The following is a 243,793-nucleotide window of genomic DNA, read 5'->3' as shown; positions in this document are numbered from 1 at the left end:
GAATGTGCAAACTCCACACAGACAGTGACCCGAGCAGGGAATCGAACCCAGGACCCTGGAGCTGTGAAGCAGCAGTGCTAACCACTGTGCTACCGTGCCGCCGTTCTTATAATGGTTTCCATGATTAATGTTAATCCGATGGGGCTGCCCTTGGTTGAATTTGTCCATTCTTGAGCCCTGCGTACCAGTTCTGCAGAAGCTAATCGGTACTCAGATTATTTTATGACCATAGCCATTGGCCTTCAGTAGGACGAGCGTCATTCGGCCCAGAGACCCTTTCATTGGTTAAGTATATTCTCTACATTCAAATGAAAATCCATGCAATACTGAAGTTAAAGTTATTTATTAGTCACAAGTAAGGCTCACATTAACACTGCAATGAAGTTACTGTGAAATTTCCCTAGTCACCACAGTCCGGCGCCTGTTCGGGTCAATGCACCTGACCAGCATGTCTTTCAGACTGTGGGAGGAAACCGGAGCACCCGGAGGAAACCCACGCAGACACGGGGGAGAATGTGCAAACTCCACACAGACAGTGACCCAAGCCGGGAATCGAACGCGGGTCCCTGGCACTAGTTGGAGCTACTGTGCTGTCCCTACAAATATCTTTCCTGCGAGTGGCCTGTGTTGTATCAAAGGACTGGGTTAAATCGCAAAACTAGCTGATCCTATTCACTAGGGGCTACGCTGTCGGGAACGTTTTCTTGACAGGTCTGAGGTTTTCCTTGTATAATCATTGTCTTCAGGTCACATTAAAATAATGATAAACACCAGCGATTTTAATTTAACTTTATTTTTCTCCTGTGGTTTATTGGTCAATATGAACATAAAAGTTTTACCAACACAGCGTGGCTTAGGAATGAGAAAATCAACAGAAGATGAACCTTAATAAAAACATAATGCAAACACACAAAACAGTGAGAACCTGTGTCTGAGGTCCAAGATTCTCAGGTTTTATTGCTACTAATGTAAACATACCAAAAGCATCTGTACCAATGCACCTTTCAGACAAAAGTATCACTGGACACAAACAAGGCTTTGGGGGTTCTCACAGACTTCCGTTTCATTATTTGCCACATGACAGTCAGTCAGTTATTTTCTTTTAAGCTAAAAACTGCACCACAGCCACTTCCATTTTGGAATAGAATTTCAGAAATACTTTGAAACAGAATAGGATCAGATCACAGCAAAACTGGAGCGGATTTACAAAGTTTTTCAAGCTTCTTAAATGTTATATTTCAATAAACCCCATTTTTTCCCCCTTCTCATTAAACCACATTTGCAAGGCACATTTCGTTCAGAGTCAATCAGAATTAAAATCTCAAAACACATGAAAAAGTATTTTGTAAACATCTCAAAAAATTTTGCACGACAGTCATTAAATTCAGTATTTAACTTTAATAGATATCCATGCAAAGCCAGCAACTGTTACAAATCTAACACTTTTAAAGTGGAATCTGCAACTTTCCCTTTTCCTGCATTGGGTCTGTGTCCATGATTTTGAACTGAATATATGAATGAACAAATTAATTTACTGTATTATCAAAGATGTTTTCTGTCCAATGATAGAACTTTGCTCTTCCTAATTAGCTAGTTGGAGTAAAATTACCACCACCAAATGGTTAATTTTTAAATCTCCTAATGTTATCTTAAATAGGAGCGTGGCTAAGAGTGACATTTCAATAGCTTATTCACAAACACGATTGCCGTGCTGTGTATTTAGTTGTGTGCCCTCGCACACTGAATAATCGTTCACCAACAGGTAATGTGACTTTCATTTCTCCTTAACACTTGCCTGCCATATTCACAGACAAATCTTCCCACTGAAAATCGTACCAAACAGGATGCAATATACAAAGTACTTGACCACCTACATCTTGCACCTTTTCTGCTCCGGGTAATGTATCCCACCTCGAACCATTTTGTTGGGAAAACCTGTAACTATGGAAGTCGAGAGAAAGAAAATAGTTTGTGCGGTCAACCTCTACAGCACAGTTTGGTCAGTTCATAAACAAATAAAATGATTGTTCTGTGAGCAATCAAAACTGTATTTTTAATACTGCACCGACAATGGGGTAGATAACAGTGCCTATTTCAGGAGAATATATTAAAATCTACAAATGTTTGATTACACTTTTACTAAGCCAATTTCAATAAAACTGGCACTTGCTAGAAATACATCAAAGGGAAATTCAGGAATTAAAGGTTTCTGCCACTGGAATAAACTTTGAACTTCTGCTGACAAATACTTTCAATTTGACAAAACGAAACTAAAATCGACAAGTAATCTCATTTTGACAATATTCATTAATCGCCTTCTTTGAAAAAGCATTTTGCTGCTCTCCGATTATTAGTTAACTCTGTGTTAATCAGTCAGGGTCGGGAACCGTTTATGCAATACAGCTCAGTAATACTGAACAATATTCTCCAAAGATGTGCATGTAGGTTGCAAACATAAATTACCGTTTGCAGTTTTTGACATGCAGTTGCACTTGTTAAATTCTAATTTACCAGCATTAATATGCTGTCAATACAGGCAGTGTTATTTTTTTGCCTGGAAAACACAAACCAATGTGGCGCAGCAGTAGAACCAATTATTGTAGATGGCAGAAGTAGGAGTTATAGATGACGACATTTTTCTAGGTGCAAGTACAGGTACTGAGGAGTCTCAAAGAAATATTCCAGTATTATTTCCAGCACTGGTCTTAACTTGCAAGATATATCACTTCCCCCACTAACAGTTTCAAGCGCTTTTTAAAAAAATAGATCTGAATCTAATTTTGGGGTCCCAATAAGCACCTCAGTCTTTTGGCATTTCTAAGTCTGCTACAGTACGGAGCTGGCAGATGCTGGAAGCTAAGGCAAAGTACAGAAGTATCAGACAGGGCTTTGCCACTTCCCGATTCACCACCCGGCAATTTTCCGTCCATTCACTTCAATTGCCAGAAAATTACAGGGTGAATGAACTCAAGTTGAAAGGCCCTGCCCACTGCTTTTAGTGACTGGTTTTGGAAACAGCACAAAGCAAAGTTTCCGATCAAAACAGACACTCTGCACTAAATTGAAGAAGTTGATAAAAAATATTTTGGGAAAAGATCATAACTTGGCATATTCCTTGACTTCATTTGTTCTGCTCATTCATAATGCAGCTCCAGTATTAATGGCAGACTGCTTCAACCCAATCAGTTCACTGTATTAGTCATCCAGCTAAATCCAGGCATTGAAGCAGTTAGAATGGTTCTGATGCCACCAGCCTTTTAAAGTTTACAAGAATGAGCCATATGCCAGAAATCCCACTTCCATAAAGTCACTTTTAACTGAACAATTACTTAAAATGTCAAAAATAAACTGGACTCAGCAATCATGCAGATCTAGCCCTAAAAAGGGGGATGTACCAAAGGGAAGTTTCCACTATCCCACTCCCTTTCCTCTCCCATCCAAAACACAAAATAGAAAAATATAGCTCCAGAAATACGACATCTTGTAAAAAGAGGAAGATGTGGTAAGTTACAACTATTTACAAATAAATTACAATCTTAACTGTCATTTCCCGCCGGTTTTTTCAACAATGGATTAACATCTTTGAGCTGTGATTGGATATACATGCAAAAATAAGACAGATAGCCAAGGACAGACCTTTATAAATATACCTCCATGACTCCGAATTAAATAGTGAATTGAACAAAAATAACAGCAGAAAATAAAGACACAGTATCCACTGTGTCTTCACTCAACTGTTAAACCCCTGAAGCATTTGAGGAACCATCCATTGATGAGAGAGTTAAGATGCTTCTGTCATTTGTGTAGTAGGGATCCAGGTCACTCCAAAATCTAAAGAAAAAGAAAATATATTTGACAACCTGATATGTAGAGTGCGTTACCATGTGCAAACTATGCTGATTTAAACTTGGTCTAAGAGCACAGTTGGTCAATGCTTAAAAAAACCTTTATTCTAATTTCTATGTCAAAGTCCCTAATAAACTAATATTTAAATTAGCTAAAATACATACAAATTCATTAACATTAGCATTAACTTTCTTTGTTAAAGATAGATTGTGCTGTTGTGTTAAAATTTGTAAGAGATTCCTATTAACTATTCAAATTTTAATGCAACAATGATTAATCAGATATGGCGCTGTTCAAAGTTATGAACCTTTTACTGGGAGACCTATTTGTTTTAAAGTTTTTGAAAATAAAAATATTTTATTTCACGAATTTTCCAAACCAGCACTCATCTAAACTGCAGCAGACATTTGCCTTGAGTGAGGTTGAAACTGCCTCAAAAGCCTTTCAATTCCTGAACGAACACTTTCAAACTTTAAAACATTAAGTGATATTCAAGAGCTTAAATTCAACCGCGCAACTCAATTTGCCATTTAGGTTTTCAATAGATAACTGTATTCATCACATAGGCTAACCTTATTTATAATGGAGAAACCTCGACGAAGGCCCATAGGTCAGGACACCATCAAGATTGAAAAAGAGGAAAGAAGATGAGATTAATCAAGTTAGGAGGTGCTAAAGTTAGGAGTTAAAACCTTGCAAGGTACAAGGGAAAGCCAAAAGAGGCAAGGCCTTCCAAAGTTTTGAGGTGCAGAGAAAGAATGAATTACATGACAGGACCTCTTGATTTTAATACAGAAAGGAAGTTTAGAATGCTTGGAAAGAACAAGAAGTGCAGAGAAAACATACTTACTGAAGAAATATTAATATAAAGCATGACTGAGAAAAGATCATTTGAGTCAAGAAACCCACATATTCCTGGCTGCATCAATCTGCAGATATGACGTTCTGCATAAAAGTTTCAATCCTCAAATAATGAAACAAAACTCCGGAATGTTCTGCTCTATTAAGCCTGAAGCATCCTGCTGCCCCTCCTATAACTCAGGGCTTAAACATTTTATGGAGTCTTGGCTCAGCAGTAGCACTCTTAAATGGCCGGAATCCATAATCTAGACTGACATGTCATTGAAGTATCGAGGGAGTGCTGCATTGCACTGCCCAAAATGCCTTCTTTTGGATAGGTGTAAAACTGGAGCACCTTGCCTGCCAGGGGGCAAAAATCCCATGACACTTTTGAAGAGGGGCAGGGGAATTTGCCCCTTAAACACCTCACTGCTATCTGTGCAACTTTGCTGAACGCAAACTGGCTTCCACATTTCCTGAAGTGCTTCACTGGTTTGAAGTGCTTCTGATGTGGAGATGCCGGCGTTGGACTGGGGTAAACACAGTAAGAAGTTTAACAACACCAGGTTAAAGTCCAGCAGGTTCATTTGGTAGCAAAAGTGGCTTTTGCTACCAAATAAACCTGTTGGACTTTAACCTGGTGTTGTTAAACTTCTTACTGAAGTGCTTCGGCATAACTCGAGAATGTAAAAAAGCTTGTATAAGGACGCTAGCCCTTTGCTTCTTCATTTAATCAATTCCATCTGCATCGATCCCAAAACCTCCAATCCCAAACAGACTACAAAGGTTAATTTAGACTGACAAAAATTAAAAATGATTTGTATTGTCAAAATAATGCGGAATGTTCTGTGGTCCCTGCATTTGAGAATGTAACCAAAGTACTGCCATAAAAAAAAACATTTTCCTTTAGCTGTGTATTTTCAGTCTCCAAACATTCTAAATGGGACAAACCACAGCTAATTTACAAAATAGAAAATTGATACCAGAAAAAAGTTAAAAATCATTTTTGATTACTTGACTGCTTTAAAAAGTAATTCCCGTCAAGAATCTGATGTTTTTTACATTTGTAAATTTGCTTAAAGGACAAAGTCTGCTTCTTTTGAAAATCCATGTGCGTATGATAGAATTTGCATTTAAGCATTAGAATAGCTTAAAGAAAATTGCTATAGGTTACATATTAATGAGGATGAGATCTTGGATGGAAATGGCTGAATGTTTCATTAATAATTCATTATGTCACTCACCGAATTGATTCTCAGTCACTGAGATATTGAAAGTGGGAATATACAATTAAAGTACCAGCAAATACTTCCATAACCTAAACTATTTCTTTAGTCCAAAGTTAACGAGTAGGAATATCTGACTGCTTTTGAAAAGTTGCTGAAGTATGGTGTGATATTCTTTTTAATATAATGGCAGGGCAAATAAATTTATTCTCATGTAGATTTAGTTCAGTACCTTGTTGTCCTGAATTCCCCCCCCACAAAGGGTCATTCAGCGCTGTTTGTTATAGAGAAGGAAAACATGGTACTTAGATTGCAAACTGCCATCTTATCACCTTGTTGGATAACTATATGCATAGTAATTGAGGAGCCTTTCAAAAGTGCTCGGATGATTTGTAACCAGCAACTCAGGAAAAGTGAAAGAGTAAACAAATGTACAGACACCACAGATAAATTCTTTGCAGAAATTTACCACACAGAAATAGAACTCGAGAATGCTTCAGAAATTAGGAGAGATGGTGGGAAAACACCCACAAAGTTATTTGCTGTTAATAACTATTCGCCAGCAGAGGAAAGCAAGCTCAACATAAACCTGAAGGTCCACGACACTGCAAAGAACACAGTTTGAGAAGTTCCCAATTTGACAAAAAAAATACCTCTGGTCACTTGGACAAAGTAAAGAATGACAGGAAATTCACACTTACACCGAACACAAAAAACAGACACTCCAAAGTGCTCTCAAACAAAATTCCCATTTTCTTTACTGTCGGGATCAACCCCCCCCCCCCAAATCCCAATGCAGTCTTTAGTTTAATCAGGGCACACATACAGCTGTTTTACAGATCAACAGCTGCAGGGCCTTCATGCTCGAGTTTGTAAGGGAAATGCTTGCAGCACAGTCTATTTAGAGACATTCCACACCTGTTGACTCGCAAGGGGTTGCACCTTCCCATCATCTGATCTAATATTCTTCTAAAAGGCGAACATACTGTTTCCCCTCTTGGGTAACAGCAAATCGATTCCATACAGGTGATGCCAGGATTGGTCTCCAGGAGCTGCAGGGCAAAAGAAGAAAAACACATTTATTGGCCAGGAACATATAACACAATGACATAGAAGATCCATTATTTACAAGTGTAATGAAACAATTAAGGTATCACTATGTCATTATGCACATTTATTCTGGACTAATTATTGGGATATCTACAAATGATAATTTGAAATTGTAATGTAAAGAAAAAGCTGGGATCTTTTAAGAACTGGACTCTTCAAATCTCAGCTTAACGATCATTCAAACTTTGATGATCATTTAAAGCGAACCTCCTAGTTCTGAACTGAGTTGTGAGATAGAAACACAGTAACTGAAAATAGGAGTAGGCCATTCGGCCCTTCGAGCCTACTCAAGCCTGATCTGATTGTGGCTCATTGTTCAGCTCAGTAATCTGCTCCCACTTTCCCCATATCCTTCGATCCCTTTAGTCCCAAATGTTTTACCTAACTCCTTTTTGAAAAGATACAATGTTTTGGCTTGCTTTCTGTGGTGGAGATGCTTTTTTGGGGAGTCAGTGTGGACTTGATGGGCCGAATGGTGTCCTTCTGCATTACAGGAATTCTAATCCCTCCTCATATGTTAGTCTCAGGAATCAGTTTGGTAAACCTTCTCTGCACTCCCTCCATAGCAAGAACATCCTTCCTCAGATAAGGAGACCAAAACTGCACACAATATTCCCGGTGTGGTCTCACCAAGCCCTTGTATAATTACAGGAAGACATCCTTGCTCCTGTGCTCGAATCCTCTCTCTATGAAGGCCAACATACCATTTGGCTTCTTCAACACCTGCTGCATCTGCACGCTTACCTTCAGCGACTGGTGTACAAGGACACCCAGCTCTCATTGTACATTCCTCCCTCTCAGTCTATAGCCAGACAATAATCTGCCTTCCTATTTTTACCACATTTATCTGCCATGCATTTGCCCACTCACTCAACTTGTCCAAATCACACTGAAGGATCTCCATATCCTCCTCACAGCTCACCCCTCCCACCCAGCTTTGCGTCACCTGTAAATGTGGAGATATTACATTTAGTTCCCTCATCTAAATCATTTATATATATCATGAATAGCTGGGATCCCAGCACTGATCCCTGTGGTACTTCACTAGTCACAGCCTGATAAGACATTGTTTCTTGATGGTTGGGAATGAAAGAGACATAATGGAAAAAGAAAGAGCTGAAGATGAGGAACCATCTACAGGGTGGTACATTTAACTTTGTAAAAGGGTAGCTCATATGAAAACACATTAAAAAGCGTTCTGCCCAGAATGGCTTGTTTTCTGGGTTAAGAGTATAGCAGAGAAAATGAAAACCGATACCATTGGAATAAAAACATTTGGGTGAAACAGGGATCTATAATGAAACTTATGCTCCCTACAATATTTACAAATAGACACCATTCATCCACAATGCATTATACACAAGACAGATATGCAGGGGAAAAAAAACATTATTCATTTGAAATATTAACCAGCATGTGAGTAACTCAATCATATCTTTCCAAATCGGATTTCAGCTTGAAGGATGTATAGTGCTGCTAATAACATTTCATAAACAAATATCCAATAATGAAAACTATTGCATGTTCTTTACCTAGAAGCTACATTCAACCAGTTAATTGGGGAGAAGAGGAAATTAACTGAAAGTCAATGGCTGCTATATACAATGCTGGAAGCGGAGGCATTATTAGTACAAGAGGAACTTAATAGCACATATAACACAAACTTATATTTCTACGGTGCATTGGAGACATCAAAATACAATCGTGAAACCAGCAAGATATGGTCTTCCTCACGCATCACATGCAAATAGGTCATTCTTATCCTTTGCAGAAACCAAGAATATTATGCCATGAAAGAAATTTGAGCCCCATCCCAAGTGATGATCCCCTACACTGGTGTATGCAAGATCTCATCCCTCAACTGTACCCTCAGTTCAAAGATCAGAGAAAGCAGCACTGGGAATCCAAGTAACACAAGAGTACTGAAATCAGTAAGGGTAATGGGGGCAATTTATCTGTCGACAATGAGCTTGTTTCAAAGTGGAAAGAACACTGTCGGTACATAAGTAATCTGATGTACTTTCATTTATTCAATTTCACATAAACACCAAATTAATACAGAAATCACTGTCAGTCTCCGAGGATGGCCTGAAGCTGGGTTGGTCATAAAGTTTAATGCCCTGATCTGTCAAGACATGGACATACATTGAAAGCAGGCGAACTGGTTGCTCAGTTGCATAGTTTGTTTTAAATGGTGAGTGATGAGTCATTGTTGATATTCAGAGGGATCTAGGCATCCTGCTATACAAATCTCAGAATGTTAACATGCAGGTGGAGCAAGCACTCAGGATGACAAATGTTATGTCCCTTTTTTGGAAGTAGTTTGGAGTATAAGGTAAGGGAGCCTTGCTCCAATTATAATTGGGTGTTGAGGAGACCTCAGTTGGATTATTGCGTTGAGTTCTAGCCTCACCCAGGGAAGGATATACAAGCTTTATAAAGTGTGTAAAGTTTCAACACATTTATTCCTGGGATGAATGGAGTAGAATGGGAATGTATTCTCTGGAGTTGAGAAGAATAAGAGATGATCCGAGTGAAAGGTATAACAGGGCTGGACAGGATTGATGCTGAGAAGGTGTTTCCCTGAATAGAAAGTCTCAAACTAGGGATCAGTCAATCATTTATGACTGAGATAAAGAGAATTTTTTTCATTCAAAGACACATGGATCTTTGGAACTCTCTACCAAAAGAACTGCGAGTGCTTGCTGATGAGGATATTCAAGACGAAGGTCAATAGATATTTGGATATTAAGGGAAATCTAGGGATATGGAGTTGGGCATGAATGTGAAGCTGTATAAAACCAGTCATGATATTGAATTTTGGAGCAGGCCCGATAAGCTATAATGACCTACTCCTCCTTCTATGATTTATTGTTCTTATGTTGGGCAACACTTCTGAAATTAGGTCCATGATAAGGTCACTGCTCAGCTACAATAGGCTCCAACTATACTTGGTAACTCCAAACCTGGAAGCAAGGTACAAAGAAATCCACTCCACTATTAACATCTTCCAATCTCCATTTAATAACTATTTCCCCAAGAATCTTCTCCCAAAGAGGAAAAATGCTTACCTATGCTGGTTGCCTATGCATATTTATGAAAATATTTCAACCCATGTACATAAAAACCTAAATTCCTGCTTGCATCAACTAACAAATATTTAATTTCAAAAGAAAAAAATCTAACTGATGAATGCAAATTTCCCGAGACAACTGGAACAATCCTTTGCCCCAAATGAAATGACATTTGATAAACCACCTGATTTGACAGAAGGCAAATAAGGTTATTGAAACAAAACCCTCCCTTCGTTCTGATGCTGAGCACTACTGCCTCACAGTGCCAGGGACCCAGATTCAAATCCGACCTCGGGTCAGTGTGTGTGGAGTTTTCTCCGGGTGCTCCGGTTTCCTCCCACGCTCCAAAAGATGTGCGGGTTAGGTTGACCGGCCATTATAAATTGCCCCTTCGTGTCAGGGGCAAGTTAGATACATGGGGTTATGGGGATAAGGCCTGGGTGGCATTGTCGTGAGTGCAGGCCGAATGGCCTCCTTCTGCACTGTAGGGATTCTATGATTCTGGAAAGCACATGGTGTAGATTTTCCCCATTGGGGCCAATTGCCATTTGGATTCTTACTCAGGTGGCCATTATTTATTTGAGCATCTTGAAGGCGAGAGTTAACAGGTTATTAGATCCTGGGAACATCAGATCAGAGTTCAGTTTTTCCCCACCCATCACCTTCTTCTAGAAGGTGATCACTGGATATTGTATTTTACTGACATTGCCTCACTATGTGCTCCAGGTTAACGATGGAAAAAAATCAGAACACGTTTGGAATTGAAAAATTATGATCACACGCAGAAAAATCAATATTTTAACTTTTACACTTTCCACATAGATCAAACTGAGGAATAAAAGATTTCATTTTCCTGCCAATTTTTGTAAATCCAGATCTATAGGGTAATTTCAATCTACCCCATCACAGGTAGGTACTGGCTCAATATAGCAGCAATCTGGACCCTCAATGAACTCAAATAGATAGAATTTATCAATATGATTTTAGATTGGTATTTTTGAGTGTTTACCATATCTGAAATCCTCCTTTAAACATATTTCTTAACCAGTTGGGCAGCCTCCTAATATTTTCTTCTCTGGCTCTTGCCAATATTTTGTTACATATCATAGAACAGTACAGCACAACAGGCTCTTCGGCCCACGATGTTGTGCTGAGCTTTATCTGAACCCAAGATCAAGCTATCCCACTCCCCATCATCCTGGTGTGCTCCATGTGCCTATCCAATAACCGCTTAAATGTTCCTAAAGTGTCTGACTCCACTATCACTGCAGGCAGTCCATTCCACACCCCAACCACTCTCTGCGTAAAGAACCTACCTCTGATATCCTTCCTGTATCTCCCACCACGAACCCTATAGTTATGCCCCCTTGTAATAGCTCCATCCACCCGAGGAAATAGTCTTTGAACGTTCACTCTATCTATCCCCTTCATCATTTTATAAACCTCTATTAAGTCTCCCCTCAGCCTCCTCCGCTCCAGAGAGAACAGCCCTAGCTCCCTCAACCTTTCCTCATAAGACCTACCCTCCAAACCAGGCAGCATCCTGGTAAATCTCCTCTGCACTCTTTCCAGCGCTTCCACAATCCTTCTTATAGTGAGGTGACCAGAACTGCACACAATATTCCAAAAGTGGTCTCACCAAGGTCCTGTACAGTTGCAGCATAACCCCACGGCTCTTAAACTCCAACCCTGTTAATAAAAGCTAACACACTATAGGCCTTCTTCGCAGCTCTATCCACTTGAGTGGCAATCTTTAGAGATCTGTGGATATGAACCCCAAGATCTCTCTGTTCCTCCAGTCTTCAGAACCCTACCTTTGACCCTGTAATCCACATTTAAATTAGTCCTACCAAAATGAATCACCTCACATTTATCAGGGTTATCAGAAGTGCTTAGAAATTTTTCTCTTGTTTAAAATCACTATAAATATTTAATATCGTCATATGTATTAGTATACAGTGAAAAGTACTGTTTCTTGCGTGCTATACAGAAAGCATCCCATACATAGAGAAGGAAAGGAGAGGGTGCAGAATGTAGTGTTACAGTCATAGCTAGGGTGCAGAGAAAGATCAACCCAATGTGAGGTAGGTCCATTCAAAAGTCTGATGGCAACAGGAAAGAAGCTGTTCTTGAGTCAAAACAAATTTATAATCTGGATATTATTTGGAAAATGTAGATTTATTTAAAAATGTTATAATAAAAACACATCCACGGCTCTTGCTGAAATGTGTTAATCCGTCAATGTCAGGGAAACCATTTGCTTTTCAGGGCTGCTGGTGTATTTTTAAAGCCACGATTGTCAGTGAAAAATCGCAATCTCAGTACAGATCATGAGATCATTGAAGCTGATTCTTTTTACCATGACGAGTCCCACCAGGAATCTCAAACCTAATGATCTGGTCTTGCTAGTCGTGTGTAAAATGGATTTGTGAACAAAAAGTTCAGAGGGTGGTGGGAATCTGGAATGCACTGCCTGGGAAGGTATCGGAGGCTGGAAACATTACAACATTAAAAAAGTATTTGGATGAGCACTTGAAATGTCATATATCGTTGAATGTTATGTTAAGTGTTGGAAAATGGAGTTAGCACGACTTTAGTGGTAGTTGTCGGTGTAGACTCAATGGGCTGAAGAGCCTTTCCTGTGCTGTACAATTCTATGACTCTATGTGGGGATGTTCATGGATGATTGCACAATGTTCATCACTATTCACAACTCCTCAGATACTGAAGCAGCCAATGTCCATATGCAGCAAAACCTGGACAACATTCAGGCTTGGACTGATAAGTAGCAGTAATATTCACACCACACCTGGTTATTGCCAGACAATAACCATCCCTAACAAGATTATCTAACCAACTCCCCTTGACATTCAATGGCATTTGCCACACCTATTCCCATGCCATCAACCTTCTTGGGGAGGGTGGTATAATTGACCAGAAAATTAACTGGACTAGCCATATAAATACTGTGGCCAAAAGAGGTCAGAGGCTGGGAGTTCTGTGCTGCGTAACTCATCTCCTGACTCCCGAAAGCCTGTCCACCATCTCCAAGGTACAAGTCAGGAATCTGATAGAATACTCTCCACCTGCTTGGATAAGTGCAGCTCCAACAACACACAAGAAGCTCAACACCATCCAGGACAAAGCAATCTGTTTGAATGGCACCCCTCCACAAATATTCATTCCCTCCACCACCAATGCACAGTGGCAGCAGTGTGCACCATATACAAGATACAGTGCAGAAACTCATCTAATCCCCTTCAACAGCATCTTTCAAACCTGGCAACCTCACCCATTTGGAAGGACAAGGCAGCAGATACATGGGAAAACCATCAACCCTCCAAGCCACACACCATATTGCCTTTCCTTCGCAGTTGTGAATCCTGGAACCTCCTGGCTCCTGAAATCCTGGGCCTCCTTTCCTTGAGGACTGTGGATGTACCCACACTAAACAGACTGCACCAATTCAAGAAGGTGGCTCACCACCACTGTATTAAGGACAATTAGGGAAGGGCAACAAATGCTGGCCTAGCTAGCGATGCTCACATGAACAAATAGACAAACATGAATTAATTTTGTCCCCAGTTATTGTCTTTAACCCCACATCTGTGAAAGAATAAAAGAAACTCCAACAAGAGGAAGACCAAATGCTGAAAATACTGAGCAACACAGACTCGGCCTCTGTTCAGTATTTGTCACTTTAGTTTCAGATTTAAAGTGTTGGCAGGCAATTTTTGTTATTATATATGACTTCTCTATGACCCACTTATTTGACTAAACTTTTGGTCACCTGGTGGAACACCCCTATATTGTTTGATGTTAAGTTGTGTCTAACAGAATCATCTGACATTTTATGACATTTAAGGTCCCATAGAAGATGCTGCCGTCTCCTTCAATTAGATCATAGTGTAGGAAAAAATTCCAGGCGGGAAACAGAGATCCATCTTGAAGCTGAGAGCCCATTAAAAGATTATGCTAACTCTGCAGCAAATCTCAGGATTCTCTTGCAAGATTATAAGACCTAATGTTGTATAAACCAATCGGTCTGAGTAGTGTCTCGATTTGGCAACATGTTTACTTGGGCTCCTGTCTCTACTCAAAACATCTGACAGTTTCCATCTCTGAAGTGTTGAGTTGAAGAAATTAAAATAATCCAACAGCCATAATAACAAATCTACAATGCAACCCTTTCTCTCTGTAGGTGACATAAAATTTAACCACATCATAATTCTATTCAACCCAATTAAAGGAGTGCAGGCATCTTTTAGTTGCTCTTTTTCAATAGATGTCAAGCTGACTGCAGTGATAGTGTTGACAAAATGGAGGCAACATTGGGCCATTTCCACATGAAAAGATAATGGCCTATGCTACTCACATTTATTAATGTGTAAACTGGTCAACAACTTACAGTATTGTGCAGTTAAATGCAACAAAGAGCAGTGGCAGTAGTGTGTATTATCAAAAATATGCATTGCACCAAGGCTCCTTTATCAGCACCTTCCAAACCAATGATCTCCCAAAATCAGTGACCTCCCAAAATCAGCGACCTCCTCCACGTAGAAGGGCAAGAGCAGTAGATTCATGGGAGCACCGCCACTTGCAAGTTCCCCTTCAAACAACACACCATAAGACGTAGGAGCAGAAGTAGGCCATTTGGCCCATCAAGTCTGCTCCTCCTCTCAATGAGATCATGACTAATGACTGATCTGATGTAATACCATCCTGACTTGGAAATATATCGCCGTTCCTTCACAGTCACTGGGTCAAAATCCTGAAATTCTCTCGCAAACAGCACTTTTGGTATACCTACACCACAGGGACTACAGAGGTTCAAGGTGGCAGTTCACTACCACTTTTGCAAAGGCAATTAGGGACGGGCAATAAATGCTGGTCCAAGCAGTGTTGTCCACGTCCCGGGAAAGAATAGAGAAAGTAAATCAGGAAGTTGTTATCCAAAATGTCCTGCTTTCAGAGGTGTCCATTGAAATACATGGAACATGAAGTTCTTACACTTCCCTGATACCAAGGCACTCAACTTGTCAGAAAAGTATTGGATTTGCTCATTCCAGGTAAATGCCCTGTTAATGGTGTAGCAATTCTTAAATTGAGTCATAGCTTTTACCTGTTGGTGCGTGGTATCAAAACTACTGAATGACTACTCATGTGTTTCAGCCTTCAAAATAACTGTTTACAATTGTCTGTAACTGTGTACAACCTTAAACATGACTGGATAATCTGTTTAGGTCAGTACTTTAATCATTCAGAAAATCAAATGTTTTAGCTTCTGCACGGACACCCAATGTTATTGAATCAATGTTGAGCCGTTTCATGTTGAGGCTTGCAACTGGAATTGATCTGGATCAATAAACAATTCAAAGGTAAGGAACTGCCAAGGTCTGTGCTCACAGAGCATGGAAACAGGTCGATTTCCAGTAAGCAACCAGAAGGCGCTACTCATTCAACAGGAATTGATGATGTTCAATGTAACAGCAAAGTACTGGAAATCTGAACTAAAAACAGAAATGACTGGAAAGCCTCACCAAATCTGACAGCGTCTGTGGAGAGAAACAGAGTTAATGTTTCTGGTCAACAACCCTTCATCAGAACTGGGAAAAGTTACAACTGTAACAAGGTTTAAGCAGGTGAAACAGAGGTCTGTGAAACCGGAAAGGAGAACTGCCAGATATCTTGCTGGGATATAGAATGGGTTAATTGGAGGAACACTTGGTTAAGAATGATCATATCACAAGGTTTAGATGAGCAATGGAGAAGAGTAAGGAACAATCTAAAGTAAAACTTCAGAAATTGAAAGAGGACTAACTGCAATGTGATAAGAAGGGTGGAAATGGAAATGAAGTTTGAGAGGAAACACTGTAATGGAACAATAGGTGATATTCAAGGCAACCAAAGCTAGGGCTCCTTGGATGACAAGGAAGGTAGAGAATAGGATGAAATAAAAATCAGAGGATTTGAAAGTGACAAACGTGATGCAAGGGCTTTCCTGGTAACTTGTCAGTGGTGGAGGGAGTGAATTTTTGTGGAAGGGGTACCAATCAAGTGGGCTGCTTTGTCTTGGATGGTGTTGACTTTAAGTGTTGTTGGAGCTGCACTCATCCAGGAAAGTGGAGAGTATTTCATCACCCTCCTGACTTGTGCCTTGTAGATGGTAGATGGCTTTGGGGAGTCAGAAGGTGAGATACTCGCTGCAGGAGTCCTAGCCTCTGACCTGCTCTTATAGCCTCTGTATTTATATAGCTAGTCCAGTTCAACTTCTGGTCAATGGTAACCTCCCCAGGATGTTGATGGTGGAAGATTCAGCAATGGTTATGCCACTGACTATCAAGGGTTGGTCACTTTAACAGCAGTGGTGGGTAAACCTTTAGAAACAATAATCAGAGCATATTAGCCATCAGGAGAGGTTGGAGAAACTTGGTTTGTTCTCACTGGAGTGACGGAGGTTGAGGGGAGACCTGATAGAAGTCTAAAAGATTGAGAGGCATGGACAAAGTGGATAGTCAGAAGCTTTTCCCCAGGTGGAAGAGTCAATTACTAGGGGGCATAGGTTTAAGGTGTGAGGGGCAAAGTTTAAAGGAGATGTACGAGGCAGATTTTTTACAGAGAGAGTAGTGGGTGCTTGGAACTCATTGCCGGGGGAGGTAGTGGAAATGGAAAAGGTAGTGTCTTTTAAGGGGCGTCTTGACAAGTACATGAATAGGATGGGAATAGAGGGATATGGTCCCTGGAAGGGTAGGGGATTTTAGTTAAGTCATGCAGCATGGTTGGTGCAGGCTTGGAGGGCTGAAGGTCCTGTTTCTGTGCTGTAATTTTCTTTGTTCAAAGAAATTGGGGAAGTTTGAGCTAATTAAAGAAACTAGCACTGATGTGGAAATTGCAGATTATGCTTGACTAATCAAATTTAATTTTTTTTGACAAATAGAGCAAGTTGATGAAGGGAATGCAATGGATGTTGTCAAGTGCTTTCTTAAAATCCATGTGGACGTTTCTCTTATTCATTTTTAAGGGATGTGGGCATTGCTGGCTAGGCCAGATTTATTGCCATCCCTATTTACCCTCGAGAAGGTGGTAGTGAACTGCCTTCTTGAACTACTGCAGTCCCTGAGGTGCAGGTACAGTGCTATTAGGGAGGGAGTCCCAGGATTTTGATCCAGAGACAGTGAGGGAACGGCAATATATTTCCAAGTCAGGATGGTGTGTGGCTTGGAGGGGAACTTCTAGGATATTGTGTTCCCATGTATCTATTGACTGTGTCCTCCTAGATAGTCGCGGTCATGGGTTTGGAACATGCTGCCTAAGGAGCCTCAGTGAGTTCTTGCAGTGCATCTTGTAGATGGTGCACATGGCTGCCATTGTTTGTCAGTGGTGGAGGGAGTGAATTTTTGTGGAAGGGGTACCAATCAAGTGGGCTGCTTTGTCTTGGATGGTGTTGACTTTAAGTGTTGTTGGAGCTGCACTCATCCAGGAAAGTGGAGAGTATTTCATCACCCTCCTGACTTGTGCCTTGTAGATGGTAGATGGCTTTGGGGAGTCAGAAGGTGAGATACTCGCTGCAGGAGTCCTAGCCTCTGACCTGCTCTTATAGCCTCTGTATTTATATAGCTAGTCCAGTTCAACTTCTGGTCAATGGTAACCTCCCCAGGATGTTGATGGTGGAAGATTCAGCAATGGTTATGCCACTGACTATCAAGGGGCAATGGTCAGATTCTCTCTTGTTGGAGATTGTCATTATTTGGCAGTTGTGCAACATGAATGTTACTCGTCTCTGATCAGCTGAAACCTGGCTATTGTCCAGGTCTTGCTGCATTTGCACATGAACTGCTTCAGTATCTGAAGAGTCACGAATAGCATTGGACATTGTGCAGTCATCAGCGAACATTCCCACTTCTGACTATATAATGGAGGGAAGGTCATTGATGAAACAGCTGAAGATGTATGGGCCTAGGACACTCCCCTGAGGAACTCCTGTCATGATGTTCTAGAACCGAAATGATTGACCTTCAACAATCAGAACCATCTTCCCTTGTACCAGGTCTGAATCCAACCAGTGGAGAGTTTTCCGCGATTCCCATGGACTCCAGTTTTGCTAAGGCTCCTTGATGCCACATTCGGACAAATGCTGCCTTGGTGTCAAGGGCAGTCACTCTCATCTCACCTCTAGAATTCAGCTCTTTTGTCCATGTTTGAACCAAGGCTGAAACGTAATGAGGTCAGGAGCTGAGTGATCCTGGTGGATCACAAACTGAGCATCAGCGAATTATTTATTGCTAGGGAAATGCGCTTGATTGCATAGTTGATGGCCCCTTCCATCATTTTACAGAAAATTGAGTGTAGACTGATGGGGCGGTAATCGGCTGGGTTGGATTTGTCTTGTTTGTTTACAGAACATACCTGCGCAATTTTCCACATTGCAGGGCAGACTTGACATGCCCCTACCCAAGCTGTTCCAGTACAGCTACAATACTGGCATCTACCCTGCAATGTGGAAAATTGCCCACAATTGTTTGGCACACAAGTAGTCCAGTGTTGTAGCTTCACCAGATTGACACATTTTTAGGTGTGCCTGGTGTTGCTTCTGGCATGCCCTCATGCACTCTTCATTGAACCACAATGTGTGTCATATAAAAAGTTGGCAAACAGAATCAAGATCCGTGGAATACGAGGGTTGTCAGCTTGGATAGAAAAATGGCTTGGTACAGAAAACAAAGTTGTGGTAAGTGGCTGTTTTTCAGACTGGACGATGCAGAATATAGATAGGTTGGCTGAATGGACAGACATGTGGCAGTTGGAAGTTAATAGAGAGAGGTATGTTGTGATGCATTTCAGCAAAGCATATGGGTTAAAAGCAAAATACTGCAGATGCTGGAATCTGAAATAAAAACAGAAAATGCTGGAAAATCTCAGCAGGTCTGACAGCATCTGTGGGGAGAGAATAGAGCCAACGTTTCGAGTCTAGATGACCCTTCGTCAAAGCTCAAAGCATATGGGTTCTTGGGTATCATAAGTAGAGATATTGAGTATAAAGCAGAAAAGTTATGCTGAACCTGTACAAAGCTCTGGTTAGACCACACTAGAATATTGCATCCAGTTCTGGTCACAACGATTTAGGAAGATTTGAGGGTCCTTAAGAGGGTGAAAGGAGATTTACCAGGATGGTTCCAGGCCTACAAGGTTAGGCTGAAGTAAAGGAGACCAAGAAAAGCTTTGGTAGAGGTGGACAAGATTATAACAGGAATAAGGTAGACAAAGAGAAACTGTTTCCAGTAGCTAATGGTACAGGAACACACCTTTAAGTTACCCAGGAGGATGAGGAAGATTTTTTTGTTTTTACACAACACACAGTAACGACCTGGAATTCGCTACCTATGAGATGAATAAAAATTAATGAAAGGATGAACAATTTGGATGGGCATTTAAATAAACTTACAGGGCTACGGGGATGGAAGGAATGATACGAACTGACTGGATTGCTCTACAGGGAGCTGGCATGGAAGTGATGGGCCAAATGACCTCCTGCACCGTAATGACAGTAAAAAGAACAAAAGGGCAGGTCAGGGAAAAGGTGGAAGACAGGAGAGATTAAATGACAAGAGTTAGTCATGCTGGGCCAAGGGGAGTGGTAACAGGACAAGAAACAAACACAAACAGAAGGTGTGTCAAGAGCAGATGATGAACAGCTGCTGTCTGAAAGCAAAAACAAGAGAAAAACATGGGTAACACTGAAATATGTAAAGAAAAAGAAACAAAATAGGAGCAAGAGATTATAGCCTGAAATTGTTGAACTCAATGTTGAGTCTGGAAGGCTTTTAAGCGCCTAATCCAAATACAAGGTGCTGTTCATTGAGCTTCACTGGAACACTGCAGTAGGCTGACAGGTCAACGCGCGAGGAAGATGGAGGATTATAATGACAGGTATCCAGTAGACTGGGATCATGATTGCGGACTGGATGGAGATGTTCCTCAAAGCAGACACCCAGTCTGCATTTGGAAAGAAACACAAATAAATCACCGTTTCACCTGGGAGTCGCCGTCTTTGGAATCTTGGATGGTGGGGAGAGAGAGAGGTGCATTTCATGTGCTTGGTTGGAAAGGTGTCGTAAGGGGAGAGGAGTTGGGTGATTGAGGCATGGGCCAGGGTAGCATGAAGGGAATGGTCTTTTCAAAATGTTGAAATTTTGATTTGATTTGTCGCATGTATTAGCATATAGTGAAAAGTATTGTTTCTTGTGCACTATGCAGACAAAGCATACCGCACATAGAGGAGGAAAGGAAAGGGTGCAGATTACAGTGTTATAGGGGAGTGGAAGCACTATTTGGTGGCAGCATCATGCTGGAGGTAGAAAGGCACTGGATGCCGATGATGAGGAAATGGTTAGGTCCTGAAAATTGGAAACTGACAGAGGGGATTGGAAGAGTCACTGATGAAGATGGGGAAAGGCTGGACGAGGGGAGAAGTTGGGGCTACCGAAGAGAGAAGTCAAGAGTGTGCATGTTGCAAGTGCAGTGGGCATGTGATCAATCCAATACTGGATTCTATATCCAAACCGGGAGTAGAAAAATGGTCTGGTATCACAAGCTGAATCAAAAAGGAGAATTTGGGTCAAGAGAAATCAAACACTAACATACTTGCAGTTGGAATAATGCATCATATGAAATGTTAGCAATATCTGATTTACATGAAGGTAAAACGCCAAAAGGTATTTAGGGATGCTTTCGGTTTTAAACGAGGTTACCAATTTTCGTGAAACGTTTACCATATAAAGTGGTGTCACTTGTATTTGTTTACACTTTTTAATTAAACCTAAGGAAAATATAGTCCTAATTTTGATGATGAGCTACCCAGGTTTGGTCACTATTTAAGAAAAAAGGCTTGACGAGTACAAGACCATAAGAAATAGGAACAGAAGCAAACCTTCAAGCCTGCTCAGCCAGTTAATAAAATCATGGCTGGTCTAACACTCACTGAAGTCCAGTTTCCTGCCTTCTCTCTGTAACCCTTAATTCCCCACTGATTAAAAACCTATCGATCTCAACCTTGAAATTGTTCAAGGACTCAGTCTCCACTGCCTCCTGGAGTAAAGAATATTCCAGTAATGCCTCCTATGGGGATGAAGGCAGGTTTGAGAAAGAATTGGAAATCTTTCCAGTCTCAATAGCAGAATTATGAAATTGCCGCAGAGTTAGACAAGAAACCTGAACAAATAGGAGTAGCAACTCTGTTCAGTGCTGGGAAAGAGTGTTTAAATAAACTTTTATTGTATTGTATTGTACTGGAGGAAAAGAAATGCCAGTCTTGTGAAATCTGAGGCTTTGAAGTCCCACTTTGAACCCTCTACTGATATTATTTACGAACACTACATGATCAACACCAGAGCACAGGATGATGGGGAGAATATTTATCAGTATGTGACTGCACTGAGACATCCAGCTGAATCTTGTGGATTTGAGCAAATGAAGGCTGATCAATACAGTAATGTTGATCATCATTTATGTGAACAATTTGTATGAAAATAGAGAAATGGTTTGTAAGTTTGCGGATGACACCAAATTTGGTGATGTAGTGGACAGTGAAGAAGGTTATCTAAGACTCTAGATCTTGATCAACTGGACGAGTGGGTTGAGGAATGGCAGATGGAGTTTAATTCAGATCAATGTGAGTTTTGTATTTTGTTAAGACAAACCTGGGCAGGACTTACTCAGTTAATGGTAGGGCCCTGGGGAGCATTGTCGAACAGAGAGACCTAGGGGTGCAGGTATATAGTTCCATGAAAGCCATGGGTAGACAGGGTGGTGAAGGCGGCATTTAGCACACTTCCTTCATCAGTCAGAGCATTGAGTACAGAAGTTGGAATGTTCTTACAACTGTACAAGACATTGGTATGGTCACATTTGGAGTACTGTGTACAATTTTGGCCGCCTTGCTATAGGATGTTAGTAAACTGGCAAGGGTGCAAAAAAGATTTACAAGGATGTTATCAGGACTGGAAAGTTTGAATGATGAGAGGCTGGATCGGCTGGAATCTTTTTCCCTGGAGCGTAGGAGGATGAGGGGTGACCTTTTAGAGGTTTATAAAATCATGAGGGGCATAGATAAGGTGAATAGCAAAGGTCTTTTCCCCAGGGTAGGGGAATCTAGGGGCATAGATTTAAGGTGAGGGGAAAAATTTAAAAGGGACCTGGGGGGAAGGGGCAACTTTTCACACAGACGATGGTGCATACATGGAATGAGCTGCCAGAGGAGGTGGTAGAGGTGGGTACAATTACAACATTTAAAAGACATTTGGACAGGTACATGGACAGAAAAGGGTTAGAGGGATATGGGCCAAACGCAGGCAAATGGGATTAGTTCAGTTTAGGAAACCTGGTCAGCAAGTCAGGCTGAAGTCTGAGGAGTCTAAATGTTTGTGTAAATGTCTTGCCCATGAGTGCTGAACAATAAAGACTAAGAAGGCCCCAAAGGTTTGCACTATAATGTAGGGGCTGTGATTGGTCCATTAACTGAACAATGTCCCAAGACTACAACAGCACAGACCCCTGCTTCTAAAATATTGTTAGCAATTCAAAACTCAGTGCATTTAAAAATGGTCCCTGAGCTCCATTCTAGAGGGTAGCTGGTACCTATGGAGCTGTTAATTAGACAAACATTTGTTACACCTCTGTCTGCAAAAACGTGTGTACATCACACATTCAAAGTTCAATTTGATCCAATGCTTGAAGGGTATGAATGGCAGATGGAGATGGAATTAATTTTATGATGCACAGGGAATGGGTTTGGAATTTCAACACAAAGCCAAAAAGGACTCCAAGGTTGTGAAGAGGCTGGTTCAAGGGGATATGGCATCAATGGTAAGGGAAATATTTCTATTTTAATAGCTCATCCATTACACTACATTTATAAGGTCAGTACTGCTTTACAAAAAAAAAAGACTGCTGTTACAGAACTACCACCTAGGTACATGTGCTATAAAATAAGCAATACAATAAAAGGGTCAGAAGGTGAAAATGCCATTGAAACTGCAATATCCATGTTTTCATTCACTAAAAAAAAACCCAGCTTATCTCCAAAGGCATCACTTAACTGTCCCCCAATTGGACGAAACTCCCTGCGCTATGGATGGTGAGCTGTTCTGCCAGATCGCTATGTACCAATACATAATTTAGGCTTGTATGGCACTAACATTGCCACTCGAAGTATTAATATTTAATGCTATTGTAAAGTACTTCATATAATCAAAATGACCCCTTCACATATTGTATGTGAAAGACCCCAACAATCAATATTACCAAAGCATATAAAATTAACAAATACAGATGGATATTTTTTCAATATATTCTCCTGTTATTCAATTTGCTTAAAACCAGATTATACCTACTCTCTTTCACCTCTTATTTTTCAGTTATTGTTAAGTTGTCTTTTACATTATAGTGCACCACTTTACTACCACCTTGGTTTAAAGAATGAGAAAATAATGTTGCAGCACATTCTTAAAGTTGAATCTCTTTTTTAAACTTGGGCAGGAACACTGCTAATTGTTTTAAATGGAAAACCCGACAAACTGCGTGACAAAAAAAAGCTGTGAAAATTCCATTACCTGCTCTGGGTGGGTGTATGCCCAGCTTAATTCTTTAAAGATCAAACTTCACAAACAAATTAGGCACTGCTGTCATGCCACAGCACAAATCGCTTGGGAGACTGTCCCTTTGTATTCTGAACAGTCTGAAAATTTTAACCCATTCTACCAAAATACTCATCCCTCTGAGGTATTAAGTCAGGACAGTAGTGTTTAGTGGAAACTTTATCGAGCTTCATGCGTCACTCTTTCAAAGGGCCTCAAGAGGATCCTTTGTGCTGTTGTATCCAAAAGTGGCCACTATTCTGGTAAAGCAATTGTAACTTTCCTCCACTTCACTGCACTCTGCTAACAAGTAACACAAGATACATTCTGTATTATCGAATTTGATTAGCGCTGTTTCACAATCAGTTGCACCCAAGGATGGCTACAATGGGCTGGTTCTGATGTCAATGAGAATGTGCACTAGAACTGTGTACTTATTTTATATTTTTGTCATAATTACGACTTGAAAGAACTTATCCTGTTATCCAGAATCCATAGGAGACGATTTATACTCTTGACTAGAAAACAGAACAACATGTTTTGATGAGAAAAAAAGTGAAAAGCCTGTTCCAATAAAAAAAAACTATATTAATGAATGGGTTACAAATTTCTTAGAAGGGCCATTGCCCGGGTGAGATTTCCCTTTGAGTTGGTTGAAATATTTTATTTAAATGAATGGCAAACTAGTGAGCTGTTTTCCAACTGTGGGTACCTTCTTTCCTTAGACAACTAATTACATAGATGTCAAATGCATCAACATACAGCTTTTGGTTTTATTGCATTTCTGAATTTAATAAAAGTACATATATAATTTACAACCTTTTCTTATAAACATCTGAACTTTCCTGTTAGAATAAGATGTATTTGTAATATGTTGATCTGATTAATAGATGAAAAGTATAAAATAGTCATTATGGAAAAAGGTCCCTTTATAGTTTCTAAATAGAAACACTCTACATATGAGCATACAAAATAACAGGCCTTTCTGAGAAAAAAATACATTGCATACTCCCAAAAGACAAATATAAATACAAGGCACTTGCTGACACGAACATATAAATGACATTGATTTCCAAAACAGCCCAAGCAGTTTCATCATCTGCTTTGATACTTTTTTGCAAGCTGTTTAGAAGAGCAGCCACATTCAATTCTGAGCAGAGATTTATTAGGTCCATGCAATGCAAACAAAACTGTGCTGCAGCTAGTATTGGAGACATTTTAAGCACGCACAGAGATTTAGTACAATACATGCCAAGCGGAGGGGCAAATTGCACTTAGGTTTCCAATCATTTTACTCATGTCAGAATGTGAATTGATTTCAAAGAATTTAAAGCACAAAAAATATTAAATCTTTAAAACATTACTTTTTTGATAATAATGCACTTGTGTTATAATTAAAACTTCTGCTTATCCCAAGAAAATGCAAATCTGAATTCACATAAAAATCCTATTTATACCCTATGTAAACTTCATAATTGGAATCAGTTGCCGTAACTGGCTAAATGGATCATGACATTTTGCAAAAACGTGCCTATTTTAAAGTTAGATACTGTTGCTCTACTATAAAGTGCACCAATTGTAAAGAAATTATGTATGAAATTAATCAGAACCTATCACTGGATGCAATCGCAATTACACAATTATTAATTTTCAAGATTCTTCAGTTTCAAGTCATAGAGGAATTACGTAGCAATTTGAATGCCAATTTCATTTTCACCAATGAATTAAATGCATGTGCTATTATAGAGAATTCAGCACTTTACACTTCCATCTTTTGTACCTAAGTGTAGTCTTCTGAGAAGACATTCATAGATTGTTATTGCTCAGAGTATGAAAAAATCCAAAGAAACTGGGATTCATACTCAGGTGCTGAGGGATACAAGGGTGGAAATTTCAGAGGCTCTGGCAACAATCTTCTAAACTTCCTTAACTACAGAGATAATGCCAGAGGGCTGGGGGGAATTAAAATCCTTCTCAAAAAAGAGGGGAGAGTGATCGACCCAGCAACTGCAGGCTGGATAGGTGAGGTAATCTTTAGAGACATGAATCAGGGACAAAATTAAATGTAATTTGGCCAAGTATGAGCAAATAAAAGCAAATGATATTTGGCTAATTTGACAGAGTTCTTTGAAGAAGTAATGAAGAGTGTGGATGAAGGTAGTGAGATTGTTTCATGAGTGACAATCAAAAAGAAAATTTATGGTACAATAGAACTGTTGGCAAATTTGATGTTCGTGGGGATTAAAAGAACAGCATGGATCTGAAATTGGTCCAGGAAAGAAAGCAGAGAATAGGGATGACCATTTGCTTTTGCACCATTGTCTTCTAGGGGTCAGTATTGGATTCACTGCGTTTTTTGACAATTTCAAAGTCTGTAGATGACTCATGAAGGAGGCCTTGGAGTGCAGTGAGTATCCAGGAACTTAGGTTCACATCTGACTCTGGGACTTGATGGGCAAGGGAGTTGCATTCGTAACATGGCTGAACAGGTCGAGAATCAACTTGTACATCCTCCCACATTCACCAATGACAGGCAGTAAGAGAGTGGGCGAAATTCCTGGTCAGCCTTGTGATGGAAAGAAAGTTGGGAGCCTCAACCATCTATAACTCCAGGCTACAACATGCATCTGAAAATGTATGCCACCACAAAACTCTTGACTCCTTGGGTTGGCTCATTTGGTTGGACGGCTGCACAGGGTCTGATCCCTGCTCTGGCTGGCATGAATTTGAGACCTGTGGCGAAGGTCATGAAGGTGGCGTAGATCAGAACTGAAAATGTATTGAAAAATAAGGAGCACGGTAACAAACCTTAGGAGGACATAGACAGGGCAGATGGAAATTAGCAGAGAAGTATAAAGTGATTCATTTTTGTTGGAAGAATAAGGAGGCAATATAAATTAAATGGTGCAATTTAAAAAGGTATGCAGTTACGTATGCATTAAAATCTTTGAAGGTTTGAGTCGAGAAAAAGCATGTGATCCTTGACTTTATAAAGCAAGGAAATTGTGCCAAATGTTTAGAAGACATTGGTGAGGCCTCAACTGAACAATTGTGGCCATTCCTGAGCATCACACTTTGGGATGGAAATCAGGGAGACTTACTAGAGTAAAAGCAAAATACTGCAGATGCTGGAAATCTGAAAGAAAAACAGAAAACGTTGGAAAAACTCAGCAGATCTGGCAACATCTGTGGAGAGTATAACAGAGTTGATGTTTCAAGTCCATATGACTCTTCTACAGATTTACTAGAATGTCAGGCAGCATCTGTGGAGCAAAACAGGCTGAAAGATAATTCTGTTTCTTTCCACATATGCTACCCAAGCTGCTGAGTATTTCCAGCATTTCCTATCTTTATCTCCCATTTCCAAAGTGGAGTATTTTGCCTTGGTTTTTACTAGAATGGCTCGAGACATGACAAACTTCAGTCTTGTGAAAAGACTTTTTGAGAAACTGTTCTCCTTAAGGGTAGAGGTTAAAGGGAGATTTGATAAGAGGAATGGAATAATCAGATTCCTCTTTTAAAGAGCCAGCATAGGTACAATGGGCCAAATGTGATGTAAGATTTTATGATTCTTGCCAAATAAGATGGGTCTGAGTAACAGTATCAATGTTTTAAGAGCATGTGACATTGTACAAAGCTGTTGGAATTTAGAGTGGTAAAAATTGAGAGCAAGCTCGCTTTGAAAATATATTCCTGAACAGTCGAAAAAATGTGGACCACTGCTTATTTAAAACAGTCTCATCCTGTTAATCTTAATCTGTGAAAATATAGATTCTCTCTTTAGAAACTCATGCAAAATCCTTCCGATTAAAATTATGTATTTCAAACTGTATTCAAGTGTCAAACCTCTTCAAATGCCACAGATACCACTGCAGCTACAATAACCTGCCAACTGCAATATACATTATAAAATTTAAATAAGTGCAAAATTTTGGATATTGCTTTAATAAAAATCAAGTTTTCAAATAGATACTAAAAAATGCATGGTGGTAGAAGTGTTTTATTTATACTAAAACTAAGTAGTTTCTCAAACTAGTTATATTATTTGACACGTACTGATTCATGCTGGTTTTCCAACTGGTTTTGCAATTTCTTACTCAGGGGAGCAGGAAGGCCCTAACGCAGGTGCTTGTTAAGCCATTATCCTGCATGCAGGTAGCTAGGCTTGCTTCTCCACCCTACCCCAACATTCATGCCTTTTTGCCCTTGCCTAAACACTGATTATAGTCCAATCATAGTTGCCATGCAAATTCCTTCCACTCTACCTAATCTTGCTCAGTTGAATCCTGGCCCTGAACCCGGCCAGTGGCTGTAGAGCGATGAAGGTATTCTGTAAAGTAACAGGAAAGGAATGGAACACATAATATATAAGTAACAAAACAGAACAATTTTAGTACCTTTTCTAAGATGACCAGAAAAACAAGTCATTTCAGACCTAGGTAATATTCTAATGAAAACTTCTATCTTTGAAGAGAATAATAATTTTTTAAAAACTTTCTATAATTATTAGGGGTAAAAGAAAAAACTGAAGGTGCTCTCCCAATGTTGTCGCAGCTAAATTCACCACGTGACAAGATACGAGGCCCACATAGTCTTGGACAATCCTAGGTTGGATTTCTGAGATTTTCTTATTTTAGCTGGGCAGTACAATAATCTGGATTGGCTTTGGTTTTCTTCTGGGGGTGGGGGTGGATCTCACTGGCTGGATTCCCAAAACAGTTAGCTGCTTGACCAAATTAGCAGAGGGTAGCCACTGCTCTTGTAACTAAACGGAAAATGAATCGCCCTTTCAGGCCGAGGAGAAAGGAAGTTGCAGAATTGTTTTGTTCAGAAAGTTTCACGTTGCTTTACACTACAGATGCAAAATTATTCGAGATATCTGATTTGAAAAGTGCTGACACAAAGATTGTATATTTCTAATTTTCATACTCATTTAATGTTTCAGGAACATCTCCAATTAATTGTGGGATTATACAGCAAACTTTTGGAGATAAGACATCTTTAACTTACCTTCATAACAAAATAGTTGCACGTGTTTATTACAAATGTAAATGTTACTAAATATGCACCTACTTTAATGGATTTGCAGACCTCAAAATGTACAATGTTAGGAAAAATCTTTATCAACTACATAAGTTAACTTTTGATCGATCCAATTCAACCCAGATTGTACAATGACTTTAGCTCCACTTGGTTAACAAACAATAGTGAACTTCTTCATTAATCACAATGTGGAAACCAGATCAAATTACACCTTTTTAATATTTTTTATTAATGTCACAAGCAGACTTGCAAAAAAGTTATTATGAAAATCTCCTAGTCGCCACACTCCAGTGCCTGTCGGGTACACTGAAGGATTTAGCATGGCCAATGCACCTAACCAGCACATCTTTCGGACTGTAGGAGGAAACCGGAGCACCTGGAGGAAACCCATGCAGACACGGGGAGAATGTGCAAAGTCCGCACAGTGACCCAAGCCGGGAATCAAACCTGGGTCCCATTGTGCCACTGTGCTACCCTGGCTTCCTTGACCTGATTAAATTCCCTGCTCCAAAGCTAATAATAGTGCAACTCCATAGTTAAATTTAATGTACAAAGATACTTGGTGAGTGGTGATGTTGTATTAACAATTCTACAAATGAGACTTGACCACACCTTTAACTTGCTGTGAAAGGCTACTCCAAATTAAATTTAACTTAAAGTTTTAAAGTTTATTTATTCGTGTCACAAGTCGGCTTAACACTGCAATGAAGTTAGTGTGAAAATCGCCTAGTCGCCACACACTCCATTGGGTACAGAGGGAGAATTTAGCATGGCCAATGCACCTAACCAGCATGCCTTTTGGACTGTGGGAAGAAACTGGAGCACCCGGAGGAAACCCACGCAGACGCTAACTATTAGCAGGTAAGACCATAAGACATAGGAGCAGAATTAGGCCACTTGCCCACGGAGTCTGCTCCGCCATACAATCATGGCTGAAATTTTTCTCATCGCCATTCTCCTGCCTTTTCCTCATAACCCCTGATCCCCTTATTAATCAGGAACCTATCTATCTCTGTCTTAAAGACTCTCAATGACCTGTCCTCCACAGTCTTTTGCAGCAAAGAGTTCCACAGATTCAGATAGTCTTTAATTCAATTTTCAACTTGCAATTCTGTTACCAAGTGCAGTTGTGAGATATTTACTGAACAGCGCTCCTCTTAAAAAGAGCTCAAATTGAAGTAATTTTCGAAATCATACTGAGTCAACCTAGATGCAATAAATAAGAGTGCATTGGGGAGGTATTGTGAACTAAAACATCACAAGACATTCATTTCTTTTGGAAATCAGACACACTAAGTAATACTTTGAAAATAACATTACAATGAAAATTCAGCTCAAAGGAACTAATTAAACCATCTTTCATTTAAGCAGTCACTACTTTAAGCACCATCACTGACAGGCTTACTCATTCATGAAAATCCAGCAGAACAGTAAGCTAACAAATATATCAGAGTTATTCAAGGCATTTCACATAAGTAAATTCTTCATTTTATAGCAGGATGTGAACAAGTTGCAGAATTTCTGAAAAGTTTCCATTTCATCATACATATCGCAGAACAGAAGGTGGCCATTCAGCCTACAGTGGGGCTTTGGTAGAGCTACTGACCTGGTTAGGAAATTGAATTGGCGTAACATTTGCAATCCTCCAGCTGTCTGGTGCCCATATCTAAAGGAGGATTGGAATACTGCGACCAAAACCTCTGTAATTCCCCCTCTACTTACCTCAATAAACTAAAATGCATCTCACCCTAACTGGATATCATTTTCCTACTTTGAGGACTGTCAACCTTTTACCTACGAGAGTGGTATCCAAATGATTTTGACCTTGCACCTAATTCAGTGTTACCAACATTTTGTGCAACCCCACAGGCAGTCTCTTTTTTTAGAAAAACTACCCCTCTAATGATCACGTGTTTTGTAAATCATAATTACACATTACAGGTAAACATACATTTATAATTTTTTTTAAAACAACATTAATGTGATGGATAAGTTTGTTTGTTGGATAAATAAACAGTCGGAAGTTGAGAGAAACATATCTGTGAACCCTATTCCCTACCCACCTAGCAACCCTTCTTCCCAACCTCCTACCCTCACTCAGTCAGCAACCGTCTTCCCAGCACTCTCCCATCCGGTCCTCTTCCTTAACTCTAATACACATTCTATGAGTGTATGCAACAAAGAAGTTTAATTGTTTGGTGGCCAATGATAACCACTGATCTAGTGCAATTAACACAATGACTTCTGTGTAGCAGAATCATCTGTTCAGATTAAAGTGTTGAATAAAATACACTGATTATATACATTGACTGATATTTTAATACTTTCATTTCTGACCATTATCTAGTTAGAACAACCTTTAGTGTATATAGGGCAAAGTTCATGCATTTTGAATCCCTAACTAGAGCAAACATTTGAATACATGTCCTGTTACCTTAGAAGGATAACAAAAGCTGCAGACCTAAAACAAGGCAGTGAAATGCACAAAAATTGCCAATAACTACCTCCTTCCAGTTATCGAGAATGTGAACTGTCACAGTTGTTTAAAAAAATACTCTATTTTCAGTTGCTTCACATTAGCTGGCTTGAAGCAAACGCATTCAAAAAGAGAACTTGCATTATGAAGCACTCTTCGAATCTTCAAGATGGCTCAAGGGGCAATACAGCTAATTCATTATGTTTGAAATGCAAACAAAAAATGCTAGAAATACTCAAACAGATCTGGTGGTATCTGTGGGGACAAAAACAGAGTTAAGATTTCAAGTGACCCTTTGTTAGAACTTTTGAAGCACGATCAACTCAGGTCACTGATCTTGAACGATGGTGGACGACTAAACTGATTGGAGGAAGCGGCTCCACAAATATCACCATCCTCAATGATGGCAGAGCCTAACGTGTCAATGCAAAACACAAGGCCGAAGCATTTACAACCATCTTCAGCCAGAAATACGGAGTGCATGATTATTTTGGCCCTCTCCCGAGGTCCTCTCCATCCTGCCAGTCTTCAGGCAATTTAATTCACTCCATGTGATATCAAGAAATGGCTGAAGGCACTGAATACTGCAAAGGCTATGGATCCTGACAATATTCCGGCAATGGTAATGAAGACATGCGCTCCAGAACCTGCCATATCCCTAGCCAAGCTGTTCCAGCACAGCTACAATGTGATAGGCTGGGGATTTGAGTTGAGATGGTGAGAGTTGGGGCGGGGTGGGGACTGTGTGGGATGGCGGGGGGGGGGGGGGGGGGGGGGGAGGAGGCTGTTGGCAAGGAGTTTGAAAGACTCTCAACCCTCAGAATAAATTCCTCCTCATCGCAGTCTTCAACTGATGCCTCTTTATTCTGAGATGTGTTACCAAGTTGCGCCCGTTTACGGGCGCGAAAACATGGTAAAGTCGGGCGTGAGGTGAGTAGCGCAATCCACCCCCGTGCTGGTTTCCCTTTTACCAAGGCCCGAAAATGGCTGCGATCAGCACGGCGCCCGATTTGCATGCATTTAAATTGACTTATAGGGCTGCATGTCCAACCTTATCGGCACATCCTCCTTTACCATTGCGCTCGCCCATCCAGAATCGGCATGAAACAGACATGCTCCACAAAAATCCGATTCAGGCGCTCCAATTAATGAGGAGTAAGTGCTGAGCGTCCGACGGCACTCTGGCTTGAGATCGGTGGGGGTGGGGAGAGGTCCGCTGCCACTCTGCCTGTGATCAGTGAGGGGTAAGGTGGGGGGGGGGGGGCTGCGATTGGTGTGGGTGGCGGAGGGGGTGGGGGGGATAAGGGGGTCACTAATGTTGTGGGGGTGGGGCACTGTCTGTGGGGGTCAGGGGGAGGCATTATCCGGCCAGGGAATGATGTGGCAGAGGAGCCACATTCTATCATTTTATTTTCTGCACGTGCACAGTTGGAGTTACAGGATTTTGGGCGCGTTAAGCCCCGCCCACCGGCTTCTGCAGCACGATTCGGAATTGCTGATATTTTTTCAGGCAGAGTGTGTATGGGGGACCTGAGAACGGGTCTAAAAGTCAGATCTGAAACACTCCCAGTTTCAAGTCCACCCAGCACTTAGGGCCCTGTTTTGCCATTTTGATTCTATGTCTTCTGGTCCTACACTCTCCCAAGAGGGGAAACACCCTCTCAACATTTACTCTGTCAGGCCCTTAACAATCCTATATGTTTTAATGAGATCAGCTCTCATTCTTCTAAATTCCAATGAGTAGAGTCCCACCTTGTTTAGCCTTTCCTCGTAAGACAATCCCTCCATACCAGGGATCATCCTAATGAACCTTTTCTGAATTGCCTTCAATTAAATGTCTTTCCATAAATAAGGGGACCAAAATTGTCTGTGTGGAGTTTGCACATTCTCTTCGTGTCTGTGTGGGTTTCCTCCCACAGTCCAAAAATGTGCGGGTTAGGTTGATTGGCCATGCTAAAAATTGCCCCTTCGAGTCCCGAGATGCGCAGGTTAGAGGGATTAGCAGGTAAATATGTAGGGATATGGGGGTAGGGCCTGGGTGGGATTGTGCTCGGTGCAGACTCGATGGGCCGAATGGCCTCTTTCTGCACTGTAGGGTTTCTATGATTTCTATGAAAACTGCTCACAGTACTCCAGATGTGGTCTCACCATTACCTTGTACAGTTGTAGCAGACTTTCTTACTCTTATACTCCAACCCCCTTGAAATAAGGGTCAACATTCCATTAACCTTCCTGAATACCTGCTGCACCTGTGTGTTAGCTTTCTGAGTTTCATGCGCAAGTACTCCCAGGTCCCTATGTATTGCAGCTTTCTGCAGTTTTTACCCATTTAAATAATACTGTTCTTTTATTCTCCCTTCCAAAATGCACAGCTTAACGCTTTCCCACATGTACTCCATTTGCCAATTTTTTGCCCACCTTATTTAACCTATCATTATCTCTTTGTAAACTGTTTGCATCCCTCTTGCAACTTGCCTTTCCACCTATTTTTGTGTCATCTGCAAATCTGGCTACAGTACATTCACTTTCTTCTTCCAAGTCATGAACATATATTGTAAACAATTGCAGTCCCAGGACTGATCCTGTGGAGCCCCACTGGTTACAGGTTGGCAACCTGAAAACAAAATGTACACCCCCACTCGCTGTTTCCTGCCCATTAGCCAATTCTCCATCCAGGCCAACATACTACCTCAAACACCACAGACTCTTACCTTATGACTTAACCTTCTGTGACCTATCTTGTCAAACGCATTCTGGAAGTACAAATACAACACATCTACTGGTTCTTCTCTATCCACTCTGGTTGAGACTTCCTTGAAAAACTTTCACATTAGTCACACACAATTTCTCTTTCATAAAACCATACTGACTCTGCTTGGTTAGATTATGATTTTCCAAATGTGCTGCTATTACTTCCTTAATAATTGATTCCAATCGTTTTTCAATAACAGATGTTAGGCTAATCGGCCTATAGTTACCCGCTTTTTGCCTCCCTTTTTGAATAGGGGTGGCACATTGGCAGTTTTCCAATCCTCCAGTACTTCTCAAGAATCTAAGGATTTTTGGAAAATTATAATCAATGAATCCACGGGGCAGCACGGTGGCACAGTGGTTAGCACTGCTGCCTCACACTGCCAGGGACCCGGGCTCGATTCCCGGCTTTGGTCACTGTCTGTGTGGAGTTTGCATGTTCTCCCCGTGTCTGCGTGGGTTTCCTCCGGGTGCTTCGGTTTCCCCTCAGTCCAAAGATGTGGGGGTTAGGTTGATTGGCCATGCTAAATTGACCGTAGTGTCAGGGGGATTAGAAGGGTAAATATGTGAGGTTACAGGAATAGGGCATGGGTGGGATTGTAGTCGGTGCAGACTTGACGGGCCGAATGGCCTCCTTCTGCACTGTCGGGATTCTGTGATTACTATCTCCCCAGGTTCATTTCCTAAGGGGCCTATGTTCACTTTGACCTCTCTCTTCCTTTTTATATATTTAAAGAAGCTCCTATTGTCAGTTTTTATTTTCCTCGCTAGTTTGCCCTCAGTTTATTTTTCTCTCTCTTTTTAGTCCTCCTTTGCTGGATTCTGAATTTATCCCAGTCTTCGGGGCTTTCATTGACTTTTGTCTTCTTATATGCCTTTTCTTTCAAATTACTAATCTCAACTTCCTTGGTTAGCCTTGGTTGGTTTATCCTTTTTACAATCTTTTCTCCGCACTGGGATATATTTTTGCTGAGAGTCATGAATTACCTCCTTAAATGCTAGTGGCGTTTGCTACCAAATAAACCTGTTGGACTTTAACCTGGTGTTGTTAGACTCCTTACTGTGTTTACCCCAGTCCAACACCGGCATCTCATGAGTCTCATTTGCAGCCACAGAAATGCCCATCTATTCCCCTTACAATTGAATCCTCCTCTCCTGTGCAACAGAGCCACTGTAGTACAATGGATTGGGCTGTTACTGTTTTCCCCTGAGAGGCCATTCCCCCCAACAATATCCCAAGTGGTATATCTGTTCTGCAGGGGAATGGCCACAGTAGATTCCTGCACTGCCTGCTTAGTCCCCTTACTTTGCCTTTTTGTCACCCATTCTTTCTACCTGTGGGGTTTTGGCCTGCGGTGTGACCACCTCTCTGTAGATGCTATCCAGATACTCTCAGCTTTGCCATAAATAGTAGTCTAACGTTTCATTATACCCAAAAGTAAATGCAATTCTGATGACATGCTGTGTTGATATACCAGCAATTCGAGAACCCTGGGATTCATTTATCAAAATAAATGTAAGAAACTAAAAAAAAGAACAAGGGATTGATGCAAAACAAAATGTTGACTCACTATCATCCATTTTATGAAATCCCTATTTGTCATTAGGGCAGGAAGGTTTTACAAATCTCACCACCCTTGGTTCACCCCAGATAGGCTGCAAATTAAATGCACAACACAATTTGTATGACAGCTTCTGGAGAAAGGGGAAATAATCCAGTTCATAAGTTAAGGCCGTGCTAAGTTTTTGTATCATGTCATTCTTCTTTTAAGAAATTCAGATCAACAATTCAATGTACATTTTTCTAGAGTTGCTGGCACATGACAGACACATCCTGGGGACAGTGTAATTAGCTTAAAGGGCAGATGCTATTATGGTATGTTGTACAGTGCATCAAAGAAGCCAGAATGGCAAGATTCTATGAGCTACAGAATTGAATTGTTTTGTAAATGTAGTGATTTTTTTGCAACCACTTTCCAAACATCAGTTGATTGGTCTGTAATTAATTTTCCTTACAAAGTCAGCATTAGGCCTCCAATTTCACCATGCCACTCTGCCTATTGCGTTCAGGTGTAATACAAGAAACACAAAATCTACATGTCCCAAATCACTTTACAACCAATTAAGTCCTTTTGAATTGTAGTAATTACTGATAAAAGTAGGCAATTTTATCAAATGGCAGAGTGGGCTTGAGGGGCCAAATGGCTTATCCCACTCCCAATACAAACATTTATATGTCATTTGGATGGATGAGCTGAGCTGGGCTAGATGGCCTTTATCGTCCATAATTATCTTGCGAAAACGGTGTGAGATCATGTCTGGAGTTCTGTTGTTGTTGCTAATGGAAGTTTACTGAACAGGCTTTGTAGGGTGAAATTGACAGGACAGGAGAAGGTAATGGGCTCAATGAAATAATAAATTGTTTTACACTGCACATGATTCTCAAGACACTTGTTCGTTTACTTTTTGTCCTTTTTCCACTTACCTATTACCCCAGTCTATCTTGATGCTTTTTATGAGTTTTTGAGTATTGAAATATCGAGATCAGGCTGTGATGCATAATAGATATTGAAAATATATAGTATCAAGAGGAAGCAATCTGCAGAGTCTTCAGATTTACTGATCAAGAAAACACAGATACAATTGTGCACTCTTCAGTCTTTTGTGCTCTGGCCTCTTAAAAATTGTGTCACACAAAGACACCCGAGGGCTCCAAAGCTTCTCACTGACAGTGAAGGCCTATGTTGTCCAATCATTCAACTTGATTGCTCAGGAGTCATTTGATCTTTCTACCCTGTGATTACTGATAAAATAGAACCAATTACACTCCTTGTATGAAATAATTACATTGAATAATAGTACGCACCCAGGCAGGACAAAGTATTCTACTTTTATAGAATGGAAACAATCTAGTGCAGTTTATCTAAGCTGCATTTATTAATCTGCTCCCACATGTATGAATTTACTGTCACTATGTCCACATGGTGCAATGCGCAGAACATGTTAAGGAAGGCTGAGGCAGTCACCAAAATCAGTGTTATTGTCTACACAGTGTTATAAATAACCAATGGAATATTTTCCTATCCAATTAATAATATCGCATGATATTGCTAAAATAAAATGTACATTATCTAGTTTGTTTAATGGTTGTGAAGACAAATACATTGTACCTTTGCTGCTGTTACTATTAATGATCCATGCTGCGTGTATATTGGACAATATTTGCAACCAGATGCCAACAATGGGCGCTATAATTTTACTAGGGGCCTTCTGTGATTGTTTGGTGAATTGATTGGTGAATCTGGAAAGGGGAAAAAATATAATGTATGATTGAAGGGGAAGGTTAAAGGGGTGGAATGAGGAGGAGGACGAATAAGATGTTGGGAAACAGAAGAAGCAGTACCAGGGCCCAGGATTTCTACCCTCTGGTCTGGCTGAAACCCAGATATGTCACTGTCTTCAAGGGATGGATAGAGAAGTAACTAATAGATTTATGAATAAATAAAATCTAGGTATACAATTAAGGACTGGATAAAAAGCTCCATGCCATTATCCCGAATTGAAGCTCAGAGATGCATCTTAATTTGCCAAAGCTGTGAATTATTTTGAAGTAATTCACTACTTATTATGTAGAGCATTTTAAAACCAATCCCACTTATAAAATAAATGGGACAAATTTAGCCATGTGTTTCTCATTTAATCGCTCCTACCTTTACAATATATCTATATTATACAGTCAGTGTCGTACAGTGCTGAAAAGGCCCTTCAGCCCATCAAGTCTGCACCGACAATATCATAGAATCATAGAAACCCTACAGTGCAGAAGGAGGCCATTCGGCCCATCGAGTCTGCACCGACCACAATCCCTACCCCCACATATTTATTCGCTAATCCCTCTAACTACGCATCTCAGGGACAATTTTAACCTGGCCAATCAACCTAACCCGCACATCTTTGGACTGTGGGAGGAAACCGGAGCACCCGGAGGAAACCCACGCAGACACGAGGAGAATGTGCAAACTCCACACAGACAGTGACCCGAGCCGGGAATCGAACCCGGGACCCTGGAGCTGTGAAGCAGCAGTGCTAACCACTGTGCTACCGTGCCGCCCTATCACTATCACTAACGTCATGCTAATCCACTTTCCAGCACTTGACCCATATCCTTGAATGTTACCATGTTTCAAGTGCTAAACCAAATACTTTTTAAAAGTTGTAAGGTTTCCGGTCTCAACAACCTTCCCAGGCAGTGCATTCCAGATTCCCACCACCCTCAGGTGAAGGTTTTCTCGAATTCCCTCTGAATATCCTGCCCCTCGCCCTAAAACTACGACCCTCATGATTAACCCCTGAACCAAGGGGAACACCTTGCCCATGCTCCTCAATCTTATAATAACAACTCAATCATGTCCCCCCTCAGCCTTCTCTGCTCTAGAGAAAACAATCCAAGCCTATCCAGCCTCTCCTTATAGCTCAAATGCTCCTGTGATGACTCTCCAGAGGAGAGTGAGGTAACCAGAGAACTGCACACAGTACTCCAGCTGTGGCCTAACCAACGTTCTGTACAGCTCCAACATATCCTGCTTGCTATTATACTCTACGCTATGACTGATAAAAGCAAGTGTCCATATGCCTCTCAACTACTCTATTCACTTGCTCGGCCGCCTTCAGGGATCTGTGAATAAGTACCCCAAGATTCATCTGTTTCTCTGAGCTTCCTAGTGTCCTGACATTAATTAAATACTCCTTTGTCTTGTTACTTCTTCCAAAGTGCATCTTATCAGGATCTGCCATTGCTCTGCCCATCTGACCAACCCATCTATATCTTCGTGTAACCTATGACCTTCTTCTTCACCATTAACAACCCTACTGATCTTGGTGTCATCTGCAAACTTACTTATCATTCCCCCCATATCATCAATGTATATAACAAACAATAAGGGTCCCAGCACTGATCCTTGTGGTATACCACTTGATACCGGCCTTCAGTCACTCAAACAGCCTTCTACACCACCGTTTGTGTCCTATTACTAACTGAGTTTTGGATCCATCTTGCCAAATTTCCCCGAATTCCATGTGCTTCAACCTTCTCAATCAGTCTCCCATGTGGGACCTTGTCAAAGGCTTTGCTAAAATCTATATAAACTACATTCACTGTATTTCCCATATCCATACACTATCACATTTTCAAAAAAAAAATCAGATTTGTTAGGCATGACCTACATCTGACAAAGTCAAGCTGACTATCCCTAATTAACCCACGCCTTTCCAAGTGGATATAAATTTTCTCCAATAGTTTCCCTACCACTGACGTGAGACTCACCAGTCTGTAATTCCCTGGTTCATCTCTACCACCCTTCTTTAAAAGTGGAACCACATTAGCCATCCTCCAGTCCTCTGGCACTTCCCCCTGTTTGTGAGCACATCTCCCACTCCACCGGACGAAGGGGCAGCGCTCCGAAAGCTAGTGGCATTTGCTACCAAATAAACCTGTTGGACTTTAACCTGGTGTTGTTAGACTTCTTACTGTGTTTACCCCAGTCCAACGCCGGCATCTCCACATCATCACTTCCCCCGTGGCCAGAGGGGAATTAAAAATGTACACCAAAGCTCCTGCAACTCCCTGCCTCACTTCCCACATCAGCCTGGGATGATGCAATTCATCTGGGCCTGGGGATTGGTCCATTTTTAAGCCTATCAAAGCTTTCAATACCTTCTCACTTCTTATGTCAAACTGCTCAAGATCCTCAAAGTCCCTTTCCTGAATTCTGTATCTATGTTCTCCTTTTCCTGAGTGAAGACCGATAAGAAGTATTCATTTAACACCCTTCCAATGCCCTGCGACTTCATATACAGATTGCCCCCTTAGTCTCTAATGGGCCTAAATCTTCCCCTGGTAAACCTCTTCCTTTTAATGCATTTTTGGAATGTCTTAGGATTCTTCCTAATCTTGTTCACAAATGCTTTTTCATGCCCCCTTTTTGCTCTTCTAATTGCTTTCTTAAGTTCCCTCTCGCACTTCCTATATTCCTTTAGGGCTGCAGCTGAATTGCTTCCTTTGGACTTGCAAGCCTTTCACTTCTTCCTTATCCAGTCCTGAATTGTCCTAGACGTCCAGAACGCCCTGAACTTATTGCTCCTACATTTCCTCCTATAGGGAACATGTTGGATCTATACTCTCACCATTTCCCCTTCGAATGCCCCCCATATACATTTATATATAATATATAAATTATATCCAGCATTTATTATCTGTGCTGAACTGAGAAACTGGTTTGTGGTTACAACAAAGGACAGGGCTCTTACCATATTAAGGGATCAGATCTCAACATCTAAATATGTATCCAATTAAAAGCTTTCATTAAACAGGGTTACCTTTCTTATTCAAAAGCAAAACGAAACATAAACAACTTATTGCCACCTGTAGTTACATATGATTAAGACAGCGAATGTGGCTAATGATTCTTCTATTTCTAGAGGGCTGTCCGGGAGGTAAGCATCCTCCTTTATAGAGCGGCAGAATCGAGATCTAGTGGAAAAAGTAATGTAAAGCAATAAAGAAGGAAAACACAGTTGTACAGAATAAAGTAAATTCTGCATAAAATTCAATTTTATTTATACATTCCAACCGAACCAGTAACTTTCACATTTCTTTCCATTCTAAAAATAATCTATCAATTTTGGTTCCTCTACACATTGCACCATTCTCCAACAGGAAGGCCAGGCCTCTCCTGACGACACTAAACAGCACATATTGTATGTACATCAGACTGACTTATCTTTCTCCCTGAAAGGATAGTACTTTGCTTCTACTCAGCTGTGTGTCATCTCTGACATTACTGTCATGATCTAGAAATTGGTGCGTTAAGAATTATTTCTAAGAATCCAGGTCCTCACTTGCTATTTTTGGCTTTTATTTTAGAAAGCCTTACTACAAGACTTCCTATACTTGTTCAGATACTGGTTAGAATAATTTTCAAATATGCTAGACATCCCATACAATAGTTAGCTTTAACTCTTTCTTGATACTTTAATAATCAATAGTATTTACTCTTTCTCAGCAATAACCAATTCACTATGCTCGGTTTGGATTTCACCAGGGCCAAAGTAGCTCCTGATCTCAATGCAACCTTAGTCCAAACATGGAGGGGGTGGGGGACTGGGCTGAATTCCGAGGTGAGATGTGAGGATCGCCCCGGCATCAAAGCAGCATTTGACCCGGCTTGGACCACTAGCAAAATTATATTCTATGGGAATTGGGAAAAACCCAAGTCGCACCTTGCACAAAAGAAGATGCTTGTGGTTATTGAAGGCCACTCATGTCAGCCCCAGGACATCACTGCAGGCATTTTGTGTGGTAGCACCTCATGCGAACCACCTTCAGTTGCTTCATCAATGAGATTCCCTCCAGCACAAGTCAGAGGGAGGGATACTCACCAGCGCCTTATCACTCTGCTCTCCTTTAAGACACGCATTAAACCTAACTCGTTAAGAAAGCTTTTGACAACATGTCCTAATATCAACTTATTAAAGTTTATTTATTAGTGTCACAAGAAAGCTTGCATTAACACTGCAATGAAGTTACTGTGAAAATCTCCTAGTCTCCACACTCCGGTGCCTGTTCGGGTACACCGAGGAAGAATTTAATATGGCCGATGCATCTAACCAGCACATCTTTCAGACTGTGGGAGGAAACAGGAGCACCCGGAGGAAATCCATACAGACACAGGGAGAATGTGCAGACTCCGCACAGACAGTGACCCAAACCGGGAATCTAACCTGGTGCTATGAGGCAGCAGTGCTAACCACTTTTGCTTATGTTAAAGGTACCATACAAGCTGTTGCATACTCCACAATCCTCCTTGCCACCCTCTTATACTTCTCCCTTCATAAACTCTAATCTCTTCACAACTTAACCATCTGTATCCTGTCCTGCTATTGGACCCAATTATCCATCTCCTTCTCTTTACGGATCTATATGGTGTTTTTGATGTCAATGTATTCAATTTAAAATCTCATCCTGACCTTAAAACTGTTAGTAATGTCAAGTCCCTAATTTTGAAATTGTCCACACTTAAGTCTCTTTGATGAAATGGGTGGACAGATGGACAGAGACATGGTATATGCAACTTCCAGTGTGAAGTGATACAGCTTTGGGAGAAACATGGAAGGCACTTGAAAAAAAATCATTCATAGGATGTGGGAATTGTTGGCAAGGTTAACATTTATTGGCCATTCTTATTTGCTCTCAAAATAATGATGATAAGCCACTTTCTTGCAGTTTATGTGAAGGAGGTAATCTACACTGTTGTTAGGAACGGAGTTCCAGCTATTGGGCCCAGCAACAGTGAAAATACAGTGATATATTTCTAGGCCAGGATAGTGTGTGAACTTGGGAGAGAATTAAAGATGTTGATGATCCTGTTTGCTGCACTTGTCCTTCTGCATGATAGATGTTGTGGGGTTGCGAGGTGCCTAGATGAGTATAATCTAAATCGTACTATTTTGAGGGGGGGGTTGCAAATGTAGCAAAGCTTTGGGACTCTATATTTATGGTGGCAGGGCAAGTTGGTAAAGGGATTAAGAAAATGTATGGGATACTTGGCTTTGTAAACAGGGACAGTGAATACAAAAACAAAAAAAATGCAGGTTAATGTTTACATATCACTGGTTAGGCCTCAACTGGCGTAGTGTATTTAATTCAGGACACCATACTTTAGGAAGAATATCATGGAGAGGTACACAGAGGTTTTATTGTAATGGTATCAGTGATGAAGAACTTCAGTTATGGGGAGAGACTTGGAAGAAATTAGGTTTGCTTTCTTTAGAGCAGAGAAGGTTAAGGGGACATTTAATAGACATTGAGGGATTTTTGATAGAGCATGTAAGGAGAACATTTCCTCTGGCAAGTGGGTCGATAACCAGGAGGTAATAGATTTAAAATAAAGAACCATAGTAGAAATAAGGTGAAATGTTTCCCTTAGAGTTAAGCAAAAAGCAATTGGGCATGTATTTAATGTGCAGGGTAATGTATATACAGCTGGTGCGTATGGCACTAAATTGAATTGTTACAAGAGTTAGCAGACGTAACAGGCCAAACAGCCTGTGTGTGTGTTGTAAAATTCTTTGATTCTATAATGTTATGTCACTTTTAGTTTGCCTCAGTGTTGAAGTCATGGAAATGGGACTTGAAATCCAATGTATTCATTATACAGAAACAAGGTAAGAACATATAGGAAGGAACATGGGAACAGGAGTTGGCTAAATAGTCTCCTGAGCCTCTTCTGACACTCAATGAGATTGTGGCTGACCTGTGACCTAACTCCATATGTCACTCTTTGCCTCATATCCCTGAACACCTTTGGTTGACAAACATCTATCAATCTCAGATCTAAAAATCAAGATTTTATCCAGCACATGCTGTTCTTGGTAGAAGTTCCAAATTTTTATCACCCTTTACACATGGTAGTATTTTCTAATTTCACTCCAGAGAGACCTTGATCTAACAAATTTGGCCATCTAGATGGATAATTTACTTTTAAGATAATCTGAAAATCAAGTTAAATACACCACGGAAATATTGTTTGCTCCAGATTAAAGGCAAAATTCAAACAATGTTTCCAACTCTCATCTTAGTATGTGGTAGTTAATAATAACAGACTTGAGTGTAGCCAGCACAATTTTGAAGTTTGCAGATGACACAAAACTTAGCAACATAGTTGTTAGGAGAAAGACAGCAAACTTCAGGAGGGATTAGATAGGGTGTTGAAATGGGCAGACACAGACACACAGTGGATGCAATTTAACGCAGATAAATGTGAAGCGATATACTTTGGGAGGAACATGGAGAGACACACTTCGTTATTCACTCACAGGAGGTTGTTATTGTTGACAAGGTTAACATTTATTGCCTATCCCTAATTGGTTACAAGAAAGTGGTGATGAACCACTTTAAACTGTAGGGGTGGAGGCACAGGGAATGTTAAGAAGCGAGGACAATCTTTGAGAAATTTTCTGAAAGTATATTTCTTCAGGGTGAGCTATTTTCAGAACAAAGAATTCATAAAATGTTTCTTTTTAAAACACGACTGCGGGCATAAGTTTTAATTTAAATATAGGGTACCATGCCTTCACTGGATATCAAAGATTTTCCATGGGTGCAACAAGTCCCATTCAGCTGAGTTCTGAACATCTTTCACTTCTAAATGTTGTTTCACAGCAGAAATCTATGTTCTACTTTAACGATTGCCAAGCAGAGATCAGTGCATCAAAAATCAGACTTTGATGTACCAGGAACTTCGGTTCAGCAAATATCATGCATCTATCGAATGTTTCAATCCCTACTTGAGCTGAATCTTACTCCAAGGCAAAGAGCAGACATTTTATTCATATGGGTTCAATATGATCTTGTGTTTTTAATCATTGTTCAATCTAGTCAATGTTGAATAATAATTCTTCGGTGCATATTACAGGCTGATTCCACATTTTGTGCAATCCTTCCGACATGTTTTAATTACTGTGTGGTAAAGGAAAGATTCAGCAACTTTGAAACTTAAGTCTGTGGTTTGAAAATATTTATAACTATTCTATATTAAGAGGTAGGTGTATTAGTAGATCTGCTCTGCTGATTGAAACCAAAAGCTAAAACATTGCTAAAAGCAGCAAACGCTAACCTTTCTTCACAAACAAAAATATGTGAAGAAGCATTCTTTGATTAATGTTGTAGATACCATCTGCCCTACTGTCATGTCAACATGAAATCAAAACAGGCTTTTTTTGGTTTTGCAGCCTCGTGTGTGTATGAAATACTGAAAACAATGCTTTGCTTTCATGTTTACATGATGGGTAGCATGGTGATGACTTAATATGCTGAAAGTAGAACAATCACGCCATCAACCTATTATGGCAAGTTAAGCAAGCTTGCACCTTTAAGATGCTTGTGCTGTACTCCTGACACTTCACACACACACTCTGACAAATCAGTAATATAACATTTATTTTGAAGGTTACGCTGCAACTTTCATGCTATGCCATGTTATTTTTCTCATCCTATGCACAGACTAACAGGATCCAACTTCTGTTACAGACCCATTACAAAATAGCACTGACATGTTGTAATGATTAAGAAAAGAGTTACATATGCCTGTGGTGAAAGAGCAAAATACTGCTCAAAATCAAACCACTTTGACTCCAACTTTTGCCTAACACTTAGTACAAAATTACATGCTGATTAATTATAGTATCAACTTGCTGATGAAGACTTTAAAAATTGCAAACAACTATTGTATCGTACTCAGACTGCAGTTAAGAACATACAGACCATTATCTCTATATGATATCCATCTGATGTGAACTACAAGCTTATGTAATTTTTCATCTATAAAGTTCACACAAAAAGGTAATCAAACCAAAATACCAAATGATATTCAACTGGATTTTCTTTCTGGCAACCAGCATACAAATTTAAACTCTAAAGATAGATTGCAAAGCAACTGAACGTGTTACTGTTGATACAGGGGCAACACTTACCTGTGATCTTTGTAGCATGGTAGGTCGTGTATGTCTCCAGAATACTTTCCTTAGGACATCAGGGAACAAGCAGGCAACTACTATAACAATAATGCCAAGCCAGGCTGAAGCACTGGACAGCAACTGAGCGAAGACAAAGTACATGTCTTGTGCCTGCAAAAATGGCCTGTAAAGAGAAAAAAAATGGAGATTATACATAGGAAGTACATTTTGCAGCTGCAAAACCATAAAAGCTTCTCCTTAATTCCAGACCATATCTTAAAAAAACCTCAATGCGGTAACCCCAAATATCTAAAGTTACATTACCAATATCTTAAATAACTTCAGAATTAAAGACAAACAATTGAATAAGCTTTCACACAATGACATTCCATTGCAACATCCAAAACTGGAATATGTATCCATAAAAACACGTTTTCTATTAACTTGATAATCCAACCCAAGTTCTCCATTTTTAACCAAAATATTCTCAGTATTTTTGCATGATTTACTTTTCTCTAACATATTAAACTAACCTTTATTCTAGCTACTGTGATTCAATTTATAAATTAATCAGTTTTTTCTGCATTGCACTACCAGGTGTGTGGAATTAGATAACAGAATTAATTTCCAAATGAGCATTCATTATAACATAGAACGCCACAGCACAAACAGGCCCTTCGGCCCACAAGTTGCGCCGATCATATCCCTACCTCTAGGCCTATCTATAGCCCTCAATCCCATTAAATCCCATGTACTCATCCAGAAGTCTCTTAAAAGACCCCAACGAGTTTGCCTCCACCACCACCGACGTCAGCCGATTCCACTCACCCACCACCCTCTGAGTGAAAAACTTACCCCTGACATCTCCTCTGTACCTACCCCCCAGCACCTTAAACCTGTGTCCTCTCGTAGCAACCATTTCAGCCCTTGGAAATAGCCTCTGAGAGTCTACCCTATCCAGACCTCTCAACATCTTGTAAACCTCTATCAGGTCACCTCTCATCCTTCGTCTCTCCAGGGAGAAGAGACCAAGCTCCCTCAACCTATCCTCATAAGGCATGCCCCCCAATCCAGGCAACATCCTTGTAAATCTCCTCTGCACCCTTTCAATGGCTTCAACATCTTTCCTGTAATGAGGTGACCAGAACTGCACGCAGTACTCCAAGTGGGGTCTAACCAGGGTCCTATAAAGCTGCAGCATTATCTCCCGACTCCTAAACTCAATCCCTCGATTAATGAAGGCTAGTACGCCGTACGCCTTCTTGACCGCATCCTCCACCTGCGAGGCCGATTTAAGAGTCCTATGGACCCGGACCCCAAGGTCCTTCTGATCCTCTACACTGCTAAGAATGGTACCCTTCATATTATACTGCTGCTTCATCCCATTGGATCTGCCAAAATGGATCACTACACACTTATCCGGGTTGAAGTCCATCTGCCACTTCTCCGCCCAGTCTTGCATTCTATCTATGTCTCGCTGCAACTTCTGACATCCCTCCAAACTATCCACAACACCACCTACCTTGGTGTCGTCAGCAAACTTACCAACCCATCCCTCCACTTCCTCATCCAGGTCATTTATGAAAATGACAAACAGCAAGGGTCCCAGAACAGATCCCTGGGGCACTCCACTGGTCACTGACCTCCATGCAGAGAAAGACCCCTCCACAGCCACTCTCTGCCTTCTGCAGGCAAGCCAGTTCTGGATCCACAAGGCAACAGCCCCTTGGATCCCATGCCCTCTCACTTTCTCAAGAAGTCTTCTTGGGGGACCTTATCGAACGCCTTGCTGAAGTCCATATAGACCACATCCACCGCTCTTCCTTCGTCAATGTGTTTGGTCACATTTTCAAAGAACTCAACCAGGCTCGTAAGGCACGACCTGCCCTTGACAAAGCCATGCTGACTACTTTTGATCATACTAAACTTCTCTAGATGATCATAAATCCTGTCTCTCAGGATCCTCTCCATCAACTTACCAACCACTGAGGTTAGACTCACCGGTCGGTAATTTCCCGGGCTGTCCCTGTTCCCTTTCTTGAATATAGGGACCACATCTGCAATCCTCCAATCCTCCGGAACCTCTCCCGTCTCCATCGACGATGCAAAGATCATCGCCAAAGGCTCCGCAATCTCCTCCCTCGCCTCCCACAGTAACCTGGGGTACATCCCATCCGGTCCCGGCGACTTACCAACCTTGATGCCATTCAATAGTTCCAACACATCCTCTTTCTTTATGTCCACATGCTCGATCCTTTCTGTCCACCGCAAACCAGCAGTACAACCACCCAGATCCCTTTCCACCGTGAATACCGAGGTAAAGTATTCATTAAGCACCTCCGCCATTTCTAACGGTTCCGCACAAACTTTTCCCCCTTCCCCTTTTAAGGGTCCTATGCCTTCACATCTCATCCTTTTACTCTTGACATATTTGTAGAAAGCCTTGGGATTCTCCTTAATCTTACCCGCCAAGGTCTTCTCATGACCCCTTCTCGCTCTCCTAATTTCCTTCTTAAGCTCCTTCCTACATCCCGTATACTCCTCTAAATCCTTAACACCTCCTAGCTCTCTGAACCTTCTGTACGCCTCTCTTTTCTTATTCACCAGGTTCATCACAACCTTCGTGCACCACGGTTCCCGTACCCTACCAACACCCCCCTGTCTCATCGGAACGTTGTCATGTAGAGCTCCAGACAAACATTCCTTGAAAATCCTCCACTTTCCTTCGGTACTTTTCCCCAAGAATGCCTCCTTCCAATTTACCCGTCTAATTTCCTCCCTGATGACACTGTATTTCCCTTTACTCCAGAGAAACACTTTCCTAGCCTGCCTGATCCTACCTCTTTCCAATGTCTAGAATGAGATACTGTAGGCCCATAACAAATTGCTGGAAGAAAATATGACCAATTTCTTTTTTATTTGTTCAGGGGATGTGGGCACCGCTGGTGAGGCCAACATTTATTGTATATCCCCAATTCCCTTCGAGGGGTAGTTAAGAGTCAACCAGATTGCTGTGGATCTGTAGTCACATGTAGGCAAGACCAGGTAAGGATGGCAGATTTCCTTCCCTAAAGGATATTAATGAACCAGATAGGTTTCTTTTTAAAACAATTGACAAGGGTTTCATGGTTATCATCAGACTTTGAATTCCAGATTTTTTTAATTGAATTCAAATTTCACCATTGCTGTGGTCGGATTTGAACCCAGATCCCGAGAGCATTACCCTGGGTCTCTCAATTACTAGTCCAGCGATAATCCCACTACATCACTGCCTCCCCATTTAACCCTAGCACCTTAAATCTACACACACATTAACTCCAGAGTTCAAAAATCATGCAAATGAATGTACTATATTATTGCACTTTTACTGTTTAAGTGGAATTTTGCACTTGACTAGATTAATTGTACTTGGAAGACAGTGGCATTTTCCTCGCTTTAGCGTACAGCATTATATAAAACAGTTGGCCACTTCAGGTGCAGAGCCTCATTCTGTCTGTAATATGCTTTAATTCCAACTTTAGAATAAGCACTCTGCTGCTACAATACAAATTTTCCATCTCCTGCACCATCCATCCTTACAGCTGCTGCATGAATGATAATGTAGTACCTGTCCTTATGGTCAACTAGTGCTTTTTATGTAATGGACTTGAATGGCACTATCACAACTGGTGTGAGATGACTGTTTTCCCAGAAAACCGTTACAAACAACACAAGAGGAGAAGACATTCTTCTCTCCTCTGAGCTGATTACTAATCCAGCCCTTGGATAAGACTCACTGCACTACTCTTCATTTAGAGATTACTTTTTGTATTCAGGGAACACATCATCTTTCATCATTTTCAAATTTTGACTTATTGCGACAGAGCTTGGGTGTTAAAAAGCTCATGCTCGCTATTTAATTCTCATGACTATTGTGTACAACTATTGAAAAAGGTTGAGTGGCTACAACCAAGATCTGAAATATGATACTCACATTCAAGGTCACACCTAAAGCCACAGATTAGTGGAACTTTCTAACTAAAAGCATTTAAATTAAATATACAAAATGTTATTCTTTAATCAGTTTATCAAATGTTTGACAAATCACTACTTACCAAAGTATTGCTCCATAAAGCAAAGAGAATGCGAAGTAAAAAATTATCGAACCCCACGTAACAAAATGGTTTATCCAGGTCCAGTAGTGTGTCTCGATTCCGAGCTTGTGGTTTTTGGGAAAAGAGAGAGAAAGAGAGAGCGTTATTGGAAAAGCAGTAAGGCACCAGAGTAGTTGGCACAAAATAAAACACTACCACAGCAAAATGTTAAAATAAATTCCAATTGAATTTAAAAAGCATTATTTAATTGGAATTTCCATTTTCACATTGGTAACTTCCAAGGAGGTCAAGTCATTGTCGCTATTCTGAACCAATTCAGGGAAAACAAAATTGATTTTTCAATAGTTTTAAAATTAGTTACAAGATTTGCACTTTGTGTGCAAAAGGTGATTACTTCAGAAACTTCAAGAAATTTGGACTATTTGCTGATGCTTTTGATAGCACTCTACCAAGGGCAAAGTTGTTCAGTAATAGTGCCAACATAACTAAATTCCTTTGATCCTTAAATCCTAAGAGCACTGAGGGTGTTCCTACAACACAGACTGCAGCGAGCAGATTTTGTTTTTAAAGATATACATTACTCATAAATTAACTGAAGTACATTATACAATCTTAAATTTGAACATGTAAAGTACAATAAAGATGTTTCTTTCAATACAGTACACAAGCTGCCTCATTACACTTGTCATTGCAGGTTTATATTTACCATGTACAGTTACATTTCATGTCAAGGATTCTCTGGTGCATACAGCCGGAGGGGTTTTAAAACTGCCATTGAGTAGATGGTTTTGAAGGGCTGAGATATGTCTAAGACACAATTAATTTAATGGAGCAATAGGAGCCTGAGACAGACCAAATGAGAGCAACTGCCAATAATGGCTGACAATCTAGAAAGGTACTCAGAGATTTCAATACCAGGGCCATATAGCGATGGGACAATCATATAAGAGGCAAGCACATTTTTGGAATACATCACATGATTAGATCAGAATGGAAACGAGGCCTCCCAATTTTTTTCATCCATTGAGATAAGTGTGAAAACTTTTTATTTATATCTACAAGGAAATTTGATGAACAGGAACAAATCAGAGTGGCATGGTGGATAGCACTGCTGCCTCAGCTCCAAGGGCCTGGATTTGATTCCTGCTTTGGGTGACTGTGTGGAGTTTGCATGTTCTCTCCATGTCCATGTGGGTTTCCTCTCGGTGCTCCAGTTCCTTCCCACAGTCCAAAGATAGAAACAGAAACTAGAAGCAGGAGTAGGTTATTCGGTCCTTTGAGCCTGCTCTGCCATTCATTTTGGTCATGGTTGATCATTGAATTCAATATCCTGATCCCCCCCCTTTTCCCTCCATAAGATGTGCAGGTTAGAAGGATTGGTCATTGCTAGATTGCCCCTTAGAGTCCAAAGATGTGTAAATTAGGTGGATTAGCCATGGTAAATGTGCGGGATTACGGGGATAGGGTGGAAGGGAGGGCCTGGGTGGGATGCTCTTTCAGAGGGTCAGTGCAGACTCAATGGGCCGGACAGCCTCATTCTGCACTGTAGGGATTCTATGGTTCTAAACTAAATGGCCCCAAAACCATACATTTATGAACTGATGAAATGGATGAAACTTTGCTGAAATAAAGAGACGTTGTTGAAGCTTTTTGCCTTACACTCGTCAGGACAGATGCAAAATTACCAATTTTCAAACGGAACAACAATTTATGCTGTATGAAAAAAGGTGGACTGCTTGGTTAGCAAGTCAGTTCAGATTGGTAGAGACATTGCCATGGCAAATGTACCAGGGAGCTTTTGTCCCCCTTACTTTTGCTTATTCAAAAAAGGTCCAAATCTGGACATATTCCTTTTGCTTGTAGAGGACAGGTCTCTGCATATGAAGCATAAGTGAGCTATACTGCAAACTTAATTGATAATCCTAAATTGGTTGTTAAAGTAATTCACTACTAAGGAGATAATTTCAATGCCAATGCAATGCCAAGCCATACATCTCAAAGATTTGGTGGATCATATCAAACAGCACATCTTTTCAATTGCTCGCAATAGGCAGAGTACTGACCATATACAAAAGTGCTTCCAAAACTCAGAACATAAAGTCTAATATTAAATGTAATTTTGTGATTGTTCACCAAATGCTGCCCAATCCCGAGTATGTTAAGAATTTTTGAATAAACAAGAGCACGGGGGACAATAGTTCCCTTCTCCATGGCAAGATCCCAACCAGAGGCAACTTGCCAACCAGTTAGCTCCCCTAATCTCATGCAGTATAAATCGTTGCTCCTTTGAAATCTGGCAGTGCGTTTTTCCTGATGAGTACGAGAAGAAAAGCTTTGATAGCATATCTCTTTTTTCAGCAATACTTATGTCCTGTACTATCAGGTGAATATTAGAGTCAAAGAGTTCTACACAGCAGCAAGGGGCATCTTCGGCACTTTATTTTCTGATAATGCTCCTAGATTTCTGATGCCTGTTCTACTGAGGAACTAACTGGTTCATAATGGCAGTTAAGTCTAAAGTCAGGATCAAGGTCTCAGCTGAGAATAATTCAAGATACCAAGCTCCAGTTCTTTGGGAGAAAACATTTACCAGAGAGAAAGAAGTTGTCTTTATTTTTGGTGCATCCATCCTTGTTCAATACCTAGGCATTTATTGCTTTTAGAAGGTATATTTATGAAGCTTGGTATCGGATTCAAAACACTAGAGGTGCAAAAAAGACACTAAGGCATGTGAAATTGACCAGCAAATTCCAATTTGCAAAAAGCAATCATAACCATGACTCAAGGCTATGCTTACTCAACTTTGTGGTCTTAAAAAGGACACTGTCACATTATCAGTGTATTATTAGTAGAACAATGTGTAATATTCCATTCCTTATAAAGCAGCATATCATTTGACATTGTATGAACAACACAGATATGCATATAGCTCTCTCCCATACACAAACACAGCATAGTGTGGAATTACTGGACTCCATTTTATGCTGCTTTGATACCATCTTTAGCAGTAGCGGAGAAAAGCCTAAACAAAATTTGTACAAGGAAATCCTCATTGACAGATTATTGAATGTGGTGTAATTACTGCATCAAGTTTTCTGGAAATCATTTTGTATTATCTATAGTTTCAGTACAATGAATAATTTCTGTACTAAACCAGGTCCAAATAATATGTAAACCATTCTTCCTTAGTAACAGATCAAATTAATTTCTGCATGGTTATTCACTTCTCTTCTCATTTATCATCGCCTCCCATCTGGCATGGGTGGCACGGTGGCAGAGTGGCTAGCACTGCTGCCTCTGCGCCAGGGACCTGGGTTCAATTCCCAGCTTGGGTCACTGTTTGCGCGGAGTCTGCACGTTCTCCCCGTGTCTGCGTGGGTTTCCTCCCACAGTCTGAAAGCCATGCTGGTTAGGTGCATTGGCCATGCTAAAATTCTCCCTCAAAGTACCCAAACAGGCGCCGGAGTGGTGACTTGGGAATTTTCACAATAACTTCATTGCAGTGTTAATGTAAGCCTACTTGTAAGACTAATAAATAAACGTAAACCCATCAGCACCACCACAGGTAGCAGTCACAATTCCAAAGGCCTAGCAATCCACTGGACTCCAGTCAAAAGGTTCTGAGGTTCAAACGTTTACCTCTGCTGAACTGACTGACCTTAACTTATTCAGTGGAACCATGCCGCAGCCAAGAATCAACACAGTGGGAATGAGTGTAACCATATTGCCCAACATATATAATCTCTCATTTACAAACTTAAATACCACAATATTGGTAATAGTCCCATGTTCAAAAGATGGCACATCGGATCCGCTTAAAACTGAGAGAAGGGTCCCATGACAACCTTGGGCTGTGTACCTACTCGGAAACACAAAGCCTTGTGAACTGAGAGCAATGACCAGCTTAATACAGACACTGTACCTTAAGCTCAGTACAAACCCCCCCCCTCCCCAACCACACGGTCTGCAAAACTGCACAAATGCCACGTGTTGATGTTGATTCTCTTTTTGAGGGAAATTAAATCCTGAGCTAATTTGTTTTGTTGTTGATATGACCAAGAGACCTTTGCCTGCCTACTCCCTTTACAACTCGAGTTTTGCACAGTGAAGCCGAGTACACAACCCCCCCTCTCCAGGTAGAATTTGAAACATTAACTGGGGTGCAGAGCCATGGACCAGGAAGACAGGCCCCTCGCGATTAAAGACATTCTTGGTATAAATGGCTCCACGGATCTGCTCCTGGCCTCATTACTGGTGAAGATTTTCTTCCTTTCCCAAGACTCTCCTCTTCCAGCTTTGGATGCATTGGAGGCAGTAGCAGCTGAGGAGCTGCTCTTAGTTTCCATCCTGGGTTTCGAGCCACTTCTTTCTTATTCAGCTTGCTTTCAGCATTATGGAGGATGTCAGACAGGTCATTAAACATCTGGTCAAAGCGATGGCTACAGCAGGAACGTCCAGATTAACTGCTCCAGTGTGACAATCACAGGTTCCTTTCCTCCACCCTCACTGCTTCTCTAAATAATGGCATCTGTCTCTGGAGGAGCATCAAGAGAATGAGGGATATGTAATTGGAAAGCCAGAGCAGCAAACAGAGACAGAATCTGTAATTGGGGAAGTAGTGCCTCACAGATTCTTGTTTGCTGCTCCTCTGATCACAGCTCTGCATTATGTTCCCACTTTCACTAAAGCTTGTGCTTTCAATTGTTCAGCCTTGATTGGACAATGGAGGATACAGAAGTTTGGATACATTTCAAAATGACAGAATTCCAAAAAGCTGAGATAAGATAGATGGTTTACGAGGAGACTTAAGTGCCGTATAAAACCAGTATGCACTAATTGGACCGAATGGCCTGTTCCTGTGCTGCATATTCTATGCAACACTTTTGACTGAATTATTTTCACTCAGTGGTATAAATTTTATATTTCACATAAAGCAGCCTTCAAAATCAGTAATAGTTCTTAATTTTATGATGGCATTTATTTATACAATATACATGGCATTAAATGAAATTGGTGCAGCAGAATGCATATTACCACAAACAGAATTCAATAAAATGCCCTAATTTCTTAAGTCCTCAGCTTTAATAATATGCTTACCTTTAATGTAACAGTAATAAACATAACTGTGAAGACCAGAAAGCCAAATGTCCAGTTTCCAGGCATCTAAAGGCAAAAAGAAACAAGTTAAAACACAAATCCAAATCTTCCAAAATCCTCACACAAAATGCATATTAATGACAAAGAAAATGGAGTAATTGACTAAATATTACCTTAGCTAGAAAGCAAGACATCTCTCCTCTGCAAACTTCAACAATTATAATATTAAACAGATGGGATAGCAATCTATGTAACCTAAGACACTCATTTAGTTAAGTAAACAAAACTTAGTAGATAATATTTATAGATTCTCATCAAATTAAAGCCCAATAGTGCAATGAGATTGAAGGCTAGCATATAACATCGGCTCAATTCCAAGGCCTGCATGGAGATCAGCTAAATCAGCAGCATCAAGTTATATGACCCTGTTCTCACTGCACTCTGGACAGGAAAAATACAACTCTTGTGTTTAAGTATATAAACATGATTCTGCTCACCCTAGTGCCAATAAAATGTCTTATATTACAGAAATGGGGAAGTCTTTTCAAAAACTTGAACCTTAAATTAAGTCCATTGAATGTTTCTTAAACTTCAAACATAAAACTTATATTAGCTTTGTTCACAATTAAGTGCAAGATAACCTCTTCAAGATTGTTGTATGCTACTTTCAATAACTGACTGAGGATGTGAAGTAACACACACTGACCAGTGTGATACACTGTGGCTGGTGCATTTGTCAATCCCATCGCTGACAGTGTTGAGAAAGCAGATGCAAGTTCTTATAATTCCATTAGAACACATGCATAAAGAACCTAATGTTCCTAGCTTCAGAAATAGTCTGAAATCTGTCTGTCATCAAGCAACTAGCCTAGCCTCCTTCACCAGCACCTTCCAAATCTGTGGTTTCTACTACCTGGAAGGACAAGGGCAGCAGATGAATGGGAACACCACCCCTGCTAATTCATCTCCAAGTCACACATCATCCTGACTTGGAACTATATCACCCTTCCTTCACTGTTGCTGGGTCAAAATCCTGGAACTCCTTTCCGAACAACTCTGTGGGTGTATCTATACCACATGGACTGTTGTGGTTCAAGAAGGTAGTTCACCACCACCTTCTCACGGACAATAAGTGCTGGCTAAGAAAAGTTGTGATGTGGAGATGCCGGCGTTGGACTGGGGTAAGCACAGTAAGAAGTCTCACAACACCAGGTTAAAGTCCAACAGGTTTATTTGGTAGCAACCTATGGTATTTGCTACCAAATAAACCTGTTGGACTTTAACCTGGTGTTGAGAGACTTCTTACTAAGAAAAGTTGGACAGCAGCAGTTCAAATTGGTTCACCATCACCTTCTCAAGGTCAATTAGGGATGGGCAACAGATGCTGGCCTTTTCAGCTATGCTCACGTCCCATTAAAGATTGTTTTTAAAAAAAGCTAAGGAACTATCAATGCTTAACTCTGTTCAGCATTGCCAAGGATCATTAAGTGCAGATTCAGCAGGTCACTCAGCACCTTGAATTTGGACTTATAGCAGAACTCTTAATGGTCAGAGTGTTAAAATGATGGACGTCCCCAAAGAGATTAAATCTTTGGTTTGAAAGCTTGTGGTTTTTTTCCAAGACTGACTGACTGAAAACGGAAACTAAAAAGGGAAACAGAGAAAGTAAACTAGGAACCAAATACTCAAACTGTGGTTAGAAATCAAAACGTCTTGGGAGATTGAACTGGTTGAAAGCATATAAAAGGACACAAATCAATCCAAACACAGTTGATCAGTCCAGTAGTACAATACAGGTAAGCTGAAGATGACAGGGAATTAAATCCAGAAGCTAAGAATAAGCAAATACAGATGCTGAGCTGCTTCTGTTACTTGAAGATAACACTGGTGGATCTACACCATCCAGACCTAGTCGAGGATATTCTGCAAGTGTTGGCCATTTTTGGTGAAGACCGCACCCACTCAGATTGGTTGTGTGCTGCTGTCAGCTAGAGGTCAGGCGAGCGCCTGGATGAAGGGGAGCTGAAATTCAATGCGAAGATGACAAGAGTTTTAATGGACTTTTGTGACCAAGATGATGACCCATATGCTGAATGGACTGCTGAGCCCATTGGTAAGATCCATCTTCAGTGTATCAGCCGTTTATGGTGTGATTTATAGTTTATATCTAACTGCAGTTTGCCTGTGAATTCATGTTTAACTAATATTGATTCTGGGTTTGAGAGTATGGATGGTAAGTGTTTGCTTTGTTTGATTGTTGTACAGTAAAAATGCTTCAGTTTTAAATGGTGGCAACGTTCTTTTAGTAATTGGGATTTAGAATTTATTTTTTTCTCTATCCATTTTACAACTGGATCATGAGAGAGCAAATGCAGGAACACTGCCCCAGTATATACATTGGCCTGGAGATTAGGTTATGTGAAGCATCCCAACCATTTTGATTGCAGAGATCAGTTAACACAGATTTTATACCTACCTGGTCTGAATGGCTCAATACATCAAAGCAGCATTTGACTGAGTGCAGCATCAAGGAGTCCCAGCAAAACTGATGTCAATGGGAATCAGAGTGGGGGGAAACTCTCCACTAATTGGAGTCATATCTTGCACAAAGGAATATGGATGTGGGTGGTAGGAATTCAATTATCTCAATTTTGGAACAATGTTGCAGGAGTTCCTCAGGGTAATGTCCTAGGCATAATCACCTTCAGCTGTTTCACCAACGACCTTTTCTCATAGGTCAGAAGTGGGAATGTTTGCTGAACAACATTCCACACCCACTGTGCCTCCTCAGACACTGAAGCAGTCCCATGCCCATATGTAGCAAGACTAGGACATCATTCAGGCTTGGGCTGATGTGGCAAATATTCACACAAGTGCAGGCAATGACCATCTCCAACAGGATAAAATTTAACCATTTTTCCATGACATTCACTGCCTTTACCATCACAGACCCTCCACTATCAACATCCTGGGATTAACATTAACCAGTAACTGAACTGGACCAACCATAAAATAAGTGGCCACAAGGGCAATTGAAAGGTTGGGAATTCTGCGGTGAGTAACTCACCTTGCCTGTCCACCATCTACAAAGCACAATTCAGGTATATGATGGAATATACTCCACTTGCCCAGATGACTGCAGCTCCAATAACACTCAAGCTTAACAAAGCAGCCCGCATAATTGGCACCCCATCCACTACCTTAAAATTAACTCTCCCTCACTGATGCACTACAACTCACCAAAGTTGTTTCGATCTTCCAAACCCATGATCCCTAACACCTTGGTAGTCAAGGGTAGCAGAAGCATGGGAACACCACCAACTTCAAGCCAAGCAGCATCCTCACTTGGAACTACATCGCCATTCCTTCACTGTCGCTGGGTCAAAATCCTGGAACTCCCATCCTAACAGCACTGTGGGTGTAGCTATACCACATGGACTGTTGTAGTTCAAGAAGATAGCTCACCATCATCTTCTCAAGGACAATAAATGCTGGCCTAGCCTGTGACGTCCACACCCCGTGAACAAATAAAAACATGTTTTTCTGCATTTTTACTAACAAAATGGTGAACTGTGAAACACAGATTTACATTAGTGAACAGATCTTCAACTTGCAGGCAATTTGTCACAAAGGAGTTCGCACCCATCATTCACCCCACGAAAGAATTACTCAAATTTTCACTGTTTAATTTAAATTTTATTACTGTGGAGTTTTCATATACTTGGACATAAAGTTTGCTAGTGCCGAATCAGGATATTTTGCAAGTAGCAAATAGAATTCCTAAGATTATGTACAAACTTAAATTTAATTTAAAAAATGCATTAAAATATTGCACCCTACTTCACGAAAATGAACCAATAACTGACATGTTGAAAATAGCTTTCTACTTTATAATGATAAAACTGTTTACAATCTTGTTTTCAGAAACCTTGCCTGTTAATCTCCCTCACAATACTGTCCTCCCAAATACTTCTGATGAGCCCTGAGAACAGCCCAATTTCCTGGCTGCCATACTAATAGTTAATTTTAGAGATCAGTCTGAAACAAGAACATCAGTTTTCACGATATTCTAGAATTATTTTTTTTTCCAGATCTGTACAAATAACCAATATTGCTAACAACTCAAACCAATCTACTGGAAAATGTTACTATTTGTAAGTCATCATAGCATTTTTGCTATGTTGAACTCTATTCCTATGCTAGTAACAGATCAAAATATACATGTTTGTATGCAAGTAGACATTTGTTTTACATTCCTACTGCTTGCTACGAATGTCAAAGAGCACCAAATAGTCTTTTCTAATTTATGAGCATAATGAGCTAATCACAGCACATTCTACATTGCTCTAAGGGCCACACATGATTTTATCATGAAGTGAAACATCTTTTTATCAATGCGCTTTTACAAGTGGAGTGTTACATATTTTAGTACAAAATCTGTGTGTGTTCTTTAATCCACTGAAAAAGACTATACTTTTTATCATGTATACAAACAGATTTATAAAACTTTGTTGGCATTCATTCATTCACTCACACATTGGAATATAGTTCTAAGAAAATAAATCAAAGATCTATCTTAGAAGTATGAAGTAATTGTAGCGCTGAATGACAGAAATGTGAATCTTTGCAAGTTTTAGTAAAACAAACGGACTGCGAAGTGTGCTTCAAACTCTAATTAATAGTTTAGCTTTATCCATATGGAGAAGGATTAATAATGAATAGCCTTTATCTCCTTCTGCCCTACCCCATTGTAAATGTAAAGATCCAAAACAGTCAACTCTTACCAGTTGCCTGTTGGATTTCAAAATCTGAAGACATGCATGCGATGGAAGAGAGGAAAAGAAAAACAGTAGAGAACCAAAAGTTCAAGCAGAAGTAGTGCACAGCATTTAACGTTGAATAATATTTGCAAGTATTTAGAAAAATCTATCAATTGGAAACACATTTTTTGTAAATTTATCAAAGTGACAGTTACAATATTCCATGGCGCACCTTCCAGAATGAGAAATAAATTACTAGTTAGGGCCTAATAACACCTGGAAGCTTTTTTCCAAAGTGCTTAGTAACTGATGATTTACCCAAATGCAGTCATCATTGTAAAATGGTTTATTGGCTCAGATTTTCCAACTTCAACACCCACTGCTGTTATTTGCATACAACGTGGCACTTCAGTTGGACTTGCTAGCTTTATTTCCGTTTCAAAACCAAACCATCATCTGAAGTAAAACCAGGAAATGCTGGATAAACTCAACAGGTCTCACAGCATTGGTGGAGAGAGAAACAGAGTTAACATTTTGAGTCTGTGTGACTCTTCTTCATACGGACTCGAAATATTAACTCTTGTTTCTCTCCTCAAAGGTGCTTTCGGACCTGCTGAGTTTATCCAGGATTTCCTGTTTTTATTTCAGGTTTCCAGCATTCACAATATTTTGCTTTTATTTCAACCATCGCCTTAGTTGCTTCCGGTATTATAATCAACGTTGAATACTTTTAGTGCTAAGATAATACACTTCAAACATTATTCCATTTTCTGGCATATGGCACACTACATCTGAAAGCTATAAAGGTAACATGGTTTTAAGCAATGAAGACAATTTTATTGATATGAAAATTCAAAAAGCTGCTCAGTGCATTAATTTTCATCATGCTTAAAACTCAATTAAACTTTAAAATGGAGGGATATGCGAAGATGAAAAAATAACCTTTAAGAATTTTAGCTTTATTTTTAAAAAGTAGGTCCTACCTGCCCATTCCCCATCATGGATGCATCATCTCCCCTCAGAAGGTAAGAACCAAAGAAAAATATAAAGGCATGACAAAATCCTAGCAGTGTCCAATACAGAAATCTTTTGAGGGACAACACCTCATTTCTGCTAATTTCTCTGTAAAAATACAAAATATTAATGAGCTTAAACAAAATAATAAGAATGATTTTGGTTATCTTTTAAATTCATTAATTGGATGTGTGCATCGCTAGCTGGACTAGTATTCATTGCCCATCCCCAATTGTCCTTGAACTGAGTGGCTTGCTAAGCCAAGAGTCAACACATTGTCACGTACAGGCCAGACCAGGTAAGCATGGCAGATTTCCTTCCCTAAAAGGATATTAACGAACCATATGGGTTTTCATGACAATTGACAATGATTTCATGGTCATCATTAGACTTCTTATTCAAATGTCACCATCTGCTGTGGTGGGATTTGAACCAGAGTCCCTAGAACATTGCCCTGGATCTCCGAATTACTAGTCCAGTAACAATACCCTATTTTGGGTCAAGTAACAATACCACTACACCACCACCTCGCCCACTAAATAATTGGCTAAGTACACATTTTGTAAAATTTTGAAACTTATTTTATGCCTATCTGTAAACTTATTCACAATTTGAATTTTGGACCAACACCACTATTTCAGTAGAACACCACCATTCTGGCTCCCAGGTTAAAATCACCCTCTTCTTTACCCTTCTTAATATTCAAAATAGGTATAGACAGACCATCTGAATATTTCATTGCCACAATTTAAAAAAAAAAATCAATGGCTTTCATTTAGCATGTGGAAAAGATACAAAAAATACAGTAATCAAATTCAACCTACTTGTATAATGCTGGCTTGTTCTTCAGTATCTGAGAGTGCACATCTTGCTCCAACAAACTGTACATGAGGATGGGTAAAGAAGTGAAGCAAATGTTGTACAATGTCAGGTAAGCACCATCATACAATGTCTGTAAGAAAAATACATTGTGGTAATTGAAGCTTAAATATCTCTCTAGTTATTAACTTGTATGAACATCTATCATCCACATAGGCTTTTTAAAATTCATTTATGGGATGTGGGCATCACTGACTAGGCCAGCATTTATTGCCCATCCCTAGTTGCCCTCGAGAAGGTGGTAGTAAGCTGCCTTGTTGAACCTCTGCAATCCGGAGGTATAGGTACACTCAGTTCAGTTAGGGAGGAAGTTCCAGGATTCCGACCCGGCAACAGTGAAGGAACGGCAATACATTTCTAAGTCAGGATGGTGAGGGATTTGGGGAGGAACGTCTAGGTTAGTGGTTCCCAACCTTTCACGTGTCACAGCGTACCTCTACACTATAAAGAAATCTCCAAACTGCCCTCTAGCAGTTTTTGGGGTGATTGTCAGCCTACATTCGCTGTCAGGGAGAACAGCAATGTAGGCGGCAAATCCAGAGAGAATAGGAAAACACACATTTCCATATTTTACTATGCATGTGTGGATGTCAAAATCTGATGCTCACCATAATAAGCATTACTATTGACCAGAAACTGAACTGGACTAGCCACATAAACACTGTGGCTACAAGAGCAAGTCAGAGACTATGGGGAACTCCTGCAGTGATGTCCTGGAACTAAGATGATTGACCTCCAACAACCACAACCATCTTCCTTTGTGTCAGGTATGAATCCAACCAGCGGTAGATTTTCCCCGATTCCCATTGACTCTAGGGATGCTAGGGCTCCTTGATGCCACAGTCAAATGTTGCCTTGATGTCAAAGGCAGTCACTCGCGCCTCGCCTCTGGAAATCATCTCTTTTGTCCATGTTTGAACATGGTCAGGAGCTGAGTGAATCTGGTGGAACCCAAACTGAGCATCAATGAACAGGTTAATTCTGAGTAACTGCTGTTTGATAGTACTTTTGAGAACCCCTTCCATCACTTTACTGATGATCGAGTATAGACTGATAGGGCAATAATTGGCTGGGTTGGATTTGTTCTTTTTCTTGTGTACAGGACATGCCTTGTCAATTTTCCATTTGGCTGGGTAGATGCCAGTGTTGTAACTATATTGAAGCAGCTTGGCTAGAGAAGCAGCAAGTACTGGAGCATAAGTCGTCAGTGCTATTGCCAGAGCTGCTAGATCTGTTCGAAGTCTATCCCATTTAGCACGGTGGTAGTGCCACACAACACGATGGAGTGTATGCTCAATATGAAGGCAGGATTTTGTCTGACAGTATTGTGGTCACTCCTATTGATACTGTCATGGATAGATGCAGGCAGGTTGCTGAGCATGAGGTCAAGTATGTTTATCCCCTCTAATTGGTTCCCTTACCACCGGTCGCAGGCCCAGTCTAGCAGATGTGTCCTTTAAGACTCGGCCAGCTCGGTCTGTGGTGGTACCACCAAGCTACTCTTGGCAATGGGTATTGAGGTCCCCCACTCCAAGCACATTCTGCGTCCTTCCTACGCTGAGTGCGTCTTCCATTGGTGTTCAACATAGAGGCACATTGATTCAGGGGAGACAGTATGTAGAATCAACAGGTGGTTTCCTTGCCCATGTTTGACCTGCTGCCACGAGACTTCATGAAGTCCAGAGTCAATGCTGATAACTCCCAGGGCAACTCCCTCCCAACTATATACCACTGCGCTGCCACATCTGCTGGGTCTGCCCTGCTGGAGAGACAAGACATAGAAGGCATGATGATGGTGGTGTCTATGACATTATCTTTAAAGTATGATTCCGTAAGTATGATCATGTCAGGCTGTTGCTTGATTAGTCGGTGAGACAGTTCTCCCAATTTTGGCACAAGTTGCCAGATGTTGGTAAGAAGGACTTTGCAGGGTCAACAGGGCTGGGTTTGTCATTGTTGCTTCCGGTGCCTCGGTCAATGCCGGGTGGTCCATGGGTTTCATTCCTTTCTGTTGTCTTTGTAGCAGTTGGATACAACTGAGTGGCTTGCTAGGCCATTTCAGAGAGTATTTACAATTCAACCACAGTGTTGTGGGTCTGGAGTCACATATACGCCAGATCATGTATGGCAGCAGGATTCCTTCCCTATAGGATATTGGTTGAGCCAAATGGGTTTTTCCTGACAATTGACAATGGTTGCATGGCCATCATTGCACATTTAATTCCAGATTTTTAATGAATTGAAATTCAACCATCTGCCATGATGAGATTTGAACCAGGGTCGCCAGAGCATCACCATTAGACTCTGGATTACTAGCCCAGCGGCAAAACATATGTAAAATATATATTACAGTTGAACAGATACACACACAAACTCAACTTTACTAAGTGAAGAAAACATAGCCTCCACAGGACAAATTGTCAGAGGGTGTTGCGAAAGTTTACAAATCTGTTGTTTCAGGATCTCTATATTTCTTCATGAATTAAGAACGTTTTTTTGCTAACTCATTCGTGGGATGTGGGTGTTGCTGACTGTGCCATCATTTACTGCCCATCTCTAAATGCTTTGAAAACTGAGTGGCTTGTAAGGCCATTTCAGAGGGCACTTAAGAGTCAACCACATTGCTGTGCATGGAGTCACACATAGTCAGACAGGGGTAAGGACTACAGATTCCTTCCCTAAAGGCCATTAGTGAACCAGGTGAGTTTTTATGACAATTGACAATGGTTTCATGGTCATCAGTAGACTTTTAATTCCAGACTCTTTATTGATTGAAAATTTGACCATCTGCTGTGGTGGGATTGAAATCCAGGTCCTCAGAACATTACCCTGGGTCTCTGGATGACTAGTCCAGTGACAATACAACTATACCAGCACCTCCCCAAAATATATCTAAACATATATGTATTTATGCATACAGATAAAAATACTGTTCACATCTTTGGCTTGCTCCAAAACACTTAGTCTATGAATTGGTTATTAAATAAGTATCTTAAGTGATGAGGTTTAGGGAGCAAATTGCAGAACTTGCAGGTCTAACTGGCTGAAGTTAGAAACTAGCTAATGGTAGAGTGAGGGATACTGTCGATGTACAGGAGGCCAGAATTGCAGGAATCCTGGAAAATGCCCTTGGCATGAAAATCTTAATAAAATGCATGTGATGCACAGAGTAACACTGCCACAGAAAATAAATTATACGCTTTCACTTAATAAGAACTGAGAGAAGTAGCAAATACTGTATACAAAAAAAATAAATTCTGGTCCCAATTTCATTAATTTATGTTAACAGTAATTCTTACCTGCTGTGAAAACAAACAGAAGAACTGATATAAAAACTGAGGGGTAATAAAACAGACATTCTGGGGAGAAAAAAAGACAGGTTTTGTTAGTTTTTAACATGGTATCAGATGTCTTTGAAAAATAATACATAATATTAAATTAGCTGCAAGCAATTATTAAATGGCTACAAAATCCACATATCTACACTTGATTCCATGAGATCACGAGAGAAGTTAATTTAACTTTCTGCAGAAGACTTTGTTTAAAAACACTCCCTCAATGACATTGCCCCACTGAAGTTTCCAGGTTTGATTACTGTTATCAGCAAACTCAGCATAGATAAGTCTAAGGTGTGTTGGAACATGTCCTCTTTTGTTAATGAAAGGAGAAAACATTATGTTGCATTCCAGGTTACAATGCTGTTTGAAAAGAGAGTAGATGGACAAGAACGAGATCAAGCTTGTGTGGGGAACCTTTCACTCTCAAACAGCCTGATGACATTTAATGTCTCGGTTCATAGAGTAGACATTTGGCCACGACACCAAGTCATGGCTCAGTTGGTAGTACTCTTGCCTCTGTGTCAGAAGGTTCTGGATTCAAATACCACTCCAGATACTTGAGCACCAAAGTCAAACGGTGTCACTCCAGTACTGCATTGTTTCAATGAAAAGGTAAACTCAGCTGCAGAGGGAGGGAGTGGGCCAAGATGCACTACTCGCTGGGCTTTGTTTTCCCTGGGCTCTCTTCTCAGCCAGCTGAACTTTTCATTTCTGTTCATCTCTTCCAACACCCACCCAAACAGTCTGCCTCCAGCGCTCATGGCCATTAGCCACTGTCTTCCAGCTTTCAGTGTCAATATCTGCCATCTTCATGATGTCATTAAACAGCGAGTACAATTCACAACTACTTTATTGGCTATAAAAGATAGCCAAACTGCAGCTCCCAAGCTGTATGCTGCTACATTTAAGAGTGTGGCTCATTCCTCGAGTTTTGAAACCACTACATTGCACATTGGAGGGAGGTAAACAGTTTCACATAGGGAGAGAACTGGAGAGCGGGGAACAACACTGGGAGGAAGGAGGGATACAAACAAGATCAAGAGTTCATTTCAGCTCATCCTGAATTTGCTCTGCTGCTCAGCAAATCCATGATTGATTCAGTCTCCATCCAATGCCGTCACGAGATTCCTTTCATAGTTTCCCGTCAGTCTGTCATAGGACCACGTGACTCAAGCAGTACGATTTTGGAGTGATCTCAACTCCCTAACCCACCCACTCCCTGCAGACCTGCGGCCTCTGTCTCGAATAAGAGGAAACAGTTCTATGCAGAACAGAGAAAGGCAACTATCTACCAGACTAGGACATAGGTTTTCCAAATCAAATCTGCTATTCAGTAAATGATTTAACTTCTTTTTCCAAGTATAATCAATCCTTTATTCTAAACTTCTGGACTGGATTGCTCACATTGGAAGAGCAAGGCTTCCAAGGTCAGTTAAGCAGTGAGTAGCGTGGCTGCGAAAGTTGTCGGTGTCGTACAGCTTGAATGTCTGAAGGTATAGTTTGCGGTTCTCAGGTTCAGAAAATTTGGCCACACCTGGGCTTTATAGTACTTTGCGATGTCCTGTGGTCATGAAAGGTGCTATAAGAATGCAAGCTGTATATAAAACTGTAGTCAAGTGCACATAGCACTATAGAAATCAGGAAAAAGGGGTCAAAAGGAGAAAAGGGAAAACAAAAAGTTGTGTTAATTAGCAGGCCAATGTTAAAAATGCGACTGATAAAATTACAGAAGATTCATCAAAACAACATACCTTATAAAAAAAGTACTGTACAAGATTTGATATTCTGACATAATAGAAGTGGCCATGGACAAACAGTAACTTAGCGAGGAATCTGAACCTTGCTATCGCATAGTCACTATTTCTCACTGCTTGCCTTCCTTCTTTGCCCATAATTCCTGTGGGGAAAATGGTTAATAGAAGTTAAATGTAAAAATAATATAACACAACATCGCAAGACACTTCATAATGCACACAATTCACATACACAGTGTACACTGGGAGAAATATTATGAGTCAGAGTTTTACAGCACAGCAAGAGGCCCTTCAGCCCATTGTGGCTGTGCTGGCCATCATCGCCTATCTATTCTAACCCCATTTTCCAGCACTTGGTCTGTAGCTTTGCGTGTTATGGTGTTTCAAGTGCTCATCTAAATATTCTTTAAATTTTGTGAGGATTCCTGCCTTTCAGGCAGACTGTTCCAGATTTCCACTACCCTCTGGGTGAAAATGTTTTTCCTCAAATCCTCACTAAATCTCCTGCCCCATGGTTTTTGACTCCTCTACTAAGGGGAAAGGTTGTTTCCTATCTACCCTATGTCCTTCATAATTTTGTACGCTTCAATCAGGTCCCCCCTCAGTATTCTCTGTTTGAAGGAAAACAACCCTAGCCTATCCCACCTCTCTTCATAGCTGAAGTGCTCCAGGCCAGGCAATCCTGGTGAATCTCCTCTGCACTCTTTCTAGTGCATTCACATCCTCCCTATAGTCTGGTGACCAGAACTGCACAGTATGCTAGCTGTGGCCTAAGGAGAGTTTTGTACAGCTCCATAACCTTTGCACTTCTTAGCTTCTACCATTCATTGAGTATTCCCTTGGCCTTGTTAGTCCTTCCAAAATGCTCACACTTTTTAGGGCTAAATTCCATTTTCCGCTGTCCTGCCAATCTGACCAGTCCGTCTATATCACCCTATAATCTAAGGCTTTCCTGGTCACTATTTACCACACCACTAATTCTTGTGTCATCTGCGAAGTTACTGATCATACCCCCAACATTACCATCTAGATCATTAATGTACAAACAACAAGGGACCCAGCACCGATCCCTGTAGTACATCACTGGACACAGGCTTCCAGTCACAAACACAGCCTTCGACCGTCACCTTCTGCCACTAAGTCAATTTTGGATCCAATTTATTTGGATCCCATGGGCTCTTATCTTCTCGATCAGTCCCCCATGCGGGATCTTGTTAAAAGCCTTACTGAAGTCCATGTAGATTACATCAATTACACTACCCTCATCTAAACTCATCCACAAAACTGAAATGGTTAAAAAATCTGCTAAATACTTATTTTGTGACAAATATACAAGAAGAGTAAAAGTCAAATGATCAGGCACATTCCAATTAATTTATCGACTGATGTCTAAATGTTATTTGGTGTGTTTTGATTCACTTTCAGCCACTATTCTTAGAAATTGTGGAGCCCATTACAATTCTGCTCTTTCATGTCAGATACAAAACTGGAATGTACCAGTAACAGAGCAGAGGCGGCAGAGAGACTTCACTCAGGAGCATTCTGGTAGAAGTCGACACAGTCACATCTATTAAAAAGTGGGAAGAGAAAGAACTGGTGGCGAGGGGTGGTTAAGCCCGAAACTCACAACCCTCCCTCCTCCTCTGACTAAAAAAAGGCACAGACATTACAGGTCAGGAAGTGACGTGAGACCAACGGACGTATCTGATTGGTGAGTAAATCCTGGTGGGTATTTCCAAACCACATTAAATTGAAACTCATTGCTTAGGTAAGGGTAGGGAATTATTTGCTTTATTTCTTTTTTAAAAAGATCTTATAAAGTTTTTAAACTTAAAGGGTTTAGTCATGGCAGGAGAGCTTGAAGCTGTGGTTTGCTCTTCTTGCTCCATGTGGGAGGTCGGGCACATTTCCAGTGCCGGGGACCAACATAGTGCAGGAAATGTGTCCAGCTGTAGTTCCTGGAAGCTCGAGTTTCAGAGCTGGGACGGTGGCTGGGGACACTGTGGAGAATCCGTGAGTCTGAGAGCATTATGGATAGCACATTTAGGGAGGTGGTCACAGCGCAGCTGAAGGGACTTGAGGAAGTAAGGGAATGGGTGACCACCAGGCAGTCCAAGCGATGTAGTTGAGGAGTCCCCTGGGGTTTCACTCACAAATCGGTATCCCATTTTGGAGGCTGATGATGGTTCATCCAGGGAGTTCAGACAGAGTCATGCTTCTGGCACCACAAGCAGGGCAGGGGGGGGGGGGGGGGGGGGGGGAGCAGCAGGGCAATAGAAATTGGGGATTCAATAGTCAGGGGTACAGTTAGGTGCTGGTGTGGTTATCAGATAGAAAGAGGGATGAGATCTTGCACCAAGAATTCAGGGAGTTTTGCAGTAGACTAAAAAGCTAGACCTTTCAGGTAGTAATCTCAGGATTACACCCAGTGCTGTGTGCTAGCGAGCACAGAAAGAGGGTAGTGCAGATGACCGCATGGGTTAAGAGTTGGTATAGGGAGGGAGGGTTTTAGATTCCTAGGACCATTTCTGGGGAAGGTGGGACTTGTACAAGAGGGACAGTCTACATCTGAACCAGAATGGGACTAACATCCTTGCAGGATGTTTTGCTAGTGCTGTTGGAAGGACTAATTTGGCAGGGGGAGGGGACACAAACTGTTAGCAGAATAAGGGCACGGAATCATGCAGCAAAACGAACAAAGTCAGAGGGAGTGCAGCTATGTTAAGTTTCAAGGGAGTAAAGTCAGGCTGGATGGCCTCTAATTTAACGTGTGCTGTATGGTTCTATGATTCTATGAGCAGACAATTTTCTGTTTACATACCTATGCCAATATTTGCTTCCATTATCATGCTGACATCATTTGCACCATCACCAATTGCTAAGGTAATAGGCTTGGCTGGTGATGTCTTCAAGAGCCTGACTACCTGAAAATATACAAAACCAAACACCCATTTTAAGTCACATGATACAAGACATAAGACATGGTCCACAAATAACTACACTGATGAATGCAAAATTTTTTTTAAATGGGTAAAATCTGACATTAGGTTCTTTATCAGTTTAACACTCTCAAAGTGAATGCTCTAGCCCATGAGTAAAGTAATCGGGCACTGCAGCTACAACCCACTAAGTGTGGAGTATGAGTGCTCCATGTCCACCACTGGACGGTGATTGTCTCTGATACTTCTAAGGGAGAATGCACAATGAAATAAAGTTGTAGAGGTTACAAGAATGACCATTTAAGATGACTGATGCCATAAGTTCCAAAATATACAAGTCATGCTGATCCCATGACATCCATAATGCCAGTACTGTCCAGTATATTGCCTGGCTTATTGCAAACCTGTCTGAACGAAGAGAGGCTTCACATGCTGAAATCAGCTCCTGTGAAAATATGCTTCCAAAGATCAATAGGATATCTCTCAATTGACTCGCAGTTTCAGAACTTGTCATACTACATTTGAGTATGGAGAGGATACTTTCATTAGCTAATTGTCCAAACAGAGACAGACATATCACCCTTGCTGTGAAACATGGTAAACATCATAAGGCAGAATCCATCAGGTAACAAGAAAAGCACAATGTAATAGTAGTGTGCATGCCCACAGGCATTTTGCTATTTTCCTTGGTCTTAATATGATGTGTACGATCTTTAGATCAACTGTGACTGTAGAGTCTCCTGGGCACACTTGCTTGCATGATCTGTGGCAGAGCAATCACTTCAAAGTGAAGACATTCCCAGCTCCAAATCAATCAAAATCATGCATCATACAAGTCACAGCACAGAAACAGGTCGTTCAGCTCCCTTGCTTCCATGTTAGCTCTCTGCAAGAGCAATTCAGCTAGTTCACTCCCCAGTCCTGCCTGTATCCCTGAAAATGTTCTCCTTTCAGGGGGTGTATACAATTCTCTTCTGAAAGTCACAATTAAATATGTCACAACCATTTTCTGGTAGTGCATTCCAGATCCTGACCACCTTCTATGTAAAAACTATTTTCCTCGTCAGGTCTCTTTTGCCAACCACCTTAAATTGGTTCTTGATCCATCCGCCAATGGAAAAGCTTCTCTCAATCTACTCTATTGGGCAGCACTGTGGTTAGCACTGCTGCCTCACAGCGCTACGGACCCGGGTTCCATTCCTGACTTGGGTCACTGTCTGTGCGGAGTCTGCACTTTCTCCCTGTCTGCGTGGGTTTCCTCTGGGTGCTCCGGTTTTCTCCCACAGTACGAAAGACGTGCTGGTTAGGCGCATTGGCCATGCTAAATTCTCCCTCAGTGTACCCAAACAGACGCCAGAGTGTGGCAACTAGGGGATTTTCATAGTAACTTCATTGCAGTGTTAATGTAAGCCTACTTGTGACACTAATAAATAAACATTGAAACTATCTAGACCCCTCATGATTTTGAGTTCTTCTATCAAATCTCTCACCAACCTTCTCTTCTCCAAAGGAAACCTCAGCTTCTCCAATCTATTCACCCAGCTAAAGTTTCTCACACCCAGAACCATCTTGTAAATCTTTGCTGCATTCTGAGGAATGCCTTTATAGCTTTCCTAAAGGGTAAAATGTCCAGGGGCAGCACAGTGTTTAGCACTGCTGCCTCAGCGCCAGGGATCCGAGTTCAATTCCCAGTTGGGTGACTATCTGTACGGAGTCTGCATGTTCCCCCAGTGTCTGCATGGGTTTCCTCCGGATGCTCCGGTTTCCTCTCTCAGTTCGAAAGATGTGCTGGTTAGGTACATTGGCCATGCTAAATTCTCCCTCAGTGTACCCAAACAGGCGCCAGAGTGTGGTGACTAGGGGATTTTCATAGTAACTTTGCAGTGTTAATGTAAGCCTACTTGTGGCACTAAACTAAAAAAAAAAGAATTGAGGACATTAATGCAGTTGAGGAAGAACCAGTGATTTACAAAGCCTCATCACATCTTTCTTGCTTTTATGCTGCATGTCTCTATCTATATAGCGCAGGAACCAATGAAGACTTTAAATAAAGGCTATACATTGGTCTTGCAAAACTATTTGTGATCACAGCAAGCAACAGATTCAATGGCACAAAGTGCAATGTGCGCCCATCCCAACTTTCTCAAGAAAGCAACCTTCCCACTGATGGAACAATGTGTGTGAAGAAGGGACTGTGTCACATATGTACCTGACTAAACTTGTAATCACTAGCCCTTGACTGATGCACAAAGCTTCCACTGGGGATCTCCAGTCAGATGCAAGCTGATTTTCTTTTCACTCGCCTGGGGAGACTGAGATGAAATGTCACCAGAGATAGGAATCAAGTATATAAACTTCATAATCTGATCTAATTGGGAAATACATTAGCCAACGTGGGAGCTGAATTTTAATGATTGCCATTTTCATTCAGTTAAAAAAAAACTATTTCCATATCAATATATTTAAGGATATGGGGAGCCTGGGATTTTTAGTCTCTATTATCATACTAGATCACAGTTTGATATTACCAAATTAACACAAACAACATAAGAAATTGCATTTGTTTCGATTTCTTTGACCAATCGCACCGTTGAATACGTAACTTACCTTTGCTTTTTGTAGGGGTGCCATTCGGCAACATAGCACAGCGCTGCAGTTTTTGCTAATTTCCATGAACTTTTCTTCATGTCCTCTGAGTGCAATTGAAAGGCTGATTCCATCTACAACCAAGCCATGTTGAATCACATGATCCTGTTTTATTCTGCAATCATAAACCATTTGTTAAAGTTTAAAATTTACAGTTAATCTGTGCATGTACACAAGATAAAACACTGCCTGCGCCAATCTATTTCAGACAAGGTTCGAAGACTCAATTTAATTAACAGTAAGTAGAATCGACCCTCGCCATAAAAGCTTACTTTAAAAGTTATGGATCCATAAAAATGCATAATGTACACCATCCACTCAAAATGCACAGGAAATGTATTTATAGCATAGTGTTGTGTTTGCTTAAGCCAACTTATCCCATTATGTGTTGGACAGAATTCATTTATGATAGTAATCACTGCTGTTTTAACAGGATGTACCTTTTCACATACACTCAGATTTTCATAATTAGTTGATTCTTAGACTTGAACAAACACAAATTAAATATGGAAAATAACTTGAGGACATTACTTGTTTTTATTTACATTAACTTTCCAAAAACATGAACTATTTCAGGCGGAAGACCAATGACCGATCTTGCCCACCGCTTGGTGCATTTCTGGTAATCCTAAATTCCATCTGTTAAGAAAGACTTGTCTAGTTCCTTTATGAAACATTTTTTTTTGTTTCAGCCCATGGTGGTAATTTGTTTTACATACTTCCACCTGTTTTATTAAAGATGATCCTCTTCCTTTTTGTACTTTCTGTTGTTATTCTTAAATTGTAAGTATGACCACTCATGCACAAATTCTTTACATGGCAGAAAAGCATGCAGATCCAATTTGTCTGAATTTTTGTAATGTTAAACGTGCTTTCACATCCTTTTCACTTTTGAATTTCCTCACCTACTTTCACCAATTTCCATGCTCGACATGCTGCTGGGGGTTGTGTGGGAAGAGGCTAATCTTGCCACCCTCCTGCCCATTCCTCTCACCAACCATTATTGCCTTCATGAGCTCTGCCTTCCCCATCAACAATCGTGGCCCCTCTTCAGATTTCCCTTCAGAACGCCTGTTCACTCTCAAACTAAACCGCTGCTATTCATAACGCTAATATGGATGGTTGCAACAACAGAAACTTCCCTCATTGGTGGCAGCACCACAATCCTGATTGAAACCTTTGTCTCTCTGTACCATCCACCATCTGGCCATTCAAATAAACACAGTAATGGTGTAATCCTTAATCACCAAAGTACAGCTTTGTCTCTCTATCTATTCCTCTGGTATCTTCTCCTCCTTAGAGCACCTCAAATTGTCCAAACCCTCTTGCCTATCCTTTAAAATCCCTCGTTTGTCACTACCCTGCTGAGCCATACCATTTTTTTAAAATTAAGATATTCCCACTTAGCTTCAACTCTGAGTGACTCCTCATTCCTTTTGATTTCAATCTCCAAGTCACTTTATCCTCTACCCTCCGACTTCACTGCTATTCTGACAACACTATACATCTCCCTCCATAAAAACTCTCTTTTGGCCATCATGTGCCACAATGCAACTGTACCACTCTTCACCCGTGAAAATCCCTACTTGCCCTCACTGTGAGCAATATAATCTTTCTGGTACTGCACCAATCTTTGCTTCCTCAAGTTCAAGAGGCACTTGATCCTGTCTGGCAACAAATTAGTTCAGCTATTAATCTTCAGAACTGGCTCATCACACCAAGCATCGCCAAGTTTTACTCTGGCTTGCGAAAACTGTCCACTACTTCAAGCTCACCCAAAATAGGAAAGATAATCACTGGCCTCTATTTTCCATCACCAACCACCTTGTTAAACCACTTTGTCTAAACTTTCATTGCCCTCCAACAACCAAGTGAAAGGGCACTTTCTTTGTCACCAAGATTGAGACTAACCATCCAGCCACTTCTCCAGAATCCCTACCTTTGCCTTACCCATCAAGCCAAAACTTCCCCTATTTACCCCTGCAATACCCTCACCACATTTTGGTAGTTTCTTTCCTATCTTCTCTCGTGCTCTCTCTGAACTCATCATTTCCAAAAGGTCCACCACTGCTCTATTGAATGCATTCCCACCAAACTGCTGCTGATCCAACTTGCTCGCCAATATTGCAAATGTATTTCTTACCAGATATTGTTCCCCTTCTTTTCAAAACCATCACCACATCACTCCAAAGAAAAATCACCCTCAGTCCCTCTCCCAACAAACCTAACATCCAACCTCCCTCCCTGTTCTGAAGTACTTGTAACATGCTGCTCCTTCCCCAATTTCATGTCCACTTTTCTTGCAGTTACTTGTTGGAACCTCCACAATTAGGTTTCTGCCCATTGTTGCAGTTTAGCTTCGTTGGATTGAAGGAGGACATGCCCCCTTTTTTATGGCACTAACTGCCAGGTAAGTTAAAGGTTCCATTGAAATTACCAGGCCAGGGAGAAGGTAAGTGTCTCAGGTAAGTGGATAGGATTTCGGGGGTGGGTCAGACCTTGGGAGGACGGTCCCATGACGGTGGGAGAAACCCCAATAGGAGATGGTAGGGGTTAATCATAAAGATCTGTTATGTTATAAAAAATTGCCTTTGGGAATAGCATCCACACCAGCCCTATTCCAAAGATCCATGGATCAGATTTTAAGTGGTCTTCTCTGGTGTACAATGTTGCCTGGATGATACTCTAATTACAGGGTCCAGTGAAAAAGAACACTTGAATAATTTAGAAGCAACATTGGAATGTCTTTAAGCACATGGTCTGCACGTCAAGAATGAAAAATGTGACTTTTTCCAAACGTCAGTCCAGTATTTGAATCACGTTATTGATAGTAAAAGCCGACATTGAATCGTCGAATCACTACAGTAAAAAAGGATGCCATTTGGTCCATTGAGACTACACTGACAACAATCCTGTAACCCCACGTATTTACCCTGCTAATCCCCATGACAGTAAGGGGCAATTAAGCATGGCCAATCAATCTAACCCACACATCTTTGGAGTGTGGGAGGAAACCAGAGCAACCAGAGGAAACCCACGCAGACACAGGGAGAATGTACAAACTCCACACAGCCAGTGACCCAAGCGGGAATTGAACTTGGGTCCACAGGTTGGTCTTTTAGTTTCAATTTATACTCTATGCAGTGCAGAGAACATCTCTTCAATAAACTTGTGTGTTACTTTGAATTTGCGTGTGCAAACTACACTTCTTTTTGCTTTAAACTTACAATCCCTAACATAGTTAGGACATTACACTGCCCCAAAATTCTGCAACCCCTATCCTTCACCATCCACTCACCCCTCCTCACTGACCTAAATTAACTCCCAGTCACTCAATACTTCAGATTTAAATTTCTCATGCTTGTGTCCAAATTTCTTCATGGCCTCCCTTTCCTTCCTTAAAGTGCTCTTTGTTTAACTTCTGTCTTTCGATTGGGGGTGATTTTTGTGCAATTATGACTCTGTGAAGTGCCTTGGCTAAGTCTTCTATCTTAATGGTGTTCTATAAATGCAAGTTGTTACTGAAGGACAGAGGATTTGAGGAAACTAGTATATACTGTAAATGTAACTGCCATTAAAACTTAAAATGTACATTATTTAATTATTGATGCATGGTTTTACTAGAATCAATTGACTGCACAATCATAAAATATAGAAGAATTATGCAGCACTGATCCAACAGACCACAGAATGTAAACATGATTACCTTCTATCAAGTATTTCGAGCTGCTCAACACATTCGCTGTCTGATTTCTGATTAGTAAGTTCCAAAATATTCATTGTCCTGTGAAAATGTCCGCTTGATAAACTCACGCTAATTGCAGTTTCCTGTTTATCTCCTGTAAGAACCCAGACTTTGATCCCTGCCAATTTAAGAGCTTCTATTGTTTCTGGAACATTTTCTTGCAATCTGAAACAAGAAATAAGGCATTAAGATGCTTACAGCAAGAAACACTTTATATGTATAATTCATCCGATAGTTAATCAGTAACACTGTCAAAAGTATGCAACTAGATGGACAGCAGCTCAGATATGGGGTCAGCTTTGATACTTCACAGTCAATAGGAACGTTCACAACATATGTTCTGAACTTATACATGTAAAGTATTTATCCAAGGTACTAGAAGGCCAATTACTATACAATCGGACCTGGAATGAGTCCTTTTTTTTTGCATAAAGGAAAATGGGGCAGGTGGAAATTTTACTGCTTTCCATGTCAGTTTTGTTCAAATTGCTGTTGCTTTGGGAATGACATAAGTGCATTAAATAGGCTAGTTCTAATGAATGATTGCTGTCAGGTCATTTGTTTTTAAAAAGAGATAAAATTCAATGTTTAAAGACCAAGGCCCTTGAGGTAGTGCAGTTCCAGGTAAATTAGCTCAACTGGCCATTGAAGAGATGATGTATAAAGAGCACCTGGTAAACTATGGCGTCTCTACCTCAAAAAACTCAAATGGACTTGATTCCTAACTGCTAAGAGAATGTATATATAAAAGAATATTTTTTGATATGCCAGGAAAGCAGGTCAAAAAGGGCACAGGCTCCAATGTATGAAAACCATATTTAAGGCAGACATAAGTAAGTATTGCTCAGTGGAACAATTGAGATAGGTTGTCAGGAAAATTGGTTGAAGCAAGGATATAGATTCATTTAACTGACAGGTGGACACTGTGCTGAGAGGATGACAGAATAGGAATCCTCTATGGATGAAATAAATAGACCTGGGAGTCCTTTCACTGGAACTCTGAGTAAATACAGTGCTATTTTCATCAACAATTAAGTTAATTGTGTGATCAACATTTTTATTTAAGAAGTTCTGTATCGCAAAAGAACACACACTCAATCTCATAAATTGAGGTGAACAGTTCTTCTCAAATTAATATACTTTACATGTTGGTGTAAAGCCTGTGGTTGTGACCAGCAGAATCCTATGATGCATGATCAGGTTACAATAAATGGGGCCAAAATATTGAAATATATTGAAGATGTTATGTCCAAATCACTAGACAGCTAAAAACTTAAGTTTTAAGCCTCAATAAAATGTGTTTCACTTTACAGAATCAAAATATAGCTCATAACAGTACCAACGTCCAAACGTTTATGTGCTCAAATCATGTGTAGTATCATTATCATCTGACTTACTATCAAATGTTTGGTACAACTAAAATCAATTTTAAAATAAAACATAAGAATAGATTACTTACAATGAAGAGTCTTCATCATTGTATGATCAAAGTTCAAAATCTAGGCACAATCAGGAATTGCTGTTATCTCACAGGGGAAGTTACCAGGAAACATTGTCACTTGAACTTCATGTTCTGGGAGTCTTGTAACCTCGTCTCCAACCCTTATGTATCACAGCATCACTTTGAAACAGGCCTTCACTCCTCTGTCTGGCAAAGGCAGCAATTAAACCTGCAGGGCCACCAAGAGCACTAACATTTTACAGTTATAAATAACTGTTAAAAGGAAAATTGGGGTTGGCCAGGAGGGTGCTTTACATGTGGAGGCTAAAGCTCAAAGAATGAGGAAGCCTTCACCTAAAGCGAGTAACTACAATTTCCTTTTTATTTGTTCATCCTGCACATATGGTAATTTTTCAAAGTAGTAGCATCCCCGAGAAACTGAATTTTCAGATCATCTTGAAGGTTCACTGAGCCTTCTGGACAAAAATGATTTGTGACAGCATACAAGCTGCTCCAGGCAACAAGCTTAGAAATAAAAGACAGATTTGCATTTATACAGCACTTTTCACGACTACTGGAAGTCTCAAAGTGCTTCACAGCCGAAGTGTAGTCACTGTAGCAATAAGAGACTTTGAAGGAAGTCTGCACAAATTGGCCCATCAAGGGACCAGCGCACACACTAAGTGAGCTTCATTCTAGATGGCTCTGCTTTGGCACATAATATAAAGCGATACAGTCAACGATCTAGTTTGCTGACTTATTTAATAATCAACTAATTAATTAAATATAATAAATATTTAAAATATTTCATAATTGTCTGAACTTATAAAGCTCTTTCATCCTATTTGTTGACCTAGCCACAAAAGCCAAGTGGTATTTTCTTTCATGAGAGGAAATGTTAGATGATTAACAAAACTTGATCAGTATAATTTTCAGAAATTGGTAAACAAAAAAATGATTTTAAGCAGAGATGGAAATTTAACCTTTATCCATCTGTCAAATAAGGCAGGTCTACCAATCACTAGACTTTGGTGTTTATTTTGAAGGCTGGCAAAGCAATAGTCCTCGAGAGGTTTCACAAGCTCAAGAGTTGATAAAAACTTTACTTGAGCTTTTATCCCAACAAGTTAAAATGCCAGGGTCAAACTAAGAATTTATCAAACATACTAAATTGTAAATATTAATTGGATCAAGTGAAATGCTGTACTATTACAGTATCTGCCAGACACAAATCTCAGGCAAAAATGATAGCTGTGTGAGCTCCAAATGAATTTGGAGAAACTCTAGCAAAAGAAATATTGGCATATCGCCCTGCATATTTATACTGATCATTTGATGAATGCGTGAAGCAATTCAAGGAGTTGCAAAGTTTCCATGTGGAATTATTCGTAGCGACCAGCAATATTGTTATGAATGATTGTTGGATATCCAACAGATAAAAGCCATGCATTTGAAGAACCATGCTGATAACTACATTTCCTCTGTGTGACTTGTTCCATCCTCACTAGAGCCTCACCGAACAGACCGCTAATCTCAACAACTCTACTTGGGATGAGTCCTCCTTTGTCACCCTATACACATACATATTACAGATACCAATGTCCATCACGAACCATCAGCATCCTTGTTTAGATTCCAGAGTACAGATTTTGTGGTCTGGACAGGTTTGAAAAAAAAAGACACTTTCGTCTAAAGGAACCTCAATTCTGAAAGAAACCAAGTGTAACAAGTTTCTAATCAGCGCTTTGGTCAATGACATTGACATCTGCTTTGTCAATAATTGTTAGTGTCACTGAGTTGGTACCAGAGTCAAAGTCCATTCAGTGCAGATTTAGTGGAGAGGTCAATGTGGATGAAAGTTGTTTGAGAGAAGCCAGTACTCTGAATGGGGCCAATGACTGCATCAACGGTGGTAATGCCTTGTCTGTCAAAAGACTGGGATGTATTGGTCATTCTACCATTGCCAGCACCTAAATCTAAAAGGTTAATTTGCGGCATGATTAAAGGCAATTTTGAGGAACGTTGTACCTTTTCTTCAGTCATGAAAATTAATGAAAACACAATTGAAATGATGCAGCAATCCTGTAAATTCTCCTCATTCACACTCGATTTCTCGCTTGCACCTGGGAACAGGAGATGCTTTATTCTATTGAATATCCCCTTGTGAGAGTTTAACTTGGATTATCTGGATGCCAGAAATGATTTTATTAAGCCAATTATGTTCTACTTTCGAAATAAATCTGGAATAATTGTGGGTGTCTCTCACAAGGAAGGCCAGTGGCATCTGACAAAAAATGTGAAGCCAACACCAATTAGCAGTTTGGCATAATCTAGAGTTAGGTTGGTCAACAGAGCCTCTTAAGTTTTGAAAAATAGTTCATCAAAACTTTAAAAAAGGATCATTGCTGCGTTCTTAAAGTTTAGAAAGAGACTAAATTCTATTGAGCAACTGAAAATAATACAGGAAAAGATGGGAAGCTGCCTATTGCCTCAAAAAGGAAAAAGAAAACAACACTTGCCTCTTCAGCAATGCTGTGTTATAGGATGGGGAAAGGCCATCTCACCTGAACAGTATAATATTCTTAATAGCAATTCCTGATTGTACATGGAGGCTGAATGAGTTTTAAAAAGCAGAATCCACATCAGGAACTGGTGGTTAACATGTCACTCCTTTCTCTAGTAATGTGTCAGTGCTAGCTTGACTTCTTTTCTGAAAGCCACCACTTCCTGATGTGTTCCTTACCTTCACATTTGCACATGCAGCATGGTTGATGATAAGGAAAACATACAACGTACAAACCTGAATTTCAATTCAAAAACAACCTAAATATCCTACTATTTTGTTAAACCTCGGATTTCCGTTAATGCAATTTGAGTGAGGATAGGTAGAACTGCGTTCATTTCCAGTTTAAGATTAAATGCACCAAAAGAACAAGAAACCCATTATACATTCTTAAATTGCAATAAAACAAATAATTGGATTGATAAAAATGCATTAAGCAACTATTGGTTCCAGTACATTTCAGAGATTACATTGAAACTAGCTTAAAAAAAGAGAGCCAGATTGTCATTATAAATTACAAAATGCATCAAAAGAGAGATGGTTGACAGCTTCAAAAAAGAAACAATAGTTTCCGCCTTCTCGATCAATCAGAAGTATCCACAGCATAAAAATTTAATTCTGTAGATTACAGTTCTCAATAATTATTTCATTAAATTAGACGTTTCATATTAACTTATTCACACAATTTATAACTTCATGGCAAAATGAAAGAATTCATAGATATCTAACTGGAGTAACAATAACGACAAAGCATGAACATACTTGTCTTCAACACCAGAAACTCCCACCAGGTGCAGGTCTCTCTCAATAAAATTGAAAACATTTGCTACTTCTTGTTCTCGGTGGTGCAGAGATGTCCTGGCTTCAAGCAGCCGAGATGATATTTCCTCATAATCTTTGTTGCTTAAATACTTGCATGCTATGCAGAGCGTTCGCAGTCCTTTCTAGAAAAAATATGCAAAATCTGTGATTTCTATAGCATCTTGTGTATCCTAAGTGTGTTCAGAAAACATTGCATAGCGAACGAGGTACTTACGTTTTGGATTTATTTTATTAATTCGTGGGACATGGGTGTCGCTGGTTGGCCGGCATTTATTGCCCATCCCTAGTTGCCCAAGGGCAGTTGAGAGTCAAACACATTGCTGTGGCTCTGGAGTCAATTGCAGGCCAGACCAGGTAAGGACAATAGATTTTGTTCCTCAAAGGACATTAGTGAACCAGATGGGTTTTTCCCACAATTGACAATGGTTTCATGGTCATCAGTAGATTCTCAATTCCAGATTTGTTTTAGTTGAATTTAAATTCCACCATCTGCTGTGGTGGGATTTGAACCTGGGCCCCCAGAACATTAGCTGAGTTTCTGGATTAATAGTCTAGCGGTAATACCACGAGGCCACTGCCTCCCTATATTATAGTCATTGTTATGTAGGGAGAAGCAGCATTCAACTGTGCACAGTAATGTCCCATACTTAGCATAGGCTGGTCTTTGCGGACAACAGCAAAGCAACAGTGCTTGCCATTAACTTCAAAAAGTTGCCTATCCAATGATCTGTGTGGTGCAGATTTCCCTTTCCCTGATGGCAGTTTAATCCTCATGCCTTGTTAAAGAGATTTCTTGGTGTACAGCAGCGATGTCAGTAAGCCGTCAAGCACTTTGAAGAATCCAAACACAGCAAACCAGGGAGTTAAAAGCACTTAAGCCTTCATATTTAAATTTTCAAATAGTGAAATAAATGATAGCAGTTGAATTAAAATAGAAACCAAAATGAAAGCAAACAATATTCTGTTCTAAAAAAGAGAAAGGAAAACGATAAAATGAAGACTTTTAACAGTAATTATGAAGTTAGTACACTGTTAAAAACCCCGTTGCACTTCATTCAATAAGGTGCAACTTTTTCCAAGGGCTTTAACTGCAAGACTTACAATGCAAGAGTGGAAATTCTCACTGATTTAAGGTTGTCCATTGATTGTACTTTGGAGAAGTATAGAATCTCACTGACAGACTTTTGGGTTTCAACATCATTTTCAGACTCTAAATACGGATTTCAATTTAATTCAGCCATGGCATTCAGGATCCCGTTTGCTGCTTTAGCTAGTGACAAATGTGGACATGATGATGATCCACACACTCTCAAAGGAAAGATTATTTAAAGGGTCCCAGGGAGAATCAGAAAGGCTGAAGCAGGCCGAATAAGAGAGGATGGCATCAAGACATTGGAAGACCGTCCCCCAATTATTTGCCTCTTCCTTGGAGCTCATGCTCGAGGCAGTGAGGTACAGAAACGATGTGTTGCCTCCAATGGACAGAAGAAAGAGGCCAGCCAGTCAAAAGGAAACGGGTATGGCTGGAGATCATTAAAGTAATGAGCAGCAGGAGTGTGGTCACTTGCAGATGGGAGCAGTGTCTCAATGCACAAAAGATTTAGTAATCTGATAAAGGCAGGAAAGGCAATGGCTTAACACTTAAGGTGCTAAACACTACATTCCGACTTCCCGAGCATTGTCCTGCATAATACTGCTCAGGCTAACAATGTCTTTCAGCTCCACTCATTCCTGTCTCTCCACACGCAATTCCATGCCAAAACTTTCACACACCCTCATCTTACTTGTGTCTCACTCCCACGCTTCACAAATAATTCCCCAAGAATGTTCTCAACCCATCCTGCCCACTGGGGGTGGCATGGTGGCACAGTGATTAGCGCTGCTGCCTCAGTGCCAGGGACCTGGGTTCGATTCCCGGCTTGGGTCACTGTCTGTGAGTCTGCACGTTTGCCCTGCGTCTAAGAGAGTTTCCTCTGGGGGCTCCGGTTTCCTTCACAGTCCAAAAGATGCGTTGGTTAGGTGCATTGACCATGCTAAATTCTCCCTCAGTGTATCCGAACAGGCACCGGAGTGTGGCGACTAGGGGATTTTCACAGTAACTTCATTGCAGTGTTAATGTAAGCCTACTTGTGACACTAATAAATAAAAAAAATTACTTCTACACTAAGAGAAAACAGAATTATGACTGTAGAAAAGACAGAATAACTTCAGCAAAAGCCATAGGACCATGGGTAGACCTGCAGTTGTTAACACGTTGGCAGCTGTAAAGAACCAGGCCTTGGACATCAGCAGGGTGGCATAGTCCATGGGCATAGATGATGGAAAAACTGAGGTTGCCCACATACCTGGTGACACCATGATGTGCAATGTGCCAATTGGCATAGGGTCAGACAGATTAGGGAATTAAATAAGCGGTTCAAAGAGTGGTGTAGGAAGAAGGGGTTTCGATTCATTGGGCATCAGGTACTCACCATATCTCCATTCCTTCACTGTCTCTGTGTCAAAGCCCTGGGAACTCCCACCCTAACAGCTCTGTGGGTGTTCCTACAAAACATGATCTACAGTTGTTTAAGGAGACAGCTCACCATCACCTTTTCAAGGGAAATTAGGAATGGGCAATAAATGTTGGTCTAGCCAGCAAGTGCTGGATTATCCAACAAACAAAAAGTTTAGGGAAAAATGAGTTATTCCTTGGGATGGGCTTCAGCTGAGTACTGAACAAATGGAGCCTGCTCAGCCATTTAATAAGATTATGGCTGATCTGACTGCAACCTCAACTTGACATTTCACTCCCTGGCTAACAGTTCCAAAGGCCTCTTGATTGTCATGTTTGTTCAGTCAATGATGCCCTGTATCTGTGGAAATCCAGTTACTCAGTATATCCCAAGAGCTTACTGAGTCCGACTGGCTTGAGTCAGTTTCACAGTGGACAAAAATGGCAGTGGCAGTCTTCATAAATAAGACATTGGTCACTGGGGAGATACACTTGTGGCAATGGATTGTCAGAGCCTGGAGATGTAATCAGAGGCTCTCTGTAACATCCAGATGTAAAGGAATTCAGAGCTATGGTGACCTCAACAACCACTGGCGATGCATGCCCACTTGGAAGGAGGTCTTGACAAAAAGTGCATAACTGCACCAGCAGCCAGAGAAATAATCCATCAACTAACTTAGTAGTTTGCAATCTCTTTATATAACATTAACAGAAGTCCTCCATACCATTCGACACATGTTTAGCTGGTTACTTATCTTCAAAAATAGCACCATCAACACCTACTCAGGGGACTGTCCTTTGTGTGCTACTGGAGATCATTAGGTTTGTGAGTATAGCTCTTTACCAAGATGGTGTCAGATGTATGCATGCATCTTGAACTCCATTTGAATGTTAGGAGACCAAGTAGCACCCAAAAAAGGATGCTGCACAGCTAATTTATCTCCCATGATTCTACAAACAAATATATCACTTACCATAGCAAGTTCATCCACGTGTGCGCTAATTGTAGGTATTTCCCCAGATATGGCTAATGGGAGGATGGAAGATTCTGCTCCTTTAGTCAACATCAATCTCTTTCCTGAAACAATCATATATTATGAATCCTCAATGATTAAAGAAACATTTACAATCGAAAAAAGAAACATTATTTACATCTAAATTTGTTGAAAAAGTATATTTTTTTCATTCATTACAATATTCAATGCATGTAACTAATTTCAAAGAACTTATTGCTCCACAAACAACTTTCCGGCCTGGATTTTCCGACCGCTGGGTGCATGTACTCAACAGGTCAGGAAGCGGGCATGAAATGCGTTCCCAGCTATAATCAGCTCCAGAGCGCAATTTCACACTGCCTGGCCAATTAAAAACCATCCTGTGAAAGGCGCAGTGTTGCCGGGAGGCCCAGACATCTTCAACTGCTTCATCAATGACCTTCCTTCCATCATTAGGTCAGAAATGGGGATGTTCACAGATGACTGCACAATGTTCAGCACCATTCATGACTCCTCATATATTGAAACAGATCTTGTCCAAATGTAGCAAAATCTGGATAATATCCAGGCATGGGCTAGGTGCAAGTAACATTCGCACCTGATAAATGCCAGACAATGATCGTCTCCAACAAGAGGGGATCTAACCATCGTCCCTTGATAGTCAATGGCAATACCATCGCCGAATCCCCCACTATCAACACCCTGGGGGTTACCATTGTCCAGAAACAGGTCAAACTCTAGGAATCCTACATCAAGTAACTCACCTCCTGACTCCCCAGAGTCTGTCCACCGTTTACAAGGCACAAGTCAGGTGTGTAATGGAATACTTTCCACTTGCCCGGATGAGTGTAGCTCCAACACTGCTCAAGAAGCTGTACACCATCCAGGACAAAGCAGCCTGCATAATCGCTACTGCTTCGACAAACATCCAATCCCCCTACCACCAATAAACAGTGGCAGCCGTGTATATCATCTACAAGATGCACTGCAAGAACACATCAAGGTTCCTTAGACAGCACTTTCCAAACCCATGATCACTACCATCTAGAAGGACAAGAGTAGCCGATATATAGGAACACCACCACCTAGCGATTCCCTCAGGTCATTCACTATCCTGATTTGGAAATATATTGCCGTTCCTTCGCTATCGCAAGGTCAAAGTCCTGGAACTCCCTTCCCAGCAGCATTGTGAATATAGGGAATATAGCAGCTCAGCACCACCTTCTCAAGGGCCACTAGGGATGGGAAATAAATACTGGCCTAGCCAGTGACACCAACATTTCATAAATACATTGAAGAAAGAGTGTGAGTGCCGAGAGGGGCGTAGCTGCTGAGGAATTGTCTCAGGGAGCTGTATAAAATAAATAGCACTGGACAAGCTATATAAAGTTTGTCTAGGCAGCACATTTAAACACTAACTGTGGTCCCCAGAGGGCTATTTAAATTTTATTGCAGCCTGGACAGCCTGGATTGATCAATTGGCCCGCCTGACAACTGTAGAAGTAGACGGGCCACATGAAATTGTGTTCCACTAGCCCCTCATTGGGCTATATTGCTTGCTTGAGTGTCATAGATTCATAGAATCCCTACAGTGCAGGAGGAGGCCATTGAGCCCATCAAGCCAGCACCGACAACAATCCCACCCAAGCCCTACTCCTGTAACCCCACATATTTACCCCGCTAGTCCCCCCGACACTAAGGGGCAATTTAACATGGCCAATCCACCTAACCTGCACATTTTTGGATGTGGGAGGAAACCCAAACATAGACGGGAGAACATGCAAAGTCCACACAGACAGTGACCTGAGGCTGGAATTGAACCCGGATCCCTGGCACTGTAAAACAGCAGTGCCAACCAATTTGCCAGCGTGCCGAGTGTCGGTGGGCACATTTCTGACTCTCACATGTCTCTGCCCACCGAAATATTGCTCGAGTGTGCAATGACATCAAGACGCATGTCTGCTGTCTACTTGTATGATTTCACATGCTTTTGGATTGGGTGTGTGCCAGCCCGAGCAATGTAAAACTCTGGCCTATAACTTTAACAGTAGCAAAATATGTTTTTTCCAATCGCAAACATATTTTGAAAATCATTAAGTAGATTACCAGACCAAAATTCATAACTATCTGATGCGTATGTGTTTGCATAGTTTCTAAATTGACTGGGGAGAAAAAAATCATTTTTATCAAAAGGTGCTTTTTAATTCAGTGCCACGTTAGTGCTGCCAGCTCCTAATGCATAGTTGGCTAATTCATCAGCAGCCCTCCTTCATCGATTACACTTTTGCTGTTTTATCTACAGTTCATCACCTGTATTAATTGATTCTTCTACTTATCTGCTAACTAATAAAGTTAATTTTTATGTTTTAAGCTTTCTTTACGTGCACACATTTGTTATACATTATAAATGTGGCACCAGTGGCACAGTGGTTAGCACTGCTGCCTCACCCGCCAGGGACCCGGGTTCGATTCCCAGTTTGGGTCACTGTCTGTGCAGAGTCTGCATGTTCTCTCCATGTCTGCATGCGTTTCTTCCGGTTTCCTCCCACAGTCCAGAAGACGGCTGGTTAGGTGCAATGGCCATTCTAAATTCTCCCTCGGTGTACCCGAACAGGCGTCAGAGCGTGGCGACTAGGGGACTTTCACAGTAACTTCATTGCAGTGTTAATGTAAACCTACTTTTAATAAATGTGAATCTTAAATTCATCTTAAATTCTTGTGGGGTTAGGATGTGTTTATTAATGTACCTTGTGGTGTTTTAACAATTACACTCATTCGCCTACGATCCGCATCAAATTCTAAAACCTGTAGAAGCTCGTATCTGTAGAAAAGGAAGAAGAAAAAAAATTGTATGCATCTAAAGGAGCTTTTAAACCGATAACCAAAGTGTTACAATTATATCTGAGACCTGTATTTTTCAGTATCTGTGTGGCATGTGGCATATACCCCAATACATTAACTTCATTTCAGTCATGGAGACTAAATAACTTGCCCCAGATGCTGCAACAGGAACATGGAAAGCAGCAGAAACCATAGGGCATACAGTACTCATGAATGACTTCATGTGTCTTGGTCTGGTAATTATGATCAATACTCAGGTTGCATTTACACTGCAAGTGCAGCACTAATGCAAGTGCAATTGCTTAGCACCAACACTACAGCTGCATTGCAAATGTGCACTTAAATACATCAGCAAACAGCAGTGATGGGTAGGAGAACCCCAAAAGCCACTGAGGCTCACTATCCTGGCTTACACGTGAAGAATGGCCAACTGAACTGGACAGCAGAAAGAAGGTGACATCAATGGAATCATAGCTCAATGCATGGCTGCATATTCAAGACCCAAGGGGGAAAGGAAAATCAGTGAGAAAGAGAAAAAAAACATTTCTAGCTTTCTTTTAAAGGCCCAAATTTAAAGTTGTTGCAATTATTCCCTTCCACAAGACCGGGCACACTGTGTGGTTACCTTTCATCTGTTCCAAAGACGTTAAGAAAGATGCTGTCCTCACTGGATCCTACAAACGTCACCCCAAGCCTGCATGAAGGAAAACAAATCTAAAATTAATTGTCAAAACAGAAAGCGTTACGACACAATCCAACAAAGAGGTCTGTGAAAAGCTTTACTATGGATTCATTTTAGAAAGAGATATGCAAGTTTTGTTGCTCAGCCAAAGGAGGTCTAATATTTTAAATTTGTGCTGCACCAGATTAATTATCGGTTCAAAAGGAAATTCCAGGCTTGCCCATGGAAACAGCTGATGAATTAAGTACAAGTATTTAAAGATCACCCAAATCATAACACAGGTGGCAATAGATGAACTAATTCTTTATTGTTGCATTTTCCATCACATCCAACGTACGAATTATGAGCGGTAGGCCACTTGGTCCCACGAGCCTGCTCCGCCATCCAATAGGGTCATGGCTGATCTGATTATAACCTCAATTGCACATTCCTACCTTTCCCCGGTAACTTTTCATCACATTGCTCATCAATCTATCTCGCTCTGCTTAAAAATATTCAAAGGCCCTGTTTCCACTGCCTTTTGAGGAAGAGAGTTCCAAAGGCTCACAATCCTCAGAAAAAATGCCTCCTCATAGAAATCATAGAAACCCTACAGTACAGAAAGAGGCCATTCAGCCCATTGAGTCTGCACCGACCACAATCCCACCCAGGCCCTACCCCCATATCCCTACATATTTTACCCACTAATCCCTCTAATCTACGCATCCCAGGACACTAAGGGGCAATTTTAGCATGGCCAATCAACCTAACCCGCACATCTTTGGACTGTGGGAGGAAACCGGAGCACCCGGAGTAAACCCACGCAGACACGAGGAGAATGTGCAAACTCCACACAGACAGTGACCCAAACCGGGAATCGAACCCAGGTCCCTGGAGCTGTGAAGCAGCAGTGCTAACCACTGTGCTACCGTGCCGCCCACTGTGCTACCGTGCCACCCAAACTGTGCTACCGTGCCGCCCAATCTCTGCCTTAAATGGGCAACAGTGACTCCCTAGGTTTAGTTTCTCCGACAAGAGAAAACATCCTTTCAACATCCACCCTGTCAAGACCTTGCCAGGTTCCAATCAAGTTGCCTCTTCTCTTCTAATCTCCAGCAGACACAAGCCGAGCCTGTCCAACCTTGCCTCATAAGACAACCTGCCCAGTCCAGGTATTAGTCTAGTAAATTTTCTCTGAACTAGTTCTAACACATTAACATCCTTCTTTAAGCAAAGAGACAAATATTGTACGCAGTACTCCAGATGTGGGCTCACCAATGCCCTGTATAACTGAAGCATAATCTTTCTACTTTTGTAATCAATTCCCCTCGCAATAAGGAATAACATTCTATTAGCTTTCCTAATTAATTACTTGCTGTATCTGCATACTAACCTTTTGCAATTCATGCACAAGGATACCTAGATCCCTCTGCATCTCAATTCTGCAATCACTCACTATTTAGTGAATGTTTACTTTTATTCTTCCTGCCAAAATGGACAATTTCACATTTTCCCATATTATACTTTGCTTTATTTTTATTTTCCACAATAACTTTTGAGGTGGCACCTTCTCAAATGCTTTCCGGAATTTTAAATACATCCACCAGTTCCCCTACATCCACAACACGTTATTTTTTCAAAGAATTCCAATAAATTGGTTAAACATAGGTCAAGATTTTCCGCTCCCATTCACATTGGGCAGGTTTGGTAACAAGAACAGAAAATATCGTCAGAAGGCCACAGATGCGTTTGACGTCGATGTAAAAGCAGGAAGTGATCATTCGCTCCCCCTGTCAATGGCGGGTCACGTTTCCCACCGTTCAATATCAGGAACCCCATTGTAATACATTAGCATATTATCAGGCCCATATGCCGGAATCATATCCCCACTTCAAAAAATCCATCCAAAGCAGTGCAATGTCAAAACAACACAAAGCACGACTGGCTTCAAAATGTGCGCACCTGGTGAACAGATCTCTGAGGGAGAGCTTAGAAGTGAGTACAGCACTTGTGGAGTGGCTCGACATCTTCAGGGCGTGGGAACTACAGGGGTAAAGTCAAGAGGGCAACAGTGGTCAAATCAGGGGGAAAGGGCGGCGTCAATGGGGATCAGGTTGGGGGGCAACCGCGGGGATTGGCCAAGATTCATGGAGGGTGACGAGGGCACCTCATTATCTTCACATGGCATCGGTGAGCATTGCACTCGTGTCTGACAGATTGCTGTACACACCCTCTATAAGGCTACTGTCATGAGATGCAGCGGTTCCATAGCCCTTATATTGGGGGAGGATGATGGCAACTTGCATTGGGGACAGTGAATAGATCCGCACAGAGCTCCTGTGAATGTCCTGACTCCTGCCTGGCTGATAGCAGCTTGTTTGCTCTCAATGACTAGGGTCATATCCTGGTGACGCAACAGGGAAAGCTTAACCTCTCCTGACCCTACGGCATCCTTCATTATCTGTACCCTTTGAGGAACAACTTCACCAAAGGCAGAAGCAGATGGGATGGGGGAGCCTCAAAAGGTGAACAGAGTATACATGGAGAATGAATGGAATGTACATTGTTGGAGACATCTTCATTCCCTATGAGATACAGGCAAGGCTGATGTATTCAGGCACTGTGAAGGAACACTAACAATGTGCTGAGAAGCTTGCACAAAACACAGGAAAGAAGCCCTGGACTGAGCAACCTGACTTTATCTTGTGCGGGAATCAGGTTTGCACTTCAGAATGACAGCAACACAGCTCTTCAGAACAAGGAGACATAGAAAGGGTGAAATTAGTGGGAGTTTATTTATAGAAATGAACGTTATGTACAAGTGACTAACACCTGTGCCCAGGTTGTGCAATTACAACTTAACCTTTCCCACCCTGCCACTACATCTAGGTGCATCCTCAACATCCACAGCAGAGGAGGGAAAGGCAGCGAGTTGTCCTGTTGACATTTGCCAGGTCACTTTGGCTCGCTAAGTTTCCATGCACTCAAAATTTCCCTATTTAAACTTAACATACTAGGCTTGGGTCCACTATTTTTTTCCCCTCAAACTGAATGTAAAAGTCAATCATATTATGATCGCTGCTACCAAGGAGCACTTTCACGATGCAGTTATTAACTAAGCCCATCTCATTGCAGAACACTAGGTCTACTATAGCCTGCTCTCTGGTTAGTGCCACAACATGTTGTTCTAAGGTACTATCTTGAAAACATTTGATGAACCCCTTGTCTAGTCTTTCTTTTCCCATCTGATTTTTCCAGTCTATACATAGATTAAAATCCCCCATGATTAATGTTGAACTTTCTGACAAGCTCCCATTATTTCTTTCTTTGTTCCCTGCCCTACCATGTTGGTACTGTTAAAGGAGTCTGTGCACCATTCTCACAAATGACTTCTTGCCTTTATCATTTCTCATCTCCTAAATTGCTTTTAACTCCTTGTTTTCTGACTTTGATCATCCCTCCCTATTGTACTATTGACAATCATTACTTAACAGAGCCATCCCTCCACCATTCCTATCTTCCTGTTTTTCCTAAATGTAATGTATCCTTCAATAGCTATCTAACAGGAAGCAGAGAGTTGGAATAAATGGGTGCTTTTCTGGTTGGCAGTTGGTGACTAGTGGCGTGCCGCAGGGATCGGTGCTGGGGCCTCAACTGTTTACCATATACATAGACGATCTGGAGGAGGGGACCGAGTGTAGGGTAACAAAGTTTGCAGAAGACACAAAGATGAGTGGGAAAGCGAATTGTGTGGAGAATGCGGAAAGTCTGCAGAGAGATTTGGATAGGCTAAGTGAGTGGGCGAGGATCTGGCAGATGGAGTATAACGTTGACAAGTGTGAGGTTATCCACCTTGGAAGAAATAATAGTAAAATGGATTATTATTTAAATGGTGAAAAATTACAACATGCTACTGTGCAGAGGGACCTGGGGGTCCTTGTGCATGAATCGCAAAAACTCAGTTTGCAGGTGCAGCAGGTGATCAAGAAGGCAAATGGAATGTTGGCCTTTATCGCGAAGGGGATGGAGTATAAAAGCAGGGAGGTCTTGCTGCAATTGTACAAGGTACTGGTGAGGCTGCAACTAGAGTACTGTGTGCAATTTTGGTCCCCTTATTTGCGGAAGGATGTATTGGCCTTGGAAGGAGTACAGAGAAGGTTCACCAGGTTGATACCGGAGATGAGGGGATTAGCTTATGAGGAGAGATTGAGTAGATTGGGCCTGTACTCGTTGGAGTTTAGAAGGCTGGGGGGAGATCTTATAGAGACATATAAGATAATGAAGGGGCTGGACAGGGTAGAAGCAGAGAGATTCTTTCCACTTAGAAAGGAAACAAGAACTAGAGGACACAGCCTCAAAATAAGGGGGAGTCAGTTTAGAACAGAGTTGAGGAGGAACTTCTTCTCTCAGAGGGTAGTGAATCTCTGGAATTCTCTGCCCATTGAAGCAGTGGAGGCTACCTCGTTAAATATGTTTAAGTCACAGGTAGATAGATTTCTGATCAATAAGGGAATTAAGGGTTATGGGGAGCGGGCGGGTAAGTGAAACTAAACCACTATCAGATCAGCCATGATCTTATTGAATGGTGGGGCAGGCTCGAGGGGCTAGATGGCCTACTCCTGCTCCTATGTCTTACGTTCTTATGTTCTTAATATTCAGGTCCCAATCCGTGTCATCATGCAGTCATGTCTCTGTAATGGTTAGCTGACTGCATTTATTTATTTCTATTGGCTTTATTACTTCATCTGTTTTGTTTCAAATGCTGTGCACATTCAGATACAGAGCCTTTAGTTTTGTCCATTTTCTATTCTTATAACCTCTAGCCTCATCTATTGATTACTGTTAGATTTGTACTCTTTAACCCATTCATGATCCGTTTATCATTTCCCACATTTCTTGCCTTGTCTCTACTCTTTGATTTACCCCATCTTCCCAAGTTTGATCCCATGGCAAAATGGTTTCAACTTTCACATTTAAGAAACGTAACGCTTCCAATTGGTGGAGTGCACCACTGACCGTGGTGTGCAAAATAGATGCTAAGGAGGTCCCAGATTTGATACCCATGTGTTGTATCAATTCAGCTCTACCAGGTTGATGGTACAAACAATACACTTCACATCAACAAACCAGAGCCTGTTGGTGAATAAATCAGCAATTAATTAGTATTGAACATGCCAGGTTAGTATTTCTTAATCTCTACCGGAAAGTTCCAAAGCTTTTCATTGGGCGGAGAGAGAGTTGGGCTCTACAATAATTCCCCACAGTCAAATATCCCCCGACTTTTACTGGATACATGAGGAATGATTATGTGCATGAGGTACCTGCACATGTGCAAGTACCTGTGCAATAACGTTTTTGTACGAGTCTTGCTGTCAATTAAGGAAGACAGGTGTCATGTTAGGGGGGGGGACACTGCCTAGTTTTACATCTGATAAGTAGGCATTTGGAGTAACAGGAGAGTGGCATTGCCCATGCTACTGTACCATAGCCTGATTCACCATTTTCAGCAAAATGGAAAACACTGGGGCAAAACAAAACAATTAACCAATTTAAAAATATAATCATAGAAAGAGGCCATTTGGCCCATCGAGTCTGCACCGACCACAATCCCACCCAGACCCTACCCCTATATCCCTACATATTTTACCTACTAATCCCTCTAACCTACGCATCTCAGGACACTAAGGGGCAATTTTTTTAGCATGGCCAATCAACCTAACCTGCACATCTTTGGACTGTGGGAGGAAACCAGAGCACCTGGAGGAAACCCACGCAGACACGAGGAGAATGTGCAAACTCCACACAGGCAGTGACCCGAGCCGGGAATCGAACCCAGGTCCCTGGAGCTGTGAAGCAGCAGTGCTAACCACTGTGCTACCGTGCCGCCCTGCTTCATGGCACCTGCTTCATTCAGTAACATATTTCAGAACAGAGGATAACTTTAAAAACAACTTTTGCATTTCATCTTATCATCAAGCAACAACAATGACATTATACAGCAATTTTAACATAAAATATCTCAAGTTGTTTAAGAGTAAAATTTGACACCATAGGGAAATATTAGGCTTGGTCAGATAGGCAGCTTTTAAGGTGCATCTTAAAAGGAGGAAAGACAAGTAGAGAGGCAGAGATTTAGGGAGGGAATTCCAGAGCTTAGGGCCTAGACATCTTAAGTCACAGCCACTAATGGTGGAACAATTAAAATCAGGTGGAACAGGCAGCGTTCCGAGATCCAGGGGAAGTTCTTGGACTGAAGAAAATCAGAGATAGGAAGGGGCGAGTGCTTGGAGTGATTTGAAAACAAATGAGAATTTAAAATAGAGTTACTGCTTAACCAGAAATCAGGGTTCGATCAGTGAGCAGGTGGGTGAGCAAGTTAGGAGACAACAACTGCATTTTGAATGACTGCAAGTTTATAGAAGCTGGAGCCTGAGAAGCTGGCCAGGAGTGCGTTAAAATAATCAAGTCCTGAGGTAGTAGAAGGCATGAATGAGGGTTTCGGAAGATTAGGACAGATAGTGCAGAGGTATAAAATTGAAAACTTATCTCTGGGTCAAAGGTGGTGAAAAGTCTGGTTCAGCCTTAGTCAGTCAGTTGTCAGGGAGAATAATGGAGTTGGTAGTGAGGGAACACAATATGCGACAAGGTGTGAAGAAAAATCTTTGGTCTTCCTAATATTGAATAGGAGGAAATTTCTGCTCAAGTACTGGATGCGAGGCAAGCAGTCTGACCACAACTAATGATTACAGTAAGATTCAAAGCTGCTGAAAGGATCACAACATATTCATGCTACCAAACTGCCTTTTTTGATTTTGCCATGTGCAGTCTGCAATATGCCGAAAATCTGAGACAGTGAAACCTGCTTTATCCACAGTGCCAGTGAATTTTACAGATTATGCAGAAAAACGGCACACCAAAGTTGAAAGAGTGGCGTGGGCAAAATGCACGCAAAACATAGCAGAGAGAGAAATGAGAAAGAATGGGAAGAAAGAATAGAAAGAGAAGAGATAATGAACTTGCATTTACATTGTGACTTTCACAATCTTAGGTTGTCGTAAATTGCTTTACAACCTATGCCGTGCTGCATTGAAATGTCAGCTGAGATTATGTGCTCAAGTTTCTAGAATGAAGCCTTAACTCAAAATCAACTCAGAAGTGTGAAGGCTGCCACTGAGTGCTGACCAATGACCAATTTGGCAGCTTTTCTCACTAACCAGTCTTGGTGACTTGCAGAAATTTTATTCAGGTATCTAGAGTCACCAACACAGGACTGATAATATTCAAGATTTCACTTCATGAATGTATACTGCAATATGTGCAATTAACCCTTGGTGTTTATCAACATATTGCTCTGAATGTACATTATGCTTATTGGAATTACAGCATTGCAAAGGAGCAGCGAAGTAATCTATACACAAGTAGAGCCCAAAACACAATTGGTATCAGATTCACAAGATAAATAAGGACATGAAACTAAGCATGCCACGTGCTGCTCAATTTATACCCTGGATGCGATATTCACAGGCATTTGCAAATGTTGCCTGGTGAGGCAACTGGTTTACAGAATGTCAACGAACTTTTTATTTCCTTATTCTTTCAATGGATTTGGGTGTCACTGGCAAGGCCAACATTTGCTGCCCTTGAACTGAGTGGCTTGCTCTGCCATTTCAGAGAGCAGTTTTACTGAGATTAGCTTTTTAATTCCACGTTAATTAATTGAATTTAAATTCCACCATCTGCCTTGGTGGATTTGAACTAATTTCCCCAGAGAATTTGCCTGGGCTTCTGAATTACTAGTCCAGTGACATTACCATACCAACATCTCTCCTGGCTGCCAGTTCATATTAGGTATTGTATTTTCACTGCCCTTTATTTAATTGACCATCATTGACCCACAGAACAGTCCAGCAGAATCATTTTGATGAAAATCTGAAATGATTGCTTTCTTGCACAAACACTCCCGTGAGTTATTCAGAATGATTCCAAAGCTCAGATTTAACAAAAAAAAAACTATGGACGGGATTTTCCTCGCCCACAGTTTCGCGGTGGTGGGAGGTGGTATGCTGCTCGCTGGCGATGGGATCTTACGGTCCTGCCGTTGTCAACAGGGTTTCCCGTTAAATGCAGCCCTCGCCACTGAGAAACCTGTACTGAGGGCGCACTGTTGGCAGGACCATAAGATCCTGCCGGCGTAAATGGCAGGAAGATTTCAGTGTACGGCTGATTCAAAAGATGCGTATGCCTACAGAAACTAACAGTTTATTGTAAAAAAAAATCCTTACTTTCTGGCAGCTTCTACCAAAGCCTTCTCGTCTGGGGAGGCAGCATAGTATTGCACATTGGATGGATCGCTAACAACATTCCTCAAATGTAGTATCGGGGTCTCTTCCTGGTCACTAATATGCACTGTATGACAGAGGGAAAGTGCCTTCAAAAACATGATCTCCTCTTCAGTCTAGGAATTGAAACATGAAAACGTCAAAACACTAATAATGCTCATTCACACAAACACTACTTTTTGCAAATAAAGAGCAGATCTTTTTAAGTATTGACATTTATTGGGTTAAATTATTTTGTCTAACCAAAGCTGATTTGCATTAGTGTTAGAAGTAATAGCCCTAATATTCCTGTGTCCAGATTGTTGAAGATGAGACATACGCCAGAAGATGACAGTCAGGATGATATGGAAACTCTGACGTGCAGACATACGTGGGGAGTGCCTGGGGAATCTAAGCTTCCAATGGAGTGATTTCCAGCTGCCCTGGACCCTCTGTGAACATCCTTGACACTGGGAGTTCAGGGTAGAGTCTTGAGCCAGATATGTGGCTCTTAATTGAATACTTAACTGAATACTTACTCAGGAAATATTTGATACCTGGTCTATTAGTTGGGTTATGCCACAGCTGGCCCTCCCAAACAGCTCCCTATCTTCCCCCTGACCTGACTCAACCACACTATTTCCCTCATTCTTTAAAGGCTGGAAAATTTAAAACTTTGCTGAATATGGCAGCTCTCATAAAAAGGAGACGTGAGTCTCCTACCCCCACTCTACTACTCTCAATGGGCTTACCCAGAGTATATAGTGTTGCCGCTATCCTGGATGATGCCGAAGAAATGTCTGTCCCATTGCGTTGGTAAGAACTTTGTGAGCAGCAGCACTGCCGCCGATTGGAAGTTCTATGCTAATGAAATAGCCAATGCAGTTCCAGAGCTAATTCAAGCAATTAGCAATCAAGCCAGCAATGTTCCAGCTTACATTGTAAGTTAAGCTGATCTCATTCATCGACATTAAATGCATCTTCAGCACCTTTAATTAGGAACAGATAACATCAAGTGGGACACTTGTTCCTGATCATCATCCAGAAAGTCTGCAACTACCACTGAGTAATGACAGTATCAGGCTCAGGCGTGACTGCCAACAGTTACTGTTTAAGACTATGCAGGAAGAATGAGGTCTTGGGTGAAACACTGGGGGAAGATCTATATCAGTGCAACTACATCCCAGCAAAGAGTCAATGTCCGTTTTCAAAAGGGTAACAAAGTCCACGGCCGTGATTTTCCCATCCCGCTGCGCTGGCCAGCAATTGGGAGGCTGGCAGTGCGGGGCCACTGGGCATGCGCTGATCTCAGCACTGACAGATCGGCACACGCACAGTGGCCCGCTCAGCGCACGGATTTGAGCCTCTCCAGTGGGAATAGGCCCCACCCCCTAGTTTTTTATGATATTCACGCTCGTGGCCTCTGCAGTGCACAGAGTGTGGGAGATTTTTCTCTGAGCTCCCACTGGAGTTAGCCCAGTTTTCACATGAATCTGACACTAAGGGGGCGATTCTCCCCCCAAAAATTCTAAGTGTTGAATTTGTGGGGAAAATGGTGTAAATCACGATTGTTTTTTCAGTGGAAGTTCAGACTCAAATCTCCCACACTGTGCAATGCAGAGGCCACAATCATGAATATCATTAAAAACCCAGGGGCAGGGCCGAGTCACACCAGAGTCTGGCAGTTCCAGTGGCCCCAATCTGTCAGCCTGCAGTTTGCTGGCCAGCTCAATCGCTGGCCTGCCCAGGACCTCGGCAGTGCTGCCAGTCTAAAAACCTTTCCCCCCCCACCCCACGGCCCGATTGCAGTGCCCCACGAACATTCCCAGGCCAACCCCAACCCCGCTGCCCCCCACCATTCCCGTCCCGGAGAGCACTGATCTCCGCCCCCACCCCGGCAGGCCTCCCCCTCCATTGGAGGCAGAATCCTCCCCATGGAAGGCAGGCCCCCCACTCCAGCCTGATTGCTGGCCCCTCTCCAGCCCTGACCGATCCTGTCTGCACAGTGGCAGCGGGATCCCCATCCTCACCGATCGCCCTCTAGGGCCTGCTCCATGCCCGATGGGCAGTGCCAAGGTGCCCCCTGGGCGTGGGCATTTTACCTCTGGGGCAGTGCCAGGGTGCACAGGCTGGTACTGTCAGGGTGCCCATGCCAAGGGGGCACCACCCCCCCCCCACCACCCAAACTCCTGGGGGGCACTGATTGTCCTTCCCTTCACTCCAGTGGGGTCGTCCCACTAGTTCCCCGAAAGTGGGAAGCTACTGTAAACCCCGCCGGAGTGAAATTGCACTGGTGGGGTGGGAGATGCTATCATGCCTGGAGAATTCACTCCTGGGCCCGATAATCACATGCAAAATAGATTTAAAGTACTTACCTAGTCATGCCACCGGTTTCCAGTGCGGTCCTGACCGCGCCTGATTTCCAGAGGTGGGAGACGTGCGTGCGTAGGGAGTGTGAACCCTGTGAATTGGCGCATGCACGCATCTCCTGACCAAACCCACCAAAATATTAGCAGGTCGGAATGGGAGAATCACCCCCTTAGAATGTTTTTGCGAGAATTCCACCTCACATGTTTTGTGATACTAATCTGTGTTTCTGTGAGTTAGGATGCTAGCTCACTCAACAATTTCTGCCATATATAAAAGAATCATAAAACCTATACGTGGGCATTGGGAGTACATCAGCTGTTTAACAAAGGCAAAGGTATTGTAAACATTCATTATAATTCACCTTTGTGTCTGCTTCAATTTCTGAGTATTATTTTGTAACCTGTGGAGAAACATGGGGGTTGGGAGAGGAGACAGTCCTTTCCCTTCTGAGGTGAGGGTTCAAATCCAGTCAGTTCAGTAGACTGATTGTCTGCTCATTGTGCAGTGAGTGCACAGGATCAGTTTAACTCTTTACCATTCATATAAAATGACTTAGACGACGGACTGAAGGTATTGTTGCTAAATTTGCTGATGACACAAAGTTAGGTAGGATGGTAAGATGTGAAGTGGACACTAGGCGGCTTCAAAGGGATATAATAGATTAGGTGAATGATCAAAGAGCTGGCAAATGGGATATAAAGTGGGAAAGTGAGACATCACAGAATCATAGAATTGTTACAGTGCAGGAGGAGGCCATTTGACCCATCGTGCCTGCACTGGCTCTCAAATGAACAAATATAATAGAAACTTACAAAAGTTGGGTCTTTTTTATCAAACTTCCTGGTCATTCCTTCACGGACCAAATTGCCGTTAACGTATTTGTATTTAACGCCATTAATAGAGCATTCCCGGAAATTCATTTCATTTTCAGTCAGTGTTCCAGTTTTGTCCGTGAACACATACTCCACCTATTTATAACAAATACATGAAACCATTATACACATTTGTACATTCTATTTAAAACACAGTTCCCTGATCGCTCAATGGGGATAGTGGTAAATGCACCACTTACTGGGGTATTCCGAGACAAGGAAGACCCCATTTTCAATGTCGTCTCCTGAATTATTCAATCTCAATTAAGCAACAATTATTTCAGCTACCCTGCACTAGGAACACAGAGCTGGAACAAGCAGGAATGCAGAAAGTGATTCAAATAAATTGTATGACTGAATTAGAGGACAGACTTTTCATCTATAATTGAAAATAACTTAAAATCAAATCACTTAGTTTGCAAGGAGAAAAAAAATCATTGGCGTGCTGCAATAGCCAAACTGCATCAAATGAAATGATCCACAGTTTAACCCTTAAAAATTTGCATTGCACAAGATCTTGCAATGTCAATGCATATTAAGCAAACCATTACAAACATGATTATTTCTGACTCAGAGTAAGTATGAACTGGGCCAAGCTGCCACTTCAATTCTGACAAAGAAATTCAAGTGACATTGCGAGCACACAGAGCAGATTGTTGTGTAGCAGGCAAAAATCATCTTGTCTTTTGCTAACTTCTCACCGTTAAAATTTGGTGGTAGTTTCCATTGTGCTTTTGTTTGTTGGATATAATTTCCAGTATCTTTTGTTAACTTTTTTACTATTTCAGTAATGTAAGTCTCAGTGGTCAATTTTTTAAAAATAATTTTATAGATCAGTGTCTTAGATGTCAGTTTTGGATTTTTTTTAAAGTTGTGTTTTACTGGTCAGGATCTCTGTGATTTGAAAATCAGTGGACTGGCTACCATGGCATGGCACTTGACACCTGTTATATACGTATCCTGTTCCACGTGGGAATGCCAGGGCACTTCATGCGCATCAAATAAGCACTTGTGCAGGAAGTGCCAGCAGTTACTCAAGCTCGAAGGCAGCAAATGGAGCAAAAACGCAAAGAGTCACTGTTGCGCATCAAGAAGTCAAGGTTTCCCCAAATGTACATTCTAGGATGTGGTTACCTCACAACTACAGAAGCTGCAGGAGGCAGACCACCAGATAGGGTAGGAAACCAAAACAGATAGTGCAAGAATTCTCCATGTCAGTGGCATTTATTACATGGTTCTCAGTTTAGAATACCAGGGTAAGTCACTACTTCTTGGAAGAACTAGGAAGGATCAAACTGGAACCACAAGATATTTGACTGCACACAGGGGAATCAGTAAAAAAAAAAGAGGGGGTTATTGACATGATAATAGAGATGCATCGAAAAGATTAGTATTACCAAAGGTTGATATGTCACCTGCTCCAGATGGAAATGCATCCTATGTGCTGAAAGAAGTAAAGATAGAAATAGGAGAAGCATTGATCACAATCTTTCAAATCTCATTGGATAAAGGTCTAAAGGGCCGAAAATATTGTAGTACTATTTAAAGAAGGGGATGGGATAAAAGAGGAAACCACAGGCCAGCCAGCCTAATGAAGTCAAGAGCTTCAGGTTTCTTGGTGTCCAGATCACCAACAACCCGCCCGGGTCCCTCCATGCCGACGCTGTAATTAAGAAAGCCCACCAACGCCTCTACTTTCTCAGAAGACTAAGGAAATTTGGCATGTCCGCTATTACTCTCAGCAACGTCTACAGATGCACCAGAAAAATCATTCTTTCTGGTTGTATCACAGCTTGGTATGGCTTCTGTTCTCTCCAAGACCACAAGAAACTACAAAGGATCGTGAACGAAGCCCAGTCCATCACGCAAACCACCTTCCCATCCATTGACTCTGTCGACACTTCCTGCTGCTTCGGAAAAGCAGCCAGCATAATCAAAGACCCCACATACCCAGGAGATACTCTCTTCCACCTTCTTCCGTTAGGAAAAAGATACAAAAGTCTGAGGTCACGTATCAACTGACTCAAGAACAGCTTCTTCCCTGCTGCCATCAGACATTTGAATGGACGTACCACATATTAAGTTGATCTTTCCCAACACCCTATCTATGAATGTAACACCACATTCTGCACCCTCTCCTTTCCTTCTCTATGTACAGTCTGCTTTGTCAGTATAGCACGCAAAAAATACTTTTGACTGTATACTAATACGTGACAATAATAAATCAAATCATCGGCAGTGTTAAGCTATTGAAATCATTTTCAGAAACAAAATAAACTTTAATTTGGAAATACATAGGTTAACCAAGGACAGCCAACACAGATAAATCATGTTTCACCAGCTTGATTGAATTCTTTGAAATGAAGATTGAACAAGCAATGCAGCTGATGTACAAGTGGACCTTTAGAAGGCATTCAATCAAGTGCCTCCTAGAAGGTTCACTGAGAAGATGGAATCTTATGTAATAAAGGGGAACTTAACAGTATAGATACACAATTGGTGAATTCACAGAAAGCAAAGGGATAGTGGCTCTGATTGAAGGTCACACACCCAAAATATTGACTTTGGGCACTATTTTACTATTTTGATTCTAAGTGCTGTGCGGACTTGAAACTGGAAGTGTTTCAGATCCGACTTTTAGACCCGTTCTCAGGTGCCCCCATACGCACCCTACCTGGGTAAAATATAAGCAATTCAGGATCGCGCTGCAGAGGCCTGTGGGCGGTGCTTAACGCGTCCGAAATCCTGCAATTCCGATCGGCACCTTCAACTGCGCATGCGCAGAAAAAAAAAGATAGAATGCCACATCACTCCCGGACTGGATAATGCCTCTCCCTGGCCCCAACAGATATTGCCTCACCCCCACAACATTACTGACCCCCTTATCCCCTCACCCCCTCTGCGGCCCATTAATCTCAAGCAGAGAGCCGTTGGACTCATCTCCTCCCCCCTCCACCGATCTCAAGCAGAGCCGTTGGATGCTCGGCACTTACCTCCTCACTATCTGGAGCACCCGAATCAGACTTTTGTGGAGCATGTTTGTTTTGCGCCACTTCTGGATGGACGAACGCGGGGGTAAAGGGGAAGTGCCAGTAAGGTTGGACGTGCAGCTCACTAAGTCAATTTAAATGCATGCAAATACATTTAAATGGCCATCACGCCCGCTTCGGGTGCGGTCCCGATCGTGGCCATTTTCAGGCCATGGTAAAGGGGGAACCGGCCTGGAGGCGCGCTACTCGCCTCGCCCGACTTTACCAAGTTTTCGCGCCCGAAAACGGGCGCAACTTGATGGTAAAATCGGGCCCTTTGTTTTTTTTCTCTCCACCGGTGCTGCTAGATCTGTTCAGTATTTCCAGCACTTTCCTTGCTTATTTCATTCTAGTTGCCAAGAATCAATTTGGGTCCACAGGTCTGCAATATTTATGAATCCAAGCTCAGATGTAAGGAGCAGAATCATAAAGTTTGCAGATGTTATAAAACTTGGCAAAATAGTAAATGATGAAACATACAAACTAGAAGCAGGAATAGACCACTCAGTCTCTTGCACCTGTTCCGGCATCCAATAAGATCACGGCTGATCTGCTTGTAACTTCAACTCTACACTCCTGCCTACTCCCAATAACTTTTCACCCCTATGCTTATTAAGGATTTATCTACCTCTAGCTTAAAAATATTCAACAACTCTGCTTCCAGTGTGCTTTGAGAAAGAGATTTCCATGGACTCTCATGACAGAGAAAAAAATTCTCATCTCTGCCTTAAATGGGCGACTCATTTTTAAACAGTGACCCCCTAGTTCTTGAATCTCCCACAGTGGAAACAGCCTTGCCACATCCACCCTGTCAAGACCACTCAGGATCTTGTAGTTTTCAATCAAGTTGTCTCTTACTCTTATAAACTCCAGCAGATACAAACCTAGTTTGTCCAACCTTTCCTCATAAAACAACCTGCCCATTCCAGGTATTACTCTAGTAAACTTAACGAGGATAGTCATAGGCTTCGGGATGGCAGGCAGGATGATGAGAAGCATGATAGATGAAACAGAATGCAGATGAGTATGAAGTGGTGCAACTTGGAAAGATGCAAATGGAAAGGCAGTGTACTTACTATAAAAGGCACAATTTTGTAAAGCGTAGATGAGTGTCCAGATACAAATTCTTAAAAGGTGAGAGGACAAGTTGATAAAGTGGTTTTAAAAAATGGATTAGTTGGGTTAGATAGAGGAATAGAACATAAAACCATAGGTCAGGCTAGAACGTTATCACTTAGCTGGAGTACTGTGGACAATTGAGTATCACACTTCAGCACAAGTACAAAGGATGTTCATCACAATGCTACCTTGGATGAGGGATTTCAGTAATGAGGAGAGATTGGAAAAGTTAGGACTGTTTCCCTTAAAACAGAGGTTAAAGTTCACCCAATAGAGCTTTTCACGATGGAGTATTCTTAGAGTAAAGATACAAGAAATATTCCATCAGGTGAGTGGGTCAATAACTAGAGGCCATAGATTCAAAATCATTGAGGTGGGGTGAAGGGAGTTTTAGTCATTCAGAATAAGTTTTACTTGAAAAAGGTGGTGGAAGCTGACTCCATGAATAGCTTTTAAAAAGAGAGTTGTGTGGGTACTTGAAGATGAGAAAAACTTGCAGGTTCCCTGACAAAACACAAAGTTGTGGGAATCAAAATGCCAACATATGGTGTTCGAAATCAGCTATACGCATAACATAAAAACATTAGTTTGAAATAGATAAAGGAACAGGGTGTTAACTTTGCAAGTTCATTTTTTAAAACCGGAAATTGCCCAAGGTTTAATTTCCATTGGAAAGCAGGGAGAAGAGATCAGTCTTCTGAGATAAGGTTGCTTAATTTGAACAAAGGATCACAGTTAGGCCAATATATTAAGAGATGACAGTGGTACGAAGTGTGTTAGACATTTCATTTAACCTTGCTTAACTTAAAATGCTTGCTGGAGTATAGATTCATTAGTGTGGGGGAACTGGCTAGACGTGACTGTGGTGGACAATAGCGTTGTTAAACAGCTTGATAAGGATTAAGAGCAGCTGCACTGAATGGCCATTGTGAATAGCTTGTTATCAGGTCTCACGAACAGCCGTAGACATAAATAACTAATATTGAAATAAATGAAAGCTTTGGGAGTTAATTACTGGGAGGATGGAACTATTCTGGGAAGAACAGCTTGAGAGGTGATAAGGAAAGGATGAGCTAAGAATGACTAAATATGGCCAGAAGGTACATTTGAAGGCTCAACAATGTAAGCTGGCCTAGAAAGTTAAAATTTTATTTTAGTAGGATTTAGCATGCTTGCTTAACTTGACCATTTTTATCAGTAAAAGCTTTTAACAAACATGGATTCTACAAAGAGCTAATTGGGTCAAGTCGCCCTTTTCCACCAACATGTGAACAAAAAACAGGCCATGTTGATGTTGCTAACCTTTTACCTCAAACTAAACTGACAAGCAACAGATGATTGTATTAGAAGTACTTTAACTACCTGCAACTGAAGGATAAGTAAATAATAATCAAACAGTTAATAAAAGATTATATTACTTCTGTATTTTCTACTAATATTCCTAAGTTAGGACTTTAAGTTTCAAATTTAAAAGTTCCAAAACAGAAGCTTTGAGAAAAAAAATCTACAATATCCAGTAATGGCTTGTCAAGAACATTCGGACCCTTTTTAAAATTAATTCATGGGACTTGGGCATCGCTGGCTAGCCAGCATTTATTGCCCATCCCTAGTTGCCCGAGGGCAGTTGAGAGGTCTGCCACATTGCTGTGGCTCTGGAGTCACATATAGGCCAGACCAGGTAAGGATGGCAGATTTCCTTCACTAATGGACATTAGTGAACCAAATGGGTTACTGTCCAGTGTTGGTCCAATGAATACTTGTATGGTGTTAAGGTAAGGAATCCATCTAGAGGCAGTCCATTACCTTAAATTTAAGGTAATGTGCACAAATAGCTGGAATCAATGAAATTAACCCTTATAACATTATTGTCCAATTAGCCATTAGCAGCATTCTTAGGGTAAAAAGAGGTGACGTCACCTTTAGGCAGTTACCCATCAGTATGGGGATTGATTAAAGTCTGCAGTGTTTAATTGATAAATATACTTTTGTTTTGTTTTATTAGTTAATTTTTAAGTGTTTTTTATATTAAACAAACTTTGGCATTATTTGCTAACTCAGTGTCTTTGCCTGATGGTCATATCTCTGCCCTTCACATAGTTTAAAGGGTTAGTTTGGGGTTAGGTCATTAGGCTGCATGCAAGTTTAAATTTATCAAAAGCCTTATTAAATGTACAAGGAGCAAAGTTCAGACAAAAACTCTATGACTAATAGGGTATTTTGAAGTAAAGTAGACATTTCATGGAACAAAAAGATCTTGTCAATGATCAGAGATTTTGGGAAAGTTCAGTACACCAGGCGGTGGGAAGCAGACTCTGAATTACACTCCTGTCAAACATTCCAGAGTGATTGAGAAGTTGAGAAGATCTAGACACCAAAAGGAAAAATGGAAGAGCAGCGAGCGAGATATTTGTGGGTTCCACTTCCCTTACCCGGTTTGAACCGGTACTTGCTATTCCATCAGTGTTTTAGTTTTTGCTATACAAACTAGTGACATTATATCTAGTCTTGAAATTCTTATTAAAAACTCACCATCGCACCATATTGGTTGCATTCTAATTTTGATTGGTTGACTGGATAATGATTTACTTTGAAAGGTACTTGAGCATTAATTTAAAGCATCTTTCAACGATATAAAAAGATTGACAAATAGCACAAATCGGCATTTACAGGTGGCAAATGCAAATGGATTGAAGTTAATAAGGATTGAAGGCTGATTCAATCAAAATACATTGGAAAGCCCCAGGCATTACAATTGGATAGGAAGCAGAAAATCGGGATAAATGGGTCCTTCTCTGGCTGGCGAAATGTAACTACCGGGATGCCGCAGGGGTCAGTCCTCAAACTCAACCATCTATATAAATGATCTGCAAACAGGGACAGAGTGTAACATTGCAAAATTTGCAGATGATACTAAAATAGGTGGGAAAGCAGGCAGTGAAGAGGATGTAAAGATCTTACAGACAGATATAGATAGGCTAGGAGAATGGGCCAAAATCTGACAGATGGAGTTTAATGTGGATAAGTGTGAGATTATCCATTTTGGCAGAAAAAATAGAAATACAATTTACCTAAATGGAAAGCAGATTCAAAATGCGTCTGGGAAGAGGGATCTGGGTGTCTATATTCATGAGTCGCAGAAAGTTGGTATGCAGCTGCAGCATGCAATAAAAAAGGCAAATTGCATTTATTGCAAAGGGACTGGAGTACAAGAGTAAAGTGTGGTTGCAACTGTAGAGTGTGCTGGTGAAACCACATAGAACAGTACAGCACAGAACAGGCCCTTCGGCCCACGATGTTGTGCCGAGCTTTATCTGAAACCAAGATCAAGCTATCCCACTCCCTATCATCCTGGTGTGCTCCATGTGCCTATCCAATAACCGCTTAAATGTTCCTAAAGTGTCTGACTCCACTATCACTGCAGGCAGTCCATTCCACACTCCAACCACTCTCTGCGTAAAGAACCTACCTCTGATATCCTTCCTGTATCTCCCACCACGAACCCTATAGTTATGCCCCCTTGTAATAGCTCCATCCACCCGAGGAAATAGTCTTTGAACGTTCACTCTATCTATCCCCTTCATCATTTTATAAACCTCTATTGAGTCTCCCCTCAGCCTCCTCCGCTCCAGAGAGAACAGCCCTAGCTCCCTCAACCTTTCCTCATAAGACCTACCCTCCAAACCAGGCAGCATCCTGGTAAATCTCCTCTGCACTCTTTCCAGCACTTCCATATCCTTCTTATAGTGAGGTGACCAGAACTGCACATCTGGAGTACTATGTCCAGTTTTGGTCTCCTTATTTGACGAAGGGTGTGGTGGCATTGGAGGCAGTTCAGAGGCAGTCCACTAGATTGATTTCGGTGATGAAAGGGTTGATGTATGAGGAGAGATAACAGTTTGGACTTGTACTCGCTGGAGTTCAGAAGGATAAGAAGGGATCTGATTGAGGTATATAAAATTTTAAAAGGGATTGATAATTGATAAATGTAGACCAAATATTTCCTCTTACGGGACAATCTAGAACAAGAGGTCACAGGTATAGGTCGAGAGATAGTAGATTTAACACAGAGATGAGGAGGAACTACTTCTCGCAGAGGGTCATGAATTTGTGGAACACGCTGCCCCATAGTGTGGTGGAGTCTGAATCATTGAATGGTTTCAAGGAGACAGATATATTTCTAATAAATAAAGGGATAACAGGTGGGGAGTGGATTTCAGTCCAGGGAGAGATCAGCCATGATCTGATTGAATGGTGGAGCAGGCTTGAATGGTTAAATTTGCCTGCTTCTGCTCCTAATTCCTATGAAAACCTATGGCTTAAATGGCAGGAGTGTTTCATCATTGAAGATAAGAATAAATTGGCTGCTGTAGGGAAGAAGTTGCAAACAGTCTCAAGGAGAAGCTAGGGAGCCACCAAGTTAAATTGGACTGATACAGAGTGACAGGTAAAGTTATTCTGAGGTCTAGGATGATGTAGTGTCCCAGGCACGTGCATAAAAATTTAAAAGCAAGGAAGTTGGATAAAACTGGTTCACGCAACCCACTGTTACATCAAGGTGCTATATAGTGATATAAAAGTTAACAACTGCCAGAGATGAAACAGAGGACATAAGCTAGAACCAGAAATGGTGTTTTAAGCTGTAAAAAGCTCCTGGAATTCAGATGAGGGAGCAGCAAATTAGGAAACCAACAATAGGCTGCTGAGAGGACAATTCAAAAGAAGAAAGCAAGAAACGTAGGAATTGAAACTATCACTTAGACTAAAGGTAAATGTTGCCAGCTTCTATACCAAGAAAAATGGATTTCAGTTTAAAACTGTGCAGGAGGATGTGAACTTAAAAGCATTGAAATGTTGTAAAAGAGTGGCATGAAAGAAAACACTGGGTTTGGGAAAATGGCTAATTCAAGTAAGTTAAAAAGCCCACAGCAAGAAGCAACTGGATTTTGTTTTCATACTTGTGTTTGTAAATGTCAGAAGCTTCCTGTGAATGAAAATCTGTTCATATCTATACATGCCTGTGCTCTTTTCTACAGAGCTAAAAGTTGTTAATCCTTTCTACTTTAATGTTGGAAACATGAGTTTGTTACTTGTCATCTCTATGTACTTATATCTAGAGGTGTATTATTTGTGGAAAATGAGGCACATTTTAGTTGTGAATTGGTTGAAGCGGAGTTCCTCGGACTTGGGGGAAAAGAATGCAACAAACTTTTGGCACTGTTCATAAAACATTGTTTGAAATTACGGAAGTATGACTGTCACTGTTGAATCTATTCATTTCAATTTAAGATCACATTCAGAATTAGAAAAATATAAAATCTGAATTACAATTAGAGTGAAAAGTAGCTGGTGTGAATATTCAAATCTCACTGGTGGCTACAATGAATGTCTAGTTATTACGTTAAGGCTTCACTTGCTTGCTCATTTAATTTTGACAGAATCATCTGGTTGCATCAAAGAAATCTTACAAAATAGATGGTAGAAAGTTTGGTAGTGACTGAAGTTTGACCTAAAATGCTGCCTTTCAAGATGAGAGTTGTTTCCTTTGAAATGAGTGTGACAAATGCGGCTTTCTAAGGATTAAAAAAATGAAGGTTTGCAAAGGGTACCAAGACGTTGGAAAACAGATTCAAATGGTGATTCTCTTTAACTGGGAAGGGCAAAGGTATGTAAAAAGATGCAATTGTGCGCATCAGTGAATGTTTTGTTACACCCTCTTTTACACAAATTAACCCTTTCCCCGACAGCTTCTTTTTAACTGCACCACACAATCAATTGCTTTACTGAATGTATAGATATATTTGAACAAATTAAGCCTTTGGACTTTTAAAACAGAGCTGCAATGGAGTCTTTGTTTTTTTTTTAAAAACAGGTGGTAATGTTTCCAGGGCCACACGAGTACTGATATCACAGAAAGAGATCTCGCAGTTTTAAGAATTTATTTGCAAATATCAAATGCTAGAGCAAAGTCATAATTTTGGCTACGGCTGTGCTTTTCAAAGATTTGACCTTAACTCATTCAGACCCGCGGTTATCTTTCGAGCTCAGGTCCTCAAGAGGAAATATGAATAGGAACCAAACTAAATACTATAACATTGCATTTAATGGTCTAGCCACTACCCGAGGCATCACTACTGTAAAGGGTAGAAAAGCAAATATCTTGATACAGATTCTGGCAGTCCCTGATCTTCTGATAAGATCACCTGAAAATCCAGAAATGGCTTTATCAGATAGTGTGGCATGACAATGGAATACTGCTGCAGTAAATATGCAAATATGATTTGTTTTTGGTGCAGCAACTAATATGCAGAATTACTTGATGATTTTGTACTCAATGGGTCTCAGACATGGTCAGCTACATGACACCAGAACTTAAATGGTTAATGTGGACAATAGGATGAGACAACATGTTAAGTCATCAAGGCCTTGATGCAATAGAAAAACTGACTTTTATAAGAATCGGCATAGAATTGAGGGAGTGTAAAATTAAGGTAAGAGTGAAATAAAATTTGGATTGGGAAATTAAGGATAGGGAGTAATACATGGCAGGAATCATCTACAAAATAAAAAGAGGCAAAGAGAGCTGGACAGTCTTTTAAGTCCATGCATGATCCATTTTGAAACACATGTATTTACAACACGCAAACTAAGATTTGCAGTATTCTTGCAAGTCAATAGTAATCATGGATCACATTTTATTCCAAACATCTCACCTCCCATCCGGGTTTAGAAACCATAGAAACCCTACAATGTAGAAAGAGGCCATTTGGCCCATCGAGTCTGCACCGACAATAATCCCACCCAGGCCCTATCCCCGTATCCTTACATATTTTACCCGCTAATCCCTCTAACCTACGCATCCTGGGACACTAAGGGGCAATTTAGCTTGGCCAATCAACCTAACCTGCACATCTTTGGAGTGTGGGAGGAAACCGGAGCACCCGGAAGAAACCCACGCAGACACGGGGGAGAACGTGCAAACTCCGCACAGACAGTGACCTGAGCCGGGAATCAAACCCAGGTCCCTGGAGCTGTGAAGCAGCAGTGCTAACCACTGTGCTACCGTGCCACCCCACGGTTTGTGGAAAGAAGAATCAAACTTGGAAAACAATGAAGGAAGGAATGAGAAAGAACTTGCCCTGTGACAGCAGAAGGTCTCAAGAATAGTTTAGAAGTAACTCATATCCATGGTAGTATAATCATGCTAGAAATGAAAGTCAGTCAGTCGTGTAGCCAACCTTTTGTTTCAAGTCCTATTAAATGACTCTGACAGGAAATTCCCATTTAGTATCTATAAGAACTCAAATTTGACCTAATTAAGAGTGAACATTGCCCTGCAAAGCCTAGGAGCAGGAGTACAATTTGGACACTTGATTCCACCCCTTTCACTTAATTTAAGGTCCATCGTGGAAAGTAGTACTTCCCAGAAACACCTTCAGATGAAACAAGATAACACTTGAACTGAAAAGGTAATAAACAAATTAGAAGATCACCAGTGGTGAAAAATAGCTTACAATGCCATCCGATATCCATGGGCCAGAATGGTCTCACGGGCCCTGGGAATTGCTCAGTGCCTGGCCCTGATGAGACTTAGCACAGTTACACAATGGGCACAATCTTACAGGCTGTTCATGCCACACTCCTGGTGCAGTGAGGTCAGAGAATTTGGCGCCCAGCCAAATCTCCGTTCACTGCAGCGGGATGGGAAAATCCCGCCGGCATGAACGGCTGTAACATTCCGGCCAATATTTGAGGTATCCAACTGAACAATCGAAACAATCACTCTTAATTGGCATGGGTAATAGAAGGTTGAACACGAGAGTTCGAACGCTGTTTCTACATCTTGAGGTGGGGAAACACATGGGCATGGCAGGCCAAATGACCTCCTCCTGTGCTGTAATTTCCTATGATTACTTCTGTTGCAAACAACCCAACTATGCAAATTAATTCTCACCTGCCCAAGTTCTTCGTTAAGGTCCGAGGTGTTAACCTGTGCACGCTGACCTGATTCTTCATGGTACAAGTCACGATCCCACACAATGAAAAAGGATCCCAAGAACTTCTGCATCTCAACGGTAACATAGAGTGAAATCGGAATGATGTAATTGTACAGCACCAAGAAAGCCAAGAAATCAGAAATACCAGTCAGAATCTACAAACAGAACAAGAATTACACAATTAAAAAAAAACACTGATACAACAGCTATATGAACATGATACTTTTGAAAATGTACTTATTGCTCACCACATGTGAAAATCATTTAAGCTATATGATCACCAAGTTAAAAGATAATTTCAGCTTCCAAAATTCTTCAAAACATTAAGGATTGAATTTATTGCACATTTTGCCTCTTAAAGCTATGTACTGATATAAAATTATTAAACTAGAAAGAGTGCAGAAAAGATTTACTAGGATGCTGCTGGGACTTGATGGTTTGAGTTATAAGGAGAGGCTGGATAGACTGGGACTTTTTTCTCTGGAGTGTAGAAGGCTTAGGGGTGATCTTTTTGAGGTCTATATAATAATGAGGGGCATAGATCAGCTAGATAGTCAATATCTTTTCCCAAAGGTAGGGGAGTCTAAAACTAGAGGGCATAGGTTTAAGGCGAGAAGGAAGAGATACAAAAGGGTCCAGAGGGGCAATTTTTTCCACACAGAGGGTAGTGAGTGTATGGAACAAGCTGCCAGAGGTAGTAGTAGAGGCGGGTACAATTTTGTCTTTTAAAAAGCATTTAGACAGTTACATGGGTAAGATGGGCATAGAGGGATATGGGTCAAACGCTGGCAATTGAGACTAGCTTAGGGGTTTAAAAAAAGGGGCGGCATGGACAAGTTGGGCGGAAGAGCCTGTTTCCATACTGTAAACCTCTATGACTCTAAGATAGCTTGTTAAATATCCACAGCTTGGCATGAGACAATATTTGAAGGTGGTGTGCATTTGATGGGTGGGTGGAGGAGGTGATCTTAGACAGGTGGTAAAGAAAAGCTGTATTCTCCTGTCTGGAAACTCACCCCTATAAAAGCAGGTTCTTTAGTGAGGCACAAAAAACTGTATTTTAAAATCACAAATCCAGATGAGTCTGGCAATATTAGGAAGTGTTGGACTTCTTACTAAGCGCTCCTGAAAGTGATGCTGGTTTCATATGTCCAGTTGTTTCAACTTCCTTTCGAAAAAGGATGAACAATTTCCATTTAGAGGAGGTTTATTGTATGATTGCAATTGGAAGATAACTGGTGAGTGGAAGTGGAAGCATGATTTTTCTGATGCCCGAGGATCCTTAGGAAACGTCATCAGGAAAGAAGACAATGGAACTAGTGTGCAGCAAGGGCAGCTGACACTGGGAACACTTAGGTGAAATATTTTCAACAACCTGTGAGCTAAATATCACAGCTGGTCTTACATTAATGAATGATCGTTTCATGTGCTCCAAGTGTACTCCGCTATTTAATAAGATCGTTACTGATCCGATTGTAACCTCAACCCTGCATTCCTGCTGAAGGGGTTAAAGGAGACAAAAACAAAGAACAGAGGAGGAGGCTGGACTAACCACAAGTACTCATGTGTTACGAGAGTAGAAAAGGGTCCAAGTATTATGCACATTTGACCTGTTAGTGACTGGATATCATAATCACGTGATTGCTTAGAATGTAACGCAGTAGCTTAGTTCTGCGAATGTAAACAGACGCAATTGGGTAGAGATAAGAGAAGAATGTGCAACTTAGTGATCGGAAAGTACAAACGAACTATTATCTGTACATCAGCAAAAGAATGATGGTTGGCAGTTGATCGACAACTTTATACTCCATCTCGTATGGGTTTAGCTTCCCTGTATATGCTGGAATAAATTGGTAAACAAGGATTCCCTCCCTTTCACCACCTTGTTAATCAAGAATCTATCTAGTTCTAAAACACTCCCAATTGTTAGACTTGCTACTATTCTTTGTAACATTATTAGCCCTTCTTTTAATTTAATACTATCCATAACTTCCTTCATAAGCCACGGATGGATCTTTCTTGCTGAGTTTTATTTTCAATGGAATGTTACTTTAAATGTCTCCCACTCCTCATTTACAACCATATTTCTTAGTCTATTTACCCAATCAACCTTAGCCAGTATTCCCTTCATACCTAGATAGCTGGATCTCCAAGTTAGATTCTTGCTTTGGACTGGAGTATGTCACTTTCAAACTTAATATAGAATTCAATTATATTATGATCCCTTATTCCCAGCAGATATTTCACTATGGGATTACTAATCAACGCTGCCTTCTTGTACAATATTAGATCTAAGATAGCTTTGTTGGTTCCACACCATATTGTACCAGAAAATGGTCAAAAAAGCAATGCTGATCTCTCTCCCCACTTCCCAACCAATTTCCTGTGACCATTTTCTGATGCACATTACAGAGAAATCATTCACCTACAGCTGGCCCTATCAGAGAAAAATGGAGTAGCAGCATAAGTGGTAGACACTCAACTTCAGAAACACAAGTTACAGGTTAAATTTTGCTACACATTACTAAATTTTGAATGTGTAAGGCAGTTACAAAGAACACACAAGATCCAAAATCTGAGATAAAGATTTGCACAATTTCCAAGTAAGCAGAAGAAAACACCCTTCAGTATTTGCCATCAGCGGAAGCTTCTTATAATCCTCATTGCTACAGATAATAAAAATAGAATTTTTAAATTTAAAAATGGGAACAGTTGCAGAATGGTTACGTTCAATGCTAATGTGCACATAATATAATTGAGCATTTAAAATTGAAAATATCACCCGTGCATTAAAAGTTGCAAAAGTTTAGGTTACCTTAAAATAAGTTAAAACCTATGTACTCACTTTGCTGCTATTCTTTTCCTGCGTAGTTCTTTCATTGTATGGAACTTCATACCGCCAAACATATTTCAAGATAGTGCTAATAACTGCTTCAATCACAAGAATTTCCAGGAAGACTATGAGAAAAGTGTTCATAGACCTAGCCAGAATGGGAAAAACAATAAATCACAATTATGTTTTATTACATTTGCCTCCTGAGATTCACTTCACCTGAGAATTCTGCATGCTTCCTATTGGAATTCTGTATTGATAACATCTGTGCTATTAAAATCTTCATATCCGCACTTACCTTTTGTTTTCATTAGAGCTTAAGAAATAGGAGCAGTAGAAATGGCTGAGCCATTTAGCAAGATTATTGTTGATCATCTACATCAAATCCACTTTCCCACCCTATGCTCATTCTACTTCCCGTCACCGTGCTTTTATCACACTTCTTGTGTTGTTTTGTTTCTGTCCAGAGCAGTGACGCTGTGGGTGAAATTTGGATCATCAAACCCGAAAATGTGCACTGTAGTTACCCATGGTGCAAGATCAGAGTCAACAATATTGAGGAATATTTTTCTTCAGCTTCACTCTCTGTTCTAAAGCCAGGGGACAAATTTCACAAGCCTCAGAGGTAAACTTCAAAATGCTTCTCATAAAACAGCAGGTATTTTCTAATTCCACTCACTGATGCATCTTCAATTAACTTAAGATAACAAAAGACAGCAGACTGAGATCATGGCAAGTGGGAAAGTTGAGGATGTGAAAGGGTGGGAGGGAGGGTTAGTGGGCACTTTTCTGCATTCATTAATGCAACTTAGAGAATTTTTTAAAAAAATCAACTTTGACCCCATCTGATTATCACACCTATGCTCTTTTAACAATTATAAATGACAAACTTGAAAGACTTATTCCCTGCGAACTATTAGACTTCCCAAAATCCGTCAGAGAGAGAATGAGAGCGCAGGAGGGAGTGGGAGCAAGTGGGTAACAGCGAATGGACACAAGAGCATGCGCACATACTCTTTGCTATTGTTGTTTTAATGTTGAATTTTGACAATAAGCAAATCTGCTAAAGGAAGCCTGCAAAGGGAAACCAGCTAAGGGCTAATTGATCTCTAGTCTCTCACAATCAGGAAGGGAGTGGGAATCAAGGAGTGGATGGAGGGTTAAGGGTAAGGCGAGTGACAGCAGGGCTAAGGGGATTAAGGGGTGGTGCAAGAGAGATTTAAAGGTAGGGTAGTAGGAGAGAGATGAGGAGGCTCCATTCTCATGTAGTTCTTCAACAAAAGAGTGACAACATTAAATTGCAGGGGTCAAAATTGTAGGGGCCTTTTGGTGGTATATTCAAGACATGGCTTTCATAGAGGATGGTGGAAATATTTCAGAAAAAGAGTTTCCATTAGAATACACTTATTCCAAGCTTCCTCAGCATTAGAGTTTACATGAATTGTTCCTCGAAGCCAATACACACTTCAGCATTAATTAAATTAGTTTCACCCAGGCTAATAAGACAGTGTTGAATTTAACTTATTAATAAACATAAACTTAGGAAAAATTGCCCATTCAAAACCTGATCAAGCTACTGGGTGAAATTGGAAGGTTTCTTACAACGAAGGCACTATATACAAGCACATGTTGTAGGGAGTTTAAAATGTGATTAGGTGCTAGATTTGTTGAGTTGGAATAGTGCAAAAAATGATAAGTTGAATGATAATTTTATTTTTATTCTCTATTTTCTAAATTTTCTATTTCCTCATTTAAAGGTAAAACCTAATTTCGCCTCTTGAAATTTCAGTGCAAACTTACTTTTCTACAGAAGAGCGTTTCTGCGACTTACTCTTGTAATTCAAAGCAATCTTAGCATCCATCCCGGTGTAAACTGCCACACCTGGAAATCAGAAGCATTATTTATAATTCTGATTCAAAATGGCTTAGTTCATCAATAATATGAAACTGCTTGCAGTACGTGCCTCTAGAACATCTTGCATGCTTAACATACTTAACAACTGCCTCTGATATTCGCAACTTAAATTGACATGGCAAAAACAGACAGAAACTCGAGTCTTGTTTGATGTTAATTTGCTCAAGTAAAATACCTCAAACAACTTGCTGCTCTAAAACAAGATTATTAGAGTAGAACAATCCCCTGTCACAGAAAGTCACCATAAATTTTGATATTATAAATATCTCATTACTTCTGTTGGTGATATTTGGTATTGAGTGGTTACCCAAGATAGATGTGTTTAAGAAAAAGAATTTCCATGTACAAATAGGAATTCCTGTTATCCGACATTAATGCATCATTTAGAGACCTACCCCTGCTAAATTATGCATACCAGTGGGTTATTTTGGTCAGGTGATTTTCCTTCTCAAATTGACATTTTTGTGAAAGGCAGGTTGATAAGGCAAGCTTAACACAGCTCAACACTGAGCCTGAAAAGTGCTCCTGATGAAGCAATATTTCTAAGACAGACAAATCACTGAAATATTATGTTCCAGAAACTTTTAGACATCATTTCAGCACCAATAGATGAATATTTTGACCTCAGTGTTATTAAAAAGCCCAGAGAAGACCACTTTGTTGAGCTGCACTCCTGTGAAGTAACTTGGGACAATTTATGTTAAGGTGCGTTACAAATAAAAACAGTCACCATTAACTGAAGGCTCTAAGGTACTGTCTCACATCTGGCAATCCAGTTGAGTCAATATGTGCTGTTTGCAAGGGTTTCTAATATTGAGAAATCCAAGTCACAAATGAGGGGTCAGCAACAGCCAGTTATATTCAATAGGATTTTGTGAATGGTCCTTGCAACGAGTGAAGAGGGGATACAGAGAGCAGGCAGACAGATTTTCCATTTCAGGAGATTGGCACAATATTGAGGACTAGAACCACAGTAGACAAAACCTTAGTAGCCAATTGTTTTGGAAGATAGTCAGGACCTGTCCTTCTGAAAATTCTAATTCTCTGAAATGAAATGAACAGATTTGGGATTAAGACTGTATATCCAAGGCTGAACCACAAAGTTAAAATTAGCATGGCTGTGCTCTTCACTCCCAAAGGAATCAAACAGATCTGTGTTGGTGACTGTTTTGCAAGAATCTGATACAGTAGATGAGAATGTCCCCTACTTGCTTGTTTGCACACCTAATTATTGCTGTGGTATTTGAGAGAGTGTCAATTACTACTCCAAAAAAAAGCAAGACGACAGCAGTAGCAAATCAGTGGATAGCATTTGCCTCAAGGCCACTATGGTGGAGTAGTAAGTTTTATTTGGTTTATTCCTTGAAACAAGAGAGGAGGATGTTAATCATTTTTACAGAAGGCTGAGATGAAAGAAGCTTCCAAACGTTTTACATTAGGCATGAAAAAGTAACTCCTAGTACTCAGGTAGTGTCCCAAGCCAACCATCTTCAACTGCTCCATCAATGATCTTCCCTCCATTATAGGGTCAGATATGAGGACAGCTCATTGATGATTGCAGCATTTGCAATTCCATTCACAACTTTTCAGAATAATGAAACAGTCCTTGTCCAGATGCAACAAGACTCGGAAAGCATTCAGACTTGGGCTGAAAAGTGACAAGTAACATTTGTACCACACAATTGTCAGGCAATGATCATCTTTAATGATCGCCTCCCCTTTAGTTAAATTGCATTACTATTGTTGAACCCTGTCCCTAGGGCGGCACGGTAGCACAGTGGTTAGCACTGCTGCTTCACAGCTCCAGGGTCCTGGGTTCGATTCCCGGCTCGGGTCACTGTCTGTGTGGAGTTTGCACATTCTCCTCGTGTCTGCGTGGGTTTCCTCCGGGTGCTCCGGTTTCCTCCCACAGTCCAAAGATGTGCGGGTTAGGTTGATTGGCTAGGTTAAAAAAAATTGCCCCTTAGAGTCCTGGGATGCTTAGGTTAGAGGGATTAGCGGGTAAAATATGTAGGGGTAGGGCCTGGGTGGGATTGTGGTCGGTGCAGACTCGATGGGCCGAATGGCCTCCTTCTGCACTGTAGGGTTTCTATGATCTATCTATGATCAACATCATTGATCAGAAGCTTGACTGGGCCAGTCAGATAAATAATGTGGCGACAAGGGTAGGTCAGTAGCTGGGCATTCTATAGTGAGTAAATCAGCTCCTGACTCTGCAGAACCTGGCCATCATCAACAAGGCACAAGTCAGGTGTTTTTATTTTCATTCTTTCATGGGATGTGGTCATCATCACTGATGAGGTCAACATTTGTCGTCTATCCCTAAATGCTCTGGAACTGAATAGCTTGCTAGGCCACTTCGAAGGGCAGTTAAGAGTTAAACACATTGCTGCAGGTCTGGGGTCACATGTTGGCCAGACCAGCTAAGGGCGCCAAATTTCCTTTTCCAAAGGACATCAGTGAACCAGATGGATTTTCAGGCCCATCGCTATTACTGAGGTTAAATTTCAATTCTAGATTTATTAACTCAAGTTAAATTCCACCAGCTGCTGTGGTGGGATTCCAACCAGTGTCCCCAGGGTATCGGCCTGGAGCTCTGGATAACTAGTCCAGTAACATTACCACTATGCACTGTCTCTCCACAGTGTGATGGAAAATTTCCCACTTGCCTGGATGAACGTAGCCCCAACAACATTCAAGAAGCTTGACAGGAGAAAGCAGCCCATTAAATTGGTATGCCATTCACAAATCTTGTGCATTCACTCCCTCCACCACTGGAACACCAGGACATACCATCTACAAAGTGCACTGCAGCAACATTATTTGACAATGCCTTCCACTGACCTCTACCAACTAGAAGGACAGGGCAGCACGTGTATGGAAGCATCACCTATGAATTTCCTTCAACTGCTTGGGATATGTGGAAGGAACACAACTGCTAGTGACAATGGGAGAAAGTTAAATCAAGGAAACAAAACTGCAGAATGCAGCACACGTCCCAGGAAAAATGTCTCTTGGAAAAACCCTAGCCTCATCCCTTTCCACTCTCCCCAATGAAATTATATTAAAATTTGTACATGGAAATTCAACAAATTAAAAAGATTATTTGGAAGTCTACTAAAGGCTTTCTGGTCCCAGAGGGCTGGAGAAACACAAAATATTCAAGTTATACTTCAACAACGATTCAATCTAAACTTTATAGTCTGTCTGGAAGGATAGAAATTAATACTAAAGTTCATTCAAAGCTAAACTCAATGTTCAATTTCAGTGAAACTAATGTTTTCAGAGTATGAAAAAGATATTAAAATCACAAGAACAGCCTTGCAATACATTTCAGGAAAATTAATATACTTTCTGATTTTAATTAACAATATTAATTTGACTGAAGTTAGGTGGATACAAAAAAGCAGAAACAAATCTTTTGGTACCAAAAACTTCAGTGGTGTTTTTCAAACTTGCTCCTCTAAGTAGAAGGTTTTCTGGTCCCAGAGGTCTGAAGAAACATAAAAGTATTCAGGTTATACTTCAACAATGATTCAATCTAAACTTCATAGTCTGTCTAGAAGGATAGAAACTGAATAACCTTTTCTTCACAAAATGCATTAAACATTTGACATTATGGTCATAAAGGAGGTGATTTCTGGTGTTCCACATAGCAGTTCTAAAAGACAACCCTTATTGTAGAATTTGTCCCATTTCTACAACTAACAAAGAATAACCACATGCAAGCCAAATTTCCACATGTGCAGCTGTTTTGAAGTGGCAACTTTGGCAGTCTGGACAGGACAATCTTCAATACTGGGGAAAGATATATGGAGTTCAACAATGGAGAAAAGCATATTCTGGTCAGTTCAGATAGATCAAAAGCTAGCCCACCCAACTCCAAGTGCAAAATGACAGTTAGCCTACATGCTATTGGCAGACAAATATACCTGTGTATGACACAATATTTCACATTTTAAGATTTTAACTGTAACAAAAGACTAAAAGCACGATTGACTAAACACTATATTAGGAGGCAACTTGTACTTTAAAATGGAACATTCTTTTTTTTATTTTAGCACAACTGAAAATACACTTCATAGATGTGCTCATACGAATACTGTTCATTAAGTAGACACTCAATTTTCCAGGACCCAGTCCAAGAGGATTCTTAGCTCCCGAGGGTTACTTTAGTTCTTTCTCTCTCTCAGCCCGGGAACGTTTAATCTCAGAACTGTCTTTCATGGCGAGGTATTTCCCCTGAAGATTTTTTTCTGCAGCACAAGTTAGGCTAACCTTCCAGCCTCATTTTAGCTCTTCATGAATTCGGTCTTCACAATCCAAGCACAGGACATTTAGAAAATCATAATAAAACCATACTGACTGTGCCTGATTGTATGAAAGGTAAAATCGGTTTGACAAAGAGTTCTTTGAGGATGTAACAGGGAGCATAAAGGGGAGCCAGTAGACATAGTGAATTTGAATTCCAAAAGACATTTGATAAGGTTCCACGTAAAGGTTTATTACACAAGATAAGAGCTCATACAGCTGAGGTATTATATTAGCATGGGTAGAATCCTGGCTAACTTAACTGGAATCAGAGTTGGGATACATAAATCATTTTCAGGTTGGCAAACTAGCTATTGATGCGGCACATGGATCAATGATGGGGCCTCAACTATTTCTGATCTATATTAATGACTTGAATGAAGGGGCCAAGGGTAATGCAGCAAAATTTGGTGATAAAAGTAGAAAAGCAAGTTGCGAAGAGGATACAAGGAGTTACAAAGGCATATAAATAGGACAAGAGAGTGGTCAAAAATTTGACAGATGGAAATGTGGGAGCAAGAATATAAAAGCAGATTATTAGTTAAATGGAAAGAGATTGCAGAATGCTGCAATACACCTCGGTATGCTCATACATGAATCACAAAATTAGTATGCAGGTATAACAAGTAATTAAGAACACATATAACATGTTAGCCTTTATGGCAAGGAGAATGGAATATAAAGTAAGGAAGTCTTGCTGCACAGGGCAGTGCAAGTGCAAGACCAGAGAACAGTGCAGAGTTTTTTTCCATCTTATTTAAGCAGAGGTATACTGCATTAGAGGCAATTCAGGGAAAGTTCACTAGGTTAATTCTTGGGATAAAGGGCTTGTCTAATGAGGAAAGGCAAGCAGGTTGGGCCTATACTCATGGGAGTTTTGAGGGGTAATCCCATTAAAACATAAAATTCTTTGGGGACTTGACAGGTTAGATGCTGGAAGAATGTGGGGGAATCTAGAACTAGGTGACAGTTCAAAGTTAAGGGATCTCGCATTTAAGACAGATGAGAAGAATTTCTTCTCCGACTGCCGTTAACTTTTAGGATGTTCGACACAAGGGAAAGAATGGGAGGCTGGATCATTGAATATATTCAAAAGTTGAGTTGGATAGATTTTTGATCTACAATGGAATAAAGGATTATGGGGCATAGGCAGGAAAGTGGAGTTAAGGTCACAATCAGATCACATGATCTTGTTGAATGGCAGAGCAGGCTTGAGGGGCCAAATGGCCTACTTCTGCTCCTGTTTCTTATGTTATGTTAAGTCACCCCAATGGGTCAAGGATTGTTTTACTCAATTTACTGCTTTCTACCCAATGGTATCACAGTTACTAGAGAATTGTTATGTGATACAGAATACCCAGAAGAGCATTCTACCAACAGATTTTCATGACTCAATTAATATTTCACTTTAACCAGAAGTAGAACTTGTAAAATCACAACCTTTTAATATTATGGAGCAACTAAATTGGAAACGAATATATAGCTGAGTGGGGTACAATAATCGCAGACTGCAGCCCGACACTACACTATTTGGTGAGAGAATCCTATCAAAACCATGGGGTTACCATTGTCCAGAAACTGAACTGGACCAACCAAAATAAATACTGTGGCTACAAGGGCAGGTCAGAGGCTGGGAATTCTGCTGCGATAAACTCACCTCCTGACACCCCAAAGCCTGTCCACCATCCACAAGGCACAAGTCAGGAGTGTGATGGAATATTCTCCACTTGCCTGGATGTGTGCAACTCCAACAACACTCAAGAGGTGCGACACCATCCAGGACAAAGCAGCCCACTTGTCAGGCACCCTATCCGCCATCTTGAAGATTCACTCCCTCCACGAATGATGCACAGTTGCAGCAGTGTGTACCATCTACAAGATGCACTGCAGCAACTCACCAAAGCTCCTTCAACAGCACTCACCAAACTCATGATTGTTACCACCTGGAAAAGGGCTGCAAACACATGGAACACCACCATCTGCAAGTTGCCCTCCAAGCCACACCATCCTGATCTGGAATTACATCACAATTCCTTCACTGTGATGGGTGAGAATTCTGGAACTTCCTTCCTAATAGCACTGAGTGTACTTACACCACATAGATGCAGCAGCTCAAGAAAGCAGCTCACCACCATCTTCTCAAGGGCAGTTAGAGATGAGAAATAAATACAGGTCTAGTCAGCATACACGTATCCCGTGAATAAATAAAAAAACAAAATGCCGCAGTAACCATTTTCTCTGCTATCCTTAAAACATCTATCCCTACTTTACTTCTGTAACATCCTTCAACTTTACATTCTCGAGGCAAACTCTCGTTTCTCAGATTCTGGCCTCCTGTATTTTCTCTCTCCATTTCTTCGCCTCATCATTGGTTGGCATACTGTCAGCCATTCAAGCCACATTCTCCAGTTCATTTCCTTAGCCCTCTGCCTCTCCTGTTCCAACTTTCTGATGGAGGTTTTGGTCATCCACCTCATTTCTTCTTTGGCTCAGTATTTTATTTTGTTTGGTTATGTCTCTAAAAGCACTTAGACCACAAAAGGAGACCCCTCAGACCATAGTGTCAGCTCTTTGAAGGAGCTATTCAATTAGTTCCATTCCCCTGCTCTTTCTCCATACACTTGCAAATGTTTCCTTTCCAAGAATCCATCCAATTCCTTTCTGAAAATTATGACTGAATTTACTTCCACAGAACCCTTACAGTGTAGGTGGTCATTTGGCCCGTTAAGTCTGCACCAACTCTCCGAAAGAACATCTTACCCAGATCCAGTTAGATCGATGTGCGCTTACTATTTTTGAGGCCTTCTAACCGGGAACTTCTGATCTCAGCTGGAATAATGAAGTGGGTACAGCGATCCAGAAGACTGGCAAAAAGGGGCACTCCAGAGCACATGCCTTCTTTAAGGATATCAGCTGCTGTATTCAGCTAACTTTGTAACGGTCTCAAGTCTTTCAGTGGAGTTGGAGCGATGGAGTGAGTGGTGGGATAGGATTGGGCCGTCAGGCTGGAGCAGGTGTGGAGTGGCCCTGCTTGTGGGCAATCAGGTGCATGGGAAGGGGTCGACAAGTTGAGTAATCCAGTGCAGATCAGCACAAGATACATTTGCAAAGGTCTTGGGCAGCACAAATCAGACCATCAGAAGTTTAAACTTCCTGGGAAATTACAATGCATATGCACACATCTGAGCTTCTTCTGAAACTCCCAAAGGAAATACACTTTTCTGTGGTTGAAATAGGCTGCAACCAATTGAGAGAAATTACCAAATTTGACATAGTAGCCACATCCTTGGAAAGGGAAAAGGAGAAGTCTGAGCTAGGGTGTGAGAGGGAACAAAAGACAAAACAGATCTGGTGCAATCAGTATGCTACTAAAGGTATCCAAGAAAGCAGCAAAATTCAAACATTAAACTTGTGAAAGAGAAGCAGGATTTCGAAGAAAATATTATTGCAGAGATTTGAAATACCATGGTTAAAACTACATAGGCAAGTTAAATTGTTTTGGTGCGGGTTGTTTATTTAGAATTTTTAAAAATTTGTTCATGGGGTGTGGGCATCACTGGCCAGGTCAGCATTTATTGCCCATCCCCAATTGCCCTTGAGGAGTTGGTGGTGGGCTGCCTTCTTGACCTGCTGCAGTCCATGCGGTGTAGCTATTTTGTACAGGTATAAACAGGACAGGAACACAAATCAAGGTAGCATATTAAAGTCACTTTCAAAAAACCTTAAGCATTTTGATTTGCTGCGTTTCTGGTGTTTGCTGGATCCAGTTGTTTGGTAAATATGTGGTGAATGAGGGAAATCCACTCATTAAGCAATCATTAAGCACTGTTCCCTTAATGTGCTCAGACTAATTGATGAATACTTTATCCTAAACACTACTGTCTTCACAAAATATTCCCAGACTTGCTATTTGGCAAACTAAGTATTTTATAATTTTCTTATCCTGAAAGCTGTGGAGAATTTATAGGTAAATATTTTTACGACAGAGTGCCTTTTTAGAAATTTATAGCAAACCAGATGGTTTAAATTCTCATACCTTACTATCTCGTTTGGCTTTCCTCTTATCGTAATTTGACCGACAAATCTGTAAACACATAGTTATGAAATATTGATGCTGGGAAAATAGTTATAAAAGAAAATAAAGTTGAAGCTGAAAACAGATTCACAAAACACCAAATTGTATTTACTACAGTACAAGTTTATGCATTGATCTCACCTATACAGGTCTGGTTCCGGTTGGTGGCAGGTTATGACAGCTCTCAGTGTGTCCAGCTGAAGAACAGTCTGCAATTTAGCTATTTCTGGAACAGCATGATGTGTCTAAATAAAGCATATCAAAGCTCAAAATTAAAAAAATGTGCATGAAGCCTACTCCTCAATAAACCACATCAGCATCTTACAAGTGAACTAAATTTGTGAATGTTTCCCTGTCTGTATTCAACCAATTAATTTCCAGAAATAACATTTCACCGAATCACAAGATGGTTACTGATGAGAAAGGCTGGTTAACCCATCTTAACTCACCCATCCAGAGAGATCAGAGGATGCTCCCCATTTCAGAATCCAATTACTTCTTAAAAGGCCTCAGTGGTTTAGGCAATGGAATTCCATTGTGGAATACCCTCCCCAAATCCTCCACTTTTTAAAGGCTTTTAAAAACCACCTCTTTGACCAAACGTTTTGTTGGCTCTCCTGATAACTTTGGCTCAGCATCCATTTTATTTTTATTATAATTGTGTAATATTTCAGGCCTCACAACAGTAACAGCCCTCCTCACTCCCACTCCTTCCTAGACACAGAAATATTTTGAAGAATCCTGCTGCCCTCCACCTCCCTCACTCAATTCCATTTCAGTTAAAAACCTTGCCATTCCAGCTACCAACATGTTCCTCACTCATCACCAACAAAATCACCCATTTCTCCAAAAATCGCATTTGCCGCAGCTTGCATTCACCAATTTAATCACCATTTAACAAGCACTATCGCTGGCCAAAACAATCCCCTGTCCAGAATGATGTTGAGGAGTTCTATCACCTCCTCACCTACTCTGGGGCAGTTATTCAACCCTTTTAGTACACTCTCATCTTGCTCGAAGCCAATTATCACACACTTTTACACAATTTGTCTCTACTGAGGAAATCATAAATATTAAGCAAGTTATCAGAAGTCTTCAACCATCCAGCCCCGTTCATGAGCTTTCCAAGTTCTTGGAAATCTCACCTCTGCTGACCAAGTTAAAAAGCCCCTTCACTGCCATCCCTCATGAAAACCAAGTTACCAAACATCGCCAGATCTGAAATCTGTATGAAGATAAAACGTGAACATCAGCTAACAATCATGCCACCCAAGCTGCTAATATGTTCCCCAAACCCCACCAACAAAATCAAAAATAAATCACATCTGTTGCTTGCTTCATTCACCAATTTAACACCATCTAACAAGTACCATTGCTGGGTAACAGTCCTCCGCCCCATTTTCCTTTTCCAAGTGTTTCTGCCAGTCAATCCTAACCCACAAATCATCTTTACCTCTTCCTCACTGAATGTAAACGTCAGCCAGCCTCCACCCATCTAGCGTTACACCATCAGCAAACCTGAAGTGCCACAGGAATTGGCGCAGGAGCCACAGCTATTTACAAATTGTACTACTGAATTAGACAAAGAGACCAAGGGTAATGTTTACAAGTTTGATGGAATTTCCACCTAACTTTGCATTTTAAGATGAGAAGGATACAAAAGACTCAAAAAGAGATGTAGGCAGATCAAAGTGAATAACAAGATGGAACTTGGAGTAGTGTGGGGAAGTGTTGAGGTTCTAAGAATAGAAAAACAAAATATTTTTTAAAAGCATGACATATTTAAACATTGACGTCCAGAGGGACCTGGGTGTAGTCATGCAAGGGATACAAAAGGTAGCAAGCATCTGCCGCAAGCAACTAGGACGGCAAGTGGCATGTGGCCCTTATTAAAAAATGGACTGGAGTACAGAAACAAGGAAATCTTACTACAATTGCACAGGGCTTTGGCCGGACCACACTTGGAATACCATGTGAAGTTTTGCTCTCCAAGTCTTCCTCCAGGAAGTACATAGTTGCCTTAGAGGTGATACAGCAGAAGTTCATTGGATTGCTACCTGGTTGAGAGGTTGTCCTATAATGAAAGGCTGAGTAAATTGGGCCTGTAATCTGGAGTTTAGAAAAATGAGTGGTGATCTCACTGAAACATACAAGATTACGAAGGGACTTGACAGCACAGACACAGATGTTTTTCTACTGGCTTGGGGATTTAGAACATGGGGGCACAGTATCAGCATAGAGGGACAATCATTTAGGATGGAGATAAGGAGAAATTTAATCGCTCAGGGGGATTGTGACTCTTTGGAATTCCCTATCCAGGCGAGTTGTCTATGCTCCATCATTCAGTACATTTTAGGCTGGGATAGGCAGATTTTTGATCACAGTTAACCAGGGATATGGGGAGCAGGCAAGAACATGGAGATGTGGCACAGCATCAGTGATGATCGTACTGAATGTGGGGAAGACTTATGACACCTTAATATCTACTTCTGTCTCTATTTTTATATTCTTAGACATTTGGCATGTGTACCACAATTCTCCTTTGATTCTGGAATTGAAACCTGGTTTGCGAATTCACTTGTTACACTTCTTAGGAACGTGGAGGATGCTTTATTTGTAGAGTTTCTCATTTTTCAAGCTGGGCAATCTTTTACAAACATGATGGTGTGAGAGCATTATAGAATCTCATTACTTCAGTCAAGCTGAGCTGGTTAGAAAACCTGAATGTACTTGAACTTTACTTGTTGCAGTGAAACAAAATAAAAAGTAGTGCCTATTAGATGGGATGAAAACAGAAAATGCTAGAAAACTCAGCAGGTCTGGAAACATCTGTGGAGAAAGAAACAGAGTTACCTTTCGAGATGCTGCCCCACAGCACAAAGGACCCGGGTTTAATTCCAGCCTTGGGCAAGGAACCAGAGTTCAATTCGTGCCTTGGGTGACTGTGTGTGTGGAGTTTGAATGTTGTGTGTCTGCGTGGGTTTCCTCCGGGTGTTCCGGTTTCTTCCCACAGTCCAAAGATGTACAGGTTAGGTGGATTGGCCATGCTAAATTGACCTTAGTGTCAGGGGGACGATCAGCATAAATACATGGGGCTATGGGAATAGGGCCTGGGTGGGATTGTTGTTGGTGAAGGCTTGATGGGCCGAATGACCACTTCCTGCACTGTAGGGATTCTGTGATTCTGAGTCTGTATGACTCTTCATACTCTCAGACCTGCTGAGTTTTCCCAGCGTTTTCAGATTTCCCGTATTCAGTCTTTTGCTTTTATTCCAATAAGAGAACCAGAATTGATTTGCAAGTAAAATGGGTGGTTATTTTGAAACCCTCAGGTTTTGAGTTGATGCTTGCTCCAGAGATCAGGAAATATTTTAACTATTACCACTGATAACAGTGGTAGTTCAATGCTTGCTTTTAAAGTAAATCTTACTGTACTTTTGTACAGATAAAACTACTTTATGAGGGCATAAGACAGGAACAAAGCCAGAGAATAGCTGACATTCATGGTATTTATATATCCAGATTAAGCAAATGGATCTGTGTAAGTGTCTCCAATCTCACTCATGCAAGAGGACCATGTACTAGTTTTGTGCAGTCTTGGGCAGAGCAGGAGCCATACCAAGCTGTGATACAACCAGAAAGAATGCTTTCTATGGTGCATCTATAAAAGTTGGTGAGAATCGTAGCGACATGCCAAATTTCCGTAGGCCCCCGGAGGAAATAGAGGCGTTGGTGGGCTTTCTTAACTATAGCATCAACATGGAGGGACCAGGACAGGTTGTTGGTGATCTGAACACCTAGAAACTTGAAGCTCTCGACCAATTCCCCTTCATCCCCATTGATGTAGACAGGGGCATGTTCTCCTCTACACTTCCTGAAGTCGATGACTATCTTCTTCGTTTTGCTGACATTGAGGGAGAGATTATGGTCGTCACACCAGTTCACCAGATTCTCTATCTTTTCCTGTACTCCGCCTCATCATTGTTTGAGATCCAATCCACTAGGTAGTGTCATTTGCAAATTTGAAAATCGAGTTGGAGGGGAATTTGGCCACACCGTGGTAAGTGTATAAGGAGTATATTAAGGGGCTGAGGACACAACTTTGTGGGGCACTGGTGTTGAGGATGATCATGGAGGAGGAGGAACAGTGGAGGATTAGAAGAGTGGGTAGTGGAGCAGACCTGGGTAACATCAAGGTACATGTGAAAATGACGTCACGGAGAGAGTGGAATCAACATGGTGCGTTGAGCTGTTACATGAATTCAGAGACAGGTGAAGTGAATTCTCATAGCTATTTGAGGGGAGATGTTCTACTAGGAATGTGGATCCAGGAGGTGTGACAGAGTAAGTTGCAGGATAGAAAGATGATGGCAAAGCTGGAGGACACTATAAAATCCAGAAGCATCAGAAGTTTGTTTTACAGCCTAGGCAAATGATTTCCTGGCCAGGAACAGACAGAAGCTGAAAAACTAGTTACACTAGTGGCCAGACACAGGCTCAGCAGGAGACTAAGTCCCTCAGTCACGGCACTGGTGGGAGAAGGGCTGTCAAGTGATCAAAATGGCTTCAAATCTTACAAAAGAGCAGCAAATCAGAGTTTGAAGCTCGAAATTTGAGGGGAAATCCACATCCAGGTCTTTTACAGATCTTTACCAGAGCTCATAAGACTGAGGGGATGGAGTTTGAACTTACAAACAGAGGCCGTTTAAGCTAATAGTTAAATTGAAGCCTGGGCTAAAATGTTGGGCTCAGAAACTGTTAATCAGGAGTGTGAACTTGAGGCAGAAAGAGCAACGAATAGCAGCAGATGGTCATGGATCGGCCTTCATAGCAAGGAGAGCCTCCCTAGAGAGCCAACTGTGCAGGATATGAGAATCACAATGCAACCAACCTGCAGTCGTCCTCATTAACATCTGGAGACTGGCATTCAAGTTTGGGAGATAGAGGGGCCAAAGGCATATTATTTAGTCGTATCTTCCAACTAACATTTCAAACTATTCCATCACTATCGCTGTCCCACAAATACAGGCCAAGTAGAGATGGAGCACAATTTTCAATATTGACTCCAGATCCCATGAGATCTCACCGCTTCAGGACAGAAAGGTAAAGAAAACTTGCTGCTGAATACTGCTTCCTACGCTCCCTCCAACTGAGAAATCAGTCATCTTTTATATTCAGCAGTATATGGCAGCAGCATTAAGGGAAGCAAGGACATCAGTTCTGGGTGGGTGACACTAACATCCATTACCAAAACTGGTTCAGTCATACCACCATTAACAAAGCTGGATAAATTCTGAAGAATAATCTGTCTGCCTGGGCATGCATCAGCAGGTGCTAAAGGAACCCAAACAATAAAATAATCTCATTTGATCTGTCCATCCAAAGCTTTAAGGGAGCAAGTTACTCAGCAAGATAGTTATTGAAACCTTACAGAGTAGGAGGCCATTCGGCCCATCGAGTCTGCATCAACAACAATCCCACCCAGGCCCTATCCCCGTAACCACACATATTTGTCCCGCTAATCCCTCTAACCTATGCACCCCGGGACACTAAGGGGCAATTTAACCCCTTAGTCCAAGAACACGCTCCTGGTTTCTGCTTTTCTACATCTATTGCACAGTGCAGGTATTTAAAATAAGCAGCTGTACTAAAAAAGTTCACATCACTCAGCATAGGCCTTCCTTCCAGAAGGTATTCTGACATCGATAACACCTAGTTCATTGAAATGTTGATTCTTTTAAAAATAAAACCGTGCATATACTTTCCCATGGAAGTTACCTTTTCAAATAAAATATCAAGATCAATTTAATATCTACTGGATAAAATAAGGCTAGTGAGAAGTCCAATTTTTTTGTACAAGTAAATTCAGCTTTCAACTCCAACCATTTGTACCCTGAAAAATACACATCTACTTATATTTTGTTTGTTACTCAGATTTACAAAGGACCAACTTAAAAAGTAACATTTTCCTGCTATATGTCAGATTACAGTTTTATACTTGTAAAAACTTTATAGCAAAAATGTTATCTCAAATCCTTTAAAATAAATTGCCACAACTCATTTATTCAAAACACTCTAAAACCTTCACTTCCTCATAGGCAGTTAATAATTTCTTAGATAGTAAAAATGGTAACCTTCAGATTTGTTTCTCCGTCCAAACTTGCTGTAGTGACATAACATGTCCCATCCTCTCGGTCAGTTGACAGCAGCACTAAATCTGTGGGAAATGTCTGATCTTTTTCTATCCTGACAATGTCACCAACCTATAAGTAGAAATAAAAAGCTGAGTTTTTCAAAGGAAACAATATAAATATTGCAGTGCTTTTGGCAACACAACAGAGTCTGCATTTACTGTTCATCACTGGTTACCCCGAGAAAATAATGGTGGATCATGTACTTGCGTCTTCAATCATTTATTTTACAGCTAAGTGGTTCGGTGAGCCACTCTAGGGGGCATAAACTGTCAACCATGCAGTGTAAGATTGGAGTCATGCAGTGGCTAGATTGGTAGAGGTGACATGCTTCCTTCCCCTTAGGATATTAGTACATCAGTTCAGATTATATGAGCAGCTTTCAAGCTTACAAATCCTATTTGTTGAACCAAATGTTGCAGCATAGTGGGGCTTCAACTCTCAACCTGTAATTTCTAATCGAATACCATAACTTCTACTCTCCTGTACCCATCTGTTGTCAAAATTTGTGCAGATCATTCAACCCCTTAGGCATCCTCTCCTATTCAATTAGATCATGGTTGATCTGCACTTCAAGTCCATTTGTCCCAGCATTACACCATATCACTCAATACCTTACTTAATAAAAAAAATCCACTCAGTCTTGGAGTAGTAGCTGTCCCAGCATCCTTTTGTTCCAAATTTCTACTATCTTTGTGAAGTAGTGCTCAGTTTCCTCCTGAATGGCCAGCTCTAATATAATGTCACCTAATCAAACTAAATGACTTGACTGAATAATTCCATATAGCAGATTATATATGACACATGGAAGGTATACACAAACTAACACAGTGAAGACTGGGGAACAGTTTCAGCCAGGCTTTGAGCAGTGTTACAACTAGGTTAACGAAATGAGGGAAGAAACATAAAATGTCCCTGCTACTTAATGATATCTAGTACCATCAGCTGAAGTGCATGCATCCATGCATTGGCAAATAACAGAATCAAATGCACTGCAGCTCTCTTCCAGTGTCCAGAACCGTAGCCTTGCGTGACTCATTTCTGACTTGTTTTGACTGGATTAGTTGTAAGTATTCGCATTTCTGACTTGTTTTGACTGGATTAGTTGTAAGTATTCGCATTCCAACCATTATTCATGTAAATTGAGTCTGTGTCTTATAAGTTCTGTTTGTGAACAGAATTCCCACTCACCTGAAGAAGGGGCTCAGAGCCTCGAAAGCTTGTGTGGCTTTTGCTACCAAATAAACCTGTTGGACTTTAACCTGGTGTTGTTAAACTTCTTACTTGTTTTGACAAAGGCAGCACATCTCCCAATGGTTTCTCTTGCACCATGATTTCCAGATCCCTCAACTGCTTAACCTTGGTAGCTTCCTCTCATCATTGTGCGGCTCGTCGGCGACATTCTCCACAATTATAGGCTCAGCTTCCTTGTGTGTATTAGTGATACACAGCGCAATCTCACCATGATGAGTTGCAATTTAATGATCCTGACCACCTCCATCTCACTCACTGACCTAATTTTCCATTCACAGCTTGAGTCCATGTCTGTCCATCTGATGCTAATCTGCACCAGGATCCATGTAAATAAGAGAATGTGATTGATAAGTAAATTCAATATTAAAATTGCGTATATATGGAATGGACTTAGTAAATAAATCAAATCAAAAACAAGTATAAACAGGGATAAATTAGCTGTACAATACTGTTGTGAATGAGTGGGGGTAACTTAGCTATATCTCTGGCTGGGATCTAAAGTAATCTTTGAAAAAGACTGCACAAGTCTCAACTTGTCTCAAAGTGATGTAAGGTTATTGACAGTGTTATCAAATGATACTTACCTAGCAATAACCTCCTCACCAATGCTCAGTTTGGGTTCTGCGAGGGTCACTGAGTTCAACCTCATTTGAACCTTCATCACATGAACAAAAGAGCTGAATTCTAGACGGGAGACAAGAGTGACTGGCCTTGACCTCTGGACAGAATTTGACCGAGTGTGACATCAAGGAGCAAAAACTGAAGTCGATGGGAATCAGGAGTAAAATGCTCCACTGATTGGAGTCACACCGAGCACAAAGGAAGGTGGCTGCGCTCCAAGGCAAATCATCCTAGCCCCACTGCAGGTGTTTTGTTGGGTAATGTGCCAAAGGTTACCAACCATCTCCAACTGCTTCATAATGACCTTCCCTTCACCATAAGGCCAGAAGTAGGGATGTTTGTTGATGATTGTACAGTGGAAGTACCATTTACAACTCCTCAAATAGTGAAGCAGTCCATGCCCATACATAACAAGACCTGGACCACATTCAGGCTTGGGTTTTTTCTCTTTATTCTTTACTGGGATGTGTGTGTGTCCCACTGGCAAGACTAGGTAAGGGTGGCAGATTTCCAGCCCCAAATGGCATTAATGAACGAAATGGCTTTTTATGTCAATCAATGGTAGTTTCATGTTCACTGCTACGGAGGTTAGCTTTACATTCCAGGTTTATTAATTGAATTGAATTGAATCCCTGGTGGGATCTGAAGCCATGTCCCAGACCATTACTAGTTCAGCAACATTACCACTATGTCACTGTCTCCCCTGCTAAATGAAGTGACATTGATGTTACACAAGTGTCAGATGATGACCACCTCAAACAAAATAGAATCTATGTATCGCCTCCTGCCATTAACAGTATTACCATTGCTGAATCCCTCACTATCAACATTAGGTTACCATTGACCAGAAATTGAACTGGAGCAGACATATAAACACAATGGCTACAAGGACAGATTAGAGGCTGGGAATTCTGGGGTAAGTAATTCACACCTGACTTCCAAAAGCCTGTCCACCATCTACAAGGCTCATGTCAGGAGTGTGATAGAATACCCTTCACTTGCCTGGATGAGTCCAAATCCAACAATAATTAAGATGCTTGACACCATCCAAGACAAACAGCCTGGTGATCAGCATCTCATTCACCACCATAGTGGCAAGTGCTGCGTATCATCAGCAAAATGCACTGCAACACTTTCCAAATCTGTGACCTAGAACAATGGCAATCACCATTCCTTCATCGTCACTGGGTCAAAGTCCTGGAACACCCTAACAGGGTGGGTGCATCTACACCGCATTAACTTCGGTGGTTCAAGAAGATTCCTTCATTAAAGGGACAACCAGGCATTTCTATAATCATCATAATTAATTTGGCCTAGTGCATTGCCTCGCTGATGTCAGGATAAAGGACATCACGGGGAATATTCTGCAAGGACTGAGCCAGGACTTGCAGTACAAATGATATATTGGCATTGAGGACCAATGATCAAACTTTTACGAGCCAGTGAGGAAATTAAAAATTAGAATCTCAAAGACCGTAATCTCTGGATTACTGCCAGTGCCACTCACTAGTGACAGTGGAAAAGGGAATTTAAGGAGGATTAATATGTGGCTTGAAGCACAACGCAGGACAGAGGTGCGAGATTCTTGGGGCTTTGACAACTATTCAAAAGGGACAGGTTGCACTTCAAACAGGGCTGGGACCAATGTCCTCACAGGAAGAGTCGCTGGTGTGATGGGAGAGGATGCAAAATTAAATTGGCTGGAAAGTATAGAATAGAAAAAAGGAATCAGGCAGGAGGAAAGGGAGGTGCGATGGCAATGAAGATTAGGGAAGACATTGTAGTGTTGGAAAAACAGAAGGTGTCATTGAGGAGGCAGAGACATAATCCATCTGGTTAGAGTTGAAAAGAAAACAAGGTATGATAACTTCACTGGGGGAATTCTGCAGGCCTCTCTCTAATTGTAGAGAGAGAAACCCACCTCTCTACACGGACTCACCATCTCCCTTCCTGACCAACCCCTCCCCTCCTCGCCCAGCTCTCCAACTCCCTCCAGTTTGGCACCTCTCCTTCACACCACCTCCCTTTAGCTCGTCACTTTACCTCACCTGAAAGTTGGCTCTGAGTGTGGTGTCAGGAGAGAGGCAGCAAGTGGATGGGTCAGGAAGGGAAGCAGAGGGTGGGGGGTCACCTGGCCAGCTGCAGGAAAGGCAAATTTTGACATAGCTCAAGATGTCATGAGTGAATTTCAACTGTTAATTCCACTTGATTTATCACGTCAGGCTTGGCTCGCATCTGTTAATTTCATGCCATGGGGGAGTCTGCCAATTCTTTGCTTGTGGGCCAGAGTGGCAGTAAACCTCATTTAACCATCAGGATGTGTGGGTGTAATAATTAAGTTGCACTTGATGGACTGTTGCACATTTGACCTGAACATGACTAAGAAAAGAATCATCAACAGACACTGGAGAAGTTTGAGATAATTAAGGAGAGGATTTGTGAAAGACAAATCATATATGCCTAAGTTAATAGAATTTTTGATGAAGTAATGAAGTAAGCTGTCGAAGGGGATGAAATAGGTATTGTCTAAATGGATTTTAAGCAACATTTGACAAACTACCAAAACGATTGACTCACAAAATAGGAGGGCCAATTGGACAAAAAATTGACTTAAAGACAGAAAACAGTGAGTTACGGTAAATAGTTGTTTTTCAGATTAGAGGAAGGCAGACAGTGGTGTTTCCCATGGGTCATTGCTGGGATCACTTTTTTTGACCGATATAAATGTCTCAGATATTGGAATGAAGAGTAAAATTTCAAAAGATTGCATGTCAAGTCGATGACCTTTTTTTTCAAAAATCAGCTTCTGATGAAAGGTTATTGACCCGAAACATTAATTCTGTTTCTCTCTCCACAAACGCTGCCTGACCTGCTGAGTAGTTCCAGCATTTTCTGTTTTTAATTTCAGATGCTGAGAGGTATTGATAGAGTGGATTCTCAGAGGCTTTTACCCAGGGCTGAAATGGTTGCCACAAGAGGTCACAGGTTTAGGGTGCTGGGGAGTAGGTACAGAGGAGGTGTTAGGGGTAAGTTTTTCACTCAGAGGGCGGTGGGTGCGTGGAATCGACTGCTGATAGTGGTGGTGGAGGCGGATTCGATAGGGTCTTTTAAGGGACTTTTGGATAAATTCATGGAAGTTAGTAAGATAGAGGGTTATAGATAAGCCTAGTAGGTAGGGACATGTTCGGCGCAACTTGTGGGCTGAAGGGCCTGTTTGTGCTGTAGCTTTTCTATGTTCTATTTCCAATATCTGCAGAAGGCTACATCTGTAAAATTTCAAAATTTGCTGATGATAAACAGCAAGAATAAGACAAATTGATGCACTGAGATAAATGGGCGAGCAGGATGGACAGACAAGTGGCAGGTGGAATTTAATACAGAGTACTATGAAGTGATGCATCATGGTGTAAAGGATAGAAAGAGACTATAGAGACTCAATAGCACATTTCGAATGAATGTAAAAAGACAAAGGGACTTGAGTCCATGCACACAGAGCTTTGTAATTGGCAGGGTATACTGAGAGTGGTGAGCAAGGCACATGGGATCCTGGGCTTCATAAACAGATATGGAGATGCCGACGTTGGACTGGAGTAAACACAGTAAGAGTTTCAACAACACCAGGTTAAAGTCCAACAGGTTTATTTGGGAGCAAATGCCATGTAAACCTGTTGGACTTTAACCTGGTGTTGTTAAAACTCTTACTTCATAAAGAGAGACAGAGTACAAAAATAGCAGCTGAACCTTTATAAAGCTCTGGTTAGGCCACAACCATCATTCTGGTCACTACACTTTAGGAAGGACAGAAGGGTCCTTGTCAGGGTACAAACAAGATTTACCAGGAATGGGGAATTTTAGCTACAAGGTTAAGTTGGAGAAGTTGGGTCTGGGGAAAATAGGGGATGAAAGGAAGAACTTTTTTAAAAAAACACTGAGTGGTAACGACTGGGAACTTGCTGCTTAGAAGGGTGGTGGGAGGGGAGGGAATCAACGATTTCAAAAGGAAATTAGATGGACACTTGAGGAAAATAAACTTGCAGGAGTTACAACAATAGAGCAGGGAAATGAGATTGAATGAATTGCTCCACAGAGTCAGCGTGGCCTCCTTTTGTGCTGCAATGACTATTTCAGGGATGGGCAATAAATATTGGTCTTGCCAGCAACACTCATTTCAAAAATGAATTAAAAGAATTCATGCACTACACAAATTGCAGAAAAGAACGACTTACTCTTATGTTTTGTGATCTTGTTTGGACAAGACCACCACTTCGAATCACGTACACAGGAGTGTTATTTACTTCATTGTCCGCTTTATGCCGCAACCAATCTTCATAACCCTAAAAACATAAACAAAATTTCATTAATTATCTATTATAAACAAGAATTTTGACTTCTTGCCATGCCAAATTATACATGTCCATTTTAGAATAGGGAAAACTAGGTCCAAATAGTTAAATAAAATGCTACCAACACTATTTGTGGAGGGACCAAACATACCATTTACTTGCTATATATTAGCAAACTATTTTGAGATACTTTGGCACTTACTATGATTTCAGCACAGGAAAAATTATGAAAATGCATACTGATTTAGAAGCTTGTACTCTTCATCTTTTAACAGCTTTGAAGAAAAGTTCTCTTTTGATTGCACATGCCAGGTGCCAATGCAGAACTAAGAGCAGAACACTCGGTGGCTTTTAACTGCAACAGTTGTCTAAGACAAATTGCAATTAAAGACACGGAGGGCTGGCATTCATTTAACTTTGAAGTTACATTCAAGTTAAACATGGTCTGTCATCAAAGATTCACGTTTCAGTTTAGCAACTCAGTTCTAGGCATTAAAAATAATAAGCAACTTCTCAGATGAATTACAGCATGTATATCCAAACCAGTAATTAAAGCAGCAATCCTCAAATTTAGTTGATAGGCAAGTAAATGTAAATTGTTTTTGCAGATCATGTATATACTTTGTAAGGTTAAACAAACCAAGATAAATCAAGGCACTTAAAATAACTTAAACTGAACATACAATCATGTCAGTGTTAAGCATCACACCTTCAACAAAATTATGGTGTAAATCTGGATTCAGGATGTGACCTTACCCCTGAGGAATGCCAGAGCGAGTAGGGTGTCTCATTACCTCTGCCACTGAAGATGGACAGAGGTAGCACTGATTGTTAATCTGTATATCTGTAAACAGTATAGCTCAGGAGCTAATGGATGAATTTTAATGAAACATGGAAACACACACAGGGCACGGCCCAGGGAAAGAACGGATTAGTTTTTGTGGAAGATGCAGATCCGGATCTTGGTTTTTTTTGAAAAGACACCTTATCAGGAGATAAGGCAAATTGATTTTGTTTTCTCGAATGCTGAGAGTTGTTTTTGTTTGGAATTGGTTGATTATTCTACAATGCAGTGCATTCGCACAGCTGCTGTGGTGCAATCTGTCACAACAGTTTTCAGAGTGGGTTATTGAATGTGGATTGGCCCGAAGTCTTCTGCATGAGATGGAAGCACTTATTAAGATTTATTTTTTTCAAATTTGTAGTTATAGCGAATCAATCTGTCAGGCAGGGAAAAGCCTGAAGGAAGAATTGCATAACTATAATAATGTAAAGTAAATACTGTGTGGCTCTCTACCAACTGCCCTCTTCACTTGTTCCATTTTGTTCCTTTTGAGCTTTAACTTCAGAATTCTATCACAATGTTACTGCTGATGCAAAGCCGGTGCGCCAACTCTATCACTCTGGTGTCAATGCAGTCTTAAAATAGGTGACGATCACAGTGCAAGGCAGCTTTTGTACTCAGAGTAGCTAATATTTGCAGCAGTCTAACCAAAATCAGTTCATGTAGAATGCCCTATTCTCCTTGTTCATTTGGTACGACATAGCAGCAACAACAAAAGATCAAAATAATTAATGAGGTAAAAGTGGGGTGGGGGGAGTATTACCCAGATAAAAAAGGGAACTGCTTATTCAGTGGTAGAATGTTTTGCACGTGCAATTAAAAATTCAGCTTTTACTATAAATTTAATAATCAAGTTAACAACCAAAGTTCATAGTTCAGGACACAACAAAGATTGAAAAAATGTAAATACGGAAGTAGTGATTGGGTAATACCAAAGGTTAGATTCAAAAAACTCAAAGACTTCTAAAGTTTGGATAAAGAAGGTGTAATTAAACTATTGACACAGCATTAAACAATCAGAGCTTGTAATAAAGGTAATGCAATAGTTGTGGGAGACATTAATCTTCATATAGACAGGACAAATCAAATTGGCAAAGGTGGTCTGGAAGACTAGTTTGCAGAATGCTTTTGTGACAGGTTCCTAGAGCAATATGTTGTGGGACCAACTATGGATAAAGCTACTTTAGATCCAGTATTGTGCAATGAGGCAGGGTTAATTAGCAAGGTCATAGTAAAAGATCCACTGGGCAATAGTGATCATAATACAACAAAATTCCACACCAAGTTTGAAAATGACATATGCCTATAACGAACAAGAAGCTTAAACTTAAAGTCGGTTCCATAGGTACGAAGGGAGAACTGGCTATGTTGATTAGGTGAACAGACTAAAAATACAGCAGTAAATAAACCATGGGAAACATTTAAAGAAACAATTCAAAATGTTCAACAAAAATACATTCTTTTGAAAAATCAAACTCAACAAGAAAGATCCATCTGTGGCTTGCTAAGGAGGTTAAGAATAGCATTTGTTTAAATGAGGCTTACAATGTTGCAAAGAACAGCAAGTCTGAAGATTGTGTGTGTTTTAGAACCCAGCAAAAGGCCAGCAAAAAGTTGATAAGAAGGAAACAAAATAGAATGAGAGAAAACTAGCCAGAAATATAAAAACAGATTTTTTAAAAAAATTATTAGTGTCACAAGTAGGCTTACATTAACAGTGTAATGATGTTACTGTGAAAATCCCTTGATTGTAAAAGAACAGAGTAACTAAAATAAACATTGGTCCCTTAGAAGCAGAGACAAGAGAAATTATCATGGGAAATGGCAGGGACGTTGAATTAATATATTGCGTCTGTTTACACATTAGGAGACACAAGTACACCAGAAATACATACTAATCTAGAGCTAATAACAGTGAGGAAATTAATATCAACAGAGGCAAAGTTCTGGAGAAACTCAAGGGACTAAGCTGTGAGAAGAAAAGGGCTGCAAAGCAATACAGACAGGCAAGTGTGACAGGCAACCAGATGACAATGGAGTATAATGTAAGGGAGTGGAAAGTTATTCACTTTGGTCATAAGAATAGAAAAGCAGACTATTATTTTAAAAGATCTGAAACTTGTAAATATTGATGTTCAGAAAAACCTGGGTGTTCTTGTACAAGAAACACAAAATAGTTAGTAAATAGGTACAGCACGCAATTAAGAAAGCAAATGGCATGTTGGCCATTTTTGCAAGTGGATTAGAGCACAATTGTATAAGGGCTTTGATGAGACCACACCAGTGGAATACTGCAATTTCAGTCTCCATATTTAAGGAAGGATACACTTGCATTGAAAGTAGTACAGTGAAGGTCCATTAGATTGGGCCCTGGGATGAGAGGGTTATTCTATGAGGGGCTAAAGAAATTGGGTCTATATTCTCTGGAGTTCGGAACAATAAAATATAGTCTCACTGATACATTCAAGATTCTGAAGGGGCTTGACAGGGTATGTACCAAGAGATTGTTACTCCTGGGTGGGGAATCTAGAACAAGGAGGCTCATTTTCAGGATAAGGAACTGAGGTGAGGTGAAATTCCTTCATCCAAAGGGTTTTGAATTTGAAATTCTCTACCCCAGAGGATTGTGGATCATTTAATATATTTAAGGCTGTGACAGACAGATTTCTGGTCTCAGGCAAGCAAGTGGGCAGGAAAGTGGAGTTGAAGCCCAAGATCAGCCATGATCATATTTGATGGCAAAGTAGGTTTGATGGGTTGCTTTGATGAGCTCCTGCTCTCATTACTTATGTCCTAGGAGTGGAAATTTAAGTTTATTTATTAATGTCACAAGTAGGCTTACATTAACCTTGCAATGAAGTTACTGTGAAAATCCCCTAGTCACCACACTCTGGCGCTTGTTCGGGTACACTGAGGGAGAATTTAGCATGGCCAATGCATCTAACCAGCACGCCTTTCAGACTGTGGGAGGAAACCGGAGCATCCGGAAGAAACCCATGCGGACACGGGGAGAACGTGCATACTCCACACAGACAGTGACCCAAGTCAGGAATCGAACCCGGGACCCTGCCGCTGTGAGGCAGCAGTGCTAACCACTGTGCCACCGTGTCACCCCTGGTAACAAGTGTGATGCCCCTCCAAAATAAAAGGGTAAAATAAGTTATACTTCAATGGTTGGTAAACCTCTAATGTTTGGAAACAATGGGATGAAGCAGCTACACTTTTGAAGAAATGATTTAATCTTAACAATCACCACAGGATTTCTGAAGGGCACTGTGTTTGACTTAATTTACAGAACCATTTGATGAAATAACAGGATAAATTAAGAAATGTAAATGCAGTGACATGGTTTATTGTGGATTTCTGAAAAGCATCGGACATAAAAAAGATCTTTTTAACATCACCTAAACTGCCCAACAATGTGGGTTAGTGTGCTGTAACAGTAAACGAATAGTGGTTGAATTGATCATACGTCACTTAGCAGTGTTTTATTTAATATGGAATAAAGCACTTTAAAAACCAAACAACACTTTGTCTCGTGTTAACTTGGTCTGTCTTTGGAGAGGTTAAAGGGGTAATATGCTCAAGAACAGAGATATAATCCAGATCACACGGGAGCTACTGTTATGTTTCCAGGTCCTGCTATCATGTTAGCAGATAAGAAGCATTGAAAGTCAACTTCTGTAAAAAGTTAGGCAATTTAACCATTTAATGGAGATGCCGACAACATATAGGTATTTGAGGCAGAGGCAAGTGCTTTGTTAAACACTTAACTTATGTTTCTATGGCCAAAATCATTGCCTGATTTCAAGAAGAAATTAGATAATAGCTCTTGGGGCTAAAAAGGTCAAGGGATATGGAGGGGAAGGGGGGGGGGGATCAGGATATTGAATTCGATGATCAGCCATGATCAAAATGAATAGTGGAGCAGCCTCAAAGGGCTGAATGGCCTACTCCTGCTTCTAATTTCTATGTTTCTATGATGTCAGGATTCAAATGTACCACATTGAAAGGAAATGTCACACAATTATTTAAGAGTCCAAGATGTCTTCATCGAAGAATAATGCCCTCAAACGACTGAAAGTAGTTGGGGTTTCTCACCAACTGCCCCAGCCTTGGGTGCTATTTCAGAGAAGTTGCATTTGGATTTCCCTCCACAAATTAAAGGGTACACTTTATCCTTCACTAGCTTATCACAAGGCAGAAAAAAAGAACCAAAATCAACCTCAGTTTCGCATAAATACCTCAATGGCCAATTTCACGGTGATGTAAGCAAGAAGTCCATCTGCCTTCTTGGTCAGAAATGGTTTCAGTATCAGATTCAAAAGAAATTAAAAAGTATTCAAAATACATAAAGATTTCAAGGCTAAAAATGAATATTAGCTTCATATCTTACCTGTTTGATTGCTGTTACAGTAATTACAAAAAACAATGGCAGTCCACTGGTGTAAGGACTGGTAGGAGTATCTATCATCAGCTGGAAAGTAAGCAAAATGAGAAGACTACTTAAATTCCATAAACTATGTCCATGCATCAATGTAGACATGTGGTATCTTTGCTGTCAAATTTTATTCCCAGCACAATTACTGACACTGCACCAATGGTTTGTGAATTTTGAGCTAAACACTTGCGACAAAGAAACAGTTCATAACAGAATAGTATCAAATCAATATATCCCAACAAATAGCCTAAAATATTCTCTTGCAAGATTGTTCGTAAGCTCAAGTCAAATACTTATTAGGTATGTTATTGGACTTCATTTAAATACAAAAAAGGAATGCAATTTCCAGGGGGAGAGCAAGTCCCGCTTATAGAAGCCAAATTTCACACACAGCCATTTAGAGCAACATGTTAGCTACAACACCTGACCTCGGGTGGGGGGGTTGGGGGTAGCTTTCACAGGCGAGATCAATTCAGAATTAAGTATTCATTGGTTAACTAAAGGCTTCAACTAACTGTGTCATGTTCATCCAGTGATAACAATTATGTTCATACAGTTACTAAGTACACTTACCTGTACAAGAAATATTACAAGAAAGTAAAAGTTAGCTATTCTTCTGAATTGTTCAAATAAATTCTTTGGGATAAAATTCCATATTGTGTACTGTAAAGGAAAAGGAAAGTCATTATACATACATTAATAAGTGGTTTCAAATGCAAAATGCGTTTGTTGAATCAAATTAGGAGGCCTTTTGAGTTTTTTCTGGTATAAGATCCATCTATTTTGATTTAACTTATAATCTATCTTTACAAACGTCACTCAAACAGTAATTCCAATTCTAAATGTTTTAACTGTGTGACCTATCTTAGCCTGGGAACGCAAGAAATAGGAACTGGAATAGGCAATTCAACAAAATCATGGCTGATCTTCTACCTTAACTCCACTATTCCTCATGATTCCCATATACCCTAATTCCTTTAGTTCCAAAAATCTATCAATATCGGTCTACTCAACAACTGAACCGGTGCAGAGACATTTAAAGATTCACATCACAGTAAAAAAATTTCTCATCTTGCTTCAAAGTGTCTGACCCCTGATTCTGAGGCCGTGACCCACCCCCCAGCCCTGAGGCCGTGACCCACCCCCCAGCCCTGAGGCATTTTCTCAGCATCTGCTCACTCAAACCCCTTACCAATTTTATATCGTTCAATAAGGTCACTTCCCATTCTTCTGAACTCTAGAGAACATAGACGTACTTTACTCTATGCCTCCTCACAGCATAATCACCTCAAACCAGAGCCAGTCTAGCAAACCTTTATCGCTCTTTAGGACAAGCATATCCCTCCTTAGAAAAGGAAACCACAACTGTACTACTCTAGGTATGGCCTAACCAATGCACTGCATGATAGTAGTAGGACTTCCGTACACGTGTATGTCAATCCTTTCGTAACAAAGGTTAACGTACCCTACCGATTGCTGGCTCTACCTGCATGTTAACTTTGCGATTCATGTACAAGGACATGAATGCAAAGAAATCCCCAACCATTCAAAAAATATTCTGCTTTTTTTTTGCTTTGCCTATCAAGAGGAAAACTTGTTGCACCAGTGTATTCCATCTGCCATGTTCTTGTTCCCTGACCAAACTTGTCTATATCTCTGCTTAGTCTCTTAGTGTCCTCCTGTCTGCTTATTTTCCCATCAAATTTGTATCATCAGCAAACTTGGATGTTACGCTTATATTGAAGTCATTGATATGGACTGTAAATAGCTGAGGATAAAGCACTGATCTTTGTGGTACCCCAATAGTTAAGGCCTGTCATTGAAAATGTTTAAAGTTTCTTTATTAGTGTTACATGTAGGTTTACATTAACAATACAATGAAGTTACTCTGAAAATCCCCTAGTCGCCATACTCCGGCGCCTGTTCGGGCCAATGCACCTAACCAGCACGTCTTTCGGACTGTGGGAGGAAACCGGAGCAGCCAGCGGAAACCCACACAGACACCGGAAGAACGTGCAGACTCCACACAGTGACCCAAGCCGGGAATCATCCCTGGCGCTGTGAGGCAGCAGTGTTAACCACTGTGCCGCCCCTGTGCTGTTTATTCCTATTCTGTTTTCATAATCAATCCTCAATCAACACGAATATATTAAATTCCACCAGTCCTAATTTTATGCCACAAACACAAGTGACATCCTATCAAACGCCTCTTGAAAATCCAAATACCTCTACATTCACTGTTCCCTGTATCCATCTTACTGGTTATCAAAATATTTGATTGGTTCCATTTAAAATGAGCGAAGTGGCCACCTGGTTATGAAATGGTCAAAAATGACATCTCATTGATTAAATCCTCAAAAAATTTGAACAGATTTATCGTAATTTTTTTCATAAAGCTATGCTGAATCTGATTAACCAAATCATGATTGCGTAAGTGCCCCGTTACCACATCCTTAACGATAGATCTACCATTTTGACTACTACTGATGTTAGGCTAACTAGCCTATATTTCCCTATTTTCTCTTTCTCCTTTTTTAAAATAACAGGATTATCTTTGCCATCTTCCAACCCGAGGGAACTGACCTAGAATCTATGGAATCCTGAAAGGTCAAACCACGTACCCCAGCATGTAAGACATCAAGTCCAGGGGGTTTGTTACCATCTAGGCCCACTAATTTCTCCATACTCTTACTTAACTTGCACTGATTTCTTTTAGTTCCCTATCCTGGTTAAACTTTTGTTTCCCCATCATTTCTGGATTTTTCACTGTCTACATTTCCCGCTGTCTCAGAAAAGCACCCCAGCATTATGAATGATCCCACGCACCCTGGACATTCTCTCGTCCACCTTCTTTTGTTGGGAAAAAGATACAAAAGTCTGAGGACACGTATCAAACGACTCAAGAACAGCTTCTTCCCTGCTACCGTCTGACTTTCGAATGGATCTACCTTGCATTAAGTTGATCTTTCTCTACACCCTAGCTATGGCTGTAAACACTACATTCTGCACTCTCTCCTTTCCTTCTCTATGTACGGTATGTTTTGTCTGTAGAGCGCACAATACTTTTCACTATATATTAATACATGTGACAATAATAAATCAAATCAAAAAAATCAAACAAAGAGTGGGATTTTTGCCACGCCCTCCCTCCCCGAGAGTGTTTTGTGGTGGTGGAAGGGCCCCTGCCATTGGCCGGTGCCAGGATCTTCCAGTTTAAAGTATTTGTTTAGGTTTTTGCCACTTCCTGAAAAAGGAAAAAAATTGGGAACCTATCCACCAACCAGGTTACAAAACAAAAACCAACAACCTCATTATTAATACCAGCATGGATATAAAATGCCTTTAAAACCTACTCACTTTAGAAAAAAACTACATGCAAGTTTTATGTTTTCATGGATTCAGTCCGACTTAAATCTTATAACGGAAGATAATAATCTCTGGTAAAATCTGCAATATCTTCCATAATCTGCATCACAGCTGATGGTCAAAATCAATCAACCGTAGATTTAAACTATTACAATCTATTATAAACATATTCATCAACTGGTTTTACACGCCATGAATTTTCATGTAAGCATATTTTCTTTGACCATTTTATGACCAGATAACCACTTATCTCCTTTTAAAAGAAACCAATTAAATTATTCAGCAACAATTATAAAAAAATATTAATTACCCACTTCAGGGAAAGAGGAAGAACAAGGAAACCAGACAAAAAGGGAAACCAGAAGAAAAACTCATTTCTCACCACTTAATAACCCTGTAAATGCTGTACTTGTGGCCTTGGATCAGAGTTTAACTGAAATAGCCCTGCATATATGCTCACTTCCGATATTTCTGATCATTTTTACAACTTAAATTAACATAGCCTTGTTCCTGCGTACTTCTGCGATCGCGCCCAACCCTACAATCCTGGTCCAGCAACATTCTGATTTTCAAATTTTCATGGTTGCTTTTCAATCTCTCCAAGGTTTCACTACCACTGCATCCCCCACCCACTACCAGCCCTTCTGCCCCTACAACCTTCCCAGGTCTCTGTGCTACTCCAGGTCTGTTGTGCAATCTGAATTTTTATTGCTCCAGGACTGGCAGTTGTGCCTTCAGCTGCCTAGGCCTCTGCGTTTGCCTCTCTAAACTTCTCCACCTTTCTCCCAGAAACTCTTTAAACTTTGCTCTCTAACCAAACTTTTGGCACCTGTCCAATATTTTACTGTTTGATAATTACTCCTGTGAATTGCGTTGGGATATTTTACTATGTTAAAGGCACTGTATTCATGTAAATGGTTTAATTACTGCAAATACGCTGCAACAGAAAGCATCTGACCAATAACAGCAAAATTTGGCGACCGCTGCTGTAATCTTCTCCAAGATAATCACAAGTCAAATTTCCTATTAATTATGAATCACTATGCTGATAAGTATTTGAAGAATCAGACATTATGGAACAAACTAGCTGAATTAAGTCCCTCCATACCTTGGATGATATCATCCTATTGTCTGGAAACTTTTGAAGAACAAAATTGCAATGCGACGGGAAGTGATTGGCAACATAAATTGTCCTCGTGGGACTCTGATGTGGTGGGTCAAATCCCTGAAAAAGAAAAGAAATTTGTTGCTGGATACACTTTATATTACGCCAGTAAGAACCAGAAATTTCACCATGTAAATTCAAATATCAATAATTTCCATGTTTTACTGAATAAACAATACTATCACTTTACAGTGGCACACTACAACTGTAGGAAAAGTAGCAAACCATACCCAATGACAGGTTAGAATCGTGGTGGCAGTGGTTAGCACTGCTGCCTCACAGCACCAGGGACTCGGGTTCAATTCCGGCCTTGGGTGACTGTGTGGAATTTTCACATTCTCCCCATGTCTGTGTGGGTTTCCTCCAGGTGCTCTGGTTTCAGTGCAGCACAGGAACAGGACCTTCGGCTTCCCACAATCCAAAGACGTGCGGGTAGGTTGATTGGCCATGCTAAATTGCCCCTTAGTGTCAGGGGGATTAGCAGGGCAAATACATGAGGCTACAGGGATAAGGCCTGGGCGGGATTGTCGTTGGAACAGGCTCGATGGGCCAAATGGCCTCCTTCTGTACTGTAGGGATTCGATGATTCTAATCTTAGAAAAAAGCAAGTGGAAATCACTGACCACATTTAAGGTATGTTTTTGTTGAAGCTGAAACAACAAAATAAATTCAACCAGATATTGTAAGATGCAAGAATAGGGCAGGTGACTCCCAAGATCTAAATGATTGGTAACATTTTAAAAGTGGGGAGATCCAGAGCAAGGGAAGGGGTATTTAATTTTCAGTTCAAATGGTTCAAGTGTGAGATTGACACAATTTAAGAGCAGAAAGGAGAATGCTTGGTAGACCAAAATTGGAAGAGCCAACTAAAGTCAACAAGTATACAACTGAGGGATGAGTGGGGACAGTGCATAGTAAGTGGACAGCAGAGTTTTGGATGAGTTAGAATTGTGGTAGGATTGAGCTCAGGTGGTCAGTGAAAAGTATGCTGGTTAGGTCAACTTAGTGATTGCATTTCAGAAGCAGCATAAAGGCTAAAGGAGTAAGAGAGAACACTACCTTTACCAAATAAGTAGTGAAAAGTTTCCATGACTGTTTAATTGCCTTTGGAATGGAAAAGAAAGGAAACGCAGAAGTGAGAAGTTCTACAGTAGTTCGGAAGAGTGGGAGATAGTAAAGTTAATCCTGATTGCTACATAAGTTTGTTTAAATGTTCAGGATTCAAATAGGAGCTTTTAGATGTAGTCTTGCGATATAAATGCAGAATTATAAAACAAATCATGTACATTAGCAATAATGAAATTACAAGGAGAAGGAAGGTCACGTAGGATGGCATATTTAGAGCTCAGGAGAAACGAAGTTTAGAGGAGCAGTCAATGCTGAAATGGAGAAAGAAGAGAAATGTGGCAGAGATGTTCCACAATCTGGCCAGTTTTATCACTAATTCTGTGGTCTGCAAGAAAGGTGCCGGGGAGCCCTCTGAGCTTTTGGAGTTTAGCCAGAGTTCAGCTACATAAAGTTTTTTTTAAAAAGTATTTAATCACAAAAAAGCAGCTTAGCATAAGTGAGGTAGCTCAGGATTTAAAAATTCTAACTGATGGTCAGATCATAAATTACTCTCAATTATATTGTCAAAAAAACAAGCATAAAATTATTATACAGGGAGTTGAATGCTTTTAATAATTCAATGCAAATATTTGCAGTGGATTGAAATCGACTTAATCATGATTGCACTTGTGCCTGTGCAGGCAGAATGAGCAGATTAAGTGGCAGATAGAAATTATGAAACAAAAGTGAGACTAAATGCATTTTGGCAGAAAGAAGGGAGAGAGGCAACATAAGACAGTACCAAAAGCATACAGAAACAGAGGATTTGGAGCTGCACGCACGAGTGGTATGGGATCTTGGGCTTCAAAAACAGAGGCTTTAAGTACAAAAAACAGGGAAGTTATACCGAACCTTTATAAAGCTCTAGTTAGGCTACAACTAGAGTATTTGATCCTGTGTGGTGGCCAGAACATTAGGAAGGACATGAGGGTTCTTGAGAGGGTGCAGAGGAGATTTACCAGAACAGTTACAGGGATGGGAGGGGGGATTTTGGCTATAAGGCTGGGTTGAAGAAGTGCAAGTTTTTCTCCTGGCAGCAAACAAGTTGAAGGGGAGATTTGATCAAGGAGTATAGGACTATGACAAGATTAGATGAAGCTGACAAGAAAAAACTTCCCATTAGCTGATGGTACAAGGACTATTACTCGAAAAAGGAGTGACACAGAAAGCAGAAACTACAGGCTGGTTAACATAACGTCAGGGGAAATGTTAGAAGCTATTATCACAGGATCCCAACAGTGCAGAAGGAGGCTATTCAGCCCATTGAGTCTACACTGACTCTCCGATAGAGCATTTTACACAGGCCGTAAGCTTATGCACTGACCCCTACTAATCCTCCTAACCTACACATCTTGTGGCACTATGGGACAATTTAGAATGGCCAATCCTCTTAACCTGCATATCATTGGACTGTGGGAGGAAACCAGAGCACCCGGAGGAAACCCACGCAGACACAGGGAGAATGTGCAAACTCCACACAGTCACCCAAGGCTGGAACTGAACCCAGGTCCTTGGCGCTGAGGCAGCAGTGCTAACCTCTGTGCCACCGTAGTATCCCTATTACTAAAGGCATTACCGCCGGCCACTTAGATAAATTCAAAGTTATCAGGCTGAATCAACATGGCGTTTTGAAAAGGAAAACATGCTTACCTATTTTATCCACAGCATCTGTTGAAGAATTAACAGATGCTGTGGATAAAAGGGAACCAGTGGACGGGCTGCATTGAGATTTCCAGAAGGCATTTGATAAAGTGCCACATCAAAGGTTATTGCAGAAAGTAAAAGCTCATGGTAGTGAGGGTAATATATTGGCATTGTCCAACCTTTCCTCATAAGATGGCTTGCCCATTCCAAGTATTAGTCTAATAAATCTTCTGGAGAATGTTTTAATGCATTTACATCCTTTCTTAAATAAGGAGACTACTTTTGTATCCAATTCCCCTCTCAATAAACAATAACTTTCAGCAGCTTGGCTAGCTAACAGTAAACAAACAGTAGGCATAAATGAGTCACCCTCTGAGTGGCAGGACGTAAATGTGTGGTGTGCCACAGGGATCACTGCAGTGGCCTCAACCCTTTACAATTTATATAAATTACTTGGACGAATGGCCCAAATGTTGCTAAATTTGCTGATGACATAAAGATAAGTAGGGAAGTAGGTTGTGAAGACAACATACGAAAACTACAAAGAATATAGGTAGGTCAAGAGAGTGGGCAAAGCTCTGGCAGAGTCTAAATGTGGGAAAATGTGAAATTGTCCATTTTGGCAGGAAGAATAAAAACAAATGGTGAGAGATTGCAGAGCTCCGAGATGCAAAGGGATCTGGGTGTCCTAGCGCAGGAGTAGCAAAAGGTTAGTGTGCAGGTACAGCAAGTAATTAGGAAAGCTGCTGAAAGCTATTGTTTATTGAGAGGGGAATTGAATACAAAAGTAGTCTCCTTATTTAAGAAAGGATATAAATGCATGAAAACATTCTCCAGAAGAATTATTAGACTAATACGTGGAATGGGCAAGCCATCTTATGAGGAAAGGTTGGACAGGCGAGGTTTGTATCTGCGAGAGATTAGAAGTGTAAGAGGCTACTTGATTGAAAAATATAGAATCCTGAGAGGTAGACATGATGGACTTGGAAAGGAATAGCAGCCCATTGAGAGCAGAAAAATCACGGTGTTTCAACATAGACTGTGAAACAAAGCAGGTGGTGGGTGATAGAATGGAAGGAGAGCTAGTATAACTCAATGGGCTGTTTGGCTTCTTCTGTGCTATAAATGATCATGACTCTCATTGCTTCTTGCTTTACTACTATAAAAACTTGCACTTACTTGGCATAGCTAATAGAGAAAGATTCCTCAAGTACAAACTACAACCAACTAAGCCATGACCTTTGCTATATATTTAGCAGCACAAGGATGATTCCTTTGACAGGACTTTGTATCCTTTCAAATCAGAATCTTTCAAACCACATACCTTATCTCCAGTATTTTGCACATTTATACAGTATCTAATAAATAGACTACTTAGTCTAGGTTCACTGTTAATCATTGAATTGATAACATTTCTTCTCCAACATAGATGCCGGATTCCACAAGTACGCAGATAACACCCAGTTTTACTTAACCATCATCTTGATCTTTTCACTGCCTCTCGTCAGGTTGCTTGTTGACATCCGGTTCTGAACAAACCACAATTTCCTCTAACTAGACATCACGTCCAAAATCATGGTCTTCAGTAGCTACTTCCAACTTAGCATCTATTTAACCATGAGCTAAGCTTCCAATCTTATTCTCTCCATCACAAAGACCACTCCTTCCATTCTATCACCCACCACCTGCTCTGTTTCACAGTCTGCATTGAAATACCATGATTTTGTTCCCTTCAAACTCAGCTATTCTATTCTTGGCCTAGCTGGCGGTCAATAATAGAATAGCTGAGTTTGAAGGTAGGACCAGTCTTCAACCGTTCACAAATGTGAACTTATGCAAAAGTCTGCTGCTCAACTCCTAAACCACACTAAGTCCCAATCAACCATAAATGCTGACCTATATCAACCCCCTTTTTACCAATGCATTGATTTTTTAAAAAACCCTCATGGTCAAATCTCCTCTTGACTCTACCTTTTAGATCTGTAACTGTGACTTGCACCAACCCCACAACTCTCAAGAACTCTACTGGCTTCAACTGTCACTCTCTTCACCCCACCATTAACAGCTGGGACTTCAGCCATTATAGATTTTCAACATAAATTCTTTCCACTCTCCTCCTTTGATCCTTCTTGCAATCTGTTTCTTTAACCAAGCTTTTAACCATGCATCCTAACATCTCCTTTTCTGGTTCACATAGGCACTTTGTTTGATTATGCTCTTGTGGAGCATAATGGAAATGTTTTCTTCATTAATGGTGTTATGTAACAGCAAGTTGTTGAATTTTCTTACAAATACTTCAAAATGATTTATGATAGAAGATAAAAACAGTACAGCACAGAACAGGCCCTTCGGCCCACGATGTTGTGCCGAGCTTTATCTGAAATCAAGCTATCCCACTCCCTATCATCCTGGTGTGCTCCATGTGCCTATCCAATAACCGCTTAAATGTTCCTAGTGTCTGACTCCACTATCACTGCAGGCAGTCCATTCCACACCCCAACCACTCTCTGCGTAAAGAACCTACCTCTGATATCCTTCCTGTATCTCCCACCACGAACCCTATAGTTATGCCCCCTTGTAATAGCTCCATCCACCCGAGGAATGATAATATTTATAATAATATTTATAATAATATTTATGATCCCCTAATATTATGTACTCCTGAAATATTAAAATTAAAAGCATGCACGAGCATAGATAAAATACTACACTTTCTGGCCACAGTTCAGTGGCAGCATTCAGACCTCTGCATCTGGTCATCATGAATTCAAGTCCCACTTCAGTCATTTGAGGACATAATCCAAGATGGTGCTTCAGTGCTGTACTGAAGCAGTGTTACATTATCCAAGGTGCAAATTTTCAGAAGACATATTAAACCAAGATTGTATCAGCTTGTTGAAGTGACATAATAGATCCCATGCTATTACTTGAAGATCAGGGGAGTTTTCCTGGTGTCCCAGACATTTATTTCAACTATCAGCATAAATAACGCAGATTAGTCACTTACCTCATTAATTAGAAAGATACATTGGCTGAAAGGGTTAAACTGAGGGGACAGATTTGTATTCCCTTGAGTATGGAAGATTTAGTGGTGATCTAATGGAAGTGTTTAAGATGATGAAAGGTTTAAAGAGGGCTGAGAAAAATTATTCTCTCTGGTACACAAGTCCCAAATAAGGAAGCATTAACTTAAAGCACAAAAAGAGTAGTGAAAATTTGGAACTGTCCCTAAAAATACTGTTGGGCCAATTGAAAATTGTAAAATTTAGGGTGGAAAATACCTTTGTCAGGTAATAATATTAAAAGATATGAGACTAAGTTAGGCAAGTAAATGGAGTGGGGGAATAGTTCTTCCATTTTCTAAATGAATAGTGCAATCTCAAGGGGTCCAAGAGCTTTCTCCTGTTCTCGTCTTCATTGCCCTCTCTGAGATCTTGCTCTGTGCAACAATTGCCGCCTTTACTTACTGACGGATCTTCAAAAATAAATTAGCTCTGACCAAGAGTCATCTAAACTCGAAACGTTGGCTATATTCTCTCTCCGCAGATCTGCTGAGATTTTCTAGCGTTTTTGTTTCAGATTCCAGCATCCACAGAACTTTTCTCTTATTCAAAAATAATCAATTGGGTGGGGGGGGGGGGGGGGGGAGGGGGGGCAAGTCTCTTTGAAACTTCCTGCAGAGAAGCAACATCTTCCTACTTGGAAGATTACAACACACTGCCAAGGTCATTTTGATTTCCACAATCAATGAATCACTCAACATCATTAGTTTCATTCCAACTCTGCTGGGCGCGGCTTTGATATATTCAAGTGCTGGGGAGTGACAGCAGTCACACAGTGCCCCAAGAGTGAACAGCTCACCCGATGGTGCGTACAGGACAAGCGAGAGAAAAAAAAAGAAACTTCTGAAAAAAAAACTAACCCCGTGAAATGGGTCCCAAATCTGTTTAAAGGAAAAATTCCAAGTGACAGACAGATCAACTGGTGTCCTAACTTATGAGAGTGGAAAACCAACTCGAGTGGCTGACACCACCATCAGCTCTGGTTAAACAATTTCACTTTTAAACTTATCCAGTTTTTAAAAAACAAAAAAAAACATCTGTTGCTGAAACTTCAGCACCAGGAACTCAGAACCTGGAGTGTGAAGCTATTGCAGTCCCCACCCACCGCTTGACAAAACAGCTGCCCTGCCAACTTTCCGGCCCACACAGCCTGGCCGCATACCAAACAGAGCACCACAGCCACATAGACACACACAGTCAAGGAGGAGCAGCAGCACATCACCGTCCGATCACGGCCAGCCTGCAGCCCCCCCGCTGCCCCGGGGAGGGTCGGCTTTAACAAACACAAGTTCACCTACCAACTGCTGCCGTATCCAGCGGATCATGGTGCTTCCAGCAGGCCGGCGCAGAGGGAGAAAGGGACCGACCGACAGCCTGCCGGCCGGCCGGCTGCAGCCGCCTCCCCACCGGGGGGGCTCGCTGCTGATGGAGGGAGAAAGGGGGGGGGGGGGGTTTCAGCTGCTTTCCTTCGCCGCGACTCAGTGACAGAGCTTCAGTCCCGAGCCGGCTTCACCCACATCATCATCGACACCGCTGCCAACTCTCTCTCTCTCTCTCTCTCCCTCATACACACACACTGACAACACCGGAAACAACCTCCCCGTGATGTCACTTCCGGCGCCTGTGGAAGGGTGGGGAGGGGGGCGTTATTGTCATGGCGACAGAAACCGCCCACAACTTGCATTGATGTAGCGCCTTCCCGAGGAGTAGTTCTGAATCCAGGCTCTGACACTCAGCCCCACACACATGGAGAGAGAGAGAGAGACTAGGTCAGATGACCATGAAGTTTGGTCAAAGTGGTAAATTTTAAGGAGTGCCCTTAAGGAGGTCTTCGGCATAGCTTTCCCGACACCATCTCTCCTGCGTGCAACGTGGAGTTGAGTAAAAAGGAATGTGTTTAGAATCCCGACAGTGCAGAACGAGGCCATTCGGCCCATCAAGCCAGCACTGACTTGCCAACACAGCGTCCCACCCAGGCCCTATCCCCACAACCACATTTACCCTGCTAATCCCCCTGACATTAAGGGGCAATTTATCATAGAATCCCTACAGTGCAGAAGGAAGCCATGCAGCCCATCGAGTCTGCACTAACTCTCCAAAAGAGCATCTTATCCAGGCCCTATCCCTGTAATCCCACATATTTACTCTGGTAATACCTCTAACTCACACTCAGGGTCAATATAGCATGGCCAATCCACCTAACCTGCGCATCTTTGGAGTGTGGGAAACCAGAGCACCCGGAGGGAACCCGTGCAGACATGGGCAGGATGTGCAAACTCCACACAGACAGTGTCCCAAGGCCAGAATTCAACCTGGGTCCCTGGTGCTATGAGGCATAGTGCTAACCACTGTGTCACCGTGCCACCCTATATAGCATGGCCAATCAACCTAACCTGCACATCTTTGGATGGTTTTTCTTTTATATAAATGAATACACATAATGATCACAAGAGTTTGCAGGATTACCACTCCCTCCTTATAGAACATAGAACAGTACAGCACAGTACAGGCCCTTCGGCCCTCAATGTTGTGCCGAGCTTTGTCCGAAACCAAGATCAAGCTATCCCACTCCCTATCATTCTGGTGTGCTCCATGTGCCTATCCACTAACCGCTTGAAAGTTCCTAAAGTGTCCGACTCCACTATCACAGCAGGCAGTCCATTCCACACCCCAACCACTCTCTGAGTAAAGAACCTACCTCGGACATCCCTCCTACTGGCACGGTAGCACAGTGGGCGGCACGGTAGCACAGTGGTTAGCACTACTGCTTCACAGCTCCAGGGACCTGGGTTCGATTCCCGGCTTGGGTCACTGTCTGTGTGGAGTTTGCACATTCTCCTCGTGTCTGCATGGGTTTCCTCCGGGTGCTCCGGTTTCCTCCCACAGTCCAAAGATGTGCGGGTTAGGCTGATTGGCCATGCTAAAAATTGCCCCTTAGTGTCCTGGGATGCGTGGATTAGTGGGTAAAATATGTAGGGATATGGGGGTAGGGCCTGGGTGGGATTGTGGTCGGTGCAGACTCGATGGGCCGAATGGCCTCTTTCTGTACTGTAGGGTTTCTATGATTTCTATGATGATATCTCCCACCATGAATCTTATAGTTATGCCCCCTAGTAACAGCTACATCCACCCGAGGAAATAGTCTCTGAACGTCCACTCTATCTATCCCCCTCATCATCTTATAAACCTCGTGTTGTACCTGTTAATTCTCAGATACTTTCAACCAGTTTACTTACTCCAAGATTTTACCCCGGTGTCCTTATTTGCAAGATGGACAAAGGACAAACACAAGTAAAGGTTCAACAAGTTTATTAATAATAACACTATTAACCCTTAAATTACCCACATAAAACAAGAGGATACCCCAGATTCAAGTATACTACCCGTAAAGATGGTTTGGTTGAACTGCAGGCCCGATTCTCTGAGTTCCTCTGGTCTGTCGTCACGAAGGTGAGTCTCGATGGCAGCTTCTTCCTTCCTTCTTTGGTCAGTCTTCCGAATGGGCAAGGCCGTCTCCTTCGTCGAGTCTTCGCTCCTGTGTGACTCGAAGTGTGTCCCTTTATCCCCCAGCCTGCTTGCCTTTCCAGAAATGTCTCTGGCTTCCGGCCAATGAGGTCCCAGGAGGGGGTTCCAATACCCAGTGGGTTTCTTGATGTCTGCCTGACAGGACACCAGGGTCCGCCCCCCAGATGTCCATCTCCATGTTGTTGAACTTGTTATCAGATAAGGTATCTACAGGAACTCTTGGTGACAGAAAGTCTGGCCCGATCTGGGCTTCTAACAATAGGCCGATGCATTTCAATGAGGTGCCATGATCTCCTGCTAAGTCTCAGTAGAGTGCAAACGACCTTTGATGGGTGGTTGATGGGTCAGGCACAGACATGTCTGTGTATAATTGGCCTGCCTGAGGTTTGACTGTGTTTGATTTCAATATGCCCAATTCTTTAATTTAGGATATCCAATTTTATCAGCCTTAGAACTAGGCCCTGTTTATATCACCACACTCTATTAAGTCGCCTCTCATCCTCCTCCGCTCTAAAGAGAAAAGTCCTAGCTCCCTCAACCTTTCCTCATAAGACCTACCCTCCAAACCAGGAAGTTTCACTGGCTGTCTTGTCTGGAGACAATACACATCTTTTTAGCCTGTCTTGATGCTCTCTCCACTCACGTTGTTTTGTTTCTTAAAGACTTGATTAGTTGTAAGTATTCGCATTCCAACCATTATTCATGTAAATTGAGTTTGTGTCTTTATATGCTCTGTTTGTGAACAGAATTCCCACTCACCTGAAGAAGGGGCTTGGAGCTCCGAAAGCTTGTGTGGCTTTTGCTACCAAATAAACCTGTTGGACTTTAACCTGGTGTTGTTAAACTTCTTTCTATGAGATAGCCAGTTACTTATCCAAATTTCCCTCTATCCCACACCTCCTTACTTTCTTCATGAGCCGACCATGGGGAACCTTATCAAACGCCTTACTAAAATCCATGTATACGACATCAACTGCTCTACCTTCATCTACACACTTAGTTACCTCCTCAAAGAATTCAATCAAATTTGTGAGGCAAGACTTATCCTTCACGAATCTGTGTTGACTATCCCGGATTAAGCTGCATCTTTCCAAATGGTCATAAATCCTATCCCTCAGGACCTTTTCCATTAACTTACCGACCACCGAAGTAAGACTAACCGGCCTATAATTACCAGGTTCATTCCTATTTTCTTTCTTGAACAGAGGAACAACATTCGCCACTCTCCAGTCCTCTGGCACTATCCCCGTGGACAGTGAGGACCCAAAGATCAAAGCCAAAGGCTCTGCAATCTCATCCCTTGCCTCCCAAAGAATCCTAGGATATATACCATCTGGCCCAGGGGACTTATCGACCCTCAGGTTTTTCAAAATTGCTCATACATCTTCCCTCAAACATCGACCTCCTCCAGCCTATCAGTCTGTATCACGCTCTCATCCTCAAAAACATGGCCCCTCTCCTTGGTGAACACTGAAGAAAAGTATTCATTCATCGCCTCTCCTATCTCTTCTGACTCCATGCACAAGTTCCCACTACTATTCTTGACCGGCCCTAACCTCACCCTGGTCATTCTTTTATTTCTCTCATAAGAGTAAAAAGCCTTGGGGTTTTCCTTGATCCGACCCGCCAAGGACTTCTCATGCCCCCTCCTAGCTCTCCTTAGCCCTTTTTTTTAGCTCATTCCTTGCTACCTTGTAACCCTCAAGCGACCCAACTGAACCTTGTTTTCTCATCCTTACATACACTTCCTTTTTCCTCTTCACAAGACATTCAACCTCTTTTGTGAACCATGGTTCCCTCACTCGGCCATTTCCTTCCTGCCTGACAGGGACATACCTATCAAGGACACGCAGTATTTATTCCTTGAACAAGCTCCACTTTTCATTTGTGCCTTTCCCTGACAGTTTCAGTTCCCATCTTATGCTCCCTAATTCTTGCCTAAGCGCATCATAATTACCCCTCCCCCAATGATTAACCTTGCCCTGCCGTATGGCCCTATCCCTCTCCATTGCAATAATGAAAGACATCGAATTGTGGTCACTATCTCCAAAGTGCTCTCCCACAAACAAATCTAACACTTGGCCCGGTTCATTACCCAATACCAAGTCCAATGTGGCCCCACCTCTTGTCGGCCTATCCACAGATTGTGTCAGGAAACCCTCCTGCACACACTGTACAAAAACTGCCCCATCTGAACTATTCGACCTATAAAGGTTCCAATCAAGATTTGGAAAGTTGAAGTCACCCATGACAACTACCCTGTAACCTCCACACCTATCCATAATCTGCTTTGCAATTTCTTCCTCCACATCTCTATTACTATTTGGGGGCCTATAGAAAACTCCTAACAACGTGACTGCTCCTTTCCTATTTCTAACTTCAGCCCATATTACCTCAGTAGGCAGATCCCCCTTGAACTGCCTTTCTGCAGCCGTTAAACTGTCCTTGATTAACAATGCTACTCCTCCACCTCTTTTACCACCTTCCCTACTCTTACTGAAACATCTATACCCCGGAACTTCCAACAACCTTCATGAACAAGTTACAATATGTTCGATTTCCAAACTTTTTTTGTTCCTTTTGGCAAAAGTCAAACTTAACCACAGATTTCCTATTCCTAAGAAGGTCAAGAAATTCCTTTCTTGACACAAACTTTCAGAACTGGTGATCATCTTGAGCTGAGCCTGGGGAGACATTTTCTCCAACAAGGATTGATTTTGATCTTGACGTATAGTTGAATTTTCCACTTCATCAGACATATCTGTCTGACTCTGACTTGGATCCAAACTGGTTTCCAACACAACTTGTGCTGGAATAAGCATTGATACTTCACTCAGATCCAAACTATCTGATTCATCAGACGCATTTGATTCTTTTTGACTAATTTTTCTTGAATCGCTGAAGGTAAAACATGACCTACATGTACAAACCTAACCTGATGGAATTTAACCCAGACAAATGTGAGGTGATGCGATTTGGAAGATCGACCGCAGAAGGAAAGTATACAGTAAATGGTAGAGCCCTTAGAAATATTATCTTACAGAGGGATCTAGGCATGCAGATCCACAGTTCCCCGAAGGTGGCAACTCAGGTGGACAAGGTGGTCAAGAAGGCGTATGGCCTTTTTAATCGGGGCGTTGAGTATAGGAATTGGAAAATCTTTTTGCAGCTGTGTAAGACTTTAGTTAGGCCGCATTTGGAGGATTGTGTACAGTTCTGATCGCCACACTACCAGAAGGATGTTGATGCATCGGAAAGGGTGCAGAAGAGATTTACCAGGATGTTGCCTGGTTTGGAGAATATGGACTATGAAGAAAGGTTGAACAAACTTGGATTGTTATCACTGGAGCATCGGAGGATAAGGTTTACAAGATTATGACAGGCTTGGATAGAATGGATAGTCAGAGTCTTTTTCCCAGGGTCGAAGGGTCAATTACTCGGGAGCATAGGTTGAGATTGAGAGGGGGAAAGTTTAAAAGAAATGTAAGGGGCAAGTTTTTCACACAGAGGGTGGTGAATGCCTGGAACATGCTGCCGGAGGAGGAGGTGGAAGCAGATTCTATTACAACGTTCAAGAGGCATCTGGATAGACACATGAATAGGCAGGGAATAGAGGGATATGGACCATTTAGAGGCAAGAAAATATTAGATTAGAGAGACATCTGTTTCAGCACAGACTTGGTGGGCCGAAGGGCCATTCCTGTGCTATACTATTCTTTGTTCTTTTCATTACCACCCAACTTGAGCAAATATGTGCAAGCTCAGCATACTTTTATGACTGGTAGCCACTTTGACCACTTGTGATCACTCTAACCTTCATGTTCAATTTCACACTTGTTTCCCTCACTCTACCCCTTTTATGTCTCCTGTTCTATTTTGATTGTTTCTCTTCTATTGACAATGCTAAATGTGACTTTAACAATGAAATTTTATTCGGGGCTGTCTTCTAAGAAACAATTCAGCTTGTGTTTTGCAGGTAGTAGTCTGAGGTATGTTATGATAAGTGAACAGAAGGATCGCCAGACTGATCCAAAGACTACTGACTTTTTCAGATTTGTATCTGTCATTTGCTTAAGAGCATGCTTAACAATTTGCACACTCTGCTGCTTCATTTGAAGCAGGATGAAATGATGCAACTCTAGTGTGGCTTACACTGTTTAATCCCAGGAATTTTCCAACTCTTCTGAATAAATCTGAGGTCCATTATTTGGCACAATTTCCTCCAGGAACCCATTAACAGAATGAAGAATTTTGATGGTTGTTGTTTGGTTCATTGGAAATCCCTTAACCCACTTCAAATGGATAGCTATCACAATTAAGAGATGTTGTCCTTCAAATTCTGCAAAATCGTCTGCCAGACTCTAGCTGACCATTTCTATTGCTGCAAAGGTACTGATGGCACTTCTTTTCTTCACTGCTTGACATGCATGACACTGTTTCAATGTAGCTTCTATTTCCTTATCTAACCCTAGCCACCAAAGATGGCTTCTCTATAGGCGGTTTGTCAAACACATCCTTAAATATTGATCATGAAGATCACATAACAACTGTGATCGATCCATTTCAGGAATTATAACCATGGCTCTCCTAAACGGTTATCAATACATTCTTAAGCATTAAAAATGGCCTGATTTCAAAATTCAGTATCTGTGCTGGCCACCCATTTTTACACCTTTGCCAATATAATGTCCCAATGAGATGTTCTGCTAACATCATCAGCTGTGATTGGCAACTCACCTACATGCAAAAAGAAAAGCACATGTTCCCTGTTGTGCACTACCTCTGATGGGGATGATAATCTAGACATCACATCAGCATGACAATGATCTTCCACTCATCGTGTTTAATGTTGGCTTAAAGGCGGACAAAATCAAAATCTTCATTCAGGCTGCAGCTAAAGTGGGTACTGGACTTAGAATAGCCATCTGTGGCTTATGGTTATTTTCAATCATGAAACTATGGTGTATAAAATTATGAAAGGCATAGATAGGGTGAACGGTGGGAAGCTTTTCCCCAGGTCGGTGGTGACGTTCACGAGGGGTCATAGGTTCAAGGTGAAGTGGGGGAGGTTTAACACAGATATCAGAAGGACATATTTTACACAGAGGGTGGTGGGGGCCAGGAATGCGCTGCCAGGCAAGGTGGTGGAGGCGGATACACTGGGAACGTTTAAGACTTATCTAGATAGCCACATGAACGGAGTGGGAATGGAGGGATACAAAAGAATGGTCTAGTTTGGGCCTGTTCCTGGGCTGTATTGTTCTTTGTTCTTATGACCATACAAGTACCTATGAAATATTCTTACTCCTAAAATCGAGGACAATGAATGCTTGACATCCTATCCGAGAATGATTTCATTTACTGGCATTGATTGTGGATGCATGAGGCCAAGGACAATTGGTCTCTCTTTATCACTATCTAACACATGAGAGATCACAACACTTATGCTCCATGGAGAAGCATCTCATGAAAGCTTAATCTCTCTGACCACATCGTAATGTACAAACATTGTACCCTCAACAAGCTAACTTTTTCATAAATTAAATGCCTTGTCAGACTCCTTCTTGCAATTCCACAGAACATTGTTCCTGAAGAGTTCATTCAATAGATGCGGTAATGTTACTAAATTTGGTATGAATTTCTTATAGTAATTCATGAGGCCGAATAAAGATGTGAGCGCAGAGTTGTTCTGAGGACATTTTTGATTGCTTGAAACCTTATTCTTGGTAGGATTTAACCCATCCTTGTCTACCCTGTGACCCAAGTACTCAACAGAGTTTTGAAACATTTCATATAGAGTCATAGAGGTTTACAGCATGGAAACAGGCCCTCTGGCCCAACTTGATATTTGTGTGCCTTTACCCAAACACCATGCTTTTCAAAATGTTGGAGCATCTATTTCAGTCTGTCATTATGGGGCTGCTTGCCTGGAGCTGAAATAAGCATGTCATCCAAATAGCACATAACTCCCTGAAATTCTTGCAAAATTTGGTTCATCCCCCTCTTATGTGGGCTGGAGAAACACCAAATGGCAGCCTATAAAACTGAAACTGGTGTGTATTGATAGTCAAGTACGACTTAGACTCATCCTCTAAACCAAGTTGCCTCAGGCATTTGTCAATCTAACTTTGAAAAAATCTGACTGGACAATATTGTGAACAGATCCTCCACATTTGGCAAATTATTGGGTGGATTACATTCCAGTACCTGATTTACAATTTCCTTATAAGCTCCACATATTTTTTCACTACCATCTGACTTTGGTACTATCCTAATGGAAGTAGCCCAATTACTCTGCTCTACGTTAGGGATAATGTTCTCAGGCTCAAATCTTTTCAATTCTTGCTTTATCTTCTCTCATAGAACACAGGGTAACAACATTCTTTGTTGAAATTCTCCAAAATTTCAATCAATTGACAGCTTTTTCAAAGTCACAATTAACTCCCTAATGTCCTCATTAGGCAGCTGATTCCTTGTTCCAAAAAAATAGCTTTCTGCAGTTTCCAAAGGCTGAGGTTGCAGTACTGCTAAGCTGAATCAAAATGCCCTTCTGCACTGCAGAACATAGTCCAAGCCCATCCTGTCACCCCTAACGGCACTAATGCTCCATTCCAGGCTACAGTAGACATGCCCACACCATAGGCTGTCATTTCGGTTTCCTATCTACACTATAAAAAACATAGTAATCACTTCCTTGAGGTAGCCTCCTACAAATGCCCCTATCTTCACTATCATAAGAAACATCTAAAATTCTTTGTTTGAAACCACCTCTCCCACTTGAGGTGCATAAGTTTTACATAAGATTGCAAAATCTACACAAGTTGCAGACATCATAACATAATGATATGGATTTGGGACAAACTGGACTTGAACTATTTCACAATAAGACTTATTGTACCACTTAACAAAAGAATCTCCCAAAAATTGATAGTCACACCCAAGCATTATTGATGCATCAGATTGGACCCATAAATGCCCATCTATTTTTACGCTGTCCCACACTTGGTGGAGTAAACCCTATCTCCCCTCTTGGGTTTCCAGTATGCTCATTTCAAAATACCACTTGTCACGGCAATATGTTGATCACCAATCCAAGAAGAATGATTCCACTGACGAACTCTATCTTCATTCGCTCTAAAAGAGAAACAAGATAGTACTCGTTCTTATGTGCAGTTTGTAATCAGTTCATCATTCAAATTAATTTAATTTCAAAACCTTTACTAGTGTGTGGAGACATTGACCATTAGGATGGTAACATCCTGATGATAAAATTTCCCTAGAAGTCTTAATCTAAAAGCTAAATCGTATAAGACCTAAACCTTAGAAGAACTCAACCTGAAAAGAACCAAACCTTTAAGCTGTATACCAACAGCAATCCATTAAAAGCAGAGTTCCGTACATGGAAGAGCTAATTTCTCTCAAGCTACATTAAATAATAAAAATGTTGAGAAATTCTAACAAGTTACCAGCAGCAATAAAAGTATTGAAACAGGTATCTACCTGAGACATCAAACAATGTATGACGATGATGGATAGGTGTCAATATAAGACATCCACATATGTATAATGATGATGGATACTAATTCACAACCAAACAGTTCTTGGGCATCAGAAACAATTTAGCATGAGGATGGCAAGCAAGCATTGTCTCATCATTTCATTTTGCCCAACAATTTGCTCAACCAACAGTCTGAACACTTGCTCAACTACTTCACTTTCAACTGGGTTTTCCCAGTACTTAACTTCCATAATCGGAACTGGCTCATTACTCACTTCCTCATTCTCATCTGAGATTCTGACTAAGCAATTCTGTTCATCTCATATTCAACCTTGCTTTACCGATCCCTGTGACTGATTTGATGAAGTATCTAACAAACTCTCTGTCCAACTAGCTGACGAACTGTCTCTCTGCAAAGTTGATGATAATGGAGAACCCAACAAATTAGAATCAAACTGAAAAATAAAAGGCATGGTGGCACAGTGCTTAGCACTGCAGCCTCACAGCACCAGGGACCTGGGTTCAATTCCGGCCTTGGGTGGCTGTCTGTGTGGAGTTTGCACATTCTCCCCATGTCTGTGTGGGTTTCCTTCGGGTGCCGGTTAGGTGGATTGGCCATGTTAAATTGCCCATTAGTGTCCCAAAATGTGTAGATTAGATAGATTAGAAGGATAGTAAATATGTGAGGTTACAGGGATCAAGTGGGGGAGAGGGCCTGGGTAAGGTACTCTGACAGAGAGTTGGTGCAGACCTGATGGGCCGAATGGCCTCTTCTGCACTGTTGTGATTCTGTATAGATCAGATGCTTCCAAAATAACATAATATTAATGACTTGATATTTGATTAACATTTGATTTGATTTATTATTGTGACATGTATTAGTATACAGTGAAAAGTATTGTTTCTTGTGTGCTATAGAGACAAAGCATACCGTACATAGGGAAGGACAGAAGAGAGTGCAGAATGTAGTTACAGTCATAGCTAGGGTGTAGAGAAAGATCAATGTAATGCAAGGTAGATCCATTCAAAGTCTGATGGCAGGAGGAAAGAGGTTGTTTTTGAGTCGGTTGGTATGTGTCCTCAGACTTTTATATCTTTTTCCAGATGGCAGAAGGTGGAAGAGAGAATGTCCGTGGTGCGTGGGGTCCTTGATTATGCTGGCTACTTTTCCAAAGCAGCGGGAAGTGTAGACAGTGTCACTGGATGAGAGGCTGGTTTGAGTGATGGACTGGGCTTCATTCATGACCCTTTGTAGTTTATTGCAGTCTTGGACAGAGCAGGAGCCACCAAGCTGTGATACAACTAGAAATAATGCTTTCTGTGGTGCATCTGTAGAAGTTGGTGAGAGTTATAGTGGATGTGCCAAATTTCCTTAGTCTCCTGAGAAAATAAAGGCATTGGTGGGCTTTCTTAACTATAGTGTCCACATGAAGGGACAAGGACAAGTTGTTGGTGATCTGGATGCCTAAAAACTTGAAGCTCTCAACCATTTCTACTTTGTCCCCACTGATGTAGGTAGGAGCATGCCCTCCACTGCGCTTCCTGAAGTCGATGACCATCTCCTTCATTTTGTTTACACTGAGGGAGAGATTATTGTTGTCAGACCAGTTCACCAGATTCTCTATCTCTTTCCTGTACTGTGTCTCATCATTGTTTGAGATTCGACCCACAACGGTGTTGTCATCAGCAAACTTGAAAATTTTTCCATTTATCATAAGAAGCAGGACACGCTCCATCCTGTAACTGTTTTAAATCAGCAACTGAGATGTGTAGGTTAGAGGGATTAGCAGGTAAATATGTAGGGATATGGGCGTAGGGCCTGGGTGGGATTGTGGTCGGTGCAGACTCGATGGGCCGAATGGCCTCCTTCTGCACTGTAGGGTTTCTATGAATCACTACACTGAACCTGTTTAAGATCTTCCATTTTAACCTGACTAACAGTAATAACATCAATCTGTTTACCCACTGGAGGCTGCCATGGTTCTCCCTTTCGAACACCCTGTTTTGCCAATTTATCTGCTCAAGAATTTCCAACTGGAGAAGTTATATGATGTGTCTTAACTGTAATGATCCCATATTCCCGTCCTTGGGCAGTTTGGAAAATATGTTTTAACAAAGATGCAGATGATGGAGGTTTCTGCTGAAACAAAGCTCTTGCTTCCACGATGGCAGGAAGTCAGTTAAACTATTGCAGACATACATGCTGTCAGAATATATATCTGCTGGTGGCAGAAACTTATCAGCGTGACTGACAACATAAGCCACCGCTGCTAACTTGGCTGCCGGATCTTCCCTTGTGGTCTCCTTGTCTTCTCTGAAGATGTTCTCCAGGGCACACTTTGAGAATGTGAGTCTCGAGTTTCTGCTGAAGACAAAGACTCAAACATCTCTTTTTATCCTAAAACTTCTCACATTCTTCCAGAAGATTCTCTGGCACTCAGCCACTGAAATCACCAGAACCAATCACAATGTTTGATTATAGCCAATGGAGTTACTCATACACATCTCCCAAATGTTTCTACCAACTGCACGTAGCCACACCATATATGGAATATGGTGAGAAACTTTGCTGTTGGGAAGTCTAGCATAGTCCAAACAACTATCCTTATTTGGTCAACACAGGAAGTATCAGGTCACAACTCTCAGGACAGGTCACAACTCACTGCAAGCCTTTTTGACCTGCATCTATGTTTAATTATAACTCGGCCAAAATTCCCAGCATGCTTGACTCTCATTGTTACTATTGCCCTCACAGTTGATATTGCTGTTGTTATTGTTGTTGCTGTTGCCATCTGGCCACTAGTCCATTTTGTTAAGGTAAATTGCCCATTCCACGTGGTTTGTTTTTAAAAAGGGAAAGTGTCAATCTTCCTAATAGGTTTTACGGGCATGTGACACAACTACGATATTCGTGGAAAAATAATTATTTAATTGTGCCGACAAGCCTGTGGAAAACAGGTAATAAACTGAACTTTTATAAGGTGTGATACAAATAGCACTTGCAGATGTAATTAGAATATGTTTAGTTCCACACTCAAAAAGCCTCTCATATAGTGAAATTATAAATGTCGAGACTGAATGAAGCTCTTTAAGTGCGGAACTTGAACACATTTAAGATTTTTTTTTAAATGAAGGGAAAATATATCATACTGGATCTTGCAGCTTGATTTTGAATGCAAAGTCTCATTGATTAATAATAACACCATCTATTGTACTATATGTACTTTAAACGTTACTTCCTGCTGCTCTTCTGACACATTTTAATCAACTATTTTCATTTTGCCTGCCTATGTCCATATCTATAATGGAAACTTCCCATGCAACTTGTTATTTTGTAATTACACCTTTTTCACTTGGTGGCACTGTAATTCCAGTCTAAATCATAGAAATCATAGAAACCCTACAGTACAGAAAGAGGCCATTCGGCCCATCGAGTCTGCACCGACCACAATCCCACCCAGGCCCTACCCCCATATCCCTACATATTTTACCCGCTAATCCTTCTAATCTACGCATCCCAAGACACTAAGGGGCAATTGTTTAGCATGGCCAATCAACCTAACCCGCACATCTTTGGACTGTGGGAGGAAACCGGAGCACCCGGAGGAAACCCACGCAGACACGAGAAGAATGTGCAAACTCCACACAGACAGTGACCCAAGCCGGGAATCGAACCCAGGTCCCTGGAGCTGTGAAGCAGCAGTGCTAACCACTGTGCTACCGTGCCGCCCTACTGTGCTACCGTGCCGCCCTACTGTGCTACCGTGCCGCCCTATCAGGCCAAACTGTAGAAAAACAAAGGGCTGGATTTAATGCTGCCCATCGTGGAGTGAAGCATGGTGACCAGGTCCAATTAATCATGGGAGAAGCCCAAAGTAAGTCTCCCAATGTCAGGAAGGCCAATTAAATCAGAGTGTGGAAGGCACAGGTGCAGGATTCCAAGCCAGCAGCAAAAGCAGGAAGTCAATTAAGATCATTAATAAGTCACTGAGCACCCATTATCACTGAGCCCAACCTCACTTAGTGGTGGTTCAGGGATTAAATGGAGGCCTCATGTGTTTCCAATGTCCTTGGAAAGCTGGACAGCAACCCTGTCAGGTTTGTAAGCAGCCTCCCAGGATTGGGGAAAGAGTGCCCCTTCCTATGAGGCACTCTGTGCCCAATCGAGGGACCTAGCAGCAACCATGCCTCTACCATTGTCGGAGTTTTAACAACACCAGGTTAAAGTTCAACAGGTTTATCTGCTCGCAGATTTCCACTCCATCTGACGAAGGAGCAGTGCTCCGAAAGCTAATGGTATTTGCTACCAAAGGAACCTGTTGGACTTTAACCTGGTGTTGTTAAAACTCTTACTGTGTTCACCCCAGTCCAACGCCGGCATCTCCACATCATGTCTACCATTGTCTCCAGCTCTTGAGACCCCCAAGAGATCTTCAGTCACCTGTGGCCCCTCTGTGATAGAACATAGAACATAGAACAGTACAGCACAGTACAGTACAGGCCCTTCGACCCTCGATGTTGTGCCGAGCTTTGTCCGAAACCAAGATCAAGCTATCCCACCCCCTATCATTCTGGTGTGCTCCATGTGCCTATCCAATAACCGCTTGAAAGTTCCTAAAGTGTCCGACTCCACTATCACAGCAGGCAGTCCATTCCACACCCCAACCACTCTCTGAGTAAAGAACCTACCTCGGACATCCCTCCTATATCTCCCACCATGAACCTTATAGTGATGCCTCCTAGTAACAGCTACATCCACCCGAGGAAATAGTCTCTGAACGTCCACTCTATCTATCCCCCTCATCATTTTATAAACCTCTATTAAGTCGCCTCTCATCCTCCTCCGCTCTAAAGAGAAAAGCCCTAGCTCCCTCAACCTTTCCTCATAAGACCTACCCTCCAAATCAGGCAGCATCCTGGTAAATTTCCTCTGCACTCTCTCTAATGCTTCCACATCCTTCTTATAGTGAGGTGACCAGAACTGCACACAATATTCCAAATGTGGTCTCACCAAGGTCCTGTACAGTTGCAGCATAACCCCATGGCTCTTAAACTCTAACCCCCTGTTAATAAACTCGAACACACTATAGGCCTTCTTCATGGCTCTATCCACTTGAGTGGCAACCTTCAGAGATCTGTGATGCTGGGCTTCGAGTGGGTGCATTGCCACATCAGCCACAACTCCCACCAGCATTGGCAGCAATGTCAAGCTGCTGGTTTCTGATTGGAGTGTGGGACTTCTGCCACTGGGGACCCTCAGTCATGAGGAAGACCTGACGGTGGCCAATTACATGCATGAGGGGAATTTAATGCAGGCTCCCTACCAGCTCTCCAACTTGTGGACAAGACCCCTTTGTCCAATCCTTGGTTATTGTAAAAAAAATAATCAATTCTATTTGTTTCCCACTTTGCTTTAAATTTTGCTATTTAACTGTAACATTAATGATTTCAACATTTCTACTCAGTGTGCAGATCCACAGTTCCATGAAGGTGGCAACTCAGATGGACAAGGGGACAGGCAGGCAGGAGATGGCCTCGTGGTATTATCACTAGACTATGAATCTAGAAACTCAGCTAGTGTTCTGGGAGCCCGGGTTTGAATCCTGCCACGGTGGGGAGTGGAATTTGAATTCAATAAAAAATATCTGGAATTAAGAATCTACTGATGACAACGAAACCATTGCTGATTGTTGGAAAAACCCACCTGGTTCACGAATGTCCTTTAGGGAAGGAAATCTGCTGTCCTTACCGGGTCTGGCCTACATGTGACTCCAGAGCCACAGCCATGTGGTTGACTCTCAACTGCCCTCGGGCAATTAGGGATGGACAATAAATGCTGGCCCAGCCAGCGGCACCCATGTCCCATGAAATAATTTTTAAAAAGGTGGTCAAGAAGGTGTATGGCATGCTGGCCTTCATCGTTCGCGGCATTGAGTATAGGAATTAGAAAATCATATTACAGCTGCATAAGATTTGTTTCGGCCGCAGTTGGAATATTGTGTACAATTCTGGTCAGCACACTACTGGAAGGATGTTGATACATTGGAAAGAGTGCAGAAGAGATTTATCAGGATGTTGCTTGGTTTGGAGGATATGGACTATGAGGAAAAGTTGAACAAACTTGGATTGTTTTCATTGGAGCATCGGAGGATGTGGGGGAACCTGATAGAGATTTACAAGATTATGACAGGCTTGGATAGAGTGGATAGTCAGAGTATTTTTCCCAGGGTCGAAGGGTCAATTACTTGGAGGCATATGTTGTGAGTGAGAGGGGGAAAGTTTAAAAGAGATATAAGGAGCAAGTTTTTCACACAGAGAGTGGTGAATGCCTGGAACATGCTGCTGGAGGAGGTGGTGGTGGAAGCAGATTCTATAACAACGTTCAAGAGGCATCTGAATAGATACATGAATAGGCAGGGAATAAAGGTATATGGACCACATAGAGGCAAGAAAATATTAGGTTAGAGAGGCATCTGTGTTGGCACAGCCTTGGTGATCTTCAGCCAGAGAGTGGTGAATCTGTGGAACTCTGCTGCAGAAGGCTGGGGAGGCCAGGTCATTGAGTGTTTTTGAGACAGATGTAGATAGGTTCTTGATTAACAAGGGAATCAGGGGTTATAGGAAAAAGGAGAATGGGGATGAGAAAAATGATGTGGAGATGCTGGTGTTGGACTGGGGTAAGCACAGTAAGAAGTCTCACAACACCAGGTTAAAGTCCAACAGGTTTATTTGGAAGCACAAGCCACAAGCTTTCGCAGTTCTGCTCCTTCATCAGGTATGTGGGAGTTCTGTTCACAAACAGGGCACATAAAGACACAAACTCAATTTACAAAATAATGGTTGGAATGCTAGTCTTTACAGGTAATCAAGTCATCAAGGTACAGACAATGTGAGTGGAGAGAGGGTTAAGCACAGGTTAAAGAGATGTGTATTGTCTCCAGCCGGGACAGTTAGTGAGATTTTGCAAGCCCAGGCAAGTTGTGAGGGTTACAGATAGTGTGACATGAACCCAAGACCCCCATTCTCCCACTTTTTTCAGGGGTGTGGTGCGCTCAGGGACCTCTGACCACAGCCCAGGAGAGGGGTATGTATCACTGAGGGGGTTGGGGGCCCGGGCTCAGTGTCTTAAATAGAGCACTCATCCTCCACACTGAGCAGCTGGGACTTAGGACCTGACAGAATAGTTGAAAAAAATGGAACTTCTGATTTTTTGAAGCCGGTCTGTAGGGTCAATTTCACTCATTGCTGCGCTGCTGATGGGGTGGTTGTGGTAAGGGAATTAGGGTTAGTAATAATCTGACCGCAAAGTTCGTTACATATAAAATCCACCTTGTTTTCGATTTTAGATAAAAGTTCTGACCTGGGTGCAATCTATGATTCACTGAACTTGTGGACCATTGCAGACAATCCAATTATCCTTTTGTTTTGACTTCCATATCAGTAGCAAAGTGAACAGAAGTGTTGGACTTGGCAAACATCAGTCACTTGGATGTGAAATTCTGCAGATGCCCCCAGCAGAACCATGGAAAGAGCCAGAAGTGCAAAAGTTCAGGCCTCTGGTGATCTTGACAACCACTGCAGTGTGAATCCACCTGATCCACTTGGAAGGAGGTCTTGTTCCAGGAGATTGAAACAATGACCTGCTGTGGAGGTGTGAGCATTCTGAGGCCCTGTTCATTAAACATGCTGAGAAAACTGATTGCCTGCCTGTACAGAGATTTGGAGATGTTGCCTTCTGCATGCTGGAACTCTGTACGTATAAATTTGAGCAAGAGTAGGCCACTGGGCCCCTGGTCCGCCAAAAATGTGCCTTCGTGGCGAGGAACTCAACCTTGGTCTCCCATGTGACAGGCTGGGATAGTAGCCACTATACTACCAAGGACTAGACATTAATTTCCTTTGTGCTATGCAGTGTTCGATGGCTGAGGAAAAGGTAGCTGTTGCTCCTACTGGTGTTGCTTATACAGCTTGTGGTATTGTTGCTGCTGCTGCTCTTTATCCTCACCAGAGGTCCATGATAGAATTGCGTAAACTGCTCCCATACTGCTGTGAAGAATGGTAACTAGGAAGTGCAGATGAAAGAGAGCAAAATGCCCAGGTAGCAGAAATGATCTCTGAAGTGGTGGAAGTTGTCTGCAAATAAATGAAAGCACACTGTCAGAATGAGCCCTGTGAACTAAAGCTTTTCAATCAGACAATGAAGAAGCTGTCCTAGATCAGTCATTAAAGGCTTTCCAGCCAATCAATTTTACAAGTCACGTCAATCCCTGCTGTGCTCTCACCTAGTTGATCCTGGTGAGTATCACACAGATGTGGAGATGCCGGCGTTGGACTGGGGTAAATACAGTAAAAAGTCTCACAACACCAGGTTAAAGTCCAACAGGTTTATTTGGTAGCACAAGCCACTAGCTTTTGGAGCACTGCACCTGACAAAGGGACAGCGCTCCAAAAGCTAGTGGCTTGTGCTATCAAATAAACCTGTTGGACTTTAACCTGGTGTTGTGAGACTTCTGACTGAGTTTCACACAGCCCATGGAACCCATGCTTTGACATTTGAAGCCAGAATGAAGGGATAAATCATCAGTTACTTTGCTTTTAGCATATTTAAATCACTGTGTTGACTGTTCCATGGGGCTTTCCATGACGCCTCCACAACAGCATTTAAATGCAGAAGTCAGTGGGTTCTTGTCACACCGATTTCTTTTGATCTTTCACGCCCCCACAAGCACCATCGCTTGCACCCCTTCCCCACCCTTCCCTTCCCCACCCTTTCCTTCCCCACCCTTGCAGGTTAAAATTCCAGCCCCTACATCAGTTCACTTTTCAGCCACATATGTTCAGCAGACCTCAATATGCAGATTACTAATAATCAATTACATCACAACAAATGTAAAATACATTATTTAACTGAGATAGAATTAAAGGAAAGCTTCCTGCTCCAATGTCATGATGCATCTCCTGCATTACCATTGCAATGAGAATTGTATTACAACAACAGAAGTGCTTGAGATGCTAACTGACCAAACGACCTAAAGTTCCTGCAGGCCTCACAATAAGGTACTTTATGGGGAAGTGATGGCCCAGTGGTATTATCGCTAGGCTATTAATCCAGAGACTCAGCCAATGTTCTGGGGCCCCGGGTTCGAATCCCGCCATGACAGATGGTGGAATTTGAATTCAATAAAAAATATCTGGAATTAAGAATCTAATGGTGACCATGAAGCCATTGTCGGAAAAACCCATCTGGTTCACTAATTCCTTTAGGGAAGCAAATCTGCTGTCCTTACCTCGTCTGGTCTATATGTGACTCCAGAGCCACAGCAATGTGGTTGACTCCCAACTGCCCTCGGGCATATAGGGATGGGCAATAAATGCTGGCCAGCCAGTGACGTCTATGTCCCATGAATGAATTTTTAAAAAACTTAGATTTCAGTCAATCTACCTCAAACCATTGTAACTTTGGAAATAATTTATCTTGTTCAATAGAATTCAAGAATTCTAACTAAGTAGGCAATTGCTGTCAGTTTTTAATGCTTTTTTACACACCCTACTGTTACAATAGAATGCATTGCTTCTCTTGCTGTATAATGGGTGAATGGGCATGGAAGTATCATAACTTGGCATAGGGGCCATAAGAGGCCATAAGGATTGTTTTGGGGCATTCCTTGGCATGAGGGGCCATGAGGGATAGTTGGGGGGATACTTTGGCATGGGGGACATGAAAAGCCATAGGCAATGCGTGGAGGTCAATATGTGGCATGATGTTCATGAAGGGTTCTGGGGTTATTTGGGAGGCATAGCTTGGTATGGGGGCATGAGGTGCTATGGCTAGGGATGGGGAGTGTGCGACATGAAGGGTGAGGGCCTCTGTTTTTATTATAACTGGGACAAAGTCCCATTGCACCAAGGGGGGCTTTTTAAACATCACCTCCAGACCTGGGAACCCCAGTAACAACCTCCAAACCTTTTCCTGGGTCAGTTGGCCAGACTGCAGCCCACACCCCACAATGAAAATCCTGTCTTTGTGGGCACTTTTCCGTGAGGTGTTCGGGCCAAGCTGGGAATCTTCCTGACCCCACTACCTGCCTCAAGCATGCAAATACAGTCCATTGTGATTAAAAAGCCACAGAATGTTTTCGGCTGTCTTCTTGTCTGGGACTTGTGCCAATTCCCTGAAAGGTAATTCTAATTTTAAGCAAGTTGATTATTTATTGTCACCAAGTTCCACATTGCAGATATTGGAGGAAAATGAGTAAATATCCCAGTATTCCCCAAAGGCCATGTTGTATTGAAAATTATTCTAGGAAACCAAAGTAGGAATGAATGTCTCATTAAACATGCAATCAGTATATACGCAAATAAAATATAGAACTGCTGGAACATTATATCAAAATAACATGGAGTAAATGTTCTGAACCAATTCTCTTAATGCGAATCAGTTGTTAGTGTATCTCCCATGGCCTGAAGGGAATGTGCCTCTTATTTTTTATTGATCTGGTTCTATTTTTCCATTTCTTTGGATTCTACTGGTTTTCTGTTTCTCTGTATACCTTAGTTTATCCTTCTCTCTCTTTCCATGTTTAAGGCGATGGATTGCATTGTGGACAAGACAAGTTCAATACTATACAACATGCCCAACTTGATGTTAAATTGGGCTTGGAAAATTCAATGCAATTGTAGAAAGCATTAAAATTTACCTAAAAATCTTAGCATAATTCTTATTATTTTTTCTAATACTAGAGTGACTTATTCTTTGGAGAATGTTACCAAGCCAACCATGAAATAAAATCTCAAGTTATAATTTCACCACACATAGTGCTGCAGAGTAATTTTGAATTTTACAGAACTGGAAGGAGATGGTCATCTTTGCCATGAAGAAAAGGAGATTAAAGAGGCGGACTTTATTTTCCATCAGAGTGATATCACTAAAAAGTGGCAACGTGCTGTTTTAAAAATGTAATTATATATTTAATTATGCCATTTTGCTGTTTCTTTGGAAAAATAAGAATAAAAGCAATTCCTTGACAATTGCACTTTACAGCAAATGGATTATAAAATCAAAATTTGCAATTTGCCCTCTATTCCAATTTACAGTCTTAAGATCCAATAATCTGGGAAGACTTGATCCTTCTCAGCTGCAATCTGAAACTGAATCACATTCCAACCCCAAAGCTCCCTGATCAAGTCATTAAATTCTGAATGATCTGGGGCTGGATTTTCACATTGGGTTCAGGAAATGCGAGTTGGGTCATTTCCTGACATCGGAAATCATCATAGAATCCCTGCAGTGCAGAAGGAGGCCATTTGGCCCATCAAGTCTGCACCGACCACTATCCCACCCAGGCCCTATTCCCGTAACCCCAGATATTTACCCTGCTAATCCCCCTGACACTAGAGTCAATTTACCATGTCTAATCAACCTAACCCACACATCTTGGGACTGTGGGAGGAAACCGGAGCACCCAGAGAAAACCCATGCAGACACAGGGAGAATGTGCAAACTCCACACAGACAGTCACCCAAGGCTGGAATTGAACCCGGGTCCCTGGTGCTATGAGGCAGCGGTGTTAACCACTGTGCCACCATGGAAATGTGAGATTTCACCTCTGCCTCTACCCAAATGACCAATCATTCATAGAATTCCAGGAGGAGGGGCCTTTTTTTTCTAAGTTAAAGAGCCCTGGCCATTTAAATTGCTGTCCACATCATGTCAGGAGGCTTCGCTAACGCGGTTTCGACAGCTTTGAATGCAATATGGAGCTTTTCCACCAATTTGAAGATTGCATGATCCCATTTCTAATACATTTCAACAATGCTGGTCAATCTAATGATAAAGTTCCCTTTGCAGGATTAAGCCCTGTGATCAATCATTGCGGTTAAAATACATCTACCTTATAACATAGCATCTAGTGAGGACATTTGAAGTTGTCATAACTTTTATCATTTACCTGTCAGAATGTTCCCCACTCCTCAGCAGGCTTTCTGCAAGGCTCCTGAACTCTTAAATAAGCCAAGTTTTCAGAAGCCCAAACCCCATCTATCAGCTTGAAGATAATGGAGAAGGGGAAATATGAAATTCCTCTCGGGCTATCAATGCTGACCCCTACGTCAGGGGATGTATTTGAGGGCTTGCGACCTGACCCTAACCCAAACATCTTTCTACCAATGGGAAGACTGCTTCCCTGTTTTATATGGGAAATTTAAATTTGCTGTCAAAAAACATATTTTTGGCGATTCCCAACCCCACTCCTGATTCCAGGAGGATGTGAAGATCCAGCCGCTTCTTTACCCCCCTTCTTTACCCCCCTTCTCCCCCCCTTCTTTCCCCCCTTCTCCCCCCTTCTTTCCCCCTTCTTTACCCCCTTCTTTACCCCCTTCTTTACCCCCCTTCTCCCCCCTTCTTTACCCCCCTTCTCCCCCCTTCTTTCCCCCCTCTTCTTTCCCCCCCTTCTCCCCCCCTTCTTTCCCCCCCTTCTTTCCCCCCCTTCTTTCCCTCCTCTTCTTTCCCCCCCTTCTCCCCCCTTCTTTCCCCCTTCTTTGGGTTTTACAGCCCCCACCTGGTGTGTTTTCAGCAAGGGGCACATAAAATACAAGGGATGGCAAACATTCCATTTTCCCTGCCACCCCAGAGCTTTCCCCCATAACATGGGTAACAAGGGTAAATTCAGCTTGTTACAAAGCCAAATTGACCTGAATCTTACTCTGCCACCTCATAATATGGTTGGTGTGGGCAGAGAGGCATGAGTGGGTAGGCAAATTTTTAAGCAAACTGCTGCAAAGCTGGGAAGGGGGATGTATCCTTTGGTGGGGTACCCAGTGTGTATTGGTGATACCCCCCCAATACATTCATCTGGGTCCACCCAGATGAATCCCCTCCTTTGTTCCTCCCCACCTGGTCTCCAAAACGTGGCACAGTGGTTAGAATTGCTGCCTCACAGCGCCAGAGTCCCAGGTTCAATTCCCAGCTTGGGTCAATGTCTGTGTGGAGTCTACACGTTCTCCCCGTGTCTGCGTGGGTTTCCTCCAGGTGCTCCGGTTTCCTCCCACAGCCTGAAAGACATGCTGGTTAGGTGCATTGATCCGAACAGGTGCCGGAATGAGGCAACTAGGGGAATTTCACAGTTACTTCATTTGCACTGTTAATGTAAGCCTTACTTGTGACTAATAAATAAACTTTAACTTTACCTTTTTTATCTGTGGGCTTTCTTGCAGTCCTGGTGGCACCCACCGCTGAGTTCTGATGTTGCTGGGACTGTTAAAGCTGCTGCTGGCTAATTGCTGTCAACTGTGTGATTTCCTGAGGGGCACAAGTCTCACTCGCACCTTGTTCATGTCACCTGCAGTACATTACTGCTGTATGATAGCCTTGTTTAACATAGGTTGACTGGTGTCTGACATTTCGGGTGGAATTCTCCCATGCCCCCTTCGGCGAGATCAATGACGGGTGAGGGGGAGAATTCAACAGATGACCCAAAAATCAGTTTCACTCTGGTGTGAAATTACAGCAGGATGTTCCGATGTTGCCTTCCATGGCAGATCGAGAGCCCTGCTGGAGGCCAGCGTGAAACCGACTTGCATCCCACTAATGGGATGCTGATGAAGGCCTAACTGGAATCTTCCTCCACACCCAATTCTCTGCGACACCAGCAAAAAACAGGCCAGTCCAGAACACGTCTGGACCAATGTGACGTGTAGAAGTCAAGACTTACCTGAAGAAGGCGTGGGGCTGCTACCAGAGTTTGTGATGGAGTCCATCACCATCCCTGCACCCTGGAACACCATAGATGATCATCTATCAGGTGAATCTTCCAGATTTTGTGTCTTGGAGGAGGCCGATTTTCCAGCCTCAGAGTGTCCCTGGAGATCTTCAGGAGGTCCATCTTCTTTCTTCAATGGTGGGTCAGTAATGTCTGGTGGCTTTTAAACATGGCACTCGGATATGATGGCAGGACGCATGCCATCAAGCCTGCCCCACCATAGAAGATGTCACAAAACCCTCGGACGCATAATAAATTACGTGGGGTGGAAGATGTGGCATGGTTTTGTGTCGGCCTCCATAGCGGGAAATAATCCCCACCCATACCCCTGCCACGGGATTTAGTTCTGGATGGGAGAATTCCACCCTTCTGCTGGACAGGATGGGGGTGGGGGCAAGTGGGAGGGGGGATGGGGAGTGAACTGTAAGAGTCAGTCCTTTGTTTATTTAAGGATTAACCCTTATGGGCTTAAAGGAACACAGAGCTTTCCTTTCATTGAATGACTCTTCCATTACATGGCCTATTAATACTGGCCTTATAGATAGCAGATCATCCAAACTTTCATGATCAGCATCAAGAGAGATTCCAAGGTAATATATTAAAAATGATCTAACAGCATGTTCAGACTTCATATTATGGGCATCGTTTTTTTCTTACATTTGCAAAACACTTTTTTTTAAGTGAAAGAAGACATTTACTTAATACTGGGTGTTTTTGGCAATAAAATGGCAAATCCTTTCCAATTTACAAAATTCTGTAGCTAAAAGATTCTGGTGGGCAAAAGTTGGATAACATTAAATCCAAGAACCTTAGACAATTGCAACAAATGTTGAAATCCTTAAGTAGTGGAACTGCCAATATTTAAGCAAAGCAAATGGCAAAGAAAAATAAGGAAGGAAAAGTTTCACAGTCACGGCCTCATCGAGTAAGATTCCTACCTTCCTGCTTCCCCATCCCGGTCCTCTCCACTGAGTCATTTTCCAATTCCTCTGAGCATGTTTGAGGATGACTTAACCCCGAACAAGCCCCTTTCCAACTCCTCACTCACCAAGTTTCTTCCCCTCCCTTCCCTAACCAACTACATTTCTCCACACAGAGTAACCCACAGCCTGCTTCATCTCTTTTACAGTAAATCCCTATCCGGATTTCTCAGAACATTCCAACCCTTTGCTGACGGCTGCCTGTCAAATATTTCAAACCTTTGCCACCCCTGATATATCTAAATTCTCTAAACTCAGCATGAATCAATTTCAGACACTCACTTCAGATTTGAATAATGGTACAGTCCTTTCAGCATTGGCTCTTGTTCATGTGAATCATCGATGCCTACCTTTGAATTCTGAGATACCTAAACATAAATAAAGAAAGCAGATGGTGTAACCATTTAGAATTTAGCACAACATATGTTCTTCCGAATCATTCCATCCTGTGACCTTTTATTTGTGGCAGCTTTATCAGTGCTGAAAACCTTCACTGTAACTGCAAAGTGTAGCTGTGGGGCTCAACTAGCATAAATATATACATTATGTTTGTTTTATCTTAGAAAATGTTGAAAGGTTCCTGCTTATTTTATTTTTTCTATAAGGAAAATATTTAAATATAGTAATTTTTCTACAGTTCCCTTGTAGTTTCAGTCTGCACCATCAATGTGCAGGACAGGGCTTAGTTGTGGATGTGAATGTTTAGTTTTGGTGTCAGTCTCGGCTGGGAAGTCCATCATCTTGCAGCGTTCTCTGGCAACCATCCTTCTGATCTTTGGAACACTTCTGCCCCGTTACGATCCCTACTGCTGGTGTTTCCTCATTCACACTGGCAGGCTCCCTCCTGGCTGGTGACAATCCATTCAGAGGTCTGTGTGCACATGCAATGAGCTCCAATCTGGCAAGGTGGATCAGCCATGGAGTGGATACAGAAGATCAGGTGCAAATCCCAACGTCACCCCAAAGTGGAGAAGCCATCCTGAAAGGTCAAATTAATTTGACAATGATGGTGTCAATGATATTGAAAACCTGACAGACCTACTAATTTTGGGGGTTTTAAATGTATGTTTCACTGATCCATAGAATCCATAGAATCCCTACAGTGCAGAAGGAGACTGTACGGCCTATCGAGTCTGCACCAACTCTTCAAAAGAACACCTTATCCAAGCCCACGCCCCAACCCTATCTCCGTAGCCCTGTGCATTTACATTGACCAATCCACCTAACCTGCACATCTTTGGACTGTGGGAAGAAACCAGTGCACCCGGAAGAAACCCATGTAGACACGGGGAAAACATGCAAACTCCACACAGGCAGTCACCCGAGGCTGGAATCAAACCCGGGTCCCTGACGCTGTGAGGCAGCAGTGCTAACCACTGTGCCACCGTGCCACCCCATTTTTGGTATTTGGTATGACATTAAATCTATAAATAACAGAAAATCATAAGAATAGCAACAGGATGGTTCAAATTTATGGTTTGAGCCCCAACTGGGGAGGACGTTCAGATGGAACCTGGAACAAAGAGTTAATACAGGGGTCAGGTGTGTGTTTAATTAATGAAACTGTGGGAGCTCTAAAACATGCATTAAGAGTGACTGTGAATCTGGAGCTGCAAATGAATGTCTGACGATCTATTAGTCATTCTCCATGAGTTTCATTATAATGTAAAATCGCAGCTTTTGTTACCAAAGGTCACTGCTATTTGAATATATGTAGAAGGTACAACAAAGCTCTAGCATTTTTGATACCTTCATAAAAGAACTCAGAAGCTAATTATCAATTATCGGAAACACTCAAAGATATTTAATTAAGAATAAGCCACCAAAGTTAAATAAAGATATGTGCCACGGGAGTGATTAAACCTGTGCTTGAGGATATACTGTAATGTAAGACAGAGTCAATATCTGATTTATTAAAGTAATAAAATTATTAAGTAGAGATGAATGTTCATTAGAAACATACCATTGCCTGGTTTTGCATTTGATATTGTGACTAACTTAGAAAGAATGTCGTGTTTTGGGATCTATTCACATTTTTCCACAGAAAGGATTTGGAAAGAAGTTCCTATAACTCTTCTGTTGTAAAAAATGGTGCATTCATGCAAGTTCAAATAAAAAAACCCCTGAGGAATTGTAGTGCAATTGGAACTTGCAAAGGAAATCAAATCCTCATAAAAAAATTGGTCCCAATCCAACAACATAACTAATGCAGGAAGAAAAATGGAACTAATTATCAATGCTCATTTAAAAAGGAACATATGAATGGAATTAACTTTTGGAATTGAAACCTAAATATGAGAATCCAACTTCAATCAACTAAGCCACTGAGTTAGTCGTTCATCCACACTAGATGGGGCGAGTGCTGAGGGTACTGTTCAACAGAAGAATGTACATTTTGACATGAGGCCCCATTATATTATAGAATTATAGAATCCCTACAGTGCAGAAGGAGGTCATTCGGCCCATCAAGTCTGCACCGACCACAATCCCACCCCAGCTTCATCCCCATAACCCTACTTATTTACCCTTCTAATCCCCTGACATTAAGGGGCGACTTAGCATGGCCAATCAACCTAACCTGCACGTCTTTGGAGTGTGGGAGGAAACCGGAGCATCCGGAGGAAACCCACGCAGACACAGGGAGAACGTACAAACTCCACACAGATAGTGACTCAAGCCAGGAATCGAACCCGGGTCCCTGGCGCTGTGAGGCAGCAGTGCTAACCACTGTGCCACCGTGCCGCCCCCGGGGCAGAATTTTCCATTCTCTGCACAGAGTGCTGGCTGAGGCAAGAAACACAGCGTGCAGCTCCCCAGTTGCACAGCCGACTTTTCTCCTCATATTGTGCAGCACTCTGTGCAAAAAACGTCTGCAGATCGACATGGGGGGCCCACCTTCTGACACGCACAAGGGAAAACCTCCTCTTCCCCACAAGGATAAAGGGAACCCTCCCCAATGGAGCTCCCCAAAGGGCCTGCCCAGCACTGTCTGGGCAATGCCAGAATGCAGTGCCAGGGCAGAGTGCCAGGGAGTAGTGCCAAGGCATTATCCGGCCATGTCCCTTTCCCCCTGGGGGCTATACTTACCTGTATGTCCCTGGCTAGTTCCCTCCACTTGGTTCCCGTTTTTAAAAACTTGTTGTAAACCTCTCCGATGTGACATCATGCTGGCGAGGCGGGAAATTCCAATGTGGGGGAACATATGGCAGGGAAACATGTTAATAATATTATAATCTATTTAAATGAGGTTCCTGACCTTTCTGAACAGTAAGTAGTCTCACAACACCAGGTTAAAGTCCAACAGGTTTATTTCACGATTGCACGAATTGCACGAATTTTCAGAGTGCTGCTCCTTCATTAGGTGAGTGCCTGAAGGAAGCGGATTCAGGCGCTCACCTGATGAAGGGGCAGTGCTCTGAAAGCTCGTGCTACCAAATAAACCTGTTGGACTTTAACCTGGTGTTGTGAGACTGCTTACTGTGCCCACCCCAGTCCAACGCCGGCAACTCCATATCATGACCTTTCTGAATGGGAACCTTGTTTTGTCATCGGTGGGGTGGGGAGAATGCGAAAATGAGATCTCGTGGCAAGATTTTTGTTTTTAGACTCGTGATATTTTGCCTTCTTGGCGAATGGGGGTGCAAAATTGCATCAAATGAGTTTATCTTCAGAATGATAATTGTACCAGCCAGCAATGTTGGTTCCCTTTGCGTAATATTTCCATTATGACAAAGTGTGATATGCTGCAAATTAGAAATATATGGATGGCTGTTTTTGATGGCGGGATCTTCTGGTCCTGCTGATGACGAACCCCTGCCACCAGGAAACCAGAGCTTGGGCTGCATAGAACGGGAAACCCCATTGAATGTGGCGGGATCAGATCACCGCCAACCAACGGCAGGCCTTCTCCTCCGCCGCCACCAAATACACCACAGGGGTGTGCGAAAAACCTGCTTTGTGTTCCTTACTGGCTCAGCTCTGCATTCGCAATTTCACGGCATTTATACGCATTTCTGACTCACTATAAATTTTAGGCTTGTTTTCAATCATTTCCCCATTCTGTGCGACTTGAAAACAAGAGACATAGCCTTAAACTTGGAGAATGGTCCTTTGGGGGTGATGTCAAGAAGTTTTCTTTGCACAAAGGGCAGTGGAAATAACATTCTCCCTAAAAAAAAAAGCAGTTGAGATTGAAAATATCAAAACTGAGATTGACGGGATTTTGTTGGCAAAGTTATTGATGATAACAGCACCAAAGAGGGTGAATAGAATTGAAATGTAGAGCCGTGATCTAAGTGAATGGTGGGAAAGACTTGACGGACTGAATGGCCCACAGCTGTTCATCCATTTCCTCTTTGTGATACCATTCAGGTCAGCGACTATGCATAGTAACATCCGATTTTCTTTCGATAGCCCAGAAACACTGCAGCCAACTATAATACCATTACTACTGCACTGGCTAAGAGCAGCTAACTCAGCACAAACCAGGGAGCAAATGTGTTTAAGTATCATTAGAAATCATCGAGCCTAATTACACTGACTCAAGATCAGCTCGCATTATTGTGGTTTCATTTTCCATTCAAGGTTAGAGTGTCACTTCCCTTGGTCCCGTTCCATATTTTTTAAAGTGTTGTTTAAACTCCATATCCTCATAGAAATCATCATAGAAACCCTACAGTACAGAAAGAGGCCATTCGGCCCATCGAGTCTGCACCGACCTCAATCCCATCCAGGCCCTACCCCCATATCCCTACATATTTTACCCGCTAATCCACGCATCCCAGGACAGGAAGGGGCAATTTTAGCATGGCCAATCAACCTAACCCGCACATCTTTGGACTGTGGGAGGAAACCGGAGCACCCGGAGGAAACCCACGCAGACACGAGGAGAATGTGCAAACTCCACACAGACAGTGACCCAAGCCGGGAATCGACCCCAGGTCCCTGGAGCTGTGAAGCAGCAGTGCTAACCACTGTGCTACCATGCTGCCCATGTTGTTTTGTTATTAATGTCAAATCTTTTTGATTATGATCATTGCATACTGCCAAGTCAATATTGATCAAAAGACTCACATGATCCCAGTTCTGTATCGTACACATTTATTATTTATTAGATACTGATGCATATGTTACTGTTTGAATCACCGAGAGTCTGTGCTGCTATTTAATTCAGAGAATGAGCAGAGGTGGCACCTATATTGCGTTCAAATTGTTTACAAACTGCATGTACCGCTGAAAAACCTTGTAATACTCTCTGGTGGCTCACTGTCTTTCGCTGATAAGGGACAGAGACAAATGCTTGAATGTTTAATGCTTCATTAATAATTAATTACGAATACATCAAGGAAAACAAAATAAGGTGTTTTGTTGCGCGTATCTGCAGGTTGCCACAACAGCGTTACACTCGCAATGGCTGAAATAACCCCATTTGTTTTCACAAATTTTTGTTTCCCAAATGTTCTTCTTTCTGTCTCCTCTGATGAGGTTTATTTTCTTCATTCTAGTTTATTTCCCATCCCCATTTTTATGTTGTTCCCTCTTTTCTCATTCCATTCACTTTTTCATAGCACCTCAGTTAATTGGGGCAGTTTTGCATCTTAATTAATTTAGGCTGGAATTAAATGGATAATATTTTGCCAACAAAATGCCGATGAAGGTACTTAATTAAACAAATAACACATTTCAGCTACCTCAAAGGGGCTGGCATTTTCCATGCAGTTGGGTTGAGTAGACTGCAGCTGGATGTTGCCATATCCAGCTGTAGCCCGACTTCCCAGAATAGTGTCCAGCTGCCCTGGATAAAAGCAGGGCCAAATGATATCTCTGATAGTATTCCACCTCTGTGATCAATTGTTTAATCAGTGTGTTGCTACCATGCCAAAATAAATTGCATTTACCATAATTTTATCTGGCTAGTTACATAAAACAACAAGTGGATCAAACAACATTACAGCAAATTTTAGGGACCATCAGTTTGGGTTTGTGGCATAAAGGCATCTTTACCAATAACCTGTCATTAAGCATATTCCGTTATCACTGCTGCTATTCAGTTTTCAGATCCATTGCTTCTTAATTACCACCCATAGTAAATTAAGCCATCAACGGGAAAATAGTTGACTCTTTCAATCTCATAATTGGAAATGACCCATCTGACTAATGCAAATGAACGTGTTTTGTAAAACCATGCCATTAAAGTAACAAGTAAAAAAACTTGGGCTATTGTGATCAATAAAATAAACACAGTTCTAAAATATTACACCCCAGGGGTTTGCAGAAAATGAATCTAAAATGTGCAGCTACATTCAAATTCCTCTATAATTAAAAAAAAATATATCCTTGATAGCTGAAGAACACACCTGTCCACAAAATAGAGATAACACAAAACAAGCAAAAGATTTCTGCTCCATCCAGTATTCCGGCCAATGGAACCTTGAGCTTTTCTTATTCTGATTAGTGAAGTATGTTGTTTTCAATAAATAAGGAATAATAATAATTGCAAATTTTAGAATTTTCCTCTAATCTAAATATGTTCTTTGCCTACGATCAGTTTCTGTCAGTAGATGAGTTAATATTTTCCTCTCTCAGTGTCATATTTTTGAGTTTTAAGCTAAATATTATATTTTGGGAGAGTTCAGTGTCATCGGCCACTCATTGCTGGTCTTCACATCCCTTAAGAAAGATCTTTACCTGTCCAATATCTAGATAAATAATATTGAGATTTAGGATCACTGAGGTATACAAGTCTTGTGGCACACTGGTAGCGTCCCCTAACCACTGGACCCAAAAGCTCCAGGTTCAAGTCCGACGTCAGGACTTGTTGGCCACAGAAGGGTATTCATAACTCGGTTCAACGGGGCTGATAATCAGCTTGGGAATCCTTTCACCACTTCCCCACTATTCCCCAAAGGGAAAAAACAGTGCGAGTGTGAAGAATAGCTTAAAAGAACCTGCATGCCACAATGGGATCTTTACTTCAGTGAGCTGGATTGAGCATATATTCTATCAGACTGATGTTCAGGCTATAAAACCAGAGATCATTTATTTACCTTTGGCCAGCCATTTTGGATCTCAAATAGACAGGGACCTGGTTAAATCGGCAAATTGAGACCCTTGGCAAATTATATTACCCCATTTGCAATTTTCAAGTACAAACATGCTGCACACATTGTATCAAACATTGAACAATCAAACCAATGATCTCCAAAGGGACTTTTAGTAGCCACTCAAAAAAATGGTGCTGCAGACGTTCAATCATTTTTGTGAGCTTAGGAGGAAAAATTCTGTATTGCCTCAGATGCTGCCTCACCTGCTGAGTATTTCCAATTTTTTCCTCCCGCCCCCAGCCCTACCACTTGCACCCAGCCCATAACCCTTGTCCCAGCCCATATCCCCAGCCCATACCTCCTGCCCCCAGTCCATACCTCCCACGCGCAGTCCATACCTCTCACGCCCAGCCCATACCTCCTGCGCCCAGCCCATACCTCCCACACCCAGCCCATACCTCCCGCGACCAGCCCATACCTCCCACACCCAGCCCCTATCTCCCACGCCCAGCCCCTATCTCCCACGCCCAGCCCATACCTCCTGCACACAGCCCTTACCTCCCACACCCAGCCCATACCTCTTGTCCCCAGCTCATACCTCCTGCACACAACACATACCTCCTGAACTCAGCCCATAGCTCCCACACCCAGACCATACCTCCCGAACCCAGCCCATATCTCCTGCCCCCAGCCTATATCTCCCACACTCAGCCCATACCTTCTGCACCATATGAAGCTCTGGCCTACATCCAGCCCGATTGAACCCTCACCTGGGATCACCTCTCCTCCCATTGAGTTATTTAATATGGGAGAAAGCCAGGCTGTTCCTCTTGCCTGTACTGGCTCAATGAAAGGGATATCCAATTAGTTTCTCTTCCTTGTTCTTTCCTCATTGCCCTGCATTTTTATCCCTTTCCATTATAAATCCAAATTCCTTTTGGAAGTTGCTATTGGATCTGCTTATACCACCCTTTCGGGGTGGTATAAGGGGCGGCACGGTAGCACAGTGGTTAGCACTGCTGCTTCACAGCTCCAGGGTCCTGGGTTCGATTCCCGGCTCGGGTCACTGTCTGTGTGGAGTTTGCACGTTCTCCTCGTGTCTGCGTGGGTTTCCTCCGGGTGCTCCGGTTTCCTCCCACAGTCCAAAGATGTGCGGGTTAGGTGGATTGGCCAGGTTAAAAAAATTGCCCCTTAGAGTCCTGGGATGCATAGGTTAGAGGGATTAGCGGGTAAATATGTGGGGGTAGGGCTTGGGTGGGATTGTGGTCGGTGCAGACTCGATGGGCCGAATGGCCTCCTTCTGCACTGTAGGGTTTCTATGATCTTTCAGGCCAGTGCATTCATGACAACTCTCTGCATTTTCCTCATCACCCTTCTAGTTTTATGACCTTTTTGAACTCAAAGCTGCGAAACATGAATAGTGATTCTCCCTGAGATATTTGTGAACAGTAAGAATCATAGAATCATAGAAACCCTACAGTGCAGAAAGAGGCCATCTGGCCCATCGAGTCTGCACCGACCACAATCCCACACAGGCCCTACCCCCATATCCCTACACATTTACCCGCTAATCCCCTAACCTATGCATCTCAGGACACTAAGGGGCAATTTTAGCATAGCCAATCAACCTAACCCGCACATCTTTGGACTTCTCACAGAAGTCTCACAACACCAGGTTAAAGTCCAACAGGTTTATTTGGCAGCACTAGCTTTCGGAGCCCGAAACCCCTTCTTCAGGTGAGTGAGGACTCGTGTTCACAAACAGGGCATATAAAGACACAAACTCAATTTACAAAATAATGGGTGGAATGCGAGTCTTTACAGGTAATCAAGTCTTAAAGGTACAGACAATGTGAGTGGAGAGAGGGTTAAGCACAGGTTAAAGAGATGTGTATTGTCTCCAGCCAGGACAGTTAGTGAGATTTTGCAAGCCCAGGCAAGTCGTGGGGGTTACAGATAGTGTGACATGAACCCAAGATCCCGGTTGACGCCGTCCTCGTGTATGTGGAACTTGGCTATCAGTCTCTGCTCAGCGATTCTGCGTTGTTGTGTGTTGTGAAGGCCGCCTTGGAGAACGGCCTTACCCAAAGATCAGAGGCTCAATGCCCGTGACTACTGAAGTGTTTCCCGATTGGAAGGGAACACACCTGCCTGGTGATTGTTGAGCGGTGTTCATTCATCCGTTGTCGTAGCATCTGCATGGTCTCACCAATATACCATGCCTCGGGACATCCCTTCCTGCAGCATATCAGGTAGACAACGTTGGCCGAGTTGCGAGAGTATGTACCGTGTCCCTGGTGAATGGTGTTCTCACGGGAGATGATGGCATCCGTGTCGATGATCCGGCATGTCTTGCAGAGGTTGCTGTGGCAGGGTTGTGTGATGTCGTGGCCACTGTTCTCCTGAAGGCTGGGTAGTTTGCTGCGGACAATGGTCTGTTTGAGGTTGTGCGGTTGTTTGAAGGCAAGAAGTGGGGGTGTGGGGATGGCCTTGGCAAGATGTTCGTCTTCATCGATGACATGTTGAAGGCTCTGGAGGAGATGTCGTAGTCTCTCCGCTCCGGGGAAGTACTGGACGACAAAGGGTACTCTGTCCGCCGTGTCCCGTGTTTGTCTTCTGAGGAGGCCGGTGCGGTTTTTCGCTGTGGCATGTCGGAACTGTCGATCGTTGAGTCGAATGCCATATCCTGTTCTTATGAGGGCATCTTTCAGCGTCTGGAGGTGTCTGTTGCGATCTTCCTCATCTGAGCAGATCCTGTGTATACGGAGGGCTTGTCTGTAGGGGATGGCTTCTTTAACGTGTTTAGGGTGGAAACAGGGGAAGTGGAGCACTGTGAGATTATCCATGGGCTTGCGGTAAAGTGAGGTGCTGAGGTGACCATTCTTGATGGAGATGCGTGTGTCTATTTGTGAGCAAGCAGGAAACCATGATAATGGATGCACACTTAAATGATGAAACACCACCATGGAGTCAAACCAATCTAAACACCCTGACTGTAGATTTCCTAACTGGGTTGAAGTAGCCACACATAACTACCCCAATAAGTAACCTCTCACCTCCCAGCTGCCCAGCAAAGGGCAACAATTTTTGATTCTGTCCTTTCTCATGGGCATCAGGTACCAATCAAAACCACCACCCCAGAATGTTTCCTTTCCATTGGATGTTTTCACCAAATTGTTTAAGATTTGGGCAGCATGGTGGCACAATGCAGCCGTTCCCATGCTTACATTACATGACCCCCCCCCCCCACCCCCGTACCTGCACTGGAATCTACTCCCCGCCCCCCGAGAGAATGACACTGTTCTTCCATCATTTGCTCTTTCAACATTGCTTGACACGGCTGCCTGAAAGGAGAAAACCGCAAAGATGGAGTTGTGATGTGGGGCATTAGGGGAAGCAAGAGGTGCATGCTTGTATTATCTGCAGTTCATAAAACAGAAGGGACTGTGGGCACCATGGTGGCACAGTGGTTAGCACTGTTGCCTCACAGCGCCAGGGACCTGAGTTCAATTCCCAGCTTGGATTACCGTCTGTGAGGAGTCTGCACGTTCTCCTCTTGTCTGCGTGGCTTTCCTCTGGGTGCTCTGGTTTCCTCCCACAGTCCAAAAGATGTGCTGGTTAAGTGCATTGGTCATGTTAAAATTCTCCCTCAGTGTACCCGAACAGGTGCCAGAGTGTGGCAACTTGGGGAATTTCACAGTAACTTCATTGCAGTGTTAATGTAAGCCTACTTGTGACAATAATAAATTAACTTAAACATAAACAAACTTAAAACATAAAAGAACAAAAGACAGACCAGCTAAAAAGAAAATTTGCAGGGGCTGAACATCTAAAAGCAAAATCAGAAAAACTGCAAATACTCAGCAGGAGACTCCAGCTCAATGGATGTTTCAAGACTGGGAAAGGTATTAGACCTGAAACATCGATTGAGTGACATTCTGTCTCTCCATAGATGCTGCCCCACCTGCTGAGTAGTTCCAACTTTTTCTGACATTAGCAAAGTAGCTGGCTCCTTTAATGACGTAGATTGGCTGAAACGTTGCATTATTCAAACACAGACAATGCTTGAGGAAATAGCCTCGAACCCCATGTGGTTTAGAAGCATCAAAATTAATAGTTAGGTCATCTAAAAAATTAACATATTAATCTTGCTGGGCTCCCAGTGGAGTCAAAACCCAAATGCACCATAATTGACTTTTGGCCTGCCCAAACAGAATTGGGATATTGCAGTTGAAGCAAATCAGTAATTGTATCCACAGACATGTTGCAATCAGGAGGTTTATACGGGTGCAGAACAATGCAGTTATAAACAGCAGGCTTGATACGCAGGCACCAGGAGAGCATCCTTTAAATTGTTTCACGATGAATCAGGATGCAGCACCAACATCTAAGCATTGAGGTTTGCTATCCCTACCCTTCATAAAACAACAGGTGAAAACACGGGAGGTTTTCTGGCTTGGCGAATGTCTGCCCATGGGTTGGACTTTTAACTTGTGGGGAGCGGTTGTGAGGGCTGAAACAGGAGTTGGGGTGGGCAACCCCAGAACAAATGCGCATGATGCCGGGTGCAGAGGTGGACTAGGCGTGGCACTGTTTGCATAGATCAAAATAACAACAAAAAGCATTCCTTCAACTGTCACTCCCCACATTCCCTTATGCTCCATCCAAGCCAACCCAACCCCCCACCCACCCCTGTACTCCCCCATGTTAACTTAGTGCCTCTCTACCCGTCCCATTGACCCATATTGCTGTGCCAAACTAGTGCGAGCTCACGCCAACTCATGCCCACCCCCTACCCACTACCCTTAGCCCATACCCATTTTCTGATGAGGAGAGGTTCAGTAGGTTGGGCCTGTACTCACTGGAATGTAGAAGAATGAGAGGCGACCTTATTGAGACATATAGGATTCTCAGAGGGCTTGATAGGGTAGATGCTGAGTGGTTGTTTCCCTTTGTGGGAGAGTCTAGGATCAGAGGGCATAATCTCAGAGTATGGAGTCAACCAGTTAAGACAGAAATTAGGAGGAATTTCTTCTCTCCGAGGATACTGAATCTATGGAATTCTTTACCCCAGAGGCCTTTAGGGGCTGGGTCATTAAGTATGTTCAAGGCGGAGATAGACAGACTTTTAATCAGCATGCAAATCAAGTCTTTTGGGGATAAACCGGGAAAGTGGAATTGAGGATTATCATTCAGATCTGTCATGATTTCATTGAATGATGGAACAGACTCAATGGGCCAAGTGGCTTACTTCTGCTCCTATATCTTAAGGTCTTATGGTCATATACCAACTCAACTAGGATCCCTGGACAGATCCTTGACAGCTATGACACTTCCTGGATAGCTTTGACAGGTTTGGCAGCTGAATACTCCTTAACATTTCCTTGAAAGCTGGACAATTCCTTGACAGCTGGACAGCTCTTTAATATTTTCTTGACACGGGACAGTTCCTTCACAACTGGGCAGCTCTTTAATATTTACTTGACGGCTGGAAAGTTCCTTGAGAGCAGGACAACTCTTTATATTCATGTCAGCCAGACAGCTCTTAAGTATTTTCTTGACAACTGGACAGCTCTTTCACAGTTTCAATGATGTTTTGTGTCCAAAGTGTATAATCATGTTCACTTTTAACAATCTCAAAGAGTGTCTTACCTGTCCCAAAGGTGCCCCAGGACTCTATCCAAAGGGCTACCTTACCTCTCCAAAGGGGTCCCCTGGCTATCCAAACAAATGCACTATTTCAGACCTCCTGGCGGCACGGTAGCACAGTGGTTAGCACTGCTGCTTCACAGCTCCAGGGACCTGTGTTCGATTCACGGCTTGGGCCACTGTCTGTGTGGAGTTTGCACATTCTCCTCGTGTCTGTGGGTTTCCTCCGGGTGCTCCGGTTTCCTCCCACAGTCCAAAGATGTGCGGGTTAGGTTGATTGGCCATGCTAAAAATTGCCCCTTAGTGTCCTGAGATGCATAGGATAGAGGGATTAATGGGTGAAATATGTAGGGATATGGGGGTAGAGCATGGGTGGGATTGTGGTCGGTGCAGACTCGATGGGCCGAATGGCCTCTTTCTGTGCTGTAGGGTTTCTATGATTCTATGACCTCCTCTTGCTGTTCATATTGCAAATTCTGGATTCCACACTCCTGTTTTTCCAAAATCCCACTTCAGAGGTGGCAGTTGCTGATTTAAATGACCAGCTGCCTTTGCGACGGACATGCTGAAACCCCGGCCTGATCCAACCCGTCCCCCGGGGAGATGGGAAATGTTGGGTTGAGGGCGGGAGTTTAACATGTTTGGCCATTTCCAGGATTCTCGTCATGACAGGGAACGTCCCCATTCTGGTGAAAACTTGGGTGTCCATCCTTCATGTATAACTAGAGTGAAAATGTTGGAAGTGCTACTTGATCTCAGCCCTGTTCTCACCTGACAATAAGCAGCATTTAGCAATTTAGCCATTTTTCTTTTCCCCACCGTGCTGACATCAGCTAACTCAGCCCAGGTCAGGCACTGAGTTTGGAATCTTTTTGTTGTGTACAGTTAAACAATTCCTACTGCGTAAATTGCTCAACTATCAGTTCAAAATGTAAAGGTCCAGTTAGGACAGTGCCTTATTCTGAAAAGGCACAAATATTCTGATGTGATATTTTCATACTAGGGAACATGTACAATCATACTTACAAGTATCAACCACTGAGAATCATTTACATTTGAAAATTTTATTTTCTGAAGTGCGTTTCTGTGCCAAATCAATTTAACTTCTTGACTATCGATAGTTTTGCAGTCAGGACCAGCCTTTCTGATTTTAAACTGTATCTCTACCATTTTTCTCACTTTTATAGTGAGATAGGCGTGTCAGAATGGTGGTGAATTTGTGGAACTCGCTGCCCCCAAAGCACAGTGGAGTCTGAATGATTGAATGGTTTCAAGAGGGAGATAGATATATTTCTAATAAAAAATGGGATAAGGGGATATGGGGAACAGGTGGGGAGGTGCATTTGAGACCAGGGAGAGATCAGCCATGACCTGGTTGAATGGAGCAGGCTCGAAGGGCTGAATTTGCCCACTTCTGCTCTTAATTCCCAAGTTCATGAAACGAAACAGTGCATTCTGTGCGCCACCTGCTGGCCACTGTTCTATAAGAAGTCTCACAACACCAGGTTAAAGTCCAACAGGTTTATTTGGTAGCAAATACCATAAGCTTTCGGAGCGCTGCTCCTTCGTCAGATGGAGTGGAAATGTGCTCTCAAACAGTGCACAGAGACACAAAATCAAGTTACAGAATACTGATTAGAATGCGAATCCCTACAGCCAGCCAACGTTGTCTACCTGATACGCTGCAGGAAAGGATGTCCCGAGACATAGAATCATAGAAACCCTACAGTGCAGAAACAGGCCATTCGGCCCATCAAGTCTGCACCGACCACAATCCCACCCAGGCCCTACTCCCATATCCCTACACATATTACCCGCTAATCCCTCTAACCTACGCATCTCCGGACACTAAGGGGCAATTTTAGCATGGCCAATCAACCTAACCTGCACATCTTTGAACTGTGGGAGGAAACCGGAGCACCCGGAGGAAACCCACACAGACACGAGGAGAATGTGCAAACTCCACACAGACAGTGACCCAAGCCGGGAATCGAACCCAGGACCCTGGAGCTGTGAAGCAGCAGTGCTAACCACTGTGCTACCGTGCCGCCCCGTACATGTACATGGTACATTGGGGAAACCATGCAGACGCTACGACAACGGAAGAATGAACACCGCTCGACAATCACCAGGCAAGACTGTTCTCTTCCTGTGGGGGAGCACTTCAGCAGTCATGGGCATTCAGCCTCGGATCTTCAGGTAAGCGTTCTCCAAGGCGGCCTTCACGACACACGACAGCGCAGAGTCGCTGAGCAGAAACTGATAGCCAAGTTCCGCACACATGAGGATGGCCTAAACCGGGATGTTGGATTTATGTCACATTATCAGTAACCCCCACAGCTTGCCTCCTGGACTTGCAGGCTGTCCTATCTGGAGACAATACACATCTCTTTATCCTGTGCTTAATGCTCCCTCTGTCTGTATGTATCTGTATCTTTAAGACCTGGCTGGCTGTAGGGATTCGCATTCTAATCAGTATTCTGTAACTTGATTTTGTGTCTCTGTGCACTGTTTGAGAGCACATTTCCACTCCATCTGACGAAGGAGCAACGCTCCGAAAGCTTATGGTATTTGCTACCAAATAAACCTGTTGGACTTTAACCTGGTGTTGTGAGACTTCTTACTGTGTTCACCCCAGTCCAACGCCGGCATCTCCACATCATCACTGTTCTATAACACAGGAACGGAAAATAAGTACGAACAAGCATTCTTTGATGGGCAATGGATTCTTCGTGCTATCAAATCATGATCAAGCTTCTCCAGTACACTTTCTACAGAAGAATACACCAACCATAAAAAACTAACATTGCTCACTCTTGATCGTGGGGCGGCACTGTGGCACAATGGTTAGCACTGCAGCCTCACAGCGCCAGGGACCCGAGTTCAATTCCAGCGTTGGGTCACTGTCTGTGGAGAGTCTGCATGTTCTCCCCATGTTTGTGTGGGTTTACTGTGGGTGCTTCGGTTTCCTCCCACAATGCTGGTTAGGTGCACTAGGTGCTAAATTCTCCCTCAGTGTACCCGAACAGGTGCCGGAGTGTGGCGACTAGGGGATTTTTACAGTAACTTCATTGCAGTGTTAATGTAAGCCTACTTGTGACACTAGTAAATAAACTTAACTGAACAGCAAAGGAGTACATGTACGAGAGCAAAGTATTGCAGATGCGGCAAATCTGAAATAAAAACAGAAAATACTTGAAATAGTCTGCAGGTTTGGCAGCATTCGTGGAGAGAGAAACCAACTCAGAATTATGACCTGATGGAAAATTATCAACCTGAAAAGTTAAATCTTTCTTTCTCCACAGATGCTGCCTGACCTACTGAGTATTTCCAGCATTTCTGTTCTTATCAATGGAATATATGTTAGCCACTTAAGCAAACTCTGATGTCATTTCTTTTTTGCAACTAACTATCCTAGACAAGTTTCGAATTCTAAAACAAAGTGATTGTTTGTAACTCGCAGTAATCAAGAACTAAAATTCTGTTCACCAACAAACCAATCATTGTATACGTGGAATTTACAAAGCTAATGTAAAATAACGTCAGTTAGCCTCAGTGTAGTAGAATAATGTTTCCACATTAGTCCAGTGTAAGCCCCTGAATTGATTCTCTAGCATATTTGCACATATTTGTAATACTTCAAGACTTTTTTTTTAACCAAAAATCAAATCCCTTGCTGAGTTCGTTAATCTCAATTGGAGGAATTGTAAAGAAGAAGGGAGTGATCGACTAGGGCAACAAATAAGTCAAAATTGGTTTAATTAGTCTCTGGATTATAGAGGGAGAAAGGTTAGTGAATAATCCATTCCTCAAATAATTCTTGCTGACCAGTACCTGCTTTTGATTATCAGAGGTGGACAGGATCAAACTGATTTCCACACGGTTGAATAACCTCAGAAAATGTATGGTCCAGATGCCTGTGAAAATACCATCTTGGGTGAAGTACTGGAGACGTCAACATTGGCAAGAAAGAGAGACAAGTGAAAATGAACAGAGAAAGATGGGAGACAGGAAAGAAGTAAGGAATGTTAGGCCAGAAGTTAGTCTTTGAAGAAAGCCATGGTTAAACAACAAATGCTAAAAATGATTTATGGCAATGCATCTGTTTCACTCCATTATTTGACTTCCATGTTCATTTTCGTTTTTTTGCGTAAGATAGTTGAAAATAGGTTTGATAATGAAGCTGGGTCATCTCAATAAATCTACTCAAGAGAGAAACTGAGTTCAACTTTACCCAAAGCGCTCCCTTCAACTAGAAAATGAAGGACAGCGTCTTGCATTTCTACAACAGTCACAGTTTTTCAGAAAGAATACTAAAATTGGAAATGGATTCGTTCTGTGTTTGCTTTGAGCGATGCAGTAAATGCATCTCTAGCTTTCTGCAAACAAGCAAATTATTCTTTTGCAAGCTAATGAATATCAAAACAGATTTTAAGACCACATCAGCAAATTTTAACGTTCACATTTTAGTTTTTCTCTTATCACATTTTGTATCCCTCTCATTGGAGAGTTCCACTATAATTAGATTCTATATCCCTGCATTTTCCCTTTTTGTTGCCCATTGTAAGTCATAAGATTGACTTCCATGTCACACCCTGAAGTCTATCCAAAATGTTTCTTACAGTTTAAGAATTCTTTCTGGTGTCAGTTCACATTTCATCATTTTGAACCCAAGCACCCTGTAAGCTATCTGTAATAGGTTAGGAACTTATTAGTTAGGAACTAATTGCAATGTGTAACACAATACTTTTCAGTGATGCACTAGAAAATCATGTGATATAGAATCCCTACAGTGCAGAAGGAGGCCATTCAGCCCATCGAGTCTGCACTGACTGTCTAACAGAGCATCGTACCCAAGACCTATTCCCGTAACTCCACATATTTATCCCGCTAATCCCACATTTTAGGACACTAAGGGGCAATTTAGCATGGCCAATCCACTTAACCTGCACATCTTTGGACTGTGGGAGGAAACGGGAGCACCCGGAGGAAAAACATGCAAACTCCACACAGACTGTCACCCAAGGCCAGAATTGAACCCAGGTCCCTGGCGCTGTGAGGCAGCAGTGCCAACCACTGTGCCAACATGCCGCCCAATATGTAACAGAACCAGTTTGAACAATCCTTCTTTTGTACAAGGCAACATGGCAAATATTAAACTTAAAGAGCTCACATTTTCCCAAGCTAAAGTAATGATTATTACCAACACCTTGGAACCAAGAGGCAACAAGGACATACTGCACCCCTTTAAAAACAAAATATTTCTGTAGCTGTTTGCTTCTATTCCTCAAAGGATAGCTAATGGAGAACCAAACTAGTAACAAAGCAACTTCAGATCAACCTCCAAGTGTCAGGGATAGAAAAATTATTGGGCAAGGAAATTAAAAGTAACATTTTGAATGAAACATTGATAGACTATTTGAAATTCCCTCCCTGATGTCAGTGTGCGATTTAATGGGAAGCCTGAACATGGTTGGATGCTGACATTTTCTATCAGATGAGAAAAGGAGAGTAGGCGTGTGGTTGGTACAAAGAGTTGTGCAAGTGTTAAGATTATTGAAGAACATAGTTCTTAAACTGTAAGAATCATTTCTAACAGAGCATCGGTTTACGATGCTCTGTTAAAGAGCCGGTGCAGACTTAATGGGCTGAATGGCCTCCTCCTGCACTGCTGCCTCACAGCGCCAGGGACCTGGGTTCAATTCTGGCCTTGAGTGACTGCCTATGTGAAGTTTGCATGTTTTTCCCGTGCCTGCGTGGGTTTCCTCCGGGTGCTCCAGTTTCCTCCCACAGTCCAAAGATGTGCAAGTTAGGTGGATTGGCCATGCTAAATTGTCCCTTAGTGTCCCAAGATATGGGATTAATGGGGTAAAAATGTGGAGTTACGGGAATACGACTTGGGTACGATGTTCTGTTAGAGAGTCGATGCAGACTCGATGGGCTGAATGGCCTCCTTCTGCACTGTAGGGATTCTATATCACATGATTCCACCTACAGCCTGCCCAAAATCTACTTGCCCACACTAAAGTAGAAAACGAGTGTTGGATTTCAGGGGATCATTTGGCTTTTGCCACAATCAAGGTTGAATTTGTAATAAATCATAATCAGCTAAGGATAAGTAATGAACTTAGCTTGTGATTTTTTTGCAGAAGTTTTCATATGCAAATCCTTCACTGAATGAGTGACGTACCCAGTAACAGTATTGCAGTGCAATGTGCATCTTGGTGCACTGAGGGGAGCTCTGAGCTTACGAATGGTATCTAATTACACAATAATGCCAAGGTTATCTCAAAAGGGATTTATCCATAACATTTTGAGTTGAATCATAGAATGAGTCAATTTTGGCCTGTGCCAGTGCTAGCTGCACACAAGAGTCATGGGTCATAATTCACTTTAGCAGAGCATGATTTCCATCCTTAGAATCACTCTTGCCAGTTTAATTGTGATCACATTTTGGGCTGCAAGCTACTGAAAGTGTGAACTAATAGCATTCATAGAATCATAGAATCACACAGTGCAGAAGAGGCCCTTCACCCACGGAGTCTGCACTGACGCATGAGAAACACCTTACCTCCCACCTAATCCCATTCTCAGCACTTGGCCCATAGCCTTGAATGTTATGGCGTGCCAAGTACTCATCCAGGTACTTTTTAATGGATGTGAGGCAACCCACCTCCAGCACCCTCCCAGGCAGCGCATTCCAGACCATCACCACCCTCTGGGTAAAAGAGTTTTTCCTCACATCCCCCCTAAACTTAATGTCCCTCACCTTGAACCTATGTCCTCTTGTGACTGACCCGTCAACTAATGGGAATAGCTGCTCCTTATCCACGCTATCCATGTCCCTCATAATCTTGTACACCTCGATCAGGTCGCCCCTCAGTCTTTGCTCCCACGAAAGCAGCCCAAACCTACTCAACCTCTCTTCATAACTTAAATGTTCCATCCCAGGCAGTATCCTGGCCAATCTGCTCTGCACCCCCTCCAGTGCAATCACATCCTTCCTATAATGTGGCGACCACAACTGCACACAGTACTCTAGCTGAGGCCTCACCAAAGTTCTATACAACCTCAATATGACTTCCCTGCTTTTGTAATCTATGCCTCAATTGATAAAGGCAAGTGTCCCATATGTCTTTTTCACCACCCTACTAACATGCCCTTCCATATTCAGAGATCTATGGACAAATATGCTAAGTTATCTCCTTTAAGACTGCTTAAAACTTACCGCTTTTATTAAACTTTTAGTCACCAGTTCATTCTCGTACTTCCTATGAGACTCAGTGATAAATGCTTCTGTGAAGTGCTTTGTGGTGTTTTACTCCATTAAAGGTGCTATAATAAATGCAAGGACTAGTTGTTGTCTTGTTGAGATGGGAACCCTTTCAGTTTGCATCCTGGTGATCCAGGTCCCAGCCAGAATCTGCCATCCCTCAAAAAGATAATTGTGTCTAAATATGGGTTTAGACTGCCTTGAGCCAATGGAACCATCGCATTCTGGATAAAGTGAATAAAATTATTTTTGGTGCTTTCACCATATTGTGCCTTTAATGATAAACTGAAGGAAAGATATGAACAAAGCTTCAACAAAGAGGTGGCATTTAAGGAGGGTAAAGATAAGAAGTTAAAGTTTACTTATTAGTGTCACAAGTAGGCTTACATTAACACTGCAATGAAGTTACTGTGAAAATCTCCTAGTCGCCACACTTCAGCGCCTGTTCGGGTAAATAGTTAAAGCATACCAATCTGATGTTTAAGTTTAAGCACACAAGCCTCACAATCTCATTAATAAAACGGCAGTATTGCAGCATTAGGAAGAATTTAGCATGGCCAATGCATCCAACCAGCACATCTTTCGGACAGTGGGAGGAAACTGGAGCACCCGGAGGAAACCCACGCAGACACAGGGAGAACATGCAGACTCTGCACAGACAGTGACCCAAGCCGGGAATTGAATCCGGGTTCCTGGTGCTGTGAGGCAGCACTGCTAACCACTGTGCCACCAAAGCAGAAGAGGGAGGTGAAAAAATAAAGGATGAAGGAAGCAATTTCCCTCTCATTTTTCTTTGTTGTGCATGGCCTAGTAATTGCAGGGCAGTATATCCAAGATTTCTGAACAGCCGTGGAGTTTAGAGAGAATATTGGTAGGGAGAGAATTACATTGTGTTGGACCCAAGCATCTAAGGAAATATCTTCCTGTGGTGAGGTAGGAAGAGTGGGGATGCCAGAGACAGAGGAATGGACATGTTGGGGGAGGGGTTGGAGGAGATGACAGAGCTAAACCTGAGTGTGATGACGGACAAATTTGAACACAGAAATGAGGGGCGGAATTATCCCATTTTCAGGCTAAGCGCCCATGCCGGCAGGAAAACAGGAATATTTACCATTGTCGTAAGGAGCATCTGTCAGGTGGGATTCATCCACCTGAAAGATGCTAATGAGGTTATTTCAGGGAACCCACTGGCCAGCCCCACTGTTCAGAGAGCAGGGCGCCATTTTTAATGGGTGATTAAAGTGTTTTGCAACAGAGGAAGTTAACCCACTTATTCCTTTTGAAGAAACCACAGGATGTCAATCAGGCTGAGAGTGAATGTCAAAATTGTGGTTAGGATCAATGGAGGTACTGGAGCTACATTCAAGTGTAAAAGGAAGGGAAATGAAAAGAAACACTGCTGTTGACGGAGGCCTGTCACAAAGCATTGAACTTTAAAATTGACAGATCAAGGTTTTCCAATGGATTGGAGAGGGTTTCAACAATTTCTGCTCGCTGGGAAGCCTCAGAAACCTTCAAATCAAAACTGTGTGCAAACATTGGGGCTGAGTGCACAGTCGCCCAGAATGGAACCACCCCCCCATGAAACTGACATCTCCTCTCTATCATAGGATGTCAAAGGGATCTGCTCTCACCTGCAGCTTCTTGACAGGGAGAAAGGAAAATCTCGGCTGCAAAACGGAGTGCTGCACTGATTTAAAATCCTGCCAGGTGACCAAAGGACATGGAGATTAAAGTGACCTGGCAACTTCAGAATTTGCACAGACAGGAGTGCAGATATTGGTCACAGGCCTGCCTGAAATCACCATGCTGGGGGTGATCTTTAGAGCTGTCAGGAATGGAAAGGACAGTCCAACCATGAGAGCCCATCTCGGTGGAGAGTGTCAAGGTCAGCCCCTTGCCCTCAGCCCGAGCTCCGCTGGACCTTCAGGACCCCTTCCTTTGCAGCCTGGCAGAGGCAGTAATGCAAATGGCCACTTGACCTACCTCCTCCAGCCCCCTTGGAGCCCAAGTGCCAGGCCAGGGTGTCAGTGTCAGGGTGCCGGGGGCAGTGCACCCTTGGCACTGCCAAGGCAAGTGGCCTGAATGGGGAGGGGGTTTGAGGGGGCAGGGGGCTATGGGGTCTGAGGGGGAAGGTAGCATGTGGGGGGTCTGAGCGGGGAAGGGGGCTGAGGGAGATCTGAGGGGAAAGTGGGGCTGGCAGGGGTCTGAGGGGGCAGGGAGTCTATGGGGGGCGAGCGGGAGTGGGCCTGTGGGGGGGACCTGAGGGGGTAGGGTGGCTGAATGCAGAGTCTGAGGGGGCAGAGGGGCTGGCAGAGGTCTGAGGGGGCAGGGAATTTGTGGGGGTCTGAGCGGGAGGGGGCCTGTGGGGGGCCCTGAAGGGTAGTGGGGTTGAGTGGAGGGTCTGAAGGGGGAGGGGGGTCAGGTCACTATCGTGCCTGCGTGGTGTCACCCATAACTTGAGTGGTTTGGAGAAGGATGCCCCTCTTTGCTGAGAGGCTGGTGGCACTCCCCTGGACTTTGGGGTCCAGCATGCCATGTCCATGTTGGTGACGGCCAACACCAAAGCTTGCCTGGTACCGTTCCTGCTGGGGTTGTATGGCGGGGGTTGGGGAGGGGGGGCGGGGGAGAGCTGATGAGTGGGTTGTCAAACTTGCTAATTATATTACAATTAGTGGGTTTGTATCATTATCTGGTTGCCGCCCATTGTGGGCAGGAACCCAATCGGGGCTGGCGGGCGGATCAGGTGAATCCCGACAGGCATCGAGCCAGTCGGGAATCCTGATTATTGGCTGACGCCCCATTCTGTGGGACCTCAGGATTCTCGCCGGCTGTCTGACAAGGCTGGAGAATCCCGGCCGAGAACTTTAAATGTAAGACATTGGAAAGACAGGAATCACTGTGGGTCGGTGTATTAATTCAGCCAAACGCATGTTTTCCATCACCAACACCCTTTATTGTGTACCAAAGGAAAAGGCCACTCCCGCGGCTTAGTCCCCACCTCAGGACCTGCAACTGTTGTCTGGGTATAGTTACAGGGTTAACAACCCTCGCTAGCTGCTTCCCATGGAAGGTCTGTTAAAGGCGGGCCTGGGTCAGGCGGTACAAACTTAACAGGATGCCTTTTCTTTCGAAGGGAGCGTCACAGGATTACCGAAGCAGGTTCCTCATCAGGTTCCACTTCAGCCCAGAGGCCCACTTCACCAGCCTCCATCTCTGAGTCCATACCTTTGCTACCCGGAGGACTACAACCTGGAGTCAGCTTCACACTGAAGGGTGGTCCTGGCAGCGGCTATCTCCGTGGTGATAGTGGAGGCGGTTTGTGCAAGAACTCTGGATAAAAGCAAATTACTACGGACGCTGGAATCTGAAACCAAAAGAGAAAATTCTGGAAAATCTCAACAATTCTGGCAGCATCTGTAAGGAGAGAAAAGAGCTGACGTTTCGAGTCCAGATGACCCTTTGTCAAAGCTGAAAGGCATAGAAAGTGGGAGATATTTATACTGCAGGGTGAGGGAATGAAAGATGAGTCATAGTCACAGAAACCAGGGGAAAAGGCTGCTAATGGCAGTCCACAGAGAGAATGGAAGGTGTGAATGGCCAAACGGCAGAAAAGCTGAAATCAGAAGGTAAGCTGTGACAGATGAAGATGTGAGGGGAAGGGGGGATTGCCACTTTAACACACAATCCTGCTCCCATGCCCACATGTCTGTCCTTGACCTGCTGCAATGCTCCAGTGAAGCAAACAGGAGGAACAGCATCTCACCTTCCGGTGAGATTATAGCCATCCGGTCTCAACAACAAATTCAAAGGCTTCAAATGATTAGCTCTACCGCACCTCGAGTCCTTTGTTTTAACTTCAGTTAATTTTTAACTGTTCTCTACCTTTTACTTCTTAATTGTCTTTCTTTATTTTTCTTTTCCCCCACACTTTTTCCCCCTATTTTATCCTCCCTTTCCTTACCTTTTCTCCCCTTTGCTTTCCCTTTCCCCCTTTTTCTCCATTTTATCTCTCTCCCACCCTTCCCCTGCTTCCCCTACATAAGTATCTCCCACTCTCTGTGCCTTTTATCTTTGACAAAGGGTCATCTGGACTCGAAGCGTCAGCTCTTTTTTCTCGTTACAGATGTTGCCAGACCTGCTGAGATTTTCCAGCATTTTCTCTTTAGGTTACAAAGAACAAAGAACAAAGAACAATACAGCACAGGAACAGGCCCTTCGGCCCTCCAAGCCCGCGCCGCTCCCCGGTCCAGGATTGAATCCTGAATCCAGGATCCCCACCCAATTTTCCAGCCTATCTACATACCAATATCCTATCCACCGAGCTGTCCCTCACAGCTACGATGCTTTGTTCATTACAACCTATTAACTTACCCCCACCCCCCCATTCCAGACCATGTGATCTCCAGGGAGAGGCGAAAACCCAGAGTGAAAAACCCCAGGGCCAATATGGGGGAAAAAAAATCTGGGAAATTCCTCTCCGACCCCCTGAGGCGATCGAAACGAGTCCAGGAGATCACAATGGCCCCGATCGGAAAATGCTTCCCAACCCTAGTCATTTCCACTTCCACGAACACCATATGAATCCCCTGCCCCCGAGACAGGTTCCCAACTATCCGCAGTCTCACTCTGTACTGGCACCAGCAAGATGATCGTAGAATGAAGCCTTGAAACGAGAAACCAGGAACAATTAGCCCGCGCCGCTCCCTGGTCCAAACTAGATCACTCTTTTGTATCCCTCCATTCCCACTCCGTTCATATAGCTGTCTAGATAAGTCTTAAACGTTCCCAGTGTGTCCGCCTCCACCACCTTGCCCGGCAACACATTCCAGGCCCCCACGACCCTCTGTGTGAAATATGTCCTTCTGATATCTGTGTTAAACCTCCCCCTCTTCACCTTGAACCTATGACCCCTCGTGAACGTCACCACCGACCCGGGGAAAAGCTTCCCACCGTTCACCCTATCTATGCCTTTCATAATTTTATACACCTCTATTAAGTCTCCCCTCATCCTCCGTCTTTCCAAGGAGAACAACCCCAGTTTCCCCAATCTCTCCTCATAACCAAGCCCCTCCATACCAGGCAACATCCTGGTAAACCTCCTCTGTACTCTCTCCAAAGCCTCCACGTCCTTCTGGTAGTGTGGCGACCAGAACTGGACGCAGTATTCCAAATGCGGCCGAACCAACGTTCTATACATCTGCAACATCAGACCCCAACTTTTATACTCTATGCCCCGTCCTATAAAGGCAAGCATGCCATATGCCTTCTTCACCACCTTCTCCACCTGTGACGTCACCTTCAAAGATCTGTGGACTTGCACACCCAGGTCCCTCTGCGTCTTTACACCCTAGTCCCTCTGCGTCTCTACACCCTACACTCTACAGGTTGTGCAAGAACTCCCTGGCCCTGAAGTGGTCTAAGTGCTTCTTCAGGGTTTTATTCTGAACATTGACCTTGTAAGATACTGAGTCATAGTGATCATAGAGTCATAGAGGTTTACAGCGTGGAAACAGGCTTTCGGCGCAACTTGTCCATGCCGCCCTTTATTTTAAACCCCTAAGTTAATCCCAATTGCCTACATTTGGTCCACATCCTTCCATACCCATCCTACCCATGTAATATCTAAATGCTTTTTAAAAGACAAAATTTTACCCCCTCTACTACTACCTCTGGCAGCTTGTTCCAGACACTCACCACCCTCTGTGTGAAGAATTGCCCCTCTGGACACTTTTGTATCTCTCTCCTCTCAACTTAAACCTATGCCCGCTAGTTTTAGACTCCCTTATCTTTGGGAAAAGATCTTGACTATCTAGCTGGTCTATGCCCCTCATTATTTTATAGACCTCTGTAAGATCACCCCTCAGCCTTCTACGCTCCAGAGAAAAAAGTCCCGGTCTATCCAGCCTCTCCTTATAACTCAAACCATCAAGTCCCAATAGCATTCTAGTAAATCTTTTCTGCACTCTTTCCAGTTTAATAATATTCTTTCTGTAACAGGGGGACCAGAACTGTACACAGTATTCCAAGTGTGGCCTTACCAATGTCTTGTACAACTTCAACAAGACATCCCAACTCCTGTATTCAATGTTCTGACCAATGAAACCAAGCATGCTGAATGCCTTCTTCACCAATCTGTCCACCTGTGACTCCACTTTCAAGGAGCTATGAACATGTACGCCTTGATCTTTTTGTTGTGTAACTCTCCCCAACGCCCTACCATTAACTGAGTAAGTCCTGTCCTGGTTCAATCGACCAAAATGCATCACCCCGCATTTATCTAAATTAAACTCCATCTGCCATTCTTCAGCCCACTGGCCCAATTGATCAAGATCCTGTTGCAATCGAAGATAACTTTCTTCACTGTCCACTATGCCATCAATCTTGGTGTCATCTGCAAACTTACTAACCATGCCCCCTATATTCTCATCCAAATCATTAATATAAATGACAAATAACAGTGGACCCAGCACTGATCCCTGAGGCACACCACTGGTCACAGGCCTCCAGTTTGAAAAACAACTCTCTACAACCACCCTCTGGCTTCTGCCAAGGAGCCAATTTTGTATCCATTTAGTTACTTCACCCTGGATCCCGTGAGATTTAACCTTATGCAACAACCTACCATGCGGTACCTTGTCAAAGACCTTACTAAAGTCCATGTAGACAACATCAGCTGCACTGCCCTCATCTACCTTCTTGGTTACCCCTTCAAAAAACTCAATCAAATTTTTGCGACATGATTTTCCACTCACAAAGCCATGCTGACTGTCCCTAATCAGTCCTTGCGTCTCCAAATGCCTGTAGATCCTGTCTCTCAAAATACCTTCCAACAACTTACCCACCACAGATGTGAGGCTCACTGGCCTGTCGTTCCCAGGCTTTTCCCTGCAGCCCTTTTTGAACAAAGGCACAACATTTGCCATCCTCCAATCTTCAGGCACCTCACCTGTGACTATCAATGATTCAAATATCTCTGCTAGGGGACTCGCAATTTCTTCCCTAGCCTCCCACAATGTCCTGGGATACACTTCATCAGGTCCCGGGGATTTATCTACCTTGATGCACTCTAAGACTTCCAGCACCGCTTTCTCTAAAATATGTACACTCCTCAAAACATCACTATTTATTTCCCCAAGTTCCCTAACATCCATGCTTTTCTCAACAGTAAATACTGATGAGAAATATTCATTTAGGATCTCACCCATCTCTTGTGGATCTGCACATAGATGATCTTGTTGATCCTAAAGAGACCCTACTCTCTCTCCCTTGTTACTCTTTTGCCCTTTATGTATTTGTAGAAGCTCTTTGGATTCTCCTTTGCCTTATCTGCCGAAACAATCTCGTGTCCCCTTTTTGCCCTCCTGATTTCTCTCCTAATTCTACTCCTACACCCCCTATACTCTTCAAGGGATTCACTTGATCCCAGCTGCCTATACACGTCATGTGCTTCCTTCTTCTTCTTGACCAGGGCCTCAATAACCCGAGTCATCCAGGGTTCCCTACTTCTGCCAGCCTTGCCTTTCACTCTAAGAGGAATGTGCTTATCCTGTACCCTGGTTAACACACTTTTGAAAGCCTCCCACTTACCAGACGTCCCTTTGCCTTCCCACAGACTCCCCCAATTAACTTTTGCAAGTTCCTGCCTGATATCATCAAAATTGGCCTTGCCCCAATTTAGAATTTTAACTTTGGGGCAGATCTATCATTCTCCATAGCTATCTTAAAACTAATAGAATTATGGTCACTGGTCCCAAAGTGATCCCTCACTAACACTTTTGTCACCTGCCCTTGCTTATTTTCCCAGAGGAGGTCAAGTTTTGCCCCCTCTCTAGTCGGGCCATCCACATACTGAATGAGAAATTCCTCCTGAATGCACTCAACAAATTTCTTTCCATCCAACTCTGGCTGTCCCAGTCAATGTTGGGAAAGTTAAAATCCCCTACTATTACCACCCTATTTTTCTTGGAGTTATCTGTAATCTCTTTACATATTTGCTCGTCAATTTCCCGCTGACCATTTGGGGGCCTATAGTACAGCCCTATCAAGGTGATTTTCCCCTTCTTATTTCTCAGTTCTACCCATATAGATTCAGTGGCCTGTTGTGCCTGCCGCACAGTCTATTTTAACCCTTATACGATGGACAAAGAACTGCGAGTAGACTTCTTGTTGGTACAACCAATATTTATTTAAAACACACAATCAATAATCACCCACCCAACCAACAATACGTTATCTTACAGAAAATACTAAAGTTCAAGTCCAATACTAGACCTTGACTTAACTTTGCGTGACTGGTAAGTACCCAAGCAGATATTGGCCTTTATCTGTGCGCTGGTCTCGGTCGTCCTCTGCGTAGTCTGGTCCTTTGGTCTGGTCTGGCACTCTGGCTCTGGTCTTCCTTCCTTCTCGGGTGTGGTGGCTCTCCTCGTGCTGGTCATTGCTGGCAACGGTCACCGTTGTTGTAGCTCGTTCGTGGGGTCAGAAAGAGAGAGAGAGCTTCTTCTGTTGTGCAGCACCTTTTAAACCCCATTGGATTTTGTGCCCCTTTTGGCCATTGTCAATCAATCAATCAGGATTTGATCACCCTGATTGATAAAGTCCAATCGGGTGCTGCCACACCAACCTCTGGGTGTGTCCCCAACGGCCATGTCTGTAGGTGCTGGGGGCATGTAGGACATACACTTCCCTCCCAACTAAGGGGTTATGGCGCCCCTATGTCTGGTAAACAACCCAGTTTGACCAGAAAGCCCCTTTTGTCCTGGAGATGGCCCATATCCTGTGTATTCAGTCGTCTGAGTTGCAGCCTGTTTATCTCGGTCTTTTAGGTGTCAGCCTGCTGTTTTAGTTCTTGCCCAATTGTCCCAGAGTGCTTTACAAGTCGCCATTTTAGGTGGCCCGTTTGGCCACAGACCCCCCTTTGATCCTGAACGCGAAGCGTGATGGAACACAAACTCAGGACCAGTATCTGTCAGGAATTCCCCAGTCACTCAACACTCAAGCAAGGCCCAGGCATTGGCATGCACAGTAATAATACATCCCTACAACATATTTACATTCCAGAAGCTACAGAAAGCAACACTCTACAAATACAAACAACCACATATTCTAAACACCATTATTACAATAAGCTAATTACAAACCAACATTCAAACAACATAGCATTACAATAAGTACTCCAGGGTACATTCCGATGTTAAGATTTTCAACTGTCCATTATTGTCCATTAGTGCAAATAGCAATCTGGCAGGTTCTCTGTAAACATTCTGCTAATGAATTAGAGGGGACTGTGATTCGACGGCGGACCCCACGTCTTGTCATTGTGTCAAACCACAAATAGCCTGGATATGAAAAGTTCATCTTGCTTGGAGTGTCCTGCGTGCTTATCCTGATGATGAGTCGGATGAGGTAGATCCTAGGTTGCATCTTTGTCATCGTCTGTCGTTGTCCTGAGGAGATCAATGTAATTTCTGCTGTTATCGCATCTACTATTTGATATATATACATGTATTCAAACTGTCCATGCCGCCCCCCCCCCTCCCCCCCGCATTTTTTTTCTCTGAAGTTGCATTATATTCAGATAATCCACTGGCAAAAGATTTGACTCCCAAGTGGCAATGTTCTGTTCAAAGGACCATGCCAGCTGATGAAAGTACAACAAATGACACTTGATTTTTAAAAATCAGTACATAGTTTTCAAGAAATGAGTTTTAAAACAAAAGACCATCAGTTTGCTTTCAAAGAGTCTTGCAATAAGTTACAGGAAAAGGCTGCTGTGTAGGGAGATCTTTCATTACTTTTCGGTGGCAAGGAAAATGACTCAAAAGTAACTGGGTACATTGCTGGCAATATTCAACTTGCGGTCTCAATCCCTCGACAGACGTTCCATGCCAATTTTCCAAGTGAAGACATTTAAATTCATTAAAAGTCACACGGCTTTTATTTAGAGAAATGTTCAATCCTCATAAAGAGTCAAATCTTTTGCCAGTGGATTATCTGAATATAATGAATATAATGCAGGGGAGGGGGGGTGGTGGCATGGACAGTTTAAACAACAACTAGATAACAAGATTAATCATGGTAAAAATGGTTTTCTAGCATTTTAATATGACAGGCAAATCAAATTTCATCAGATACTGCGGTTCCAGGAGCCATTTTAGGTACAAGGTGGGAGGTTGATCCTGAATCTGGCAGAAATGCTTCTCTTGCTTTGATCAGTCATAGTCGCCGTATGAGCGGCCTCCGTAACCATCACCAGCACCGTCATAGTATCCACCTTGGCCCTTGTACCCACCCGAATAGCTATCCCGGTCTCCCGTATTGTACCGGCCTCCGCCGCTATAGCTGCCTTTCCTGTCACTATCCCAATAGCCACCTCCTGCTCCTCTCCTGCAGCCACTGTTACTGTAGCCGCCGCTATAGCCGCCTCAACCATACGGCAGCCACCTCCAGACCTTTTCTTGGCATGACCCACCCGGATCTGGCGCCCATCGGGGGATTTTCCGTTCATCGCCTGCAGCGCGTCCCTGGCATCCTCTGGGTTTTTGAAAGTGATGAAGCTGAAACCACGGAACACCATGGTGTCTTTGTCTTTAATCACTTTCACCTCAGAGATCTGCCTGTACTTGGAGAAAACCTCTTCCAGGGACTGCTCGTCTGTGCCGAAGTTCAGGCCACCGACATACAACTTTCCTGCTTCAGTCATGGTGGCACGTTTGTTGCGCACTTGAGTGTGTGAAGCTCTAGGAGCTGGTCTAACTGGTGGAGCCGGTGGTCCTGGTAGTCTCGGAGACCGTGTATATGGTGGTGGGGGTCTCCTACAATCGCGGGCGAAGTGTCCTGGCTGCCCGCAATTAAAACATGTCCCTCTATCTCTCCCCGGGGCTGCTGTGTAAGGTGGAGCTGTACTTTCTGGTGTTGGTGATCCCCTCTACCCTCGTTTCTCCATACCGGACCCTGGCGAGCCCTCATCGGAAGCATTCTCGCCTCCCTTTCTGACCGTGACATTGGGGCTCCCTGAACTTCCTGTTCCCAGACTCGAGCTAACCGTCGGAGAACCCATGCTTCGTTGTATGTGGTCTCTGCGGGGTCAAAATTAGCGCAGGCTTTCTTGCCTTCCTCTGTGGCGTGCGAGACTAATGTCCGAGCCCATTTGGATGAATCAGCCTCACTTAATCAAGCCCGATCTAATTCCCCATATACTCCCGTGAAGTGGATCCATAAATGACCGGCAAAGGCAGTCGGATGTTCCCCTTTCCTCTGTCTACATTTATTTAACCCATCGACAGGATCCCCTTTATTAAACCCTACCGCGGTCAATATCGCTTCCTTAATTTCATTTAAGGTTCCTTCCCCGACATTTTGAGGGGCTGGCAGGGCAGACCGTACAGACTTGCTTAAGCACATGACTATCAGCTTCACTTCTTCCCTTTCATCTCACCCATGCATTATCTTCTGCTGCCGAACATCCTCAGAGAAACTGTGTGGATCAGCCGATGGCTCAAAGGTTGTGATTTTATTTGCGATCTCAGCCAATTGTGCCACCGTAAACGGGGTCGTGTATGTAATAGCTGGGCCCTGAGACTCTTACCTGACGTTCAGTCATCACTGGGTGCATTGGTACTGGAGGCGAATCTGGGGGTATGACTTCCCCTGGGAAAGATGGTGGTGGACCCCACCCCTCGGTTCGCATAACGTACAGTTTAGCATTCTCTTTTAACTCTCCCCAGTCTGCATTCTCTATCTCCTCTTCCTCCACTGTCCCGAAGGTTCACATAAATCCGTTTTGAATTGATAATAGGGATTCCAGCCGTGAAATTTCTCGCTGGCATTTGGAGTGGTCAGCGGTTGCCTGTCTCTGTTTACTGGCTTGATGTAGCGCTTTTATTGCCGCCTGCAGATCAGTGCACTTAGCTTCCAATCGTGCTACTGCCCGCTCAGCTTCACCTTTGGCCAAGACAGCACGCTGGGCGTCATGGTAGGCTCTCTCATACTGGGTTTGGAAATTGCCCAGATGTAATAAATTTGTCTGGTTGGTTCTCCTTAATTCATCCACCTCTCTGTCCTTTTCGGCTCTTATTTGTTCTATCCTCTCCTGCTGCTGTTCCTTTAGTTTCTTAATCTCCTCCTCCTTTTCCTCCTGTGCCCGCTTCGATCTCTCCAGTTCCTTACGAACTGTGTTTAATTCCTTTTCTGTTCCTAGCAGCTGTCCGAAGCAGCTCACAATGGCAGTCGCTTTCTCACATTTGACTGCCCGTTTTCCCTGGACTTTCCTCAGATCGTCCCAATACTCCTGCCCTCGCCATCCCGGTCCCATCTCAGTATTGGCACAAGATTCTGCCCATAGGGGCCACCCTTTCTTCTTAATGTATTCTCTGATTTTTGTTTCCCATATGGGACACTTCTCTGTCTCTGTGCTGTTTCCTGCCATTCTATATTCAACGACAAGGGGTAGGGAGTTGATCGGACAGCGGGTACGGCTTTGGACCATGTTCCGGTCCTAATCCCTCTGGATTCTAATTTAAACCTATGGAGTTTACCCTATGCTCCTTGTTAGTAACAATGCATGCACAATAAACAATTTCCTGAAAGCAGTTATTTGTCCAATAAGGAGTTTACACCTGTTGGCTCTGAGTTTTAAATAATCGTTCAATATAGATTCCGTGGGATTCGATATCGGAGCAACAAAGTTACTTCTTGTCGATGTCTTGGTGGAGTCGCCAATTGTTGTGCCTGCCGCACAGTCTGTTTTAACCCTTATATGATGGACAAAGAATTGCGAGTAGACTTCTTGTTAGTACAACCAATATTTATTTAAAACACACAATCAATAATCACCCACCCAGCCAACAATAAGTTATCTTACAGAAAATACTAAAGTTCAAGTCCAATACAAGACCTTGACTTAACTTTGCGTGACTGGCAAGTACCCAAGCAGATATTGGCCTTTATCTGTGCGCTGGTCTCTGTAGTCCTCTGCGTAGTCTGGTCCTTTGGTCTGGTCTGGCACTCTGGCTCTGGTCTTCCTTCCTTCTCGGGTGTGGTGGCTCTCCTCGTGCTGGTCGTTGCTGGCAACGGTCACTGTTGTTGCAGCTCGTTCGTGGGGTCAGAGAGAGAGAGAGATTCTTGGTTGCTCAACACCTTTTATACCCTGTTGGATTTCGCGCCCCTTTTGGCCATTGCCAATCAATCGATCAGGATTTGATCACCCTGATCGATAAAGTCCAATCGGGTGCTGCCACACCAATCTCTGAGTGTGTCCCCAACGGCCATGTTTGTAGGTGCTGGGGGCACGTAGGACACACACCTCCCTCCCAACTAAGGGGTTATGGCGCCCCATGTCTGGTAAACAACCCAGTTTGACCAGAAAGTCTCTATTGTCCTGGAGATGGCCCATATCCTGTGTATTCAGTCATTTGAGTTGCAGCCTGTTTATCTCGGTCTTTTAGGCGGCAGCCTGCTGTTTTAGTTCTTGCCCAATTGTCCCAGAGTGCTTTACAAATCACCATTTTAGCTGGTCTGTTTGGCCACAGGCCGAACCCTTGGATATATCCCCTCTCAGTACTGCTGTGATGTTTTCCCTAATCAAAAGTGCAACTCCTCCTCCTCTCTTACCTCCTGTTCTATCTTTCCTATAGCATCTGTCCCCTGGAACATTGAGTTGCCAGTCCTGTCCCTCCATTAGCCATGTTTCAGTCATTGCTATAATATCCCAGTCCCACCTATCCATCCATGCCCTGAGTTCATCTGCCTTGCCCATCCGGCTTCTTGCATTGAAATAAATGCAGTTTATTCTGGACTTCCCTTGCTGTCTGTCTTGCTTTTACCTGATCTGTCTGGTACTAGTATTACTGTCACTGCCTTTACTATTAATGTGCTACTACTGGTCCTGTTTTCTCCATAATGATCCCAGGGACCCATCTGGGACCAGCTCCGAAGTTCCTTTCATGAACCATTCAAAAGTTCTTTCTATCGACATGGAATCAACGTTTCTTTTTTAGTTTACCTGCTGGGACTCCACCCTTCCCGTCAAGTTTGGGAATAATAGGCTCAATCTGGTCTAAAGCTGACATCCTATCAACAGCTCTACTGGAGCAACACCTGTTGTGGTGCGCGGTGTGGTCCCATAATAAAACAAAAATTGTTCCACTATAGTCTCCATGGATGCCTCTGGTTCTTTTTCCATGCCATTTCTGAAGGCTTGAACTGCCCGTTCTACCAGTCCTTTTGACGAGGGGTGATAAGGTGCAGTTCACATGTCTCAGATGTCTTGGAGAGTACAAAGTTCTGGAAATCACCACTAGTAAAGGCCGTTATCAGAAACCAGGATTTCCGGTATTCCGTGTATGCTGAAGCTTTGCCACAATTGCTTAATCGTAGTCTGAGTAGTCATAGAGCTCATGCGGTGCACCTCCAATCACTTGGAGTGTGCATCCACCATGATTAAAAACATAGAACCCATAAAGGGACCTGCAAAGTCCACATGTACACGCGCACACGGCCTGCCAGGCCACACCCATGGTGTAGGGAGGCTGAAGGTGAGAGTTTTTGATTTTCCTGGCACAGGTCAGATTGCTTTACCAAGACTGTGATGTCGGACTCAACACTGGGTACCAGATGTAACTCCTGGCCAGCATCTTCATCTTTGATACTCCCAGGTGGCCATTAAGTAGTTCTGTTAATATTGGACGTTGTTCTGGGGGCAGAACAATTACTCGGGACACCCAAACAACAATCCCATCCTCAACACTGAGTTCAGATTTCTTAATGAGGAAGGGTATCGTTTCTTCAGAGGGTTGCCCACTTTGTAAAATCATGCGCCTGATTTTGGATAAGGTTGGGTTTTTTGGGGTCCAGGCTTTAATCTACCTTGCTGACATTGGCAAGGTCTCCAAAAATTTCAGGGCCATCACAACCTCTTCTACTGCTGGGAAGGGAGGCTAGTTTGTGGGCAACGGGAGGCAATGCAGTGTGTCCGCATTAGCTATCCGGGTCTCAGGGTGGTTTTCCAGGCTGTCAAAAACAAGGTCCAGGGCTGTAAAAGAGCGGAGGCAATGGGGAGAATTGTTTTGACCTCTTTGAAGAGGCCCAGAAGGGTTTACAGTTGGTAACTATAAAAGAAACACCAACTGTAGATGTATCGCACCACGGTGGCACAGTGGTTGGCACTGCTGCCTCACAGCGCCAGGGACCCGGGTTCAAATCCTGGCTTGGGTCACTGTCTGTGTAGAGTCTGCACGTTCTCCCTGTGTCTGCGTGGGGTTCCTCCGGATGCTCCGGTTTCCTCCCACAGTCCGCGAGATGTGCTGGTTAGATGCATTGGCCATGCTAAATTCACCCTCATGTACCCGAATGGGTGCCAGAGTGTGGTGACTAGGGGATTTTCACAGTAATTTCATTGCAGTGTTAATGTAAGTCTATTTGTGATAATAATAAATAAACTTAAACTTATTGATGGAACCTCTCCACACCAAATACAACCGCCAACCCTTCCTTCTCAATTTGAGAATATCTTTGCTCTGCATTTGAAAGGGTCCTGGAGATACACACAATGGACTTCTCCATCCCATCCTTGTCGCCAGTGCAATAATTCAGCCAAATTCCAGTTTCCTGTCATTAACACCCTTTATTGTGCACAAAGGAAAAAGCCATCCCACGGCTTACAGTCAGGTAGTCTCCACCTCTGGGCCTACAACTGCGGTCCAGGTAAAGTTACAGGCTTAAAAATCCCCGCTGGCTGCTTCCAGCTGCTTATGAGCTACGAGTAAGGTGAGTAAGGCAGCTCGTACTCCTTTCTTTACCAAGCCCACTGGGAGATGTACTGATCATCGCTATGGCCTTCGTGGTCGTCATAATGGTTGGCAAGGAACATGGAGGGGAGATGGCAGCTGGCAGGGTGATAGGGCTTGTGGGACATGAAATGGATGAGTATCGGATATAGACAGCAAAGTTTTGGATGAGTTATGTCTACATTATATCTACAGCAACATAATATTTCATTATTGTATATTTCAAAGCTCTGGCAATATTGTTGAGCCATTTCACATATGGAGACTTTGCTGTCAAACCCAATGGTTCTTGGGTGATTCATGGTTGGTGTGGAGCACGGGGAAAGCAGATTTTTCTGGATGTGTTTGGTGGATTAAGAAACAAATCTGAGGAAAGACTTTGATGTTATGCAAACATGCATTTGAAAAGGACGACCACAATGCAAGCTTTCATCTCACGGCATATGCACCTGCAACCAAACATAACATCTGATGGAAAGCCAGCCCGCCAAGCTGGGCGTGTACCAATCGTTTCAATGCTGTGTATGGACAAGCCCACCATCCGACTGATTAACGCATGGATGATTTTAACCAGTGAGGACACAAACCAGGTCTTAAATTGAGTATTTGTCAGAAAAATGTCGATCATGTTTTTGTCAAAATCTGAACACAAAAAATCAAAGCAATTTGTTATGGGAGAGTACAAATATTTGAATTTTCACCCATCATTAAATTATTTTTTCTTACCAATTTGGGTGGGGGATAGTTCTTTCAATGCAAATCATTCTTCTTACCTGAGCAATGTGGAAATATTCTTAAATCAAAATGATCTTGTTAAAAGACATTTCAACTGAAGGAAATCTTCAGAGAAAGCTGTTGAGGCGAATAGATTCTTGGCCTTATTACATGAGAACAAGAGCAAGAAAACTATACAAAGCTTTCTGAGAGACTGGCGAGGCTGTAGCTGGAGTATTGTGTGTTATGTCTCCACGTGCAACAAAGAGCAACTCAACAGTCAAAATCCTGAATAAGAAGCTCCCAGAGAAATCACATTGAATGTTCACTTAAAGGCCACATGCCATCGCCCCTGCTATTAACCCAATGGCAGGAAGTGGGAGCTTGCTATGAGGAGAAAAGGCAGGAGAATGGGGATGAGAAAAAAATCAGCCATGATTGAATGGCGGAGCAGGCTCGATGGGTCAAGTGGCCTAATTCTGCTCCTATGTCTTATGGTCTTATGGGAACAAGATGAACAAACTCATGCAAGGTTTTTAGTGGACTCTTACATGAGTCGGGGGGGGGGGGGGGGGGGAGGTGGCGGGTAGTTGGGGAGTGGGGGTGTCCCTTGTTTTTTCCACTCAATATCTGATCAGAGGATTGGCCATCGGGAAGAGGGTGCCCACTGAGAGCTGCCCTTGCTGCTGAACCTCTTCCTTGTGACCCCCATGTCCAACCATCACTCACCAGTGGTCTGAGATCCAGTGACGATTCTAGGTCTCGAGTGGGTGTCCTCCTGGCTGCAGCCAGAACCTCCCTAGTGGTGCTGGTGCTGTTGTACAATAGAGCTGATACCCTCTGACTGACCGGGAGATGATTTGCAAGGGGGTGCAGGAACAGGGAGATCCCAGGGGTATATGTGCACAAATCGATGAAGGTGTCAGGGCAGGTTAAGAAACTGGTTAATAAGGCAAACGGAATCTTGGGCTTTATATATAGTGGTGGAGTACAAAAGCAAGGAAACTATGATGGATTATTATGAATCCCTATTTTGGCTTCTACTGACATGGCAAGTCCAACTTTGGGCATCACATTTTTGGAATGGCGTGAAGGCTTTAGAGAGGGAGCAGGAAAGATTTACAAGAATGCTTTCAGGGATTAAGATTTCATTATGAGGATACATTGGAGAAATTATGGCTGTTCACCTTCGAGAAGAGAAGGCTAAGCGGAAATTTGATAGAGCTGTTTAAGATTATGAAGGGTCTGGACAGAATAGATAGAGAGAAACTGTTCCCTTTGGTGGAGGGATCAAGAACTAGAGGGCACAGATTTAAGGTAATTGACAAAAGAACATATAATGACATGAGAAAGCTTTTGTTTTAGCAGAGAGTGATTAGGATCTGGGATGCGCTGCCTGAAGGGTGGTGGAGGCCGATTTAACTGATGCTTTCTAAAGGGGATTGGATAGGCACCTGAAGATAAAAAATGTGCAGGGTTATGGGGAGTGAGACAAGTTGAATTGTTCCTTTTTTAAATTCATTCAAATGATGTGGGCATCACTGGGTAGGTCATCATTCATTGCCCATCCATTATTGCCCTTGAGAAGGTGATTGGGAGCTGCCTTCTTGAACTGCTCCAGATCCTGTGATGTAGGCACAGTGCAGTTAGGCAGGGAGTTCCAAGATTTTGACCCAGTGACAATGAAGGAACGGTGATATATTTCCAAGGCAGGATGGTGAGTGGTTTGGAGGGGAACTTCCAGGTGGTGGTGTTCCCAGGTATCTGCTGCCCTTGTCGTTCTAGACAGTTGTGATCGTGGTTTTGGAAGGTGCTGCCTAAGGAACCCTGGTGAGTTCCTGCAGTGCATCTTGCAGATGGTATACATGGCTGCCACTGTTCATTGGTGATGGAGGGAGTGAATGTTCATGGAAGGCTTGCCAATCCAGCGGGCTATTTTGTCCTGGATTGTGTCAAGCTTCTTGAATATTGTTGGAGTTGCACTTCTCCAGGCAAGGGGAGTGATTCTCACCTCACCTCTGTAGTTCAGCTCTTTTGTCTATGTTGAACCAGACTGTAATGGGGTCAGGATCTGAGTGACGTTGGTGGAACGCAAACTGAGCATTACTGAGCAGGTTATTGCTAAGTAAATGCCGCTTGATTGCACTTTACTGATGATCGAGAGTAGACTGCTGGGGCAGTAATTGGCTGAGTTGGATTTGTCCTGCTTTTTTTTGTACAGGACGTGCCTGGGCAATTTTCCATATTGCTAGGTTGAATTGCTGTTTCAGAGAGCTAGCATGGATTTGATGGGCTGAATGGCTTCCCTCTGTAATGTAACTATTATGTGATTCTATGGTTCTAAATTGTCACACTTGAACTTTAAGTTCAAGACATGAAACAGAATTAAAAGATAGATCCCTGGCGGATGTTTGACATATTTGGGCAACTTATTTTCAGCTGGAATATAAATCCTTCTGGAACACGAAAATAAAAGGTCATCCAATTTTATTAATAATTTATGAAAGTGCCAATTAATATTTCTGCTTGGCACTGAACACTGGTATTTTAGATAAAAAGAATGATTCCATAATTACCTTGAAGAGGACCTCTTGACCTAGGCAATGCCTTTCCTGTTCTCTAATCAGACTGTTCATGTCATTGGGAGTGGAAGTAACTTGTATGCAAATACTTCACAAGGGCAGAATATAACGTTATCAAGTATCCCATGGGAACCAAGTTGCCCTTTCAAATTAGACGATAAAGAGCCTTTAAATATTTTATTCATTTTGTAACATACCAATGCTTGCAGTAATATGCTGTGTCAGGAATGCACTAATTATCTGGAATGATAGCATCCTTTTAAAGAATGAGAGACTTATCTGAAGCACCAAGGGACTCATCTTCAAATCTTTTTCCCTCTATATTCAGTATAGACCAGAGCAGTGGATTAGCATTAAATAAATATTGTTTTATAGGTAGGTCAGTTGTGGAGGGGGGATATAATGTCTACCTGCCCGCAAATGATAGATAGTCAATTGAGGCCCTTAAAGAACATATCAGGGCAGTGCCCAAGAAAGATCCCCTTCAGTGATTGAAACACAGCCAGGAGATGGAGGCAGCCTCCTGCAGCAGACCAGCACTCTATCCCAGTTAGGACCTCCTGCTGCCCATGCATTGGCTGTGGGCTACAGCTGAGTCCATTGTCAGTCTAGAGGAGGGGATTCCTCTTCATGTCGCTGGCCTGAAAGCTGCGGCTTTTATTAAATTTAAAATTCCTTACCTTGTCTTCAGAGGGCACCTCCATTGTGAGATATTCACTCATTCTCCATCCTACATCATCAGCTCCCCCCTTGGACAATGGGATTGCTGATGTGTGATTATTGTGGACCCTCCAGCCTCGGAAGCCTATGTTTAATTGGATGGCAAGTAAGCTGCCTGTTTGGTAATTGACTATCCTTAAGAGAATACGGTTGGTGCCAATGCAGTGTGGGGGGTTCAAACCTGAAGTTGGATGAGATGTCTGTTGTCTTGAAAACAAAATCCAAGGAAACCATAATTAGCTTCAGCTTTTGTGGAATAGATGTGATATTCTGTGTTGATGCAAAGAATAGAGGACATAATGATTGACAGATTCCAATATTGTCCAGGTCCTAGATGCGGGTTCAATATAATGGAAGCGTTAAAGACAGGCAAAATGAGGATGAGAGTACCTTCAGCAGACCTGGCTATTACAGCAGAAGACAGAATTGAAGCAGCAATAATGGGTGAATGTTCTTATGTTCTTTACGTTCTTATGAATGAATACCAGGAATGTCACCTACAGTTAATAAGTGCTTCAGATGTGATTTGCAGTATCATTTTGCAATGACGTGCTAAAAGTGGTGAGACAGGATCTTAAAATCATACACGATGCAGAAAATTCTGAGGAATAATATGAAGATAACGATGAATCTGAAAAATTTGCACTTTCACAACAGGTTTTCAACTAGTGATGTATTAGTTGCAGACTTATTTAACTGTTTGGTGCTAGATAGTGCTTGCACTTCAACAGTATGTAGAATGGATTGGTTAAAATGTTACCTTGATTCAGTAAATAGTGAGGATTAACACAAGATTAAAGAATGTTTTAGGTTTGGTGATGACAATACATTGAGGTAAAAAAAAGCAGTAATTCCAAGTAAAATAGCTATAGTATTTCATTTCATAAGCAGTGAGATGGTCTCTAGTGAGATACCCTATCCTATTGAGTAAACCTTCGAGGAAAAAGACACAGATGAAACTTGACATGGAGCGTGATAAAACAAGTATTTTGGAAAGTCTGTGGAGCTGCAGTTTATCCAATCCCCTTAATGAAATCTGACCTATCTCATCAGAATGTTACACAGTATTAATGTCATCAAGTGATCAGAATCAGAGAGGAAACAAATTTCAGAGACAATTTGCTCACCCTACTTGGCAAAGGTTAAAAATCTTGCTAAAAGATACAAGTGGTTGGTGAAATGTACACAAGGCTAACAGAGGAGATTAGTGAGGTGTGAAATCTGTAAAAAGTATCAGAGGATGCTGCCAAGCTGCCTTCTGTTGGCACATAACTTTCACAAGGCTATTTCCATGGATATAAAGATTTGGGGAAAAAGAACAAGTATTTTCATTCTACATTTTGTAGACCTGGCAACCAGCATTAGTCTTTGTACAATAACACTTCCTAAAGACAAAAGGATTATTATAGACAGAACCCGTGGAGAGGTGGATGGGTACTGGACTTGCAGTATTAATAATGTTTCTGATTGGTAATAGAGGAGAATTTGCCAATGATGGGTTCGGAGACATATATGAAAATATGAACACCATGGTCATAAATAACACAGCTTGAAAGTCATTGCAGTAATGGACTTTGTGAAATAAATCATGTAGCAATCAGCGAAACATTGCATAAGATTTTGGATGATCAATCAGACTGCGTGTTGACAATCAGCTGGCATGGGCAGTTCATGCAAAGAATTCACTCCTCATAGCTGAAGGAAATTGCTCTTTCGGAGAGTTGGTTAAACTCAATGGGTCGAATGGCCTCCTTCTACTGTAGGGATTCTGTGGTTCTATCATTCTATAATAGGCACTATCATAGAATGATAGAACCACAGAATCCCTACAGTAGAAGGAGGCCATTCGGCCCATTGAGTTTAACCAACTCTCCGAAAAAGCAATTTACCCAGGCCCAACTACACCCCCCCACCTGCACTATCCCTGTAACCCCACATATTTACCATGTCTAATCCACCTAACCTACTTTGGACACTAAGGGCAATTTAGCATGACCAATTGTGATGATACTGTGCCTTTAAGAAATATGTTTGTGTCATGGTTCTTGTGTAGGATTTTGGAGCAGTCAGTTCTATGCACTAGCTGCCATTTTGTCTGAATCTGGCAACCCCTGTTGTTACTGCAGCAGCATGATTGATCTTAATTGCTAAAATGTTTGTTTTAATCTGGACTAATGCAGGGTTGTTATTTTAGTGTTTTCCCTTGGGGTTTTCAGAGTGGGGCTTGATTGACAGGTAGGATCATATGACTGAGCAGAACTAGGCTCACAGAGAGAAAATAAGCTTGCAGTTGGTGATTGAGTTTGGACAGAGCAGTAACTCTTTCACTTTCTCTGGGGTTCTGCTGCTTAACAATAGATTTTTCTCTGGAGATTTTTTTGGGGATTGGGAAAAGAGCAGAAATTACTCTGTATCTCTCTCAAGTCTGGAGACCGAGTTCTGCCAGAAACTAGGTTTCTTTCTCTGATGTTCTGTTGTTTGAAGGTAGATCTTCTCTGGAAACTGCTGTATGGGAGTCAGAAGGCAGGTGTCTTTCTGAATCAGTCCAAAGGGGTTAAAAGACTGGAAATCTAGCACCGAGGTGAGCATATCTGTTTGTGTGCTTACTAATTCTGAAGAAGGATGAATGTCTATGAGGATATTGCTTAAATTGGAACTATAAAGATGGATAACTGTCAAGAATTATACTTTTTCATGGTTAAATATTTTAATTGGCAAAAATTATGCTAATTATTTTTGTTATATTATAACTGTGTTCTTCAATAAAGTTTATTTTCATAAAAGCTTCCTAGTGGGTCAATCGAGTCATACCTAGAGTGAAACACCTTATGCTCGCCACAACACCAAAATCAAAAAAGGTTAGGAAATGCAAAGAGAAATAAATAACTGGGAAAGTTTCAAGTATCATAGAAACATAGAATCCTACAGTGCAGAAGGAGGCCATTTGGCCTATCGAGTCTGCACTGACCACAATCCCACACAGGCCCTATCCCCATAACCACATGCATTTGCCCTAGCTAGTCCCCCTGACATTAAGGGATAATTTTAGAATGGCCAATCCACCTAACCCGCACATCTTTGGACTGTGGGAGGAAACCGGAGCACCCGGAGAAAACCCACGCAAATACGGGGAGAATTTGCAAACTCCGCACATACAATGACCCAAGCCGAGAATCAAACCTGGCTCCCTGGCGCTGTGGGGCAGCAATGCTAACTACTGTGCCACCTTGCCACCCAGTTAAAGGGCAATCAGCTTTGTCATGTGGCTGGATTTGTACTCAAAAGGTCCTTGCGGATGACACTTATAAGGTTAAAGCGAGGCCAATTTTTCGGGGTTTTGAAGTGTGACTGGATGATACAGATGTTTGAGTGGACTCTTCCACATCTGGAAAAGGTATCGAGAAAATCTTTTCAGCTCTTTTGGTCACATATTAATGGGGGTGTAGCTAAATAAACATAAAGGCTGCAATTCTGCAGGGTGATGCTTTTCGGAGAGAAGTGTTCCTGAAACCACCCAAAGAGGCAATGGATGCAGAAAAGAAATTATGGAAACAAAACAATTGTGTCTGTTGATCAAAGGATGCTTCTAGAGTGTGGTATTTTCTGGTGAGATTTCTTTTGCTGAAAATATGTTCGTCAACTCAAAATAGATGCCGCAATCCTTTATTAGTATCATAAAGGGAAACTTTCAGGTATCTTAACATTCATAGAAATCATAGAAACCCTACAGTGCAGAAAGAGGCCATTTGGCCCATCGAGTCTGCACCAACCTCAATCCCACCCAGGCCCTACCCTCTTATCCCTACATATTTATCCGCTAATCCCTCTAACCTACGCATCTCAGGACCCTAAGGGGCAATTTTTAGCATGGCCAGTCAACCTAACCCGCACATCTTTGGACTGTGGGAGGAAACCAGGAGGAAACCCACGCAGACACGAGGAGAATGTGCAAACTCCACACAGACAGTGACCCAAGCCGGGAATCGAACGCAGGTCCCTGGAGCTGTGAAGCAGCAGTGCTAACCACTGTGCTACCGTGCCGCCCATTCATCACTTATTATGAGGGGGTGTTGCAAAATTTGAGAAATGTGCTATTAATATTGGTGTAAAATTTAAAACTGGGAGCCAGGTTTGCGGGGCTTTTAAATAGTGTGTCTGAAATAATTTTAAATCAACAATTCTACTTAGAGAGTGTTACTCTCAACTGGGTTAATTGTACAAAGTTATCACAGAAAGATGTCGGGTGGAATTCCCCCATATTGAGACTAAGGGCGGGATTTTCCGGCTGTGCTCATCCCGAAACTGGAAAATCCACCCTGAGGTCAATGGAACTTTGCATGGTCCACCTCCCGCCGCTACAATTTCCATGGTGGGCAGGACGGGAAAAGTCCCCCCTACGTGGGGTGGCTGGTGGCTCTACCTGTCCCTTGACAAGAATGGCAGGATCCCGCGCCATATTAAGCACTCAAAATACATAAAAATAAGGAAAGATTGCACTTTATTTAGCGCATTTTCAAAATTGGTGAGCGAAGTATAGAGTGGGCTTTATGCGTCCACTGGAATAGACATGTTTGGTGAGGTTAGGAATAATTTGAAGAAATAACAAAAAGCTTGTTCAAATTTAATCTGAAACAAACTCGCACAACTTTGAGTGCCTTGCTCATTGAGAAGAAAGAACAGTAAAATATTACAAAGCATTCTAATTATCCATTTGAATCTGTTTATCATGAAGTTAGACATGATGAAACATCGCCATGATATCTCAATTCATTTAGTTTGAAACTGAAGTGAATATTCCTGTTATCATAGAATCCCCACAGTGCAGAAAGAGGCCATTCAGCCCATCGAGCCTGCACCAACAACAATCCCACCCACGCCCTATCCCCGTAACCCCACGTATTTAACCTGTTAATCCCCTTGGTATTGAAAATTATTCCTGTTTATACTGATGATTCTAGTTATAATGAAATTATTCCGAGTGAATATTCCAGTTAGAATGAAATTGTCTTTAGTTTATAGTGTTAGTTGATTTTTTTTAACCAAGCATCAGAATATTTTTCTTGGACTGACAAAGCAACATATCTGTGATAAATTTCTGTCTATACAGTGACAATATCTCTTATTACACATTTTAAACAGCTGTAATTTAATAATCTAATGAGTGTTGTTTCATTCTGTGATACCATAAATTAATTGGAACATTGGGATTTTGTTCCACTATCAAAAGAGCACCCAACTCACGATAAGTGCTGTGAATGACATAAACTGAAGATAGAGACATTGGGTACAGAAGCTCTTCCAGATCAATGCATAATCCTCCTGGCATATGCACTTGACATATTTGACACATCACCAAGTCTACTCAGGCTTACTCAGCCTCGATGCCAACACTGTTTGCTGCAAATCCACCTGAAATTCATTTTACTAAATCAAGTTTCTGGCTTGCACACAATTTAATGGTTTCTATTTCAAGATTGAGCCTGTATATGTAAATTGGTCTTTCAGAACACGGTCTGAGATGAATCTGCTAATCGGGAATAAAATTAAGTATTTGGCAACATAACTAAAACCTTGGTGGATTCTCACTTATAAATGATGAGGTGAGTAGAATTATAAACCAGTGCATCAATGCTCTTAATGTCTTTAAGCAGTATTCGCTGAGGGTTGAGGAAGTGCAATTCTGGCCTCACGTCACTGTCTGTGTGGAGTTTGCACGTTCTCCCCCGTGTCTGCATGGGTTTCCTTCGGGTGCTCTGGTTTCCTCCCACAATCTAAAGGCGTGCGGGTTAGGTTGATTGGCCATGCTAAATTGCCCCTTAGTGTCAGGGGGACTAGCAGGGTAAATGTGTGGGGTTATGGGGATAGGGTCTGGGTGGAATTGTGGTCGGTGCAGACTCGATGGGCCAAAAGGCCTCCTTCTGCACTGTAGGGATTCTATGATTCTATGCTGTGTACCTGTGCTTTGGAGGCTATTATATCTGTACCATCATCTCAGGAAAATAGCTAAAAGTGTGCACAGTTACTTAAAAATATTACTTGTGTGCTCAAGCAACTGAAACTCATTTCTGAACGCTAATTTCTTAATAGATGTCAGCTACGTCTTTCAGAGACAGGGCTAGATTCTCTGACCTTGCCCGCAGCTGGGATTCCCTGGTCCCGCTGCAGTGAATGGAATTGCCTTTAGGCTGAGCGCCAAATTCTCCATCCTTGCTGCCAGCGGGGCATTAACGGCCAGAGAATTCCGGCCAAGGGGAAAAGTATGATCAATCTTTAATCATTAGGTACAGATTTAATCCAAGTGTTGCCGCAGAGAAGCCAGTAGTTTTATGATTTGGACTGAGTAAACACATTACACCAGCATTCATGTTATTTTCTTTCACAGACTTGTTGGCATGAATAACATCATTCTGAGAAACCTCATTCTGTATTTTATTTTTTTAACCTTTGTGCACCAGCAGTGATCCATGAACCAAGTAGATGTGTCAGCTAATGGGCCCTGTTGACTGCTGCTGACACACGAGACAGCTTTTGCACAAGAGCAGAGGAATGTTCAAGCTGTTTCTTGTCTGAGATTCTCAAATGCTCTGGATATTTTGAAGCTAATACCTCGGTGTTTGTGGAAGTTTAGCTCTTGGAATCTAGTAGCTGTCAGTAGATAAATCCTCCCCAGGTGGTCGATGGGTGTAAAAAAAAATGATCATTTGGGCCTTTAAACGAGGTTCCTGTTGGTCTTGGATGGTTGCATCTGAGGGGCTCTCCATGACATTTAGCTGAACAGAGGTTGTCTCGAGTTACAGCAGAAGCTAATCGTCCTGCATTCAGCATCTATCATTTCCACTGACCCAAAAGAAGGAGCAGTGTGCACGCCCGTGTACTATAACAGAGAAGGCTGTATCAGCTGGCAATTAGGGCCAGCATCCAGTACATTTATGGTGAAGGGAATGACCACTGCAACATGGCTTATTGCCAAACAAAGGTGCTTTGATGCATGAAAAACACCGCACAAAACCCACCTGGACAGTAATCAAGTCACAACTGGTGTAATAAAGAGAGGAAAACATGGTAAGGCACTTAAGAAAACAACTTTTTTTTTGATGGCATGCGCATTCTATTGGTTTAAACTGCGCAGAAAATTCTGGGTGTCCTGTCATATCTGGTGCTGCAAGCTAAGTGTTTGCGGTTAGGCGCATGGAGGTCTAATGACCGAAGAAGTGGTGGAGAGATAAGGAGCAGACAGGAAATCATGGGAGAGGCTGGGGCAGCCTGTGGAGGAAAACAAGGGAAAAAAGGAATGCACATTATTCAAAAATGCCTGCCTCCTAAAACTGCTGCAGCGTCACAAATGCAAACAGTGGATAGCATAAACGAGAGTAAGGTACTGCTGGGCTTTTAATGATTCTGAATAAAACCACTCTCAAAATAGAAAGATTCAACCCCATCATCAAGCTTTAGGTTATATCTCCTCTATTAAGATTCGCATAATATTTGCTCCCAAAGTTTTTGAATGAAACCTGGCTGGGAAACATTAAACTTGAGCGGCACGGTGGCACAGTGGTTAGCACTGCTGCCTCACAGTACCAGGGACCCGGGTTCAATTCCTGACTTGGGTCACTGTCTGTGCGGAGTCTGCACGTTCTCCCTGTGTCTGCGTGGGTTTCCTCCGGGTGCTCCTGTTTCCTCCCACAGTCTGAAAGTTATGCTGGGTAGGTGGATTGGCCATGCTAAATTCTTGCTCAGTGTACCCAAACAGGTGCCGGAGTGTGGCGACAAGGGGATTTTCACAGTAACTTCATTGCAGTGTTAATGTAAGCCTACTTGTGACACTAATAAATAAATAAACTTTCTTACAAGAACCACAAAATGCTTGGGTTCTAATAAGTGTTATGGAATAAGGAGCAAATATTCTTTTATACTTTCTCTTAAGACTGGTCAGTATATTCTCTTGCTTTTTTTGTTTCATTTGCATGCTGGGTGCTTTTTTTAACATATTTTTATTAGTGTCACAAGTAGGCTTACATTAACACTGCAATGAAGTTAGTGAGAAAATCGCCTGGCCGCCACACTCCAGCACCTGTTTGGGTACACTAGGGAGAATTTAGCCTGGCCAATGCACCTAGCCAGCACGTCTTTGGACTGTGGGAGGAAACCAGAACACCCAAAGGAAACCAAGGCAGACACGGGAGAATGTGCAGACTCCGCACAGACAGTGACCCTAGCCAGGAATTGAACCCGGGTCTCTGGTGCTGTGAGGCAGCAGTGCTAACCACTGTGCCACCCTGCCACTGTTTCTATTATGCATGCTACTGCATAATACAGAGAGCAGCTTCTAATTTACAGGCAGCCTTAAGCATTTTCATAAATTCATATTTTGAATGGTCTATGATCTTATTGGTTCCTAATAGATAAGATCATTTACAATAAGGTGGCACAGTGGTTAGCACTGGTGTCTCACAGCTCCAGGGTCCCGGGTTTAATTCCAGCCTTGGATCACAGTCTGTGTGGAGTTTGCATGTTCTCCCCATGTCTGCGTGGGTTTCCTCCGTGTGCTCCGGTTTCCTCCCACACTCCAAAGATGTGTAGGTTAGGTGGATTTGCCATAATAAATTGCCCCTTAGTGTCCCAAGATTAGCGGGGTAAATGCGTGAGTCTACAGGGATTAGGCGGGAGAGAGTTCCTGAGAAAAATACTTGGTGGAGTCACAGTCGGTGTGGACTCAATGGGCCAAATGGCCTCTTCTGCACAGTAGGGATTCTGTGATTCTATAATTCAATGAATATGCAGTGCAGACTACAGAAGGAAAATGTGGCATCTGCAATTGGCTGCCTTCCTGGATTGTAAAAGCACCTTAAAATTCCTATCATCCCAACTCTGTAGGGGTCTGATGGGAGGCACCCGAGAACACTCTGAGGTGATGTACTCTTCAGTTTCACTTCTGATGGTGAAATAGCTGTTGCCTTCGCTGTTCTCTTATCTGGTTGCTCATTTAAGGTGAGGAACTGGTCATATGGGGAAACATGGGCTGGATTCTCCAACCTTGCCCGTAGTTAGGATTCTCCGGTCCCGCTGCAGTGAATGGAGATTTAGCTGAGCACCAAATTCTCCACTCATGTTGGCGGCGGCAGTGGCGCATGAACAGCTGGAGAATTCTGGCCCATATTTTAGAATTTAGTGGCATGCCAGTACCATTATAAATTACATACAGCAGAATGAATTCAGAATACAATTGTAATTATCTTTTAAAATTGTAATTTTATTGTAATGTGAGATAAAGATCAAGAAAAATCAAGAGAGGAAAAGAGTGAAAAATAATAATGCGACAACTACACAGATTTTCCCCTTGCCTAATACGTACATAGTCCCACCCATTTGGGATATATCACATTTACTAAAGTCCTAGAACTTGGGTTCAAGTTAGCAAAAGCCAAAGCTTAGGGCAAGCAAAATTACTGCTTGCGTTTAACCAGACAGCTTACTCACAAACATAAAGAAGCTTTCTGCTGCTTATCTATCCAGACACTCTATCCATCAGGACATCAGCTTGCAGAGGTGAGTGCTACTGAACTGGAAGAATGTCACACTTTTCCATCATGTCCCATCATTCAGCCACAATGGGTTCTCCAGAATTAATGTAGGCCTGGAACACTAAATATCTCCCCGGCTCAGGTACTGGAGAGTAAAATCTATCTTCCATTGGTAGGCATGTCATCTTGGAGCTATCTTGGTCCCAAAATGACACCATTTATCTCCCCACCACAAAGAAATATGTCGTTAGTCGGTCATTAGACAACTGACAAGCAGGTAGCTCCGATCAGGAATTCCACATGAATAACAAGGTGAGCCGTACAACTCATCATGTAATGTGTCAGTCCATTGCCATCACCTCCTGACTACAGCATAGGTAAAGACCTTCTTACCCATCAAACTACAGCATTGCCATGGAAATGCAGGGTTTGCGCAGCAACTGTTTGTCCTTCTGCTTTCTGGTTTTCATTGGTTTCTAACTGTGTGAGCATTACATTCTAATACCTGAACTCGAATGTCTTCATCCCAGTCTCTGGAGTTTTTCATAGATCATAGCAGAAAAGGTTCTTCAGCCCATTGAGTCTGCACCAACAATAACTAAACACTAAGGTCGCGCTAATTCCATTTTCCGGCACTTGTCCAATATCCTTGAATGTTATGATGTTACAAATGCTCATCCAAATACTTATTAAAGTTTGTAAGGTTTCTGGCCTCCGCTACCTTCCCAGGCAGTGCATTCCAGATTCCCACCACCCTCTGGGTGAATTGTTTTCTCTCAAATCCCCTATGAATCTCCTGCCCCTTACCCTAAAACCATGTCCTCTCATGAGTGACTCCTCAAGCAAGGGGAACCGCTGCTTCCTATTCACCCTGTCCATACACTTTATAATTGTATATACTTCAACCATGTCCCCCCTCAGCCTTCTCTGCTCCAATGAAAACAATCCAAACCTATCCAGGCTCTCCTTATAGTTCGAATGCTCCATTCCAGGCAACATCCTGTGAATCTCCTCTAGTGTGGTGTAAAGGCCTATGAAGGACAGTTTGTGACACCTGGTCACTTTGATATTCAAGTCATTTAAGTCATTGCAATTAGCATTGCTAATACAAAAGGATTTGAGAAAGGAATATGCCTTTTCCTCCTGCAGGGTCTGAAGCAACAAATCAGTGAAGGTCTGTCTCTCCCTCTCTCTCTTCCCCCCCCATAACTGTTTACTCTTTTTGTTTCATCTCCCATGGGTTGAAGATAGCCCATCCATACACCCTAACTTCTGTACTATGGACAATAGCTGTATGAAACACAACATGGGCAGCACAGTGTCAGAGTGATTAGCATCGCTGCCTCACAGCGCCCGGATCCTAGGTTCAATTCCAACCTTGGGTCACTGTCTGTGTGGAGTTTGTATTTTCTCCCCGTATCTGCGTGGATTTCCTCCGGGTGCTCCGGCTTCCTCCCACAGTTCAAAGATGTGTGGGTTAGGTTGATTGGCTATGCTAAATTGCCCCTTAGTGTCAGGGGGATTAACAGGGTAAATGTGTGGGGTTACGGGAATAGGGCCTGGGTGGGATTATGGTCGGTACAGTCTCGATGGGCTGAATGGCCTCCTTTTGTATTGTAGGGATTCTATTCTAAAACAGTAATTTATAAAACCAAAGCATACTTAATTCAAGTTGCAGCCAGTAATATGGATAGATAAATATAGAGGTACGCTTTACTAATCCTATGGTAAAAGTCTTGCTATTGCATGAAATCTTTGAGAGCTATTCAGCAGAGAATAAATATGTGAATTCAGACTTTATTGAATTGCTAGATATTAGCATAAATTATCATTGTATCTGGCTTCTCATCAATGAATCTGTGAAGAGAAGTCCAAAATTGATTTTAAAAATCCACTTTTGTTATTTGAACTAATCAAGGGAGCAAGTAACAACTTTTGCAGTAAATGCAGGCTGCACTTTACGAAATAGCACTGAAACTCTGGTTTTATTGGTAAGTGTTTTAGAAGCCCCTCACCTGCATGCTGCTATTTGTTTACAGTGACTCCTTTGTCTACTGCACACATTACATGCACAATGAACTCATTTGAGACCTTACTTCCAGAGCAACAGGATGTTAGTCTCACATTCTTTGCCCACGAAGTAAAAATGCATGGGATTGCAGTTATTGTCTTGAGATGGATAGAAAGACAGGAAACAAAGAGTTGGCATAAATGTGCCTGTTTCCGTTTTCAGGCAGTGACTAGTGGGGTAAGACAGGGATCTGTGCTAGGACCCCAACTGGTCACATTATATATTAATGATTTGGACGAGGAAAATAATGTATTATCTCCAAATTTGCAGATGATACAAAGTTGGGTGGGAGAGTGAGCTGTCAGGATGATGCAGAGATGCTTCAGCGTGATTTGGATAGGCTGAGTGAGTGGGCATATCCATGGTGGATGCAGTATAATGTGCAGCACACCCCCCCCCCCCCCCCCCCCCCCCCCCGCCGCCAGCCTGCCCCCAATGTCTCTTTGTGTATATAGATCCTGCCTCTAATCCTTTCTCTGAGATATGTGCTGAGCCCGTATCTGAGCTGAAGACCGTGAATGTCAAATCAAGCCATGGTATTCTGTTTCCGTCCTTCTCCTCTTGGTGTTCCTCCAGGTTGCACCACTTGGGTATCTGAAAAGGAAAAGGCACAAGTGTAAGGTTGTGGGGCAAGGAGGGAGAGTGGAGAAGTAAGAAGTGCATGGTTTGATCAGGGTGTCCCTATAATGGCCAGCACTGTTTTCTTCATGCAAGCATGAACCGCTACCATTAGCTCCTGACTCTTTTGCCTGTGCATCCACCTTGTCTGACAAGAGACAGTGAAGTGTGTCAATGAGTGCCATGCAATCTGATGTGTCTGTCATGGTTGAAATGCTACCAGTGCATGCAACCTGTGAGATGTGAGTATGCGGCTTGCAGCAATGCTATGTGTGAGGCTGAGGTGAAGCAATTGAATGTTAGGTCTGGTATTTTTTTAAAAAGTAACTGGCTATAGCCACCTTAACTAGCCTTAACATAACCAGGCCATCTCTCTACATTAGAGAGAGATGATTGGTTCTATGGAGCAAGGCTTCTATTAATTACCACTCCTATTAAATGTTCGGTATGAGGCCAGATTGACAGAGGTTATTTGGTGGCGTGATTATTTGAACAGCGACTGAGGCATAAATTTAAAGATGCATTCACTGACCTTGACCACTCATGTGAAGTCACTGAACCTCACTGCAGCCCAGTATGTGGGATTAGACTCCTGTTATTAAACTTCATGGCCATTTGCTCCCAGAGTAGATTAGATGGGAAGTGGGCATCGCTGACTGGGGCAGCATTTATTAACCGTTGTCCTTGAATTGAGGGTAATTAAGAGTCAACCACATTGCTGAATCTGGAGTCACATGTAGGCCAGACTGAGTAGGGATGGCAGATTTCCTTCCCTAAAGGACATGAGTGAACCAGATGGGTTTTTTTTACAAAAATCAACAATGGTTTCAAGGCCATTAGTCTTCTAATTCCAGATTATTATTGAATTCAAATTTTTTTACCTGCCGTGATGGGATTCAACCCCCCCCCCCCCCCCCCACTCCCCCTACCCCTCCCGCCCTCTGTGTTCATGGAGCATACCCTGGGCATCTGGATTATCAGTCCAGTGACAAGACCTCCATGCTACCGCCTCCCCTGTTGTGCCTTTCTTCACTGTTTCCCAGCTTAAGATCCACTTTTTGCATGAGTACCAGCTGCTCTAAATACAACTCCCTCTAAGACATGCAGTCTAGCTTTAGGTATCCTTAGCCGCAGAATAAAGGATTAACTGCAATAATAGCTACTGAGCATGTGCGTAAGGAGCAATGTCACAATGATGCCACTCATTGAAGGAAGTGTGAAGCATCTCACGAGAGGATCTCCAGCTACATCTTGGTCTTGTTTAGACTTTGTAAATCGTTCGAATGTAAATAAATGTGTTTTCTACAAAAGACCATTGTCCCTAGCAAGATCTCTTCTAGAGTGAGAGGCTAATGAATCCCCAGATAAAAACACAATAACAGACCAGTCACTCAATATTGGCTTTGTTGCATCCAGACCATTTGTGCTGACTGGCCACCGAAATCATTCAAATCAGGTGGCACAAAATTTGCATGCTGCCCGCATTGAAATGAACTGGTCTGGGATATTCACGGACCATGATCTCTGTGTTCATTTTCAGAAATTATACAATTTCGACCCCTTTACATTAACTAATCATCTTTTCTTGTACGCTCTCCTTTTGCTGCTTGGTATTTTGGTATTTCTCCTGGGGTTTTTTTTTGTCTTATATGCTCTCATTTTATTATTTGCTTGTAGCTTTTTGTTTTAACTATGGTGACAACCTTTCCCAGTGGGTTTTGTAACCCACGCGGCAATATTCGGATTGTTAATGTAGGTGCTACACCAAAGAAATGTATGCTGGTCCCCGAGATGATAACGACCTTTCGCAGGGTTGTTGAAAAAGACAAACACGGCCATTGTGACTTTATGGATTACGTGTGCATGCCTTCTCTTTGTGCTGAATGAATCGCTGTCTGTTTGGTCACTCTGCACTTTGTTCACATAACGTGATTTTGGTACACTATCTTAAAACGTAATCTGTTTCTGATGTGATCAAGTGGTTTAAAACAGCACTATTTTGCAAAATGGTTTTGTTTCCCACATGCCCTCATGATTTTTTTTCCATGCAGATATTTGACCTCTTTACGCGAGCAATTTGCTCCATAGCTCCGGTATGTTGTTCTAGCTGCTGTTGTTCTTACTTTCTCTGTCATTTTACATTCTTCTGATTTCACACATTGCAAGGTGTTTACAATTGTGGTGTCACTTGCAGCAGCATTCGCATGCTGTGCTTGTTCAGTGAAATGCAGTCTGAAATTCAGGCATTTTTACAGATTTGCCAACACACCATTTGTCACCATGGAGTTTTTGTAAAAAGGCTCTGTGCAGGTAGGAGGATGTGCAGCTGAAATAAGTCAGCTTTATCTCTTTATCTAGATCAGCAATTTGCATTTGGGTATTAACTTCAGTCAGGCAAGATGCATGTCATATCCTCTCACTAGAATATAGATTTTCTATTCAATGTTCTTTCTTCAGCTTAAACTCTTGAATAAGATTTTGCATACAGCACCATCATAATCATTTAGCCCTCTCCTTTCTTCCTGTGTTTCAGAAAGTGGCAAACTCATTCACCTCTGCAACGTAAGATCATGCATTGGTTACCCTATCATTGTCCGTTTTATCAGGCAGTCAGAAAAGTTTACCATCGTGTACAAATATTTAACATTGAGCAATTGTACCAAGAATGGGAGACAGACAGAAAGGGGCAAACTACACACCAGTTAGCTTAACATCTGTCATGGGAAAATTGTTAGAAGCTATTACTAAATAAGCAATAGCAGAGCACTTGGATAAGTTCAAGGTAATCGGGCAGAGTCAACATGGTTTTGTGAAATGGAAATCATGTTTAACCAACTTATTTAACCAAACTTACTTTGATGGAGTAACATGTGCTGTGGATAAAGGGGAACCGGCAGATGTACAATACTTAGATTTCCAGAAGACATTTGATAAGGTGCCACGTTAAAAGTTATTGTGGAAAATAAAGCTCAAGATGTAGAGGGTAACATATTGGCACAGGTAAATTATTAGCTAGCTAACGGGAAATAGAGAGTAGGCATGAATGGGTATTTTTCAGATTGGTACGGTGTAATGAGTGGTGTGTTTCGGGGATCAGCGCTGGAACCTCAACTGTTATATAAATTACTTAGATGAAGGGATGGATGGGGTGGTTGCCAAATTTGCTGAAGACACAAAGATAGGTAGGAAAGTAAGTTGTGAAGAGGACATAGGGAGGCTACAAAAAGATATAGATAGGCAAATGGAGTATAATATGGGAAAATGTGAAATTGTCCATTTTGACAAGAAGAATAAAAATAAGCTACAGTAACTAAATTGTGAGAGGTTGCAGAGCTCTGAGATGCAGAGGGATCTCAGTGCCTTGGTACATAAATTGCAAAAGGACAGCGTGCAGGTACACCAAGCAATTAGGAAAGTTAATAAAATATTGTCATTTATTGCGAGGGAATTGAATACAAAGGTAGGGAGGATATGCTTCAGTTATACAAAGCGCTAGTCAAATCACGTCTCAAGTACTATATACATTAATGGTCATTTTATTTAAGGAAGAATGTAAATCTGTTGGATTTGATTTGATTATTATTGTCACATATATTGGGATACGGTGAAATGTATTGTTTCTTGCATGCTATACAGACAAAATATACTTTTCATAGAGTACATAGGGAGAAGGAAAGGATAGTGTACAGAATATAATGTTATAGTCATGGCTAAGGTGCAGAAAAAGATCAGCTTAATATATGGTAGGTTCATTCAAAAGTCTGATGACAGCTGGGAAGAAACTGTTCTTGAGTCAGTTGGTATGTGATCTCAGACTTTTGTATCTTTTTCCTAATGGAAGAAGGTGGAAGAGAGTATGTCTGGGGTGCGTGTGGTCCTTGATTATGCTGGCTGCTTTTCCGAGGCAGCAGGAGGTGTAGACAGAGTCAATGGATGGAAGGCTGGTTTGCATGATGGACTGAGCTGCACTCATGACCCTTTGTAATTTCTTGTGGTCTTGGACAGAGCAGGAGCCATACCAAGCTGTAATACAAGCAGAAAGGATACTTTCTATGGTGTAAAAGTTGGTGAGAGTTGTAGCGGTCATGCCAAATTTCCTTAGCCTCCTGAGGAAGTAGAGGAGTTGGTGGGCTTTCTTAATCATAGCGTCAGTGTGGAGGGACCAGGACAGGTTGTTGGTGATCTGAACACCTTGAAACTTGAAGCTCTTGACCATTTCCACTCCATCCCCGTTGATGTGGACAGGCATGTCCTCCACTACGCTTCCCAATGTAATGAATAAATTTTTCATCATCTATATCTCACCCAAAAGAAGGGAAATCATCAAAGAAATGTCTGCTGCCCACCTCCCCGCCTGGTATTCCGGAGTCTGTGTCCAGCCTTTTGTATTCGTATAGTTCATTCCAATCCAGCCCTTTTCTGTGTCTGCATTCTAATCTTCCACGTTGTGTTCCAAATCCCCATTGTCCCAACTCGAGGCAGCTCGATGGGGCAGGTAACAATCTAAAAGATTTATTGCCTGAGAAGAACCATATACAGCTAAAGGTTTAACAGCACAACCACAGGTATACTCTCGACAACGTCCTGACCTCAAATGCAACCTTCAATTAGCCCTTATAGAACCTGCCAGGTGGAAGAAATTCAGACAGGTTCTGTCTCTGGCATATGATCCGCCTCGTAAAATTTCCTCTCTCTGCTCCACCCAGCTAGTGTTTAATGTCTAGCCAGTTCAGATGAAAATCCACCCTAACTTGGCTTTCAATCTGGCCTCTCAATAAAAAACAATAAACCACAACAGAGCCAAAAGATATCTAGCATTGATCCACTAGGATAACGTCGCATATGGGATACTACGGTTAAAAGGAGCGGGTTTGAGAACTTGTACTATCTCCATTGGAACAGAAAAGATAAATACATTTTATTGCGGTTTTTACATCATGAAGAATTTTGATTGAGTGAACAGTCTATGTGGAGTTTGCACATTCTCCCTGTGTCTGTGTGGGTTTCCTCCGGGTGCTCCAGTTTCCTCCCACAATCCAAAAATGTGTGGGTTAGGTGGATTGGCCATGCTAAATTGTCCCTTAGTGTCAGTGGGACTAGCGAGGGTAACTGCATGTGGTTATGGGGATAGGACCTTGGTGGGATTGTGGTCAGTGCAGACTCGATGGGCTGAATGGCCTCCTTCTGCACTGTAGGATTCTAAGATATATATTACTATTGTGGAGTTATGGACAAAGGGCCGCAATTTAAAATTGCCATTAAAAATGAGAAAAGAGGTGAAGAAAAATATAATTATCTTGAGGAGTTTTGGGTCATAGTTTAGCCGTAGGTATGGGTAAGGCAGAGTTCATTGCAGTCTTTTTGGAAAAGGAAGGTAAATAATTTAAGCAGAGGAAGATACAGGACTAGGGGGGCTGGGGTAAGATGATTGGTATTAGATGGACTCAAAACAGGGGGGCGATTCTCCCATCCCGCCACACTAATTTTTTAGCGAGGCGGACCGGGAGAATCACGTGTTGGCCAATTCGCGGGATTCGCGTGTGTGTTTCCCGCCGTGTGCGCATTTCCCAGTGCCGGATATCCGGCGCTGTCTGAGCTGCACTGGAAACTGGCGAAAACAGCAGTTAAGTGATTTAAACCATAGCAGCCACATCACCTAAACACATTGCACCAATGGGGTCCCACTGCCACTCTGCATTGCGATCGGTTGGGGCTGGAGGGAGGCCAGCGACTGGAGTGGGCGGGGGGGGGGGGGGGGGAGGGGTGGGGTGTGGGGGTGGTTAGCTAGGGGGTCTGCCGGTGAGGGTCTACTGGGGGGGTCTGCCGGGGAGGGTCTACTGGGAGGGTCTGCCGAGGGGGGTTCTGTCAGGGAGGAGTGGAGGGGGTTCATTACTGCCGGGGGGGAGCTGGAGATCGGGGCACTCCAGGACGGGGGTGTTCGGGGCTGGCCCACCAATGGACAGTGGATCGCGATCGGGCCGTTGGCGGGGGGGGGGGGGGGGGGTGGGGGGGTGGTGGTGTTGAGGGGGGACAGCACTGTAGGGTTCCCAGGCTGGCTAGCAATGGAGCTGGCCAGCAAACTGTAGGCTAACAGATAGCGGCCATTGTGCATGTGCAGAGGCCTGGAACTGTCAGCTTCCGGCATGAATAGGCCCCCCCCCCCCGCCCTGAGCTTTTAATGATATTCCTGATTGTGACCTCTGCATTGTACAGTGTGGGAGATTCTTGTCTGAAATCGCACTGAGAAAACCAATGTGATTTACACCAGTTTTCCCACCAATTCGACACTTAGAACTTTTTTGGGAGAATCGCGGCCATTAACTCTGTTTCTCTCTCCAATGATACTGCCAGATCTGCTGAGTTTATCCAGCATTTCCTGTTTTAGTTTAGTATTAGATTGCACTAGCCAGAATAGATATAATAAGAAGATTGCCCTCTTTCAATGGACTAAAGCGCTCTCGACCGCAGTGATGATTAGACATCACCGTATTCAATGGCCCAGAATTGGAAGCAGCAAATGCTGGAGCTGGTTGTAGAAAAGAATTTGAGCAAGAAGGACAACAGGGCAGACAGTATCCTGCAAGCTTTTCTGACACTGTGCTGGATGCCTTGGTGGACAAGTTCCACAGGAGGAGGGAGGTCCTTTATCTACAGGGAGCTAGGAGACCCTCCAGAAAAGGTAGTGGGAGCTGATGGCTGTGGAGGCCAATGCCAGGAGTCTAGCCCCATTGACGTGGTGCAAGGAGTTCAATGACCTTACCTGAATAGTCAAGGTCGATGAATTAATGTTCAACTCACACCAACTATATCACAGCTTCACACACTGTCCAGTGCACTAAACCCCATCACTCACCTACCAACAATCTCCCTGACCACGATTCATGCAAAACATTTCCTCATCCTCACACACTAAGCACTGCTGCAAGACTCATACTCACATCTCACACAGCTTGCACACATTGGCAGCTATTCAACCATAGCAGCCACATCACCTAAACACATTGCACCACACTCATTGACATACTTACCCCTCTCTTGCAGGAAAAGGTGGTGCATAACATGAAGCAGTCCTGAATGGATGTGTGTCCATTCCCGTGATGTTCATTGGAGCAGGTATGTCTGATACCATGGCCAGTGGAAGGGCTAAAACCATTGAACATATGTTCATACCGGTGGCACAGTGGTTAGCACTACTGCCTCACAGCGCCAGGGACCCAAGTTTGATTCCTGGCTTGGGTCACTGTCTGTGCAGGGTCTGCATGTTCTCTCTGTGTCTGCATGGGTTTCCTCCAGGTGCTCCGGTTTCCTCCCATAGCCTGAAAGACGTGCTGATTAGGTGCATTGGCCATGCTAAATTCTCCCTCAGTGTACCTGAACAGGCATCAGAGTGACTAGGGAATTTTCACAGTAATTTCATTGCAGTGTTAATGTAAACCTACTTGTGACACTAATACTTAAACATAAACATACTTTAAAGTGGGATGTGATAAGGAGGATTAGGTATGTTTAAGTTTAAAGCCTAAATCTTTATGATAGTTATCCAGAAATTAGAAGAGGTTTTAATTCTTCTAACTTTTTCTGGGTAAGTATATGTGTAACCGAGTCAGAACCATCTGCACTTTGTGATTTAACTCACATTTTTAGGTGGTTCGTAGCGCAGGGTAATTGTCCAGAGGAAGTTTGCACTTCTGGGCAATTGCCATGCAAACCTTACCTGTGAAGTTTCAATTGTTTCAAATCTAATGCTAGGGAGCTCGGCAATTATGGCCCAGTACCTGTTCCCTCTCATGTCATCGACCTCAGACATCTGTTTCTCTTTCCACAGATGCTCCCAGACCAGCTGAGTATTTGCAGCATTTTCTGCTTTTCTACTCATTTGTTCATTTTCCTTATCCTCTTGCTTCCTGTTTTGGGGGAAAAGTATGCAGTAGAAACATACATAGAAAATAGAAGCAGGAGTAGGCCATTCAGCCCTTCGAGCCTGCTGCACCATTCATTATGATCATGGCTGATCATCAAGTTCAATACTCTGATCCTGCCTTCCCCCATATCCCTTGATCCCTTTAACCTCAAGAGCTAAATCTAATTCCTTCTTGAAATCACATAACATTTTGGCTGCATTTACTTTCTGTAATGGTGAATTCCACACATTCACCACCCTCTGGGTGAAGAAACTTCTCCTCATCTCAATCCTCAAACTATGGCCCCTAGTTCTGGACTCCCCCTCAATTGGTAACATTCTTTCTGAATCTATCCTGTTTAATCCTCTTAGAATTTTATAAGTTTTTATGAGATTCCCCTCTCACTCTTCTAAACTCCGATGAATATAATCCTACCCAACTTAGTCTCTCCTCATATGACAGTCCTTCCATCCTGGGAATCAGCCTGGTAAACCTTTGCTGCACTCCTTCAAAGCAAGAGAAGGAGACCAAAAGTGCAGCCCACTGCACTGCTCAAGTAGCGCAGCAGGCCAGGAGACATCAGCGGCGGCCATTTTGTGGGATTCCAGCTGGGCGTCATGGCCTCCACGCGTCTCCCAGGCAAAGATTTCTGATGTAGGCAACTCTGTGCCAGAAATCGGCATGGAGCTGATTGTCGTATGGAAATGTCATATGATTAGCATCACCGCCCCCCCCTCCCTCGCCAGGGTTTACAACTGCTCACCACTAACGGGGAACAGGCCCAAGAGTGAATCACGCTAGGGCACTCTGTGATGCACAGTGTTGGAGATTCATTCTGGAAATCACACTAAGAAAAGGCAGGATTTACTCACATTTTCCCGCTCGTTGGGAATTTAGAATGTTTTTGGGAGAATCTGGGCCCGGGTATTAGTGAGCTGCAGCCAGGGCAGGGGGCAATATGGTGCAGGTCCCAGCTCATCAAAGAAACTTAGAAAAACTCCAGAGAAGTTTCTGGGTCGGACACTCTGTCAGAAAGTTAGTGTAGACTTGAGGGGCTGAATGGCCTCCTTCTGCACTGTGGGATTCTATGAACTGTGGGCATTCTAGCTGTTCAAAATAATGAGAGGTGTAACAGATAGGGAGGGAGAAACCGTTCCCATTGGTGGAGGGCTGATGGACCAAGGGCACAGATTTAAGGTGGCTGGCAAAAGAACCAAAGTCACATGAGCAAAAATTCTTTCATGCAGCAAGTGTTTAGTGTCTGCGATGAACTACCAGAGAACATGGTGGGGGCAGATAATACAGTAAGAAGTTTAACAACACCAGGTTAAAGTCCAACAGGTTTATTTGGTAGCAAAAGCCACACAAGCTTTCGAGGCTCTGAGCCCCTTCTTCAGGTGAGTGGGAATTCTGTTCACAAACAGAACTTATAAGACACAGACTCAATTTACATGAATAATGGTTGGAATGCGAATACTTACAACTAATCCAGTCTTTAAGAAACAAAACAATGGGAGTGGAGAGAGCATCAAGACAGGCTAAAAAGATGTGTATTGTCTCCAGACAAGACAGCCAGTGAAACTCTGCAGGTCCACGCAACTGTGGGAGTTACAAATAGTGTGACATAAATTCTGATTCTAGGATCGCATGATAAAGACTCAGGAGGAAAAAAGCAGAAATATTTATGTGAAATAGTGTGACATAAACCCAATATCCCGGTTGAGGCCGTCCTTGTGTGTGCGGAACCTGGCTATCAGTTTCTGCTCCGCGACTCTGCGCTGTCGTGTGTCGCGAAGGCCGCCTTGGAGAACGCTTACCCGAATATCAGAGGCCGAATGCCCGTGACCGCTGAAGTGCTCCCCAACAGGGGACCAAGACACCACACAACCCTGCCACAGCAACCTCTGCAAGACGTGCCGGATCATCGACACAGATGCCATCATCTCACGTGAGAACACCATCCACCAGGTACACGGTACATACTCTTGCAACTCGGCCAACGTTGTCTACCTGATACGCTGCAAGAAAGGATGTCCCGAGGCATGGTACATTGGGGAAACTATGCAGACGCTGCGACAACGGATGAATGAACACCGCTCGACAATCACCAGGCAAGACTGTTCTCTTCCTGTTGGGGAGCACTTCAGCGGTCACGGGCATTCGGCCTCTGATATTCGGGTAAGCGTTCTCCAAGGCGGCCTTCGCGACACACGACAGCGCAGAGTCGCGGAGCAGAAACTGATAGCCAGGTTCCGCACACACAAGGACGGCCTCAACCGGGATATTGGGTTTATGTCACACTATTTCACATAAATATTTCTGCTTTTTTCCTCCTGAGTCTTTATCATGCGATCCTAGAATCAGAATTTATGTCACACTATTTGTAACTCCCACAGTTGCGTGGACCTGCAGAGTTTCACTGGCTGTCTTGTCTGGAGACAATACACATCTTTTTAGCCTGTCTTGATGCTCTCTCCACTCCCATTGTTTTGTTTCTTAAAGACTGGATTAGTTGTAAGTATTCGCATTCCAACCATTATTCATGTAAATTGAGTCTGTGTCTTATAAGTTCTGTTTGTGAACAGAATTCCCACTCACCTGAAGAAGGGGCTCAGAGCCTCGAAAGCTTGTGTGGCTTTTGCTACCAAATAAACCTGTTGGACTTTAACCTGGTGTTGTTAAACTTCTTACTGTGTTTACCCCAGTCCAACGCCGGCATCTCCACATCGGGGCAGATAATATCAGGGTTTCAATAGGAGATTGGATAAACATCTGAACAGAATACATTTGCAGGGCTACAGGGAAAGAGCAGGGGAGTGAAATTAGCTGAGTTGCTCCTGCAGAGAGCCAGCACAGATACAACAGATTGAATGGCCTCCTCCTGGCTCTAACCTCATTCTGTGGTGCTAATTCACTAATCATTCCAGTTACTTAACAGATTCTCTCTCCTGTTGTTCAATCATTATCTGCCTATATCTTCCTTATCCATCATATACCTAACAGGTACTTCACACAGTGAGACAGGTATAAACAAGGAAATGCACTACAGGGAGTCCTATCAGGCTTTACTGAAATCAATGTACACAATTCATTAAATACATTTAAGCACTCTCACTTATTCTCCTGTTTCCTTTGCCTGCATTATCCACTCCTAAATCTACACCAAATTATTTGTGATTGAAAGTTTCATAGATTGAGCATATTTTATGGTCTTATAATCTGAAAGGACTTCTCAAGATGCCAGTTGGTAGTGTAGAGCATGATTCATAGAATCATGAATCTCTACATCGCAGAAAGAGGCCATTTGGCCCATCGAGCCTGCACCAACAACAATCCCACCCAGGGCCTATCCCCACATATTTACCGTGCTTGTTCCCCTGAGACTAAGAGACAATTTAGCATGGCCAATCAACCATCTTTGGACTGTGGGAGGAAACTGGAGCACGTGGAGGAAACCCACACAGACTCAGGGGAGAATGTGCAAACTCCACACACAGTCACCCGAGTTTGGAATTGAACCCGGGTCCCTGGTGCTGTGAGGCAGCAGTGCTAAACACAATTACTGATTGCTTGATTTAACTATGGTATGTTTTTAGCACAGCGTTTCAGGACGTAGCACTGTTGCAAGCTTGCATAATGTCTGGCATTAATGCTATTGGTTATTATGGCTTTTCTAGTTCCATTTAGACTTCAGAATGACTGGGTAAACCATGATGTGATACCAGTCTTGGCAGACTAAGATTTTCAGCATGGCTGATAAAGTTTTCCTTCACGGTTGCTAGGGTGTCTGATCTGACATCATCAGAGACCTCCTGTGTTGGCCAAATGTAATGTAAAATATCTTTCACATCTGTTATTACCTGTATGCAGCTTAATCCACAGCCTCTTTGTTTTGTTTATGGCTAAGTGGAAGAGAAGAATGTGAAGATTTTGTCAGAAAACACCTGCGGCTTTTACAGTCCTGTGGCACAGCAGCTAAAGCTCCCAATGCCGCGGCCCCCCCAACGAGTCTGTGGAATCTGAGATAAAATTAGCTGCCTAGAAGAACTAACAAACACTTCAAAATGTCTGCAACTGTGCTAACATACAGGTATTGAGGATATTCCAAACGTCCAGGATCGAGAAATCTTTGCCTTGATTAGCAATGTGCCACGACAAAGCTGCTTGTAGCAAGAGCTTTCCAATCTTTGTTCCTTATTTGTTTTTTGGCAACTTTTGCTGGAAAGTTTTTTATCGTGGCAGTGTCCGTGGCAACGAGTCTGACAGGGCCATTCACAGCCTGTGTGGCCTCAGTATCAGTAATTGTGAGGCAACGACTGTATCTTAACAACAAATCTAAGAAGTGTTGTATACGCCTGATTATTTTGATTGAAATCACATACTTCACCCACATCTGGGCCGTGTGACTACCCTGCCTCATATGCTGTTTAAAAGATAAAACTATAAATCAAAGGCATCTAATTTACCTTTACTGCCTTTACAAATGGCAATCCTTTTGCTTCACAAAACGTTTAATCATGCATTAAAATGTCACAACTTTAATAACGTTTATCACTGCACTAACATGAGTGCTATAACATTTATTAAATTGACCTGCAACTGGGAAATAAGTTGCAAAAGTAACAAATTTTGTCTACGAATGGCCAAATGGCCAAGCATCAGTGAAATCTATAACCAATTCAGCCTCCATTGTTTAGTTCTCATTATAGCACTAAGTCACAGGTTGTTGCTTCAAAATATTCCCTTCATCTACTATTTTCAACAATCTCTGCCATTATTAACATCACTTCTAAACCTACCATATTGATTGATAGCAAACGCCTTTTGTATTTCATAATTATCACACTAGGCTGCAATTGAGGATCTGATTATGTTTTAAGTATACAGTAGCAGAGTAAATACCTTTACCTCTGAGTTGGCTTCATCATATTTCTATTTGCTTGATGAAGGAACAGCAAGTTATTTCTGCCCGCTAATGTAAGAATCATTATAAGGCAAATAATACGCGTAAAGGTTGTGTTAAAGGTGTGAGCCCATTTCATGCACAGAATGCTGACTCAAAAATAGTAAGAGGAACAAACTTGAAGATACATGCAAAAGTGATTCACCACATATCATTGACAAACCACTGAGTAAATATATAGGCACCATCTGCCATTTCGTTTTGATTTTACAGATTCCAAAGCAATGATAAAACAAAAGATATGTAAAACAGTATCAGCCTCTGAAAGTAAATTTTTAAAAATCACCAGGAAAATGATCAAACTACAGAAAGAAAGATTATGGCTGACTTGCCTCAGTTCCAACGATTTCAGATTAGTTTGGGATGTGTTGCACCTAAATATTTGGGCATGGTGTTAGTTTTTTAAATTCTTTCTTGGGATGTGAGTGTTGTTGAGGTAATGGCCTAGTGGCATTGTCACTAAATTATTAATCCAGAAACTCAGTTCATGTTCTGGGTACCTGGATTTGAATCCCCGCTACAGCAGGTGGTGGAATTTGAATTCAATAAAAAATAACTAGAATTGAGAATCTGCTGATGACCATGAAACCATTGTCAATTGTTGGAAAAAGCCCACCTGGTTCACTTTAGGGAAGGAAATCTGCCGTCCTTACCTGGTCTGGCCTACATGTGACTCCAGAGCCACAGCAATATGGTTGGCTCTCAATTGCCCTCCAAGGGCAACT

At 42.2% G+C, this 243,793-nt stretch overlaps 1 protein-coding gene and 1 pseudogene across 4 annotated transcripts; both read right to left on the bottom strand.

The window, feature by feature from the left end:
• Positions 1–774: 774 nt before the first annotated feature.
• Positions 775–154,052, bottom strand: atp11b (ATPase phospholipid transporting 11B). Of its 4 annotated transcripts, XM_078206984.1 has the most exons (31): positions 153,764–154,052; positions 146,596–146,712; positions 142,695–142,784; positions 142,077–142,157; positions 136,720–136,827; positions 130,562–130,690; positions 124,569–124,672; positions 124,389–124,436; positions 119,470–119,534; positions 115,927–116,008; positions 114,139–114,274; positions 111,251–111,448; positions 99,092–99,247; positions 95,874–96,046; positions 87,556–87,624; positions 86,837–86,910; positions 84,069–84,172; positions 80,541–80,722; positions 75,736–75,939; positions 71,991–72,144; positions 69,266–69,368; positions 66,442–66,587; positions 64,652–64,711; positions 61,298–61,425; positions 60,443–60,581; positions 54,700–54,765; positions 49,603–49,706; positions 45,527–45,692; positions 27,993–28,057; positions 6,831–6,964; positions 775–3,831 (listed from the first exon to the last, which is right to left on the bottom strand). In XM_078206984.1, the coding sequence occupies exons 1-30, from the start codon at positions 153,788–153,790 to the stop codon at positions 6,871–6,873; spliced, it is 3,372 nt and encodes a 1,123-aa protein (XP_078063110.1). In that variant the 5' UTR covers positions 153,791–154,052; the 3' UTR covers positions 775–3,831; positions 6,831–6,870. The 4 variants fall into 4 exon arrangements, with proteins under 4 accessions (XP_078063110.1, XP_078063104.1, XP_078063096.1 ...); XM_078206978.1 differs by lacking the exon at positions 27,993–28,057; XM_078206970.1 differs by lacking the exon at positions 27,993–28,057 and having other exon boundaries at positions 3,595–3,831; positions 6,750–6,964.
• Positions 154,053–208,404: 54,352 nt separating this feature from the next.
• Positions 208,405–208,895, bottom strand: LOC144483391 (RNA-binding protein 3 pseudogene; annotated as a pseudogene).
• Between the last annotated feature and the right edge of the window lie 34,898 nt (positions 208,896–243,793).

The sequence above is a fragment of the Mustelus asterias genome, chromosome 3 (genome assembly GCF_964213995.1).
Source record: "Mustelus asterias chromosome 3, sMusAst1.hap1.1, whole genome shotgun sequence".
Lineage (NCBI taxonomy): Eukaryota > Metazoa > Chordata > Chondrichthyes > Carcharhiniformes > Triakidae > Mustelus > Mustelus asterias.
Note: the sequence above shows the minus strand (reverse complement) of the source record. Positions and strands in the feature narration are given on the sequence as shown.

What these genes read in the sequence shown, in the direction of transcription:
- atp11b (XM_078206970.1), bottom strand. Translation starts at nt 153,790, where the DNA reads ATGATCCGCTGGATACGGCAGCAGTTG. An exon ending in CCATGATGGGGAATGGGCAG is followed by an intron (nt 54,766 to 60,442) that starts GTAGGACCTACT and finishes TTTTGCCTTTAG; the next exon opens with ATGCCTGGAAACTGGACATT. An exon ending in CCATGCTACAAAGATCACAG is followed by an intron (nt 6,965 to 45,526) that starts GTAAGTGTTGCC and finishes TTTGCCCTGCAG; the next exon opens with CTCCTGGAGACCAATCCTGG.